The 228,678-nt window shown below is 37.4% G+C and overlaps 25 protein-coding genes, 6 long non-coding RNA genes and 1 pseudogene across 43 annotated transcripts; 14 read left to right on the plus strand and 18 right to left on the minus strand.

Moving 5' to 3' along the window:
• Positions 1-2,550: 2,550 nt before the first annotated feature.
• Positions 2,551-10,646, minus strand: LOC149040983 (EGF-like repeat and discoidin I-like domain-containing protein 3). 3 transcript variants are annotated; one of them, XM_089214198.1, is made up of 10 exons: positions 10,524-10,646; positions 10,151-10,278; positions 9,148-9,175; positions 7,043-7,374; positions 6,713-6,854; positions 5,868-6,199; positions 5,500-5,635; positions 4,148-4,255; positions 3,409-3,645; positions 2,551-2,740 (listed from the first exon to the last, which is right to left on the minus strand). In XM_089214198.1, exons 2-10 carry the CDS (start codon positions 10,220-10,222, stop codon positions 2,712-2,714), a joined length of 1,416 nt encoding a protein of 471 aa, XP_089070324.1. In that variant the 5' UTR covers positions 10,223-10,278; positions 10,524-10,646; the 3' UTR covers positions 2,551-2,711. The 3 variants fall into 3 exon arrangements, with proteins under 3 accessions (XP_089070324.1, XP_089070323.1, XP_089070325.1); XM_089214197.1 differs by having other exon boundaries at positions 10,151-10,255; positions 10,524-10,618; XM_089214199.1 differs by having other exon boundaries at positions 10,151-10,255; positions 10,502-10,571.
• A 1,768-nt stretch (positions 10,647-12,414) lies between these two features.
• LOC149040984 (contactin-associated protein like 5-3-like) lies at positions 12,415-17,257 on the minus strand. Its single transcript, XM_089214675.1, has 6 exons — positions 17,248-17,257; positions 16,479-16,699; positions 16,107-16,242; positions 14,799-14,906; positions 13,531-13,766; positions 12,415-12,602 (listed from the first exon to the last, which is right to left on the minus strand). Exons 1-5 carry the CDS (start codon positions 17,255-17,257, stop codon positions 13,588-13,590), a joined length of 654 nt encoding a protein of 217 aa, XP_089070801.1. The 3' UTR covers positions 12,415-12,602; positions 13,531-13,587.
• Positions 17,258-17,293: 36 nt separating this feature from the next.
• On the minus strand, positions 17,294-25,184 carry LOC113679131 (lactadherin). Its single transcript, XM_089214200.1, has 10 exons — positions 25,045-25,184; positions 24,734-24,852; positions 23,604-23,631; positions 22,518-22,849; positions 22,021-22,162; positions 21,230-21,561; positions 20,236-20,374; positions 19,283-19,390; positions 18,297-18,533; positions 17,294-17,484 (listed from the first exon to the last, which is right to left on the minus strand). Exons 2-10 carry the CDS (start codon positions 24,797-24,799, stop codon positions 17,456-17,458), a joined length of 1,413 nt encoding a protein of 470 aa, XP_089070326.1. The 5' UTR covers positions 24,800-24,852; positions 25,045-25,184; the 3' UTR covers positions 17,294-17,455.
• A 1,993-nt stretch (positions 25,185-27,177) lies between these two features.
• Positions 27,178-30,636, minus strand: LOC149040985 (EGF-like repeat and discoidin I-like domain-containing protein 3). Its single transcript, XM_089213892.1, has 7 exons — positions 30,303-30,636; positions 29,872-30,010; positions 29,308-29,642; positions 28,621-28,759; positions 28,307-28,414; positions 27,704-27,937; positions 27,178-27,266 (listed from the first exon to the last, which is right to left on the minus strand). Exons 2-7 carry the CDS (start codon positions 29,897-29,899, stop codon positions 27,238-27,240), a joined length of 873 nt encoding a protein of 290 aa, XP_089070018.1. The 5' UTR covers positions 29,900-30,010; positions 30,303-30,636; the 3' UTR covers positions 27,178-27,237.
• Positions 30,637-38,194: 7,558 nt separating this feature from the next.
• LOC113679164 (uncharacterized) lies at positions 38,195-39,091 on the minus strand. Its single transcript, XR_003446969.2, has 2 exons — positions 38,819-39,091; positions 38,195-38,479 (listed from the first exon to the last, which is right to left on the minus strand). It is a non-coding gene; the product is annotated as an uncharacterized LOC113679164 (long non-coding RNA).
• A 1,866-nt stretch (positions 39,092-40,957) lies between these two features.
• On the minus strand, positions 40,958-42,942 carry LOC149040986 (uncharacterized). 2 transcript variants are annotated; one of them, XR_016189041.1, is made up of 2 exons: positions 42,565-42,942; positions 40,958-41,354 (listed from the first exon to the last, which is right to left on the minus strand). It is a non-coding gene; the product is annotated as an uncharacterized LOC149040986 (long non-coding RNA). The 2 variants fall into 2 exon arrangements; XR_016189040.1 differs by lacking the exon at positions 42,565-42,942 and adding an exon at positions 42,068-42,232.
• Positions 42,943-63,594: 20,652 nt separating this feature from the next.
• On the plus strand, positions 63,595-65,056 carry LOC149040987 (uncharacterized). Of its 2 annotated transcripts, none has more exons than XM_089214201.1 (2): positions 63,595-63,745; positions 64,732-65,056. In XM_089214201.1, the coding sequence occupies exons 1-2, from the start codon at positions 63,632-63,634 to the stop codon at positions 64,909-64,911; spliced, it is 294 nt and encodes a 97-aa protein (XP_089070327.1). In that variant the 5' UTR covers positions 63,595-63,631; the 3' UTR covers positions 64,912-65,056. The 2 variants fall into 2 exon arrangements, with proteins under 2 accessions (XP_089070327.1, XP_089070328.1); XM_089214202.1 differs by having other exon boundaries at positions 64,735-65,056.
• Positions 65,057-68,756: 3,700 nt separating this feature from the next.
• On the plus strand, positions 68,757-70,794 carry LOC113679155 (uncharacterized). The gene is made up of 2 exons (XM_027196106.2): positions 68,757-68,959; positions 70,011-70,794. The coding sequence occupies exons 1-2, from the start codon at positions 68,801-68,803 to the stop codon at positions 70,245-70,247; spliced, it is 396 nt and encodes a 131-aa protein (XP_027051907.1). The 5' UTR covers positions 68,757-68,800; the 3' UTR covers positions 70,248-70,794.
• An 851-nt stretch (positions 70,795-71,645) lies between these two features.
• Positions 71,646-73,092, minus strand: LOC149040988 (uncharacterized). Its single transcript, XR_016189043.1, has 2 exons — positions 72,841-73,092; positions 71,646-72,049 (listed from the first exon to the last, which is right to left on the minus strand). It is a non-coding gene; the product is annotated as an uncharacterized LOC149040988 (long non-coding RNA).
• Positions 73,093-76,756: 3,664 nt separating this feature from the next.
• LOC113679161 (uncharacterized) lies at positions 76,757-77,904 on the minus strand. The gene is made up of 2 exons (XR_003446968.2): positions 77,677-77,904; positions 76,757-76,987 (listed from the first exon to the last, which is right to left on the minus strand). It is a non-coding gene; the product is annotated as an uncharacterized LOC113679161 (long non-coding RNA).
• A 6,071-nt stretch (positions 77,905-83,975) lies between these two features.
• Positions 83,976-85,125, plus strand: LOC149040989 (uncharacterized). Its single transcript, XR_016179463.1, has 2 exons — positions 83,976-84,163; positions 84,812-85,125. It is a non-coding gene; the product is annotated as an uncharacterized LOC149040989 (long non-coding RNA).
• Positions 85,126-86,658: 1,533 nt separating this feature from the next.
• Positions 86,659-87,811, minus strand: LOC113679152 (uncharacterized). Its single transcript, XR_003446966.2, has 2 exons — positions 87,477-87,811; positions 86,659-86,931 (listed from the first exon to the last, which is right to left on the minus strand). It is a non-coding gene; the product is annotated as an uncharacterized LOC113679152 (long non-coding RNA).
• Positions 87,812-89,390: 1,579 nt separating this feature from the next.
• Positions 89,391-102,335, minus strand: LOC113679124 (uncharacterized). 2 transcript variants are annotated; one of them, XM_089214205.1, is made up of 17 exons: positions 102,047-102,335; positions 101,405-101,543; positions 100,517-100,667; positions 99,768-99,883; positions 99,415-99,505; positions 98,499-98,586; positions 97,030-97,937; positions 96,478-96,634; positions 95,939-96,057; positions 95,160-95,271; positions 94,639-94,730; positions 94,000-94,165; positions 93,046-93,226; positions 92,792-92,932; positions 92,468-92,584; positions 91,491-91,584; positions 89,391-90,630 (listed from the first exon to the last, which is right to left on the minus strand). In XM_089214205.1, exons 2-17 carry the CDS (start codon positions 101,522-101,524, stop codon positions 90,527-90,529), a joined length of 2,757 nt encoding a protein of 918 aa, XP_089070331.1. In that variant the 5' UTR covers positions 101,525-101,543; positions 102,047-102,335; the 3' UTR covers positions 89,391-90,526. The 2 variants fall into 2 exon arrangements, with proteins under 2 accessions (XP_089070331.1, XP_089070330.1); XM_089214204.1 differs by lacking the exon at positions 102,047-102,335 and having other exon boundaries at positions 101,405-101,734.
• On the plus strand, positions 102,299-103,813 carry LOC113679125 (uncharacterized). The gene has a single exon (XM_027196077.2). It carries the CDS (start codon positions 102,507-102,509, stop codon positions 103,239-103,241), a length of 735 nt encoding a protein of 244 aa, XP_027051878.2. The 5' UTR covers positions 102,299-102,506; the 3' UTR covers positions 103,242-103,813.
• On the minus strand, positions 103,241-108,622 carry LOC113679110 (UPF0488 protein C8orf33 homolog). Its single transcript, XM_027196057.2, has 7 exons — positions 108,370-108,622; positions 108,239-108,295; positions 108,077-108,167; positions 107,081-107,133; positions 106,782-106,863; positions 106,413-106,513; positions 103,241-105,769 (listed from the first exon to the last, which is right to left on the minus strand). Exons 1-7 carry the CDS (start codon positions 108,469-108,471, stop codon positions 105,671-105,673), a joined length of 585 nt encoding a protein of 194 aa, XP_027051858.2. The 5' UTR covers positions 108,472-108,622; the 3' UTR covers positions 103,241-105,670.
• A 20-nt stretch (positions 108,623-108,642) lies between these two features.
• Positions 108,643-110,595, plus strand: LOC113679132 (uncharacterized). The gene is made up of 2 exons (XM_027196084.2): positions 108,643-108,942; positions 109,508-110,595. The coding sequence occupies exons 1-2, from the start codon at positions 108,643-108,645 to the stop codon at positions 109,772-109,774; spliced, it is 567 nt and encodes a 188-aa protein (XP_027051885.2). The 3' UTR covers positions 109,775-110,595.
• Positions 110,596-110,954: 359 nt separating this feature from the next.
• On the minus strand, positions 110,955-130,993 carry LOC113679146 (H(+)/Cl(-) exchange transporter 6). Of its 4 annotated transcripts, XR_016189044.1 has the most exons (25): positions 130,720-130,993; positions 129,298-129,360; positions 128,306-128,371; positions 127,579-127,644; positions 126,951-127,017; positions 125,173-125,279; positions 124,515-124,571; positions 124,087-124,156; positions 123,017-123,084; positions 122,633-122,691; positions 121,825-121,871; positions 121,537-121,622; positions 120,874-120,987; positions 120,189-120,352; positions 119,031-119,121; positions 117,890-118,013; positions 116,871-117,021; positions 116,165-116,324; positions 115,359-115,465; positions 114,215-114,678; positions 113,671-113,831; positions 113,097-113,204; positions 112,618-112,743; positions 111,897-112,048; positions 110,955-111,707 (listed from the first exon to the last, which is right to left on the minus strand). XR_016189044.1 is itself a non-coding variant. In XM_089214206.1 (24 exons), exons 1-24 carry the CDS (start codon positions 130,771-130,773, stop codon positions 111,636-111,638), a joined length of 2,652 nt encoding a protein of 883 aa, XP_089070332.1. In that variant the 5' UTR covers positions 130,774-130,993; the 3' UTR covers positions 110,955-111,635. The 4 variants fall into 4 exon arrangements, 1 of the variants encoding a protein (XP_089070332.1); XR_016189046.1 differs by lacking the exon at positions 111,897-112,048 and having other exon boundaries at positions 113,671-113,725; XM_089214206.1 differs by lacking the exon at positions 111,897-112,048.
• LOC113679165 (E3 ubiquitin-protein ligase MARCHF2) lies at positions 130,964-136,732 on the plus strand. Its single transcript, XM_027196115.2, has 4 exons — positions 130,964-131,332; positions 133,661-133,834; positions 134,762-135,082; positions 135,943-136,732. The coding sequence occupies exons 2-4, from the start codon at positions 133,664-133,666 to the stop codon at positions 136,276-136,278; spliced, it is 828 nt and encodes a 275-aa protein (XP_027051916.2). The 5' UTR covers positions 130,964-131,332; positions 133,661-133,663; the 3' UTR covers positions 136,279-136,732.
• A 1,702-nt stretch (positions 136,733-138,434) lies between these two features.
• On the minus strand, positions 138,435-141,917 carry LOC149040990 (uncharacterized). Its single transcript, XM_089214203.1, has one exon. It carries the CDS (start codon positions 141,794-141,796, stop codon positions 138,614-138,616), a length of 3,183 nt encoding a protein of 1,060 aa, XP_089070329.1. The 5' UTR covers positions 141,797-141,917; the 3' UTR covers positions 138,435-138,613.
• Positions 141,918-144,736: 2,819 nt separating this feature from the next.
• LOC149040991 (uncharacterized) lies at positions 144,737-149,248 on the minus strand. 4 transcript variants are annotated; one of them, XM_089179967.1, is made up of 4 exons: positions 149,087-149,248; positions 148,835-148,903; positions 148,367-148,527; positions 144,737-148,150 (listed from the first exon to the last, which is right to left on the minus strand). In XM_089179967.1, the coding sequence occupies exon 4, from the start codon at positions 146,613-146,615 to the stop codon at positions 145,623-145,625; it is 993 nt and encodes a 330-aa protein (XP_089036093.1). In that variant the 5' UTR covers positions 146,616-148,150; positions 148,367-148,527; positions 148,835-148,903; positions 149,087-149,248; the 3' UTR covers positions 144,737-145,622. The 4 variants fall into 4 exon arrangements, with proteins under 4 accessions (XP_089036093.1, XP_089036092.1, XP_089036094.1 ...); XM_089179966.1 differs by having other exon boundaries at positions 148,743-148,903; XM_089179968.1 differs by having other exon boundaries at positions 144,737-148,145; positions 148,367-148,903.
• Positions 149,249-159,734: 10,486 nt separating this feature from the next.
• On the plus strand, positions 159,735-160,665 carry LOC149040992 (uncharacterized). The gene is made up of 2 exons (XM_089214676.1): positions 159,735-160,081; positions 160,574-160,665. The coding sequence occupies exons 1-2, from the start codon at positions 159,766-159,768 to the stop codon at positions 160,663-160,665; spliced, it is 408 nt and encodes a 135-aa protein (XP_089070802.1). The 5' UTR covers positions 159,735-159,765.
• Positions 160,636-163,006, plus strand: LOC149040993 (uncharacterized). The gene has a single exon (XM_089214209.1). The coding sequence runs from the start codon at positions 162,026-162,028 to the stop codon at positions 162,911-162,913; it is 888 nt and encodes a 295-aa protein (XP_089070335.1). The 5' UTR covers positions 160,636-162,025; the 3' UTR covers positions 162,914-163,006.
• A 1,125-nt stretch (positions 163,007-164,131) lies between these two features.
• LOC113679151 (beta-1,3-galactosyltransferase 5-like) lies at positions 164,132-166,723 on the plus strand. Of its 2 annotated transcripts, XM_089214208.1 has the most exons (2): positions 164,132-164,361; positions 164,762-166,723. In XM_089214208.1, exon 2 carries the CDS (start codon positions 164,764-164,766, stop codon positions 165,847-165,849), a length of 1,086 nt encoding a protein of 361 aa, XP_089070334.1. In that variant the 5' UTR covers positions 164,132-164,361; positions 164,762-164,763; the 3' UTR covers positions 165,850-166,723. The 2 variants fall into 2 exon arrangements, with proteins under 2 accessions (XP_089070334.1, XP_027051903.2); XM_027196102.2 differs by lacking the exon at positions 164,132-164,361 and having other exon boundaries at positions 164,379-166,723.
• Positions 166,724-168,594: 1,871 nt separating this feature from the next.
• On the plus strand, positions 168,595-175,084 carry LOC113679133 (beta-1,3-galactosyltransferase 5-like). The gene is made up of 2 exons (XM_027196085.2): positions 168,595-168,668; positions 172,685-175,084. The coding sequence occupies exon 2, from the start codon at positions 172,687-172,689 to the stop codon at positions 173,779-173,781; it is 1,095 nt and encodes a 364-aa protein (XP_027051886.2). The 5' UTR covers positions 168,595-168,668; positions 172,685-172,686; the 3' UTR covers positions 173,782-175,084.
• Positions 175,085-176,742: 1,658 nt separating this feature from the next.
• LOC113679175 (beta-1,3-galactosyltransferase 5) lies at positions 176,743-178,608 on the plus strand. Its single transcript, XM_027196127.2, has one exon. The coding sequence runs from the start codon at positions 177,009-177,011 to the stop codon at positions 178,077-178,079; it is 1,071 nt and encodes a 356-aa protein (XP_027051928.2). The 5' UTR covers positions 176,743-177,008; the 3' UTR covers positions 178,080-178,608.
• Positions 178,609-179,406: 798 nt separating this feature from the next.
• LOC113679134 (elongator complex protein 5) lies at positions 179,407-185,105 on the minus strand. The gene is made up of 10 exons (XM_089214215.1): positions 184,947-185,105; positions 184,785-184,845; positions 183,990-184,070; positions 183,726-183,776; positions 182,954-183,066; positions 182,126-182,248; positions 181,543-181,665; positions 180,446-180,507; positions 179,802-179,903; positions 179,407-179,668 (listed from the first exon to the last, which is right to left on the minus strand). Exons 1-10 carry the CDS (start codon positions 185,002-185,004, stop codon positions 179,459-179,461), a joined length of 984 nt encoding a protein of 327 aa, XP_089070341.1. The 5' UTR covers positions 185,005-185,105; the 3' UTR covers positions 179,407-179,458.
• A 43-nt stretch (positions 185,106-185,148) lies between these two features.
• LOC113679123 (cilia- and flagella-associated protein 107) lies at positions 185,149-189,139 on the plus strand. The gene is made up of 4 exons (XM_027196074.2): positions 185,149-185,345; positions 186,384-186,494; positions 187,239-187,419; positions 187,840-189,139. The coding sequence occupies exons 1-4, from the start codon at positions 185,241-185,243 to the stop codon at positions 188,148-188,150; spliced, it is 708 nt and encodes a 235-aa protein (XP_027051875.2). The 5' UTR covers positions 185,149-185,240; the 3' UTR covers positions 188,151-189,139.
• Positions 188,594-192,112, minus strand: LOC113679122 (mitochondrial coenzyme A diphosphatase NUDT8). Its single transcript, XM_027196073.2, has 4 exons — positions 191,398-192,112; positions 190,783-190,915; positions 189,943-190,023; positions 188,594-189,507 (listed from the first exon to the last, which is right to left on the minus strand). Exons 1-4 carry the CDS (start codon positions 191,769-191,771, stop codon positions 189,295-189,297), a joined length of 801 nt encoding a protein of 266 aa, XP_027051874.2. The 5' UTR covers positions 191,772-192,112; the 3' UTR covers positions 188,594-189,294.
• LOC113679135 (glutathione S-transferase kappa 1) lies at positions 192,083-198,077 on the plus strand. The gene is made up of 9 exons (XM_089214219.1): positions 192,083-192,229; positions 192,858-192,939; positions 193,628-193,728; positions 194,639-194,666; positions 195,087-195,187; positions 195,924-195,959; positions 196,705-196,821; positions 197,239-197,332; positions 197,433-198,077. Exons 1-9 carry the CDS (start codon positions 192,158-192,160, stop codon positions 197,477-197,479), a joined length of 678 nt encoding a protein of 225 aa, XP_089070345.1. The 5' UTR covers positions 192,083-192,157; the 3' UTR covers positions 197,480-198,077.
• A 94-nt stretch (positions 198,078-198,171) lies between these two features.
• On the minus strand, positions 198,172-206,318 carry LOC113679121 (uncharacterized). The gene is made up of 5 exons (XM_027196072.2): positions 205,894-206,318; positions 205,676-205,743; positions 203,105-203,333; positions 201,351-202,142; positions 198,172-200,577 (listed from the first exon to the last, which is right to left on the minus strand). Exons 1-5 carry the CDS (start codon positions 205,925-205,927, stop codon positions 198,692-198,694), a joined length of 3,009 nt encoding a protein of 1,002 aa, XP_027051873.2. The 5' UTR covers positions 205,928-206,318; the 3' UTR covers positions 198,172-198,691.
• A 12,349-nt stretch (positions 206,319-218,667) lies between these two features.
• LOC149040994 (uncharacterized) lies at positions 218,668-220,115 on the plus strand. Its single transcript, XM_089214594.1, has 3 exons — positions 218,668-218,772; positions 219,229-219,397; positions 219,847-220,115. Exons 1-3 carry the CDS (start codon positions 218,668-218,670, stop codon positions 219,969-219,971), a joined length of 399 nt encoding a protein of 132 aa, XP_089070720.1. The 3' UTR covers positions 219,972-220,115.
• Positions 220,116-224,999: 4,884 nt separating this feature from the next.
• The window catches only part of LOC149040995 (uncharacterized), a 4,922-nt pseudogene continuing 1,243 nt past the window's right edge, over positions 225,000-228,678 (minus strand).

Here is a 228,678-nt window from a genome sequence, read left to right on the forward strand (position 1 = left end):
TGAGAGTCTTCTCTTTTTCCACGACAATACACGAGATGAATCATGGAAAAACCAAGAAACAGAATACGCATTTTTATGAATTCTTATGAATACCGCTACGATACATCATTTTTTATTTCAAGAAATCTCATGATTTGTATTTCATCAATCATTTTAATCAAACTTATTTAAAAAACAATATTGATCATAATGAATAAAGAAAACCATGTCTATTATTATTTATGCTAGGAAGTAGAAGTTCGTTTTGGTTTTTCAATAAGACCTTGGAATCCACTTTTCGAGATCTTGCGCCTAGCCATCAAACAAAGTGCTTCTACCTTTCTTAATGCAGTGTTTCTAGTTTTTAAAATCCATTTGTCAGAGAAAATATTCTACTTATGCCAATTTACCATGCTAAAAGGGAGAAACTACTCCTGTAAATGCACTTAAAGCTGTAAATTGGATCCGCTCAACTTAACACAGCTGAATCAATTCAACAAATAACATGTTATCTTTAAGGAAGGCGAAGAAATTTCCTCTTTTCTATGTTGGTTCAGGTTTACACTTCTCAGAGTGGTTTGACGATCACGGGAACAAAATCGGCATTCCCTGAGGACAGCTTTTGCATACGCCATGTGGGATGCACATTTCGAACCAATTGGCTTCCCTTTCATTGTTGTACTAAGGCTAACTCTGCCTCTAGAATAATTAGTTGTTCTTATAATTAGAAGTAATTATTTGTTTCAATCATGACGGCTTTCTCTAAAATAAGACGTTGTAAAAATATTGGTCAAAACAGTTGAAAAAACTTTTGGATACGATTTCCTCGTATAAAAATTTCCAATTGGTATGGCCTCAATATCAGTCTCATGTGGTTCAGAAATGTTCCTAATTATTGATTCTTTTCGCATTTTTACCTTTTCTAATTCGATGAGAAGCGAGTGATTATAAGTGCGGATGTAACTTGACAGCTGCGTCAGTGTAAGATTCTGTTTCACCGATTTCTATGAAAACTGGAGACAAAATTTAAAGCAAAAGAGCTGTTATTCGTGCTTGTCTCAGTAGCAGTGACCACTTAAAGAATTAAAAAAAAAAGTGTGTTGTGCGCAATATTCATGCCGGATCGATATATACCAAATGGAATTACAAACAAAAAGAATTACAATGTTTCGTGTTGTAGCGTGCAAAATCAACTAGCAACTGGCTCGATAAATATATGTTATTTGCCGGCTGGGAGGTCCGTATGGTGAAAAACTGTGACCGAGGTCTTGAAAATACTGCCCGAGGCCGTAGGCCGAGGGCAGCATTTTCAAGACCTCGGTCACAGTTTTTCACCATACGGACCGACCCTTAGCCGGTAAATAACATATTTATTGTTTTTAAACTTAACGAAATTCTTTCCGAAAGAACCCGAATGACTTATGGCCGTAAATACGGCAAGATCCTCCATAAACTGAACAATTTTTGAGTGAGTAAATGGTAGTTAAAATAGAGGTGATGCAAATTTAAGAGAGATGCCTCGGCGAAACATTTTCATTTCTGTAACGATAAAGGTGATTTAAAAGGCTTCCAAACAAGCTTTGAAACATTATTTTTACAAGTATCTGTCACAATATGACACCTGTCAATTAGAGAGCGCGCAAGAAAAAAAAAATCGTAGGAACATTTGAAAACCAACAGAACTAGTTTGGCAAGGACTGTCACGACAATGTTTTCTTAAAAATCAGTTAATGATCTAACGGAAAGTATTATTTACTCTCATCGACTATTCATTCATGTACGAAGATTTACCTCTGTTCATTAAGTAAACGGCGAGGAAAGTAATTGTGAGTAAATTCAATTTTTTATTTTGAAGTTGTAATAGTTTGCTCGTTTGTTTGCTGTAATGGCGTGTTAAATCTGATCTTTCCTTCACAAAAAACTAAATTCGAACGGCACTCTCCAACGAGACACAAGGGAATTTAATGCAGTCTTTTCTCAATTCCTTCAATTTCTGTTGTGCAATTTAAGGTATAAATGTCCAAATTGAACGGAATTGGAAAGACTCACCAGGAGCGTATATTTGTTGTAGAACTTAAATTAAAACTTCGCTCGCTTTTTTTTACTATGAACAAATTGCTCGAGAAAATTCAGTTATTAAATGAATGAAAGTTCCATCGTTCAGTTTAACTGTAACCAAATACCTCACGTTTCAACTTTCTGGGTACTTTTTGTGAACGAGTAAAATTAATTGCAGACGGTTTTTAGGCCGCTTGTCAACCAACGTAATGACACTATTGTTTATACAAATTCATTCTGAAACCAATATTTTTGTGATATTTGATAGAGAGAAAAGGGAGGATTCATAAGTTATGTATCGGCTTGAGGTAGAGACCGACGTGTTTGCTTAAAAATACTGCCCAGCCAGAGAACGAGGTATATTTATGAAAAATGGCCACGAAAGTTGGGATGTACTCGGCGACTCACGAAAGCGTTACCGTGGCCCGTGGGCAGAGATAGGAAAATACTGACCGGGTAAAGAACCAATCAGATTGCAAGATTCGTTACCGTGCCCTCTAAAAAAACGATAAATGATTTTACTACTTTCTTTATTGAGATATCCCACAATTAGAAACCTACGTGACGAAACATATTTCATCAAACTTCCCTAATAACAAATAAAACAGCTGCCTATGTTTCGTAGGCCTGATTGACTTGATGCTTCTACGGAGGTTCACACAAGAATCTGGGTATTAAACACCAAACATTGCCGTGCTGAACTCTAAAAGATAAAGAAAAAAAATTTATTACTATGTATAAAGATCATTTATCAAAGAGTTCGTAATGGGGGCAAAGATAAATGGACGACAGTAAAACGTTTCATTTAAATTTCCCCCAGGACTGCCGTAGCCGTCATATATACGAGACTACAAGATTCCTTGACGATAAGAATACTTTCCGCCGGTTTGTGAAACAATGTTAGTGGGTGAACCTACCTCAAATTAGCGATTAAAATAAGGATATACTAATAATAATGTCCCTTATTTCTTTTTATCCTTTCCTACCCCGTTCCCTTTTGTTCAATTTGCGAGTCTTAACCCTTTAACTCCCCTAAGATTAACATGTAACTTCTCACTATAAAATCCACACATTATCCAGCAAACAGGTAATGAGAATACTTAAACTTATCAGGTAGACGTTAGTAGTCTTGATCTAACACCAAATTCTCGTGACTGATTTACAAGGAAATGTGTAGTAGCTAGAGGGGAGAATTAACAATCAGATCATGTGAGTTATAGGGTATAAGTGTTTTCCGCCTTTAGCAATGTATAGTTTGGTTCACAACGAGCAATAAGAAGTATGCACTCTTCCCACAGTTATTGTTCCACTCAGCCACAGCAGACCTCTGTTATCTCCCCATTTATGATACTAACATCATAAATTCCCTACCGTGGTAACTGAATTTATTATCCGCCACATCAATATCGCCCTCCTTAATAAACTCAGCTACGCCGTTTGGAGAGATGTCATATTTGAAGTCTTCAAATCGCTTTTTCAGCTCTCCAGCCGTCACAAACAAGTCATGGTTCGTATCGGTGGCTTCGAAATGACATAAGATTTTCTTGACATCATATATACTTTTGTACGTCATGATTTTAGACTCCTCAGGACTGAGTTTGCCGTCAGCTGTGAAGGAAGGTAACGTAGTAATTTCTGAGCTTTTCATGTAATATGTCTAATGGTTAGATTTTAATGAATAAAGTTTCTCTTTCTCTCTACAGCAAAGTAGGTTTGAACAGTTGAACAATGAAAGTGATGAATATGAAAGCGATATTCGCAGTAATGGACACTACTTAAGCAGTAGTGAAAATAAGGCCTGAAAAAAGGGTTCAGGCCTGTACGGGATTTGAACCCATGACATCTGTGATACCGGTGCAGTGCTGTGCTAACTGAGCTAACAAACCAACTGGGGGTGGAAATTATTTTGGTGAGTAATAAACCCGTGAAGTGATAAAGCAATGACTGTGAACATATGAAAGTCATATAAGCGAACTGCAGATTAAGAAGTGAATATGAAATAAGTGTTGACATAATTGTTCCTCCTGAGAAAGGGAGTAGCTAAATCTTCGTCAGTCATTCTCATATACGTTCATTCTAAGATTTTCATCATAACAAGAGATACTCTTACCGTTCAGATCGAATTCTTCTACATCACCCTTCCACTTTAATCCAAAGCTTTCCACTTCACTTTGGCTGGCAAATCCATCTCCGTTCAAGTCCATGTTTTCCACCAGAGCTAGAATGCAAAAAGCATTCGTTCAAGTCAATTGAAACGAGCCAAAAATCAAAGTCAACGCCGTCACTGACTCCTTTGTTTTTTTTAATCAGCCACGCATAAAGAATAGGAATATCAATGTGCCACTCAATCATTAAATTTTCAATTCAAGTATTGGGTCATTTTTGTATAATAGTTGAAAAAAAAATTAACCTAGTGCACTTCAGTCTTTCAATTTTTTCCCATTGGAGCCTACGCTTAATCAATTCCGATTGAGACCATCGTTAATTTTGATGAAAACTGCAATTTCAGCTAAAGAAATCATCTTTGAACGAATGCAAACAGATGAAATTTGGATTTGATACAGGGCCTTCTCGCATTACGTGAAAAAATAAAGAAATGAGAAAAACCCACTTCAGACTAATTCTTTGATATGTGCTAGATTCGAGTGGTGTATCATGGAATTTCCCATGAGTCTCTAGTGGTTCCGTGTTTACCCACTTAATTTTACACGAAGATCTTGCATCAAATTTCAAATGCGTTTAAATTGGCTTCCTATAGTCTGCGATTTTAAGAAAATCTTTAAAAAAACCAACCAATCTTCATAACACAGAATACAACGAGTATAAATCTCTCAAATAAAATTATTTTGGTCGCGTGCAAAAATGTATAGCGTGCAAGATGTGTCACGTGCAAAATTGTGTCACACGCAAGATGTATCACTTGCGAAAATGTATCACATGCAAGATGTATCACGTGCAAAAATGTATCACATGCAAGATGTATCACGTGCAAAAATGTAACGGTCAAAAATGTGGAATATAGCTTTCAACATTTCGAAAAGTCTGGGTGTAATATCGTGGAATACACAACGGCGTTCCTGTATTTATTCTTACTGGCTATGTATGCTATGGCATGGTATAAACATTGTCATCTATTTTTATCGTTTTCTATTGTTATAACTATTTTGTGTGTAAAGGGTCGGATCACCATTTAATGCCTGGGTTTTGGTGGGGGGAGGGGAGGGGTGTTGGCCTTTAAAGCTCTACAGTATTCTTGCAAACCCCCATATTGGCAGTCAATTTCCTAAAGTGTCCTTTCTATACTCTGTAAGCGACGACTAATTCCCCCCCCCCCTCCTATTAGCCCTGAAAACTATGTGATCCTCTCCAAAATTTCCCCCCTCCCCTCCCCTCTCCGACCATGGATATTTACTGTTCCCTGAGGTAAAAGAGACTACTGAAAATATAAGATAGTTCATATACCTGGGCAACCATAGAGCTCCGTGCGCATGGAGACATGTCCATGCCATGACCGTGGAAGAATTCGGATGAAACGTGCGAAGACTGCCCTTAGTTTGTGAAAAACAATAGTGTGCCGGTCCTTGTTTCCTGCAAAATCCTGAACAAAATTGATAACCATAAGATTAAATCTCATTTATATCCAAAGGTATGATACTGTTCTAAATTTACATGATCAATCCAGCTGTATTTTAAGCCGCGGATCACGCCCGTGGCTAAGAAGACATAGGGCCTCCTAAGCGTTAAGAAGAAAATGAAGTTAGAATTCTTATTTTGTGAAAAATATGGCTTAAGTAACAAAGTGATTAACATAAATCGAAAATTTCTTTCACCTTGATTGCACTTTGTCCTGCAGCCACAGTGTAGAATTCAAAGTTTTCTCCATCATTACCGTACTGCAGCCTGTATTGGGTGACCCACTGATTCCAGTCGTATCTTCCCTGTGTGGCTACGCCCCTCACTGCCGTGTAACGAGTGAGAAGATCGATCTGTATCCACTGGTTTTGATCATTCCTACGGGAAGACCAAGCACCTCGCAGAGGTCCGTCTTTCTTAATGTTAAGTCGGCCACGTTTGGCACCATGATTTATGTCCCATTCAGAAGAGGCAGAAAGTTGTTTGTCAGAAACTTCACCACTTTGCACGCCAAGAGGCTTGAGACATTCTGTATTTTTATTTGTTTTTTTTTTGTAAATGGATACAAAAATGGGTATAACCAACATTGAAGGTCACATGTATATGTAATATTAATAAGGATGATTTCACCAGCTTGATCTAAAAAAGATTATTTACGGTAATTTGATGGGATTTAATTAATCTGAACAGGTAAAGCTTGACTTGATTTCTGTATAATACAGCTGTTTCGAGAAAGGTTGTCGGTAAAACAAAGCGAATAAGTGCGCATGACATCCCCAAAAGGTATTGTGGGTTAATTTCAGATTACGGTTCATTGATCTGGATTTCAAGGAAATCTGAAAAAAAACTTACTGTGACGACGAGGCATCACAAGTTTGATGAGTTTATTTATTCATTTATTTTTCAGTCACGAAGGAAAGAAGTTAATCGTTCGCCGTAGAATGGCCAAAAGATCAACCGTTAGCTGTGAAAGAAATTAACCCTTTGACACCCTCCAGAAGTAAAGATCAATAATAAGGATGTTAAAACGTTATTATCTTACTGGAAAAGCAGCCATAGAGCTCCACTCTCATGGAGATGTGTCTAATCCAACTGACAGGTCGAAAACGGATAAAACGTGCCGTAATTGGTGGATTCAGATTGTAACGAACTATGGTGTTTCTGTCCTTGTTACCAGTAAATTCCTGTGTAAAAAAAAAAAAAAAAAAAGGCATTAACATACTTTATAAGACCATGCTGTAGAAGTCTAATGGACTCGAAAAGGTTCACTTTCATGCGTTTTTATTGCCTGGTTAAAGATATAGTTGGGCTCGGAAAATACTACGCGGCTCGCAAAACATCCCCGCGTATTAAACAAGGTGTATGCACCCACCTTGATTGCAGATTGTCCTTGCTCCTTGTAGTACTGGAAGTTCACTCCATCCATAGCATACTGTAGCCTGTACTTGGTGACCCACTGGTTCCAGTCAGCCCTTCCCTGTGTGGCGATACCCGTCACTTGAGCATCTTCGTCAAAGAGATCAACCTGGAGCCACTGATTGCCGTCATTCCTGCGTGAGGACCAAGCGCCTTTCAGGCCGCCTTGTTTTTGTACATTCAGCCTACCGCGTCTAGCACCATGGTTCCAGTCCCACTCCGAAGAGGCACTAAGCTGTCCGTCGGTGATGTTACCGTTTTCGAGGCCGAGAGGTCCATCACAATCTCCTGAATTTTTCATTTGAATAGATGATTAAAATCATAGATACGAAATGCTACAGTTGGCTAATTCCACTTATCTGGCAAGAAGGCCAATCTCAAAATGTCCAAAAACTTCTTTACTAAACAGGGTTTTGTGTGAAGTTTTTATTCTCATGCGAAACAAACGCATTTTAGCAAGCAATGTTTTGCATTTGGCCCTAGTTTGAACTTCAGTGTTTTCAATATAACCTGGCTGTTGCGCCTAATTGCACTAGTTACATAGATTATTCATGCTGATCATTGACCATCTACTTAAGGTGACTCCCTGGACTATTCACGAATCAACCACCCTTCAGAGCACGAGTTACGAAAGGAAACATGGTATGTTTATCGTCAAGTTTTCCCTCAAGAAATCTACCAGTTCAGCAAACGATACAATAAGGCTTCTATTTTGGATGCCAATTATTGATTAATGGTGTTACCATGGCAACACCACCCAATGACAGGCAGATAAATTTCAATGATCGGCCTAAATACCTTGACATCTCTACTTTTCCTCGATAGAGTGTCTAATTTCTTTGCCGCATAGAGGAAATTATACTGCCTGACCTTTTGTAATGGTAAAATTCAGGGAAGCTATGACAGTTTTGGCAGTATTTTCTAATTAGTCCTTTTTCCAAATATATTCACCTAGCTCTGACAGATTTTAAAAACATAGGCATGCAAGAGTGATTTTTTCGGCTGGATGGGTTGCGATGAGACACATTGTGTACCTTACATTTTCACTTTTGGAGCAGAAAAAAAGCACAACTTTCAAAAGAACGAAAATATTGCATTACTTCACCTTAGGAGAAAGAAAAAAAAATACCTCATTTATCTAAACTCACACAGGTATTGTCTCTATTGTCTGAATACTTCTAAGCAGAAATGAAATGCATCGGTGCCACGCTTACTGTTGTCTCCTACGCAGCCGTCGTTTGGTCTCGTTACACAACGCCATCTATTCTCAGTTGGAGAGAGACAGCGTTGCGTGACGAGACCAAATAACGGTTGCGAAAGCCGACTACATTTACTGCCGTTCCTCAAACAGAGAGAAAATCATAATTATTTGTCTACAGTTAGTTGCCAAAAAAATATAATTCCACGTAATTTTACTTCAAAAAGCAAACTGCAACTCTGTTTTATATCCAATAGAACCAAAGCAAAGACATATTGCGATCTCGAATGAGTGAAGAAAAGGATAATACTTCAAAGAAGGCTCCTTGATTGGTTTTTGCCTATCTGAACTTTGCCCCCTGTGTGTGAAATACGTGACAAAATGCAGGTTGTTTGCAAGGAATTAACACACGATTGGGCTAAGTCTACGATAGCCAGAAGCTAATTTTATTCGTAGAAAAAGTCAAAACGCGGGAGAATTGCGTGGAAAATTCACTATCAGTAGTACTGAGGACCATGTGAATTTTTTCAGTGGGCTGGGACAATCGGGTTTGATTAAGTGATAAAATGTGGATTGCTCACAAGGTAACGACACGCGAAGGATCGAAGCAAACTGTGGCAAAATGGAATATGATTGGTAGAATACAATTCAAGCGCGTGAAAAATTGCCTTATGCTCATGAAGTGCAATAATTGGGTATTTTCTGATTGGACGTTGTTTCATGGTACGTGTTGAAATATGAGATGGGAGGGTTGAAGAATTAGTGACTTGTCTCGATAAAGCTTTACCCCCTAAAATCATGTCATCCTCCCCAATTCCTCCTAAGTCTTTGGAGATTTATATAGAGGGTAGTAATGTATTTACCTTCATCTTGCTCATCTCTGAATTTTACCTGTAACACAAAATATTTCACGTATAAACTAAATGCGGTTTTTTCTATTTTTAAAGTTCACAGCCGGCAGTGAAAAACGCGGAAAAATTTCCGTCATGATTACCCCCAACTATTCTACAACAAAGCACTTGTCCCAGAGGTTGTCTATTGTTTTCGACGTTGTTTACTTTTATCAGATAACTGTTTGCATAGTGAAGTATGAGGTTCAAAGGAAATCTTTTCAAACGCTGTTTATGCAACACTATCCCTCATACCACGAAATAGTTTTCAATAGCATAGCTGCTATAAGGAAAAAGAAGCACTGAATTGCAAATGACTGACAACTCCTGTCGTTATCAATAAGAATGCAAAAAGAGTGTTAGTGCTCACTCAGTAACACGAAAATGCGTACGAATGTTCAGTTTAAGGGATCCTACCCCGGCAACGAAGAACAAAATTTGGGAAGGCGAGGAAACATAACACAATAAAGATAATTTACTAACAAAGGTGAAAACAAGTGTATACTATTCCTCTATTATTCCCTTAAATAAACCGTCAAACATGATTTACATAACAAGTAAAGAGTACAAATAACTGCAAGGAGCCTTTAATTATCTATTGAAATTTATTTATTCTATTCTGTGCTGTTTGTTTGAAAAAATTTTGCAAATCAAAGCTTGTTCTTCTTATTCGATGCAGTGTTATTTTTTTCTGTTACCTTCCCAGAACAAAATCAAACAATTTTCTCTTGAAATGAATTTAGTTACCTTTGCCTTGAGCATGGAACAGGAAAAAAACCGAATAACTTTTGACCATTGTAAGTGCTATAGTTTCAATTGTCGCTGTCACTCGTATTTTTCAGAATCTTTAGCACAGGAAAGCGGCAAAATGGGAAAAACTGTTTACGTGATGGATGTCTTCTGACCTTGAGAATCAATTCAATTGGGAAGACGAATATTTTAGAGATAAAAACTTTTAGAAAACGTTTATCATTACCGGAACAAATGCTGCATCCATCGTTGTTCCCAAAACAGACATCAACACGATCCATATCGTTATGTCCGTCATTTCTTCCACTCAGCTTGATTGGACAAAACAATTCTGCGCAAATGTAAATGCTTGATCAGTGGCCAGTAGAAGCACAACTTAACAAATGTTAGATATAATATAAAGGTACGAAAATCTGCATTTTTCTCGGCTCGATTTAAACTTGACGTCGTGGCTTATATCGTCAAATAAAAAATTTCTTATATTTACGAAATCGATGTACAGAGAACAGGTGACATGATCCTTGGTAATGGCAACTTGAAATGGGGACCTGAAAATACGAAATTATTCGAAACTTACTTTGAAATTAAAGAGCGCTCACCTTTCTTGTGGAATTCGAAGTTACCTTGGCCGCGAGAGAAATGAATATGAATTCAGCCATGTGATCACAATTTTTATAGCATTTTGTTATCTTAATAGAACAAAGGGGCAAAGTGTCGCTATAAATAAACAAGGTCCCTTGGGATGAGACGTTCTTGAATGAAGCGCGCTCAAAGAGTAAACAATGGCTTTAGCTCAACTGTGAGACAAAGGGAATTAAGGTATAATCAACATTCTTTTTCCCATGGTGATACTAAGAACCAACTGTCGTTTCTCATTTTTACTCGGAAAAATTATCAGACAGATCTCCATGAATAGGAACTAAAAACTGATTACGATGTTCCTTGCTGTAACGTATAAGATCAAACACGAACTAGATAAGTAATTTCACAACTTCCTTTGTTGAGACATCCCGTTATCATCACATTATGTGACTGAGACATATTACGTCAAACTTTCCCAAGAACCAACAAACCTGCTGCTTACGTTTCATCGGCCTGTTTAATTTGATGCTTCTACCGTGATTCACAGAAGAGTCTGGCTATCAAACAGCAAATATGGTCAAGCTGAACTCTGAAGAAAAAAAACAAAGGTATAATAGTTACGTATACAGATATATATCAAAGAAACAGATAAGAGGCCAATGAAAGATGGACAAGAGGATAGACTTCTTTTGATTAAAAATCAAATACAGGACTGCCGAGGCCGCCATAAATTAGAGACCACATAGATTCCTCGATGACTGAAGAAAATCTCTTTCGTTTCTCTGAATTTCAAGTTACAATTTTTTTCTTCCTCTTTCCTCTTCGTGTTCTTTTTCTATTCACGCGCGGCACGTGACTCTAGTCTCTTTTTTCGTAAAAGGATTTTTTACAATGACCACCAAAGTTTACATCGTGATGAAGGGGAGGCCACGAACTTGACTCATTCAAGCGCTAACGAAAAAAAGCATTAGCCATCTATATTTTGAGTTGCAGTATTACTACAATACCGGAACGCTACTCCTCGTATAAAAATTTTCAATTTGTATGGCCTCAATATCAGTCTCATGCGGTTAAGAAATGCTCTTACTTGTTGATCTTTTCGGATTTTTTTCTTTTCTAATTCGATGAGAAGCGAGTGATTGTAAGAGCGGATGTAACTTAACAGTTGCGTCAGTGTGAGATTCTGTTTCACCGATTTCTACGAAGACTGGAGACAAAATTTAATGTAATAGAGCTGTTATTCGTGCTTGCCTCAGTAGCAGTGGCAACTCAAAGAATAAAAAAAAAAAAAAAGGAAAAAAAAAGAAGTATAATGTTGTGCGGAAAATTCATGCCGGATCAATATCAAATGGAGTTACAAAAAAAAAAGGATTGCAATGTTTCGCGTTTCATTACACCCCAGTTTAAAATCACTGCTGGTACCTGTAATCTGATTGACTCTAATTGGTACGATTTATTCACGAATCGCACCAATTTTTTGCTTTAAATCGCATCTTTTTCCCAGCCAATAAGGAGGCTGCACTAAAAACAAAACAACCATTCAGATTTCAAGGCTGGTTTAAAGTAACCAGTCAAATTGCAGGAAAATGAAAGACAAAGAGTATCATGTGGCAAATTTTACAACTTTTGTTTCCAAAACTCTTATTTTTCCCCCCCAAAAAATAGATGAATTTAATTTCAAACCAGCTCAGTACTGTATCAATGAAATATTTGAGCTGACCAAGTCCTGTATTTGGGCGATTTCAAAATGGATGTAATAAAGTGGTAATCGAACTTCGTGTCGTGCAATTTTGGTCTTAAGTCATACTTGTGATTTTAAATTCACGCGTGTGACTTCAGCCCAAATTGTAATCCACTCAGTTCAATTACCATTATGTAGCGTGCAAAATTAACTAGCAACTCGGTAAATGATTTTACTACTTTCTTTATTGAGATATCCGACAATTAGAAATTTACATGACGAAACATTTCATCAAACTTCCTTAATACCAAATTAAACAGCTGCTTATGTTTCGTGGGCCTATTCGACTTGATGCTTCTACCGAGGTTCACACAAGAATCTGGATATTAAATACCAAACGTTGCCATGCTGAACTCTAAAAGATAAAAAAGAAAGCATTATTACTTACGTATAAAGATAATCAATCAAAGAGTTAGTAATGGGGGCAAAGATAAATGGCCGACAGGAAAAAGTTTCGTTTAAATTTCCCCCAGGACTGCCGTAACCGTCATATATATGAGACCACAAGATTCCTAAACAATGAGAATACTTTCTGCCAGTTTGTGAAATAATGGGTGAACCTACCTCAATTTAGCGATCAAAATAAGGAGCAGCAGGCGACATTTGCAAACGTATGGCAGTGGTAACAACAAACTACCGAAACGCAAACCTTTGCTTTGCAACCTTTGTTTCTCATGAAGAGCTCAGTGGGGTTTCACAACATCGTTTTCCGTGGTAGTCGCTCAAAACTAAAAATCTTATATTTTACTCGCATTGTAGTTAAATTCATCCTTGAATCTCGAGGTCACGATTATAGCGTCAGTTTTATGCAATGTGTCACGGTCTGAGTATAAAAAACTTTCAAGATTATCATCCACTGTACGTTTCACTCCTTCATATCCTTATCCCTCCCCTCCCCCTCCGTTCCTTTTTGTTTAATTTGCGGGTCTTCAACTCCCTTAAGTGATTAGCATGTAACTTCTCACTATAAAATCCACACATTATCCAGCAAACAGGTAATGAGAATACTTAAACTTATCAGGCAGACGTTAGTAGTCTTGATCTAACACCAAATTCTCGTGACTGATTTACAAGGAAATGTGTAGCAGCTAGAGGGGAGAATTAACAATCAGATCATGTGAGTTATAGGGTATAAGTGTTTTTCGCCTCTAGCAATGTATAGTTTGGTTCACAACGAGCAATAAGAAGTATGCACTCTTCCCACAGATATTGTTCCACTCAGCCACAGCAGAGCTCTGTTAATTATCTCCCCATTTATGATACTAACATCATAAATTCCCTACCGTGGTAACTGAATTTATTATCCGCCACATCAATGTCGCCCTCCTTAATAAACTCAGCTACGCCGTTTGGAGTGATGTCATATTTGAAGTCTTCAAATCGTTTTTTAGCTCTCCAGCCGTCACAAATAAATCATGGTTCGTATCAGTGGCTTTGAAATGACACAAGATTTTCTTGATATCATATATACTTTTGTAAGTCATGATTTTAGACTCCTCAGGACTGGGTTTGCCGTCAGCTGTGGAGAAAAGTATCATATTTCTGAGCTTTTCACGTAACATGCCCAATGGTCAAATTTTAATGAACAAAGTTATCTTTTTCTCTCTACAGCAGCGCAGGTTTGAACAGTTAAACAGTGAAAGTGATAAATATGAAAGCGATCTTCGCCTCAGGCCTGTACTGAATTTGAACCCTTGACCTCTATGAAACCAGTGCTGTATCAGTTGAGCTAACAAGCCAACTGGAAGTAATAATTATGTTAGTTAATAATAAACCCGTGAAGTAATAGAGCAATGACTGTGAATATATGAAAGTCATATTCGAGGACCACTGGTTCTTCGGTGTATTTACTGTTTTGTGTAATCCTTGTTAAACAAAGTTGATTATTATTATTATATATGCGAACTGCAGATTAAAAACTGAATATGAAGGAGGAAGGAGTACTATTAGGAATTCTTAAAGGCAGTTTCTACCCGCATTACCATATACTTACTCTATACATGCCATTTTCCAGTCTTTGCATCAATAAACTACACTCGTTTTCAGACCTAGCTTGTCAGGATTTTGCTCTTTTTGTGAATCAACAATACATTTTTTGTAGAATAATAAAGCTCTCTATTGGGGTCAGCGTAAAGTACTGGTTAAAATCATCAAGGAGTTAAGCTAGCTGAAAGAATAAATTATATCAAATTACCTCTCCTTCTCCGTTATTTCGTTTCGAACTTTAAAGGATTTATATAATCTGGTTTCCTTCAAAATCAGTTCCAATTTGAGAAAAAACGGCCAAAATTTTATACCCATTTTCCACACAAAATACTACAAAGGAGCATTTGGGGACAGTATATACCTGTTTAGCTAGTTTTTTAACGTCAGCTTCATTATTTTTTAAGGCGATCGATAACAGAAAAATCTTCTTCACCTTAAAAAAAAGAATTGCTCTGCGAGATTGAATTCCCTAACTTACGGACATTATTCCGAGAAGCTAAATCTCTTTCAGTTATCCTCATATACGCTCATTCTAAGATCTTCATTATAACAAAAGATCTCTTACCGTTCAGATCGAAATCTTCTACGTCACCCTTCCACTTTAAACCAAAGCTTTCCACTTCACCTCGGCTGGAAAATCCATCTCCGTTCGAGTCCATGTGTTCCACCAGAGCTAGAATGCAAAGAGCATTCGCTTATTTTTTTTTTTCATTATTATTTTTTAATTTTCACTGAAGGGTTTTTAATCACCCATCAGATAAGGAATATGACTATCAAGGAGCCAGTCGATCATTAAATTTTCAATTTAAGTAATGGGTCATTTTGATAGTTGAAAAAAAATTAACCCAATACACTTCATTCAATCTTGTTCCCATTGGAGCCCAAGCTAAATCCAAACAGATACAATTTGGAATTGTTACAGGGCCTTCTCATATTATGTGAAAAAATAAAGAAATAATGAAAACCCACTAGATTCACGTGGTGTATCATGGAATTTCCCATGAGTCTCTTGTGTTTTCGAGTTTACCCACTAATTTTCACAGGAAGTTAGCGCATCAAATGTGAAATGAGTTTGAATCGGCTTCCTACAGTCTGCGATCTTTAAAAAATCTTAAAAATTGTTACCTACACCAATCCTAAAAACACAAAAAATAAAACAACTAAAAGTATTATGGTCACGTGCAAAAATGTATCACATGCAAGATGTGTCCGTGCAAAAATGTATCACTTGCAAGATGTGTCACGTGCCAAAATGTATCACGTGTGAAATGTATCACGTGCAAAAATGTATCGCATACAAAATGTATTACGTGCAAAATAGATCACATGCAAGATGTAACACTTGCATCACAAAAATGTAATAGTCAAAAATAAAGGATAAGGTTTTCAACGTTAACATTTCGACGGGTAGATTGTGGCGCACAATGAAAAGGCTGAGTGTAATATCGTCGGATATAACGGCGCCCCTGTATTCTTATTGGCTGTATATTCTATGGCATGTTATAATTATTTTCATGTATTTCTATCTTTTTTATTACCATTACTATCTTTTTTTATGTGTGTAAGGGACCTGGGTTTTGGTGAAGGGAAAGGGAGGAGGGGGGGGGGGGTCGTCGGTAGACTTTGGTTGTGTTCCCCTGATCCGCCCATAAAGCTCTGCAGTATTCCTATAATCTCCTACACTGGCAGTAATTTTCTAGGAACCCTTTCTACACTCTGTAAGCGACGACCAACCTTTCTCCTCCTTTTCCCCCTGAAAACTATGCGATCTCTCCAAAAACCACTGAGCCCCCCCCCCCCCCTCCCTGACGATAAATAATTACTGTTCCCTGAGGTAAGGGAGACTAATTTAAATTTAAGATAATTCTTCTACCTGGGCAACCATAGAACTTCATCTGCATGGAGACATGTCCATACCATGACTGTGGAAGAATTCGGATGAAGCGTGCGAAGGCTGTCCTTAGTTTATGAAAAACAATAGTGTTCTGGTCCTTGTTTCCTCTAAAATCCTAGACAAAATTGATAGCCATGAGAATAAATCTCATTTACATCCTACAGCATGGTACTGTTCTAAATTTACATGATCAATCAGTCTGTATTTTAAGCCGCATGATCACGCCCGTGGCTTAGAAGACATACGACCTCCTATACCTTAAGAAGGAAAAAAAGTTAAAATTTTTATGCATTTGTGAAAAATATGGTTTTAGTAACAAAGTGATTAACACAACTTGAAAATTTCTTTCACCTTGATTGCACTTTGTCCTACAGTGTAGAATTCAAAGCTCTCTCCATCTGTACCGTACTGCAGCCTATATTGGATGGCCCACTGATTCCAGCCGTATCTTCCCTGTGTGGCTACACCCCTCACTGCCGTGTAACGAGTGAGAAGATCGATCTGTATCCACTGGTTTTGATCATTCCTGCGGGAAGACCAAGCACCTTGCAGAGGGAAAAGTAAAGGCACAACTTAACAAATGTTAGATATCATATAAAGGTTAGAAAAGCTGCATTTTTATCGGCTCCATTCAAGCTTAACGTCCTGGCTAATATGGCTAAAATAAAATTACTACCATTTACGTAATCAATGTACAAAGAATAAGCAGAATAACCTTTCGTAACGGCAACTTGAAATGAGGACCCAAAAATACGAAATTATTCTAAAATTACTTTGAAATAAAAGAGCACTCACCTTTCCTTTGGAATTCGAAGTCACCTTGGCCGCGAGAGAATTGAATATGAATTCAGCTATGTGATCACAATTTTGATTTTTTTTTTCTTGATAGAACAAAGCGGCAAAGTGAATAAAAAAGGTCCCTTGGCATTAGACGACTTTGAATGAAGTGTGCTCAAAAAGGAAACAATGGCTTTAGCTCAACTGAGGAACAGAGGATATTAAGGTTTAATTAACATCCTTTTTGCTCACGGTGATACTAAGAACCAACGGTCGCTTCACATTTTTACGTGGAAAAAGTTATCAGACAGATCTCCATAAAAAGGAACAATAAACTGATTACGATGTTCCATGTTCTAACATATAGAATCAAACACGAACTGGATAAGTGATTTAACTACTTCCTTTATTGAGACATCCCACTATCATCACACTATGGGACTGAGACATATTTCGTCAACCTTTCCCAAGAACAAATAAAACAGTTGCTTATGTTTCGTAGGCCTATTTGACTTGATGCTTCTACTGTGGTTCACAGAAGAGTGTGGGTATCAAACACCAAACATGGCCAAGCTGAACTCTAAAGAAAAAAAAACAAATGTTTTGACAGTTACGTATACAGATAAAAAATAGATAAGGAGCCAATGAAAGATGGACGAAAGGATAAACTTTTTTGATTAGAATAAAATGCAGAACTGACGAGGCCGCCACATATTTCAGACCATATAGATTCCTCGATGAGCACCGAAGTTTAAATCGTGATAAAGGGGAGCTCACGAACTTAACCCATTCAAGCGGTTAAACAAAAAGCAATAGCCGTCGATATTTTGAGATGTAATGGTAATAAAATACCGAACGCCAACCGTTTCATAGTTTTTCAATCTGAACAGGTTTATCTTGAACCGACAATAACAAGTTACGCTGAGCAAACTTTATTTTATAAAAAAAACTCAATGAAGTCTCATAAGATACAGATGCATCTATTTCCATGGCATTCGTCAAAACCCTGAAAAAATTAATTAGGTACTGAGTTTGTAGTCGAAGTCGTCCTTGAATATCAAGGTCTCTTTTATCGCCATGTCTCAGTTTGTGCGTTAAAATCTTCAAGATAAACATCCACAATCTGTTCCACTAAGAAACAGTTTTAGGACAGAGGTTTTATCTCATTATTTTCTCTTTTATCTATTTTCACTCTTTCGGCCCATCCTTGACCTTTCACGTTTCCTCTTGTTAAATTTTTAACGTGTTCGCGTGTTTTCTACCCTCAGGAAAATGTGTTTCGTTTTGACAACGAAGAATGCATTCCGCAAATAGATATCGTGGAATACAGTGTACTGCACAGCTGTATTATCTCCCCACTTATGATGCCGATGTGATAAATTCTATCCTTACCGTTGTAACTGAATTTATTATCCAGTTCATCAACGTCTCCCTTCTTAATAAATTCTGTAACGCCATTAAGAGAGATGTCGTATTTTAAGTACTCAAATCGTTTCTTCAGCTCCCCAGCCGTCACGTATAAATCGTTGTTCGTATCAGTGGCTTCGAAATGGCACATGATTTGCTTCAAATCATATGGACTTTTGGACGTCATAATTTTGGACTCTTCCAGATTAAGTTTGCCATCAGCTGTGAAAAAAAAACAAATGTTTTGATAGTTACGTATACAGTTAAAAAAAAATCAAAGAAATAGATAAGGAGCCAATGAAAGATGGACGAAAAGATAAACTCTGAGCATTTCAATTTAGACCTCAAAGGCCAGTCATTATTTATTTATCCCCGGGAGGGGAGAGGGGTGGTGGATTTTGGCGGGGGAATCAAATGGTTTTTATGGGGAACGGAGGGGGGCTAGATTATACTCTTATACAGAGTATAAGGGGGGGGACTGTTGAAAATTGACTATCAATTACCTGCCAATGAGAGGAGGGGGGAGTTGTCATAAAAATATTACAGTTGTCTGTATGGATAGAAATGTAATTTTGATCATGACACAGCCAAAATCATCCATTAAAAAGATACTCTTTTTCATCATTATTATTATGACCTTTCTCTCTCCATTACTTGTTTAAACTTGAAACTGCATTCACACGTTCTCCTCATTCCCTTGAAATCATATCCAATTCGATACCAAAATTGACAAAATCTATGCCCATTTTCCGACCAAAATAGCACAAAACCATTTACTCTGGGGTAGTACATACCTATTTAGCTAGTTTAAATACTGATAACAGCAAGATTGTTTCCATACAAGAAAGGTAGAGTCCCCTTGCCACCTTATAAAAACTATTCTAAAGGTAAGTTTTTCTTTGATATTCTCATTTACGTTCACTTAAAGATCTTCCACATAACAAAAGATAGAGAGATACATGTACACTTACCGTTCAGATCGAATTGTTCCACACTACCTTTCCAATTTAAACCAAAGCTTTCCACCTCATTTTGGCTGGCAAATCCATCTCCATTCTGGTCCATGTTTTCTACCAGAGCTAGAGAGCGAAGAGCATTCGTGAAAGTACTTTATTATACAGTGATTTCGAGTGATATATCACGAAATGTCCCACGAGTCACTTGTGTTTCCGTGTTTACCTACTTGCTTCCGCTCTCCGCCATCGAAATGATTCAGTTCGTGATCTTAGGGAAAGCTTTAAGTGATAAAACCTCACAATACTGAATACACTGAGTGAACTTAAATAAAAGTATTGTGGTCACATTCTTGGAAAATGTAGGATGTGGCTTTCAAAATTTTGCTGAGGAGATTTTACAGCACAAACAGCACAATGAAAAGGCTCGGTGTAATATCGTCGAGTATACAACGGCGTTCCAGTATTTTGATTAGCTATGTTTTCTAAGGCACAGTATAAATTTTTCCATTCTTTACCCACGTAAAAAGCGTTTTGATTGAGGTAAGAAAAGACGGTTTCCTTGGCATGAGGCGATCTGGCGAAGGGACTAGTGCTGACCAAGGGTTAAACTATAATCCTGGTTTTTTATTCCTATGCTCAAAAGGAATTTTTTCGGTTAATTTTCTTTATTCCTTTTAGGGCATCCAATTAATAAATTGCAGACTACAAGAATTACGCTGAATAAGACTTAACACCAACTCTGAGATATGTTAACCCAGCTTTGAACGACCCAGACCTGGGTGGAGGGAAAGGGACTGTGAAAAGTAGATTAAATTGCTTTGCCCAAGAACACGACTCATAAATATTGGCCCGACCAAGTCTTTCAAGGAGCTTTCGACCCCGAGTCCAGCGCACTAACCATAAGGCCATCGCTTCTCCCACATATAAAGGAGGAGAAACTACTTTTAAAAAGATGAGATGATTCGTACCTGTGCAGCCATACACCTCCATCCGCATGGAGATATGTGAACGCCATGACCGAGGAAGAAATCGAATGAAACGTGCAAAGAATGGCTTGTTTAGTTTGTGAAAAACAATGGTGTACTTGTCTTTGTTTCCCGCAAAATCCTAAACAAAAATAATGAGCACAGGAATAAATCTCTTATATTATACCCCTTGGTACTGTTAACAAAGAAAGTAACGCATCCAAACCAGTCGACAGACACTTTATCTCCCAAATCAGTCAACCAGCAAATGCATATGGCAGTCAGCGGCCTTTCCCTACATCTTGGCATTTCGGAAAGCCGCGAGACTCTAGAATAAAAAATTATCTTTAAAATCGGCGCCCTTAATCCCTACGGTATCAACGAAAGTTTAACATTCAGCTTATTTACTCTGATGCTTTCACGTTACCATGTTCCCAACAATAGCATAGCTCCATTTTTCTATACATTTATCGCACATAATCCACAATTCCATGATTTCCTTTGAAGAAACTAGCGCCATAAACAACAGCTCTAGAAACTTTTCACGGTGGCCAATTTGTATAAGTATTTGCTAGAACATTGAATAGTGTTAGAGGCACGCTTTGATTGGCTACTCAAACACGGGATATCCTTTGCCATTCATCTCCGAACAATTTACGAGAGAATTGTGCCCGGAAATCTTACAATCGCTGTAGGAATTATTTTTGCACGAGTTACAATCATCTTTTGGTACCATATTTTCCACTGTTCAAGTATACACGTAAACAGCTATTAACCTCATTGGGTGAGGCAAGCGGTGGATATTTACCTCGTCGACTCGGGAATCACAATAAATATCTAATACTAGCCACTACCACTTCGGCAACTGATTAAAAACTGAGGTTAATTATTATTTAAGTTGATAAAACCAAATCATTTAAGAAGCTTTATAGCCTCCTCTCAAATCTTGATGACTGTGGTGACAAAGTGATTATCATAAATCTACACTTCCTTCTACCTTGGGTGCAGTCTGTCCTGGCTCCTTGTAAAATTCAAATTTCTCTCCATCATGGCCGTACTGCAGCCTGTACTTGGTGACCCACTGATCCCAGTCGCCTCTTCCTTGTGTGGCTACGGCTGTCACTCTCGTGTAATGAGTGCGAAGATCGATCTGTATCCACTGGTTTTGATCATTCCTGCGAGAAGACCATGCAGCTCGCAGCGACCCTTGTTTCGCAATGTTAAGTCGGCCACGTTTGGTTCCATGGTTTCTGTCCCATTCCGAAGAGGCAGAAAGTTGTTCGTCGGAGATCTCACCGCTTTGCACACCGAGGGGTTCGATACATTTTCCTGTATTTTATGCATAAATGGTTATACACTGAATATCACTTAAATATTACTTAAATTGCAATGCATAAATTCCATAAAAAGTCGACAATCAGTACCCCCTCTCTCCCCCCCGCCCTCCGCTGGGTGAAGAGAGGTACAATGAATTGTTTGATCTCGCATTCAGAGGTCCCTAGGACAAACTTTGGGCCTGTACTTCCAGTGGTTTTGTATTGTTCAAATCATCTGTTCGTAACAAGTGCACCTCACCTCCGATCCACTGTAAGTGTTTTAATCTATTTCATAGGCTGCGTTCTGATATCGCTGTCTTACTTTGGACTGTTCATTCCATACAATGATAGAGCCAAAGGTTTAGGCATACTTAAGTGAACTTTTGCGCAAAGCACACTTGGGTCAAGCAGATCGCGCGCTTTAGACGCAAAGATTAACAAAAAGGATAAGTAGTTAAACAATATTTTTTACCGGCTAAGCAGCCATAAAGCTCCGCTCTCATGGAAATATGTGCAAACCAACTGACAGGTTGAAAACGGATAAAACGTGCCGTAATTGGTGGATTTAGGTCATGCCTAACCACGGTGTTTCTGTCCTTGTTACCAGTAAATTCCTGAGAAATCAGTGAAAAATAAAATGCGTTAATTTGCGCTATGGACCATGCCTAAATATTTAAGTGGGCTGGATATAGGTCAGGTCGTTTCCATACGTTTTAATGGACTGTGAAGAAGTTTGGGAGGAGTAAATGAGACATTATTGGCCTGGAATAACGTTACCTGTACATTGCAGATGTTCACGTAGAAATGATAGCGGTCTCACGGAGCCCGAGATGGCAACGTAAGTAAAATTCGCGACCCTGAACTGGTTGTTCTAGGTCTATTAGTTGTGAGACAAGCTGTAAAACAAATAGTTTCGTGTAACATGGCCTATGACTGTCATATTGGATGTAATTCTACGAGTCGATTCACCTCGATCGCAGATTGTCCTTTCCTTTTGTAGAACTGAAAGTTCTTTCCGTCCTTGCTGTACTGAAGCCTGAACTTAGTGACCCACTGGTTATAGTCAGCCCTTCCTTGTGTGGCAACACCAGTCACTTTAGCGGTTTCGTCAAAGAGATCAATCTGGAGCCACTGGTTGCCGTCCCTCCTGCGAGAGGACCAAGCGCCTCGCTGGCTGCCTTCTTTTTGAATATTTAGTCTGGCGCGCCTGGGGCTATGGTTCCCGTCCCATTCCGAAGAGGCACTGAGCTGTCCGTCGGTGACATTACCCCTTTCAAGGCCAAGAGGTTCTTTGCATTCTCCTGGATTTTCAATCGATTAAGATAATTCAAACTCCATTTGCAGTAGATGAGAACTTTAACACAAAAATATACACGTCTAGCAGTTGGCTATTTTGAAGATGCATAAATACATTTGTCTTAAAACAGGGCCAAGACTCATACTTAGAATAATGTTTTGTTTGGTATACACTCAATTGCGAAAACGTTGACTCCTATAAAGCGTTGGCGATGAACGATGGGATACGATAGCTTTATGAGTACAAATGCACATGATATGTTTTGTCTAGTATACACTCCATCGCAAAGACGTTGAAAGTGTCCGCAATGAACGGTGGCATCCAACGGCCTTATAAGTACACATATACATGATGCCACATGTAGTTGCGCACGGTAAATGATAAAAACCACCCACACTTTTTTGGAAAGAAACGAATTATCATGAACAAAGACTTGCCATGAATACTGAAAAAAATTATGCACTGATTATGAAACTGTGCGAAAATTTCCCACAAAGCGATTGGGCTCACCGTTCATGGAGGGAGCTTTCCGGGTATCAAAGTTGTTGCAATCGAATGTTCTGCTAGCAAAACGCATTGTTGAAACAAAGGATTTGCGCTCAACCTAAAATCAGCTCTTACGCCAAAATCCTTAATTACATTGACATTTCCTTGGTCACCTAAGTTGCATAAACTACTCTCACTAATCATTGATTAACCGTACTTAAAAAGTAACACAGATCCTTGAAAAGATCTAGTGAACACAGTTATGATCTTACCGTCATCTTGCACACCGCTGAATTTTACCTGTAATACAAAACATTTCATTTATGAAATACAAATTCTCTCGAGATGCCTTTTTTTGGTTGTTTAAATTTACGGCATACTATTCCGGAGTAAAGCACTCGTCCCAAAGTTAACCTGTTGTTATTGCCATGTTTTCTTTTCTTGTATAACTGTTTACATAGTGGAGTATGACATTGCATGAAAATCTTGCCTAAAATGCTGTTTGTACAACACTATCCCTTATATCTGGAAATAATTTTTCTATAACCTGGTCGAATCGATGAATTATAAGAAATTGTAAATAATTGACGTAATTTCTGTCGTCAAAAATATTTTTTTGTGCTCTTTCAAAATGCATGTAAATGTTTTATTAAAATGATCCTATTCTGGTGATAGAGAAAGAAATAGGTGAGAAAAAAAATGCCTTCTACACAATCAAGGTAACTCAGTAACAAGGGTGAAGCAAGTGTACACTATTCTAGTGTAACAATCCTCTTAATGAGCCATCAAACACACTTTTCATGACAATTAAAGAGTACAAATGCCCTTGTTAATCTATTGAAACCTCTTTCATCTATGTTTGTCTAGTCTTCTAAAAAAAAATTGCAAATCAAAGCCTTTTTCTCATACCTTATTCACTCTTTTAATGAACTTTTTTATGGTTACCTTCGAATTCCCAAAGTGAAAGCAAACAATTTTCTTTGAAAAGAACACAGTTAACTTTGTCTTGAGCATGGAATAAATTAAAATCCGAATCCTTTTAGAGAATTCGAAGAGTTAGTCGCGATTGTCGCTTTCATTCGTATTTTTCAGAATCTTTAGCGAACCGAAGAGGCAGAATGAAGAAACTGTTTGCTTAATAGATATGTTCTTACGTTAGGTTCTCAATGGGATGATTGCTAAAGGTTATTTTCGTTTCGTTCCAATCAAAGAAAAAAATTCATGGTTAACTTTCTATTTCACTAACTCTTAAGATTTCTAAAATTTTACGCCCAGCAGCCAATAATTTTACCGTTTTGCGGCGAACGATGAACTCCATGAGACCCTCTTACATGGAGAATTGGTTCTAACGGAAAGACGAATTTTTGAAACTTAAAGAGCAAGAGAAGACTTGTATCATTACCGATGCTGCATCCATCGTTGTTCCCACAGCAGACATCAACAGGATCCATATCGTTATGTCCTTCATTTCTCTTAATCAGCTTGAATGGACCAAAGTTTTCCAAGCTAGGAAACCCACAACTGAACAAAATTTAGGTATCAAAGAAAGCTAAAACAGATTGCATTTTTATCAGCATGATTTTAAATTTACATCAGGGCTAATATTGCGATAAGTGGAATTTCTGATATTTACGTAATCCATGTAAGGACCTTTAAGTTGGGACCCGAAAATGCGAAATAATTAAAAATCACTTTTAAAAAATGAACACTGACCTTTGCTGTGGAAAGCGAAGTGACCTTGGCTGAGAAAGAAATGCATGTGAATAAAGCCATGTGACTACAGATTTATAGCATTTTTTCTGAATATAACAAAGAGGTTTAAATATAACTACATTTCAATATTTTTGTTTAACCAGTTCTCTTAGGGTAGATTGATTTTGAATGAAAGGTGTTCAAAAAGTAAACACCCTCTTCTTTCTTTTCAATTACTTTAGCACTACTGTGGAACAAAGAGAATCATTGTTTACAGCAATTAGCATCCCCTCTTACTTATGGTGATAATGAGAATTGATGTCTCTGAAAAGGAACAGATTTCTTTCTCAAACAAAATGAAAAACGCATTCTAATGGCATATTTCCTTTATCTTATCATTTTTTTCAGCTGGCGACGCTGCAACATTTAAGGTTTTCCTTTCAAATAGGAAGCACCCATATTTTCTGGCTCAATTTCGCAGAGATTGAAGCTAAATCTACAACATATGATATATTTTGTTTTCTTAAACAAATCATTTATTCTTATAATTCGAAAACATTTTGATATTCCCACTGCAATATATTTTCATCAGGCCGTTCTGTGCAATCGAACAATGTTAGCATTATTTGCTAGATATATTCTTAGTAGTTAAAACTAAATTATATGGCCTTTCTAAAAGTTTTAATTGCACTTTGCTGAAAAAAAACACGCAAGTGTAAAGCAAACTGATGTGTACTGCTGTATACATTACTTACCATGGTTTCAAACATCGTTAACGATGGTTACTTAACTAAACAATCATTAAACTAACAAAGAAAAAATAAACACTACCAAACAAAAACTGAAAATACACTACTTACAACGCTTAACAGTATTTCTAATACTTAACTGCTAAATAAATACAAAAAAATTACAGTTCTGATAATAACACAACCTTTAAAACTTTACTCAAAGCAGATGTTTTTTCGTGTGAATAAAGAGGGAAAGTTCTAAAGAAACTGTGGTACTACGTCGCTTGGGGAAGGAGTGGGTAGCAAAAGATAATTTGGCTTTATCAACTAAGTTGATTATGTAAATTGGTTACCGAGTTCCCAAAGCTGACGTGTCGAACGTTAGCCCTTCTTCAGAGCGAATAATGGGATTGTGGGTTGTGTGTAGTTTATAAACAGAAATATAGAGATACACTTTTGGTGGGAACAAGTTGATTTGAAAAGTGTTTGAGGATACCGCGTAGTTTAAGAGAACCATCTAAAGATACATTTTTGTTCTAGAGTTTTGCAGCTTTCTGAAATGCCTAGATGCGGGGAAAGGAAATATATGACAGTCTGCGTCTTTCCCTACATCTAGGCAGTTCTAAAAACTTTCGATGGCCAATTTACATTTATCAACTCAGTTGATATAACAGAAAAATTATCTTGCATTTTCGAATGGATAAATAGCTAGAGCGAGCAGGGGTCGTTGCTGACTAATATATACTTAATATTTGGTCCCGAGGGAAACAGTTAGTTTTTTTTTTCCCCCGAGAGTCCTGATGTTTTCCTCGACTTCGTCTCAGGAAACATTAGGACTCGACGGAAAACAAAATTGACCAGTTTCCCGAGGGACCATACATTAAGTGCTTTCGTATATATTTAGACTTTCCCTTAAACAATCATATGGCAAAAACATGTTGTAGTCGGCGCGCGGGCAACAAATGCGCAATTGTATCCCGTTCGGGATAAATTTGAATTTGATCAGGTGCACGCGACCAAGAATCAACCAATCACAATGCTCGTTTTGTTGAGTGAAAGTATATAACAATCTTTTTGTTTCCTTGCATCTGCGATTCGATTAAATCTGAGCGATTTTTTTGTGTAATTGCTCTTTTGATACTTCTATTAGATATTCTCTTGATTAGATGCAATGAAATTGAATGGAAATTCCAGTAATAGCTGGGAGCTACGATTTGAATTAATAACGGGCTGGGAAACGGGATTCGGAAGCCTGAGACTTCAACTAGATTTGGACTTGTAAACTGGTAGGATGCTATGGAGGGTCTTGAGTCCCATGGGTTTAAATGCAAGTTGATTGAGTTCAATTTCTTTATTGTTGCATCCCTTTTTTTACCAATCTAAGTGACCGAGAAGAAACAAATCAAAGCATTTTTAGCCACAATAAAGTGACTGTCTGTGTGACAGCACGTTTCTCCTCAAATGTCCCGCAGAAGGCCTGGTATCAGGCGTTGAACATGGCTTTCTTGAACTCTGAAACAAATTTAAAAAAAGCAATTAAAACTTATATGTATATATAGGCTCAAATACCGACATTTATTCCATGACGACCACTTCACCACAACGACCAATTTCATCCGTCCCCATAATCATCGTTATTGTCTTCAACAGCATTAATCACCATAGTGATCATTACCGCCATCACTAGCGTCATCACCCTAATCAGTACCATCATTACCACTTATTTTCGTTATGACTGTCATCGTTATTGTCAACATAATCATGGTCATCATTATTTTATCTGCATTGTCATCGTCGTCATCATCGTTATCCTAATCTATTCATTTTAAATTATCAGTTTTCATTAATAACGTAGGGTTCTCTCGCATCCGGGGAACTTCATGGCACACTCACGTCGCTGCTTGTCTATTTTCCCTTTACTTATGACACTAATATTTTTAATTCCCCACCGTTGTAGTTGAATTTATTATCTGCCACATCGTCGTCTCCTTGCTGAATAAATTCAACAACTCCGTCTTGAGTAATGTCATATTTGAGATGTTCAAATCGTGTTTTCTGCTCTTCCGCCGTCACGAACAAGTCATGGTTCGTGTCAGTGGCTTTGAAATGGCATATCATCTTTTTCTTTTCTAAGTCTTTGGACATCAGTATTTTGGTCTCCTCGAGATTGAGCTTACCATCATCTGTGGAGATATGTATTTTGAAACACCTTTCAAAGACAAAAAAAAAACTGGTGTTGTTCGTCATTACCACGCATTCTTAAAAATGTCTTTAGTCTGGGAAAGACGCTCGTGAAGTCATGGGCAGTGAAGCCTATCCTGATCTCTGCGGCATGAAGCAGTTAGGGATATTACTAGGCAACCCCCAACCCCCTCCCTCCCCACTTTTTCGTCTGGCTTCCCTGACAGTTTTCCAGTAACCAGTTGTATTCCTGGGTGTACCGAGGTCTACTTACAGCGGAGTGTGCTGACCACCGTCACCTTTCCCACAGGGAAAGAGGTATCAGAGACCAACTTTTAAATTTAGTAAAAATTTAAAAATTGTGCACTTACAGTTCAGATCGAAGTAGTCTACGTCACCCTGCCACACTAATCCAAAGTTTACTATTTCACTTTGGCTGGCAAATCCATCTCCGTTCTCGTCCAAATTTTCCAACAGAGCTACAAGATAGGACATTCGATATAAGTTATGAAGGTATGTATATTCATTAAAGCGACATTGTTTCTTAAGACCGTATTACTTTCTCTTATACAAACCCTCCTTCGACTCCAGCAGTTCGCATTTGCATGAGCGATAACAGTGTGGGAAGACCCTTAGAAAAATAAAGAATAAAATAAACTAAAAACTAATTGAGATCAATTTATACCTGAGCAGCCATAAAGTTCCACCCGCATGGAGATGTGTCCAAACCATGCCATGGGAACAAATCGGATGAAACGTGCGATAATTGGCTTTTTTAGTTTATGATAAACGATGGTGTTCTGGTCCTTGTTTCCCGCAAAATCCTGCACAAGATGAATCAATATTTGAGATCATTAAAAACTCAATCCAATAGATCAAAGTCAAGTCTGGCAGCAGCTGGTGGTTTGTTCTCTCTTTGCAACATAACAACAGATTTATTTGAGCACATGTTGTAGATAACCTTAACTGAGACAATTGCTGAGACGATTTCACGCGTTTTTTTTAAACTTAGGAGTGCTGTAATAAAAACTTGGAGACGTTGAACTTGCGATGCGTTAAGAACATATTATTTTAATTAGATTTTCGTGGGAGATAAAGTTGCCTACAAGTTATCGCAGTTGACCTCAAGTTGAGGAGCCTCGGTAAGAGACATGACCGGGTCATTGTTATTTATTCTCGAGTAAGGCACTTAACTCTCACAGTGCATCTCTCCACCCAGGAGCATAAATGAGCACCGGCAAACGGTCAGGGGAACCTGGCGATGGACTAGCATTCTATACAGAGGTTATAGCAATACTTCATTTCGTTTAATGTTGTAGAAACTGGGATAAGCTTGGCTGAATGAGGCCCTGAGATCCAGTACATATCTAACCTTGTCTATAGCTTCTCCAGGCTCTTTATATGAATCGAAATTCACTCCATCCTGGCTGTGGTGTAGCTTGTATTTAGTGACCCACTCCTTCATGTCTTCACTTCCTTGTGTAGCTATGGCCGTCACTTTTGTATATTGACTCAGAAGATCAATCTGGAACCACTGATTGACATCATCTGTTTCAGCAGACCAAGCACCTCTCGACGACCACTGTCTCCAAATGTTTAGTCGTCCACGCTGTGGTCCATGGTTTGTGCCAACTTTCGAAGAAGCAGAGAGCTGTGCGTCGGAGATTTCACCACTTTCCATGCCGAGGGGGTTTGCACATGTTTGAGCTATATTTTTGATACAAATAAATACTGGGTTACTAAAACTGGTTATCTTGCGATAGTTTACAATTGTAAGCGTATAATTTTATCAAAATCTACAACACAGAGGGTACTATAGTGCTAAAAAAATCGGAACTGGGCTACCTTATCGCGCGACATGTAATTCATTGATGTAAGGGTGAATAAAATGAAATATATCATAGCGACTAGAAATTAGAAACTATTTCTATATTACCCAAGCAACCATAGAGCTCCGCTCTCATGGATATGGCCCCCTTCCAAATGAGAGGCCGAAAACGGAGGAAACGAGCCGTGATTGGTTGACTCAAATCGTGACGAACAACAGTCGATCTGTCTGTGTTACCGGTAAATACCTAAGGGAGTAACGGAAAGAAATGTATTTTAGATTATGGACCAAACCAAGATATCTTTAAAAGTGGTAAGGTTCTTAAGAAATTGTGGTACTGCGCAGGATAAATTGGTTTTATCAAGTAAGTTGACAGTGGAAATTGGTCAGCGTTAAGAGTTTCTAATCTACGTTATCAACTAAGTTGATAAAACCAAATTATCAAGTTATCATTACCCAGGCTTTTGGATTTCATTAAGTTTTCTACGTATAACAATATACTTGCTGCCTCGAGCTTGTTTAATGTTAGATCTACTTACCTTTCCCTCAGTCTGTCCTGGTTCCACGTAGTCTTGAAAGTCCACTCCATCATCACTGAACTGTAACTTGTACTCTAGTACCCACTGGTTGTTGTCTTCTCGTCCTTGTGTAGCTACACCAGTCACTTTAGCATTCTCGTCAAAAAGATCAATTTGGAGTCACTGATTGACATCACCTTTCTTAGCTGACCAACCACCGTCCCTCTTTCTAAGTGTCTTCTGTTTCTTTAAATGTAACCTGACATTGCTGGGTGCCAACGTAGCGCCAGCTTCAGAAGAAGCTGTAATTTGGCCATCAGTGATCACACCGCTTTCCAATCCCAGAGCACCACGACATTCTATGAAAAGAAGATGAAATTAAATCAATTTTTATTTGACAAAACGTGCAACGTCATGTCATTCCATGCCATGAAATTCCATGTCATGTATACCATGCCTACCATGCAATGCCAAGTGATCTCATGTTATGCACAGTAATATGATGTCACGTCATCTCATCTCATGTCATGCAATCCCATTCTGTACCATTCCATGTCATACCATGCAATATCAAGTCATGTCATAACATCCCATGCCATTCCGCATCATGCCATGTCATTGTAATTTAAAAAGTCACATGGCCTGTCGAAGCTTTACTTGAAAGGAAACGAACCATGATAAAAGGTATCGTGGCATTCAATTTTTATAGTCCCCCCAGTTTAATACCTTGTCAGCGACGACTGATTCTGTTTGCCCGGAAAACCATGTGATTTCCCCGAAAAAAAATAATTTGATACCCCCTCCCCCCAAAAAAATACTTCGATACTCCCTCCCCCTGAAAATATTTCGACACCGCCCTCCCCCTCAGGCGATAAGCAATGAATGATCCCTACCGAAGATTGCAGATATCGACATTAAAATAAATTGTTTTAAGGTGTACATGCCACGGTGTAATTTCATGAGACTGACTAAGAATAGGAGATTCGTCTCGCGATCGAACAACGCCACTATTTTTTTTTTTTCATAAGTCTCTGGACACGTCCGCCCAAACTGTCCCTTAGTGGTAGCCCTATGCAGAAAAAATCGCCTACCTCCAGATTCTTCATCACTGACTCTGCAGAGATATCTCATCTGCAATGAAAAGGAATGATAAACATACTGTATAAAGTTCTGTTCCATTTGGGTTCATTGTCTCAAATTCTCAGCCTTCATTTGAAAGTGATTTTATTTAAACATTTCATTGTTGGCGGAATAGAGAAAAGTGACTCAGAGGGGTATAACCCACGGGTCTTTGCAAAAATTGTTCCGCTTAGTAACCTGAAGGATCGCCTATAGCGATGTAACGTACAGGAGGACTCTTTTTGGAACAACTGACTACCTATAAACCGTCACAAATCGTTTCAGAACACACTGGAAACGACTACAAGAGGTTCTCTTGTTCCAAAAGACTACGGAAAAGATGTACTGGAACATTGTGGCGTTGGCAAACACTTGCCCTTCCTCATATCTCAAAAGTAGCTTCAAAAAATTCACCACGCAAAAAGTATGACTAGATATTTTCATTTTTAATCGATCTACGTGCTTTAAACCTGTGGTACAAGAAATGCAAATAGGTGATCATAGTGCACGTATATCGTTACACCTCGATCAGCATAACAACTAAAATTACAGTTAGATGAGTGAAAACGTTATCAATCTTCTGAAACCCATTAATCCCTCGTGGTATCTATTTGCATTAGAAATTCTAAAATCCTCTGCCACTCTCCCTCTTCAACGTAAAGTTGTGATTTTTTTAACAATAAGCTTCATCAAGCGAAAAAAGAAAGAAAAGGAGAAAAATATTTGACCAAATTTCGACGCTACGAACGGGAAGGTTAAACCGTTAAGAAATTGTTTCAGAAAAACAAATATTAGTACCCGAAAATTGTTTGCATTCGTCACTGTTCCAACAGCCAGTATGAACACGATCCAGATCCTAACATCTGTCATTGTTACCACTCATTCCGTATGAAAGGAATCTGCAAGATATTTTTTATTCACTGAAATCAAGGAAAAAGTTCTACGTTTATTAGTCATGAAAGTGGGAGAAAGAGTCTCCGGTTAGGATTCAAACATCAACCAGTTTCGACTGTTAACACGTTCAGGTGCCCCAACAACTTAATTGCAGATATTTACCACTATACAAGTCCCTTTTTGAAATAGATCACGATGATATTTAAAGACAATTACAGCCGAAGCTTCTGATTCAGACGAATTTAGGGAAAACCGTCTTTTTTCTATCGGATCAAATGTCGTTACTTCGGCGTCAACAAGAAGGCGAAATCTTTACGCTGGACAGTAAGAGTTCATTTTGGAGAATTCACGGGAACCATTTCTGTTACGAACACTTGAAGCTAAACCACAAAAAGGAAATGTATGGTCCTGGGATCATTTGAGCTCAATGATGACTCACCTTTCGTTTGCCGAGTTGGCCAAGTTTAGAGAGAAGTGCATGTGAGTCAAAAATCTCAGCTTTATAGTCTTTTTCTCTCTAGATATAGCAGTGCGATCTTATCAAATCAGTAAACTTTCACCATTTTTGAATAGCTTTGTATAACGGTGTTGCAATGGACACAAGATTTTGAATGCTGACTGAAAACTGAATCAAAATTTCAACAGACTCTGAATTTTTTCTATTCAGTCATTCAGACAACGTAATTGTGGCGGACAATGGAAATTAATCCTTTTCATTCAATCCAAGTTTTCCAAGATAAAATTCTTAGGGTTTTCAATTTATCCCTGGAACTAATTTTAACTCGAGCTACACTCAGCAGTGAGTGCTGACCATAACCTCCTGAGCCAATGAAAGACTGAGAGCAAATAAATTATTAGCGCAAGTAGCATTGTCTTTATGATTTTTTTTGCTTTGCTCTGTTTTTTTTTCTTGTCTTTGTTATTTTTTTTTTCGCAGTAAGAAACAGAGATTAAGAGAGATGAAATCGTCATGACATGCATTACAATAGAAAAAAAAATTCCTGCTTTGAAGGGTAGGTAGGGCCAATTAATTGTACATTTTTTAGTCAACTAGTAGATTTTGATCTTTAAAATTGTATAGCATCTTAGAAACTATTGGAAAAAAATTTGTCCGATGAAATTGTTGAGAGTAGTCGGATATCAAACATGAAGTAGAATCCTAATTACCATTCTTTGTAATGATAAGTTACTGAAATTAAGTCTGCCAATTTTTCTCCTGATAAAATAGAAGCAACAGAAGCCATGCTCACACGGTACCTTTTCCAAGTGCGGTCAACTTGATAATTATGTAAGAAAAGTGAGTATACATCCCCCTTTCGTATTTATTAATAACTTGCCACGGTTGACCTTGACCAAACGATGTTCAAAACTTACCATTTCACGAGCGATGTCATATCACAACTAAGTGAAACATTTCAGCTGCATTTTTTTTCTTTTTTTGCGGTTGCGTTCTCTGCAGGTTGACACCCTCGCTATTGTGTTGTTAAAAAATCAAGATATTACATCATTAAGTGATAGATATCAGTCTACATCTTTCGACGCATGCACATATTTTGCCCAATTAAAGGATGAGAAGGAAAGTGTTGAAAGAGTACATCTCTTTCAATTATACTTGAATATTCAAACGCAAAAAAGAAAATTTTTAGGACAGTTCATACCAGCAACGAATCCAAATAAAAATTCCTCTGTCAGCATACTTTACATGATGTCATTGAGCTTAGGGTTATTTCAGCAGCTGACAAGACGAAACTTAAATCGTGTTTGTAATATTCTTTAGTATATTCGGATGATTATTTCCTCGCTGAAAATTGTGTAGTATTCCAAAGAACGTGCAGTGTGAAAATTTTGCTGATATTAAAATTTTTGGACTCATCGGATTGTCCATGATTCGCGAAAAAAAGGTCTCCTGGCTGACCCCAACGTCTGTATGCACTTTCTCCAAACGCTCCCTCTACATTTCCAATGGTGCTGACAAAAAGAATTTGTTTATGAATCGGGAGCTCATAAATTGCCGACCATTTTCATAATTCTCACGACCATTACATTTGGTTCTAGGGTGATACTGTAAAGAGAAATTAGGAGCCGGTCACTCTTGAGGAGAAAAGGGTTATGAAAATTGTTTCCAGTGAAATTTCACCAGAATATAAATAAAACGTTCAATTAATCACTGTTCTGTGGCTTGAATACAACATCACAAAATTTAGTTCTTCGTAGAAATTTTGGTCATTGCTTATTTATTTGTGCAAGACTTACTTAACCGCAATTCGTAAAATATAACTCCTTCAAAAAATCGATGCGACTACGATACTTTTCTACTTTGAAGATTAGTCATTTTTCTTGTGATCACGGACGCCATTTTGGACTGTATAGAGAGATATTTATTCCAAGGGATTCTCAGGAAATTTATCATCGCCGAGATCCTGCATTATCTTTCAATTTCATTGAAAGGGGAGCCTGGCAACGATGCGAGGAGTTTCTGTAGCCGGCTACAGATTACCCGACTTTCTTGAATCGCACATAAGAGGCTAAAACCTAAGACTTAAAGTATCCTTCCATTTTCCACTGGTTGAGCAGGGGGAGTGGCTGGGTTCACTCAGCCTTAGTAAAAAAAATACTCAGTAGGTTTTGATACATTTCATACCGTCATTTTCAACATTAAAAAAATATTTTTACCTTCTCCGAATGTTTTTCTTTGTTTATCATTTATTTTTAGGATTGGTTTATTTATTATTCAGTAAGCTTGTAAAATCATCTACATGCAGTTTGAAAGTGTTTTTGGCATTTCTGTGCTTTGTTTATTTGTGTCTTCTAAGTCTTCCTTCTCACTGCCATACTCAGCGTTAAAGGACAAAACTGTCGCCTTGTATCTGGTAAAAAGAGGTTATAACTATAACGTGTTACTTCAGTTCAAATGAGTTTTCATGGTGACTCGAGTTGAAATGCGATAAGAAGCGCGTTGCCTCCGAGTTTGAGTGTCATTAAAGATGTAATTGTTAATGGTGAAGAGAACTAAGATACATTCTTGCTAGAGAGTTGATGTGTTTCCCAACAATTTACAAATCATACCAAAAACAAAAATCAATTAATTTTTTACCAGTCTAGAAAAAACGTTTTCTTCGTCGGGTATTTAGGGTTTAAAGTACACCTTTAAGATACTGCCCTTTTCTGTGACAAGTGGCCAAGCACCAATACTATCATCGGAGAAGAAAAGACAGAAGATTTCTCCGCTCTTTTTTCTGCAAAAATCTATGCAAAAGGGTAGACGGATTATCTCTGTGGTATGTCTACCACTAAATAGAATTTGTTACAAAGAGCCACATGGGAAGAATAAAATAAATTTGTAACCTGACATTTTCATGCATTTTCCACAGCCTGGCGGTGGTTATATCTACACTGAAAAGAAAAGATGAATTTTTCTTATCGGATTATTAAAAAAGAGAACTCGTAAGTAATTGTTTACTCCGGTAAGGAGAATGGTCCATTTCATGGGCCGTTTTGAAATTTCGTTTCAATGCGCCACCAGCTCTGTTATTGGCAGATTTGTTCATTTTCTAAAGGATATGAGGATAAAACATAAAAAGACTTCCTAGAGTTTCTAAGCATTAGGGTCTTATTTTGCAGATGTCACACTGGACATAGTAAATATGCAGTGCTCGATTGCTAACAGGTAATTAGGCGATTTAAGTGAAGGTAGCCAATTTTTTTTTCGATTAACACTCAAAGCTATACCCGATTAACAAACTGATCGATAAAGGCAAAGTGAGACCCTTAACGAGTATTATTGAAAGGAGGCCACAAATTACCTGTTTCTAAAGAGATGATTACCCAATTAAACTTAAAGAGGGCAAGTTTCCGAAAAAAACTGTGGTCCTGCGCCGGAGAGATTATTCAATTAAGATAATCATGGTCTTATCATCTGTAAGTATTAGCCATCTTAAAGAGTTTCTGTTGCTGACGTCTCGAGCGTTAGCATTTCGACAGAGAAAAAGAAAAAGGCCAACGCTCGAAACATCGCCACTACAAACTTTTCATGACAGCCTATTTTAATCATCAACTCAGTTGATAAAACCAAATTTCCTCGTAAATAGAACTTTATTATAATTTACATTTTCATTTGTAAATAACCTCTAATTTTTACTATCTATTTAATTAAAAACCTCGTGGCTTGTAATGTCTTTAATTACAAATTCAAACTTAAGAGTAGTGTTTCAATGTTTCAAGAGGGCGTTGTTCGAGCGGCGAGAATTTTCAAGCCTTACGTTTCCAGAGATGGCACTTACAGGGTACCGAATACTTCGAGGGAACCCTTCAAACTTATTAATTATTTTTGCTTAATCAGCAGAATATTTTCAGATAAATAACATCTTGCGTGTAATTCTGTACATATGAACTCGTTTCTACGCTTCGCGTAACCACGAGTTAAAAACGAGATACAAGTATAATCACGAAAACGCTAAATTATGACCTCTTTGCCAGATAATTATAAACATTTTTACACTACGTAAAAATATTTTTGAGTGTCCACTGCGTGTTAGAAGTCATTTTATGGGTTAATGAGAAAAATTCAATCCCTTCTTTGGGACGATACAACTCATCATATGCCAGTCAAATTCTAGTTCTCAAAAGTTGAGAATGTTCAGTTGACCTAATCACACTTAATTTGCATGAGAGTAAAAGGGTATGACTGTTTTGTTAAAGCGAGTCAAATCAAATTTTCATTTTATTTAAGCATGAGAGGTGAAAGAAAATCAGGAGAAATTACGATAATTGCCGATATTTTCCTAGGTGGGCGGTAGAATTCTAAGGATGTGATATCAAAGATTCTTGCGTAAATAGTAAGATAAATAGTTAGATATTTTTTGTAATCGTGTTTTTCTATGTCGCCGAATCCCGTCGAAGAATATAAGTCATTAAAACTAACAGTAATGGCAGAACCATGCTAACTCGAGCTCTCGAGAGAAAAAAAGGAAATGGTTGTAGTTAGCAGGGATGCGAGTTGCCGAAATTGGTGTTGAATATCAATTGTAATATTAATAATTAATAGAGAATCATATTTTTAACCATTCTTGCACAATCAACAGTAATTTTCGTACATATAGTTTGTATTATAATACCTATTAGATAAGGACATTTAGTTTGGTTGAGCTAAGAATATTACTTTTTCGTAAATGTTATAGGATTCGTATCAACAGCAATTAAACATTGGACGTGCCAACATGCTACGTTCTGACACCTTGACGTTTATCGACCAAAGTTTTGAGTTAAAATTGTAGTTATCGGGGTAAATTAGTGCCGAGGGGAAGTAAAATTAGTTCCAGTTAACAGGGAGTTAGAGTTAGCTGATAGTTAATGACTGAAAACTGGCTTCAAATCCAAGGGAAATCGGATCTTGTTCGAGTTAGTGGGAAGTCCGAGTTCACTGAGGTTAACAAAGTTAGCTAGGTTCTACTCTACGTGTGTCACACGGTCGCAGTGGAAAAGATCCTTTTATTGCGAGGAATTTTGTCATCTCTACCTGCCTCAATTTTAGGCTTTTAACTGCTTATTTTCAGATTACTAGTGCCTTCCGGAAGGATTTGTTTTTCCTAAATCTTACGCGGAGACAAAAAGTCGTCAGCTCTCAATCTGGGGGAAAAAATGTAAGGATAGTTTCAGTACTAGAAGGAAATGCAGTGGCAGTCATTGCAGAAAACGATGTATGCCCGCTTTTCTAAATACTCGTTCCCAAGCTTATTTTTCTTCCTTCTCTTTTGATGTTTTTTTTTCTTTTTCTTTTTCTTTCTTCACGTCTATTTTACAGTTTGGTAAATGACAACGTTTTATATTCTGAGATAGAACTAAACGGCTCTGTAAATCGCAATGCTGCATTAAACGAACCAAAAATTGAAACCAAACGTGAATTATTTTTTTACCTTTATTGATAGAAGTATATAATCTGTAACATGTACAATTTTCATAAGTATCGTTACAAATTAATCTGGGATAAATCTCCAATTCAAATTAAGATACGCATGTAAGTTTCTGTTATGGAAGATCCATCATCATCGCTCATCTGACTGAACATCGTCAAATAAGTTTCGTTTTTCATGAAGCAGTTTTGATAATCGCATCAGCTTATTTCGTCTGTACTCGTTCAAAGGGACTGGGTTATCATCGGCCAATGAGACCTGAGGATTCTCCAACTCCTGGAAGAAAAACAACAAAAGTCAGAGATCAGGCGACCGCAAACGTTTATCTCAATCCTTGTGTAAATATTAGTTCAAACCAGGCAGAAGAAAAATAATTTTTTTCGTTTGCTGTTTTAGGTATAAGTTAATCTTTGCCCTGTCTAATATTCTAGTAGAGCGATGGCATAGTAGATAAACCGTGTTTACTATTTTCAGTAAAAAAAAATGGCGTTTTATTTAGTTAGGGCGAACTGGATGGGTGAGCTACTAGCTCAGAAATTGTGAAGACTAGAAGAATCACGCATCTACAACAGATAAAAAGAGCCTTAAAAACTCTACTTTCGTCATGTGACATACCTCACGCTTACATGTCATGAACATGCATATATATTTGCCTTGAGCTTCACATCGACTTGAGAACTCTAATACCACAGACAGAACTAAAAGAGCAAAGAACAACCTAGACACCATGTTTGGATCTGTTGTCACCTCGGGGAAATCTTCGCTTTTGCCTTCACACGAGCTTTGCACGGTTTTATTTATGTGTGAGTCATAAAAAGCGGTGGCGCCAACGATCGTTAATTCAACCAGTCATTGATTAGGACTCGTGGCGGAGACACCTGCTGATGCATATTATAATCGTGATCGACTCATTATTACGGTTGATTACAAGCATTACGTCATAAAAGGCCGATGCCACACAATATTTTAAAATACTGCCGTGGTCCCCTAAAGGCGAAAGGTGCATTAGAAATTAGAGGTGTTACTTATGATCAGCCGGAAGGCATCGTGAGAAAATTATAATTACAAACTGCAACAAGACAATAAACTTGTGAATCTTCCTGTTAGCAACAGTAGTACCGAATTTCTGTCCACCGGTAGAAATTAACTTGAAACCATGGAAAGTGTCAAATTTAGTATGTTGATTTCGTTTCATTTATCCTACTTATATTTTTAATGGCTCAGAAGTGCCAAATGTTTGAAAACTAGGCTTCAGTAAAGAATTCTTAAGGATTCCCTATAGTTTAGTTAATAGAAGCTGCCTTCAAAGAGCCATTAAAGATCACCTTGAATAATAAATGAAAAGACTTCTTGATTAACTGATTAAGCCGGTGAAAAATCGAGCCTTTAAGCTCAATTTCGAGTGTTGAACAATTACCGCAGATCTTTCTTAAAGCTTATTAGCTCGATAAACCCCGGCGAGGAAACAATCTTCTCGGTAGAACGGGTAATTTAGTGTTAACAACTGGGTTTAAAACGTAAATTAGCCACCGTAGAGGGTAAAAAAGCTGACGTTTCGAGCGTTAGCCCTTCGTATCGCTCTGACGAAGGGCTAACGCTCGAAACGTCAGCTTTTTTACCCTCTACGGTGGCTAATTTACGTTTTCAACCCAGTTGTTAACACTAAATTACCTGCTATACTCTCCCACCGACGCAGCATCACAGTTTCTTTAGAAACTTACCCCTTTATTCTTGGTAGAACGTGCTGGCGTTTTAATTAGGACTATAAGTGGCTCCGAAATAAAACTCTCTTATCTGCTTTGAAGTTTATTATTAACAAAACTGGGTGTGATTAAGTTTATGCTGTGTCCGACCTTTAGTGTGTTGCTATATCAGTTGCTAATGAACCTATTTCTTAAGAATGCTGTGCGAGTCCACCTCTGTTAAATCTATACACATGCTAATCGATGGCAGCCATCACTTCTAAATGTGTTATGAATTTTGATGAAGCGGGCATTTTTTTATAACCAAATGACACCGGCCGGGTGAAATACAATTGATTCATCATTTTCATGAAGGGAAAATGCTAGTGAATATATTTCCCTCTTTTTTGACATAAGTATAGAATAGAATTTAACTAATTTGAACCTTACCTGCATGGGGCGAGCATTTTAGAAGTAGGGAGTATTTGTCTCTTATTTTTTTTTTTTTGGTAAATATAAATGAAAAGCTATAGAATATTCAAAAATATGAGTTGTTCAGTCAGCACCTGCAGACGTTATTCCATCACCTTCTCTACAAAGAGGTAAAATTATTTTCTCTTGCATGCGGAGTAAATTTTATTTTGCCTCTATCGGTTGTCTTTGGAATAAGCTCAAGTTGAAAATGGGAAAATTACGAGAGCTCGATTTTTGTTGTCTCCATGACGACCCGAGCTTTAATGCTTAAAGGTTAAGTCCGTTCTAGAAGCTGAAGCTACATTAAATATTTCATTTTCCAGAAAGCGCTACACGAAGAATCTTTCTCTTGGATCAAATTGTTCATAATTCGGTTCTTTCCGAATAAGCTGTGCCTGAATTTCTCTGTCAATTACTCTTTTAATGGTATTACTGTTGCTCTACACATCTTCCAGCTCCAAACATGCAAAATCTTTTATATTTTTTTCTGGAACGAAAAAAGCTTCGTTCATTTCTTCGAAGATCTTCGAAAGTAATGACAATCTTTGTTAGTCATTTGCAATAAATTCACCTGTCCAAGAGTCCAAAGAAATTAGAATAAAGTAATCAGCAAGCATTTATTCCTCTTAAAGTTTTCTCAAAGATAACTTCTTAGAGAGAGTTAATTGGTTCAAGTTAAATTTTCCAAACTTGAGGATGTCCTACGAGAAATGAAATAAATGTATTTTTTTTTCCTCTTTATTCATTTTTGAGACTTGTTTACCAGCTTGATGTGTCTTAAATTTAGCTTTAAATTACATAGAGTCTTCGTTAACGAGCGGCACGGTTCCTTTTCTTTTGACAAGATTGGTACAACATGGCTATTCCTCATTCAGCATGACATCATCAACAAAGCGGTTTCGTTTGTTTCGCAGGAATTCTTCTAAACGCGACAACTTGTTTCGTCTGTACTCGTTTAGAGGGATCTGCGGTGAAAGATCCGGGTCATTTCGTATCTGTAAAGAGAGAGAATCATGAAGAAGCCTCCAAAGATGCGATTTCTCGCAGGAACTCCCACACTCATAGTAAGACGAAAAAATATATTTCTAAATTTATAACGATGCATATAATTTACTATTTTCCTCATTCTATTTGTTTACACAAAGCTCTCAACATTGCTGATCTTAGCATATGTAGGACGCGTGAACCTTGTAATGGCCTAGCTCCGCACCGCACAGGCTCTAGATATAGAGCACTGTAGCGCAGATCCCGAAGGTCATAAGTTCGATTTTTGATAGGGGCTTAGAATTGTTTCTTTGTACCACAATTGTGACAAAATGAAAAAACATCTGACATAAGCCTACAGTATGTCGAATGCTATGTAAGTGGAGTTACTGCAACTGAGAAGATTCCTTTCAAAAGAAATCCTCCATTCTTCCAAAAGACATCTGTTATAAGCCTACAATACTACAAGTGGAGTTACTGTAACTTAGAAAAGTCCTTTTACTAGGATTCTCCAATTCTAGAGCGCAATCATTGAATGTTTTCCATTACTTTCTGTGCAGACCTTAACCTTTTTTTATCGGTTGCTTTTTTATTTTCTTTTCGATTGGAGAAAAGTGTCAAACATTGCTAGTTTCTGGGATTTTTCTGAGAACTACCGTCTACAAATGTCTAAAACCTTGAGAATTCAATAGCTTTAGCACTCGATTTGGTCGATTACACTTACCCCATTTATGTTGCACTTTTTAGGGCTCATTATACACCCATAATCTTGGGCCTGAGATACGCCCGAGAATCCAAGCAAAGCGAACAGGAAAACAAGCAGCGTAAACACCTTGAAGGTCATCGTTACGATCATCAGGTAGATCACGAGCGTGAAAAATGTCTGACTGTGATAATAGGGCTCAGCTGGCATTTTATCCAGTCGCCTCGGTGATATTTTTGGCAGTTTATTCAGATCAGTCAAAGGCGCCTACGACAAGGACTTAATTACGGAAAAGTTGGTAGTTCGCGTCTACTTGTCAAATTGTGCAAATATTTGAACGCAAGCATAAAGTCACGAACACGGTAATTTTCTCTCAGCCGCCAAAACAATCATTTATACACTTTCTTCACGAAAAATCTCATTAACTGCCGCTGGAATAACTGAAATAAAGTCATGATGTTCCATCGGGTGGAAACTGCTTCACTGGAAATATAATGGCCTTAGTAAAAATTGCCTACCTCTCCTTTACCCGGTGGGCAGTAGTAGAAAATACACTCAAATCCTTGGGCCTTGCACAAGCCTGAGTTCTCTAACATTACTGACAGGACTAGAAACGCAACAAGAATCCTAAAAGCCATTGTTACGGATCAGAATTGGAGCTTCCGAGATCGATCAAGGAATTCTTCAACCCTCTGAAATGACTCTTGCAAACGCTTGGACTTTGATGAGGTGGATCAATGCACCTGTACCTCTTGGTGTTTTATTCACCACGTATATTTTTTAAATGCTTTTTAATGTTAAAGTGGATGCCATCATTGTGTTATCCAGAGAATAAAAGATAATAAGTTATAATATATTTGTAGATGAGTCAAGTTAAGTACTTTTACAGCATGGAATAGGTTTATAGCATTTTTTTTGGTCCCTGGAGAATAACGGACAGCTAACGTCATCTTTTTCCTCAATTATATTTAGCTTTAACTCTGGGTTTGGCCTCGAAATGTAAATAGAGCCAATAGAATCTTAACAGTCTTTTTTGTCCGCCTCGACGACTCTTTGTCGCCTCAGGCGGTCGTCATTAGCCTTCAACCTTAGTTAATGTCTTTTTAAAAATGCCGTGAAATTTGATGCGAGTACTAATCGATTCTTGAAACCACTTTTAATTTAAGGGGGCCGGAAAGAGTATTTATCATTTCTCTTGATATTTGTTAAACAAGCAAAAATTGGACGATAACCGCAGGGTCAAAGGCATAAACCGTTTTCTCTTTAAAAACGTCTAATAACGGTCTCCAGTTGCACTTCAGATGCTTCAAACGAAGGTAAACATGAAGCTTCCACAACGGCTGCCGAGAAGTTCAGAGTGAAATTTCAACAAATGCATTGACATGACTGAATACTGTTACAGCTTTTTTACGGACAGGAGAGTTGTTTTAAAAAGATGCATAATATGTAAATTGGTCTTTCTTTTTTGTTTTGAATTTAGTAGGTAATTATGTAGTCAAAGTAAGAAATAAAGCTAACTTCCGATAGAAAATTGAACCTTTAAATTGCAGAAGTTTGAAGAGGCCTATTGTAGAATGATAAATCGTTTTTGTTGAACACGAAGCACGCTCAAAACATTAAAGTTATTGCTGTTTACAGAACAGGTTTTAATTTATAACATTTTTCATTTTTGATGGCGTCGAGCTCAAATACATCCTAGTAACATTTCATATGCTTTGATAAAAAGAGTTCAGTGAGCGCCAATTTTTCCAACTCAACCCACGGGATACTCATTCTTTTTACTTCTTTTTAGTATGTCACTTTTTGTATCGTAATCTTTAATTCAGACTTGCATTTGTTATTTTCGATTTGATAAATACTTTTATAGCGAGCATGAATGATAATACACCTTATTTGATGGTTTAACGCATAATAAGCGCAACAAATTCTTTTTTCTTGTCCCTTCCAGGCGCAAAGAATAAATAGCGCTCGTATTTAATGTTGAAAACATCGAGTGAGGGATTTATTCTTTTTTATTCATATTTTTTTAATATTCAGACTCTTGGTTTTTAAAATACCTTCTACAGCTTTTTTGAAAATCGTATTAATGATATAAGCAACCTAATTTTTACCTATTATGGTAAAATAGCGAAACAATGGAATACTAGATAATAACAATGAATTCGTTCACGAGAGGGCGGCACCGGAAATGAATATTTTCCAAACGGGAGGATCATTTTATTCTGTAGCTCGAAACAAGAGAATGATGACGAAAAAGCTCAGGGTAATCGACCCATGATTTTTTCTCAGACTGATGTCTAGATTCTCATATTGCAGATTCCTCTTTGAATATTTCAGTAAAAGAAATGTTGAATGCGTTTCATTTATGATCTGAATCTTTCAATTGTTGTCAAGATATACTATATCTATCTTATTTTTGATGTGTGGTCAGAAATTTCCATGACGTTAAGGAAATTGAAAAATCCTGATTCTCTTTTGATGATTCTCTTTTTTGTCTTGGGTAAATGACTGGTGGTATATTTAACAATAGTGACTGAGAAACTGTTTATGAACATGAACATGACAGCACTTTTATCAATATTGTGGCTTTAACTCCTGGCGTTGTAGCTGAAACTAATCGTGTTTTCGTTCAAAAATGGAAATATATGATAAATGCTAGTTTTCAAAATGAAACGGTGAAACTCCACTGGAAGTGAATCTTTATAAAGGGTGTTTGTTTGCAAGTAACCCGTAATGGACCCAATTCGCCCTGCTAAACCATAGTATATCATGATCACTCTAGCACATCTCTTTGAATTTTTTGCTATCTGTTTGCTAAAAGTTATATCTTTTGCAGTACATGTTCATATATATTGATGTTTCACTAGTATACAACCTAGACGGTGGTTTTCATTAACTAAAAAATTCGCATCCAAAAATTCTTGGTTTTCCTATGAATGACGTAAATGGTGAAGTAACGTATTTAACTTACATGACATTTGGAGTATTTTTGAAAGTTTTTGAAAGCGAGTGAAAATTGTGCATCTTTTGATTATGATAAATAACCTATGGAACCATTAAGGAAGCAGAAGAATTTCGGTTTTTCCTTCATAGTTTTCCTTCAAGATTTTCCCATGAATGAAATGATTGGTGAGGTAATGTACATAACGTAGCAAAATTTAGAATAGTTTTGAAAGTTTTTTTTTTTATACAGCGTGAGAAATTTTTTCATCTTTTCATTGAGATTAATGATTCATGTAGTTATTTAGAAAGCAGAAAAATTTTGGTTTTTCCTTTTAAAATACCAATAACATGAAAATTAATCGACCCGAGTCGTTTACGTGTAATTTGCCTGAGAAGCACCCATTATCACATTTTTACGCACAAGGAAAGATTTTCATCTAGGGAAATGAAAGTAACATGATATTTCTAAAACCTTGCTTGCTGAATCCCGATGTTAATATGTTGCCTCTGGTCTATGGGGGCTAATCGACATCATCATGAACTCATCGGGCATTTGTCATGAAGGAATTTGTTTTCGTGTCTAAAGCATGACATGTGGAATGAAAACCATAATCGAGGGTAAACGTGGTAGACATCTGTTTGTCTCAGTTTACGGTTCCCCTTACAATTAAAAAACAATGGCAGTCTACTTTACCTCAAGAGAGCCTGTTTCTTAATTAAGAAGGAAAAGGAAGGTTTATCGGAAAAATAAAAGAAAAAAACTTGTTTTCATTTTGAATATATTTGAGGATGTTTTGATGAACGGTTTGCGCTGATCGCTAAATTACAAATTCATGAATGTGTAAAGAGTTCCTTCTGGAACATCCTTAGAAACAGTTGTGCTAGAATATAAATGTTGTTTAAATAATATCTCTAATCTCAACTGAGCTGGAATCTGAGTCAGCGCTAATTTCTTATTTTCTCTGGCTGATTCACAAAACCTCAATAGACATTTGATGTTATACAGTACCTTTCCACAAATCATTTGCGTTGAAAGATCAAAAATAAATTTTGCCTGCGGCAAACATTTTAAGTGGTATCTTCCTAGACTCTGATGCAAATATTAACAATCGAGTAAATTTTGAGAGCATCCTTACAGTTCAATCATTTATATTTTAATAAGAATTTTGAAACATATGCTAATCGTGACTCAGCGAGTTTATAGTTTGTTTGCATAGTATACGTTAAAGTTGAATTCGGGCTTTGATGCAACTGCAACAAAAATAAAACGATGCTAACGTTTTTGGTCGTAAACCTCTGTTTCATGACATAGAATGGCGCCATTCTATGCTAGACACACAGCGAATATGACCTTGAGTACAAAGTTCTTGAGAATGAATGTCAAATAAATACGTTTGTCTCTAAGACACGAAAAACACCCGGTTATCGCGTTTAATTGCTTCACCTTTCGTCATTAGCAAGTTCACAAAAAATGAATGGAAATCATCTTTGTGCTTATATTATACTTCTGCTCTCTAAATATGTTGTATTTCATAAAATATCCGTTAAAATCTCATTATTCTAAAGAATTCCTGCAGGAACTAAGTGAGGATTTCCCAACGACAAAAATTTGCACCATTAACGTAATGGCACATTCGTTTGTAATTTCATTATTTAATAATCATTTATGCACCGAAGTGCAGTTGAATAGAGGTGGATATTTATAAAACCACAGAGCGGCAAGGTAAATATCCACCACTTTCAACGACACTGAGGTGAATAATTCTTTTAGTGGATACCACACAGATACCAAGAATTAGTTTATTTCTTTCAGTGAACCGAAAAATGTTCGGAAATTCAACTCTTGTCCTGTTATTTTGTCTCATCAGCTAATCGGAGCTGTATAGTACTTGCTTTTCACTTCCGAACTCGACAATCAGCGCTAAAAGCATTATTCACTTGTGTGGTATATACTTAAAGTGCATATTGTACGACTTGAGGCGTAGTCCTTCCCAGGGTTTTGATATTTTGGTAAGGCCGAATAAAATTCTATGAGGTGTTGCGTGAACCATTTATAAATGAGAAGGTGCATGGCAAAATTCACGTAACGATATGAGGAAATTTCCACGACTGTGGCCGTTCTCAGCTGGAGATATATATATTTGTACGTGAATATCTGTGAGAATAATACTGTGGTCGAGCCTCTATTAAGCGGTCACCCATGGTAATGGTGGTTGACCGCTAAATACAGGTTCCTCTAGCTGGGGGCAACGTAAAAACAAAAAAACAAAAAAATACGCCATTCTATGCCATAACTGATCGCATAAAGTACAAAAACTCGCTTAAAACTACCACTTGATATTAACAACCAAATTGGCAATTGCCTTTTAATTTTTTGTTTTCGTTTTTCATGCCGTTTCTTTGTTAGTTTTTTTTGTTTTTTTTTTTGTCGTTCTTTTTTTTAATAAAAGACCTTTTTCCTTTTAACGAAGTAACTAGCTCTTTTAGGGAAAGTAAATTTCACTTGCTCTTCACTCTTATATTGCGGAGCCTCCAAGGTGCGATGAACACTTGTATTATTTCTTAAACCATCGGGAAAAGGTGAATTTATAGTACTATCGGTAATTCACCTCTAGTGAAAAAATTACAAATTGTAGAATGAATAAAAAGAATAAGATTAAAATTTTGAAAAGCTAAAAGGCCTGAGTTAAAGCGAAATATGAGGGAGAAAAAATATGAGGTTACCTGTCCGTTATTCTCATTAAGCTTAAGAGCCAAAACAAAGGCCATGAGCCCACTCAATGTTGTTCAATTACTTAACAGGGCTCATCTTTAACTACATTTTTACTTATTACCTTTTATCCTCTGTATGACACAATGATGGCTAAAAATTTTTTCGTTTAAAAACATCAAAAACATTTCGTGAAAATGAAACTCCAAAAAGCACAGGTGTTCTTTGCATTGGATCAACCCCATCAAAGTGGAAGTGTCTGTCGTTTTATAGGGTAAAAGAATTCCTTAAGGTCTCAAAAAGTCGAGTTCTGATTCGTAACGATGGCTTTGAGGATTGTTGTACTCCTTCTCATGTCAGTAATGTTGGAGTACTTAGGCTTGTGTAAAGCCCAAGGCTCTAAGTTTTACTTGCCAATACAGCGCACCAGGTAAAAGGGAAATGGCTTATTGTTCAATGAAAGAGGATCTCAATGGAACAAAGGCTTTTAAAGCTAACGGTTAAATTTTTGGCCATTTTACGGCTAGTGGTACGTAGGTTAATTTCTTTCTGTTGTGGCCACCAGAAATGTTAAAGATTCATTTCAGTCATTTTGAAAACTAAATGATCGATCTTCATCTTTCATTCTCTCGCTCGCTCGTACCATCAAAGTCAAGCAACGAGGACGTTTCCGGAACGAGCTGCTGTTGGGCCCACAACGAGTGATTTCTGGTTTCTCGCTGATGTTCATAAGGCGGTAGGTCTGATGACTCTGTCTCAAACTTCATGGCCTTAATACCAAGAAAATCAATCAGATCTGTGTTCAATGCTGAAATAAAGTGGTGTTCTTCTCCGATTTTGATTCTTGCCTAATTTTTGTTATTTGGCATCTTCCCCTCCCACCTCGTTAAAAATTTATTATGCCTTTCAGGAGAGTAATCACTCATACACCGAATGAAGAAACTGAAGATCCCAAAAAATAAATGTTCACCAGTCTGTCAACTTACCCCCACGTACAAGAAGCAGACAATCCCGGTAGCAGAATATGGTTCAGTGGGACCTGAGCCAGATCGGAAACAAAATAAAATGTGTAACCACAGTAATCGCATTGGCAATAAGACAAGACATATATCGCGGCAGGAAAAATTTTACAGTTAACTCTTTTTACGACTGATAGTCAAAAGTTTTTAATTTTTACAGCTTTCGGCTACATCTCCTTGCCATTTTATAGGTAACGGTCTACCCAATTAAGATCCTCTTGAAATAGTTTCCACTTACAAGGTGTCTCAGAGCCCTGAAGTTCATCATGACTTAATTTCAGTCATTCCATCCGAGTTCAATGAAATATGATAATTCTTAGCGGCTGAGAGACAAATGACGAGTACGTAACTTATTGCTTGCAACCAAATATTTGCCCGATTTGACAAATGTGCGTAAAATGACAACCTTTTCTTTATTGAGCCCTTGTCGTTCTCATCTTTGATCAGGAATAAACTGCCAAACTGTCACTGAAGCAATTGGATAAAAAGCAAGCTAGATGCTGGGGTAACAATCAATCAGACATTTTTCTCGATATTGACTACGAATCTACTAGAAGATTGCAACGATGACCTCGAGGGTGTTTGTTGTCCTTTTCGCTGTACTTGGATTCTCGGGTCTATGTTAGGCCCAAAAATTTAAATTTATTCATGATCGTTCAGAGTGCAAAAAACATCAGGTGAGTGTACCCTAACAAAACGAGCACTTAAATTTTTACCACTGGAAAAAAAAAACCAACAAGGAAGGTTCAAAGTTTGTGAAAATTGTGATAGAAAACCTTCAGTGATTGCTCTCTAGACTGGCCGCCTCTATATAAAAGGAGTTTTTTAAGTATTCGTATCAAGAAATGGGCCGTTGTTGTGGGTTAAATTCGACTTCACAAGTTCAAACAATAGCCTTTTGTTGTTTGTTGCGCTGAGGAAATTGGGCCGAGACTCGGCGAAGATGAATTTCAAATCGTCGCAAAATTGTCGGCGTGTCAAATTAGCGGCACTTGGGGAGAGGGGTTGGGAAAGTTGCTCATGAGGATGTTGTTCACACAGGGGTACCTAAGGGAGAAAATGCCCTTCACTATGCTTGATCTCTCAGCATATTTTTTTCATCAGCGAACCAGTTGATTATGAATTTATTAACACGATAAGGATGCTTTGTTGTTAACAACATTCACGAACTACACTCAGCAAGAGGACGACATGAGGGGACGCAAATCGTCTGTACTGTAAGTATCCCGGAGAGTCCCTTACATTTTCTTAGACTTTTAGTCTAAGAAAATGTATGGGACTTTTTGAACGTTGTAAGGTGTCATAATCCTGTTGCTGCTGACATCGATGTGACAGATAATTGCTTTTGCACTGTTTTCTTTGCCGGCTTATACTTGTCATCAAGTTTCAGTGAGACGGCTATCATTTTTCACAAGAATAATGAAGTTTTCGTAAATTGTGAGATCGGATGCAAGAGCACGTGTTCAACTATTTCCCTCTTCTTGCGGAGTTTGATATGTACTTACAGTGCAGACGATTTGCGTCTCCTCATGGGAAAAAAAGCAACAATTCACTATTGTTATAAACCCCAAACAAGATACCTGAAAATGCTGAATTCTTTATACTGTACTTAGGATCAGTTGATAATAGCGCGCAGCACAACGCCGCAAAACGATGAAGCTTTTATCGATGGTTTCACTTGGTCAAGAGTTTTGAATTTTCAAACTAACTTGCCTAACTCGTAGAAAAGAAAGAAAAGAAAAAGGTTCGTCTATGAAAATTCGCACTTTGGACCGGAAAAAATCGCCCGATTAAGCCGTTGGATTAAAAAAAAGGATCAATTTGGTCGTTCTAATTTAGTTAGAAACTTTTATCGATGGTTTTACTTGGTCAAGAGTTGCGAATTTTAAAACTAACTTCCCTTACTCGTAGAAAAAGAAAGAAGAGAAAAAGCTTCGTCTATGAAAACTCGCACTTTGAACTGGAAAAATCGCCCGATTAAGCCGTTAGAATGAAAAAAAGGATCGATGTGGTCGTTCTAATTTAGTCTTAAAACAATGAAAGCATTGGTTGATAGCGCGGCTCTTATCAAAGAAGCGCTAGTCTTAATACTATCACGCTTTCACTCTCGTAATGTAAAGAAAAGAGAAGAAAATTTTGTGTTTGGGAAAATACCACTTGGGAATTAAAAAAAGCCCAACTTAAGTGGTTGGATTTAAAAATGATCTTTAAAGGTTAATGTTCTAATTTAGTCTTGCAGTGAGAACACTGGCGGCGCGCGCGGCTTTTAACAAAGAGGTGATAGTTTTAAAACTATCTAGTTTTAGTCGTAACCTAAAACAAAATAGAAGAAAGAATTGGCGCTAGGGAAAATACTTCTTAGGATTAAGAATAACGCCGAGTTAAATCGCTGGACTAAAAAAATCAGTGATATTTGCGGGTTGTCGTTCTGCTTTAGTCTTCCAGTGAAAACCCGGGTGGCGTGCGCGGCATTTAACAAAGAGGTGATAGTTTTACACTACTTTGCCTTCCTTTTTGTCGACAATAGAACATCGCATAATTAACGTTACTACTAGTATGGCATTAGATATAATGCAGGCTAAAGAAAGTAGCTTTTTCGATACGGTGTGGGACAAAGAACCAATTCTGAGTCTCATGAGGAATCAAACCTCAAACCTTCGTATTCTGCACTCTGGTGCCTTGCCACTGAGCCACAGGGACTTATCAGTGAGTCAGGCAATTTCTACGTTCATATGCATGTGACATGCTTCTTGCTTACTACTAGGATCAGCAATATTGAAAGCTCGTATAAGCACATAGAAAAAGAAAGATGATAAATTATTACCTTCGTAATTAACGAAATTAAAAAGATGTTATTTCGCAAAGGCCGAAATATTGGACATCATGGCGGCCAAGCATGCCCTTTAAAAATGGCCAAAGCTCCTGAGGATTTGTATGGCAAAGATCTAATATTAAAAATTTTTAACCAAATGAAAATAATTTTCGTACTTGCGAGCATCCGTGTGTTATCGTGCTAGTGAGTTGTTGCTTTGGACGAAATTTCGAGGTTCACACTTGTTTCGTCTTTGATCCCCAAGAAATTACGTAAATCCCATACAAGAGTCATATTGCACTTCCATACAAACACAGTAAATTGGCTGAAATAGCCAGACTTCGACCCGGCACATCCGAGAAAGAAGACGCCGTTGGTAGGTTGCGAGCATCGTGCTACGAACAGGGGTCTCTCATTTCTCATTTTGTGCCACTCTTTTGGATGAATGTGGCATTCTCTTTGATCCCCGAAAAGCTGAAGATTTGTAGTATTCGTCGCGAATAGAACTTTTGCCTTAATAGTCACGCAGAAAGGATATCGTAAAAGCTGGGTCGACGGTTCCTTCCATAAAATTCGTTTCCGACGCCATTTTTACTTTCAGGGGCTTGGTATCCCGGATTGTTTACATAGGTCAGATGATATAAATAAAGAAAACTGATTGATTCAAGGGCGATGTTAAAAAAATAACTGTCGTTAGCCGTAACGCCATCCATTCCGTGACTTGGTTGCGTGACTTCCAATTTGATCATAAACGTGACGCAAGTTTCTCATTTCTTCCCGGTCCTAATCTGCTATTTTGCAATAAAATAATATAACATCTTACCTCTCCAGTTTCGTTATCACTTGAAGCATTTACAATGTCGGACGCACCTCCTCCCAACAATATATTTAATACGAAATTGGCACCACAACCTCCTTCACTGAAATATGTCTCACAGTCGATGGCAGAAAATGTTGCATTTACCTTTGACATACCTTTCCCTATGCTTTAAGCTTGGAATGAATTCCTTGATAAACCAGAAAATGAAGGGACAGAGGAAGAAGAACACGTGGATGGTGAACTGACGCAAGGTCCGATCACGTCTTAGCGCGGATGTGTATCTTTAGGTTACTGCAGTCTTCTCTGACGGGCTAATGCTCGAAACGTCAGCCTTTAAACTCTTTACAATGGCCAATTTACGTTTTCAACTCAGTTGATAACACTTAATTACCCTGTTATAGTCCTCCACCAACGCAGCACCACAGTTTCTCTAGAGACTTACCCCCTTAATCCAATAAACATAAGCCGGTGGAAAATTCTCCGAATTCTGGACACTGTAGTTTCTCATCGATACCAGTAAATAGTTTTAAATTTAGCCCAATAGCTAACAACATGTTGAATTTTTTTCCCACGATAAACAAAGTAATCTATCGAATATAATGTAATTTAGAGTTCTTTTCATAAACTATCAAAACACCTCGCGGCAGTTAACAGATTTATCGGTAGCATAATGTCGAAACGGCTAGATATAATTTCCTCAAATTTACCCAGCAGCGAGACCTTATCTACGCGAAAAAAATAAATTCTAAAAGTTGCAATAGAATTTTTCAAGGAATCTGATACCGTAGACACATGTGTGAAATTGGTTGGACTGCGAAGAGGGAAAGTTGGTTTTTGATAGCTTTGAATCTGTAGCCCACAGCTATAGCCCACTGTTTCCGCCACCTTAAGTTAGGAAAACATTTGGGAAAGTGTTTTTACTGAAAAATTACTCGAAGCGCTTGTATTATATGCATTGTATACATTCAATCGATATTTATTGTTTCTTCCGTTTGAACGGAATTGAGACATTTCTTATTTCGAATTATAACAAAAGTTCGGATATGATGCGTGTCATTGGTTGAAAGAGCGTTCTCTATGAGAGTATAGAGCATAGAGCTGAGGTAAAGCTCTGAAACCATCTGGCAAATTGTACAATGTCCTATCTTTTCCGGGGCTTCTCTCTAGCTTCTTTTCGATAATTGAAAGTGAAATTTCGGAACAAGTGAGCCGGCAACTAGTAACAGAAGAACCAAGCCAAGCTTTGTTAACATGCCAGGCGCCGTAAATTACGTTATTAAAACGTGAGCAGAGACGAAAATCCTCAGAGAAAATAAAATAGACAGTCCGAGTTTTAAAGGTTTTCAATCTCAGTTAGATTGTAAGCTTATATACGGTAATAGAAATCAAGCACTGCGAACACTCCTATGGTATATAAAGTTTTGTCAGTCAAAAACAAAACAGAACAAAACATGAATGATGAAAAATATAACCAAACTGGCCTCACTGTTAAAATTCATACTAATCATGACGGTGCCAGAGCGACTGAGATCATGCTGAGGTCCATCGCGGCTGGCTCATAATGGCGATCTCCGGTCATCGCAGTGAAGCAAGCCTCAGAAACTACATCAACCCCTCATCGAGTGAACAACTTAGAACTTGCCCTAATATCCTTTCCGATGCGTTGAGTGGAAGGCCACGTCAGTCACTGCTGCCTGGTTTTACGGCGCTGTCATCTCGAGTGATCTTCATGTTTCAGTGAATTCGGCCGTCGTTCATTCATAAAACACTCGCCTTGAACTGTTTGTTTTCTACCTTGTCATGTGAAAAAACTCGCGTGTTTTTATGAGCCATAATTCAGCTGAAGTTTACCGAACATTTCACTTTCAGACTCTGTTTTACATACTAAAAACCTTCAGGCAATAGTGTTAAACTCGACCTGCCGAACCATTTAAGCTTGTAAACTATCGCAGAGTGTAAACTTTGATGGTTTGATATTTTTGTACAGTCAATAAGATTATTTGAACCATTCTAAAAGGGATTCTGATTGGCTTATTGTAGCGTGCTTTATGAGAGTTTATAAAATGTTCAGAGAACTTCGCGCGCCGTGATTGATCAGAACGAGTTCATACTACTATTTCGTATAGTTATGGGGCTACGCTCTGCGAGCTCCGTTATTATTTCTTCAAAGCACGCGCATTACGTCACACGAGTGCGCGGTTGAGATATAAAGCACGCAGCCTGTGTCATAGGTACGTACGTGCGCACTTCACAATACATTTTATACACGATATAATAAACTTCTTACCCGAGCATTGTTGAGTTATACAAGCAATTCGTACTTCTTCCGTGTTTTTGAAAACTCCCTCGTGTTTATATAACTCAACAATGCACTCAACGTGTCTTTTATTTCTTTAATAGAGCACTGTTATTCGCTTTGGAAAAAAAGTTTGTTTAGAAAATTGAAGGTAATATTTGGGGAATCTAACGGATTCTTTATCATGAAACAAATAGAGAGGCCTTGACTGTGCTCTGTTCTGTGCTCTGTTCTGTGCTCTGTTCTGTTATAAAACACGCAGGAAGCGGCTAGAGCACTCAAGAAATGGGGAGAAACACGAGACGTAGACAGCTCTATAACAGAACAGGACAGAGCACAGTCGACTGAAGGCTTCTCTATTGGTTAATTATTGAAGTTCTTCACAAAATTACAAATATTCTCCATTAAATTGCCCGAAATATAGATCTTTTATTCTTTTTACATTTACATAAATATTTCTAAATATGAACATTTTACATATAAAATCAATAGAACTTATTCACATCCTGTCTTTTGACATAAATAACAGTGATGGGTGAAGCAAGCTTAAAACAGCAGAAATCGCAAGAAACTACAACGGACACACAGGATGTGAGTATGTTTTATTGACTTCACGTGTAAAATACTTATCTTTCGAAATATTTATCTTGGTAAATCGACCATATTTCGTTCCCCATAATATTCCTTATATCGTGTTCAAATTTTCAACGGTTCCTCTCGTACCTTAACACCGATTCACACTACGCGTGACGCGTTCATGAATTAATCGTTGGCTTTTTCTCGAGACGTGAACTTGGGCTGCCTGTGATTTAACGCGACCTCCTCTTTCGATGCTGTTGGTATCCGATCTTTTTGCATCACTCTATATTTCCTAGCCGGTAAACCGATAACACATTTATTGTCTGTCGCAGACCGATTATGTAAAGTTGTTATTTCTTGTTACTAATCTCAAAGAATTTCTTTCTGGTGAACTTCCAACATTCATTTACTAAGTCATTTCCAGTAACCCTCCGTCACCCTAACATCAGTATGTGAGTTCTCCAAACTGTTCCCTATACATTTCCTGACGTACTGACAAGGAGAATTTGTTTAGCAATAAAGAGTTTATTGAGTTTGCTATACTTTTCTTAATTCTCCTGACCTTCCTGTTTGATTCAGAGACGATATTGTTGTGAGAAATTAGATTCTCATCACTTTGTAAAGAGTTTTGGTGGCTTTTCTCTTAAACAAGACAAGCAAGTGTCTTTTATCGCAAAAAAATTGTACACCTTTTTAAGAATTACTGTTTCCGCGGCACAAATTAAGCCTTACATCAATATGGATATATACTACAAACCCTTCTCGACCTTTTTTATATGGCATGGACAAAAGAGATTTTGTTTGTCAAAGAAACATCATCATTTGTCCCTCTCTGTTTAAAAAACTTACCAGACAAATATATGTTTTATACCTAAATGAAGCTAAAAAAGATCAGACTAGCACTGAGAAAAAAAGAGTGTTCCCGTAAAACTACAAATTTGAAAGTATTTTGTCATTGTTATGTCTGGTGGACCTTTGTTGGTCCCACATGACTTGTTTTGGCTAACAGTTTTTTTTTTAGCGTAAATCTGTAGTCTTTTGTAATTTTGTCTGATACGTAACAAAAATTGGCTATCACACTTCTCTTATACCCAGAAATTTTTTTCTATTGCTCAATGCAAGGTCGATCGTGTTTGGCATCTCAGGGAATAGATACATAGTCAGTTTGTTCCACTGCCAGAAACCTTTGTATAATTAGAAATTATTCGTCTTATCACCCTTAAACACTGTATACATTACTGGTATTTTCATGTTTCCGTATATGACAAAATTATCAATAATATATGAAGTGTTTTGAATACGTTACATCACTTTAACTATTTTTTTTCCATGGCACTCAATTTTCTCACATGATGAGGTTTCCCATAATATTGTGTCAGGTTTTTGGTAGCTTTTCATAATGTACCGTCTCCTTCAAAAATAGTTCAAGTCACACCTCAGAAGAATTGTACACATCATCAAAATGTGAAAACCCTTGTAAAGGACAACGTCACAACTCATACAATATGCACTTGTAGGGGTATAAATTAGCGATCTTGCAAAAAAAATTACAAAATTCTGCACTCAGGGTTTCCTATTTCTAGGGGTCTATAATTTCATCGCGTAAATGATAAATGTTATAGGCGGAGGAAACTCCTCACCTGGTCACTGCACGAATTCGCTAGAGAGATGATATCTTAATGCATATTTTATAAATCATGACCCTTTTAGAAGCAGAGAACAATTTCCTCTCTTTTTTTAAAACTTGCTAATGACGATGGGTCAAACAACTCAATACAAAATAGGTGCGTTTTTTTTTAATCTATCTAAGAGACAAAAAAGTTATTTGACATTGCCCAAGTGGTTTATAGCCGAGGTCATATTCACAGACAGTGGGTTTGGCAGCGGAATGTGACAGAAGTTTACGACCAGAAACGTTAGCATCGTGTCGTTTCTTACAGCACATGAAACCCTGAGCAGTTAACTTAAAAAAAAACAGCTTAATAGTTGAGTCACTACATATAAGACAAATGATAAGACAGATAAGGAATTAGCATCACTTCAGATTCTATTTCATTCGATAGTAGCTATAGAAGGCTTATTAAAAGGTTCTTCATATTCAAGTCCAACTGTTTTCGTGAAAATTCGATTGAGAACTTTTTCCGCATTTGTGAATTTGTAATATTGCGGTCAACTAAATACATTTACAAAATAACACCTGAACACATTTCATGGGTATTGTAAACACAGTAAATTGCATCTCTTCAAGACCTTTTTGTCCTGGGAATAAAATGAACTCAAAAGAGTAACTTAGCTAAAATTGACTTGAAAAAATCTTTTTACCTTCCATTACGAGATTAGAATCTGTTCCTAAATAAAATATGTTGGTAAGAAATTTAAAAGAATCTAGTTTTCGAACTTGGGTAACGGAGACGGACAGAAATGAATGCAAAAGGCGCATCTGTAGTTACTAAAACATTGTCAAGTACACAAAAGCTTGTACAGTAATGCTTCTAAGGTTCTAGAACCATGGTTTACAAGCATGAAAATTAATTTAAAAAGCTGCCGGACTATTTATCAATAATTCTACCAGAACTTGACGCGACATCAAAGGAAACGTCGGCATGCAAAGAGATTGAGTGGCATAGAAAAGATATGAAAGAGATTTAAAATATTAAAAACATTTTATATATCAATAAGGGAGTCAATAGCACAGAAGTGCGAAAAGATCGTGTTAGAAAATTTAAACATATACCATGAAAATCCTGGTAATTTATCAGTTTTTTTTAAATATTTCAACGAGTAACTTTACAGATTCGCATTTAATTGTGCTAGGGCTCTTAGCACAGAAGCAAACTGACTGCGTCTCTCATCATAGAGACCCCAAACGTGATAGAACTTGCTCAGATATGATATGATAAAATGACAACAATTCAAAGATAAAAAAACACAATTCAAAAGACTGCAAATTTACTTTACAATACGATGGATAACCAAAACAAGTCATTAGAGACACAAAAGAAATCCCCTAAACAGTTTTGAACAAAGTACATTCAGATTTGTGGTTTGTCGAAATCACTTCTTTCTCAGAGCAATTCTTTGTTTGCTCGAAGTACAAGACTCTCTTTTGTCTTGTAAGTTTTTAAAGAAAGGGGGACAAACGATGTGAAAATCATTTAAACTTGTGTGTTCCACCCCAACGACTAGAATGGAACCGTATAAGATTTTTATAGTCTTCTTGCTTATTGCGACCAGCTGTCATATCAACGACGCCCAATGTTCGTTTGGATGGGGAGGAGTGTTTCACTGCAAGCGGGAGGTTTGTTACGTAAATAATTTAAAAGAAGTTCTGAGTTTTAAAAGCCAATGTAATATCACCTTTTTTTAAGAAATCACTAAATTTATCTCCATCACCTTACTGACTTTAATTTCCGCCCATTAACGACCAAATCGGAATGTCCAAATGTTTTCTTTATCAAAACCATCTTTTTCCGTTCACTTTCTAAAGAATTTTACGCGTACACGAATAAATTAGTGAAAAGAAGTTAAGAAACTTTCATATTAACAGCAGCGAAAAATTTATTCAGTTCGTTATTACTTGAGGCTCAGGGAGAAAAATTGGTGTTAAAATGTTCTTAAAAATTTAAAAAACCCTGGTTGAAAAGGAAATTTACAAATTGGCCCCACTAAAATTAGAAGGCATCAGAAATCATTTGGCGGCTTAGTTGAAGCTCTCTGTAGATTCACTAGGGTATTTGACAACAAGAATTGAATTTACAAAATCTGTTGAATCAAAATCCAGAATGTGAGGAAATCACTACACACTTAGGAAACTTTTTTCTCATTAAACAAATTCTCCTTGCCAATACCAAAGAAAAACTAATAAAAAGAAGTAGAGAGAGAATATGACATTGACGCTGGGTTGTAAAAAGTGGACAGGGATACAGTCACGAGCGATTGTTATAACCAGAGAACCAAATTTATGCCTTGGTAGCAATATATATATAAATCTGTACAACTTTTCAGCGAAAAACAAATACACTTACCAGTTATGATTAAGGGAACAGAAATTCGAATTTATCAAAATAATATAAACTGAAACTTCTGTGATGGTGTCTCGGTACAAATGACAACGTTTATATTAAAGAGAGTTTTTTTGAAAAATAACTGTAAGAGAAATGACTGAGTATGGCAACTGGCTCTCAGGAATCCATTGCAAATAATTTTTGAAGGTTCGTAGCACGAAAAACGGAAAAATAACAAGATCTTTACTCGTCTTTTCACGAGCGTTCTGACTACCTATGAATAACGCTCTACCACTGGGCCACGTTGAAAAACATTCTTCCCTAAATTTACATTTACAAGAAAAATGCGACTTTAAATCATCGGATCGAAAAAGCCTAAGACTCTGGCCTGTGATGGGTTAAGATAGAAAAAAATATATTCAAATATTGGTAGATTCATTTATGTCGGCTTTAAAAAAAACGTTGCAATTTTAAGATATCTTAAACATAAACACCTCTCCTTTACTCATCACAAAGGTGATACACGATGCATGTATATTTCACATCGAAAGAACAATGCGTTTTTTGTTGTGCGAAGATGAAACAAATACTTTGGAAATTTTGACACCAGTTATTGTTCTTTTCTTTTTTCCCTATAATTCATTCTTTCAACACCTTTTCAAAAGGAAAACAAACGTACATATATTTAATTCATGTTTTTAATTTCAATGTTCTCGAAAATGGGTGTGTGTATGTATATATATATATATATATATATATATATATATATATATATATATATGTGTTGACCAGTTTTCAAAAACGAAGCAAATTTGAAAATATATATATCAAATATATATAGCCTTTCTTTTCTCGACGATGAAAGGAAAGATAAATATATATATTTAATGTAAATTTTTAAGTAACAACGTTTTTGAAAATGGGTGTTTATATATATATATATGTATGTATATATGTATATTTAATTTTACCAGCTTCGAATTCTCTGCTTCTAGAATTTAATCCCAATTTTAAACTTATGCAAAAAATGGAACTTTAAATCTTCGGACTAAAACGGCCTAACGTTTTCTATTATACAAATACTAGAAAACTCATAAACATGTGAAAGTTTAGCAGCTTCTCCGCTCAATCTTTTTTTCTATTTGCGTGTCGTTCATTCTCTATTTTGTACTGTAAACTGAATTCAATTCAATTAATCGTATTCTAAAAAATATCTTATTGATGTTGGTAACGTAGTAAAAGGGGTCCATGGTAAGTAAAGTTTTATAACTAGTTGTAAACTATCTTTTATTGACGAAATTTAAACTTGTGATGACAAAATGTTTTCAAAAAGAATATGATAGATTACAAAAGAAAACAGAAACAGCCGATGCATTTTTTATTGAATTTTAAAGAAATAGAACTAGCTAGTGAATGCGTGTTTACTTTACATTGCAGAGTGATACCAAAAAAATATCTGATAACAGAAGTTTCAAAACACGTGGTGAATCAAACAAGGGTCAACCTGCAAGGAAGTCGATCGGAAACAAGATTTTTCTCAAGAGAACGCGGGGAAAAAATGGATACAAGGAAGATTTTAAACACTTGTTCGCTTAGTTGTTAATAAGTGTCATAACTTGGACGTCGTAAGATACGTTGATGCGGCCGATGAAAAATCGAAACCAGGATACCAACGCGACAATCATCTTCAAATTCATGAAAGCACCGTAAATTAAATGTGTTTTGCTTTGTTGACTCAACTTAACTCGTGAACTTCTTAAACTCAGGTATTAAATGGCTCTCATGCAATGACAAATAGAAATAAGGGAAAGGAATTATTTTGACAGTATTAAAGGGCCTGTAATATAACTAAGGGTTGAAATGAATAAACTAAACAAAAGTTTGTCGTCATTTTCAGTTCAACTTCAATCGGCCATTATTCAAGACTATTTGATATTTTTAAGACCTTCAAAAAAAACCTCATTGCCCCCCTCCCCCTACCAAAGAATTTGTTTGATTTCAATTTGCATTTCTTCGCTGGTTTAACTTACTTGGTGACAATCTCAAAAACGCATAGGCAAAATTTGTTCGTGCTTACATTTTCTAAGGTACCATTAGTATGAAGAATTTAGTTCAACTCCAGCCCACTTAAAAACAACCATACGTTGTTTTGTATCCAACTAGTTACGTCAACTTCGTTCTGAAATGTCGACATTTGTCCACAAAACCATAGTAAGTCCTCGTAGAAACATAAATTGTTAGCACTGATTTCTGCGAAGAAACATTCATGGTCGTTAGTTTAGGTATCTCCCTTGAGAATAGTTGAATCTAAATCTGGGGCTCTGCATATTTAAGACACGAAGAGGTTTAAAGAGCTCATTACGTCTCAGCCTGATAGATATGGGTCGCATTGACCGAGCAATTTAAGTAACACCATCTATATTAGCGTTTCTCAGCGGGTAAAGGATAACAAGTATATAGAACTTAAGGGAAGATACGTGAGGGAAGTGAGAATTTGGACGGGGACAGGTTATTTCCCCTTTAAAATCTGTTTGCAAGTAAGGATGGAAGAGGGGTGTGGGTTATGAATATATTTAGAGACAGAGACCCTTGGGAACGAGTTGTCAAGAAATGTCAGCTTGCACTTGTCAGATAGAAAACTGAATTGTACTTCGTCCCATTCAGTTAATTTTGATAATATTTACGGCTTATTCCAGGCAACTTTTGGAAAACATGGTAGCCTACAGAACAAGCGTCCTATTTTTCTTCCTTTTTTTCTTTTTTCGCGTTTTCAGCTAAGCCAGATAAGTGCGAGGCACGCACGAGAGGAGCACGAATTGAGATTCCTCCTCTCGCACCCGCCTACATGGTATCCGGCTGCTTCAACAGTCCTCACCGGGTCATAAACGTGGAGAAGTCGGTCCAGATTATAATTTAAGCTGCAGGAATATTAGATTCGGCCTTAAGAATTAACAGTAATCACGTTCATTCTCACTTTTAACATCACGGCTTTGTTAGATATTCAACAAAGACTCAAAGGAGACTATTGTTACCGTTACTTGGAAAAAAAATAACTTTTCAATCGGAGCTAAAGGCAATGGAAACAATATTGAAACAAATGGGTTATACTGAGTAAAGTTTGAGATGTTATTTCAGTACAAAATCTATGATCCTCAAACATATTAATAAAAAAGTAAATTACGAGAACACAACACTACTCTTGCTTCATACACGATGCGTAACAGTCGAAAACAGGCATGCTATTCACGATAAGCTTTAGTATAAAATACTAAAGCCAAGCAAGCTCATTTACCCATTTTTAATAGCTCCTTGACGGTGTTTGCTTTTATCAGATGAAACGCGTAGGAGGTAAAAACAAATATTTGCTTTCTTTATTAGTTCGTACAGTGCTGCATATTATAGCTAGTTTATCATTAAAAGTATGGAAAAGAGTGTTCAGTTTCGATGAAAATAACTGACTTATAGCGGATGAAAAATCATTTCAACCTTCCTTCTCCTACTTTAATCACAAAAGCATCTTGGTTAAGTTGAAAACTCTTTCTTATCGACCTTGTTACTTAATGGATGTCGCCATCAAAGGCTTCTCAGTTAAGATTAATTGCTTTCGAGAGCGTTTCTCAAACAATTTATGTTTTTTTTTTTAACTCTACTGCGAGCGAGTCCATCTATTTTTATAGTGTTTTGACTCAGGAATTGATTTCAATTGAGGCATTCTTGTTTACGACAGGAGTTCTGGAATTAAAGAAAACTATTACCCATTTTGAACCGCAAAAAATTGGGAAAACAAACAACAACGATTGTCTTGGTGTGAGTCTTTAACAAAAATAGTGCTGGCCGTAGGAGAGTGTATTAAAATATGAAAATACATCTAACACGTTTTTGAACATGGACGGTTCAGAAAATGAAATATTGTAGGAAATAAACGCTTAGGAAAAATTATTTGCTTTTTTACGTGACCATTCTGGAAATATCGACAGTATTTGAAAAGGTTTTAATCATTACGCTGAGTAGGTGGCCAAACACTTTGTCCCGTTATGTGATTGTGGTCTCTCTTAGCCATACAATTGAACTGAGTACAACAAATCACCCTGAATAAGATACAGGATACAAAACTCGTACCGATATCCAAGATGATTATTCCTGAAAGCCTGCAAATTATTAAACATAATTATGAACCTTTACTAAAAAGACCGACGGCGTTTAAAAGCTTCTATTTTTAAGAGAGAGAACGATTACGGATCGTATCTTGCCCTCACAACGCCATGCTGGGTCATAAAACTGAGAAAATATTTAGCCGCGTTTGGCAATTATTATTAATAATTAATTAATGATGACTTCTATGGGGTTATAAAGAGACAGCAAAAGATGCGACTCTTTCATATTTCAAGCTGTTCGTGGTAGAATGTCCAAGATGAACTCCTTGGTCTCTTTGGTGGTTCTCTCTCTCGCTCTGTGTGTCGTTGCTGGCTCGAAACTAAAATGTACTCCTTACGGCCTCGCACTTGGTTGTCATCCGGTAGGTCTAGCCCGTTACACGTTAATATGGATTCCATACAGAGCTAAGTACAATCGCTTATCTATACATAAATCATTTTTGACACAAACACTAAAACTGCAACGGTCTTCTATGCCAGCAGCCTCTATTAAGTCATGTAAATTTATCATCCACACGTTGAAAAATGTAACTCTAATCAAATTTTTTTGTAAATCATATGAAGAAAAGGGCAGAAGAAATCGGAATGAATCTGTTTCAATGTATTTAATGGGAAGATCATTTCATCAGTTTTTAGTGAAAATTTTTGTTTGAACCTTTTTTTTCAAAATCACCGGTGACGATTTGATTTTTTGCTAATCTTACGTAAATATCGATACAGCAAAAGACACCCAAGGGGCGAGTATAAGTCAGGGTACTTTCCTACTAGAAAAAACAGCGTGAGTTTAATAAAAATAACGCAAATGTTCTGAATACATCGTTCTAATCACTGCTAAATAAGAAATACTCTTAAATGCTCTTATCTTTACCGAGGTACTGCATCCCGAGGATCTGCATCCTCACTAAGCTTCTACGTATAGAAATCTACACCTGCATTGCGGTCTTAGCGAGATCATGAATGACGTAAAGGAAACATATCATGAAATATTCATGGTCGTCATCTTAAGATGAAGTTAATTTGTATACCAAATTTTACCTTTATTATTCTTGTTAAATACGGTAATCTAAATGTCTAGTTTTGTCTAAAGCTCAGAAGCACATGTGATTTCAAGATTCATAATCAGTTTTAGCGATCTCCAGGAAACCTCAACTCTGTGGAGATGCTCGAGACCAGAAATAAATTCAACGATTCATCATGAGAACTGTATGGTGTTACTCTTGCCTTGCATGGGACGAGAATATGTTGTCATAACAACGGCCTAACTTACACCTTTCAGTATTGTCTAATTGTATGATCGCTTTTAATTTCTTCTCCAGAACTAATCTTTCATCTGTTTATTATCATTAAGCAGAACGGTGGCCGCTCATTAGATCGTAATGAGTTCCGAGGACATCTGGATGTAATTTCAGGTTCACGTCCTTTGGGAGACTCAGAGGAAAGCACCGCCAAACGAACAGGAATGGACGCTGAAAAATCAAAAAACCGATTGGAGGAGATGAAAGCTTACTTGGACAGCTTATATCAGTAAACCGGAGAGCATAACAGGACATTTTAATAGTAGACATGGTAGAAGAATTTAATCTCAATATTAGTTGTAAATCGGCGGCAAATATAGATGATAGTTGATATGATGAAATATACTGGTATGAATAAAATCTGATGCAGTAATAAAAGGTGTGTCATTATGTACAATTTCCAAAGCTTGAAGAAGGACTATTTATAGCTGTTCATTCTTCGCAACTGGATGGTGAAAATAATTCTTTAGACACGAGCCTGATTTTCGTCCTTGTTTATCCAGGCTATGATAAAGTGTTCTTCAATTAGGACAAGCGATAGTAAAGTTTGGTCGTTAGTCTCAACAAGAAAGCATTTAAATCAAACATATTTAGCTTGATCCTCGAAATTTTGAGAAATAAGGAGAAAATTTTTCGACAATTCATTTCAGTGTTTATATTTCATTTTGTTAATTACTTTGAGAAAACATCACTAATCGCAATTTCATTATGGAATTTTTTCCTCTCTCTATAAAGTAAAAAGTCCATTCCTTTAACCTCTTATAACGTTCCACATATTTTCATAGATGAGTTTGTTGAGGCTTTACAAGAGCGTTGTGGTCATTTGTTAAAGAATTTGGTGTCTGGCCTGTTCATTCTTACCGATACTGAAATGGATTTTTTGGGGGGTAAAATCCGTGTTTTTTGAGTCAATAATTCAGTATTGCCAAACCTCCATTTTATTTGCTGATTATGAAAACTTTCACTTTCGAGAAAATTTGGAAAACATCGCTTTTGTTCAGAAATCCAACTTTCCGCATGATGCCGTATATTCAGTGTAACAAAATTCACAGAAATCCAATCAACAAAACAATTCATAGAAAAAGCTGGTATTTTTTCAAAAATTAACGATGTGGTTTAGGCAATAGCTTTTCAATCCATCACTGATATAAGCCTTATCTTATTGGAAATCAAACAGATCTCAATGGAAGATCTCTCTCGAAAACACGAACAAGGATTTCTTCAATTATCTTGAATAGGTTACTTCAAAAAAACGAAGATAGAAATGCAGTTATCACCATCGAACTGATAGACTACATTTACAAAGAGAAAGTAATTCTTTTAGTCGCAAGATATCAACCGATATTGAAATCAGCAGAACTACATAAATCCATGAGATATTTAAGCAACAGACAGCACTCTCTATCAATCAGTTTATAGGCATAATAACTTCGCTGGTTGTTGGGAGAACATTCCAGAAGTTTATAAATCACAAGCCGGAGGTGAGTGATGCTCAAAGCTGTCTAGTGTTTTCCCAACATTACACCAGAATAATGAGAGGTAGCGCGGTCTGTTGCTTCTATAAAACAGACTTCATTTTTTGCGGGTTGACCGGTACAAAAAAAAGATAGGATTAGAAACAAACAGAGCGGTCGTGGTATCTCGAACCCAGTTATTTTGAACCGTGACCGTGCTTTTAAAATATCTCCACAGTATGAATACCCTTTCAAAAAATGCTTTCACAGCACAAAACCCTTTTTGTAAAGCGTCCAGAATTTACGCTTAGGCAAAGTGATAATTGTGATTTTTCATGCAGACCAAATAAATGCATAGTAGACCACTGATGCGTTAAATAAACTCGTAGATGTTTCAAAGTATCATCTTATGAAATATTAAACTTCCATCTCGTTTATCGTGGCTTGTTTTCAGAAAAAGCGTCGGGATAAACGTTAAGATTATATTTAGAAATTTTAGACAGTAGATCTCATTACACGCTATACAAGTAACAATTTGGCTCGAAACTGTTTGCTGACGCGATTAAAAGAGAACTTTGATAAACATTTAAATATATTAAAACCAATTTTTATAGTAATGGTGTTAGGATGCGCGTGCTTCAAGCGCGCTGTGAGTCCCGCTGAAACTAACTTGCAGCTGATAGCCTTAGCAACCTGGCCGTTATGTCAGAGTTCCTGCCTCCCCTTGCAATGTGATCGGTAGAATTTTCTATGTTATACAGGTCATCTATTGTCAATTAAGCCGTTGTTAAAAAAAACAAAAACTAGATTACCATCTTTTTAGTATGTTTAAGCGAAAAAAGGATCGAAATTTGGAAAAATTTCACAACGAGAAAGTTTTGTTCATCGTGTCTATAAATGTGCCAATTTTTCTTCTAGGAGCTCATATCACCTGACAAAAATTGCAATCCTCTTTCCTTTTTTATCCATTTTTATGTTTTATATATACTCTCGTTTTCAAAAACGTTGCAATTTGAAAAAAATATATGAAATTAATACACCTTTCGTTTTTTAATCAAATTTTTTAATGCACCTTTCGTTTTTTAATCAAAAGGTGTTTCTTTCTGATGAGAAAACAAAAGACAGACATATGGTATATTTTCCAATTGCAAAATTTTAGAAACCAGGTGTGTATATATATATATATATATATATATCTATGTATGTATATTTAGATTCCTTTCGAAGTTTTATTCAGACAATAAATGCTTACTTTTATTTCTTTGCTACCTCATCCTACTTCAAGTTTTACGTAAATACTACTGACACACAAGTGGCGGCTAACGAAGACTATTTATAAACCCACGCTCGTTTAAAGCATATACCAGGTTTAGCACCTCGAATCTCTCCTCTTGTATGCAAGATTTCAGGTAAATCTTGAGGTTTTCACTAAACGAAAGAAAAAATCACGGGTCACGTACATTTCAGGAGGCAAATCACGCTTCACGCTGGTTCATAAATATACGGATCACGCTCGTTTTTCAGTAAAGTACACGCGTCACATATTAATTTTGGCTTTAATCAGGCATCACGAATAAACCCTCCGTCGCCCTCTGATAGTTTGAAGCTTTTTTCAACTTTTTCGAAAATTATAAAAGGGAAAGGAAGTCAAAGCACCCATGCTGCGATTTTCATGTTCAAAACGATATGGACGATAATCAAGATTTTAATTATGAAAGGCTCCGATGAAAAATAATTTTGAGCCGTTTTGACAATTAAAGAGGTATAGATGTGTGATTGAGGAATCTTAAATTCTCCACTCTCTCAATCGCGGTTAAAATTCAACAATTTTCGTATTCAAAGTTAATAGGAACTATTTAGGACAGCAGCGCCACGGAAAGAGTGGCTTTAAATGAATATGAATTTTTAGCTAGAATTTTTCGAAGGGCTGGATTACCGTCTGTTACGACGCCACGACTCGACTTCAGCGTAATGTATGTAAGCGGCGTTGAGTTCCAAATGGAAACTCAAATAGACACAAAAATTTTGATGTTTTCACGTTGTTGATTTGCAGAGGACGGCTCTGAAATGTGAAAAGTTTCAAAACGCACGTGCTGAGCTACTGCTCTGCCCAATAGATGTTTTGTTTTTCTTTTTTTCATTTTCTCGTTGCCGTCGCCGTCGTGGCTGGCTTGGCTTAAGATCCGACAATTGTGTCATCATGCCTTTAAATCGGGGATTTTCTTTCGATGAAAGATCATTGACAATCTAAGTTATCGCAAAGTTTAAAACTGATGATTGTGATGTCTTAATTCGTTTACTAATCAGTTGGCGTAGCTGTAAATCAGATTCTAATCATAAAATGACAACACTTATTAATCAAAGCTAAAAAGGACAATTTTCCTACTCCTGATAACGGTGTGTTCATTAAATGTTTAAGAAGAGTTTTCATAACAAATAGGTCCATGCTCTGTATGGTTGGAATAATCGAGAATTTGATCATTTATCATTGATCAGTATCTCAGAATTACTCGCCGGCACCTTCCATCAAGATAACTTTTAGATTGACAGTTTCTCGTTGCTAGAAAGTGTTCTTAGCAGGGGGTATTTCATAGTATTTAACAATAAATTAAGCGTCGCCCGTTTGATTAATAACGATGTCTGTATTGAGTGGGAGGTATAAAAGTGGATGTTAAATCTCAGCATTCAAAGGATAGGAGGCTTTTGCACGGAGATGTTGAAAATGAACCTTGTTCGATCTGCTGCTCTTGTAGCCATGCTGCTATCTGTGGTCGAAGGACAGATTTGTAAATGGGGGGCACCATTCGGCTGTCCTAATAGAGATAAGGTTTGTGCATAAAATATAACATGCATGTAAATCTAAGTTTTTGCTTAACAATTCTCACATTCAAGACGACCGGGTTGCTCCAAGGCAATCAAACGAATTCGAAGAGAAAGATATTTAGCTGAAGCCTTCACCAAAAATAGCATCTCTGTAAAACAAAACTCGCGAATATATGCTTTACTAGAATAGCACAATAACTATAGATAAAAATTCGCAAAATATCTTCGCGAAAAAATTGTTACTTGTACCTTTACATACAGTGTTTAAAATACCTTCCATTCCAGTAATAATATAACAATGCCATTGATGTTTTATAAAACACGACTGAAACACTGCTTGGAAACTTGTAAAAATTTGTACCGTTTGTTTCATCACGTTTGGCTAATGAAAAATAAAATGACAAGAATTCTTCACAACCTTAATTTTAAAAAATTGCGTCAGACTGTGCAGCGCTACGGACGGCTCTAGAGCGAGCATGCATAATCATTTTCCCATTCTATAAATGACAAATTGGAACGCTCGAGCAATTAAGGATTTGTTCCACGTTTGATGTTCGAAATTATCCAAATTGCGCGATTCTAAGGTAACTGTCAGATATCACGCCTTTTCCTTCTGGAGCGATTTTTAATTGCACCAAGCTGTATTTACTACGACTACCAATATAAATACAAATTTTGATTTGAAATGTGTCTATTAATTTTAGACAGTGGCAATGTCATTAATTAGGGGCTTTTAGATGACTGAAAAAGGGTCATTATAAACCGTGCCAACGTTTAAGTTATCTAGCCTTGAGCAGAAGAGAAGTATATACACCTTATTTGATGGTTTAAGCAATATACTCGCGGATATTTTGTGCGTTGCATAATATCATTGACATAACGGTTTTAGTTTTCATGAAGGACCTTGTTGCTTTACTAACTTTAGTAAGGTTGAATTAAACTTTGTTTTTGAGAGGAAAAACATTTTCTGAGAGAACCTACAGTTTGTGAAACTATCTTATATTCTATATCTATGTGCTAATTCGTCTACTTTTTTTTTTCTTTGTCTTTCTTAGGCCAGCCATTACTCCCATAACGAAATGGATTCGAATCCAAAGCTCGCTGACACATTTCACAGTCTACGTGTCCCAGAAAGTTCTGACGTGGACATCACTGAGTATACGCAGCGCAATCCAATGGATGTCGAATTTAGAAGTGCAAAGAGCACACAAGGCGCTTACAAATTCGAAGACATTAAGACTTATCTTAACAACTTGTACCAAACTGAGAAAATGGAGGCAAAGCATAAATAATTTCTCGAGAAATTTTTTTATTAAGTTATATTATTCTAAGCTTTAAGCAAGTCAAAACACGTGAAAGAGATAACAAAACATGTGGTTTGCTAGTAAAGTTTAAGGAAGACTAAGATAAAAATTAGTAGATTTGAATTATCAATTATCTTATTACTGGATAGTTTTCAAGTTTTATATGCTGAACGAAGTACAGAAAGTGCTTATTGACCGCAATTATAAAAACCCATTTAACATTTGTACGTTGGAAAAATAAACTACAAAGTTTATTAGTCTTAAGGTATTAACTGATAATAAAAGGGGCAATTCCTGTAAGAATAAGCATCTACATGAAACAGCTAATAGGTATAGATTCCTTTAAACTTTCATTCTTTTTCCTTTTGTAAGGTTTGCTAGATATCGGTTATTTCACATATTTTCCTTTCATGTTTTGTGCTGGAAATGGGTGCGCGGCTGGCAAAATTTACTCATTTGCGCATGCCTAAGTTTGACCTTGTTTGAAAACTAACGTCGTACTCGTGTTAATGATTAAAAAAAAATGACGCATTCATTTCTGTTGTACAGATTTTGTATGCTATCAATTTTCAAATAATTGTTTCAGTTCATTGTTATCAGAGTTTCAAAACATTTTTTAAAACCGACGGATTAGCTTAATTTAATTGTCATAGTGAGCCCAGTTCCGTGGTCGCGAAGGTCAGCGGTTAACACAATCGTGGTTTAAAAAAAATCATGAAAAGATGACGAAGCCCTGAAAACTGCGAGAAGACAAGATTAAAACAGGTAAAGATGTTTGTCGTCTTATTACAGGCGTGGGACAAAAAATTTCAAAGTCCCATTGAGGAATCGAACCTCAGACCCTCGGATTCCACGTTCCGATGCTCCGATGAGAAGATGAAAAACAGTTGCACTAAAAAGTGGAAGTTTCCCCCTTGATGCTTTACTTGAGTAGACTGGAAATTGAAAGGTTACCAAAATCCTTCGTTAAAAATCAAAATTTTCCAAAACCACAACCTTGTGGATAACCCTTATCCATAGGAGAACGTTATTAATTCACCACATGCCCCAGTTTATGAAGAGAAGCAGAGCGACGGGAAACACGATAAAATGGACACGAGTGATGAATAGAATACAGATGTAATGGAGATTTCATTAAAGTTACAGAAGTTTTTGACCATTAAAGAAAGGAGAAAGCAGAGAAGTATTCTCTCTTTACTCAGACTTAAAATTGACTGTTTTATATCCAATATGGAGGAAGACTCAAACCTGAATAAATGGAATCTTTAACGGAGAACTTTTTAACCTTTTACACCTCACATCAGATCAGTATCCATATTCTCCATATTATTCTCTATAAATGTCCTTAGGTGCTGACAAGGAGAATTTGTTTAACAATCATAAGCCTTTTTAGTTAGTGATAATTTCCTTTATTCTCGAGACCTTAATGGTTAATTTAGGGGTGACATTTTAAGGAGAAATTAGATGCTCGTTACTCTCAGGGGTGAAAACGTTAAAAAAATCTGAATCTGAATTTACCACAACAATAATGATTCCTTTGCGAGCTTAGTTTCTCAAATTACATTTATTTGAAATAAATATCGATTATGTCACTCTGACTATAGATTCTGTTTTCTTTTATTTTCCTATTCTTGGTCATTCCCATGAGCCCTCAGGATGCCTGTATTGTCCAGTCCTCTCTTCTGCTTCCTCGCTATCAGTCTCTCTCCAGCTATCGTACGGAAGTTTCTCAGATAATTTAGACGGTTGGCAAGGCGACTGTTTAGTCTACCTGTTTCATCGGCAGTCACCTGCAGAGAAAAAAAGAAGTAAAAATTGTAGTCAGAAATTTTAATTATGCTCCACTTCAAATAAGCATCATTAGCTTCAGAAATTCACAAGACGCGGAGTCTTTAATGTGAAAATCCGAAAGCGAGACCGAAAAATTTTAAAAATAAACCTTTCTACTGCTACCATCATGTCGCTCATATTCCATCAAGATTTTTCGTTGATGACAGGAGTATGTTGCGCTTAGAGTCACTATACCCACATTTTTTTTAGCGTTTATTTGCGATGTTCCAGCTTTCATAACCCATGCCAATATTTTCAAACGGCAGCGATATAAGATATCCGTCTCCCACAACGATAATTCGGAGTCTAAATCCTTTGCCGTTTGAACGAGTTCTGGAGTTATTGGAGAGCTCTGAAAGAAATTCGAGACTCCTAGACTAACAGCAAAAAGGCTGACGAGATTCGAGATAGGATAAAAATATTGTGAGAGCCACGATTTTATAGAGCACCATTCTTAACAACTGGTTCAAAATAGAGTGTTAGTCAATAGATTCATAAGCTATAACTCTGATGTTCACCGGTTTAAGATAAAAGCTATATATTTAACATTTCAAAACATATTGTTCCAGAGAGAGCAACAACCTTCGTATTGGAAAGATGGCGAAGTATTTCTGAAATGTTTGAGCAATTTCCGTATGTTCGGGAGGAAAGGAGTAGCGTTTTAGCCCTCAAACCGTGTTTCCTTGTTCCCTAGCATTTTCTTATATCGAATTTGATTATTTTGTCCTCTAGAATAAAAATTTGTACAAACCTGTCTTTTTCCGCAGTTGTACTGATAGGGACAGCTCCATGATTGCACCAACATAAAATTTTGAAAGGCAAGAACGAACAAAAAGAACAGAGTTAGGACAGCTTGATACTTCATCTTCACGATAGAATTTCGAAAGTGTTGTCAACACAGTTTCCTGATGTGAATGCTGAATTCGATCGCAATCCCGCTTAAATGAGTGCAAAATGTGATGAATTAATAAGTAGCTTGTTAAGGCAACAAATTACCTGATATGAAAAGTTGGCCGGCTTTTTATTTATTTCAAGTAATGTTTGCATAATTTTGTATGGCCTTTAAGTGTTAAATAGCGTGCTTATCAATCAATTCTGTCTTTAGAAGACCGCGCCCTCGATTCATTCTCAATTTGTTTATACGTCCTTGCATCGCCGCAATAAAACTTTAATTATGTACTTTATATAACGAAAAAGAAAGGCTGTTTTCATTTGGAAACCCTACAAAAATGTTCCATCAGAGAACGTCGAGCATCGTGGGGTGACCTAACATACAACGCTTTGTACGTGCTCTCTGATTATTTCAAAGGGAGATTATTTTTTTAGAAAAATTAGAGGAGATTGTTGCGTATTTATTTAACGAGTGCTATTACTTTTTAAAGTACATTTAAGTTGCGTCGGCGGGCAAGTGAAACATCCAACAGTTCATTTTGTACTTAAGGTTGATGAATGTAAATGATCCGCCCTAGCAAATTTCGGAAAGCTGGCGTTTTTAGCGCTTTTGAGTGTAACCTTTCGGCCGAAACAAAGTGTTTTGTTCCATTTGTTAGTTTTAACCTAAAATCTTTATAAAAAGGCGACACTGACAGCTTTTTAGAGGTCCTAAAAATGAAAGAACTCAAGAGAGTAGTGCTAAAAAGGAATTGAAGTAAAAAAAAAAAAAGGGAAAGAGAGAGACTGACAGAGAGACAGAGAGAATAATAAAGAAATTCGTAAATCTACTCAAGAGAAAAATTGCAAAATGACCCTCCGGCCCCACTCAAAAAGAAAATGAATGGAAAACACCGAATTTCACCTGCAGCTTCTCGCCGATAATACAATCCCCTTTACGAAAGAGCCCCGTAACTTGCTTCAGTCGCTGAGTTAAAACGAAATTTAATTTGTGGCAAAATTTTTTAATATTGAGGCTTCTCGACATGTTGTCACAGAACTACGAGTCAATCATTTATCGAACTATATTACCCTTGTTTCCCAAATCATTTAAGTTCCCCTGTCTTTTTTTCTTTCTTTCTTTGTTCCCAATGAAGAATTATGTCTAGGGGGTTTTCTCATCAAGTTAATATCTCTCCTGAATTGAAAACCCAACCTACTTGTTGCATAATTGAGTCCGAATTATTTTAATAGTCATTTTAAAGTGAGATAATTTGGGCAACAAATTGAAAAAAAATTGAAAACAATTATCTGTATTTTTCATTATAAAAGATCTAATGAGAACACATCACCTATATCTGTAACTGACCAATCTTTGTATTTCAAAAGCAACAGGTGAATGCAAAAAAATTATGCTTATTTATTTTTTCTCTCCAACAGATGAGCGAATTCAATTTTTTTTTAAAGTCCACTATTGAAGCCGGAATAATAGAGCGCTTTAATTTCGTTGTATGTAAGTTTTACGCACATTTCAAGGCATAGGAAACGAAAGTACGTCTGTGGTCTTAAGATCAATTGCAGTGGCAAGTTTAAAAACCTTGCATTGCTACTTCGGAAACTAAATTTATGCAATAAGAGGTCGTTCAGACTTCATCCAATTGACCATGAATCCATGCATAGCGGGAAACTGTATAAAAATTATTTCGATAAGCACGCCACTGTATTTGACAGGTTTTTAACAAGTTTCACGATAAATTATGATTGCGAAATTAATTATAGCCGATATTTCAATTATGAATAAATAAAGATTCTTGTCCATCACCGCATCTAATTGCAACGGCTAATCTATCTACTTTGGCGTCAAAAGAAATTTTAATTATTTCTGACTTTAAAACTCAGTCCTCAGTGAAACCTGTTTGCCATTAGAATGTTTCCTCGGTTAAATATTTTTACTAAACCAAAAATTTCAGCAAGTCTAATAATTCTCATGTTACCAAACAATCCTTTTTTTTTATTGCCCACCTCAGAACATTTTTGTTAATGAGAGGTTGATGTGAGAGGTTGTTTGAGTTTGTCGATATAATTTTATAAGCAACGCTCCCACCAACTACTACAAATGGTGTCAATAATTCGAATTTCAAAACCCTTTCTTTAGCAGATGTTCTACAGCTCCAAAGGGGCGTTTTTAAGCTTGATTCTGACAGTGGTAAAATCTTAATTAACCCTTTACACCCTAACATCAGTATACATATTCTCTGTGCTGTTCTTTATACATTTCCTAAGGTGCAGACAAGGAGAATTTGTCTAACAATCAAGAGCTTGTCTAGTTGAGGATCATTTCCTTTATTCTCACGGCCCTAATATTTGATTCAGTGGTGATATTGTTAGTAGAAATTAGGAGCTAGTCATTAGCATGTTATGTTTTTATGTCATATCAACTTGAGAAAACGTTTTTTTTTCTTTTTCCATTTGCGAAAATTGACAGGATTTCAATTTATTTCTGTAGTTAGTGTTGTGAACATTTCTCTTTTTGACATTATCGCAGTAAGTCTTTCAAAAGATCCACAAACACCAGAGAGTATGACCCATTTTATGCAAAATATATGTCAAAGTAAAGCTAACAACAGATCATGAGGTTTGGAACAGTTTTAAATTGAGTATTGAGAGTGATCCTGAATTGCTCTCCGGTTTTCAAGCGCTCTGAGATTGGTCTAGAAAATGCGCGCCAACATCTCAATCAATCGCGTGGCAGAGTAGAACCAGTTTCAACTTAGTCACTCGCGTTTTCCCGCGCTTCGATGCAAACAGGTTGCCCGTTTTTACTTTGAGTGCTCACTGATGACATTAAACGCTGTTCTGCCTGGAGGTTGTAATTAGTTTGGTTTTTCTACAGTCAATTAATAACTGCTTTTATATTGATATAAAAAGCCTAAAATATTTCACCTTTATACGAATGAGCCTGATAAGCCGGCTTGTTACTTCTGACTTCGCCTATTTAAGAAATGCCTAAGGGCGAAGTCGGTTTTTGTGAGAAAAGTGAGTCATTTTCCACAGGAAGACTTTCTAGAAGCAGAAATCCCTTTTCTCGATTGTATCGCCAAAAACTTCGTAAAATATGGTAATTGAAAGCTTTGATCTAGTCCAACTAGCTGGCTCACTAACATCAGCTAATTCCTTCGTTACAACATATGCAGCTTGTAGTGATAAATTTTACTTGTGCAGACCAAGTAGAATGGCAGTGAGTTTTATCTGTTCAATTAGCTTCAATGAAAGTAATCCTAAAGAAAAATAGACCATGAATTTCCCTTAACTCCTAAGATCTGATTGCTTACTCTCCCCTCTAGCTGCTACACATTTTCTTGTAAATAAGTTATGAGAATTTGGTGTTAGATCAAGATAACAACTTCTACCTGTTAAGTTTGAGTATTCTCATTACCTGTTTGTTGGATAATATATGGAGAGAGAAATTACATGTTAATTACTGAAAGAGTTAAAGGATAGAGAAGGAAAGACAGCTGTGAATTGAATATAAAAAAATCCCTGCAGTGGGAAAAATAACTGCTCGAGAACGCATGGAAAGTCTGCTTGGGTGATTAACTCCCGCCAAAAACTCCTCAGCTTATTAAAAATAATTTATTCCCATTTTATTCTCATTGCCAAGAAGATATAAAAAAAAAAAAAAAAGAAATCGTTATCGTTAAGCAAGAATGAACTGAACCTGGAGACCAATGCTTGTAAGGGTTTCCTGATCATTGAACACACACAAGTCACACAAGTAAGTTTGTTCAAAGCAATAGTGCCAATTTATAATTTGATTCTATTTATTCATTGTTTGTTATCTACTGTGGTTTACTTATTATTTTGTCGGTTTAGCAAGGGGTTAACATTTAATTCCGTTCTTTATCATTCCCATCAGCCACTGCGATATCTGGAGTGTCCAGTCCTCTCACGTTTTCCATCACTTCCTCCTCCGGCCTAAATATCTTGTTTCTTTCAAGATGGCTAACAACGGCTTCATTTCGCCTCAACTAGGACAAAGATCACCAAAAGTAAATTTCTTAATGGTGAAAGATAACTGAAGTTAGTCTACAGGGTTCATCTCAATGAACGTAACCCGTTTTCTATAGCATAAAGCGTAATCTCGTACCCAGATCCTACAATGTACCACCTCTTGGCCGTGGAACGTCTGGGTACGAGACTCCGTTAAGCAATTAGAATTAAAGCTACACTCCGCCCTTCTTCCCTTGTCAACGAGATAACAGTCCATCGCAGAGTTACCCTCCCCTCCCCAGGATTTTGACACTTTGTCGATAACCCAGTGACGCTCCAAGAAGAACTGTCAGTGTGAAGTGTCTTTTTCAAATTGTACTTTTTTTTTTCTTTTTCCCTTTCCAAAGCGTTCCAATCGCACATGAACAAAGAAGGAAATAAAAAAAAAAGAAAAGAAAAAAAACCTGTGGTCATGATAGGTTGTCATGGTTCATTAACAACTTGTCTATTAATTTGTTGGACAGGTAACTATTTCAGTTAGTAGTAAAGTTTTCGGAAGAAAATTAATGTATGTCATCTGAAAAGCATCCCTGATTGTTTTTATAAAAAAAGAGAATTTGTTTTTCCACGGCAGAACTCAAGAATTTCTTTTTGGAAATACGAATTCAGAAAAAGTCTAAAAACGTATGGGTTAAAAAGTTGAAGCAAATTGTAATTAATGGCAAACCTTTTGTTTTCTTCCACATCTGGAGTCGAAGGGGCAGTTCCACCTTCTAGAACTGGAAGCCAACACAAAACCAGGAATTGCTAAGACAAAAACATAAAAAAGGGCGAAGGCAGTTCGCGAATCCATTTTCGCTCCGATTTTGTTTGTTTAAACTTCTGAGGGCTTCTCGCTCACGATTGTGAATATAGAAGCAAGAAACTCGAAACCCTTCCTTTTAAACGGTCCGACAGCCTGCTTGAAAATGTCATCTTTTATTTGTAGAGAAAAAGAAACGTTCTCCCAATGTGAGCGCGGCTTTTTGCGCTCAAGTACTTTGGTGTATATACATATATGTATATTGCAAAACGATTCTTGGTAAGCTTTATAAAAACCAAGAACACTTAGCCGGTATACACCAAATTGAAAAAATGTTTACGTTTGCAAGTGTCGCTCTTTTTTAACTCTGGCCGAAAATCCCATTTTTTTACTGTTCCACTTAATATATTTATTTTCTTCTGCAGGCCTTCAAGCTACTTGTATGTAAATGGGAAAGATTTAATTTTCTATAGCCTTCAGGGGTCCTCTAAAGTCGTTGAAAACGAAACAGTCTTAAGATGATGTACACAATCATTATAAATCGTCCGACGGCAGTTTCATCGGGTGATGGAACACAAAAGCTTTTCAAAGCACTGCCTGACTGTTTTTGTGAGTGTACTTGAAAAAAGAGTCAATTATACTTTCTATCCTCTTTGGTGAAGATTTAATGAAAAGAGCTGCAACCGTTAACACGCTCGTATGAAGATAATTTTCCTCGATTTTCTTAGTATTTCGAGGGGAGTGAAGATCGTTATAAGAAATACGCATTTGAGAAGTTTAATCAAGAAGGATTCATGTTCCCTCTCATGAGGAAAAACTAGCCCAAAATTAATCTCATAAAATCTTGGCTGGTTTGAGTTTCGACGGTAAATCAAACTGCAGTAGTGGGAAACAATTCGAACATTGCTTTATAAGTTATTGATCAGGCGCAGGGGACTGTGAAGAATCTCGCTAATCTGGCTGGCCCGAATGACCGGACGGATTTTGTTATCTGTTTATGGGAGAACTTTCACTCCGGTCACCGAGCGGAGATTTCAAACCAATGACTGCTCGCTAAATCATTTTAGCAGAATTACATGCTGATTAAGATGAGCAATGAGCGACCTCACATTCTTTTCCGGTGCCAAGGGGTATTCTTATAAGAAATATTCCAGCCGGTTGCCGTGATCTCAATAACCGGAAAGAACATAAGAAAACACCGCAACTTTTACAATAGAAAGAGTGGTAAGGTACGATCTTAGAGGCTGAATCAATTCTGTTGGACGGGCTTGTTATGAAGCCCGCAGCCTCCGAAAGTTTTTTACGAGAGTGTTTAAAAACAAGTAACTTTGGAAGGCGTAAAATTAGCAGGTATTCGTTTGGTTAATTATACTTCTGATCCAAAGATTGTGATGTAAAAATACAAAAACAGAGACCAATGGAAAATAGAACTATTGCAATCGCTGTCAATATTTTTCACAAATAGTCTTCATATTATGATTTGGTTTTACCAATGGGTTGATAACTTAAATTGGCCACCGTAAAGAGTTTCCAAAGCTGACGTTTCCAGCGCAAGCCGGCTTCGTCATTCGCTCTGAAGAAGAGCTAACACAAGAAAATTCATCCTAAGAAACTCTTTATGGTGGCCAATTTACATTATCAACCCAGTTGAACCAAATTATTTTGTAATACCCCATGCCAGCCACCGACGCATCACACAGTTTCTTTAGAAACTGTTCCGTTTTATTTCTTGAGTGTTCTTCTTTTATTTCTTGAGTTGCCGCAATTAAAGGATCATGCATTATACTATCATCGGGACGGATTTTACCGACATTAATTGAAAGCTTTACCGCATTACTTTCTGAGCTCTTTCAGTGTCAAGAAACGAAAGTTTTCAAAAAACCCCTCTTCAATTTTCCGTTGATGACGTGCTCAACATGAAATAAGAAAGCCGGTGTCCGTTACTCGTGTTGAAACAATAATGACTTCGGCACTCGCTTTTTGTGCCTCCGTATGGGAACAGCTTTAGGTACTTTTACAGACATCGTGCTATGCTAAATAACCAAGTAACCTCTTTCATAACCGTTTAAAAAGGTTTGATGCAGCTTACATCACAGAGAAATTACTTCTTGAGAAATTTTGAAAGGCGATTCTGTAACGGGTACAAATGTCTCTAGATATTGTCACGTGTTGCAATTCCTTTGGAATTAAGCTAAAAGATTTTAGGTTGGAATTCGACATTAAAGCGGCAAATAGAACGTTTGTATTCTTTCAGATCTTTTATTATGGTGTAAACTTGTAAAACGACTGACATATAATTTTCGGTGTAGAAACTCACTTTACGTTTGTCACGAATATATATTTTTCAATTTACCAGGGACCCATCAGCTTACTTGCTGAAACCTGGCAGGCTAATTTTTTATGTGTTAACCTACTTCGCTTTTGAATGCAAATTACTTAGCACAATCCGTGTAAACGGAAATTTCATCAGCTCTCGAAACGTTTTCGTGTGCTTGTGGTCACATGGGAAAGAAGGAAGTTTATCAAAACATGACGTAGTGTAACAAGCGCTCTAATTGTTTGGAAAACACCCCTGTCGTTTCCTGTACCAGTAGATCCAAAATGATATCTGTCTTCCTTCTTTTCCTTCTTTTTCCTTTCCTGATCAAACTTTCCATCAAATTAGTGGTTGCCATGGTAACCCTATTCAGTCGCCTTGGGCCAATGTTTTACTGTTCATTTCCATAAGCCTACGTGGTGATTACAACCGCAAACCTATGGATTATAAGCAGGCGAGTGGGGGGAATATTGCTTAAGATAACAGCTTTTTCTTGCCGTACGATAAGCTTTTGTTTTTCCCTTGAGTTGCCACAAGATGTTACCGCAATTTAAGATCATAGCAACAGTTAGCTCGTGTTTCACACTTTAACTGGCGATAAAATTTGAGGTTACGATATGCTGCTAAAACGCTCTATTCTTAGAATGAAAAGGGTAATGGAAACTCCAGCCAAATGTTCACGACTGACAGTCTTAAAAGGCGAAAAACAAAACTTTGCATTCAACGTAAAGAAAATCGCAGAAAAATGCTTTCGAACGTCAAAATGGAGTCGACAAAACAAAAAGGAACAAAAAAAGGCCGAGTATGCAAAAGATTGAAATTGATATGATACGATGATAGCTGAATTTTTTTTATAGCTGTGAGCGGTTAAAGTCAATTTAGGGCCACTCTGTAATCTATTGGTTGTAAATAGAGGAAGAGTTTGAGCAGTCATCTCGGCGACAGTGTGGGCACTGTCGATATTAATTAAAAAGAAAAATATTAAGGCCATTCAGTTGTCAATTATTCTGCTATTGATATCTCGATCCATCTAGTTTCAGGTTACAGGTTGTCAGTTTTTTTAGCTAGCCACGGTCTTGGTTAGAAACAGTTAGTGAGTGAAGAAATTCGTCTGAGAGATGTGTTTGTATCAAGTTGTTAAAAAATTCCAGCTGCCCAGTTTATCGTTCTACAATTTTTTTTTTCGGAAGCTGGCTTAAGTATAAATTTGCGAAAGAAGACGAAATTTTTACATACACAGTTAATGATTCTACCATTAACATTAGCGTTTTGTTCGATTTTCGCCTTGTTACTGTTAAGCAAACCACGAAGGCAATGGAAGCGAGAACGTGGCAAAACAAAAGATCTGATAAGCAGAACAATAGCTCAGCACGTGCGTTTTAAAACTTTGTGAAATCCTCAGAACTTGCGTGCTCTGAGATCGGAAACCCCGGCGAAAATTTATTTAAGTTTCCATTTGGCACGTAATGCTATTCACATGCGTTTTGTTGAAGTTTAAGTGTGGAAAATACATCCAGCCATTCGAAATATTCTACCCCAAAATACAAATTTATTTTCTAAGCGCGTCTTCCCCTGCGTTTCAATTCTGAATGAGAAACGAGAAGAAACGTTTGTGATTTTCCAGAGCTCTATTTGCACAACACAAGGATCTCAGTTTCACGGTTTCATCTCAAAATAATATAGCTTGCGAAGTTAAAAGGCCTCAAATCTCCTTACATGGCTTGAGGTCTCCCAGTTTGCTTTCAGTCTAGAGATCATGTCTATGACAAAACTAACAAAAGAACTTGAAAATTGATGGTAAATGCTTACATATCAAATGATAATCTGTGAATAATGTTAAGAAAGTGTCTTTTACATAGCTGTGAAGACCGTTTGATTGCGATCGCGAGAAAGTGAGAGTACCTTGTACAAAGACTTGTTAAATAATTTGCAAATAAGAGACTAGTTTATTTCTCTATCAGATCAGTTATAAATAGATAAAATACGTACTACTAGCACCCTAATTAGTCCAAAACCTATTGTTTATAGAACCAGCAAATCCATAGGAAATAGAATTTTATTTTATAAAAGCAATAGTTTGCAGTATTTATCAATTTGGCGGCGTTATGTTGGAAGAACACTCGAAAACTGGTTTGTGGTTGAATCACTCGCCTCCGGCTCTTTATTCCCAAATTTTTTTTCGTGCTCTTCAACATCCCAGCTGATTCATTACACCGGTAAACCAGTACAAACTGCAGTCTATTGCTTACGATTATGATTCGGAGCTACTTCAAGTTATTAAATAAAAGTAACTGATAATATATATCTTGTTAAATCGCACATGTGGCGAGTATGGGTGCGCACTGATAAGGCGTTTCAGGTAGCAAAGCTGGCAGTGTGCATTGACGGGCGTGAATTTCGTCGATCTCACGCGCTCTTGCGTGATGAACGTGGGATAACGGGCGCGAATTTTGTCGCAGTCCAATCGGTGAAATCGAAAGATAAGGAAGTTTTCTAGTGTCGCATAATTTTATCGTAAGTCAATCAACCTCAATTTTTTGGGGGTTTGCGACTCTGTAAAAAAAATGAGTTTATGAGCCTCGTGTATGCAGGAAAGGTTTTTATCTTTTCCCACAAACGTGGGCTTTTTAAGTAGGAACAGCTACTAAAATTAATTCCCATAAAATCACTACAAATTGCACGCAATAAAAATTCTACTAACGAATCTTCCAGGAAGGTTCGCATTAAATTTTGTCGGCCATCCTTCCCAAAATGCCACTTAAGAATGACGGTTTCTTTTGTGTGTCGATGAGAGCTGAGCCAGTGAATGAATACATAATTAGTTCAAGGAAACAAGCCACAACCACCTTTTCGGGAAGTGTATTTGAAGACAAAGATTGTTTTTAACTTCTCATACGCTTAAGGCAAGACGAAAATACGTATTTCGGTCTAAAAGTAGATGTCTGACACAACAAAACAACTTATTCGTACGTATTTGGGTTTTTACGGTTCATTAAACCTGAGTTTGATTACAACGAAATAGCCTTATTTTTAGACGATCGATTAATAATGCACTTAAGGAATGTAAACTCCTTGTCTTGCATTCGTGACTCTGAATCCGTTTCTTGTGAAGCTGACGGAATTAAAGGAAAGTTTGTAAACCGCAAAAGATGCGAGTAGTAATGAAACCAGTCAAGCTCTTGTTTCCAGCCAGAATACAGAGAGATCGATAACAAAATCATATATAGACATTAATTACCCTCATCTATCATCTGATAACCGACAAATTTATGACGCGTACTCAGCCATGTGAACGCGTTAAGTATGAACAAAATGAACAAACCTCCAGAATTTTTTCATATTTCAACTGTTTGTTCAACGGAAAATCGTCGCGTTACAAGCTCATTTGACGATGTATTTCCTCAAATGAAATGAATAACAACAATTTGCCAAATTCTCTACACGTAAGTAGGGTTCGGCCAAGACCACCTTGAAAACTTATTATCAGTGGTATAGAACGAACCTTTTGTGAGCTATGTCATTTTGAATTGGAGGCGTTATGAAAGAGCACTCAGCGGTCAGCGCTTGTCAATTGAGGTGGACATTCAAATGAACGATTGATGACAATTCTATGAAAAATTATCGTGCAGTCTTTGTTCTCAATGAGGTCGGTGGTGGCTGACGCCGAGAAAGTTCGCCTAAGCTGCTTAATAATTCAAACTTTTTAGTATTTAATCAGTAGATGCATTAAATGCTAAATGAATGATGGATTTTTCAAACCGTATTATTAAACATGTGGAAAGGGGTGTCGATAGCCACGCCACTTATTCTTGAAAAGCTGTGACACATTACTTTTTAAAAAAAAACCTGCTGTCTTTTCTTTTCAATGTGCTAACAAAATGATTAATTATTTACAACATCTTTGTAGTTATAAATGGCATGCGACTCTCATTTTTACCAAAGCAAGCTTGGAGCAGGAGACATTTATTGACTTTCAAGATGAAATCAAGAGCTGTATCAGCGCTCATCCTTGTGTTCATTCTGGCCATTCCGCATTGTGTGCTTAGCCAATCGGGATGGCTGTGTCCTTTCGACTATCGTTGTGGGAAAAGAGAGGTTTGTAGAAAAACTGGCTCGAATTATTTGTGAGATTTTTTTTCATCAGCTGTTGATATCATTAATGTCATTCACGGCTCGATTAGAAGCACTTGGAAGAAGTGTTCAGATCATCAAAGTTTTTAAAATCTAGGGTGACGCCATTTTACAACTCAGAATCTACGTGATGATCCACATCTGCGATCCCACTGCTGCTTATGAAATCCTTCCACTCTCGAGATCTCATTAGTAATTTTCCTTACTGTCTACAATACAATTCTTAAGATGTCAGTTTGTAGAATTTAGTATTGAATCAACAAACAGTCGCCTAGTTAATTTTTTTCTTTATTCTCATCACTTTTCTGATTGATATTGTTAAAAGAAATTCTGTCTTAGTCCCTATGGGAGTTAACGCAGAGGCCAATTGGACAGCGTCGAGGGTCTGGATTCGAGCCTAAGCAATGCCGTTGTGTTGCGTTTTGTGGGCAAGCAACTTAACCCTAGGTAATATAATGAGTTCTCGGCGAACTATCTGAGAAATCTGCTTGTCTAGGCAGAATAGCGACAATAGTACTCCAATCATACTTAGGAAACCGCGTAGGAAATTATGAAGCATGTGACCCACAACTCATCTTTTTGGAAAAAAATGAAATATGACTATTCTTGCAGATAGATGACAAGGCAGCTCTCTCAAACAGCCGCTTAGCAAATCGACTTCGCCTACTCAGGAGTATCTATTCGCTATCAGATGGAAAAGATTCATTGATGAAATCTACCAGAGGACTCGCTAATGAAAGACTTCCTGAAAGCACGGGAGAATAATCAAGAATGAAGAAAATATCTATAGATAAACGTTCTGATAAATCTAGATTTATGAAATGTTATAATCAAATTATTTAGATATATAAGAATGTTATTCTGATTAAAATAACTTGAATTAATCTTCTAAATATAATGGGAAATAAAATTATTTCATTGCAGCAGCTCGCCGCCTATTTCTAAGTTCTGTCTTCAACTTTCTTAGACCTCAGAGGCTTGAAAACCACTTTCAATAATATTTTAGATGAACTATTATCATCCTAAGCTAAGCTTGTATGCATCACATAGGAAGGTAAGACTTTCAATAACTTTTTCAGTGAGTGGCTGGTTATGGCGATATAGGCCGCTTTTCGTAAGACCCAACGCATGCACAAACATGAGAGCCTGCTTGCAGGCTCAACATGCCCAGACGGTGGTGAGAGGTCTTAAAGGCGGCAGAAGACCACTGGTAGCCGAATTATAAAAACCCTAGGGAATGAATAACCCCCTCCTCCCAACGACACACGCGCGAACAACATGTTTTGTACCAAGGCATAAAGAAAAAACGAAAACAAATCCCCATTTCGTTAACCATTCAGAATTTTAGATACTGTGTTTAGTTTATCCGATCAAAAAATCATAGATATTACGCGTTCCATGAATGAATTGGTTCACATCATTCAATTTGAGCCTTGGAACAAAATTACCTCAAATGAGCTTTGTATTCCCTAATCTACCAGCAGTTGCTCGTCAGCCTTAGAATCTATCATGCAAAGCATATTGAAATACACGCTCCAGTAACAAGCCAATCTGGGTTACTTCGTTGATGCGGCACTGCTTTTGTTACTTCGTCATGCTAATCATAGTGGATCTTCCAGGAATTTAAACCTATTACTCCCCCCGGGATGGGCGACCAGTCGATCACAAGGTTATATACCTCAGCATTTCATCAAGCTTCCCTGATAATTTGGCGGTACCCATTTATACTCCTGGGTGAAGAGAGGCGCTGTGAGGGTGAAGTGCCCAAGAACACAACACTTTGACTCGGCCAGGTCTCGAGCCCAGACCTCTCTACCAGGAGTCCAGCGCATTAATAAATTTACCACAGCGTCTTCCCATACGTTTTCAAAGACAACGTTTTTTTTATCTCTAAATTTCTCTAATTTTAGAGGAATATCCGAAAGAGGCTTCCTTTGTTTATGTGCCATTTTTCCATTACTTACTGGTAAACCGAGCCGAACCAGAGCAAATGTCTCTTCTGTAAAAACAGGAGACGTGACTTCAAGAATAGAACCTTTGTGGTTTGGCCTTGTTTGAAAGTTTTTTTTGTTTTTGTTTTTGGCCTTGTTTGCAATGCCGGCATTTGCCGTTGCTGACCACAGTTAAATTTCTCTAGAACTGGGCCTGAAAGTCACGTCTGAAATTCTAACTTTGAAATGAAAAACTAAAATAAGAAAATTAAATTTGTTTTGGAAGCCAAACCTTCGGAATATTTCATGTTCGGTTTTAGCTAACGGCTCAGCAGTAGTACTACTAAAGTTGAACTCCACTATGAGCAGCAGAACTCAGAGTAAGAGTTTTTATGTCGCTGATTTCAGGGTCAATAGAAAGAGGCACTGATCTACCCGATTAAGAGATTTTCACCCTTTTGACTCGAATTAGCCTGAAAATGGTGACAGGCTGAAAGCGAAACTTTAAGATAAACGAAATTGCGCCAATTCAACGCCATAAAGACAAAAATTTATTGCTCGCTCAATTACTTAAATTACATTCATATTAGATCTAAAAAATTTATTCCTTTTGAACTTTATTTAATTCTTTTGTACTCTTGTTGATCACTGGCCGTTCCCATAAGCCTTCAAGATGGCGGCTCTGTTCAGTCCTCTCGCATCCACCCTTTCTTTTCTTTCTTCAGCCATCCGACGGAAGTTTCTCAGAGAACGAAGACGGTTGCCAAAACGACTCTGTGGTAGGGCAGTTTTGTCGCTCATCTATACAAGAAAGACCATTAAATTTACTCCTTGAGATATGTGGAGAAAAACACTTAGATAAGCCTTCTATCATTCAAAATTTCAACAATTCTAGTTCCCTCCGACGATTTTTCAACCAAAAGGAAGATAATTTTGAGGTGTGTATTTCGTTTCTACTAAGACACCAGTATACCAATTTTTTTTAAAATTCTGTAGAACATTCGAGTGTTTTGATTGGCTTATCAACTATGGTATATGAGCCACTGCACCATAGGAAAACTAGAGGCAAATATTTTCATCTTTTGCTATTATTCACAAATAAAGTCAGTTAGCAATATATATCGATATTTTGTGCTAATTTTAAATGAATCAGGGAAGCGAACTTGCCAGCAGGTTCGTTGGTCGATACATATATCATTTCGTATCTGACTGACGATCGTGAAATAACTGATTAGCTGGTGCTCTACAAGTTTAAGGTAAATTTAAAGTAAATAATTTTGTGGAACATGTTTTTCCAATTCCTGTCACTTTGTTAGATCAGAGTTTGTTTTTTCAGTTTCACAAACCTCTCTTTTTCCGCAGCTGTAATCAAAAGGGCATCTCCATCCATTGCTCTGCGCTGACACAAGGCAGGAAATATTTAAGACGAAAACAAAAAAGAAAACAAAAACAGTTGACGATTTCATCCTTAGCTCGGAAATGTATACCCGAAATTTGTATCTTGTGTGAAAGAGTTAACTGCTAATCCTATGAACACAAAACTCGTACGCTGATCTTTTTATATATATGTCCAAATCAATTAAGATAATAACAAAAATTTGTTAACAAATTAACCGCAAAATGTCATCCGCTTCTCGAGGAAAATTTTCAAGTAACGTTTGCATAATTTTCTATAGCTTTTCCAAGTTAAATAGCGTGCCTCTCGATTTTGTCTTGAAAATACCATCTTGTGCAACCACCTTCTAATTAGCACCTGTCTATTTCCTGACCTATTCTAATTAAAAGCAACTTTGAATTATTTAGACGCTTCACCTCGTGCTGAGTCAACCTCACTGAAAACGGTCCGAAAACAAAGAACGAAACCTTCTCGCATTCGTTATCGTCAATTACTAAGTACATATCATTTGCTAATAAACGCTAACTTCTTTTTACCTCAAAGAACTCCCAGGGGGATAGCGATTCCATTTCACGCACGAATTTTAGAAAACTTCACGCATCACGTGCACTTTTAGTAAACAGTATTTCACAGGTAACGAATTTAAAAGGGAAACCCTTCAAATTTCACCTTGCCTTGCCTTTCTGTAAAATTCACGCGTCACGTGTTAACTTTGAGCTTGATCACGCTTCATGCTTAAACCCTTTGCCGCCCTCCCCCAGTTCGGGCGGCTTTTGAATACCTTATTTTTTCCGTTTCAAGGGAAGCGCCTTTTCTTCATTATTCAATTTTAAAGGTAGCGCAGTTCAAATCATACGGTGGAAATATTATCAACGAGAACTCAGCAAAACCGATTAAATTAAGGAAAACCACCCCAGCACATTTGTAAATGTGCCAATTATTCGCTAAGTAACTGTAATTATTGGCATAATTTCTGATATAGGATACGCAATTATCATTAATTGGGATCCTAATTATAAGAAATAAAACGTGAATTTGTTTAACAGAGCACTGCTATACGGTTTTAGTGAAATAAACACCATATTTTTCGTTGGGTTGACAAGAAATAAACCACCCACCACATTATACGTTGAAAAGTCATGCAGGCAGTCAATAAATAGGGAAAGTTTATTGTCAAACTTGATAGGAGCTAGCAAATTTATGTTGTTTGAAAACATTTTACCTTATTTCCTTTAAGTTAGTCATTTGGAATCCGTGAAAACTTTCTCCAACCTTTATAGTTCGTAGTTACCTTTTAGAATTTTTTCTATTCTGCCAAACTAAAGTTCCATGGTTTTCCTAATTGAAGGAAAGCCCCACGCAAGACGAAATTTCGAAATACAGCCGAGCTTACAGAAATGAAAGATAAGATTCGTGATTAATTATAAAATATGCCACGGAAGTACATCACAACTTTTATGCACGCTAATTTGCTAAATGGGAAGTGACAAGCCAAGTATTTTTTTTTACCTCCGATTAAAAAGGTTAGGGGTACCCAAGGGTAAATTATTTCGATGAAAAAAAAGCGGCTGTCATGAAAGATACAGAATTGGATCAAAATTGTTATTGATGGCACTGAATGGTTCAAAGTTAATTTGAATTAAAGGGCACTAGGTGCCGTCTTTTTTGTAGTTTTTTTTCTTGGGTGTGAGCCAATTTCTGTCGACCGAGTTACTTCAATGGGCCAGCTGTACTGAACTTTATTATGTTGTAATTAGTTCTAATAGAGCGTGGAAGCTACGAATCGAATTCCAGAATTTCGTTGATATGAAGAGAGAGAGAGTATTACATCTAACACCAAGGAGGTTGATAAAACGAAAAGGCCTTTCTCTAAAAAGATAGCTTTTACTAGTAGTACAAGGAAGTAAACGCCATTGTTATGGCAAAAATAGGAGAAAGAACGTACTCTTATCCACACGTTAAAAAAAACTTTCTCTCATTTGTACGTTATAAATACTGAAAGTTGAGAAATACAAAATACAGTCCATTAATTTTTCTATGGCGTAACAGTTGACTAAACATCTGTTCTTTTAACCATAATGGGAAAACTCAAACACATTTACCATTACCTCATTCAAACTCAAATATAAACACACCTTCATTCAACAGGATTTCTCTAAGATACACCTGTTAACACTCGCAGAGACGGCGATATATTTTCGTGTTCAGGGCAAGTCGATCCCTGGATAATTTCACCAATACTCATCAAATAGAAGAATAATAAGAAAATTTACATGCAAATCTTCGATTCACGGTCTATACAACAACCTTCTGCGCATGTGCATGAAAACGAGTTACATACAAAAACACAAGTCAGTAAGTCACAGTGTTTTAAAAGCGTATAACTTTTTTGGGAAAGCTTAAAACAATATGATAAACTAATTGGAAACCCGTACTTGAATAAGTGTTGTGTTCGAAAAGTCTGGAGTTTTCCATTTCCCCATCTTTTTATTCCTTTAACAGATTACTTTGAACGTTTCAATTTTGTTTCGTTTATTTTGCAAGACAGCTGTAACTTGTTATGTTTTCCATTGAACGTTTGCGCAGGAAATTGGTGCGCGGGCGACCAGAAACGTTTGACCGTTGTGTTGGCATATCTAAGCTTGCACTCCAAAACTACCTACAACCAAGTAGATTATCACGAAACTCTCACTCTTCACAGAAACTATCATGCACTATTCATTTTCGTATCGTCGTCCTTTTTCAACCACGTAACTCTTGACACGATGATCATAGAACAGCGCAATTTTGACTCGCTGTACATCCATTTACTCAAACCGTTATTTTTATTAACGTTGCATTCTGCTTGGCGGACGCCAAGTGGCCAGATAGGTGCCTTTTACTTTTTCAAGGATAGGCTCTTTGCAAGTATGATCCATCTGTACCAATAATTCAGACCCGTAAGCACGGCGTCCTGAGTTCTTTCATATCTATGTCGCTCGCAATTACATCGTTCTAGTTCTATTTTCCTTCTCCATTGTACAACAATTGAAATCCCTTCTGATTTTCTAAAGGAAAAACCGGAGCTCTTTTCTTGGTCTTGTCAGCAATCTCGATTACAAGTTCTAGAACAAATGTAGTAGTAATTAGAACACTCATTTCAAAAGAATCGTCTCAAAATGTGCTTAATGAAAAGTATCCAACCGAGTGCGTTTTTGAATAAAGGGGGTAAGTTTCTAAAGAAAATGTGGTGCTGCGTCGGTGGGAGAGTATAACAGGGTAATTTAGTATTATCAACTGAGTTGATAACGTAAATTGTCCGCCTTAAAGAGTTTCAAAGATGACGTGCTGACGTTTCGAGCGTTAGCCCTTCGTCGGAGCGAATGATGACGTTATGCCGTTAAGTTATGACGTTAGCTCTAACAAGGGGCTACCGCTCGAAACGTCAGCTTTGAAACTCTATACGGTGGCAAATTTACGTTATCAACTCAGATGATAATACTAAATTACCCTGAGTACTTTTCGATTGAGTGTGGTGAAGCCAAAACCAAGGTAATCACAACACAACAAGCAATCATAGGAAGAAAGATGAGCCAACGAGAGCTCAAAGTACAAACAAGCAAACTGCCTGAAGCGCGGGAAAACGTGGGTGAACAAGTCGCGATTAATTTTAGTTTTGAATGTGATTGGCTGAGAAAAAGGCGCGAGTTTTCTGGACCAATCACGAAACGACTAAGTAGAACAAAAACAAAGTAATCCCGGATTACTGACGACAATAAATTTCAAAACTGGTCTAATAATTATAACTATGGATGACTTCTTAATATGTAATCGCTTTCGCTAAGTGAGGTTATGTATCCTGTTTAAAACCTTTTTTATCCGTCTTAGTTAAGTTTAATAGTGTAAAGACTTCCTTAGGGCCATATCGGTAAATTGCGAGGGCTTTCGGCCGCAAGTGAGAACGACCAACAACTCATTTACTTACTTAACGTCTCGTCAACTACTCCGGGTAAGAGATCCATCAGAACCTGACAGTTGGTATGAAGTGCAGGGTTAATATTCACTTCTAACAACCACACCTGAAGGCAGAAAGAAAAACAACTTATGCCTCTACAAAATTAAAAAAAAAACATAACATAAGGAATCGGATACCGCGCTTCGATGCTCTACCACTGAGCCACAGAGACTCGATGGTGAGCAAGGCCCATTAAAAAGTTCATATATGACACGCGTCCTGCATACTGCTAGGATCAGCTGTGTCGATAGCGTCGTGTTTTGTATAAAGAATAGGAAAGAAGATAAGTCTAATAAATGGTAAATCCGAACGATTGAGGTTCGATTCCTCATGGGGACTCATAATTTTTTCTTTGTCCCTCGCTCGTGACAAGACGAAAAACCATCTTTCTCCATGATGTTTTTTTTTTTCAGCTTTGAAGTGCACCGCGCAGACCTCGTAGTTATTTCGATTAGAATAGTCCATCCAAATAGCACAATACACAGAAAAGCAATGATCATTATTCAACCTTCACACCCTATCATCACTATCTATATTCTCCATACTTTTCTTCATACAGTTCCAATTGCACTGACAAGGAGAATTTCGATAAAATCAATATCTTTTTCACTTTGCGATCATTTCCGTAATCCTCACGAGCCTAATGTTTGATTAAGCAGCGATACCTCAATGAGAAATTTGATTCTAGTCACCCTCAACGTCAAAAGGTTAAAGCCTTGCTACCTCTAAGTTTTGATTGGTTACAGGCCATGGTACCTGAACATGATACCTGAACGTAACATGGGCCTCCGCTTGACACGTTTTGGGAGTTTTAAACAGAATAATTACCATGCTCGTGCTTGTTGCACATGTTAAAGTTAAAAACGTTTAAGCTACGTGCCTTCTTCGTTATTTATCATTTTATATCCAACGCACACTTTATGGATAATTGTACGCGTTTGACTCACTTTAAAATTGTCGTCGATGAGGAAATCGAAGCCTAGCAAATCAAATGTTCCCGCTCTCCTGTGAAGCTTCTGACGAACACTGTGAAAACACGTTGTCATGATCTGATGCATGCGTTTCTAAAGAGAGAAAAATAAAGGTGCAATAAGGAAAAGGAGATTGACACAATATTGATCATTTCATAACTTAAACAAAGAAGTAAGTACAGCTTTATAAAACGCACACTTGCAGGATTAGAACAACTGAACGTAACGCATTTGCATACAGCCAAAATCTGCCCCATTTAAAAGACAATACCATTCACAGTATCAGTCAAAACCACTCACCGTAAATGTGGTGTAAACCCAGTTTTCAGGGAGTTCCTTCTCCTTGGCATACTTCTCGTCGATGTAAGACTGCAAACGTTCGAAACTCCAGACAGTGTCTTCTTTCATAGATGAATATAAAGGATGTTTCTTCTGGACATACTGTATGAAAAACACAAATAAGGCAACATCAAGTTGAGCGAGATAACTTTATACCCCAATGAAGTCATCAGTGCTTTACTCAAATGCTTCTTTAAACTCTACACAACTCTGACCTGATTGGTAAGATGAGCATGCAGTCCAGCGGCATCCGGACTGTAGGGTGTATACGGGACACAAGAAAGTCGCACATATCCCGGATGATAGAAAACTATGAAAGGAGTGGTACTAGCAATCAGCATGTACGTACGAATGTCAAATTTACAGCCATTTAACAGGAGAGGATTCATCACATATCTGCAACAGAGAAAGAGATTTTGTTAACTCATTATGCATCACAATCAGGTGAAAACTGCTGCAAATCGTCTGTCACTGTCAAGCCTGTTAAACTCGCTGGTGATACTTGAGAAAAAAGCCTTCTGGGCTTAATATTAATACCAATACCTCACTTTCCCGCGATTGGTGAAGGTTAATCATTTTCCCGCGCTCGGAAAAAGTCACAAGTTTTAACGCGTCGGAAACGTTTATCCTTTTTTCCGTGCGTGACAAAAGATAATCGTTTGTCGGCGCTTGCCAAAAGTTACTCATTTTCTAGTGCTTAGAAAAGTTTATTCGTCTTCCAACGCTTAGAAAAAGTTACTCATTTTCCCGCCCGTGGCAAGGGTTATTCGTTTTCCCGTCCTTAGCAAAAGTAATTCATTTTCACGCCATTTTACTCGCGTTCCTACGCCTGACAGACGTTGACCCTTTTTTCCGCGTTTGGTAAAAGTTACTCGCTTTCCCGCGCTTTGCAAAGGTTATTCGTTTTCCCGCGCTTGGCACACGTTGACACCTTACCCGCGTCTGGCAAAGGGTCCTCATTTTCCCGCCCTTACTCGTTTTGCTGCGCTTAGAAAAAGTGATTCATTTTCTATTCCTTGGCAAAGGATACTTGTTTTACGGTGCTCGGATATAGTTACTCATTTAAAGCTCCCGGTAAAAGTCACTCATTAAACCGAGCTTTTCTCGTGCTTTAAATGGTGACTGAAAAGAAATCCGTAATTTTACGCAAAGTCGACAAATAAGAGTACCTCTGTATAACGCGTCCTTGTGGGGGCCTCACTAAACTTCGTCTGGTACTTGCATTATCACCTCCGTTCATGTTAAGCTTTTCGATCAGCTGCTCTTTGCTATTAACAAGATAAATTCCTTTTCCTTGATTCATACCCGTCGGTTTGCAGATCCAAATTTCACCTTCTGAAAGAGCAAAAAGAACTACTAGTTACGCCGCATTAAGTTTTTTCTTTAGATCAGTTTTCAATTGAGTTTCGAAGGAAATGCAGGTTGGTGTTTCTATGGGTCACCATGCTCTGTGATTGGTCTAGAAAATGCTCCTAAACATCTCAACCAATCAAATGCAAAACTATAGCCAATCGAGACTTGGTCACAAACGTTTTCCTGCGCTTTAGGCCGGTAAATGAATTTACTGAGAGCTCTTATGATTCGAAAATATGTCGACCCCGTTCTGATTGGCCAACGTGGCTACTTCAGTTTCAGTTTTACGACACTCAAAAGAGTTCTAAATGAAAGAAAGCTTTTGATCAGAAGTATAATACAAATGAAAATCGTGCTACAGTTTCAATTGAGTTAAAACATATCAGGTTACTTATACACAATAAAAATATAAAAAGAAAGAAAGAAAAAAATAATTACCGATTGGTTTAACTGACCTTTGTAAACTTCGTTCACAAACTTGGCTTTTTCTGTTGTGTTCATCAGTTTGTGAGTTTCCGGGACAAACTCACTCAGAGGAAATTTTAGCCTGCACATAAATAAAGAGACTTCTGCTTAGCAAGTTATTATGGTCACAACTTTTGTAACCTTTTCATGTTGCTTGCTGTGCAAGGCCATTTAGCGTCTTAAAAACAATCCCCCATGCCCTACTAATGGCTATAAACTCTATTATTCCCTGACTGTCACACATTTCTTCACTCTCTTTAGCTTGCATGTGCAGGGAATGAAGTGTAATTTAACACTTTATAGTCCAATATCAGAATGCATTTTCTTATAATGTTCTCCGTACATTTCCCAAGGTTCTGACAGGAGAATTCGTATATCAATCAAGGGCCCACTTCAGTTGATGACAATTTCCTCTACTCTTTTTTTTTTGTTTTATTCAGTAGTGATACTTTTAGAAGAAGTAACTCGCAAACTAGTCATTTGCAGGTGTGATTAAGTTATAATCACTAACTTGTTCTTGGCCATTTTCTCTTGCACGCGTTGATATTCCTCCAAGCTGCACAGGAGACCCAGCTTTGTTGTTAACAAGTTGATGTTGGAAATGTGATTAGCCAACTGTTCACCTGAATTACAAAAACGAAAAGAAAAACATGAAGCCAACATCTATGATAGGAAAATCTGGCTTTGGGAGGATTCTAAATCTAACCATTTCATGGTGTTGAAATGAATTTAAAAAATAATCCTACACTCTTTTCCTTGAGTCCACCAGTTCAAGCTGGTAAAGCACATCCTGATTTCTGTAGAACGAACCGACTAAGAGAATTGCTAATCCTCTGAATGGGATGCTTAATTTAGTCGCAGTTACCCCCAGCATTTTGTCAAGTCAACCAAACAGTTTACCCATTCTTAGTTACACTCCTGCTTGGAGAGATTATTGGCATTTCTTTGCCCACGGAAAGTTTAAGACGATTTGGGTAGAGGTTTTCCGGGGGTCTGGCACTACTTCATTATCAGCGCTAGACCCGTTCCACACCTCTCGCCGACCTGCGTTGCTCAAGGTTTCATACTTTCTCAGGCCTGATACTTTCTTGCGGGCGAAGAAACACTCGTGCTAAGACGCAAATGGTGAGGGCCTACTTACAGGCCACACATCCAGCATGTCAACTGTTGGGCCTTCATGGTTAGCAGAAACATTTCACTTCTTTCCTAATACAACTATTTTACACAATCTAACTTTGACGTGAATACAGAGAAAACAGCAACAAATCATGGAACAGATAATACACTGACCATCTCTGAAATTTTCATAGCTAATCTGACTCTTGCACTCCACCCATTTGAGTTTGAACGATTCATCCAACTTGTCCTCAATTCTAGACCATCCAAGTGAAACCAAAGTTGATTCGATCCTAAATACAAAGAAATTGCTCAAAATTCTTTCCACACTAATGCTTTGTTTATTGACTCTACACAACCTTATCCCGGCTCTTCCAGAAACGCATTTAAAAGCCCAACCAGCTTTTCTGGATTTGCATGCAAACTGTTGGTAAGTTAAGGAAAGTTTTTATAACTCTACAACATTCATCTGCGGTAATTCCAGGTGTTTTCCACACATAACTAATTGATCAATTATCAATGAAAGCCAAGGGCCAATAATCAACTGATAATCAATGAGCCACCATTTGATAACTCATTGAGAATAAGAAATTAACCAGAACAGTCAGAGAATTCTCTGAGCAGCAATATCTCCTGAATGACCACCTTTTTTGCATACCCAGAAGACATCTTTGTTTCAACGTGTCTGATTTACTAAATAAGTCTATTCTTACATCCAATTTCCATTTCCTCCTCCAATGAAGAACCTTGGCTGTTTACCATTCACATAACTACTGACTGATCTTGCACCACTCCTACGAGAGGAGTCCCTGTTGTTGTTCTTTTCATTTCCATTCCCTCTTCCATTGCCCGAGGAACCACTCCCGGAGTCTGCATCAATATGATCAAAACAAATAATTCACAGGGTTACACTCAACAGTTTACCAGGCTTCCCTTGTTTGCTGGTTCCCATTCCCACTCCTGGGTTGTGAGGGGCAGTGTGATAGTGAAGTGTCTTGCCCAAGAATGTACCATAATGATGAGCTCTCATGGAATCAAGACTTTTTAAACTGCCGTAAAACGCACCTAATTCCATTATTTCCCCATCTTTTCCAATTCTGCAGAAATTCTTCTTCATTAACTTGAGTCTATTTCAACTGGCTAAAGTTAGCTATCTTTTAACTGATTTTACAATTCGAACAATATCTTCCATGTGCAAACTAATGCTGATATACAGTCAATCAACATCAAACAAAACAAACACAAAAAAAGTCCATTCCACCAACCTTTCCCATTTTTTGTAGCCTTGGAAGGAGACACAGACCTTCTGGATTTGCTTCGACTGTGATTACTGTCTGAATTGTTAGGACACTGGTTTATACAAAATGAATCACAATTCATGCCAGTATGAATAAAGTCAAAACACTCCAAAGATGAAGAATTTTCCTTGCAGTACTCTAAATTTCCACTGTCATTCTGATCATGCTCTTGAGAAACATCAAAATGATTAACACTGCCACAGTCTTGGTCAGTGTTTGACTGCATTGTTGATTCCATTTTAGTTTTGCTTGCAGAGTGATCCTTTGGAATTGTATTTTTGTAGTGATCACTTGAGGAGGAATATTCTGTTTGTTGACGACTTGAATGTAACTCAATTTCTTCCATATCAGAAATTGCGTCATTACATTCACTCTCAATATCCATGCTTATCTTTGTCAGCAACCAAGTAACACATTCATCGAGGTTGTTAAAGTTTCTCTGCAGCAGTTGGGCTGTTGTAGTTGTAGAAAAATGATCAGAGGAAACTGTATCATAACATTTGTTTGATTCTGGAGAAGTGATGTGAGAGGAAACAGCTTGTTGATTAGAATTCTTTTTGACAGGGAAACTGTGATCCTCTTTTTGGGAGCAACTAACATTCAACAGGCTGCAAGGGCGCATCTGTTTATCATCATTTATTTGACTGCCAATCTCCTCCTCTGCAAGTTCTTCTGCATTTTGATCTTCTGTTTCATTTCCTTGATCTTCAGCAAAGATGGACCTCTTTCCTGGCTCAAACTGCGATCGCTTCCATGAGTGTTCTGGGCAGTGGCTCTGACAAATTCCCATTAGCCAAGTATCGATGGATTTGAAATGATACTGCATGCTGTGATAGCTCTTGGCATTGAATTTGTAGGAGTCATGGTACTGAACCCTGCACATAATAAACATCAAGATGAGATCATTCAAAACAAAAATCAAACAATCCAGAAATTAATAAATAAAAAACTTATGTTCTAAACCATGAATCTTGACTCTTTGCACCCTTTAGCCAGTGACACTCCTAGCAGTTTTGCTTGCCAATCACAGAACAATTTCATTTCTGGCAAAAATTACAGATGTCTGACGTGCCAGATATCAGCAATTTTACACACAAAAGGCCAAGTGTGTCATCACCTTAACAACAGAATCTTTATTCTCCATACTCCTTTCTATACATTTCGTTTGGTACTGACAAGGAGAATTTGCTTATTCATCAAAGCTTCTTGGGTTGGCAATCATTTCCTGTATTCTCATGATTATAATGAATGATTCAGCAGTATCACTGTAAGGAGAAATTAGATGCTAGTCACTGTTAAAGGTTTAAGATACCAGAAGTTGAATGAGCAGGCCTTTAGATATGGGCAAGTATTCCTGAAAAGGGCTTTTAAGAGTACACTGATGTTTCAAAAACCTCAGCTGAAGTCAAGATCAGTCAGAAAATATGTCAACTTACTTCCCCTTCTGCCATCTGGCACCAATGGTCTTCTCTCCATCTCCTGCCCAAACTTCAACATGGACCATGTTGTGACGCTGTTTCTTTGCTAAAAGTTACAAGATCACGATTTGCCTCTGTCAGTTGAAGGCAAACTAACTAGTGATAACTCCTACTGGTATGCTGTATTTTTAAAATCTTAACCAACTCAGTGACATCTAGTTCATTAGCTTCTTCATGCTTGTTGGACAACATTGACATCACCAGGCTTGATGAACCTTAAAAGTTTAGCAATCTATGGAACAGGCTGAGGAACTATTAAATTTTAAGCTAGGAAGACAAGCTAAAATTGATCTATCCATACAAAGCAATTATTTTTACGCCTTATACTTGGGAGTCTATCAGCCTTGAGAAACATCACAAGCTTTGCAATTTTTAAGAGTTGCCAGAACACAAGTAGGGAAGAACTATTAGTATATATGTTGTGGTTCAATTTTATCCTTGGTTCAAATTTTACTTTCCTTTGTTTCAAACTCATCATCATACATTACAATACCCAAAAACAAAAGAAAAGAAAATTTGAACCAAGGATGAAATTTAACCACAACATATACATATAAATGTTGACAAGTAATGTTTAAAACTAAGTGATACCTAAAGAGTAAAATCACAAAATAATAAATTAAAGAATATGTCTACATAAGAAACATGATTGTGACCTCTAGTTCAAAATCAGACTGATTACTGTCAGTGCTAACAATATACAAGAAAGATAGAGAGTATGATCTGATTGGCTGAAAACAAGTGCATTTTTCATATAGCACAAGTGCAAAATTGTAACATGAGTGCAAATGACAAATAGCACACGTGCTGCCAAAATTTTGTCCATCATAACTATCTATTTGGTGTAAGCAGATAGATGTTTAAAAGTACCTACATTTTGGATTATGATAAATTCCTGACACAAACACAAGATCTCCTGGCTTCAAGTTTTCAGTTTTCTCCACATTGAGAGGAAGTGTATCGTACTGCAAAAATGAGAAGAAAAATTCTTAACTATGACAAATGCTGTGGCATATTGTAAAATACTATCATTAGACTTTGACTATTAGTGGTATGTCTCACCTCTATGTTAGAATAATTATGACCGTGTGTATAAAGGTTGATCAACTATATTGCATTAAAACAGTTAATGGTTTCTGCTTGTTATAATGTGAATGTCTGTCTACTATACCATTCGTTTCACTGTTATTCCCCTAAAAACCCTTGCTAACAACTGCAACTCTTTACCATGTAGGCTTGATTCCATGGCCCAACTTCAAAACCAAAATCTTCTTTGAGATCCCTCAGTACCCTTCTGATCAAACCACAGCAATCAAGAAAGAATGGTGCATTGAACTCTGCTGCTGTGGAGACACAAAATTCTGATTCAGTTCTATTAATATACTGTACATGATTTAAAGTTGAAAACAGCCAAACGGTATCATTTTAGGAACAAAAATTCAGTGTATATTGCCAAATATTACTCCTCTGAAACAAGTCAATTTATTAAAAACTTTTCACCAATCTCAGTAACAGCTCATGTCATCCCCTTCCAATAAGTCCCCCCCCCCACCCCCGAGTCAAGTTGCCCCCAGGTTGAGGTTGAGAGAGTGCACTGTCTAGTAGAGTTACACTGCCCCCAAACTCACTTCACATTGTTGAAACTGATAGAAAAAAACTTGCATCTCCTCTGGTTCCCCCACTTCTGTAAAATCGCTCGGAATTCCTGAAGATTTGACAGGCAAAAGTATTGCTCTACCAGTTAGGAAATTTATTTTACCCATTATGCACAAAATAAAGGAGAACATTTCACACCCCTTATGCCATTTACTTTGTATTACAGTCCCATCACTCACATTCTTACAGGCAACCCTCTCAACCCTGGATATATAAATTATTTTTTCTTGATGTTGTAATTAAACAACATGCACACTTCTTAAAAGCAATACTGCTATTACATATTTTCAGAGTTCAAAGTTAGCAAATTTGAATCTTACATCCTGGCTCCTGGTATTTCTTGGCATAAGGCACACCAAAGTACAGCTTACACTGCTCAACAAATTTCATTCGGAGGTTATTCATTCTCACAGGATCAACTCTCCACTTTACAGTCTCCTCGTCAACTTGTTTGGATAAACGTATAGCATTCTGCAATGTTCAGCATCACAATAGAATTATCAATATTTCTACAGCAGAGCTGATAACATAACAATTTTATTTTAAAATTCCAAGGCAACATTTGAACTTGACACCTCCAGAACTTACGTGAAATTATCTGGTGAAGTTGCAACAAACATGTTTTTTCAAGACCACCTCTATGAAGATGTGTATACATAATTTGTAGAGCAAGGTAAATTATAATTGTAAAGGTTTAATTCATTTTACCAACAATGCTGAATCGAAAACAGACGAGGCATTCCACACAAAAGCATTTGATAAAAGCACTATCTGAATTTAATCTCCCCGGCTTCCTAAACGAAAAATTTCAATTTTGTGACAAGTGTTGCTCCTTCAAATCATCTACAGGTTGTATGACAGCTAATAAAATCACATAATTCAAAACTGTCTCATTGTCAAGCGCATTCGGTAATTATACACAATTTAATTACATTTCATCTTCAAATCTACTGTCTTTTGTAAACATCAGGAAAAGAAATCATTCCTAATGCTATAAATTTATTTAAAACAACGTTCCCACGTATCTCAGTTTGTTTTATTTATTGTTAAATAAGTAACATGCTATTAGCCACAACTTCAATTTGTCACATCGAGTTTAGTTAAAAGTAACATCAAGAGCAATCATTTCAAAGCACAAAACAGTTACGAAAAACACAAAACAGAAAGACAAATTATACTACAGTTTACAAGTGAAGAACAATGTTTACCTGTCTCTTCTTTCTGAATTTCTTAAAAGCTTCTTGTAAACTTTCGCTACGTTTCGCCTTCTCTTCAGCAGCTTCCCAGAACACACTCCCTGTCGTAGTTTTTCGCTTGCTTTCTTCCATTTTGTTTTCTTGAAGTTCACTAAAAGGAGATCGCGTCATTATTAAACGATACTAGGAAAGAGAACTTTAAAGATATTGACTTCTCAACCAAATTGTCCTAAGTCACAACAAATGAGCTCTAATTATGATCGATCATATAAACCGTTTTGTATTCGGCGTGCTTGTAACCAAGGGTGACAACAGCCTGTCTCCTCCCCTCTCAGTGGCAGGTAGGTACGTGATCTCGGGCAAGTGAACGGCGTGCGACGAAAACACAGTTAAAAACGACAAAAAAAGAAAATTTTTCTTCTTGTGTCACTCTAGAAGGATTTCCTTCTATTCGTAATACAGTTTCCGGTTGTTTCAAAAACTGAATTTACTTAATGGCTATTAATTTTAAAGAAATAGTAATTAGTACATGTCTTGCATCAATCTCAGAGCGGACCGAAAACTTTATCCCTGTAGATTAAAATTCATATATTGCACAGAAAACAAAAGGAATTTCGGTTACACAGCACGTGTTTACATCTTTGGGAAGCCTACCTTAAGACCCCGACAACAACGATATTGTTCGTTCCGCGTGTCTGAGCAAGACATACGCTGAATATTCAGATAAGATCTGATCACTTATCGATTTCCAACAGTCCACAAACGGCACAGAGCTTTCATTCGGTCAACGATCGATCAAAATATTGCAGTGAAATGGAGAAGTAAAATCGCTAGAGCTTGATGAAAACACTTTTATAGTCAGGAACTGATTGAGTATTTTGTGAAAAATGTCTCTACATGTCATTAAAGATAGCGCCATTTCAGCTGAAAAGAATCTGCGATTGGATGGTTGGCGGTTTTTCGCAAGAAAATAACATGATTGGTTACCAGCCACGCAAAACCGGGGCATTTAAATTTCGAATCTTCGATCGTTTAAATCAAATCTTCACAAAGTTCCACCCTGTAGGTAACTAGAGGATTATTTATCAAATTTTTTTTATGAAGTATCACCAAGATGGGTACCTTAGAAAGCAAACAATGGTCTGAAATACCTCCGGAAACACCGAAACCTGTGGATAAGCGGATCTCAAGACTTCTAGTCGCGGATCCTCGATCACCACTAGGAGAACAGAGAACACCGATTCAACTCGAAACTTACGAAGAATCGCCACAAAACAGAGAACTGTGCATTGATCCGCGATCACCGAGTTTTGTAATTACTCGCACTCCAATTACTGTACCTGTTGCGAGGGAGAACATTCAAAAATCGAAGGAAAGCGATGAAATTCATGGTGAAAATACAAGATTGCGCGATCAAGAGGTACATGTAACTGATCAAGATGAAGTGTTCGGAAACGCGAGCGTCGAAGCCGAGGAGCCACCATCGCCCGATATCACTCAGATCAACAAGATCCTAAGTGAAATATCCATGACGCCTGTGTCACCCGAAGCTCCGATTTCGAAGAAAGATACAGCTCGCTTGCTAAAAAAAACCGCCAGCCCATCTGATTTCAAGAGGAAGAGGAGACTTTCTGGTCGTCGACAATCAGTCCCACAAAAGCTCTTCTCCGACAAGGTGGCTCCAGCTCCCAGATCTCCTCTGGCTCAGAGAAACTCCGTGGAAATAACTGAAGCAGTGAGAAAGGGGAACAGGCTTTCATTCCGAGCACAGAAAAAGAAAAGACTTAGCTTACAAGAAGGACTCTATATTGGAAAGGAAAATACCCACGCTCCTCTGGTGATCATGTAAATTATCTTAAACTTTGAACTTTTAATTTTAAAGATTTGAAATACTTTGAAATAATTTTAAGAAACAGTATTTAAAAAGTTTATAAAAGACATGTTTGTTAAGACATTTACTTAAATGAGACTAAATTATCTTAAAATTGAGTTGTATAATCTATCACTAACAGTAAGAGATGGACAACCTCATGATCCATCATGATCATCAACACTAAGGAAGGTCTAGCACTTTATACTACTTTGTAAAAAAGATAGCCTTCCCTCTGTAAAGAGAACATTGGGGACTAGAGTTGTTGATAATACCAGTAAGTAATTCAAATTGATTACTGACAGTACATGGAAAATATTGTATGTGTTTAATGATTAAAAAAAACTGTTAAATTTTCAAGAGTGCCCACATTGAAAATGAGCTTTACAAGAACTCAGCTGTGGGCAACATTTCCCATAAACATTTTGTTGCATTTGCAATGTACAGGTTAAATTAGAATAAAATTCTTGGTACCACATGTAACTTGGAGATCATGTAAATATAAGTAGCTATGTTGAGGAATTAAAGCTCATCTTTGTTTATTGCTTCAAGTTTTCTCCACAGTGTTCAATTATGATAATTGCAAAAGACAGCATTTTCAAATTTCCTTGAACTTTACCTGATCAAAAAATGTATTCCCTGGCTGAACGAAAACAAAGAAACAACAAATTACTATTATTCAACCTCCCATTAGATGTCCTTAAAATATTGAAAGTAATACTTTTTACCTTAAAAATTTTTGTAAGAAAGTAACATCAAGAAAAAAAACCTGGTTAGTGAAATTCAAAGAATTCACTTCAACCCTTAATACTTTGACTGTCTCAAATGTCAAATTCATTTCACCATCACTTGAAAGTAGACTTTTCTTCACAAACAGTTTCTAGACCACAACAGAAAAACTCATCAAACTACAATCAGCACCAGTTTGCTTTTGGATCAAACAATAAAAATAATTATTGTGTTGTGATGAAAAAACAACAGTCGTGGATCCAAGTATACCACGTTACACTTCTAACTAGTTGTAAACTGACTAGTATCAACAGTGAAATACTGACTGCTACAGTCAAACTGCCTTATTATCTTGGGACAATATGGAACTTACATTGAGTTAATTACCAATTCAAGCAAAGTTATTAACAAGATATACAATATGTAGCATAAAAATTGAGCTTGTTTCAATTTTGGAGAATTTTGAAGAGGCCCTGAGTAACAGAAATAAGTGCACCTCAAAATGAGTACTACGAACTGAAATCCAACAAAAATGTATCACTTTCAGTTAATGAAAATCTCTACACAAGAATCTAATGCCATTTTAATAGACCAGTCATTATTTAACACTTCAACTAGGCTTTTAGGGGAGGGGGGGGGAAATTCACATAGTTTTCAGAGGGAAAAGAGGGTGATTTAACCCTTTACATCCTAACATCAGTATGCATATTCTCAATAAGTTCTCTGTACATATCCTAAGAGGCTGACGAGGAAAATTTGATTAACAATCATGACCTTCTTTAACTGGTGATCATTTTTTATTCTTATAACCTTAATATTTGATTCAGGGGTGAAACTGTAAGGGGAAATGAAATGCTGGTCACTCTTAGGGGGTTAATAGGAATAGAGAACACCCAGGAGAGTCCAGTTGCTAATATAAAATCCTGAAAGTAAAAATTCTGTGGTTACGTACAAATTTTACAGATAAATAGTTTTTGTTTAATGCTTAGTAGTTATTGGATAAGGTTGAGCATGATATCATGAATTATCAAGACCAAGGTCAGAGTTATCTGCCAAAGTCGAAGGCAGAGGCAGCTGATAATGTAGACACAAGGTGACTAGATAGTTCACAATATCATGTGAAAACTGAATTCAATAATTATTCAGTTTTATTATACATTTTTCAAACAATCTGCCAATGCAGGCACTTCTCTTTGAGTTTGTAAAAGTTGGAAAACACTACATAGACAAGAGGCTTGGAAACAAGGTAAACTTTGAACTCAACATGATAACTGCATCCTCAACTGAACTGATTAATTGCTTGAAACTAGCCTTGAAATGAAAACCAAAAAAAACATGTAGTTTCTTTAATCTCTTAAATAAAATTTTATGTCCCGAAAAAAATTCAATTTCCTTAACTGAAGTTTTTCACCAAGCTGAGTTGAAATGAAATGGTTTACCTGAAAGTACACTTTAACATACCACTCTAACTCTCTCTGAAAAGCTAGTGGTAAGTGCTCTTACTGAAATTTGTCACAAGCTGGTGGTAACTGCTCCTACTGAAGTATGCGACAAGCTGGTGGTAACTGCTCTTACTGAAGTATGCCTTGCTTTCATCTACTCCTTAACCTGTTGCATCCTTGCATCACATAATGTCCACATTACTCCATAAAAGTAAATTGGTCCAACTGACCGGCAATTTAGCTTCTTGAATCAGCAAAATCAAATCTGAACTCATTATCAGATGTTTGAAACTTCCAGACATTGTTTGAAGGAATCTCTTCTTTGTCTGTGGCTTTCTGTAATTAAAAATGATAATAATAATAATAATAATAATTACAATAATTACTAAATAAATCAACCACACAAACTTAAATGAAAAAATAAAAAATAAAGATCTCAGTCTGGATCAGCTCACAAGGGAAAGTTGACTCTTTAAATCCCAGATGAAATGTGTAATTCTCCTTACTGACAACCATACAATTTTTATATGTTAGTTCAGAGAGTTTAGTATTTGATCAACTAATTATCCCCAAATTGATATTTTTCTTTATTCTCATCACCTATGTGGTCGATACTTTGTTAATATTGTAAGGAGAAATTCTGTCTTGGTCACTCGTGGGACTTAAAAGGGTTAATTTTAAAATACATAGTTTATTGACTTGAAGTGCTTGCAGTTAAATTAGAATTCATGTAATTAATTCACATTCTGGTCTCTACCCTAATTTAAGTCCAAACATCAGTATGCATATTCTCCATAATGTTCTCTATACATTATCTAGGGTGCTGACAAGGAGAATTTGTTTGAAAATCAAGAGCTTCTTTAGTGAGTGGTCGTTTCCTGTTTATTCATTCAACTTAGATGTTTGATTTTGTGGTAAGATTTTTAAAAGAAATTAGAAGCTAATCACTCTTAGGCATTAAGGGTTAACAGCCACTGACCTCCTTATCTGAATCTTTGCATTTCGTCTGACAAACTTTGACAAAAATGCTTTTTTGTTCTTCCCTGTTGACAGTAGTCAGTCTTGGATTCACAGATGGTTCTAAATATTTGAAGAAAAAAAAAGAAGCCTACTGTAATTATAAGCTTTCTCATCTGTGTTTCTTAGTGTCAACTGATTTTCAATTTTTCAGGAAAATGAATATCAAATTACATTTTTTCTCCTGTGTTATAAAACATATTCTAAATTAGGGAAACAGATTTTATTTCCTGATTCCTAATTCCAGAACAACTGAATGACAACTGAATTTTCAAGTGTGGAAATGATTCAACTAGTCGTAAATAAATACTCTTTAACTTTGCAAGGTCACCTTGTTTTTCCCTTCTTCTGTCTTCTTCCATCTTCTTTCTGTAGTCTCCAAACAGTGAAAACATCAGTTGTCGTTTTCTTGGCTGAGAACAATACATTTTTCAATCAAAATTTTTTTACATTAAACCAAAGGCAAACCAGAAGGGTGAAGAAGATAATTTGACTATTTATTCAATATTTATACTGTTAGCACAATTGTTATAAAATATAGTTATCAAAAACCCCTAATAGCATTTACAAAACAACTCTGCATAAAAAGAAGTGCAAAGTTCCCCTGCAATATAAATGGTTCTAACTTACCATGGGTGTTTTGGAAGACTTTAAAGATCGTAAATGACGGTGAACAACTTCGGCTGTAACATAAAGCGAGCATATAATCAAAAAAGCAATTCCACTGAAGGTAATGAGACAGTTAGAATAAGTTGTAAAAAAGAAAGGGAGGTATTGAGGTCATGAATAATTCAAAATCAACTTAAGGTATATAATTATACAGGCTACAAACCAAATGTGCCATGGGAAAACAACTTTCTTCTGCCATCTTGGAAATTTTAAGGTGAGCCTTAACAAAATTAAATTTTTCTTTCTTATTTTATATGGATATTAGAGGGGGCTGGTAAAGATCAGGCAACTGGGGATCAGTGTTGATTGTCATAGCCTGCAGTATGTGGTATTCATTGAATCTGGGTGATGATTCAGTGGACAAATAAGAATTGCTGTTTGGCCTACACCCTAACATCAGTATGCATTTTCTCCATACTGTTCTCTATACATTTCCAAAGGTGCTGACAAGGAGAATTTGTTCAAAATCAAGAGCTTCTTTAGTTGGTGATCATTCTTTTATTCTTATGACCTCAATGAAACATCGAGGGGTGATTTTCTAAAGAAGAAATTAGATGCTAGTCACTCTCAGGGGTTAAAGGGTTAGACATAGACCTCTACTCTTCCCAAAAAGCCCTCAATGTGGATGCCATGGAAACTCATAAGCCCCCTGAGGGATACCCTGGTAAACTGATTTTTTAGCTTCTTGGTGTCAACTTTTGCAATATATTTTTATCATGATATTATTAACACAAACAAAAACTATCAATTTTGTTTCTTTTTTTTTTTCATTTTAATCCCACTATCTACACAAGCAACCAAGTTATAATTGGTACGGGTATATCATGTTCGTTCCTGTATTATTGGTTATCTAGCAGGCACTAGAGCTTCAAATCAATCACAGAGCGTGGAAAAGCAAAATATCATTTTTGACTTTCAAAATCAATTGCTCTGTTATTAGTAGCGAAAAAAAATTACCGTGTTTCTTGTCAGTCTTCTGAAAAGCAAGGCCCATCTCAAGCTGTTCAATACACCAGTTCAGCTCTCGATGAAACTTGTCCTCTGCTGACTTCAAAGTAACATTAAAAATCCATCAATTAAACTAATTTCAAAATTTTTGTCAGTTTTTATTGTATTTACCTCGAAGTTTTCTTGGGTTTCGCCTCCATCGCGTTTCTCACTTCCTTCGACAGACTCCTAAAATATGCATTAAAAAAGATTAAATTGAGAACATTCTCCGTACATTTCCAAACGAACGTAACAGCAGATACCTTAAGACTTTGCTCCTGCTTTTTACGTTTGGCAGCCTCCTTCTTTTTCTTATTTTTACGCTGTTTTGCAGTGAGTTCTTTGGATGCTTCTCCATCCGCCATATTGGATCTTCTTTTCTTCCTCAACCAATCAAATCGAATAACCAAGAGAAGTTTCAACCAATGAAAAGATGAAGATGTAGCCAATCAAATTACTCAGAACTGCAAGGATGGCGCGCGTTGGCGGAAGCTCAACGGTTTGTTTATAAACAATTAACCCCGGTGGCTTCCGTTATGGATGTAGAAATGCCTGCTCGCTATTTTTTCAGCGAAGTGGTTGATTGTTACCATGATTTCGACGGGGAATGCGAAGACTGTGGTCTGATAGTCCCAGAGTGGTCGTTGTTACAATGTCAATATGGTTTCTGCGGAAAATTTTTCTGTCAAAATTGTGGATTTCGTTGTCGCAGATGTGGCGATTACGAATCCCGCGCAGTTTCCCTTTGTTCATCTCACGCTAGACTCGTTTATCCTTCTTGTGACGGGTGTAAGAACCAATTCTGCGATGTCTGTACGGACATATCCGTTACCCAGGTAAGTCAAAAGAACGTTTTATGATTAAATATAGTGACGTGGCGGATTACGGTATAATAAATTTGTACAATGTTCTTCGTTTCTCGTGTACATCGCCGAGTCTTGTAACCAACAACAACACCGGCTTTTTAGTTGTTCGAACACTGAAGTAGAGATCTTTCGCATTACCGCCGGTAACGTTAAATTTTGATTTCGTTTAAAGGGTTAGCTGTTCCCGAGAATCACACTTTTTAGCTTAATTCATTCATAATTAAACAATCTTTCGATCGATCTTTCAACCTGCCTCGTCTCCGAAATTTCAACTTTGTACTCGTATTGTGCTGAAATTCTTGCAACTGTTTACTGTTGCAGGTCTAAAATTTTAGCCGCGCTAAGAAAGCCGTAGCTAATACAGTTTTAAAGTATCACTTAGAATCCATTTTACAGAACATTCAAACCGAGAAACGAAATTTTATAGTAACTAGTGGTAATTTTTTGATAGAGTGGAAAGGCGAAAGAGGCTAGAAGTGTTTCCTCTGGCCAGAAAATTGTATTTCATTTCAAAACCATATTCCTTGTGTTTCAGTGTAATTCCTGTCTGAAGCATTTCTGCTCCAAGTGTCAAATCCAAGGGAACGAGAACATAACCAAGAGTGGAAAATGCGACCAATGCGACATAAAAATACTTCGCCCCTTACAAGAAATTTGTCGCAGCCAAATACGTCATGTCATCAGAGGAGCTATCACAACTGGCAGATCTCCTGTTCACTCGCTGCAGTCAAAGGACATTGACCAGAATGTTCAACAGCTTCCTCTCCCAGGACATGTGAAGAACTTTGTATGCTACAAATAATTGGATTGACCCTTAATACCCATTGCTATTTTTATTTTTGCTATTTTCCAAGTGAAAATAATGGGGACGATTGGAAGTATTGTTACCTACCAGATCTAGCCCCAAATTCGTGTAATTTATTTACAAGGAAATCTGTAGGAGTTAGAGGGGAGAATTAATAATTGGATCTTGAGAGTTAAAGGGTTAAGGCACTGTTCTTAATGTGTGACAGGAAGGATCAGTATCCCAAAGGATCTGCATGAATTTATTGTTAGTAAACAAATAATTTTGGGGAAAAAAAGAATGTTAATGGTGTAATTAAATCTTATCTTAAGAAGACCAGTTAGTCAAATGTTTCACAGGTACTTTAATTGAAAATATAAAATTAGTGAAAGGTTGTTTTTTAGTGTAGAGGAAACTTGAAATTTGTAAGAGGGAATTTGGAAATCTTACTGAAGAGGAAGCATATAGAATTTTAAAGTATTATTAGATTTTGCAAAGAATGGTGAATTTTACCTTACACAAGTGCTGCTATAGCTTCCTTTTTCCAGGAAAAGTAATAAAATAATATGCTAACTTTGAAGTGTAAGGTAACAAAGATTACTGTAAATGTTTTAACAAATGGTGGAATTGTTAGATTTCTTTCATCACTACTGGTTATATGTAGATGTCACAAAATAGAAGGAATTGTGTTAAGTTTGATGCAAGCACAAAATAAAGAAACTCAAAGGTTTGTTTTCCTCAAACAAGATGAAAAATGTAAAGTTTTCTGAGGCTTTACTTGCAATTCTGTTTCTATAGCAGAGGGAAAAATAAAGATTTTGTACATTTGAACAGTGAAATAGTGGAGAAAAGAATGTTTGCCTTTACCCTTTCACTCCTTAGATTGATCAGCGTCTAATTTCTCCCCACATCATCACCCCTGAATCAAACAGGTTACACGAATAAAGGAAAAGATCACCAACTAAAGACACTCTTGTGTCAGCACATTAGGAAATGTATGAAGAACTGTATGGAGATTATGCACAAGTTGATATTGGGGTGTAGAGGGTTAAAAATCTCTGATAAAAAATCAAGGGCATGGTAAGCTGTCAAATATTGACTCTGTGTAACTGAGGAGTCATTCTGGTCCTTGTACTTTTTTCATTTCAATGTTCCATTTGTTGTGTTACAATGAAATAAAAAAATATGGAGAGAATGCTATGCATAAATTTTGGCCTTTATTTAATTTTATAAAAAAAACTTTTACAACTTGTAATTTTAATAACAGAATATTCTTATTTCTAATGTATGTAAAATATTCTTTTAAACAGAAACTAATAATATTATTAAAATAAGCATCTTTTACACCTATGTTTTGCATTTGGTTTAATTCATTTCTTTTTTCATTTTCCTATTGAAATTTTGTCTCTGCATCACAAACATAAAATTTGAAAATGGTTGTATTACCAAACTACAACCAAGCCTAAAATTTCCAAAAATTAGATAGATGCAATTTTTAATTCTACCTCTTTAAAAATTGTTATTACTACTCATGCAAATTTATGTAGGAAACATCTTTTTCTGCATGAATCCTCTCTACTCTTCCTATAAAAATAAACTGCAAAAATCCATCAATTTCTTAAGCTAATCTAAAATTTTATTTTTTTACATGGAAAATTTAATATTTCTTACATCTGTAATCCTTTTCTCCCAGTCACTAAATTCATTCATTAATTTATTCATTCACCCCTCCATTCACAGCATAAAAAAGTAATTACTTTCCACTGGAAAAAAAAATTATGGTACAAATGGTGAGGAATATTTTCCTAATTAAAGTGTTATAAAAATTAAATCCCAGCAGATTGTCTAATTTTACATCCAGCAAGTAGTACTTTTAGTTTCAGCCAAGGTTTTCTAAACAGTGCTCCATATATTCATGGGTTAAATTGTAACGTGTTATCATTCCCACAAGCTGAAATAGGAAAATATCAATATGAATATTAAGAATCTTCAATACACACTGACTCAAAATCTGTATAGAGAGTAACTTATTGACTATGCAATTAAAGTCACAAACTTTGCCACCATCAATGGCCAGTTTATAGTCATTGAATGCATTATGTGACAGGTATCCAGTCAACTCGCCGATGGTTCAACTCACCAACGCCAACTTGCCGACGTATAAAATCGAGTAGAGACATCGGCGATAAGTGACCAAGTGACCAATGTGACCAAGTATAACATGCTTCCTCTCATGAATGGAATTTTAGTCTACACAGGGCACCCAGATGCATAGCCCATTGACACTTCATACTACAAGGTGAAGAAAGTCAATGCAAGACTTGCCTCAATGAAACTCACAATATCATGTAAACAAAAAAGCTCTGTCATATAATAAGGGAATGTTCTATACATTTAGATCACTCCCATTGAAGGTTAGAGAAATCAGGGCACATGAAGAAACCAAAAAGTTACAGCCAATGTCAATCACAGACCAGTAAACTCTAAATTCTTGGATTGGCTCCTCCTTGGTACAATAACATTCAAATTTTCAGTTAACCCTTTCACTCCCAAGATCTCAATAGTAATTCTCCATTCTGCCTGACAGACAATTCTTCCTTAATGTTACTTTGGAGAATTTGGTATTAGATCAAATAACAATCCCCTGATAAGTATTTTTCTTGATTCTCATCACTTGCCTTCTTCATATTGTACCAATACTGTAAGGAGAAATTTTGTCTTGGTCACTCATTGAAGTTGAAGTGTTCATAGTCAGAGCTTTACAGATGGCAAGTGCATCACTGTGACAATAGAATGAGCTCACACCTAGACAAGAGCCCCAGACACTAAATGTGCATAGCTTATCCTTGTGCAAGACTTACCTGCCCTTTAGTGTTAACCACGATCAAATGTCGCAGCCCCATTGTCCTAAATAGATTGAAGACCAGTGGCACAGGGGTCCAAGGAAATACCATATATGGGCAAGGGTTCATATAGGGGGTTACATCCTGAAAGAAACAAAATGGTGCCAAAAAAACTAGGAATGATGGAGCACTTATCAATAACCCCTTTCATGCCAATTAAGTGTTAATTATAACTTCTCTGCACTTTTCCTAAACATCACTTGAAATGCTAACCCTGAGATGTTGGCATTACATTCATCTATTTTCCCCAGTTGATGTTTTTCTTCCTTCTTATCACCTTTCTGTTTCAAAATGTGTCAATACTGTAATGAAAAATTCCCTTTTTATCATTCCCATGATTGACATTTTTAAGTTACATCTTGAAACCTTCAACCTGCTTCCCTGTAAAGAAACACACTTTGCAGCGATATAATCTAACTGAGTATGAGTTTGCTCACCATAATTTTCTGTTGATCTTCAAATTCAACTGGCACGTCATGAATGTCAGGAAACCGAGGATAGTCTTCAGTCATACTTTCAAAATTAAGGTCACGTCTCTTGGGTGTCTGAAATATCAACAATGTCAAGTGACATACAATATAAATTAACAGGTGTTTATTAATTTCCAGTCATAATAGCTGAGCATTAATAGGTACTTTTGGTTGCTCAAAACAAGCTCATTCTTTCTTTGTGTAAATCTAGTAAATGCTTTCTCGTCTTCTCTTTTTCTCCTTTTATTTCAATTTCCCTTGGTTCCTCATCTTTCAATCTTTTATCAGTTTATACCATCTGACCAGCAATTTAACAACAATTTAATTTGTAAAATTAATGCTTTTCTAAATCATACCCCTCACTCCAAGAATTCTGTGCAGCACACTAATATCTATTTCTCCTTCCTTCACTGATTTTTTTTACTTGTCAAAAAGGAGAAACTGCTCATAGTCTATTGCTGTGTTTGTTGCTCCTGACTCAGTAAAACTTCTTACAATGAGTGTACTTGACTACAATATCACTGGCAACTGTGGGCTTTACCTGTGTATTCTCAGTGTAGAATACTCTCTCTTTTAGAAGAGTTACCAGCTGTGACCTGAGAATGAGCCCATGAAATGTCAGTGCCTGGGGCTCCTCCCGGTCTGTCAAAACAGGGACTGATACAGTACTAAAATTTGGGTTAATTGCACCACTAGGGACATCTGCAATGACAGTCATAATAATAAAATTGTATATATATAATTATATAATTATATACCTGAATTTTCATTTTAAAGTTTATTAGAAAGGCTTTTACTGGCAAATGCAGCTGTTATGTAGAATTTACCGTCAGTAGATAAAACATCACACAGGTATTACTGAACAGTTGCAGCACAGTCTGCTCTCTGGATATGTGTAGAGATTCAAGTTTGGGACAGGAAAATCCCAACTGTATTTCCACAAGCAAATTTTCTTGTCAACTTCTCCCTTGCAAAGTTTTCCATGGAAGTGTAGATATTAAAGTATGACAAGTCCACCTGGTAAAAAAACTTATCCAAAAACAAGCATACCCATTACTGAACAATTAAGGTGCTGGTGGACTTACCAACACCATGATCAGCCATCAATCTCCCTTGAACTGTAAAGTTGTCTTCATTAACAGGATAGGACATCCCAGGAGCAGAAGTTGTGACCTTAAAATCATCCTGATGGCTCTCACTTTTAATTTTTCTCCTCTTATTCTTCACACCCTCAATTCTTGGATGATGTTCAGACTCAGCTCTATTCCTTTGCAGCACACTACTCTCTCCATGACTTGTTAAATGTCGTCGCAGTTTTTGCTCACTTGTCAAACTTGAAAAGGTGGTTGTGCGAGCAAATAATTCATTTGATGAATCAACTCTGTATTCAAAATCATTCCCTTGTGGTAACCTTTGAGTGTTTTTGTCAACGGTCACCACTGGGAAAGCATTGTGGGCTGTTGTCTTCAGAATCCCAATGATGGAGTGAACTCTCGTGTGAGGGTAAATGTAGGACAGACAGGACTCCATGATGTCTGAGGCTTTCAATCTGATGAAAATATTTAAACAACTTTCTGCGATAAGACTTAGAGAAAATGGAAATTCCAGTTAATAAGTAATGGACTCAAACCCATGATCTTTTCCAGTTACACAATGCTTAGGCTACTGGGTCATTCTGCCACAAAAATACGTCAACTGCAAACATGTTCTTTTTTAGGGTAATACACTCAGTTAACTGCCAATAAATTGAACCCTAATCACTGTTCAATGAGGAAAAGGTAATAAGCTCTTAATAAGTTCACTTATCAAGAGCTGTAGGCACTAGCCTTAGAAGTCACTGTACATTCTCATTAGCAGGAGTCAACTGCAAGTTTACTTCTGTGTCTAATATATGTATGGTAGAACAAGCTGAGGTACGGTGTAACTGTTACAATTTCACGCAGTACACAAAATCTAATAGAAACCACTCCCAACAGACAAAACTGTAAACAATTATTTATTTGTAGCTCGTCATAGGAATCAATTTTTGTGCAAAATCCAAACGATATCCCATTACCTGCCTTCTTACTAAAGAAAGCTTCCCTTTTTCCACAAAAAAATTTGTGCTTTCTTTCTTTAATATTTTATAATACCAGTAATCACAACTTATCTTCAATTTTACTTCTATTTAATAATCTCTGGCATATCGTTCACCAAGGATTGTGACTCATCATAAACCCTTACCAGTACCTGTACATTTCCTGAGGGGCTGTCCATTCAAGCAAAGGAACACTCTTTAATTGAATGTGAATGTCATATAGGCCTTCATTGAACAAATCTCCGGACCATTTTGCTACCTGCAGAAACACACACATACAAGGTGAACAATGATTTGATCAGAACATATCTTACAGTTTGATTGAGACTGCATGAGCTATCCACTCATTTTTAATGAGCAATATTAACTGAACACACATGAAAATATGTTTTAGGTGATGATGTTTGAGATCTGTTTGAATGATGAAAGCTTAGAGAAGGACCTATTTCTGTATATTTATTTGGTGTTTAGAATATTGGTACTCACAATATCTCTGGTAAGCACCATGAGATTACATGTTCTGGGCCTGGTTCTTCAAAGCACAACAAGGCTAATCAATGGTGAATCAACTATTTTTGTTAAGTTTTGTTTTTTTTAAGCACTGCCGACAATTTAACAGTTTAAATGTTTTCCTTCAATTTCATTTTATGCTAAGGTAAAACAACTCATACAAGCCTTTAATATAATTATGCTTTATTTCAAGAGAAATCAAGGTCAAGTAGCTTTTAATCCTGTATTTCCTGAAAAATCCATTCAATTATTGCCTTTCAAACATCCAGGCCTTTGGGTGTTGTTTTTGAAATATATAAAGGAATCCAACATCACATCCTCAGCAATGACTTGTCTATAAATATTTTATCATGGTGTCCCTAACAAGCACAGAGGTACTAAATGCTCTCAAGAAGGTAAAACCTGATATAAAATAACACATAAGAAGGAAAAAGAATTCCTACAGTACCATGAGTGTAATCATAATGGGCAGACCATAACTGATCTCATTGGTTGATTCTATCAGGATGACAGTTAAGCTGATGGTCATGCGCACAACTCCACCCAAAAAAGATGCTGCTCCAATCAGCGCAAATGTCCCATGGTAAGTGTGTTCATATCCTAGTAGCCTGTCTCAATAAAAAAATGAAACCAAAAATACAATTGAATATGTGAATGAAATATTAAATCCCTCTTGAGTATTTATCCAAACTGGCTTTTACACTCTGGATGAGTGGTTATAAAGGAATTTCATTTTGATACTAAAAGAGGATAAGTTTGTACTCAAGTTAGTTAACCCTTTAACTCCCAGAAGTGATTAACAAGTAACTTCTCCCTACAATATCCATGTACTATCCAGCAAACAGGTAATGAGAATACTCAAATGTATCAGGTAGAAGTTGTTATCTTGATCTAACACAAAATTCTTGTAACTTACTTACAAGAAAATGTGTAGCAGGTAGAGGGGAGAATTAACAATCAGATCTTGGGAGTCAAAGGGTTAAGTGGCCCATCCAGCCCATACTTATCCCAAGTTCTGTAGCACGAAGTGACAAGGAGTATTGCTACTCCCCCCTGAATGGGATGCAGTCCATCGCAAGATACCCTGCGCCCTCCCATTGGCCACAAAGAAGATAAAAACCAAGATTAGTTCCAGACTAAGGTTGTTTTTTTACCTGCAGAGCTCACCGATAAACCTGCCATAAGCTGCACCACACAGCAAGCAAGGAACAAACAGACCACTAGGAACACTTGCTCCATACGTCCAACATGCCAGAAAGTAGAAACAAATAAAAAAAATTCCTAGAGATGTCAAACTGAAGGCACCTGATGAAGAAAAAAAGAAAAACATTTTAAGGTTACAATTTGAGGAGCAGTATGCTCGTAGTTAGGGTGATATATTATTGCCAGTATATGCTTGTTCAAGAAGCAAGAAACATAGTCAGGGTTATTCAGGGATGATTTTCATTTCCTGTACTCCTAAATCCTAACATTACTATGCAAGTTCTCCATTCTGTTCTCTATACAGTTCCTATCATAATGGTAATTACAAGGAGAGTTTGTCTTACTGACAATCAAAAGCTTTTTGGGGTAGACAGTTATTTCCTTATTTCCTCTTCTTGCACTTAATATTTGATTCTTTAGAAAAAGTCGCTCTCCTAGCCTTGCGCTTATCGATTTGTGTGACAAAATTTCTTCTGCATTTGATAGAAAAGAACATGCCATTGGAGTATTCCTAGATCTTTCGAAAGCATTCGATTCAGGGGTGATACTGCTGGGGGAAATTAGAGGCTAGTCACTCTTAGGGATAAAATGGTTAAAGAAAACATGAGCCATAGAAATCACATTTATCTAATTCTCCCAGCTGTAAAAGAAACCATACAAAAAGTAAGTGCTAACTGTGCTTTAAGATTCCATGTAAAGAGTAAAATAATGTAGCTGTTTGAATGGTGGAAAATTCTTCAATGATGCAAACATACTGTACACATCTCATTCAGTTAGTTGCACAGAATTCAACTCAAATGGCAGGAGCCACAATGAACAGTTCTCAATGCAAACAGCTACAGCTCTAATTATTGCAAAAAATCACTACTGACTCATCTGAATTATTTGTTGTGTTAAGCACTTGATGATTGTCCTGAAAACAAATTACCTAGAGAGGGCAAAAAATATGCGACAAAAAAATGGCTCTTACCATCCAGGTGAAAAAGGTGCCGTATTGCTGATTCTTGGGAGGTGAAGAACAATGTTGCCATGTCATTGTACTGTCCTTCTTGACAAAAATAGGATATAGTGTTATTTGCAGATGAGACACTACCCTGTAGAAAAAAACCAAAAACAAATAGGTCACGCATCATTAACCCTTTAACTCTCATGAGTGACCAAGACAGAATTTCTCCCTACAATATCAATACAATATCAAGCAGAAAAATATCAATAAGGGGATTATTAAGTTTATCTAATACCAAATTCTCCAAACTAACATCACAAGAACTGTATGGCAGATAGTGAAGAGAATTAAAAATGAGATCTTGGGAGTTAAAGGTTTAAGTAAGACCTTTCAACCCCAATGATGTATCATTGCTTGAAGTAGTTTCTCCAAGTAATGAGAATTAACAAAAATATCAGCAGGAATATACTGTGTGATTTTATACTTAATTTTCTCAACTGATATCATGAAAAATGTTTCAGTAACCCCGAACTGATATTGAGATTTTGGAAGTGATTATAATTAGGTTGAATAAAAAATACAAAATTAAATATAATAATATATTTCAAGCTAAAACATCTCCCCCCCCCCCCCCCCAAAAAAAAAAAATACTCACACAGTGCTTCATTAAAGGTTTTGCATGATATCATGGAAGTATACAATTATCCTTTAACTAGAGGTTAAACCTAGTTCCAGGTTGGCACAGTGAGTTACATCCAATTTTTTTCCACTTAAATTTATGGTCCAGGCCCCAGTTGTTCAAAGGTTGGATAACACTATCCACTGGATAAGACTCTATCTGGTGGAGTATATGTTTTGCTATCACTTATCTGCCAGATAGCAATTTATCAGTTGGATAGCATTATCTGCCCTTTATAAAACTGGGCCCTGGTGTAAGGCACAGCACAGGCATAAATTGATGTCCACAGCCATAACTCACTCAAAGGACCAAGAAGACAAAGTTAGCAAAATATTTCTTATAATTCACCATTTAATAAAATGGAGGGAGAAGACTTCAGTTTGAAAAAGTTTTGAATTGAGCAGACTGTACAGTGAAATACAGCATTTTAAATTGACCAATCAAAGTGCACATACTAAATGAGAGATATAAGAAATTAAGCCTTACCGATGGAAGTGTTTTACAACGTGCAAGATAAATTGGACCAAAGAATGCTACTGATGTGGTGATCAAACCAACCAGGACTGCTTCAAGAATCCTGAAAGGTAACAAATCTTTTGCTTAGGGTTATAAAATTAATAGTGGGATGTTGATGGGAAAAGCTCTAACTGACTAAATTCTGCTGGAATGATCCCCTTTAAAACGTGACTGGGCATGACTGAGGCATCAGAATAAAAATAATGATGAGGAAGATGAAAAGTATCATGAGAAAGAGGATAAATATGAGTATGAAAGAGGTAACTGGATGAAAATGAAAATAAAAAAACAATTTAAAGTAATCATTGAGGATGAAGATGTCTGAATCACAGAAGCATGAGGAAGAAGAGGAGGAAAATTCATCAAAGACAAATTCCTGATTGGGAAATCTGGGAGCATTAACTCTTTTATCTTAATTAACCAAAAAAAAAAAATTAGAACATACGTGGGCATTTTCAATAAGCATTTAACCCTTTACACCCATTAAAGGATGTTGTGCACAATTTTTTTGAAAACTATTAATATTTATTTATTTTTAACAGTTCTGTCCACAATTGAACTACGCGGCAAATTAAGATGTTACACTTGCCAAGGGTTAGAACTGACTTAGCTAAAAACTCTTTTTATTATAACATGGTTCCATAATTTTTAATAAGCTAAATTTTTTAATGTTTTAAGATTTTATTCATCTTTATTATAACTGTATGAAGCACATATTTTATGATTAACTTAACTTTTCTGAGGGTTTACCTGTAGAAGTAATATTTCAGCATGATTGTGAAGTTCATACCATTTTAATTTTTATCAGGGCCCCGATTAATAGCAGTGCTTAAGGCATCTGAATGAGATACCCAGAATAAATAAAGGTCTTCTTCTTCTTCTTCACCCAAACATCAGTATGCATATTCTCCATACTGTTCTCTATACATATCCTTACATGTTGACAAGGAGAATTTGTTTTATTAAAAATCAAGAGCTTTTAAATTAGTCTTTAGTTAGTGATCATTTCCTTTATTCTTGTGGCCTTAATGTGCAATTTGGGGTTGATATTATTGTAAGGATCAGAAATTAGATGCTGAATGCACTCCTAGGAGTCAAAACATTAAAAGAGCTTAACTGCAACCTTACCTCACATGCTTGGATCGAGAATACACATGCAAAATGCGATGCACTGTGAGATGCTTGTTCAATGCATTAAACCATGCTCCAAGGAGACCACCTACGAAGCCCATAGCTATAAAGATCAGAACATCTTGTATGTTCCACAGGTTACAGTTCTCCTCTCCATGACACTTTGAGTTAATTGAAATGCAGGAAAGAAAATTAATTCAATCAGTAATAATATTATTGTAAATCTTATAAAAGTTACTTACTCGCTAGTTGAAACTAGTATACAATTCAGACACTATTAATTTTGCTTTTATCTTAAAGTACAGTTAGTGAGGTCAAAAAATATATCTCACTTTATTGCCATCTTTTGTACATCTGAAACAGGAAAGTTTTCACCTCCAATTCAACAAAAATATATTTCAAAAGCTAATTTTAAGTAAATGGTATTAAAAGATCACTCTTACTTATGGTCAGCTTTAAAAAGCCCCTTCATCAAATATTGTTGAGACAAAAACAATAAGGATAATGATCTTGATGATCAAGTAAGTCCTTTATATAAAGAGCTGTTGCTGGGAAAAATTTTTTTAATTTAACACCTTGCAAAAATTGACAAAAGAATCCTAATGACCTTATGACCCCAAAGAGCCTTGTAATATCAAAATCATAAATTTCAAAGGGGTTTAATAATATTAAAGGTACTCACACTAAAAACTCCAAAGTTTAGTAATCCTGGTTGATTAAAAGAGCCCCAGCCATAGCCTTGTATGCCAGACAAACAAAAGTTTAATGTGAATGTGGAAGCCATAGAGCAGAAGAACTAAACACAATTTTGAAAAAAAAATTCAGTGACACAACTTCCATCCAAAAAAAATGTTTCATAAACTACAATTTTGTGACAGCTGTTACTTTCTATCTCTTTTATCAACCTATACTGGTAGTAATCAATTAAGTTGTTATTTATGACAAGATATAAATTGTGATGTTTCAAATTTTCCACTCAGAAGAAAATATTTTGTGGCCAGAAAGGATGGCCTGATGATAATCAAGATTGCCTTATAATACCACACAGAGTGGTCTTGGATTGATCCATGGCATGGTCATTGCACTTTCTTGCAATGCCCATCTCAGCTCAAGAGCATAACCAGCACTCATTTTAGGACCAAAAATATTGTCCTCATGATGGACCCCTGATAAAAATTAAAGTAGGATTTTACTAGCAATTGAAGGCAGTGGTATCTGATCAGGAGAACTCTGAAATTACATGGATGTGAACAGGCACTGACCATAATTAGCAACTAGGCTCTAACAAACAAACTTATCTCTAAAAGTTATAGATTGAATGCACAACAGGAAATATTTTATTTACACTTCTCCAGGTAAGCCCCTGGTTCCAAAATGAACTTCCTTCCTCCAGACTAAACAACACTCCACCGATGGGTGCACCAAATGCGGCTGGAGAGGAAAAAAATGAAAATAAACTATTACAAAGTTTCAAATAGTCTTATTGCTAAGCATTTAGTGAAAAGCAATTATATAAGAATGCTTTTGGAACAAATGAAAGTCATGCTTGATCTCAATTGGGAAAAAATTAAGTACACTTTAGTCTATGTCTTAGTCTGTGCATTCTCAGAGAAAATGATTAGAAAGTATTTACCTGCCACTCCAGCAGCTGCTCCTCCAGATACAAAATCTCTCTTCTCTCTGAAAGAATAGTGAAGGCAGAATTAATGCGCTTAGAAGAGATTTAACAATTTTAAAAAAGTGTGATTGATAAGTTTGCCCTGGCAGCTAATGACCAACACAACTGGTTGGAGCTCATATCCTGCTTTCTGTAGCATGAAATGACAACAGGTATATGATACACCCCCTGGAGGGTTGCTTGTCTATCACAGTTTACACCTCAGCAGTAGTTCAATACAGTTTGGTACAAATTAATGGTTTAGAAAGCCGGGACTCCAAGGTAGTTCTGATGGCTTGGAGGGTCTCCTCTTCTAACCTAAGGAGGTCTGGGCTTCCTGAGGGAAACTTTGAAGTTCAGATTCTTGCAGTTGCATTTTCCTGTATTTTGAGGTCTAGCTATACCAATTTATCTCTCACAGAAGCATTATGTCCACTAGTTGTAAAAGCCTCAATGGAGTATTGGACTGCATGGACAATATTTAACCCTTTAACTCCCAAATCAAATTTGAAATTCTCCTTACAGTCAACCATTCAATTCTTATAATGTTAGTTGAGAGAACTTAGTCCTGGATCAACTAATCATCCCCAAATTGATATTTTTCTTTGTTCTCATCACTTATTTGGTTGATATTGTATCGATACTGTATGGAGAAATTCTGTCTTGGTCACTCATGGGAGTTAAAGGTTTAAGAGAAAATATATAATTTTTAAAATTTATAGAATGTTTATCCTTATCATCAATAACATTATTATCAAATAGTAAAAAAAGTTGTCATGAATACCTATCTGTTCGGAAATAAGGGAAGTTGAATTTGATTTTACGAAATGCAATACTTTGGAACTGCAAATTAAGAAAAAAGAAACATTCTGTTTGCAAAAATGTTTTGAATATTTTCAAACCAGTTTGAGAATGGCTTTGAACACAGTTTAGTTAGACAATAGCCAAACTTTGTTCAAATAACTGGCCTTAGGAGTGACCAGCATCTACATGTACATCTTGGCCCAGTTGTAAAAAGGCAGGTAATGCTATCCAACAGATAAATTGCTTTCCAGCAGATAAGTGATAGCTAAACACATGGTGTTATCCACTGGATAGAGTTTTTTAATCCAGTGGATAGCATTATCCAACCTCTGAACAACCAGGGCCTAGTTTCTCTGTGCATCACCTGAGGTATTCCAGCACCTATAATAGCACCACTGTGTATCATGGGTCCTTCTTTACCAACAAATAAACCTGAATTTTAGAACATTTAAAAACAAATTTATCAAGAATAAATAAAATTATACACAATTACATTGGTTTGATTAGGGACCCAACTCCAAAAAAATAAGTAGGAAAAGCTAACAAGTGCTCAGCCTTGAATAAACACCCACCCAACCTCACTCTAGGAATTATATCTCACCTGGTTTTTTTTAATTATTTTTGAAAAATAAGTATAATTACAAAAGTCCCTTTTAAAATCAGTTTTTGACCTGGACCAGTGGTTTGTTTGTTGTCCATCTCACAGGAATGCTCATGTTGGATCATTTTTTTTTTTTTTTAATTCCTTAACTTTTTTCAATATCTTTATATCTGTATATTTTAAAACCTCTTTTCCTATGCATAGGCACCTTGCATGGATCTTTGTGTCCCATTGGTACATTTTCCTTTTGGGCATTTATTCCCTACAGTTTTTTAATAATTCCTTCTCATCCTGTAAAAAGTATTACATTTTTATTTTCTACATTTTTATTGCCCACTAACGAAAGAGAGATAAAACAACTCCCCCCCCCCCCCCTAAAAAAAAGGTTCAGGTTGCAAATTGTTTCTTCAGTGGCTGAAAATCTCTTACTGCACTGTCTATTCTAGATTTTCACATTTTGTTTTAAGTCTTTCTTTTGTTTTTGTTTTTGCTTTAATTTGTTTTTTTTGCTTTTTTTGTTTTTGTAAAATAAACTTACTTCTTGCTGAAAAAAGGTGAAAATTAAAAAAGTACCTAGCTGCAAATAAGTGCCTTCCTAAAATGATTGCCTACTCTTAAGGTCCATAGTTTAATTAGCATTCCACAGCACTAAACTGATTAAATTATATATGGTAAGTTATATATAATTATGTAGATAAGAAAACTTTTTATCACACTTAGAGAAAGGAAACACTTTCAACAATCTTCATTGTGTGATTGTTCACAATCCAGGATGGGCCTGGAACTCTTTAATTCTTCTCAACCTAAGAGGATGTGTAAAATCTGCAACTTACCTCCAGCAACACTAAACAGCACACCAACTGCCTTGCAAACAAGAGTTTTAAGCCGCACTACATGAGGAACCTACAATGTCAAGAAAAAGAAACATCTGAAAGAGGCCAAATTTTTAGGCAGGGTTGGGAAGAGGGGGGGTATGAGATCAGAGCCTAAACCAGATTTTTTTGTAGAAAGATAGACAAGTTGAACATACTCCTACAAAAGCTTGAATAAATGTGGAACCCTAAGAGTGACTAGCATCAATTTCTCCTTACAATATCACCCCTGGATCACACATTAAGGTCATGAGAATAAAGGAAATGATCACCAATGAAAGAAGCTCTTGATTGGTGAACAAATTCTCCTTGTCAGCACCTTAAGACATGTGGAAAGAGCAGTATGGAGAATATACATGCTGATGTTTGGGTGTAAAGGGTAAACAAACCTTCACTCCATTTAAGTAACACTTGATTTCTGGAATTCCACTCCCAGCTGCTACTGGCTAAAAATGAGATCAAATTGATTCATCACATCTAATAAATAAATGGAAATAAATAAATGGAAGAAAGAGTATGGAGAATTTGGATACTGATGTTAAGTGTAAAGGGTTAAACAACTGTAAAGGATTATGAAGTTAAAGACATGATTCTTTATTATTCTCTCATCCTGCTAGTAGGATGCGTGTCCATCAGTAATATCCATGCATCAGCAGTTTATTAAGCTTCCCTGACAATTCAATGGTACCCATTTACACTCCTTGTAGGAGAGAGGTGCTGTGGGAAGCCCTGTTATCAATCTTACCTGATTCCCCACCCCCACCTAGCAGTTTGGCAAACTTCCCTGAGTCCTTCCCTGACAGTTTTCCCACACCTATTTATTCTAGTGGGTGGAGAGGGGCAGTGTGGTCTGGAGCAATAAGAAAGTCTCACTTACAACTACTGGCTAATGGCTATACCGTCCCACCTAAAAGTTGACTGAATCTGTTGTCTGAAACTGTCAAAAAACATCTATTGTCTCTTACAGCCAAACAGAATCATGCACACACAATCACGTTTATGATATACCAAATTAGAACAGCACATGTAGTTTTGTTGATTCCTTACCTCAATAACACAGAGAATCCCAGCTATAAGACAAAATACTCCATTGAAGGCCATCAATATTAGTAGAGTAACAGCTAAGCAACCAGAAGCAGTGCACTCCTTAAGGGCTGATGTCCAAACAATAGTGAGGAACAACGTCAAGAATCATCATCAAAGGTAAATCCACTGCACTCTCTATTAATACTTCAAATCCACTCATGATAAAATGCCAATGATGTATACCTTAGCTTAAATCTTAACTTACATCCATAAAGTGCTACTTACATTAGATTTCAAACAATTGAGAGTAAAGTTCAAAATTTACCAACTTTCTTACTTACAAAAAGCAATTCTGTTTACTAATGTAAACATCAAGTTCATATATATTGAGTTACTAAGTTAGGAATTTTGGAGTTTGCTTCATGCATGTGGAGTTGAGAACCAGGACAGTTTGGCCCTATTGACACAAAACTCTCAGCTAACATCTCTCTTTCTTGTACTTCTGCTTTTTTAAATATTATTATAAATTTTTTTAATTATAAAAATTAATTCATCTGTCATAGTTTGAAGCTACACTGGTTTACAGATTTAATGAAAGTAACCGAAGAAGTTACAATTCATAGACCCAACGTTTCGACACTCCTGTCTAGTGCCTTCATCAGGGGTGATCTAAACGCTGCAACAAGAGGTCCTTTTATATGATCACTAATTAGCGGCCTTTTTTCTGACGAGGTGTAAATAGGCGTCAGGAAGCAGACCGCCATCGTCACGATTTAAAGGAGCGTGGGCGGAGTTAATGTGCCAAGCCTCCAAACAAAGGCGCTGGTGGTAACGCCGATTAGTGGTGATAATTTTAGAATTATCCCACCCAATTGTATGGTTGGTTAGGCAAGTATGCTCCGATAAAGCTGAATTTTTCTTTTTGCAAAGAAAAACCGCTTTTTGGTGCTCTTTTAACCGTGTACCAAACTGGCGTTTGGTCTGTCCGATGTATTCGTTATCACAATCATTGCAGGGAATAGAATAAATGGCGTCGGTTCGTTGTTCTTTCGTGACAGGATCCTTAGGTTTGGCGAAAATATGCCCCAAAAACCTTTTCAGACTTTGGGGCATATTTTCGCCAAACCTAAGGATCCTGTCACGAAAGAACAACGAACCGACGCCATTTATTCTATTCCCTGCAATGATTGTGATAACAAATACATCGGACAGACCAAACGCCAGTTTGGTACACGGTTAAAAGAGCACCAAAAAGCGGTTTTTCTTTGCAAAAAGGAAAATTCAGCTTTATCGGAGCATACTTGCCTAACCAACCATACAATTGGGTGGGATAATTCTAAAATTATCACCACTAATCGGCGTTACCACCAGCGCCTTTGTTTGGAGGCTTGGCACATTAACTCCGCCCACGCTCCTTTAAATCGTGACGATGGCGGTCTGCTTCCTGACGCCTATTTACACCTCGTCAGAAAAAAGGCCGCTAATTAGTGATCATATAAAAGGACCTCTTGTTGCAGCGTTTAGATCACCCCTGATGAAGGCACTAGACAGGAGTGTCGAAACGTTGGGTCTATGAATTGTAACTTCTTCGGTTACTTTCATTAAATCTGCAAACCAGTGTAGCTTCAAACTATGACTGATTGTCCACCTGGTTGCCGTGTGAACTTTAATATATTTTATTAATTCATCTGTTTACTTAGTTTTTAGCAAATCTTTGGCCCTAAGAGCCCTGATGCTACACCAAAAGATGGTTTTTAGACTTTTTAATAACATAGGGTATACAAAGTAAAAAAAGATACATTTGTCAATAGTGTGAAATTTCCACTTTGTCAAAAGTGTCACAAAATAGTCAATAAAAACAGCCACCTACAAACAATTGGAACAAAAAAATTAATGGATAGTAAAAAAATGGCAGATTGATGAAATTTCACTAGGCTGAGAGAATGTTCATGGATTTGATGATTTTTGGTACTTTCAATCAGTCAAATTTGTCAAAGCGAAATCAGCTTGGCTAAATTGATCATTTTGACCAATATTGGTCAAATTTGTCTAAGCAAACTTAGCTTGACAGATTCAACAATTTTGACAAATTTTGCCATGCATTTCTGAACATGTCTAGCCAGAACTTGAATCCAGACCTCTTGACCTAGAGTCCAGCACAGGGGAGTTTAGTGTTTAGCATTGGCTTTCTTCCATAGCAACACAAAATTTATCAAATTAATCATTTTCAGTTTGATATTTTTGTCTTTTTGTTTTCTTTTTTTTTTTGTTCTTTTTTGCAGATCATCAATGGCAATTGCTTTTACCATTATTATATGCTGAATTTAATAAATGGAAAAGTTAATTAGGAATTCTTCCTCTTTTATAGTTTTCCTGAGTGATGCAGGACATTTTTTGAAAACTTTTCTAGGGATTTGCAACTCTTACCAAGCCTGTCAAGATCCCAATAGCACCTGTCACCAACCATCGGACTACCTCTTGCCCCAAAAGTGACTGGTTTACAATAATAAAAATTTGATTAAAAGCTGTGTGTTATCTACACATAACTGTGGAGGTAAGGGGGGAATGGTAACCAATGAGAATATGGATGGGAGGGGTATAGGAAGTGGGAGATGGGAAATGAGAGATGGGTGATAGGAAATGTGAAATGGGATATGGGAAATAGAATATGGGAGGTAGGAGATGGAAGATGGGAGATTGGAGATTGGAGATTAGAGATTAGAGATTGGAGATCTAAGATTGGAAATTGAAAATGGAAAAAAAAATTGAAAATAGGAGATAGAAAATGAGAGATGAAAAAGAGATGGGAACAAAATAGTAGACATTTGTTCATCACTAAATCTAAAAGTGTCTTACAATAAGGGGCTAGAGACAGGAGTTCCATGGAATACAAGGGAGTGTAAATGAGAAATTATTACCCTGTTGCCCTCCTCTTCTCATTAATGAGGTTCTAAATTATATTGACTTACTACAGGTCTAGGATGGACCATTAAAGGGTTACAGGGAGAGAGAAGAATTCTAGAGACGTATAAAATCAATTAAGAAAAAATCTCAATTGGTACTAACCTGCATGTAAATCAACATTACAAACACTTGGAAAGGTAACACGGCTCATTCAGGCTTTTAATTCAGAATTATTCAACAATATTTTTACCTTTTTATCTCTAGATGCAAGCATTCTTGAAAATGGCTTGTTATAGCAGACATCGTAATCTAGGCTCTGTAATGGAAAAATTAAGTCTCAGACAGTCTAATAAATAAGTGACAAGATTCATTTATCAGTTGAAATGTAAATTGAATTGATAAATTTGCAGTAACAGACAGGGATCTTGATGAATTTATAAAATGCAGTTAACCCTTTAACTCCCAGACCAAGTTTCTAATTCTCCTCACTGTCAACCATACAATTCTTACAATGTTAGTTCAGAGAATTTAATATTGGATCAACTAATTATCCCCAAATTAATATTTTTCTTAATTCTCATCAATGTCTGGTTGATATTGTATTGATATTGTAAGGAGAGATTCTGTCTTGGTCACTCATGGGAGTTAAAGGGACCATCCCTTTCAGTTTTTGAGACATGAATTGCTCACTCTAGTTGCCATTTTTTATATTTGTGTAAATTACTCCATTGGCCTGTAAAACGTCTTTAAAAAAATAGGATTTTCATTCAAAAGCAATTAAGAAGAACAATTTATTTGCAACTAAAATAATTATAATAATCTGATACTTGCTTTAATGAAAGAGGTCTTTTAAACATGTTTTGAAGCAAAAATTTGATAAGAAGAAAAAACAATGTTATTAAAGGATGGGCATTGATTAAAGACCAAATTCTTAGAACTCAAATTATAAGAAATTTATTACAGACAGTGTTAAGAATTTATAACTAGATCTTGGGAGTTAACCCTTTACACCCTAACATCAGTATTCATATTCTCCATACTGTTCTCTGTAAATTTACTAGGGTGCTGAAAAGGAGAATTAAGTAATATCTAATAATCAAGAGTTTCTTTTAGTTATTGATCATTTCCTTTATTCTCATGACCTTGATGTGTGATTCAGTGGTGATATTGTTAGGAGAAATTAGATACCAGTCACTCTTAGGAATTAAAGGGTTAATGGGTTAACTCTAATACTATTGATACCTCATAGTCTTTCCTTGGAAGTTTTGATCCTGCTTGCAGATGTCTTCCAGCATTAAGCTCCATCTAATAGAGGAAATTTAATTCAGCCTCTTACTCAAAATCCCCACATTGTACTGATCTAGAGCAATTTCTAATAGCAAGTGGTCTCGGATTGCTTTGGTTTTGCTTTACTTCGTTCTTTGATTAGTCCAGGAAACTTGCACCACTCTCTCAATCAAATGTGAAACTAAAACCACTCCAACTTGGTCACTAACGTCTCTACATGCCTCAAGCTGGGTACTGATTTTCATTTTGAGTTCTTATAGGTTAATGATGATGTTAACCTTCGTTCTGATTTGTAGCTGTGATTACTTTCAATTGGTTTTGATTGTTAATAGACACTTGATTGAAAGATGGTCTATCCTGGTGATTATAGCAGGGGTGCTAAATTTCAAAATGGCTACCTCATACTTTTTCAGTGATACAAAAGAAGAAATAAACATGACAAAAAATTCAGTTCCAAAGTGTATTATTAATACAAAAGATGCTTATACTAAGTATGGAGTTACTCCTCTCAAAACAAACTTTAAGATATCAGGTTTTTGCTTATTTAATTAACCCTTCACCTCCCGAGATCTGATTATCAATTCTCCCTTCTAGCTACAACACATTTCCTTGTAAAATTGATTACATGAATTTGGTGTTCAATCAAGGTAATAAATTGTACCTGATGAGTTTGAGTATTCTCACTACCTGTTTGCTACTTTAATGTATGGATACTATAAGGAGAAGTTACATGATAATCATTTTTGGGAGTTAAAGGGTTAAATAAACCTGTCAAATTCCATTGAGAATTGGGCTGCTGATCACAACATGTACAAGTAATCAAAACAATTGTAACAAAATGGTTTCAATATTAACCCAATTTACAACAAAATTTGTTTCTAAAACTGGACATCACTACCATTGTCATTAGTAGCTGGAAACTGATGCGGTATCAGCCCTCTGGAAAACACCAGACCCCCTCCCCTCCCCCCTCTCTTTTCCAACCTGGAGATGGGGAGGGGGAGGGGGACTTTTATGTTCAAAACATGGAGAATAAATTGAGGAGAGCACAAAGAGCCAGATAGTTTTCGGTCATGATCTGTGATAATATCCTTCTGTTTGTAGTTTAAGTGTGTTCCGTTCAGACAAAGACTATAGAGACTTTAAGTCCTAAGCGTCATATTAAACACGCTTTTGACACTATTTCTCGTTCCTTTATGTGGGTTCCGGCGCGCAAGGGAAAGACCTCAGAAGTCATCATCAGAATTTGGCTTCAGAGTGTGGCACATTGAATTGCATACCATATGGATGCCATCATTTCTAACTATGATGCAAAATTGTAGCTTGTAAATTTAGGAGAATTGTAGCCTGTAAATTTAGGAGAAATCCCTCACTTACCAGCTCCTGAGACCCATCAGGGGATTGATGGCGAAGTCTCTCTTGGTCTTCCATCAGCAATCAACAAGCGCTTTTTCCCACTTTCAAAGAGAGGCACTAAGATCAACGAGTCTCTTTTAAGCTCTTTGTTCACCAGAAACCTCAACTTATCGGTTTTCAGTGTATTTCCTCGCCATTTCGTCTCCGCGTACTACACCGTTCACAACTTTCGAACTTTCAAGTCGAAAGTAGACTGGAAACGAATGCTGCGACCGAGCTCCGATCATTTCCGCCAAGACAAACAGACGATTAAATCTATCGTATGATTTTCATGATTTCTAAACGGTACTTGCTGTGAGTATGATTTTAAGACACTAAATACTTGTTTTGTTATATTTAAAATGGCTTCATTTCATAAAGGCAAAAACTAGGAGCTTCGAGTATCGCACAAATCCATTCTTACATCACCTAGCTTGTTCCTTCTGGCTTTGTTGACCGTTTTAAGCTGGGTACTAAGTTATAACAAATTTGTAAGCTTCGGCCCGGCTTGGCAGAGAAGATAATGCTTCGTAAATATTTTTTCCTTGTAAGCCCAGTCTTCTTTACGAACAGTTCCTAATGGTGTAGTTAGAAGGTAAGAACTATTTTAGATTCTTTTATTAAAATATTTTACTCGTCTCTTCCTTTCAAATTGCATCTGGCAAATTCGTGCCTCCTTACATGCCTTTTTACATTTCAGCAAGATTATCCCGCGACAGTTTTTCTCCAATTTTTGTCGTCGATTTGAAGTCTTAAAGCTTCACTTTTCTACCTACGGTTTTTTTAAAGATCTTTTTAAGTAATAAGAGGCAATTTTTAATTCAGAAATGAGGAAAATGGAGGATTTTATTAACACTTTCTATCTATTGCTGCTATTGTTCACTCGATCAGGAAGTTCTTTTTTTTCCTTCTGCGTAGCTGCGATCAATCGTTTGTGAAATACGAGATCGTTTCGCCTCCCAGAAATGAATTACCCTCTCTCATTTTGATAGACTGTAAGCAAAATAGATTTTCCTTTAGTTGTAATTCATATTTATCATAGTCCAATGTTAAAAAGTTATTTATTTCAGCCAAGTCAGTTCAGAGGAAGACCTAAGCACGTTAGTGTATTTAATTTAAACCCACGTCCGTGCATTTTGAATATTGATTGTTCTCGTGGAAGTTTAATATCTGATCATTGTTATGTTAAATATATGTGCAGTATTCAACTCATTTACGTCCATATATGATGAATAAAACTCCATAAGAAAGTTGTTTCGTCCTCATTTAAAATCGAAAGTTTAAAACGAGGACATTAATTGAGCATTGAATAGGCTTTTGTCTCTATAAGCTCACTCGCAAAAGCTGGTTGTTTTTATTTCCTTAATTGGATCTCTGTGCTTGAAATATAAAAGCTATTCGTAAAAAAAAAAACATGATCATTCATGAATATTGAGAATCTTACTCTTTCTTCATCTCATGTAAGAAATAGATTGTATATATAAACTTTTGATTACATATTTCCCTCTAATAACACAATAGAGAGTACGAGAAAATGTGCATTATGGACCGGTCTTGTTGGGAGGTCTTGGGAAAAAAGTTCTTTAAGATATATTTTGTTGATATTCAGTCAGCTCATACCTTTTACCAAATGAATATAGTTCCTTGATTTGCACTCGGCCTATTTTATCAATAAAGTTGAGATTGTAATGCAAATGTGTATGCAATTGCTCGTCAGTTCTTTAATTTCTTTTGAAGTTGATGTTCTTAATGTAAACTTAATAAGCAGAATCCTTAATCTTTTGAGACAGGCAGGTGATCCTCATTTAATTGGTAACTTGTTGCGTGTGATTTTCATTTAAAATGGAAGAATCTTTAATGAATATAACACTCTCTACGTTTCATCAGTAAGGCAAGAAGGTTAATAACCTTCTCAGACAATTTCCTCATCCAGGTATCTGCCAACTGACATGTACAGTCAAACTTTGATTGTCTGCTCCTTGATAATCCACACCCGCCTCTCCGTTTCCTGTTCTCTTGGCATATGATGACAGTTTATGCGCAATGATGTGAGAAAGTGCTTGATTTCATGCCTAAAATTGATTAAAAGATGCATAAATTATTCTTATTTAAGAATTCAACCTTTTAATTCCCAGACATGTCATCAACTTGTACATGTAATTGCTCCCTATGATTCCAATTTGTTTTTAGAGAACAGACAGTAGCTTATCAGACAGAGGATGTAATCATAATAATTATAATTATACCAAATCCTTCCCTCTCATTTACAGGGAAATATTTAGTGATCAGCGAGAGCGTAGAATTGTTAATTGGATCTTAGAATTTTAAGAGTTAAGGGTCAATGATTTATTGACCAGTGACCATTAAGTTCAGCAAATGCCAGCAAACCTAGAAGATACAAACAATAGCAATAATTATAGAACCATGCTAACTCAAAACTCTGAAATGAAATGAGAGATGGTTTGAGTCAATGGGATTTGAATTATCTGAATTGATGTTGAATTTCAATAATTGTGTTTATAACATGTTTATAACAATTATTACCATTCTTGCACAATCAATAGTCATTTTTGTAGATTAAGTTTGTTTTTGAAGGTAGAACTTTCTATGGAATGTTTAGTTCAGGAAGTCTAGCTTAAATGTATTGGATTTACGTAGATGTTATGATGTTTGTATCAATGGTGATAAAGGTTGGTACATGTCAAGTAATTATGCTTTGACACTTTGATGGTTATAGACCAATGTTTTAGTTTAAGTTCACATTATCAATTGAAAGTAAATTTGAGGTCAAGGAAACGTAGAATTGGTTCAAGTTAGCAGGGAGTTTGAGCTAGCCAAGTTTGAGTCAGAGGGTTTGAACTTTAGTGGTAGGATTTCCTAGTTTCACAAATAATCTTGTTTTTGTTTTTTTTTTCTGATGCAGTGCATGAACCCTAGAGGATTTTTTAAAATTATTATCATGGCAACAGTGGAAGTGACTACTGGAACATCAGAGATGGAGACATCTACATCTGCTTCTGCAGCCAAAGTAAAAATTGTGGCCCCATGTAATTCTGATTCTGGAGCATCATCCTCCAGGCTCAATGAGGGACACCAGGTACAGTTGAGACTGTATTAAGCAGTACTGTAAATTAAATTAAGCAGTCACCCTGTGTTGAGCAATTTTTATCCTATAGTTACAGTAATTTTCACCTCTATTAACTAAGTGCCAACTGCCTGTTTGTATCGTTTTCCACCTGTATTGGAAGGTCACTAAAAGTGGAACCACTAAAATAAGACAAAGAATAATCTTTCAGATAAAATTTTATCCACATTTATCTCCCAGAATCAATGTTGGTCCCCTATAGTATTTATTAGCTATTTTTGTAATTAAATGGCATAAAATTACAATGTTTATCATTTTTTTACTATACTCCTGTCCTGTGGAACCTGTATTATTTAACAAGCAGTCAACCTGTATTAACCTATTAACTCCCAAGATCTCATTTAGTAATTCTCCTTGCTGTCTGACAAACAGTTTTTGTGATGTTAGTTTGGAGAATTTGGTATTGTATCAACTTATAATCCCCTAGCTGATATTTTACTTTATTCTCATCACCTGCCTGCTTGATATTGTATTGATATTGTAAGGAGAAATTATATCTTGGTCACTTGTGGGAGTTAAAGGGTAATGCAGTCCCCATGCCATTCCCTGTGGGTGACTGTTTAATACAAGTTTGACTGTAGTTATCACTTCACAGTGAGGTCTTGTTATATGTTATATGATTTGCAACTGTGGATAACATTTGATCATTTGGTTTTATGAATTGAACCGATAAATAAATGTAAATTTGTCACCACAAAGAGTTTCTAAAGCAGAAGGTGTAAGCTTCCAAGGAGTGGAGGTTTTTCTCAGAAGAAATTAAACCAGGACTAATGCTGGCTCCAATGTTGTTTACTCTTTTGTGTAGACAAGACCTTTCACCTTTCAATGTTGTACAGAGAATAATAAGCTTTAATTTTCTCTCTTTACCATGTGCCTTAGAATTCCATTGCTGGAAGACAGCAACGACAACAGAGAGTCTACAACATGATGAAAGACCTTCAGCAGAAGCATTTAGCCAATATGATACAAGGCAAAATAACCGATCAGGAAAATTCTGACCTGTCTGAGTCGCAGAGCATCTGCCGTATTTGCCATTCTTCAGGGGAAGAACCCCTCATAACTCCATGCTACTGTTCAGGCTCGGCAAAACATGTGCATGCATCATGTCTGTTGACATGGTTTAAAAAAGAAGTGAAGAATACCTGTGAATTGTGCCGGCATAAAGTGGATATCAAGAAAAAGGGAAAGCCATATGCAGAGGTAATTTTTGATTTTAAGCCCTTTTCTATTTAAGCATATTGTTACCACTGATCTTCATTTTGCCGTCCTTAACATTTTTGTTTTCATTGTCAGAATTATCATCACCACCTTTGTTATCTTTGCTATACCCCTCTCCCCTTTCTCTTCTGCTCTTTCCTCCCCTTCCCAATACTTTGAACTTTTGTCCCTCTTTTTTCCTATGTGCTTGTTTGGAAATACAGCAAACAAAGGTGCTTGATAGAATTAGGATTTTCTTTTTTTAACTGAATAAAATAGGGGAAGCATGACAGTGGGCCACTAACAATATTGAATTTTTTTTAAACCAAACTTAGAGCCATATCCTCGTGCTCTTTCTAAACCCAATTTGTTTGGCGCGAGAGTATCCTCATACTCTTTCTAATTCCAATTTGTTTGGCATGAGAGTATCTTCATACTCTTTCTAAACCCAATTTGTTTGGCATGAGAGTATCCTCAGACTCTTTCTAAACCCAATTTGTTTGACACAAGACAAAGAATTCCTTACAACTAATTTCAGATGTGTATGTCTTAACCCTTTGCTTCCTAGAAGTGATTAATGTGTAACTTCTCCTTTTCATATCCATGCATTATCCAGCAAATCGATAATGAAAATACCTCTCAGTTTTTATCTTGTTCTAACATCAAATCAATTCTCAAAACTTATGTAGAGAGAAATGTAGCTGGAGGGAAGAATTAGCAATGAGATCCTGGAAAGTAAAGGGATAAAAGCCTCAGAAAACAATTGTTGCTGATATATGCACTTGTAGTCAAAAGTAATTTAGCATTTTCACTTCTAGTTCCATTATTTCAAGGCTAACTTTGTTTCTCTTCTTTAACCTTAGTGGCGCAGACCAGAAGATAAGCCAACACCAATAATCTGGTTCACTGTATTTGTTGTGGGACTTTTCCTGAATGTGTTCTCTATCTCTGTGAGTGCTTCTGAACTTTGCACCTCAACAGCTTGTGTGATATTCTACGTAGTGAATGGATTTGGGATCATTCTTGATGCTGCTCTTCTTTACTGCTGGTGGACAAAATGTCTGTTTTATTGGCGAAAGTGGTGCGCACTTAATCAGGAGTGGTCTATTGTGGTCGGTAATGGGCAGACTGCTCCACAGCGATGCAGCCGGGAAGAAAGAAGCAGTGGAAGGACTATACAAATTCCTCATATAGTTTGAACTGCAGTCCTTTTGTGCACAAGTTGCTTTGCTAATAACCAGTTCATCAACATCTTAGGTTGCTTCAACTCTTCAGTTGATTAGAAGTTGATCAGGTTCTGTCCATGAAATCGTTAAAAATTTTGTAATACATTAGCAAAACAACCGATTGGACTTACACAAAATTCCCTTAGATGTTGGTGCAACAACCTTTAGACGTTAGGGAACTGGTTGTTAAAAAAAACAAATTGTAGGTGAAACAACCAGTTACCCAATGTAAAACTGCAACTACTTCTTAGAAATGGGTATGAAAGCTCTGTTATTCAAATTAATATAGTAAATTAATATATTGTATTATAGGTATTAAGTTTGATAGTCGTGAAAATTGTAAGTGACATATTTACATGTACATGTACACGGTATTGAATATTTGTTAACTTGTAAGAGAAACTTGATTAAAAATAGGGTCAAGCAATTTTCAATTGTGTGTCAACTTAACCTTTAACTCCCAGATCAAATTTGTAATTCTCCTTAATCCTTTAACCCCTGAGAGTGACTAGCATCTAATTTCTCCTTACAATATCACCCCCCAAATGACATATTAAGGTCATGAGAAGCTCTGGATAATGAAACAAATTCTCCTCACCAGCACCTTAGGGAATGTACAGAGAACAGTATGGAGAATATGCATATTAGTGTTCAGGGTAAAGGGTTTAAAGTCAACCATACAATTCTTATGATGTTAGTGCAGAGAATTTAGGTTTGGATCAACTTTTTATCTCCAAATTTCCATTTTTCTAAATTTTCATTACCTACCTAGTTAATATTAATGTGGTTATCAAAAGAAGAAATTCTGTCTTGGTCACTCATGGGAGTTAAAGGGTTAACTCCCATGAGTGACCAAGAAAGAATTTCTCCTTACAATATCAAGCAGATAAGTGATGGAAATAAAAAATATATCAATTAGGGGATTTTTAGTTTATTCATACCAAATTCTCCAAAGTAAACATGTGTACAGTGAAAAAACTAAAAATGATTGTGTATCGTGAATAATTTTGGCCGAAATTTGGAATGACTTGTCAAGCACTTATTCAAGGAAATAAGCCTCTTTCATTTAAGTGACAGGATGTGGAATTTTGGTCCAGGTTTAAAATAGGGTTGGAATAATTTTGTATTTCAATCTGAGACAGGGTAAAGGTTGATTTTAAGAAGAATTCTATCTCTACTGAAGAGAAAGTACCAAGGGGAGCTTCAATACAGGATAGGGCCATGTTTCTCAGGTAAATTATTTCTACTTTTGTTTGATATCGAGAAGGCTTTACTCTGTCTGGTGTCTAACCATATGGTGCTAAATTGACTACAACACAAAGGCATAAATCTGCTTACATGATTTATTTAACATTAATTTGATAAACTTAGGAGTTCTTGCCCTATCTATAAATACTAGTCAGTTAAATCTGATTTGATATTAAGTCTCAAACAAGTTTAAATATGAATATCATATCTTTCAACGGCAGACAAAAACACTTAAATATTTATAATAACTGTAGTAACCTCAAAAAATCAGTAAATAAATGTAATAATATGTTTCACACCAACAACCAACAATAATAAGGTCTTTTGTCTTTGAAAAGCTAAGATTTTTACATATTTACAATTTGGTTTAATTTCATTGACAATTAATATGAAACTATTTGAAAAAAAAAACAAAACAAAACAAAACAAAACAAAACGAACACTAGAAAAAAAAACTTATCCTAGCAACCGAATTTTTCCGCTTATAATCTCCAAAAGAACTTCAATAAAGTCAACAGAAGACTATTTCTTGTGACAGACATAAAATCATAAAATAACAAAGTTTCCTGAGAGGTCCGAGGTTTGTTTGTTTTCTATGCAGTAAGTTTTGCATTTTTACTTCAACGTTATCGGTTCGTTTACCAAAAAAAGACAAAGGAATAAAGGGGTAAGTTTCTAAAGAAACTGTGGTGCTGCGTCGGTGGGAGAGTATAGCAGGTAATTTAGTGTTAACAACTGAGTTGAAAACGTAAATTAGCCACCGTAAGGGCTAACGCTCGAAACGTCAGCTTTTTTACCCTTTACGGTGGCTAATTTACGTTTTCAACTCAGTTGTTAACACTAAATTATCTACAAAAAAAGACACTTTGACATCCTTTGTTCTCAATAAGCTTGTTCATTAGTTCATTTTTCTTCATTCCGATAAGCACTTCACAAAATTAGTAATCTTTCTTTCATTTACAATTTCATTGTCGCTGAGCTGGTTACCTCACATCTTGAATTGTAAATGGATAAGATAATCTTTTTTCCAGTTTTAACAATTATTTGTGAATTAGCGATGCTATATAAAAAAGCGACAGTTAGACTGACTATTGTTAATTAAATTCTTTGCGTGTCGTTTACCTGCCTCTGTGATGTCATGATTATTTGCGAGGTATAACGTGCGTAGCTGACAGTAGTTGTTGTTGATAGCTTCAGCCAAGTGCTGTGCTCCAGTGTCTGAGATGTTATTTCCTGAGAGGATTAACGTGCTTAGTTGACAATTGTTGTTGTTGATGGCTTCAGCCAAGTGCTGTGCTCCAATGTCTGAGATGTTATTTCCCCAGAGGTTTAACGTGCGTAGCTGACAGTTTTTGTTGTTGATGGCTTTAGCCAAGTGCTGTGCTCCAATGTCGGAGATGTTATTTTCTACAAGGTGTAACGTGCGTAGCTGACAGTTGTTGTTAGTGATGGCTTCAGCCAGGTGCTGTGCTCCAGTGGCTGTGATGTTATTTCTTGACAGAAGTATCGCGCGTAGCTGACAGTTGTTGTTGAGGGCTTTAGCTAAGAGCTGCGCTCCAATGTCTGAGATGTTATTTCCCCAGAGACCTAACGTGCTAAGCTGGCAGTTGTTGTTGTTGATAGCTTCAGCTAAATACTTCGCTCCTTCGTCTGTCAATTGATTTGCTGCGAGGTTTAACCAGCTCAGTTGAGATTTACTACATTTTAACAACTTACAAATCTCAAAACAACCTAATGGACCAAAGTTATTGCAATCCAATTCTAAATGTGAAATTTGTTGAACATTCTTAATTACAGTAACTAATGAAGTGCAATCAACAGGCGTGAGGTGAAAATGATCAAAATCTACAAAATTAAAGTTAATTTGTCGTAGTTTTCTCTGAACTATTTCCTCCATCTCACTACTTTCATTAGCACATTTAAATAATGTCACTGCTAAACGTTTTTTATCTTTAGTCGGCCAACAAGTTACTTTCCTTCCTCTCGTTTCCTCTGTCCACTCTTCGTGGCTTACTTTCTCTTCAGTTTCCACAGGAAGAAGGTCTGTGATGATTTCGCTAGGTAGTTTTTCTTTCTCGTTCATTAGTCCTGCTAGAAACTGAAAAACCAGTTGCCATTTGCCGTCCTCTATGTTCATAGAAACAAAGTTCCTTAATTCTGTTTCACTCATGTTTGCCAGGTGCCTTGCAGCGAAAAACTCCTGCACTGTTAAATGAATGAAACAGAATTGTTGTTCACGTTTTAACGGGGCAGTTTCACGGTCGGGTAAGCGGTGAAAGAGAGCGCTACCTTCCATTCCGAGTACTTCGTTTCCTCCAAAGATTAGCTTTCCATCTCTAATTCCTTCAAATGCCATTTTTTCCAGTTTCTCGAACTTCTTTTCAACGTCAGGGGGCAAATCGTCCGATTCAAAGTCTTCACGAATGAAATCTCTGTCGCGGAATTCTTCGCTGTGTCTTAAGTAAAAGATTTTCACTGCTTTCTTGTAAATATCTGTTAATTTCGTTGGTAGGCTTAGACTCTTAGAACCATAGAACTTCACCATTTGAAAGAGAGTTGAGCAAATGATGAAGCAACTCGCAGGAACGTAGCATAGAGAGAGAACGTTCATGTTACCGCGAACGTGTCGCCATAATGTTTCGCCCGCATACTTGTCCTCTTCAGCAAATTTGGTTACGTACTCTTCGACTTGTTCGGATGAGAAGCCGAGGATCTCAAAGACTTTGTCGAAAGAAAGACGTTCGATGCATGACAAAGCCGTAGGTCTTGTGGTTGTCAAAACGGCAGCTCCGTTGAGAAGTTTCCCAGTCGCAAGCTTCTCGTAAAGACCGTGAAGGGGCATCTTCTCGTCAACGCGGTTTCTGAATTGAGGCTTGAAGTTTTCCTTCCTGATCTTTGAGTTGTGTTTGAATTCATCGATTCCATCGAAAATAAGGAGAACTCTTTGGGGGTTCTTAAGGATGTAATTCCAGACTACATCATCCATGTGATCTGAGGGAGAATGTTCTGACAATGTGAGCAGTTCCCTGAGGCTAAGGTCGGTTGCCGCGTTGAATGCTCTGAATTTGATTAAGAAAGTAGCATCAAAATGGATTTTGGCATCAGGTGTTTTAAGGAATACTTTGTTAAATGCCCAGTCTCTTAAAATTTTGGAACAGCAAAGTGTCTTTCCGATTCCGGGACGACCAACAATCAACACTTTTCTGTCTTCGTTGTTGATAATGTCCTCCAGCCCTCTAGGTGTTATGTTTTTCTCACCCGATCTGGCGTAGACTGCCAGTTTCTCCCATCTGTCTCCAGAAAAGTCATATTCGGCTCTGTCTGGAACAACGACAAGTTTTGTGTAAATCTGATCTAGAGTCAAATGTTTAGCTGGGCGTCCTTCGCCGGGAGTACTTGAAAAAGGCGACCGGAGTTGGGGAGGCTGATTTGTCTCGTCTTTAATAATTTTCTTTGTATTCTCCATGAATTCCTGAAGCGTATTTTGCGAGTTGCCATGGGAGGGTTTCAGGTGAGCTTTTAGAAAGTTTGAATTTTTCATAAAACTATTTTCTTTCCACGCACGTAGAAATAAATAGACGGTTTCCATCAGAATGCCAAATAGAAAAATTCCGTTCATGACAAGGACAGCGCGCATCCAAGAGCTTTTCTTAGCTGCTCGTTGATTATGACACTCGTATGCGGAGTTTTGCATGACGCCAGTAGAATTCCTAGGCTGATTCTCGCCAGAGGTTGGATAACAAGAAAAGCTGGAGGGAAAGTCCAGAGGATAAAGAACCTGAGTTTGTAGGACCATAAAGAGAACTCCCAAAACAATCCTTGTGAAAAGTTGACAGCAGTAAGCGATAAACAGCATTCTTCCAGCCTTCTCGTGGTCGGGCGACTGTCTCTCGAGATCACCGTTACAAGCGCTTAGCGACAGTTGATCGACTGTGGGGCTCGCTATTCGGGAGTAAATAGCACAAACAGTTCCAATGAGGAAAAAGTTCATGATTACGAAGCCATAGGTAGGAAGAGCGTGTCTATTATACTGCTTCTCGTATAACTCGAAACATTTTCCACGGACTAGGTCGATGTTTTCACTCTTCGCCACGCCACAGCGGAAATCATACCTGGATTCGCCGTTTTCTGCGTCTGCAAAAATGCCAAGGAAGATTACACCGATCAGGATCCAAATAACAATTGCGGCATGGCTAACTGTGTTAAATGTTTTTGGTGCAATTAATTCCTTGAGATTATCCATTTTTAGAGTTTGTATTCTCACTGTTTTCGATTATATGAAAATCGCATTATATCGCAAGTTGAAGTAATGAAAGAGTGGTGGGCTTCCGGTCAGTCATTGCTCCAGATTTTATGGTTTATTTATGGAAAGAACATCAATTTCCATTCTTGGCAAAGTTACGGTTGCCAACGAGAAAATGTTTTGTTTACACATGCCATCTTTTTCTCGAATATTCAGGAAGCTGATATAGGAAACTGAGACAGGAAACTGAAATGGACACGTGCTGCTAGATTTAATCCGAACAAATAGACAATTACAAGTATGGCGAAGGCTTTTGCTTTCTAAGGCAAATAGAACGTGGCATGTAGTAGCTTCACCACAAAAGAAACAGTGACTTATCACTAAACATTTACCTTCACCACCCTCTTCCACCAAGGCCAAAGTGATGTACTGACTAGGTGTGTGCCTTCAAAAATGACTTGGCCAGTTTTCAAAATCGTGTGCTTTTTCGACTGACTTGTACGACTACCAATCGTGATACAAAAGTGAAGACACAGGTGACATTATCGTGCGAAAATGAAACCACGAATTTTCAGCGTCATATGTTGTCTATTGTACTGCTTTTTATAGATTTGCAGAATGCAAAGTACCTTGTCATTTGTTTTCCTTAAACGAAAAAGGAATAAGAATTAGCGGCACTTCAAGTGGAGAAACGATCTTCGCAGGCTGCAATTGAAGCAGTTGCAGAAAAGTAGCTCACAAAGTTCAGGTTTCGACGGGATTCGGACCCATGCCTCCCAGACACTAGTTGCACGGCCGCTCCAATCAATTGCGACTCACCTAAGAGCCTAAGTAAATCTGCCTCCCTCCCTTCATATGCCTTCGTAGCTCAGGTGACAGACACCAAATTGGCGTTTGGGAGACACACGGGTTTGAATCCTACTCAGGAGCTAGTGAATTTTATCAGGCTTCTTATCTGCGGTTGCTTTAATAGCAGTTAGCCTCCAAAGATCTTTTCTCAAATTGTACCCTGCTGGTACTTAATTTCACGGATACGGCATTTCGCGGGGTTTTATTTTCGTGATTTCAACCGACAAGGCCAGCAATTATGAGAAAAGGCATTAAATCTCGCGCCGATTTAAGCGTTCGGAACTTCATTTTTTTAATTTTAAATTGTCTTTACTTTTGACGACTGCTCGAAAGATGTCCTAAAGAAAACGGATTTTGAGTCTTTTACATGTTTGATTTTCTATTTTGTTGCTTCTAGGCGTTGTTTTCCTAGCCGCTTTTCATTAATCTACAGAACAACCTCCAAAATTGTACACCCCCTTAAATATTTTCAAAATTAATATTCTCCTTTTAAAAAACTGGAAACCGAAAAATGCCTCCAACAACAACAAAATATCTCGGTTTTAAATGACAGCCGCTTTTTTCTCAACAAATTTCGCTGAATTTTAAACCTCGTGCGCTTGAGCCCGCGTCATTCACCCTATACCTGTGACGTAGCATGTCGTTATTTAGCTCTGCCTGCTCGACCCCGTTCCGGGCCTCTCGCCGACTCGCATTGCTTAATACCATGACTCTCTTGCGGGCAAAGAAAAACTCGTGCCTAAGCGACGATGGCCTTCTCACAGGCTGCACAAAAACCAACATCTGGAATTCACTTTTCCGCATATTCAATAAGCCTCGTTTAGTAACATTTTGGTAGCAGAAATATAATAGACCACACACTGCTGCGCTCACTGTCGGTTCAGAAGGTTAATTTGGTTAACTTCAATTGCATACCCTTGGTTGAGATTTTTGATGGACGTTTTCCCTAGAGCGGTGTCAACCGAGCTGTGTGCGACGACTCCCTGACCGGCATAAAATGCTCCCTTAATGTTCCATCTTAAAACTGAACAAAGAGAGTATGTTTCTAAAGAAACTGTCATGTCATGCTGTGTCGATGGAGATATTACAACATAATTTTGGTTTCATCAACTGAGCTGATAATGTAAATTGGTCTCTAAAGAAATTTCTAAAAGTGACACTTCAGCTCTACGCCTTCGTTAGAGCGAAGGCCCCCCCTTTTTTTTTTCAAACTTATTGCCTGTGAAATTGTGTTGCATAATCTTTGTGGACTGACTCTGTAAAACTCTGAAACGAGATCTAACATCACGTATGGCGACTTAGCACCCACTTACTAAATTTCAAAGCAAAAACAAGTGTGTATTGATGCTCAAAATATAAAATATTATAAGCCGAATTGAGTAACCAGAATAACATTAATTAGTCAGTTTACAATATTTTATTTACAGAATGATTGAGCACCCCAAATTGTTTTTCGACAAGGTGAGTTTCTGTAATGAGACTTTAAAAAAAGTTATCATATAAATGATTTAACTTGCATCTACAAGTTATTTGTCACAAAAACTCGCTCTGGATATTGTTCAGCAGTATTGTGTAATGCGACAGTATTTTGCAATTTATAGTTCAAACAAGAGCCGGTAAGTTTGTTTGTAAAGTCTGCGGTTAAAAATACATTAACCTTAATTACCCGAACAGTCATTCTGTTTTTCATTTGCGATCTAAAAATCAGCCATCTTTCCTATATGCTATTTACTAACACGAACCTTTCAAAACTGTTGATCCTAGCAGTATGCTGGACACTTGTTACATAGAAACCTACAAATGGCCTCTCAAGGGTCTCTGTGAATCAGAGGAGAGCCGCAGAACGAAGGTCTGAGGTTCGATTTCCCAGGGGGGACTTTTACTGCCACCCCTTAATTAACGAACGCCGTTCAGCAAGTTTTCGTTTGCAAGTGGCCGCCTGCAAACCTCAAAAGAAAAATGCGCGCAGATGAATCATTGACATGGCAATCAAGAGGGAGGGGGAAGGGTTAAGAGGGGGGAGGGGTGTATGCGATCAATTGTTTACTTAGATATGAAACGAGAAAACGTGACGGCGCGTACCAACAAAATCTGGCACGCTCTCGGTTGCAGCTTACTACCAAAGTAGAAATAATCCCAAAACCATCAAAAAATCTTATTTACATTAGCATCTGTAAAGCCTTGTGTAAATCGTGCGTATTACAAATTCATTCAAATTGGTCAGTTTCTTTAAATTCCAAAGAGGAACAAGCTCTAATTGACTTAATTGTCATGGATTTCGCTTGTAACAGTTGCCAAGAACAAGTTAAATGATTTTAAAGCTGGTTTATATCTCCGAACAATGACAATGGTGCATTCAAGTTTATCCGAGCTAAGTAATTGACAAAACATCGTATATTAAGTAACTGAAAAACCATCAAAGGTCGAACGTTGATAATTCATCATCTGATTTTTAAATTCTAACAACAGCTAGAATATCGGTGATATCTCCAAAAGTATTGCACAGGCAAATGGTTGAGTACCTAGCAGGTGATGATTTCGGTAAATTAATAGCGTTTAATTCAGAATTTATTTAGTCTCAAAAGCAAAATATATAAATTCTTATTTTCATTCTTTATTTTTTCATTAAAACTATCTACAGAATCTCACTTAAAACTGGTCTAAGGTGTACATGTGATAGGCTGTGTTTCAAAAACTAAAACAGTCGAGGCTGCATCTCTCGTATTATTCATTTTCCATCAAGACTATGAACAAAATTTAAGTTTAACTAGAGGCGAAAGGTTGTGTTTAAAAAACATATCAATGTGAGATCTCTCGTAGTATACATTGAAAACATCTTATGCATTGTTTGTACAATGTTCAACAGATTGTCACTTCAAACCGCAATCAACAGTTTAAGATGTAAGTTAATCACACTAGCACAGATATGCACTGTTTGTAGCACACATCGTCCCGCAAAAGATACTTGCGGATTGTCTTATTTTGTACGCGCAGCAAACTTCAAAGGGTCCAGGGTTGAGTGTTCAATCCTCAGTGCACGGGGTGGAATGAGTATTGAGGTGTTTTGAAGTTGAGTTGGTGGTCGGGATGCCTCAGTTTTAATAGGAGCGCTATTAAACCCAGGCACTGCCATCCTCAGGAAACAAGCTCCTCGTAAGATCTCTGCTTGCTCATGTTTTGGCAAGTCTTTCACGAGCCTAACTGTCTTCTGCCAGCGATTGAACTCTCGGGTTAAGGAAGGCCTCTCTCCTGCTACAGTAGCTCGGCGTTGCCTTCTTTGGATTGGAACAACGGCCTTCCGTCCCTCGTCGGGTGCTGCTTCGCAATCATCTTTCGGGACACTTTCGGATTCCTTTCGCTTGCAACCCTCAAGCACAATAGCTTCTAATTCAGGAACAAGGTACTGCGAGACTTTTCGCTTTAGAAGGGCGTTATTGCAACTCTTCAAATTTTCTTTGTCTTCTTTTAGATCCCACGCGTTTAATCTTCTTGGGGCGTCCTCAGATTCTGCGTCCTCCCCCACAAATATCAAGCTAGGAATTGGGGCCACAACGTCTGATACACTGCGACGGTACTTGGGCTCGGACTTTTGGGCTGAAGCGATCCTGGGAACATGTACATAATTTGGTTGACTGCTAATACTTGGAGCTTTGCTTTCAACTGGAGCATGGTCTCGCTCGGTAGACTTTAGTGTCAGGGGAACGCACTTTTCTAACAAACTTCTACGAGATTTGGGCATGGAAGTTGTGCAATCGACGCTCGGCTCAGCTCTATTCAGAAAATGTGGATTCCTGCCTTGCTTTGGTTTCTCAGCCAACCTTGGTAAGGGGCAAGCACCATTTTGACTGACTTTGGGAGGTGGTCGGCATTGTTCGCCATTTTTCGCATCATAGTACTTTGCGATGTACAAGTGCTGGAGGGCAAAGCTTGACATTTTGGCAGCTGATTCGCGAAGAATCTTCTTTTTCATTTTTTCGATCTCGTCCAGCCTTTTGGACAGCGACTTCTCCTCGCACGGGTTTTTGCTTAAAAAGAGCAATAGACAAATAACTCTTCATTCTATCGCCTTGCGTCCGTCTTCAGTTCTGTGTCAGTTGGTGCTGGCTCTGTTCCTCTCGCTGTAACTTCTCCGGTACAGGAGCGGAAAATTTAAACTCATTAGTTAATTAAGTAACATGTAGTTGTTTGAGCAAAGGCTCAGCATTTCAATAAACGGGGTTGTTTATTTACTTTGACCAGGCTTACATTAATTCTTGTTTGCACAACATCTTTTTGCTCCTTCCGAAAATTGTAAACATGCATGCGCTTGAGATCTTGTACAAAGTGTAGAAACATAGGTTTGCCTCTGTATTTCACTTTACCTCTTGTTGTTTATTATATTACTTTTATAAAGGGTTGTTTTCATTCCTTTTTACACAATGATACGGGTATGAAGTTGCAAAAATGATCGGAAATAATTTGAAAATATACCACGTGCCGTTTGAAACGTGACTGCACGAAACTGGTCAAAAAAGAAACGTGCATACATGACATATTGATTTCCATTTAAATTGCCTCTGGACTTCACTCTGCCTGTGGCTGTTGTCTGCACGGTCCAAGAAAAGTATTTTAATTTTTCCTTTTTAAACGTTGACATGGATATGAAATATAAAACGGATGGCAATTAAACTTCGAACCTGGATTACGTGCCCTTTGGACCCGTGACCCTAAAGTTGACTTTACTGAACTGTGCAAACATAGGTATCCGTTCTGTTTTTCACTCTCGATCCCTGTAACATTTTCAGTAGTTGTTCGTGAATAGAGTTCTAAGTTTTTCTTTTTAAGTTCTGGCCTGGGTTCAAAATTGAAAAACTGCCGCGAATGGAAAATTGATCACGTGCCCTTTCGACCCGTGACCTTGGGGGCTGCTTGGGAAGGAAGTGTTCAAACATAGTCCCGGTTCTTAGTGCTTCTGTATCTCGTCCTTACGGCTACGGTTAACTGTATCGTTTCCGTATAAAGTATAAATTGTTCCCTTTTTAAAGCGCTGACTTGAGTATGAAAAAAGAAAAAAGCACTTAGGCAAAAGTGGAAATTCCGTAGTTAAAATCGCTGGCCATCTAAGGTCATACAACTTAACTTGTTACATAACTGAGTATCTGTTATGTAATTACGTAACTGACATGGTCACGCTTAAGCCAGGAGATCTTTGAAAAAGAAAACTACGCATGTAGGCACAGACTGAAATGAAATTCGATTATCACAGCTATTATAACTAAGCTAGTCCTAAATGTAATACTTGCTGCGTTTTTTTTTTGAAATTAGAAGCACTGTTCCCCGTGCACATGACTGCTCACGTGGCCGGTACAAAAAAAGGTATCCTCAGCGTACTTGTGGGTGGTGAAGTACTGGCCGTTGTGCATCGTGTGTGGGCATCGTCGTGTGGGCTTGTTGTGTATGACGCAGTACTCTCTTGTACAACTAAGACTTTTTCACACCACGTCGCTTTCTTTTTAACAAACTGTGCTATGAAGAGGTTATAAACGAACATGGCTGAACGTTTAGAAAATATTCCGTAGTTTTATCGCAAAGGGGTACAATGTCAATGACACTGACCCGTTGGTGACGTAACGCAGTAAAACACCACATACTCATTTGCATCACATTACGTACTAAAATATTGACAAAAAAACTTAAATGAAATGCAAAGCACAAAGCCAATTTGACAGATTGTATCATCACCTCTGGATCTTCTGATGATCCGATCTCGTCCGCGCTCTGAGACCACCTTGAGCAAACCACAACGACGACGGCATCGAGGACGTAGCAAATTAAATGATCTAATAGGCAGAACAATAGCCAAGCATGTGTGTTGTTTAATTTTGTGTATTTTAAGCCGTCCCCTGCAAAATAACAGCATGAAATCATCAAACTTTGTGTGGCCTCAGGACGGAAACTCCGACGGCAAATTATTAAAGGTTATACAACTGTTTCGAGAAAGGTTATCGGAAAAAATGACAAAAATGCAATCGGCAATCTCGAATAGTTATCTCGGTATCCGGCGATCAATAAACTTTTATAGGTCTAATAAATAATGATTAAAAAATCATGATCAAACCAGCTTTGCCTTCTCCGTTACTGTGACTTTTTCATAGATTTCCCTGAAATCTTGAGGTGAAGGAACCGTGACCTGAAGACAACCCACAATACCTTTCGGGGTAATTGCGTGGCGCGGCTTGTGTAGGAGGACGGTTGTAAGCACGTCTTAGTAAGCCATGGCTTAAAAAAAGACGAAAAACAACTGGAATTAATGAAATTGTAGCTTTTTCGCGGCTTACTTCAGATGCAGCTCGCGTTAGATGCGAACTTAGACTGTGCAAGCGCAATTTTCTTCCTGCGCTTGCGCAGACTCGGGTGCAGGCCGTAAATCCGAGGGGGAAAAAACGAGATTCTGTAACTTACCGTATGGACCGTTATGTTATCTCTGGGTTCGAAAAAAGGGAGAATATTTCAATTCAAACAAACTATTATAACCTGTCTTAGAGTGAAATTCAGCACGCTAAATTGACCTATCATAACCTACATACAAACTGGGAGATACAATAACATCATGAGGTGTATTTCCGTCGCTTAATTACATAATAGTTGCAGAGTTATATAACAAATGACGCGAACTTTGATGGTCAGCGACTTGCTCGGAATTTTCCATTTTAATGCAGTACGTTGATTTATTTCATATTCATATTTAATCTTTATACATCAATTATACAGTTGAAAATAACTGGCAGAGTGAAACGCAGAGGCACAAGGAGCGTAGACCCAGTTTTACACAATTCCTTCAAAACTGTCGCCCAGGGCACGGTTCGAAAGGGCACGTGATCTAATTTTTTATTTCTTCGCTGCTGTTTTTCAATTTCGTACCCCTGTCATTGCACAAAAGAAAAACTTAAAACTCTGTAAATAAATAATACCCGAAAAAGTCACAGGGAGAGTGAAAAACAGTGGCAATTAAAACGGAAAACTATGTTTGCACACCTCGGGTCCAAAGGGCACGAAATCTCGTTTCGTTTCTTCGCTTACACGTTTTTCTTTTTTATTCCCATGTCAGTTTTTAAGAAAAGAAAAATCAAAAACCCCCTTCATAAACGATATGGTGAACAGAAACAGGCAAAGTAAAAAACAGAGGCAATTATAACCGAGACCTATATTTGCACACTTCACTAAAAACAACATTTAGTGTCACGGTTCAAATAGCACGGACCCCAGTTTCGATATTTCTTCTCCTGCGTTTTTCTGTTTTAAACCCACATCAGCACTGCTCAAAAAAAAAGGAAAGATAACATCCCTATTACACTCATTTACGATATTGAGAAGAGCAACAGGCAGAGTGAAATTGAAAGGCAATTAAAATGGAAACCATTGTTTGCACAATCCCTCAGGATCACTTTCAGGGTCACAGGTTCAAACGGCACGTAATATATAGCTATTTTTGCAGCGTTTCTTTAAATTTCATTGCAGGCTGCCTTGCGAGAAATGAATTTGAAATATAATACGTGGATGATAAATAACATGCTAGACATTTTCGTATGCTAGACATTTTTCGCGGAATGCAGTAACCAGGTTTTTGTATCTTTTATGAATCCGCTTTACGTCAAGCTGTGAAAAGGTAATTCAATTGACTTATTTTAGAGGCCATCATAATTTATTGCCTGGGGGGGAGGGGTCTAGGATCTTGGGGAGATCACGTGGTTTTCAAGGGAATGGAGGGGGGAGATAAGCCTTCGCCAAAAATAGGTCTTAATGGAACTTACGGAAAGAAAAGCGAGTTTGTTATTAATAAGGGTGACCACGATAACTTTTGGTATTTATCCTAGATTCAAGTAGTCTCGCACCGACATCTACCTTGGCAAAGCAATTGTAAAGTTACAGTTACACGGTAGGATCTAGTTACAAGAAAAAGATTTACCAAACGATCTAAAAATAGCTTTTCTGCGCTGTAACAGAAAAACTCCTGGGCGATGTCACCTTCAATATACAATTCATAATATCTAAATATTTAACTTTCTCTCTAGTCGTTATTAAGCCTTCACGGTCACTGTATGGACTTCCATAGATGCAGCCGTCAATAAATTTTTTTTCTAACTCATGGGAGCTCTCTAATTAGGTACGTTTCAACATCGTCTGATTAACACTGCTAATCAAGCTTTGAAAAGGTAAATTCATATAGCTCATCCAGTACTTAAAGATGAAAAAGAAACTAGAAATGACTTAAGTTGTAACTGAATTTAAGTATCTAAAGCTAGTTACGCAGAACGAAACGTGATTTTTTTTATGAAGGCAAAGTACGCAAATAGTATTAGTAAAATACTCAGTATTTCTGAGGTAGAACAAAAAAGTTATCGCAGTTTTTCTTCTTGAAGGTTTCAAAATCCTCGGGCGTGTCGATCTTGTGAGTTTGCGAGTTTTCCCATTGCTTCTAATAAATACAACCATGGCTGCCCCAAAGAAAGTAATCAATTGAGCTGTTTCTGGGGTTTATTGACCGAAACAAGCAGCTTCTTTTAGGAGTCAATGATTCCGAGATACAAATCTACACGCGCGTGTCTATTTAAGCTAGCCACCAGCTTTCTCTCTAGCAATTTTCTTGCAACTCGTTCCCGTCTGGGCTCTCCTAGTGAATTTCATGATAATCTTTTCATCTACTGACTTGTCATACCTGGGTATGAGATGTGCGGTCGATATATCGTCGACATCGAGTTCCATGTCTGTCCATTTGCAAGCAGTTCGATACAAGAGAAACGATTCATTTGGTTTAAGACCATTAAATTATTTCTTAAATTCTTGTAGTACAGAAAATCAGCCGACAGGGTAAACAGATTTCACAGAATAATCGAAGCAGGTGATATTTCGCGTACAGCGATATACAAAAACTGTGATAGGCATTGAACCCTTGCTCAGAAGTGTTGGGATACTTTAACCCGTGAATGTAGTTCAACTGACTTGGTATAAGTGAATCACTAATTCCAAGAAGATCCCTCGACTCACATTTACTTATAAACCACACGTAAATGTTAGGCCTTATCCAAAACAATCCTTCAACTCCCACTGCAGATATTCCCAGCTGATCTGTTAACAGTCCTACGTAGGTATCATCCGGTCCAATTCGAGTAACGTGACTAAAGACGAGCTTTCATCAGACTATTATCCACAGTTTTGTAAAGGAGCTACAAAGCTCGATAAGTCGAGCATTTTTGGAAGTAAATTCGCCAACAGAACATACATAGCTCCTTTACAAAACTGTGGATAATAGTCTGATGAAAGCTCGTCTTTAGTCACGTTATGAGAACCCCCTTTTTCTCTTACTACAAGTCTTAAGCCGTGAGTCTTTTTCTTTTAGCCGTGAGGTTTTCTCTTTTGTTGTGAGTCTTTTCTTTTTGCCGTGAGGTTTTTTCTTTTGTCATGAGTTAATTAAGTTGATAAAGGGTGTACCCAAAGTGTCGTCCATTTTTACAGATTAACGAGCTTCGTTCTTTCGAACAAGTTTCTTCATCATGAATTTAGTGCAGAGGATGAAAAGGAGAAATTATTACAAGTACAATCACCTTGAATAATCACCTTTAAAGGAGAAGATGTCAAGGAAATCTACTTCAAATCCATTGTACCAGCGGTAACTTATGGTGTTGTGGTGTGGAGAAACTGCAGTTACTCTTTTATGGACTCTTTAAATCCTGTTCAAGTGAGAGCTGTACGAGTTATCCACCAGGATAAAAGCCTTGAAAAGCTAAATTGGTTGCCAATTTCTTATATATACAAAAGAAGACTCCTTCTCCGGAAGCATGATATTTTAAATGATTAAGTCTTACGTCCCCCTTTTCATTTGAAGTTAGGCGACAGACCATCACGTAGGGGTGGGTTACAGATTGAAATCCCTGGGGTGAAGTACAAAGTGGAATGGAATCAGCACAATACAGAGGCCCTGTAATCTGGAATTTTATTACTAGGTTATTAAATTTTAATGCAAACGTTCAAAAAGACAGTTTAAAAAACATTTTACGTAGGCTGTCACAAAACATAAATAGCTTCTCATTCGAAGCACCAATGATAGCTATGAAAGACCGAGATTTTGTATATTTTTAAGTATTATTATAATGTGCGTAAATTTCTAGATTAGTTTGTAATTTTTTTTTGTCAACGAACCTCATTTTATTGACTTGTACTGAATTCAAATACCATAGGGTGATTTTACAAATTATTTTCTTTATTATTTCACATTTTATTTCAGTGTTAATTGTAGGTCCACATCAGCCTCATGGCTGCCACTTTTGTAACCTACATCACTAAATAAAATGATTGATTAAAAAGAATTGTATGAACAAGAGTAAAACTAAAAATAAAAAGAGTTCTTTCCTGGTCGTGAACTCGACATGGGATCAAACCAAAATCTAGAGTTGTAGGGATCGAAAGTACAGGAAGGGAAAGTTGCAGGAAATTTCTGTACAGAAATCAATTTTAACCAGAGCTGTACTATTCAGTAGATTCTCTACTATTAGGCAAATTAACGTTGTTTCACAAAGTACAATTGGACAATACTTACCGAAACAGATAGTTACCGTGGATACTGAACGGCCTGTTTTCATGCCGAATTCGTGATGAGAGAATGTGTTTTTTGATGAAAGTTGATAACAGCTTGTTTTAAGTATCTTGTCATGTTAAATATACTTTTTTCTCACAATAAGAGAAGATGACAATTACCGTTAGACTGCGTGTAACATAAGATAGTTTCAAGCAAGTTTCTTACCAATATTTGGAAAGAAATCGTTGAGAAGGTTAGATCTCTTTAAATTGCTTTGACAGCGGCAGTTGTCTCGTCTTCTTGCTTGTAAGCTACAATATTCTATCTCGGTCCGGGGTTGGTTCCTCTTGTTGGTAAATTTCAATATTCCACAGATGTTTTTTCCTTCAGTTAATTTATATTTGAGGTGTTTGGCCTTTGCTTGGCGTATCTCAGTTGTTATCTCGTTTTTGAGTTTCCTCAGCCTATTTCGTAGGATCTTTTGTATTAATTGCTTCTATGAAAAGCATAAATCTACATTACATTTGTGTCTAATTGTTTTGCTAATTTTTGTCTAATTGCACGATAACGACATGCTTCGCATATTCACGTCTTTGAACGTACGGGATGTGAGTGTTGCATACATCTTTCAACAAACCAGGTAGCATCGTCTTTGTCATGCAATCCCCCAAAAATATGGATAGGAATCATTTGAATCAAAGTTCCAAAGATTTCTACTTCCTTCAATATGGGAAGTGGTATTTTGTTTCCAAATCCCAATGTAGCGCAAACCAGACAGCGATGAGATATATTTGGCCGCCGAACTCTAATAGATAGATAGACGTTTATTAATAATACCTTAATAGCAGCTGGAAGCTGAATTACAAAGGTGTACAAATTATATAATAGAACTATACAATAAAATCAAACCTAAAAGGGAACTAATTTACATATGGGCCCATATACAATTGTAATAGATGTCAATTAAAATGTCTTGCGCTTGCTGGAATGAAAGTATCTCTGAACCGATTTGTTTTAAAGGAAACTCTAAATGGTCTGCGTCGTCGTAACTCCCTAAGTTGATCTCGGTTGTCGAAAGGCAGTAAGTGGTACAAACAATCCAAGGGATTGGAGACGATGTTGTTAAAGAATTTTAAGCAAAGGTCTTCCCTCCGATCCCTTAGGGTTTTCAGCTCTGCCATCTGAAGCACTTCTCTATAATGATTATCATAACCGTATATAATTTTCAAGGCTCTCTTTTGGACCCGCTCTAAACTTAAGCTCAAATAATCGGGGAGACTATAATGGTAGACCTGACATCCATAAAGTAAGACGGATTGAATGCAAGCAACATAAAAATTCACTAATTCTGGTGATGGTACCTTAGCTCGCTTTAACTGAGTTAAAAAGTAAAGGCGTTTAGCGGCCTTTTTAATCATCTCAGTAACGTGAGTGTTCCACTTGAGGTTGTCTTGAAAATACACACCCAGTAATTTCACGACACTAACGGCGCTAACCTTAGAGCCATTAATTTCTATGAGATCGTAGGAAGGAGGGGAGCGCACGAAGGAAACTCTTAGCTCATTACATTTTTTCGGATGAAGTTGAAACGAGTTAAGTGTTGACCAGGTAGCTACTTCGTTTATCATAGACTGAGCATTGCTAGGACCACCCTTGCTTATGATTTCATACACTGTCGTGTCATCTACATATTTTATACAATCACTGGCTGATGGTACTTTCAAATCATTTATCATAACCAAGAATAGCCACGGTCCCAATTTTGTTCCCTGCGGTACTCCTGCTCGGACCGATCCCCACTCTGAGAGACAATCATGTGCAAGTTTGACCCTTTGTTTCCTATCTTTAAGAAAGGCTATTATCCAATTAATGATGTAAGGGTTGATGTTGTAGGTCGAGAGTTTCGATAGCAAGAGGCTGTGATCTATCAGATCGAAGGCTTTTCTATAGTCCAACGCAAAGATCCGCACGGTGTTCCCCGTTCCGTCTGTTGCTTGCGCCCAATTGTGCATCAGGTTTATCAATGCATGCGCAGTGGAGGATCCTGGAATACACCCAAATTGATCGGGTTCCAGGCGTTTCAGAAGTGCTGGTTTCACATGTTCATGGACGACGTAGTGCTCGGCAATTTTGGACAACGTTGGTGTCAGTGAAATAGATCTCAAATCTTTCGCCGCATCCTCAACTATCTTTGTTTTGGGAAGAGGGGTGATGTTTGCACATTTCCAAAAGTCCGGTAAAGTCCCTTGACTAATCGAGGAATTGATGATACAACGAAGAGGTTGAGCGAGCTCAGGAGCGAATTCACGCAAGACCCAGTTTGGGATATTATCTGGGCCCCCGGCTTTGGAGGAGCTGACCGTACTAAGGCATTTGAAGGTAGCTTCCAGTGAAATAATGGGAGTTTTAAAACCCTCAGTGCTCACAGTTTCGATATTATCTAAAAGTGGGTCAAACGAAGCTTGAGGTTCTAGCAGAGCTGTGTTGATTTCATTAGCCAAGATCTTAAGGTTGATTGAGGTAGCTGGTTTACTTGCTAGGAGCTGATTTGCGATACTTGTAGATGTTTTGTTCATTCCACATAACCGCCTACATTCGGACCACCACATTTTAGGATTGTTTTCGGTCAAAACGCTGACTTTAGTGTTGTAATAAGAGCGTTTGCAGAGCTTCCGTTCCCTGTTTACTTTGTTCCGGTAGTAGTGGAACAATGGTTTGTTGTCTTGGTAATATGCTCTTTGATGGTGTGCTATAAGTGCCTTGAGTTTGGGTGAAATCCATGGTGCGTCGTTTCGGTGGAACTTAACTCGCTTTTTGGGAAGGATAGAATCTAACCCTATGTGAATGAGGTCACTGAAGTGAGCATACTGTTCTTGAACGCTATCTATAGTGTCGATTAATGACCAGTCGACCCCCGTCATATAACGACCAAAAGCCTGTTTGGACTCAGCGTTAACAGCACGTGTAGTAACCGTTCTGTTTGCAGGAATATTGGCCTTCGATCTAATTTTTGGAAACAAACCAACAGTACAATGATCGGATAGTCCGAAGGGCGGGAATGGAGAAGGTTTCTCGTAGTGTTCTGTAAGATTAGTTAGCACTTTGTCGAGTGTACGATCCCCTCTTGTTGGAAAATGGACGACTTGCGTGAGGCGGAACTGCTTAATAACTGGTGAAACATTCGCCCTGTTCCAGTCGCCAGCGAGAATTATACCTGCGCCAGGGATATCACTCTCTATCCTAGAGAGAGAATCCATCATGTAATCAAGGAGGGGCTCATCTTTGGCAGGCGGTGGAGGATGGTATACTGTACCAATGATAAGGCAGCTATAACCCCGGGGCAATCGGTTGGGCGTGATTTTGGCCCACAAAACCTCAGGGCCCTCGGGGTCAGGAAACTCATAGTCCCGTAGAATTGAGAATTTGATGGAATCTTTTACATATAGAGCCACACCCCCATGTAGCTTGTGGGTCCTATCTTTGCGTATGATGTTGTAGCCACTAATGTCAACTACGCTGTCGTCAATAGAATCTTTCAGCCATGTCTCCGTTATACAACAAAGATCAAACTCGTGGGTGTTCAAAAAAATACGAAGTTCGTCTATTTTTGGTGCCAAACTCATTACATTAGACACAGCTATTGACGGTACGAACTGCAAGGTGTTTTTCTTTGCGTCGATGTTTCTCTTAGGCTTGATAATAGCCAGATTATTGAAATTGACGGCTCTTTCTTCTGTGTAACGGCTCGAGGAAACACGCGTAGTTACTCTCACGGGAATTGTTGAAGGTCTCGGTAAAGCGTGATTATTGAACCGTAAAGATTCATTCAAGATGGAAGAGTTATAGCAATTAACAGTTCTTGGTCTTATGTAACTACTGGAGATGGCGCGTGTGGTTGTTCTCACGGGAATTACTGAAAGCCCCGGTAAGGTGTGATTGTTCGACTGTGAATAATTATTCAAGGTTGAAAATTCATTCGTTTCTGAAGAATATTTGCTTCGGCCTGTATTTAATTTTGTTTTAGTAAGTCTTCCGGACCGTTTCCCTCGGTACTTAAAAATTCCATCCGCTCGAATGTTCTTAAATAAAACTGACCGTCTCTCCTGAAGGCTGTAATTTTTCCGGAGCGACACCAGTTCGCGCCGAGAGTACTGTAGGGTCGTTGTTTGGCGAATTGGAGAATCAAGCTGCCGAATTAAATCTCGAGTGGCTCTCTGCCGGCTACCAATGGCGATAATAGATTGAGCAGGACCGGGGTTGGTCGAAATATCAACGTATACCGTGATGTCTAATGGAGGGTCGTGGCCAGGGATGACTAAGGAGACAAACCCGTGTTTAGTGTGCTTCTGCATTGGAACTCTTGATCGATGAAACCCATCTTTGACGATACAGGTGCATTTCTTCTTGAGTTGAACAGCAGTGTGCAGGGGTTCCCACCTTGATTTAAAAGTATCCTCGAAGGATAATAAATGGTTTAGAAATGCAGCGCTTAAACAGGATAGAATAGTGATAGAAACTAGAGCTACTCTAAAAGTGGCCGCCATGATTGGCGCCTAATTAACATTCCAAATACGTTTCATTAACTTCACCTAAGTGGCAAAAATAGCGTCAACAAGAGAATTTCTCGTGCAGGTGAGACGACTTGGTTCTTCAATATCATTCTGGCGCCGTTTGGATAATGCTATCCACTGGATAAATCCATACCCGGTGAATAACTTAATACTTTATATGAACACTTATCCGTTGGATAGCGTTATCTGCCCTTTAAAAACCTGGTCCTGGATGCTAAACTCTTCAAAGAGACTTAGCAGCCTCCTCGTCTTGGTTGTAATAGCTTCGAAATCAGGAATTTTTTGAGCAGCAGTGTGGTCCTCCATTATAAGGATAAGGCTGTATGAAGTATTTCGAAAACCTGAGAAGCCAAAGATACCAAAATGACATAATGGTGGAATTATAAATATTTAATATTCAAAGGTTAAAATTTGATTCAAGCAATTGCTCGTATTTTTCCTTGCCCTATAAATTGCACTTCTTTGCTGTCGGCACGGTTGTAGTTCAACCGGTACTCGAGGTTTACGCTTTACAACTCAACTGTTTTCTGCATGCTTATTGCTTAACTGAACGCTACTGGCATTGCTCACATTCTTTTACAGTAACCAGGGAAGAAGTGACAGAAGATTGACAATCGTTCATAAAGCGGTCACCTACCTTAATTTATACTCAGGTAATGCCTTGCGCGGTAGATCGTAACCATGCTGCGCTTGCGCGAGGAGATGATTAACACACGGACTACGCATTGTTAAAATCTGTTTCTTGTTAAATCTTCACTATCGTTTGTAGGTTGCCTGGACAAAATTCATTCGAGAAACATTTAAGTTTAACACTATTACGTTGACAGGTTAAAGGTAGATACATAACAGGTTATTTTCGAAGATTAAAACTTACTGATGGAAACACCGGCACTTCTTTGCTGGAAACTTTAGTGAGTCACGAGACACTTGACAATGACACTAAATCAGTCGTTATCGATTTTCCAGGAGGAAGTAGATTTCCCAGAAGAATCAACGAAGGACTAGCTTTATGTCAAAAGGTTAAGACTGAAAATAATTAGTGAGCTTCTTAATCAAAAATATTTCCAGAAAAGATTAGATTGTAATACAAAACAAGTCGACACCAGCTTATCTATTAAATTGGTCATTAACCAAACCAGAAACTAATCGTAAAATTACTGCAATTAAATAAGGTGTCCCATGCGTATAAACCTAAAAGTGAATCTCGATGAAGCTTGTGCATTTTGTGCACTTGCATATTTAATAAAAGGCAGTCTATGACTACATTGTATAGTTTTAGAGAATAACAGGAAAAAAAATTAACTAAACCCGAAAAAACCAAACATGAATCCGGAAGGACCCAATCATATTCGTTAAACGATGGCCAGTGTCGGAACTGAACTAGGATGAGTCGTAAGAGATCACGGTTACGAGTGTCTCACGATAGTCCGTCATTTTGAAAACCGTGAGACTTGGCTTAAAGACTTACACGACACCAATACATAATGCCTACGGCTTTCCTTGAAGGAAAGCACAGTAGGTACAAAAATGAACATGAGGAAACATTTAATTACATGAGGGTGTGAATGGGGTTAACCGACTAGCGACAAAGGGCGTAAAAAATTACTGACTACCGACGAAACGGGGAAAAAATTACCGACTAACGACAAATAAATTCTAACCGACAACCGACATGGTCAGACGTGATAGGAATGTTTGTATTCAGAAAGAACAGCATTTTGATGATTTCTAGCTCAGAAAATTCTTCTTCACCCGACGTAACCACATTAATTCCAAATTTAGCCGAATTATAGAATTTCTTGTCTTCAAATTACTTTAAATCCACAGGATCCTTCTTTTCGGTGAGCAGCGTGGGCTCATTTCTAGAATAGCGGCTCGTAATCGGGCTGACAAGACGCCCTGCTGTCTCATTTCAAGAACAGCGGATCACAATCGAGCCGACGAGACGCCCTGCTGATGTCTTTTTATTGCTCGTTGTTTGTTCATGCGGTCGGGTCATGACTGGGATTGCTAAAGTCATCGTGAGTTTTTTTCGAAAAGGTGAAGAAGTCGCCATCGAACGTCATCGAAGCAGGGTCCCAGTAGACAAAGAAGCTCATAGAGGAGTATCTGAACTAAAAAAACATCTTACGGAGTTTTTAGGACTAAAGGAGCAGGCACATCAATATGGAATTGGCGGATTTTCGTTAAAGTTATTTCGCCTGGCGAAATCGCCTGCGGGCAAATGCGAAAATTTTGCAATTGTGACGGATGGGCAATGGCAGCTTGAACTTCCAAATTTAATATCGGATGAAAGTAGCAGTGAGCTCAACGGTAAGTGTGGAACGCGTGCAGCGGAGTTTGATGAATCACTTTAGTTCTGTAGTTAAATATTAAGCTCAAATATTAACGTGGTTAAACTCTGGTTCCACCGTTTTTTGTTTGTTGTTTTGTGGAGCGGAATGTTTTTCTTTCCTTTTCACCGTCCATTTGAATGCGAAAATTGAGAAGAAAAATCTCTACAAAGAAGTAGCGAGTAAATCAGTTTATAAGCTTCTTTCTGATTAATTGGTGAATGAACAACAGCGTAGCTTAACATATTAAAGACCCCGGTTAATTAATACACGCCCTTAAATTTATTCGTTTCTGAAAACCAGACGTTCAAATAATATTCAATTCTCTCCTCGAGGGAAGCTACGCACGAGAGATTTCGCTCGATGTACACGTTTTATACATCTTGACGAGCATTTGCTGATAAGAACTGTGTAAGTTACTCAAAAGCCTACTAAAGAGAAAACTTAAAACACACGGTATTTAATATTTTAGTACACATTATCCAAGAGGTCACAAACTGGAACGGAAAGCCAGTAGTGTTGCTGAAGGCGCCGGCTACATCTGATAAAATCAAGCAGAAGTGAATGAACGACGCTGAGAAGAAAGGTGACGAGTCAAAAGTGAGAAGGAAACGGAAATCACGAGAAGAAGCAAAAGAAGATGAAAATCTGGCAAAGAGGATCATGACTGAAGGAGGTGACATCGAGAGAAACGGAAGGCAACAAGGAGACCTTCAAAAGTTTCAGGATGGTAGGGCTGAATTAGCACTTGTAGTTCGTTTACCTGATTTTCAAAAGTCATAAATTTCGCTACTTTGGAAATTCTGCGGTATTCCTTGTTTATAAACACTGCCTTGTTTATACAACGAAAAACGTTGTGCATACCATCGTACCAGAACAATACAGGTTTTGGAAAAGTAACCAACGTGGTGTATGCCCTCACCCGATCGCAGTTTCTTAAGGCCCAACAGGCTCAATCCTTGCGCTTGATTACAACTTTGAGACAGGTTTATCAAGACTCATAACAATAAGATTGCACCAGCCAGCAGATGTCTCTGTTGTGCGAGATGGACTGAAGGATGCTAGGAACTTGTGCTTCATCGATGGGATTGCATTCTTGTGCGAAAGGGGAATATCTACAATTTCTTTTGGACTTCGAGGGAAAAGTGAAGATAAGTACAAAGTCACTCAGGCGACGAGCTGAACTTCTGAGGCACTTAGAGGCACTATCTCTCCCAACGGATGGAACGGTTCCCGTTTTGCACGAAAGACTTAAGGACCACTTGGGTGCCATTTCTAAGAACATGGACTGTGCAGAACACGTCCAGATGCATCCTAATCGTCTTGATAAGCCTTCTGCTATCTATGCTGCAAGCAATGATTTGTTATTTTGTAGTGATGATGAGAGTCAATGTCTAACATTGACATTTGATGGAGTGACCATTCACGGCAATGCTACGAAATTCACTGCCTATCCATCCAGCATCATAAATCTTTTGTCTATTACTCTACTTGACCAATGCGCATTCTTCTCAGGAGCCTCGAGTCAAGGTGGGCTTTATAAATGTGAACTTAGCGCAAAGACAGTGACCAAAGCTGTATGCAACTCGACTCTTCCTTGCTCTGAGGTAAAGCAAGTATGCACCTTGAACGGGAGGGTAGTTTACACGGATACAAAGGCGGGAAAGGTTATGCAATACAACCCTGGTGATAAATCGGTTAGGACTTTCAATTGGTAGGAAGTGGCCACAACAGTTCTTCCGATGGGACACAAGACTCATGCTCATTCAAACAAATCGAAGGGATATGCTCTGTAGACAAGAACTTGTTTGTTACAGATGTTTCCGCTGGAAAACTGAAGATAGTGACGAGCCTCTCAGAAACGGTATCTTTTCTGGGGATTCTTGGCTCCCTTTACGATACCTTTGGAATTCGTTCTAAGGGTATGAAACCAGACGGAGTGTCCTTGAAACAAGCAAAAGAGAACGTGACAAAGATTGACAGCTATGTAAAAGACACTGTGAGTAAGGTGAAAGAACGCTACCAGTTGAGCGAGACGTCTGCAACCAATGGTCCACAGGGAACTGTATCACAGAAGACGCAAGTATCTGTGTCTTTGCTTAAAAAGGGCACAGAAAGGCTATACAAGAACGTGATGGACATTAACCCCCAATTTGTAGATGATCTGCTGCTCGAAACGTTGCTCACAACAGTAGTGAAAAATTTGCACGCTGTTTCGCACCTTAAACACGAGACATTTACGATACTTACATATGCCCAGGATTTTGGAACAATTTGCAAGGAATCTCTGAAGCGCACATCTAGATGGGCAGCAAAGTACTACACGCAAGACAAATCCTACTATCCGGTACCTCAATCCGCCATGCCCCTTTCTGCTATAGCTACGATGACACCTTTGCCAAGTGAGGACATAACACCAGGGATGGAAGGACAGATCAAAGAGTGGCTAGAGAGTTACAGACCAGTACGCCAATGGACGGTTAGGAGTGAGACCACAAAAGATAAGGCTGGGGCCTTGCCGCCAGCTGTCTACGCCGTTCACCACACCGACGAGTCCGAAGAGAGGCTTCGATATCCTGAAGAAAACACTGTATCGTCCGCAAATGCACAACGCGTTGTCAGCATACAATTTGTGGACGAAGGGAATGTTACTGAGGTGTTTGAGGATCACAGAGAAGTACAAATCGATGAGTATGAGACAGATTCGGATGACGAGGAGTCAGATTTTGAAGAACATCCAGAGGTTGTCAACAGAGCGTGTGTTACCCGATCCGGCAGGGCTGTTCGTGCATTTGTGCGTCTCGACATGTAAGAGGTACTAACAGTTAAAAAATCCATTTAACGGTGCAGATTGATACGTATGACAACCAAATTTTTGGCAAAAAAAAAGAGAAAAAAAAAGAAACCTCGCAGAAAAGCCACGAGAGCCGTTGAATAATAAGTGTAGTGAGTTTTTGTGGACGTCTCGGAAAAAAGACTTCCGTAGCTTACAAATTAAAATTAGGTATCCCAGGGGCTAGAGTGGGTGTTTCATTCTTTGTAGAATTTACCTCTCTTGATTTACTTCGATGCCCCGTAGTCGACAGGAAACAAATTCACATCTATAATAAAAGCTTTGGTGAATTATATCGGTATACTAGATTTGCAAACAAAAGTGGGGTAGATGAGCACGTTGCTAAATTAAAAAACAGCGTTAACGAGGTTTAAGTGAAAACAAATAATGAATTATTTCAAGTATTACACTTCGTCTAGAGTTTAAAGTCTTAAAACTGGGCAAATTGCATAATAAATGTGAATAATTAACGTGTATTTTTTATTATTAACTGAGATTTACCGACAACCGACAAAGGTCAAAAATCTTAACCGACAACCGACAAAGTAATGAAATTTTAACCGACAACCGACATTTTGACCCCCCCATTCAGACCCTCTTACATGTTTAAAGCCAACAGTCGACTTATGCAACAAAATGCCTGTTGAGGCTGTTTACTGTTTAGGCCGCGTTAAGCTACTTGAGAGAGTTTTTAGCTTAAAATTACTATCAGCCTTCTCTCATGACCAGTAGAATAGTGCACTGACAGATTGTCATCAAGCAGGTGTGATGCTACAACATAATTAGCGCTAAGCTATATCAAAACATTCAATTTGATACTGAGAATGTAAATCAAGATACTGAAAGAGAGTTCATGCTCTATTAACAATAAATATATAATTTGGACTTGTTTCGCGTTTCTTTCTTTTAAAGAATACTTCAAAAAAGCAGTATAGTTTTCAAAAAGTGTGGTAAACTAGTAGGATGATATGCAAATGTCTGCAGACTTGCCTAAAGGTGCCTTCGGTGCTCTTTGTTGCGTCTTAAAATAAATACCCAAATTTTATTAAAATTGGCTAACATAAATTAGTGGTAACTCAGTAATATACATAATGGCCCTCAAATATTGTAATAAACATATAACGTTTAAAAGTCTCAACTGGCCGGAGGCAAACCAGCTGGCCGTGTGTAACTGTTTGCAGAAAGGTTGTCGGAAAAAATAAGGACAAAATGCACTTCAGGCTAGGGTTTTGAAAAGAAATCAGATAATCAAAGAGTTTTAAAACGTGAAAAAATATATATAGACAAAAGAGCTAATGAACAGGGGGTAAATACCGACAGGACCGTCTGATGCTTGAGAAAGACAATAATATAGAATATTATCTTGAATATTTTTTCTTAAGGTCTCTTCGAATTTCGCTCTCGTTGAGTTTTCGTCGTTCGTTAAGGTCAGTTCATTTTTTTCTCGTTTTTCATCAAGTTTAGAATCAAAAGTTAGTCTTACAAACGAAATATATTCAATAAACCCCTTATACCTTTTCCTACAGTGATATTATTTTCAGATTCTCCGGAAATCCTGCGGTCAAGGGTTAGTTTTGACCTTTAAGCTACGCACAACACCATCAGGGGTTGTCGCGAAAGCTTTGTTCCAAAAACCTTTTAGCAATCAATTGTGTAGAGTGTAGCCAATGTGTTAAACTCGGGGCAATTGAGAACAAATCCAGTAAGTAGCAGGGTGGAGGAATTGAACTCGGGACCACCAGATTACATGTCCAGCCCACTAACCACTCAGCCATACTGCCTCCACAACTCGCCACTTCCAACTTCCTATGTTTTTAACTTCTGCAGGCATGACCAAGAAAGTTCGTTGGCGGAGACTTATTCGATGTGGACTATGCTTTGCAGTAACAGTGGGCCTGATGAATTATTTCATACCCTCTTTAGACCAGGCAGTACAAACAAGTCATCGTCAAATCGATCTTAGGAAATATCAAAGCAATTTTCCCATCCTGTCCCCTTCCATTGAACCACGAGTTACCGACTTTGAAGACTTATTCGTTCTGGTGATAGTTTCAACTTCGCCCAACGATGAGATGAAAAGAAGAGATACAATACGTCGCACATGGGGGAATTGTGACAAAACTAACAACAATAATAAATGGAAGGTTGTATTCATGATGGGCAAATCCTCGAGTAGCGACAGGAATGAAAAATTAATGGCAGAACACAAACGGTATGGAGATCTTCTTATAGCTGATTACATCGACAAGTATCGAAACATCACGACAAAACTTCTCATGTCATTTAAGTGGGCGACGCGAATTAGATGTAATTATATTCTGAAAACTGACAGCGATGTTTACGTTGATATTCCTGAGTTAATGAAATGGTTGCTGAATCGAGGCCATCCAAACTCTCTGTACGCTGGCATTCTGCACGGAGGCACTGTAATAAGAAAGAGGGGGCATCGTCATTACGTGAGTAAAGACGAATTTTCGTTAGACTATTATCCACCGTTTTGCAAAGGAGCTATGTATGTTCTGTCAACGAGTTTACTTCCAAAGATGCTCGACTTATCAAGGCAGGTCACTCGAATTGGACCTGATGATGCTTACGTTGGACTGTTAGCAGATCAGCTGGGAATATCTGCAGTGAGAATTGAAGGTTTTTTTCAAAAAAGACCTAACTTTTTGTGGTTGATAAGTGAATGTGAGTTGAGAGATCTCCTTGCGATTGGTGATTTTCTTACTCCAAGTCAATTGAACTACATTCATGAAGTGAAGCATGCTAAGACTTCTGGGCAGGGGTTCGACGCCTCTCACAGTCTTTGTATATCTCTGTACATGAAATTGTCCCTACTTCGATTATTCTGTGTAATCTGTTTACCCAGTCTGTTTTTTTTCGGCTACAGAAGAAGTAAAACAAGAATTTCATAAATGAAGCGAGAGGCTTTCCCCGTCTCAGTAAGATATATTTATTCACCACAATGGAGATGAATGGTGATGGATAATCACTAAGCTGTGGAGCGGCAAGGTGAATATTCACCACTTTCACCGACACTGAGGTGAGTAATTCATTTAGTATATATACCACATCGATACCAAAAAATTGTTTTTTATTCATTTCAATACATAGAAAACGGTGGGAAATTAAAGTCTTGGCGCGCGATTTTGTCTCCTCGGCTGCTCGGAGGTGAATAGAATTAGCACTATTTACCTGTGTGCTATGTGTATGCCTAAATAGAGTATCTTTGGAAAAGCTCTATTTCAATAGTAATATCGCTGTTCGCAGACTATGTAAATTAATTCAAAATACAATTATAATTTCGGTAAAATAAAGTTTATAATTTAAAATAATGCTAGGATCTATGATATACATATAATATAAAACGCTGTAGATGTAAACGTTATCAAAAATGTCAACAAGTTACTTTCCATAGGGGGGAATTAAGGTATTACTAAAATGGTCTGTGCTAGTCGCAATACTTTTAAACGTATATATATATATGTATTTTAAAATGTTCTTGGCAGGCAATGACTCGTGTAGTCTGAGGTTAGAGTTTGATATCACACAACTAAACAGCTTTGAGTAAACATGTGCCCGTCTTTTCTTCTGCTGATAGGGCGTACTTGTACTTGTAATTTCTTAGAATTTGATAGACCTATGCAAAAGATTGATAAAACACTTCTTCGTACACGCTCTAAGTCATTCCTCAGATAAGCAAGAAGGGCATAATGGAATAGATAACATTTTCGTTAGATATGGTTTCTGTGAACATTGCTAAGCCAATACAATTATTGTTTCGCGAATTACCACATAATGGTATTGAAATGCGTTGTGCTCATGGCCAGTTTAATAATGCATTGCAAACACAACTACCAACCAAAAAGTATCTCGATAGACTCATAAGATTTCATGAAGTTGATTTCTTTAGTCTAAATGTAAATTCAGGTATCGATCTAGATTGTAACGCTTCATTTGGGAGCCATCCGTTGTAAATACAACTCTTCGTCTATCTTTGCGCAGTTAATAAGTAGGAATAGGTCGTTCGAATCTTGCCTCTCTTTGTTTCACACCAATATACGAAACTTTAGAAAAACCTTGGACAACTATCAAACCCATATCTTATACGAACTAAATTTTCATTTTAATCTTTTAGCAGTAACGGAAAGAAAAATTAATTACGATAATCTTGACTTCAATTCAAACATAACAAATTACAATATTGAATATTTTCCTACACCTCTTTCTGCTGGACGTGTAGGAATGTATAGAAACAACAATATACAATACAAAGTCAATGAGATCTTCTTGGAATTGGTGACTCACTTACTCCAAGTCAATTGAATTACATTCATGAAGTGAAGCACGCCTCTTCTGCCTCAGCTGGGAATATCTTCAGAGGGAATAGACAGATTTTTTCAGAAAAGTCTCTTACCGTATATCTTCTGGTTTATGAGTAAATGTGAGTTGAGAGATCTCCTTGGAATTGGTGACTCACTTACTCCAAGTCAATTGAACTACATTCATGAAGTGAAGCACGCCTCTTCTGCCTCTTACTATCTTTGTATTTCGTTACTTGAGAAATCTTTCCTATTTATATTATTTTTAATCATTTTAACGTGTCTGCCGTTTTTAGGTCGTAGAAGGTTTTCCACAAGGATTTCTAAAAGAAAATAAGATCGTATTTGATTATCTCTTCATTAGTTCAATTACATTCATACATTCATTTGTGCAATCATTAACTGAGTGGAACGAAATTGAGTCTGGAACTACAAGTATGATTTCTGACCAAAATAACAAGGCACAAATTTCAATTACCACTCTTTTACACCTATTAACAATCACAAAAGTTGCAGTTCTTCAATTATTGTAAGAAATTAAATTCATTCATATTTTGGGATAAAAAGAAAAGGCTTAGTGGGGACAAAAGGTTGTTAAACTTCCCTTCTTTGTCTCTCATTTTCCTGCAATTTGATTGGTTGCTTTAAACAAGCCTTGAAATCTGATTGGTTGTGTTAAGTTTCTCTCGGATTGACTTAGAAAAAGAAGCGATTTAGAGCTAGACTAGGTTGCACTGCTGAGAGCCGATCAGATTGCAAGGATCGTCAGAGACTTAAGAGTGAATGCACCAAAACTTCAATCAAATTTTCAGAGCTAAAATAAAGAGTCACTTATGAGACAGAGTGTAGAGAAATGCTATTTCAATCTGAGGAGATAAAGGGACATATCATCATAACCCTAAAGAAAACCATAATGTATGCTGATATGTTTGTGCGGGTAATCACATGATTTCGAGTGCAATTTGGAATAAATAAAGTGTAATTGTGCACTATGCTTTGCAGGAAAGCAATCCAAGGAGACGCTGGGAATTTCCTTAGGATTTTTACCAAGTAAAATTAAAAGAAATTAATATATCTAGTTGTGGCTTACAAATAGCACAACAAGAAAAGTCATAATTTGATAAGTGACTGGCACTAACTTTTTTTTAAGCAGTGAAGGACTGAGGAGAGAAAGATATTTGTACCAAGGGGGTGAGCAACAGTCAAAATGAAGGAGAGGGGAGGGGTAGAGCAATAGGTATTATTGAAAACATACTGATAAGACACCTGCGCTGCAGGCTAAACTGAAACAGGTAAAATTTTCAATAAAACTGTACATTATTAAAAGTGTTTCCTCCTCTTTATTTAACATATAAGTCAGATATTTAAGTCTTCATCAGGATCATCTTCATCAAAGTCATCTGCTTCGTCAGGTTGGTAGAACGCTTTTCCTTCACACACAAGGTTTACTGTGACCTGGGAAGTTTCAGTTTAGATCGACCTTGGTGCTCATTATTTGTCAGCGTCCGATTGAAAGTGAGATTTTTAGTTGGATCAACCTGAAAGATTACATTCAATTGATGGTAAAATAACAAAAAAACAAAAACAAACAAAAAAAAAACCAGCTTCAAATCTTGCGTGAGGCTCACCTCATTAACAAGTTCATTGACAGCTTTTGAAGAAGAACCATTCCAATCCTTTTCTTCGTATTCAGTCAGTACATGTTTCTCATTGATAGCAAAGCTTTCAAACTGTAACAACAACCAGATTTGAAATAAGTAATGCTCCAAACCCACGAAAAGAAAAATAGAATCTTGTTGATAAATTCCAATATTCTGCGGATGTTTTTTCCTTCAATTAATTTGTATTTAGAGTGTTTGGCCTTTGGTTGGCGCATCTCAGTTGTTATCTCGTTTTTGAGTTTCCTCAGCCCATTTCATAAAGGAATTTTTTGAGCAGCAGTAGTGTGGTCCCCCATTATAAAGATAGGGCTGTATGAAGTACTTCGAAAACCTGAGAAGCCAAAGATACAAAAATGAAATTATACTGGAGTTATAAATATTTAATTTTATTTCAATGGGTCAAAATATGATACAAGCGGACATTTTGCTCATTGCTCGTAATTTTCTTGCCCCTTCGGGACTCGCAAAAATACAACGCAATTCGTTAAATATCCGCGCGTATAATATGTTTAACCTTCCAATAAGGTTTACCAATCGAAAACCCTTTGGACGAAGCCTTTTGAAATTGCTCGCCGATTCGCCGCTTTATGTTGTAATATTTGATTTCATTATTACAGCGTTGAGTTCTCTAAAGCACATTTCGATAGCATCTAACGAGATTTGGAAGTCCGGCAATTGTTAAACTTTAAGGTTTCTTTCGTTTACATCCTAACACCGCCCACATTTGGTTTGGAAGCTTGATTAAGGTCAATTCTAAGTAAAGCTTCAATAATCAAATCATTTGCTGCTCAATGAATAGAAAGTCAAGATCGCTGATTTTGCCTTGCTTAAAAAAATCGACCGTTAAATCCGACACTTGGGTTAGGCATTTGAACACAATTTTGGCACGGAGTTAGGGGGAATTTCAACGAACCAATCTTTAAAAGTTTAAATACTCGGGGGATGATGTCGAGCCCTCGAATTGACCGACGGATAACGCAGCGCGTCATACGAATTGACATCTGCTTTGGATCAGTGAATTGAGAAGGGCCGGAAAGAGTTCTCAACTTAACTCTTCCGTCTCGAGTTTGAAATGCGGGAAAAGGCGTTCTTTGCAGTGAGGAGGGATCAGGCAAGTGTGAGTCAAGCGGTGTTAAATCGTATGGCTTTAATCTTTCCAGAGATACCAGATATTGTTTACTTTTCCACACATTGGACGAAGTAGGCAACCATTTTTATATTCCTAATTTTCTGAGGTTTGGAAACCTGTAGATTCGGCTCTGAGTTTAGGCACAGCCACAAAGCAAAGTTGGCATTGCAGACCCTGACTGGTCGCAAGCCAAAGTCATTCAGAGAGACACGATGAGTGTCGAAATGGAAGCTGTTTAAGCAGCTGTTAGAGCAGTTTGGAGACGTGTAGCTATTTCTGCAAGAACCTAAAGTATATAGAATCGCTCTACATTTTGTTAAGGTAGCTTTTGAGGGGGACTAGTAACTACTCAACAAATAGAACTGCGCCTGTAACTCGCACCTCTTTAAAGTCGGCTTGGTTGTAGTTCAACCAGTGCTCGAGGTTTACACTTTACAACTCAACTGTTTTCTGCATGCTTATTGCTTAACTGAACGCTACTAGCATTGCTCACGTTCTTTTACAGTAACCAGGGAAGAGGTGACAGAAGATTAACAATCGTTCATCAAGCGGTTACCTACCTTAATTTTTGGGCGGTAGATCGTAACGTACGCGCGAGATGCTTAACATACGGACTACGCATTGTTAAAATCCATTTCATATTAAATTTTCACTATCTTTCGTAGGTTGCCTGGACAAAATTTTATCGAGAAACATTTCAGTTTAACACTAGTGCGTTTAAAAAATTCAGGTTAAAGGTAAGTACATAACAGGTTATTTTGGGAGATTAAAACTTACCGATGGAGACACCGGCACTTCTTGGCTGGAAACTTTAGGCAGTCACAAGACACTTGAGCATGACACTTAACCAGTCGTTCTAGTTTTCCAGGAGGAAGTATATTTCCCAGAAGACTCAACGAAGGACTAGTTTTATGTCAAAAGGTTAAGACTGAAAATAACTAGTGAGCTTCTTAATCAAAAATATCTTCAGAAAAGATTAGATTGTAATACAAAACAAGTCGACACCAGCATATATATTAAGTTGGTCATTAGCTTTGTACTAAAAAAGCCAAACCAGAAACTAATCGTAAAATTACTGCAATTAAATAAGGTGTCCCACGCGCATATACCTAAAAGCCTCGTCGAAGCTTGTGCATTTTGTATACTTGCATATTATATAAAAGGCAGTCTATGACTATATGTGCCTACTGCCGTATAGTTTTAAAGAATAACAGGAAAAAATTAACTAAACCCGAAAAAAACAAATAAGAATCCAAAGAGACCCGATCAGATTCGTTTAACGATGGCCAGTGGCGGAACTGAACCAGTAAGAGTCGTAAGAGATCAAGGTGTCTCACGATAGTCTGTCATTTTGAAAACCTTGAGGGGCTTGGGGAAGATTTACGGACTTACACGACACCATAACATAATGCCTACGGCTTTGTTCGAACGAAAGCACAGAAGGTACAAAAATGCACATGAGGATAAATACATTTGATTACTTGTTTAAAGCCAACAGTTGACTTATGCAACACAATGCCTGTTGAGGGTGTTACTGTTTCAGCCACGTTAAGCTGCTTGAGAGAGTTTTTAGCTTAAAATTACTATCAGCCTTCTCTCATGACCAGTAGGATAGTGAACTGTCAGATTGTCATCAAGCAGGTGTGATGCTACAACACAATTAGCGCTAAGCTATATCAAAACATTCAATTTGATACTGAGAGTGTCAATCAAGATACTGAAAGAGAGTTCATGCTTTATTAACAATAAATATTTAATTTGGACTTGTTTTGCGTTTCTTTCTTTTAAAGAATACTTCACAAAAAGCATATACTTTTCAAAAACTGTGTCAAAGCTAGTAGCATGATATGAAAATGCCTACAGACTTGCCTAGAGGCGCTTTCGGTGTTCGTTTTTGCGTCTTAATTAAAAAATAGATTTTTCAAATTTTATTGAAAGTGGGTAACATAAATTACTGGTAACTCAGTAATATAAATAATGGCCCTCAAATATTGTAAATAAACATATAGAGTTTAAAAGTCCCAACTGGCCGGAGGCTAACCAATTGGCCGTGTATAACTGTTTGCAGAAAGGTCGTCGGGGAAAAAAGGACAAACTGCACTTCAGGGTTTTGAAAACAAATCTGATTATCAAAGAGTTTTAATACGCTAAAAAAATAGATATGGACAAAAGGGCTAATGACCAGGGGATAAATACCGACATGCCCGTCTGATTCGAATTCTCTGTCGTTGAGTTTCCGTCGTTCGTCAAGGTCAGTTTTTTTATTTCGTTTTTCCTCAAGTTTAGAATTAAAAGTTAGTCTTACGAACGAAATATATTCATTGAACTTGCTATACCTTATCCTTACAGTGATATTTTTGTCAGATTTCCGGAAATCGTGAGTCAACGGTTAGTTTTGACTTGTAAACTACACAAAACGCCATTAGGGGGTGTCGCGAAGGCTTTGTTCCAAAAACCTCCTGCAATCAGTTGTGTAAAATGAGCTAAACTCGGGGCAATTGAGAACAAATCCAGTAAGTAGCAGGGTGGAGGAATTGAACTCGGGACCACCAGATTACATGTCCAGCCCACTAACCACTCGGCCATACTGCCTCCACAACTCGCCACTTCCAACTTCCTATGTTTTTAACTTCTGCAGGCATGACCAAGAAAGTTCGTTGGCGGAGACTTTTTCGATGTGGACTATGCTTTGCAGTAACAGTGGGCCTGATGAATTATTTCATACCCTCTTTAGACCAGGCAGTACAAACAAGTCATCGTCAAATAGATCTTAGGAAATATCAAAGCAATTTTCCCATCCTGTCCCCTTCCATTGAACCACGAGTTACCAACTTCGAAGACTTATTCGTTCTGGTGATAGTTTCAATTACGCCCAACGATGAGATGAAAAGAAGAGATACAATACGTCGTACATGGGGAAATTGTGACAAAACTAACAACAATTACAAATGGAAAGTTGTATTCATGATGGGAAAATCGTCAAGCAGCGACATAAATGAAAAATTAATGGCGGAACACAAACAGCATGGAGATCTTCTCATAACTGATTACATCGACAAGTATCGAAACATCACGACAAAACTTCTCATGTCATTTAAGTGGGCGACGCGAATTAAATGTAACTATATTCTGAAAACTGACAGTGATGTTTACGTTGACGTTCCCAAGTTAATAGAATGGTTGTTGAATCGAGGCGATCCAAACTCTCTATACGCTGGCATTCTGCACGGAGGCACTGTAATAAGAAAGAGGGGGCATCGTCATTACGTGAGTAAAGACGAATTTTCGTTAGACTATTATCCACCGTTTTGCAAAGGAGCTATGTATGTTCTGTCAACGAGTTTACTTCCAAAGATGCTCGACTTATCAAGGCAGGTCACTCGAATTGGACCTGATGATGCTTACGTTGGACTGTTAGCAGATCAGCTGGGAATATCTGCAGTGAGAATTGAAGGTTTTTTTCAAAGAAGGCCTAACTTTTTGTGGTTAATAAGTGAATGTGAGTTGAGAGATCTCCTTGCGATTGGTGATTTTCTTACTCCAAGTCAATTGAACTACATTCATGAAGTGAAGCATGCTAAGACTTCTGGGCAGGAGTTCGACGCCTCTCACAGTCTTTGTATATCTCTGTACTTGAAATTGTCCCTGCTTCGATTATTCTGTGTAATCTGTTTAACCTGTCTGGTGATTTTCGGCTATAGAAGATGTACAACGAGGATTTTAAAAGATGAATAGAGAGGCTTTCCACGTCTAATAAGATATATTTATTCATCGCAGTGGAGGTGAATAGTGGTGGGTATTTACTAAGCCGTGAAGCGGCAACGTGAATACCCACCACTTTCACCGACACTGAGGTGAATTATTCTTTTAGTATATACAACATCGATGCCAAAAATGTAGTTTATTTCTCTCAATACATAGAAAATGGTGGGAAATTAAAGTCTTGACGCGCGATTTTGTTTCTTCGGCTGCTCGGAGATAAATAGTATTTGCTATTCACTCCCGAACTAGCCAATCAGCGCGCACGAAAAGCACTATTCACTTGTGTGGTAAGTATATTAGAACAGAAAAGCTTTGGAAAAGCTTTATTTCAGTAGTAACATCGCGGGCTAAATAGCGTTAAAATAAAATTATAATTTCGGTTGAAAAAAAGTCCATGATAATGATTACAGTGAATTACAATATACTGGTATTGAAATCTGTCAATCATTCTACCTCTTAGGTGACGTCAACATAAATATTCTGGAGTCAGAGACTTGTAATTACACTCAACATCTTTTACATTGCTTACAAAGCTACGCTATTTTACCAACAATTGATAAACCGACAAGGGTTTAAAATAACTGCGCCTCACTTATTGATAATATTTTCTTGAACAAAATCGAAGATTATATCGCCAGTAGGAATTGTGACGAGGTTCTCGCACTACAGGACTCTCGCAGGGAACGCAACAATAAGGGGCGAAAAAAAACCCGGAGTCTTCGCCGTCCTCCAAGAAAGCAAAATAATACGAATGGAAATTATTGAGACTGAGAAAAAAGAAGAAGAAGCCAATGTATTTTTCAAATCTAAAATCGGCCCGAAATTTTACCTTTCCAAGTGTACAATTTAAGCTACAATCACAAGTTCCAGTCGAAAACAGTTGCTTTAGTAAACTCAGTCTGGTTAACGTTCGGCCTTCCGACGCCATGTTGAACATATTATCTGCCTCAGTAACATGTCACGTGAACGTGAGTCTGAGCAGCGATTGGTTGCTCTTTTGTTTTGGTCTGGGTTGTCAAATTTGATAACTATCCCTGACTGGTAGAGACCACTTGCAGCGGGAACGGAAACTCGTCACGGTTTCCTGGTACGGAGACCTGCTTCAAGCGAACTTGCTACGGACGTCAAGGATTAGACAGTGTTTGGTTCCACAGTTACTTTATTTTAGTTCATGTCGACAACCGACATAAACTCTAGCGCACTCAACTTCGTAATCGCCACACAGTCATCAATGTAATCGCCACGCAGTCGTCTATGTAATACCCACGCAGTCGTCTATGTAATACCCACGCAGTCGTCTATGTAATACCCACGCAGTCGTCTATGTAATACCCACGCAGTCGTCTATGTAATACCCACGCAGTCGTCTATGTAATACCCACGCAGTCGTCTATGTAATACCCACGTCGTCGTCTATGTAATACCCACGCAGTCGTCTATGTAATACCCACGCAGTCGTCTATGTAATACCCACGCAGTCGTCTATGTAATACCCACGTCGTCGTCTATGTAATACCCACGCAGTCGTCTATGTAATACCCACGTCGTCGTCTATGCAATACCCACGTCGTCGTCTATGTAATACCCACGTCGTCGTCTATGTAATACCCACGTCGTCGTCTATGTAATACCCATGCAGTCGTCTATGTAATACCCACGCAGTCGTCTATGTATTCCAATATTGTTCTTTAACTGTGCTATATTTGAACAGTATAACAGAAGAAGCGGAAATTGTCTCTTTGAAGTTATCGATTCTAATAAAATAAGAGAACAGTGATTGAACCCACAGCTTCAAAATTAAAGATAATATCTCAGCAAGTAAGAGCGAGAAGTCAATTAACCCTTTACACCCTAACATCAGGATTCATATTCTCCATACTGCTCGCTATACATTCACTTAGGCGCTGACAAGGAGAATTTGTCTAACAATCAAGAGTTTCTTTAGTTGGTGATTATTTCCTTGATTCTCATGACATTAATGTGTGATTCATTGGTGATATTGTAAGGAGAAATTAGATGCTAGTCACCCCGAGGAGTAAAAGGGATAAAATTCCTTCCTATCGATGCGATGTTGGTGTTAAGTTTGAACAAGTGGCAAGGTGAAAAATGATCGTATGATAAGGACCAATTTACGGACGATAGTTCAGCTGGCAACTTCCTTAAGAAGTAATTTACCAGAAAAGGTCGGTACAAGGAATGTTTACCTAACAATGTTCACTAATAATAAGATCATTAAAGGACCGATGTTCAAGAATACAAAGGCGGCGAGAACAATGAAATATGTACAAGTTGGTAGTTGTTAGCTTTCACCTTTTTTTAGAACATTGCAATAAAAGAAACTCAGATGAATCGAGAACGGCTAAAATATTACAGGAAAAAGTAATAAATATGCTCCAAACAAACACACGAAAAAATCACCAAACTTCCCCTAATAGGATATTGTATCAGATCACACTGATCATTTTTCTTAATTTTTCGTTGTTCAATCAACCATTGAAACCATCAAACCTCGGGAAAAAAGCAACTCGTGACTATTCAAAATTCTATCGACAAATGTTTTTACAGAAATTGTCGGAACTCACGTGGGAGTCATCACCAGCTGTTAAGGATCCCTCCAAGTTATTTCCACATTTCACAAAAAGCTGCAGAAGCTGGTGAACAAGCATGCGCCACTTCCAACCCTTGTCAAAGCGCGAAGATAAACAGCTGGAAAAACTGAGGATCACTTCAGGAATTCGAAAAAGCAATAAGAATAAAAATGAGCTTTTTTCTCCGGCGACTGGGAAAGATATAAACTCTACAGATATGTTTTTTTTTAACAGCAGCGGAAGGCTGGGGAGAGAAAAGAAATTTATACCGAGCGGGTGGGTGACGGTCAAAAAGGAGGAGCGGGGAGGGGTGGAACAATGAGCATTCTTCTAACCATTTCCCGCCCTCTCCCCGCACCGTTTACCCTAACCCTCGATCAGAGAAGGCCGGTTGAACAAACGATCATGAGCTTCTGAGAGTTAACTTGCCCTAATAAGACACCTGCAACACAAGCTATAATGCCCCTGTCTCTGGGGCCAATTTTTGTTACAAATCTCCCTTCATGTCTGTGGGTCGGCCCCACGGGAAGGCCGCCGATACCTGCACGAGGCTTCCACTAGAACTCAACTAACAACAACAATAAATGGAGGGTTGTGTTATCGAGGCTAGAGATGTTGATGAAAGTTCGATTTCGGAGGGTCATACGAGTTGGACTGTGCTTTGCAGGGATAGCAGCCCTAATATATTTACTCGTACGCCTCTTCGTACCACCAAGTCATCGCCGAATAGATCTTAGGAAATATCAAAGCAATTTTCCCATCCTGTCCCCTTCCATTAAACCACGAGTTACCGACTTCGAAGACTTATTCGTTCTGGTGATAGTTTCAACTTCACCCGACGACAAGATGAAAAGAAGAGATACGATACGTCGTACTTGGGGTAAATGTGACAAAACTAACAACAATTACAAATGGAAGGTTGTATTCATGATGGGCAAATCGTTGAATAGCGACATGAATGAAAAATTAATGGCGGAACACAAACAGCATGGAGATCTTCTTATAGCTGATTACATCGACAAGTATCGAAACATCACGACAAAACTTCTCATGTCATTTAAGTGGGCGACACAAATTAGATGTAACTATATTCTGAAAACTGACAGCGATGTTTACGTTGACATTCCCGAGTTAATAAAATGGATGCTGAATCGAGGCGATCCAAATTCTCTCTACGGTGGTGTTCTGTACAGAGGAATTGTAGTGAGGGATACATCACACCGTCACTACGTGACTAAAGACGATCTTTCTTTGAACTATTATCCACAGTTTTGTAAAGGCTCTATGTATGTCCTGTCAGCGAGTTTACTTCCAAAAATGCTCGACTTATCAAGGCAGGTCACTCGAATTGGACCTGATGATGCTTACGTAGGATTGTTAGCAGATCAGCTGGGAATATCTCCAGTGGGAATTGACAGATTTTTTCAGAAAAGTCTCTTACCGTATATCTTCTGGTTTATGAGTAAATGTGAGTTGAGAGATCTCCTTGGAATTGGTGACTCACTTACTCCAAGTCAATTGAACTACATTCATGAAGTGAAGCACGCCTCTTCTGTCTCCTACTATCTTTGTATTTCGTTTCTTGAGAAATTTTTCCTATTTATATTATTTTTAATAATTTTAACGTGTCTGCCGTTTTTAGGTCGTAGAAGGTTTTCTACAAGGATTTCAAAAGGAAGATGAGATCGTATTTGATTATCTCTTCATTAGTTCAATTACATTCATACATTCATTTGTGCTGAGTGGAAACTGAGTGGAACAAAATTGAGTCTGGAACTACAAGTATGATTTCTGACCAAAATTGCAAGATACAAACTTCAATTACCACTCTTTTACACCTATTAACAATCACAAAGTTGCAGTTGTTGAATAACTGTAAGAAATTAAATTCATTCATATTTTGGGGTAAAAAAAAAAAGGGTTAGTAGGGACAAAAGTTGTTAAATTTCCCACACATGGCTTTTTTGTTTCATTTCCCCACAATTTGATTGGTTGCTTTAAAGAAGCCTTGAATCTGATTGGTTATGTTGAAAAAGATGCAAAAATTGATTGAAAAAGATGCAATTTAGAGCTAGATATAGCACAATTTGTGAATAAGTTACATTGCTGAGAGCCAATCACATTGCAAGGATTGCCAGAGACTTAAAAGTGACTGCACCATAAATGAAATCAAATTCTCAGAGCTAAAATAAAGAGTCACTTATGAGACACAGTGCAGAGAAATGCTATCTCAATTTGGGGAGGTAAAGGGACATATACAACCTAAAGAAACCATAATGTATGCTGATGTGTTTAGGGTCAAACAGGTTGTCATAAGCCAGTTTGGGAAAAGCCACTTCTCCCCTCACTTCCATGAATCTGGTCGAAGAATTTAAAACAAAACCTAATGAGAAAACAAGTTTTCTTTTGGTGAATTGTGAGTTTCTTGTTCAGGCTCAAAGGAACACAGAGAGAGTTCCTATTGTGGAATCTTTTTTAAAGGTAAAAATTGAAAATACAAAATACATATTGACTGAGTTTGGTGGGTCCAGGCAGGAATATATTTGGCTCTCCGTCATGACATACAGACCTACTGCAAAATATTTTCCCATCAGGCCCTCCCTCTTAGTCAATAAGAACATAGTTTTTTGTCTGATCCTGAGAAAAATTACACTGTTCAGGCACAAACAATGTTTTGCTGAAGTGCTATTGTGCACTATGCTTTGCAGGAATCCAAGGAGAAGCTGGGAATTTCCTAAGGATTTTTATCAAGTCAAATAAAAAGAAATTACAGGGAAGAACTGATTTGTGGCTTACAAATAGCACAACAGGAAAAGTCAAAATGTGATAACTGCCATCTTTGATTTTTTTTTAGCAGGGAGGGCTGGGAAGAGAAAGATATTTATACCAAGGGAGTGAGCAACAGTCAAAATGAAGGAGAGGGGAGGGGGTGGGGCAATAGAAGTTATTGACAACATAGACTCACCCTGATAAGACACCTGCACTGCAAGCTAAACTGAAACAGGTAAAATTTTCAATAAAACTGTACATTATAGTTTTTCCTCTATTTTTACACAAATAAGTCAGATATTTAAGTCTTCATCAGGATCATCTTCATCAAAGTCATCTGCTTCATCAGGTTGGTAGAACACTTTTCCTTCACCCACAGGGTTTACAGTGACCTGGCTTCTCTCCTCTTCGTGGTGCATGTAGGGAAGTTTCAGTTTAGATCGAGCTTGGCGCTCATTATCTGTCAGCGTCAGACTGAATGTGAGATTTTTAGTTGGATCAACCTGAAAGATTACATTCAATTGATGGTAAAATAACAGCAGAGAAAACTAGCTTTGAACTCACTATTTGTATCTTACATTACAAGAAAATGTCATTTTCTTCAGTTATTCAAAAATAAACTTGCACAAGGCTCACCTCATTAACAGATTCACTGACAGGTTTTGAAGAAGAACCATTCCAATCCTTTTCCTCGTATTCAGTCAGTACATGTTTATCATTGATGGCAAAGCTTTCAAACTGCAACAACAACCAGATTTGAAATAAGTAATGCTCCCAACCCACTAAAAGGAAAAATAAAATTTCAACCTAGCTGTAGTGTCAATGAGGAGGAAACATCCATCTAAGCATTGTTGATAAAATTTTTACCAACTGTTAGTATTATTGTTAGATTTTCTGAGTTCTGTTGCATCATGATTCACAAAGATATTTACCCACATTGGGGGTGGGGATTGAAACTATTGATATTAATCAGCCGAAACATTTACAGTTACAATCAGTCAATACTCTTGGCAGAACAGGATAAGTTGATTTTAACAACTGAGATGATAAAATAAGAATTTCCCACCATAGAGAGATTCAATAGGTTACATTTCATACCTTAGCCCATCATCAGAGGGAATCAATCAGTTCTGACAGGGCTAACACTTGAAACTTCACATTCTCAACTTGGTTTATTGATAAAACTTATTAATTATCTTGTAATACCCTAGCGTCTGCACAGTTTCTGTAGGAACTTAAAAGTCCTTCACTCATTTCTAGGTAGAACATTCTACACGTACCTTCTTTATCACTTTTCCAGTTTTCCTCTTGTGAAGAACCTTGCACCAGTTCACTGACTGATCTGCAACACATTTTACCAGTGAAATGATCTATCTTTTGCAGAGGAATGGATATATAATTAATTTTACTAAGTCTGAAATATCAGTGTGACAAATTTTCATAAATCAAAAATTACACTCAAATTACATGAATTGCCAGGCATGAAAAATGACAATAATTGTCAATTATTCACCTTCAAATTTGTGGCCTTAACCCTTTTCACCCTAACATCCAAATTCATAATCTCCATATGGTTCTCAATACACTTCTAAGGTGCTGACAGGGAGAATTAGTTTAACAATCAAGAGCCTCTTTAGCTCATGATCATTGCCTTTATTCTCCAGACCTTAATGTGTGATTGAAGGGTGATATTGTTAGGAGAAATTAAATGCTCATCTTGAATCAAAAAAGAATCTAAAAGGGAGTGACAAATAATGATGTTATTATTACTGTCATCCATTGCATGGTCTTTGTAGGATAGAAAAAAAGTAGTAATCACATTGAGAATGAGCTCTTTGGATGACTTACAAAAGCGAAAAAAAGCTAAGTTCATGAAAGCAATGTTTTCTCCCCTTTAATGAATTAAATTTTATCTCAAATGATGGAGTGCAAAATGAGGAAAACCTAAACTATTCCGTTCTCTCACAAGGCTTCAAGAAACAGCAGATTGAATTGTCGTGCTTCTTCTTGATTTTTTTCGATGTAGAAATCAAGAATTCAAAGGGTAAATTTTTTTGTACAAAGCTTGTTGATCTTCTCTGATATGATCAGCTTATTAGACCTGTTTACTACCCTTAACCCTTTAACTCCCAGAAGTGATTACCATGTAACTTCTCCCTATAATATCCATACATTATACAGCAAACAGGTAATGAGAATACTCAAACTCATCAGGTACAATTTATTACCTTGATTGAACACCTAATTCTTGTAATCAATTAACAAGGAAATGTGTAGCAGCTAGAAGGGAGAATTAACAATCAGATCTTGGGAGTTAAAGAGTTAAATAAAAGTTTGAGAAAAGTGTTATTTCTTTGATCAAAATATTTTTTTTTACCTTTCTCTTCCTTGTCCAGTGTAATCCAAAGAAGTGATGAAGCCAAGAAATTGATAGTATTTAATGTCTGGTCATCGTGAAGATCAGAATGCACTAAAGCAACAACTTGAACCACTTGATAGCCTGACAAGGAAATTTATGAACAAAAAACTAATCTTTACCAGAGCAACACTACAACAACTAAAATAAAATAAATTTATTTTGCTGTGGGTCTGAGTTGGTGGGCGGAAGAAGCTCTTGATTGTTGAACAAATTCTTCATGTCAGAACCCTCCAAAATGTCTAAGGAGTGGTATAGAGAATATGCATACTGATCTTAGGGAGTAAAGGGTTAAAATAACTTCTTCTATAAGTGGCTGCCAATGTTGTTATAGGCGACTGTGCCCTAAAAAAGAGCTGCAGAGCAAAACCCAAATACCAGAGCCTGCTTGCAGGCTAAACAGATGACAGCAAGAGGTCTTACAGGCAGCAATAGACCATCAGTTCTTCCCTGTCAGTTGCAGTATTCCTACTCCCTCCTGGATGGAACCTCAACGATCCTTTACCACCCAGAATAGTTAAAAAATTTTTCAAAGAATGATTACCTTCCTGTGAGTGTGATGAGTTGGAGTACAGTTGATTTAGTAGTGTGCACACCATTGCCGAAGATTTCCACAGTAAAAGCCTACTCAATGAATTGAATACAACAGCTACCTTAACGACATCACCTGGAAAATAAGTAGCAATGACACAGCAGTGTAAGTCATTGAGCAACACAAACCAGTAGTAGTAAAAGCAACTTAACACTTGCACCCCTTAGAGTGACCAGCATCTAATTTCTCCTCACAATATCATCCCTGAATCACATTATTAAGGTCGCAAGGTAAAGTAAAGCCTTTATACGGGCCCAAGTGGCCCATGGGACCAGTGCTTAACTTCGGTTTTCTTAGCATGAAGCAGCCAGGAGTATTGCTACTCCCTCCTGGATGGGATGCTAGTCCATCGCAGGGTTACCCTCAGTACATTTGCTGGTACTCATTTGTACACCTGGGTGAAGAGAAGCACTGTCAGAGTAAAGTGTCTTGCCTAAGAACACAACACAATGACCCCGGCCAGGGCTCGAACCCGATCTGGAGTCAAGCGCACTAACCATGAGACCACCGCGCCTCCACATTAAGGTCACAAGGATAAAGTAAATGATCATCAACTACACAAGATCTGGATTGTTAAACAAATTCTCCTTGTCAGCACCTTAGGAAATATATAGAGAACAATATGGAAAATATGTACACTGATTTTAAGGTATAATGGGTGAAGGTCACAAGAACAATGGAAATGATCCGCAACTAAAGAACTCTTGATTGATAACCAAATTCTCCTAGGCACATAATCACCATGATTGATAAGGGCAACCTTTTTTTAACAATTCTCACCAGACTTTGTTGCAGTATTTTGTGCACAGCAATGAGCTATGTTACTTTTCACCACTTGAGCAATGTTAGAGTCCTGGTGGATAATAGTCATATGACTGTCTTGATGATCAGTTCTGTGAAACACAGTAGTAACAACAATTTGAAATCTCCACATTTTCCCTTAAAACACTGAAAGCCTTCATAACAAAGTTAAAATTGTATTGAACAAAATGTACAGTCAATAAACCCTTTAACCCTTTAACTCCCAAGATCTCATTAGTAATTCTCCTTGCTGTCTGCCAAATGATTCTGATTATGTTAGTTTGGAGAATTTGGTATCAGATAAATTAGTAACCCATAATTGATATTTTTCTTAATTCTCATCACTTGTCTGCATGATATTGTATAGATATAACATGGAGAAATTCTGTCTTGGTCACTCACATGTAACTTCTGCTTACAATATCCATACATTATCAAACAAACAAGTAATGACTAAAAAATAAACTTATCAATAAGAAGTTGTGATCCATCACTAAATTCTTGTAACTAACCTAAGAGGAAATTTGTAGAAGCAAGCAGGGAGAATTGACAATCAGATATTGGGAGTTAAAGAATGAAATATAGGTTGCCTTGAGATGGTTTTAGTATGTATTTCTTTTCTCACAACTGACAGAGGAACTTGATTCCTGGCACCAAAATCTCCTTCTAACAAAGAATAAACTCGCAGCTTATGATCGTAAAGTAAAAGTATAAAGGCTGACAACTGCAAAGTGAAAAAAGATCGTCTTGCCTTGTAAGATTCCAGCCAAGAGGATCTGAAAAGCCATCATAGCAATAAATTCTAAGAATGAAGAGAATTCAATGGAAAAATCTTGAGCTTAAATATTTAATAATCGGAACAGCTATCATACATTTAACATAACCTTGCCTGAAAAAAAAAAATTATGACTACAGGAGGATTTAAGATTGCTTTTGTAACTTTCTATTACCAACCAAGATATCACAAGAATCACAGTGGAAAGCAAAAAAATGTGAAAATGGCTGGTCTGTTAACCTTTCTTTCAAGTGTGGGTCAAATGAATCAACAAACTGCTGTGGTGGTACATCCCAGAGTATTACATGCACATAGTCAGCCCTGGAAAAATAAATAAATAAACAAAATGCTGAAATTATGTCAAGGATTCAACAAATACTAGAAACTACTTTTCCAAATACTTTAAAACTAACCAGACAGCTGTGATAACAAAGGCCACCTTATTATGCAAGAAATACCACATCAGCTTAAATATAGATAGCCATTTAATAAATGATGACTTACTTCCTTCCCTCTACATTTCCCTAACCCTCCACTAGATATAAACCCTTGCGTCTGAACAAAAAACAAGTTTGATGAAAAAAGAACATCAATTTTAAAAAAATTGTGTCTATTCTGATCTGATTTATTTAACTCCCATTGGTCAAAATGCACCATGCCAATTATTAAGCTGCAAATTCAAAATGGAGAATGTGTCTCAGTCAAGAGAGTCTTGAGAGAGCTGGGATGAGACAGGAATTAATGCCATTTGTTTATAAGCTTACTAAATTTTCATTTGAGTTCACTGTACAAGATGTTGTTGTTTTTAGAACTAGTTGCCATTTTCATACATACTTTCCTGAGATGTTTCTCAATCCAATACAGACCATGCTGCATTTTGAACATGTTACCCTGCTAACCTTGCGCGTTGGTTTGGAATTGTTTTGTTCTTTCTTTTTAATGAACTTAAAAGACGCTTTGCACAATTTCAACATTGGTTCAATTCAATGAATGATCCATCTTGCATTTCACAATTTTCTCATTTGCAAAAATTACCTCTCCAGTAGCGACTTCACAAAACAACAGAGCAGGGGCTTACCATTTCGATTCACATCATCTGGAAAATAATGATAAAAATGTTTAACTGTTAGACGTCCATCTGTAAGATGAACTTTGTCGAATTTTCAACTGCACCAGTTCAAGCGCTTGAAAACTCACCATGAATGAGAACAAGATGAGAATTTTCTTTTCCATTTATTATATCTCCGAGAAGCATTTTCCACCTGTTTTTTCACAAGGATGAAAAGTACTCTAGCACAGTGTTCACGCGATCCGCCATTTTGGCCGCGTTGTTAGCGTATACCTGGGACCAGACAGCGCAAGAGTAGACAAAATGGTCAGCGGAAATGTAACCTAGCAACAGTGCGTCCATGACGACAAATTTTCATTGAAACGAAACAAATAGTTCCCATTACACTTCTAATTGCTTTTTCCAAAACTTCGAGGACAAGAATGGAAGAACACGCAGATGCGAAATGGAATTTACCGGGCTGGAGAATAGAGCAGAAGTACAGCACTGATGTACTGATCGGGAATTGGAACGAAGAACGTCGAGTGGTAAGTAGCGCTCCATCTTTTTAGTAGGGTTGAACATTCCATCATGCGGATGTGAAATAATTTCTCGGCACAATAGAACCCAACAAGCTGTGAACAATTAGCTTCGTAATATCAGCTTGCTAAGATCCAATTTTCCTTATTTCTTCAATGCTTAATAAGCCACATCCAAAAGAATTCTCTCATTTAATTTCCGAAAGAAACTGTCAAAAGTCACTCGTGACTTTTACAATTTTGACTTAAATGCCCATTGTTGAAATAATTTTAATTCCAATAACTGAATTGCGTATTTGCTTGAACAGTTGTAGCGATGATAAACATCTTCTTTGGAAAAGAGCCAGAATCAAAGATCAAAAATATGAATCATTATGACATTACTTGATTAACTAATACTTAGTCGAGTAATTTTTATTTTTTTTTTGTAGATGTGTTTTGTATTCTTTTTGTTCACTAAACTTACGTGAATATTTTGTACTGAATTCCTGACCCGCTAGTAGGTTGCAGTCGCTCAAATGGAGAAAAGGAATTTATTTAATGAACAAGAGTTTGAAATTTAGGAATAGATTAAAATATTTTGTTTAGAAGCTTATTAAATTTAACAGCAATTTGGTAATAATTCCTGGTATTTATATATTCAAGCATTTCACACAATTTACTTGCGCAGTAAGTTTTGAGCATGAATTTTTTGATGGCTTTTTAATGAACATTAGTTTCTTTCCTGAAAACAGTTGGTGGGATGCTTATTGCACGTTTCTCGTTCTGACAGGCTTCCACTACAGATATTTCTAAATTTTACTTTCAATTTCTTTGACCATCAGTAGGGCACTTTTCTGTAGTTTTCGAACTATATTCTCTACTGATTAGTCACAAGTGCTTCTCTGCCCCTTGCTCAGTTACTGAAAATGACAGGGAGAAAGGGAACAATTCAATTGAGACAGTTTTCTTGGCAGGGCCCCAGAAGTGCCAATTTTCTCTTCCAAAAGACAAAACTTAATTAAAATTAAATTTCACAGCTATTATATCGTTGTGTTTTTTCTTCAGTTTGGACGTGGTGACTCACACTTTGGTAGTACTCACAGAGTGGACTTCAAAAATTATGGAAAATTTCTACCAGATGTCACAACCAGGCGAAAAGCTCTTCAGCAACATAATGTAAGTTAGTAGTTAAAATATAAATTACAACAAAATTGTTTTCTATCAACATTGCAAGCAAACTTTTATCTTTTTGTTGCACTGTCTAGGAACTTCCAGTGCCTCTAAAGATGATTGTTGTTAAAGGACTGAAAGATTATAGCCTTGGCTCTGGTTGTTGAGGGTGAATAAAACCGCCCAAGAGAAAACTGCATAATAAGTCCCTAAACTTATTCTTTCCCTCTCAGGATCTATAAGCAACTTCTCCTTACTGGTGGCCATAGCTTTCTTTGTTGGCCATTAGTAAGAATTTGAAGCTAAATTTTAAAAAAAGTCCTCAATCCTGAAGAAAATTATTTTTCTAGTTCTGACTAACTCCTTGTCGGACAGTCTATTAAATTTATCTCGAGAATGTCTAGAACCATTGCCCCTGAGATTGAAAGAAGTAATAAATCACTCCCTAGATTGTGATAAATCCACAAGATACCCAAAGTTCTATCTAGCTAAGCCACAAGTGACAAACTCATGTCTTTGAACAACTTTTAAAACCTTCTGTATATGATAGTTCTAAGAACTGGCAGCCCTAGATTTAAAATCAAGAGCCTCCTAGCATCCATTTTTTTTCTAACAGCACAGCTTCAATTTCAATATCCCCCCTTTGTAAAGTTTAAGCCTGATGAAAAAAAAAAATAGTTTGTAAATTAACAAATAAATGTGTTATTCTATCAAATAGTATCTTTCTTTAAAGTTTATTGATTATTTCAGGGGCTTGGAAAAGAGTTCATTTTTTCCCATCATCAAAAAGCTTATGAGGGCAACAGAATATCCTGGTATGACCAACAGTTTAACAAGCGTGAGATTACCGAGTCAAGGCTGCCACCACTGAGGAGCTGGGACAGGCAAAAGTTGGCCTGGGCACCAGAGAAATCTGATTACCCTACCCAAGGTTTGTTCTAAGTAGACTCTTCATCACCAAAGAGGAATTTCTCCTGTATCAACCCATTCTCAATTCTTTCAGTGCATGACATGTTGATGCAAGTGGCATGGTCAGTACTCTTATCAACAACAACAAATTGGCCAATCAGATTGCAACATTACTGCTAATTGTGAAAAAAAAAATAAGATTCAAAATAATGAAATAGAGCTTTCCTTGAGAGTACTTTTGATGTCATTTAGATTTATATCTGAAAGTATGCTTGACTGTTCAACTATGACAAGGACAGTGGAATAACAAACTGGGGAAGTTCAAAACCCAATACCATGAAAGCTTCTATGGAGACTTGGGTGTAGGTTCTTCCCCAAGTTATCATTCCATGAATTAGACTGGTAGGTAGTTAATAACAATTTTTTTTCAATGTTTATCTAGGACCTCCTACAAACTACGGACTTCTGAAGAAACTTCAGCAGAAGTGGAAGAATGAGGCAGCTTTGGAAAAACTTGGGACAAATGTGTCCACTTACAACATGTCATTCACCCAACATCCAAAAGAATTATTTACATTTCAACACCATGCAAGACCAAAAAGTCTCTCATGTCACTTCCATCCACATAACATCAACAAAGATCTGCATTTACGAGGGAAACAGCTCAGCACTACTCCAGAATTTCCTCCAACTCTTGCCATTCCACACAATGTTCCTCCAAACTTTCCACAATCAACCATACTGGCAATTTAAAACCATTTTCATAAAAAAAAAGAAAATTGTGGAAATTTTTTTTGTGCATGTCACTTTTCTGTGATAACTTTTTTCTTCTTACACAACAACTGCTCCCAACTTTATTTATTCATGTTTTTATATGTAAATAAATAGATACCATGAAAAAAATACTTTTTGGATTGCCTATCTAATTAAAAGTGACCCTTTTTGGGTTAACCCCTTAACTCCCACGATCTGGTTGTCAGTTCTCCCCTTTAGCTGCTGCACATTTCCTTGAAATTAGTTACGAGAATTAAATGTTAGATCAAGAAAACAACTTCTTCCTGCAGATAACTTTGGGTTAATTCTCATTACCTGCTTACTGGATAATGTATGGATACAATAGAGAGAAGTTAGATGTTGATCACTTCTGGTAGTTTAAGGGTTAAAAGTTGCTTTATATGAGGACCTAGCAAAGATAATTCAAAAGTTATTTTATATCTGTTGATTAAGAAATGGTCACCTGCACATAATACTGTAACAGTGACTATGGGTGATACAAACAACACAGTGAGGTTGTAATTAGTAATTCTGGATACACAAACAATAGGCAGACTGGAAATAAGTAAGTACATAATATTCTATATTGACTTTGCCACAGAAATTATACTCTTAAAAAATTGTCTAGCATTATCATTACCAATGATTATCACAATACTTGAATGATTTATTGACTGTTATGCAGACTTGGAAAGCAACTAAATACTTGCAAAATCTCTTCTTAAAGAAATGTGGTCTTTTTTATTATAACAACCAAAATATTGGCCCTTAATGTAACTCTGACAGGTTATAAATTACTGAGCTTGTAATTTGAGCCATTCAGTGGAAATGAGCTAATTATTCATCTTAGACACATATACTATTACTGTTTGGTTTTTGTAAAAGGTCACACAATGATTTGTACAATTTATGACAAAAATGTTTAGTAATATATTTTCAAAATAAAACAGCACCGTTCACACAGAAAATATTGGCAGTGTTGACTTTTCTTTTTAACTAATTATTCTTTCCTTTATATTGAATTTTTGCATTCTTTTATCAAAAAGCTTACCACCTTGTGTTACATTCACTTAAGCATTCTTCACTTCCACTACTTTGCATACTGCTTCACACTTGCTGTAGGTCATTTTTTATTTGCAGGCCTAAAAAACTGTTCTTGAAAACTCTCTGGAACAGCAAGCAGTAGCACCTGTTCAAGCACTATAGCAGTGAGGCCCCAAATCTTGCAAGGTCCATTGAGAAACAATGGATAGACAGTCTGAGATGTAAACTTGGTATAGCCTCGATTGAGTGGATTACAGACATGTGCCAGTGAAAGAGTGAAGACAGATTCCACCTACAGATGCAAAAATTTATAAAATTAATTAAGCTTTTGGTTCTAAGATATCTTTTCATTCTTTTCCTCCTTTCAAGCCTGTCCACATTTCAATCACTAGAATTTCCTAATAAATAAGTTTAAAGAGTACGATGTTGTGAAATCTCGGTTTTTAATGATAATTTAACCCTTTCACTCCCAAGATCAATTTTAATTCTCCATACTGTCTGCCATACAATACTCACAATTCTATTCTAAGAATTCAGTATTGGATCAACTAATATAATCCCCTAGTTTTATATTTTTGTTTATTTTCATCACTCTTCTTCTTGATATTGTTTTGACACTGTGTTTATGTTACCCAGATCAATACACTGGCCAAGGATAAAATTTTACACACTATCAGAAAAGTTTAAAAAAAAAATATTGTTATTATTTTCATTATTGATTCCTTACCTCCTCTGGGTTTAATTTAAGTGAATTCACATCAATTTCTCCGAGAAAACCAATGACAGGAGTGACAGCTTTTTTACCAGTCTAAAATAAAGTTTACAATGACAGTCATAAAGGATTGAAAATATTGCAGAACTACATGGACATCTCACCACGAGGTTTTCTGCTCCACCAACAACTTTCAGTTATAACAAAATAACTGACAAATGCTTGCGTGGCATCCTAGTCGACAGCGAGTCTTACACCCTTTCACTCACTTAATAATTCTTCTTACTCAGTCCACCATACAATTTCTATGATGTTAGTTTGGAGAATTTAGTATTATTTGGATCAATTAATAATCCCCTAATAGATATTTTTATCTTTTCTTGTCTCTTGTCTTCTTGATAATTGTAAAGGACAAAATTATGTCTTGGTCACCCCTGATAGTTAAAAGGTTAATTTAAATATTAGTGTTAATATCTCTGTCCCACAGATGTACAATTTATCATTTCTACAACTGAGGGAATTGTGCAGTGGTATACTGGTGAGTGATATAGACTTCCAGTTGAGAGGTCCGAGTTTGAGACCAGGCCTGTGTTGCATTCTTGGGCAAGACATTCTACTTTCATGGTGTCTCGGCCTCCACCCATGAGCATGAATGGGTATGGGCAAATTGTTAGGGAATCCTGATAAAATTCTGGGGGGTAATTTTGTCATAGACTAGTGTCCCATCCATGGGGGAGTAGTATTTACTCCTAGTCACTTCATGCTGCTTGGAAACTGCGATAAGCTCCACCTGGGTGGGCTAATAAGTTCATGTACAGACTTTTCACATCTTCATACTCATATAAAAATAGATACCCGATCTGGAAATGCTGGCATCTGTGCCCAGACTTGAACATGACTTCTCTCCAGTCCTAATTCCTCTTCCATTTCCCGAACAGCTGTGTCTACAATACTGTTATCTTCAGGATCTCTCTTACCACCTGGAAAACTATGAAATGATGGCAATAAGTCACACAAAAGATTCATACCAGCCTAAACCATGCCAGGAATCAAGAAACATTGATCAATTTAAATTATCTGATATTAAATCTCAGATTGCTTATTAAGCTTAATACCAAACTTGGATGAACAGCTCAACTTGATTATGCGATGAGGTTCAAGGACATTCTCAAAGAAGGAGAAAGGGAAGGAAAAAATGGATTTAAGCGGAGGCAGTTCTACAAGATGGCTCTGATGACTGTTTTCAAGTGGAACTGCAATTTGGAGTGTTGGTTTTTGAGGTGAGATGAAAACCAGAGAACCTAGAGAGAAACAACAATCAACAACAAAAACATATGATCTAACTCAGGCCATATCAGACAGAGGCCAGTCCTTCCACTACTGCCCTATCTCTGCCTCCACAATAACCATTGATTATTATCATGATTTACAGATAAATAAGATGGTGACCTCAAGAGATTAGCAACTAACCTTACTTCTCCTTTGTGACTGTTCAGTTGACTGGAACGAAGAGTAAAAAGCACTGAGGGAACAGAGTTCACAAGACAGAAAGGGACAAATACAGCAGCCTCCTCAGAGCACCTTGCCAGCAAAGACTTAGGAGTTCTCATTTTTCCAAGCTGCCTGACAAGGCGGTCTTTATTCTCCTCTGAAAAGGCATCACTGAAATTTGAACATGTTCGTGTCAAACTGGACGTTCTTATTGTTCTTGAATTGTGACTTCTTGGAAAGAAAGGCGAGCTGCTGGAACGACTAATATTTGATGAGAATTCAGAGGTTGGGTAACATCTTGAAAACCGTAGTTTATGAAAAATTCTTGAGCCTTGTGTCATCGTGGAGTTCATTTCGACGTTTTTCCCTTCCAACTGAAGGTAGAGTTTCGACGTGTAAAAATAAAATTACAAAAATGACGCAAACAATTTCACAAAGATATGCAAAATTTTCGACGAAGTAATAGCTGAATTACGACGATCTCTTTGGCGAAGTAGCGCCACCTTATATTAGCCTCATAACAATACAACTTTCTGCCTGAATGTTGTAGCTTTACAAATCAGCTTTTCTATAAACACGTTAGTTGACCAGAAACGAGCATTCATCGTGGACTTCTGTTCATGGTTCATTTAAATTTCGCCGCCATTTTGGCGTTTCATAATCAAGTATTTATGTAAGTTACATGAATATTCTTCTTTTGTTAAAACGCCGCTGTGCACTATAGAGCCTTCAGTCAAACATGACGTTAGCGAAAAGAACTGTAGAGCTTTTTTACGATGTTATTTCACCATATTCTTGGATCGCGTTTGAGGTAGGTGACCTAATTTCAGTAAGAATTTATTTTATAGACTGCATTCGCGTCTCAACTGTTAAGAAAACTTTTTCAAGGACGGGCAGATTTTGTACAGCGAGAACCAGCTTCACTGCTTGATGAGCGCTCTTAGCTCACGGATATCTGGGGCGCGTTAGACGCTTAGAAGTATCGGAACAATGTCAGTATCTGAGCAACTGCACACCCATCCCCTCCCCAACCCAACAACTGTGCACCCACCCCTCCCCTAGCCCAACATTAACCCTAGATTGTTCTCAGTTGACTGTTGTTGGGTTAGCCAGGGGAGGGGTAGGTGCCCTGTTGCTCAGATACTGATATTATCAGGTTTCTGATATCTTAATGTTACACAAATACAAAAGTGAGGAATATCCTTGTCAGGATACTAGGGTGGGGATATACAAAGAGCCAAAAAATTTAAGCAGGGGTGGGAAGGAGGGGATGGTGAGGGAAACCCTTTGCATAGCTTTCTGTCTCAGAATGAGATGATGTGTCAGTTTAAATTAATTTCGTTAAATCTTTTAAGAAAAATGCAAAATAGACTGGTACTGGAAAAGAAACTTTTTACAAATTACTTATGAAAACAACTTTTGTATTCATTTATTGACAGGTCCTTTGTCGGTATAGACCCAAATGGAATTTAGACTTGCAATTCCGTCCTTTTTTTCTGGGAGGAATAATGGCAGGCTCAGGTATAAGATTAATGAGATTTTTTTTGATTTGTTGTTGATTTTTTTTGTATACAACAGATGGGGGAATATAGATACCACAGTGCATACTTAAAGTATAGTGTCTTTTTTTGGCACAATTAATTGATTCACATTACACTTAAGAAACTAATGCACCTTATATGAGTTTTCATATAATCATATATATTTATAGTTTTTGCTTCTGATCTATATGCAATAATGTAAGTATTTAAATTTGAACTAAATTTTTCTGTCATACGATGGTATAACTATGAAACAAGCATTTCAATGTAAAATAAGCATTTCAGAGTGACAGTCCATGACAAACTGAATTACTAAACTGTCAGTGGGTCCTCAGTGTAAATTATAAAGACTCCTCTTTCATCCCTTATACCCAAGCATCAGTATGCATATTCTCTATACTGTTCCCTATACACTTTTTAAGGTGTTGAAAAGGAGAATTTGTCTTCCAATCAAAATCTTCTTGAGCTGATTATTTTTTTCCCTTTTCTTATATATGCTCTTAATGTGTGATTCAGGGGTGATATTATAGGGTGAAATTAGATGCTAGTCTCTCCAAGGGGTCAAAGGGCAAACATCGGCAAAATACCTTACAACAGTCTCTCTTTCCTGTAATCTTTCTTACTTATGCTTGATGATATTCCCATATTCCTATTTATGAAATGCATAGGTAACAGACCTCCAGCAATGGTTCCAGCTAAAGGTGTTTACATGATTAAAGATATTCAAAGAATGCAGGAGTATTATGGAATCCCTATTATTCCACCTTCTGTGAGTGTTGATATCAAGATTTTATCTTTTAGATGAGTTGGTATAGAAACTGAAATCCAATGACTGTGTGGATCAGAAAAGAAGCATCTTTTGCCAAATTTTTTAAAAATCCCTCTTTGTCAATAATATAATACTTTTGATATTGATCAAGAGATGTATGGATATTAAAGGGAGAATTTGAATCACTTCTGGAAGTTTAAGGGTTAAAATACATTGAAGGACAGGGTTTTCAAGAAAGGAAAACATTTTTAAATGTTGATATTATTTTAGGTCAAGTCTTAAGAAATGGAAAGATGTGTGGAGTTGTTTTTCCAAACCATGATAACTGCATTATTATTTTTTTTAAGGCTCTGTATGTAAAATCAGTAAAGAAGCTGAATATACTTAGGTTTGCCAAAACTTTTTATTAACTGCCATGGGAGCATAGTCAAATCTGGACACTCTCTATAAGTGAAAGTCTGCTTGCTTCAATTATACTCAAAATCTTGAGTCTTGAAAATAAACTTTAATTTTTTTTAAGAAAAATACTGGACCATGGTTCAGAGTATTGTTCACAAAAATGTACACAAACCCTCTGGTGACTTCAGTCTGGTAGTTAACCCTTTAACTCCCAAGATCTGATTGTTAATTCTCCCTTTTAGCTGCTACATATTTCCTTGTAAACTAATTACAAGAATTTGGTGTAATATCAAGATAACAACTTCTACCTGATAAGTTTGGGTATTCTCATTACCTGTTTGCTCGATGATGTATGGACACAATAGGGAGAGGTTACATTTTGATCACTTGGAGAGTTTAAGTGTTAAATAAATGAAGAATAACAAATATATGTTGTGTTGGGAAAGATTGATTTCCCACGCTAAATTGCAATTCAGCTCTGAAAAAATTTTTTAAATTATGTTTTCTTTAGGATCCAGCCAATGTGATGTTTACCAAAGGTAACAGTTTAATTTGTTTCTTTCAGGAGAATTTGTATATAGGATATCAATATAGTTTTATTTTGAATTAAAATCATGCTTGATTCAAGCAGTTGTTACTATTTTACTAAGTCCCCATTCTCACCAGCGAAACATGTTTAGTTAAACTGGGTTTAACTAAATGATAATCAGAACCAGAGAACTGAAAAATTAAAATGGAATTTTCCATAGGACCCAAGTAGTCACTGACTTGTATTTCCAATGTGCTAAATTGAAAGAAATTTAAACCATGTCTAACAACAGACAACATGTCAAATATTTTAAAAAAATTCGAGTTGAGCTTTGAATTTCTTCTCAATGAATTTAAAATTCAACTGTGTTGTGAGATCCTTTCAGAATATAATATACAATAGCAAACTTTTTCAATTTAATGGCCAACAGGTTCTCTACCTACCATGCGACTTCTGACAGCAGCGTGGAAATACCACCCTGACAAACTTGAACAACTTAGTCGTGAGTTCTGGATGAGAGCTTGGTCCAGGGTGTGTTGATAATTACTAATAAAACCACTAATTAATTAATAACTATAAACAATTGATCTTGAACAGATGACAGTTTTATTTTGCTAAGCTAAGAATATAATGTCACAAACAAAAACAAAAAAAAAGACAAAAAAGTTGTCAATAAACTGATAGATCTACCATATTTTACTAGTTATTGTTAACAATTTTCCTCAGCACAATAAACTGTAAGGATTGCTTCTGTATTTGTTTCTTCAACCACAGTGCATGTTTGATTTTCATTTATTTACAGTCATTATTCACCACTTGGAGGGTTTATTTGGAACCAACATATAGTAACCACCTCCCAGTTGGCTTGTTAGCTCAGTTAATAGAGCACTGCACCAGTATCACAGTGGTCATGGGTTCAAACCTGTGCGGGCCTGAATTTTTTTCAGGCCCTTTTTCAACTACTAGTTCAGTAGTGTTCATAACTGTGAGGATCACTTCTATATTGATTCGTTAATTTTTGGTTTCTTTTTTACATGCTATACATTTTGAGTGTGTCAATTGTTTAATATGTGCATTAAAAGCATTTTTTTTAATAGAGAATTAAGTGTTCCACCCCTCATAAAAAAGAGGTGTCATACTACACCCTCCTTCCTGACAAAGGTCACCAGCTAAGCTTTCTACAACCACTGCTTTCTCTGTAACTAAGGTGCCATTTTTAAGTTCCACCATACATATATTTCTTTAAACTTTTATTTCTTTGTTTCAGGATGAAGACATTGTAGAACCTCAAAGTTTACAGGAGGTAAGGATGTGCTGCATATTTCGATGGTAGCAAATCTTCACAATCACAAAAATAAGGTGGCACTCCATCACAGATGGGTCTGCAAAGAGTGGACTTCATTATTTTGTTGGAAGGAAATTTTCAATTGCATTTGAGATATTTTAGATATCTATGATATTTAAGCTTAGGGTGCAACAAATTATGCCAATTTGAACATTAAACAGCCAGGCCAGTAGGGTTGTTCACTGAGATTTTAGGAGAAGGCTACACAGTTCACATAGTGAGTTTTGGATGAATCTAACATAACCAAAAAGCTCTGATAAAGGGCTATTGCTCAGAATATCACTGCTTTAGAAACACTTTACAGTGGCCAATTAACATTATCAACTCAGTTGATAAAACCAAATTATCTTGTTAACTCTTTGACTCCCAGATCAAATTTGTAATTCTCCTTACTGTCAACCATACAATTCTTATAACATTAGTTCAGAGAATTTAGTATTGGATCAACAAATTATCCCCAAATTGATATTTTTCTTTATTCTCATCACTTATTTGGTTGATATTGTATTGATATTGTAAGGAGAAATTCCATCTTGGTCACCCATGAGAGTTAAAGGGTTAAGCTATAACTGCCAGAGACAAAGCACCACTCTTTCTTTAGAAACTTAACAAGAAGACTTGCTTCCAATGTGATGACTGAGGCAGTTTATTAGACGGAAAACAGAAGTCAATAGGCAATTGATTCTTGATGCATTTTTAACAGGTGTGCTCAAAAGTTGGATTAAGTGCAGATGAAACTCAGGCTCTCATTAGTAAGACTAAAGACCAGGAAATCAAGGATACTTTGAAGGAGACCACACAGAAGGCTCTTGATTTAGGGGTTAGTACGTTAACAAATCGGTGGGATTATGTGGTTACAAACAAGATAATTTCAATTGATTTCATCCAATGAGTTGTAATGTAAATTAACAGCCGTGAAGGGTTACTGAAATTGACATTTGAAGCGTAACCCTTGGTCGGAGAGAATAGCTCCAGAAACTCTTCACAGTGGCTAATTTACATTATAAACTTAGTTCACAAAATTGAATTATCTTGTTTTGCCATCCACCGACGTAGTTTTTTTTCTTAGAAACTTAGCCCCGTTATTTACTTGTAGAGTTGTTAATGGACTGAGTCCTTGGCACAGGCTTGAGTGTGAGATTGATATAGGATAGGTTAGCTTTGTTATCTTAAATTTGTTCCGAGAAATTCTACTAAAATGGAGACAAATCTATGGGACTGTCGATTTTGATTTCAGGCCTTTGGAGCTCCGCTAATTGTCGCCCATGTCAATGATGAGCCTCACACGTTTTTTGGCTCTGACAGATTTCTCCTGATTGCCCACTTGCTAGGTAAGTTCACAATATAACTATTGTAACTTGAATCATTTGACTGGCTGGGCCGTCTTTTTTATATTTAAAGCTTTTTCATTTTTGTCATTTTTTCCTCTAGGAGTGGAATGGGAAGGTCCACTGAGGTCTCAAAACTCGAAACTTTAACATTAGTCTCAAACTGTAACTGAACCAAACGGGAATGTTTTGCAACCTGGACTCACTGTTTGATCTTGAATACCAAAACGATCTAAGAAGTCCCGATGAAGTAAAACCGTTTTAAAGCTTCCAGGAAAATGACAACAACCTTAAACTTTCTATAATGATAATGCAATGTACACTGTGGAATAAATGTTCTCGCACATGGTAGACTTTCTGAAGCTTCTGAACCGCCAATAGATCCAACAGCCAAATATGATTGAACAAACCTTTGAGATATTTTGTGTGTCACCCATTTCTCACTTAAACCCTTTCCTTACTAATATCTCGATGAAAAGTCTCCTTACTTTTGCAATACATTTCTTTCAAAGTTTGTTTTAAGAATTTGGTGTTGGATCAAATGATAATACCCTCGTTCTTATTTTTCTTTATTCTCATCACTTGTTTACTTGGTATTGTATTAATATTGTAAGGAGAAATTCTCTTTTAGTCACTTATGGGAGTAAAAAAGTTAAACAAACATTACGGTTGTTGTAGAAGCCGTAAGTTCCAAATAAAACGCTTTGAATTAAAAATAAACTGGTGAGAAAGATGTGTTTAATCACAATGTAGTGGACTGTTATATATTTTACATTAAGAACACACGTTTTTCTTGTTTTCTTATGTATATCACGCAGTACGTATCTATGTAGCTTTTTTTTTTTTTTTTGTGACAAACGCCCTTTGAAACAGGACCAAGGTAGACGTATAAAATCGGAGGCCAGCCGGGAAACATTTCTTCAAATTCATCATATTGGTTCTCGTGTTGAATCCTTTTTACATATATTTCTATTTCAGTTCAAAATGACTAAAATGAAACACGCATGATTCCACACAGGGAATCATGCGTGTTTCATTTTAGTCGTTTTGAACTGTATTTCGCTTTACTCTCATGTGTACCAAGCACTTTCCAACAGCATTTGCTACAATTTCCCATAATTATATTTCTATTTCAAAGTTCAGCGGGCGAGTTCCTCGCAGCTTCGAATTTCATGATCGGGTAAATGCCCGACGTACAAAGTATCTCGGAGATCGTATTTCAACTGGGCACGACTGTAGTGATTCAAATGAAGTCTTATTTACAGTTGGTGTGATTTCTCAGAAAGGGGCATATCTCTAAGGACCACAGAGAAGAGGCCCCATAAATCAAGGGGCTTAGGAAGAGGACGGCGCATGCAGAGGTCAGTAATGATGATAAGAGGGTTTTATAACCAGCCGCGGTGATTTGTACCCAGTAGGGATAGGTGATATACTGTTTGGTTGTGGGCGAGTGTTGATTTGAGATGAAGAGCTCTGCTTCTTCCAATCTTCAGATGTCTCGGGAATGTCGGTTTTTCTTCGAGTTTCCTCGTCAATCGGTGGGGATCTGCTTTCCATGTCCTCGATACATATGGACTTTGTGCGTCTTCTTTCCGAGCCGACAGTATTGGGGGAATCCCCCTTAAAATTATTTGTGGATCGAACAAAACTCCCATTTTTTCGCTCAGTCGCGGGCCTCTCTTCAGGAATTTCAGTTTTTCTTCGTTCTTTAGTCACTTCTTTCTTCATCTTTTTCTTATTTTTAGTTTCGTCTTGTATTGCAGGCGTTCTTTGCGACGTCGTTGTTACAGCGGTGATATCTGAACTGAAATCTTGTGATTTACTCTGTGACTCTTCATCTGATGAAGGCTCGGGATTTTCAGATTTTCTTTTCTTTCTCTCCTTTTCTTTTCTTTTCTTCTTTTTCTTTGTCTTGGTCTCGTTATTTTGTGATGCAACACACCTGTCTCTCTGTTCTTCAGATGTACCTATCGCTACAGTCAATCCATCCTTTAAGTCCAGAATAGAATTTACCTTTTGTTCCTTGGACGAATCATCCGAATCAACCACTTTTGTCTTCGTTTCCTTCTCAGCTTTCTCTTTCTTCTTCTTCTTTTTCTTCTTCTTTTCCGTAGCTGCAGTATTCTTATCCTCAGTGACTTGTTCAGCAACTGGTTCATCCATTGTGGTTCTAGCCACTTCCGGACGGCTTTCCCCAAATCTAGCGGGCTCTGCTGTAGATTTTCTCCGCTCGTTCAAAGGCGTAGTTGGCTTTACACGGATTTTTGTCACGCTTTCTTCAGAGTCCTCTTTCACCCCTGTAATTGCGGCAACGGAAACAGAGTTTTTCTTTTTCGCCGTGGGAGTAGCTGATAGTCCACTCCCCTTCATTTTTTCCTTCCCAGAACTCTCCGCATCACTGATTTCAATTTCTTCCGCACGAGGCGAATGTCTAGAACCTCCTAAAGTTGACGCCATAGTGGCCTTTTTCCCTTTAGAGTAAGTGTCTTTCGGGGTAACAAGTCTTCTTTCATTATTTAAAAAAACTGGGGGAGGCTTTCCACTATTCTCGTTCAAGTTCTGCTCCATCTTAGACTTGTTTGGACTCTTGACTTCCCGCGCGGAACCTTTTCGAATCCCTTCGTCTTCGCCAACGGGAATTATGGAAGACCTCCTGGAATTTTTCACACCGTTTGAAGGCGACAAAAAGTTTTTCACCTTCTTCTGCTTCTCTTGTTTTTTGTCCTTGGCAGGCAGGAAAACCGTGTCTTCACTGGCGTCCAAGCTTAAATCGGAGGAAGCAATGGAGCTCTTCCTTTGTTCATTAACATTACTTGCATTCACGGATAGCTTTGCATTTCTTTCAGCAGGTGTAGGTGATTTTGAATTTCCTCCCGGCTTCCTATGAAAAACTGGAGAACTATTTTCAGTTGCTTCTTCGTTTTCGATAAAAGCTGGGTTTGTAATACCTGGCGAATAAGGCGGGCTAGAATGGGAAGGACGAATTACTCGTTCATCGTCGCTATTCAAAATGTCGCTCAAGGTGTCATCGTCTAAATTCGACATGCTTCCGCTATCAGTAGTCCGCTTGTCCTCAATATCAGAGTCGTCATCGTCTAGAATGAGTCTTGGAGGAGTCCGCTGATTATGTAGCTCGGTAGGTTCGTAGGCCGGCACAAGGGACCTCACAGGGTAGCCAGGGGGCCACTGCTTTTTACCCTCGACATTGTCTCGAGGCAAGTTCAGCGAAGATGAAGCGCTCCCATTGGCTGAATGAATGAAAATATCGAAAGGCTTTAGGTGACGTAGATTGCATGGCAATATATAGCTGTTTTTAATTGGGTTTCGAAAGTAATCTTAGATTATCAGGGTAATTTGATATTATCAACTGAGTTGATAACGTCAATTGACCACCGTTAAGAGTTTCAAAGCTGACGTTGGCGAACGAATAGCGAACGCACGAAATGTCAGCTTTGAAACTCTTTAGGGTGGCCCATTTTCGCTATCAACTCAGTTGATAATGACCAAATTACCCTGTCATCCTCTCCCGTCACGCAGCACCACAGTTTCTTTGGAAACTTACCCCCTTTCATCTGAGATTACATTGGTTTTGCTTCACAACGCTCTGTGAAAAACCTTGAACCTACGCACGAGCGGAATCATTCGATAAAGAAACAGGTTGGTGCGCAAATCTCGTGATCTTGTCGGGGAAAATGCATTAACCGTAAACATCGTAAGATGGGTTTTAGCAGGTGTGGCTTAGTGAAAAGATAGCAACATGTTACCGGTCTCAGTTTTCAACCAGGAAAGAGCGCAGTGTCGTGCGATAACTGTGCCTGCTTCGTGTCCAATAAATACTACAATAAAAGTTCACTAGGTATGTATGTCGCAAAAAGACTTGAATCCGAACCTTAGTCTGACCTACATTCAAACTCTTTTTAGACTCTATAGATTTATATTTTCACGTACGTCCACAATGCCAGGAACGACTTATGTTAAGAAAACTTGCCAGTGTGAACAGAGTTTTTTTATTTTAACATACCTGAGACACGCTCATTTTCTTCCATGGCTTCCTTAATTTTCAGTTGCTTCAGTTGCTGGTCTGTTTTGTGATCCAAACGGTTGCTGTTGATCGGTGTAAATTTCTTTTTAGACAAAAGCCAGGATTGTTTGATAAGCTGCCATAAAACACACAAAGTAACGAGTCCCAAGATGGAAGCACCTGCATAGATCATCGGCTTCAAGTCCATATCAATGGGCGGGATCCCCTCTGTCGGAGGGAGGGGTGGAGGTGAAGGCGTGGGCGCTTCGTGCAGATCATATGAGTCACCATACATGGCGGACAACATAAAGGATGAATAAATGGTAGTTCCATCCCATAACGGAAAAACGAGAGAACTGTTAACTTGTAACTGTCTTAGGAAGTCAAGGGATAGTTCAAGCGCAGTATCGTTTCTTCCGTAGATTGTGATATTGGCAGCTAAACTGTCGCAGTCCTCCTCGATCATATAGTAGCGGTCTGTGTTGTGATAGTTAAATTGCTTCTCATTTTTTTTCTTGTTACTTCCTTTCATCCGACCTCCCACTGCCAGGCGCTTCGCACGATGATGTGCCCTGATGCTTGTCACGTCCACCCCGCAGTATGGCCGCTGACCAGTGGCACAGCTCGTGTTGGTCACTGTGATCTGACTCGGTGGAATGCTTGTGAGGCTTGTAATTCCTTTTCCCAATGAGTTTGTCAAGTTTTCTTGAAAATTTTTAATCTGATTACAGTCTAGCACAAATACCAGCAGCAACGTGAAGTTCCAAGTTGGTTGTGCTATAACTGGTGGGGCTGCAAAACGACAAAAAAAGAGAATGAATTTTGGCTCCAGGCTCAAAGCAAAGTGGTCGGTAAACGAAATGGACACTATCTTGAGTGCTAAAAGGAATGTATTCATTCTCTGCTGTTTGAAGTTTGCTGACCGTGTAAAAAACGGAAAAAAGAAAACGAAAAACAATTTCATTCTTGTATTTTTAAGGAAAGAGTCTTAAAGAATCGATTCTGCTGAGCTTTGAAAAAAAAAGATTCCAGTCACTATTTTGCATTAAATTTGGAAAAACTCAAGGTTGGTGCCTAGTTTTTACTGCTCTCTCGAATCCAGTCTTTGCATCTTTCCGAGAAGAGACTTTCAGTTAACTTACAATATCTGTTGTTTACAGCTTTTGTCATGTTCTGTGAATTGCCTGAGAAGAGACTTTCAGTTGAGGAGCATGGCTCACCTTCTGCGAGACAGCAGCTCGCTAATCTACTTACTAGATCTGTTGTTTACAGCTTTTAGCATGTTCTGTGAATTGCCTGAGAGAGACTTTCAGTTGAGATGCGTGGCTCACTTTCCGCGCGACAGCAGCTCGCTAATTAACTTACAAGATCTGTTGTTTACAACTTTTGTGATGTTCTGTGAACTGTCAGGCTGAAAGTCTTTTTAGATTTGGTGATGAAACTACAAGTTCCGTCCCTTTGTGTGTTGGCCCCACTGAATGGAAACATTTGTATTTTATTCGAACTCGGATTTTACTGCTGCTCAAACATTCTCTTTGGATTTTTTTAATGTTTGTTTATTCTGTATTCTTTTTTTTTCGGCAAATACTTCAAGAACGCCGAGATAACCAAATACAGACTTGTACTCGATTTCGTCCTAAGTCAGCCAAATTTAGCCAAACAGGTTTCTTCATTTTTAAAACAACGCCTACTTTGTAGGAAACTTCTTTTTGTAAAAACAAAGTAAAAAAAAAAAAACAATACTTTTTCCTTACCTGTTACAGGTGAAATTGAAATATTGAGACACTTGTCACAGCAGTAGGTTGTATTTAGGGGACAAATACAGCAGGCCCACTGAGACGCACTCTCATTAGATGCACCTGTCAGGTTCACAAAAGTCTGCTGGTTAAGAGTACTGCAGGCTGAGCTGCTGTTGGTTCGACATTGGCAGGCGTTATTCTCCACAAGACATGGGTTGGCTGAGATCGAACCGTTACAGGAACCCTATGGAAATATTGATTAGCTGTTAATTGCTTAAAACTTAATTGTCACCATTTTTCAAGTTTTCCACAGTTCTTTTCCTCGAGTTTCCTCGAGACTGTGAAAACAAACCTTTCAGTAGCTATAGTTTTCGTTTGTTTGTTTGTCCCTTCATGCTAGGGAAACTGGGATAAGCTCCGGCCGAGTGTGCCACATGGCTTAGTACAGACGTAATGGAATAAAAGCTGCCCCTTGAGGGAACGAATTAATAATGAAGTGAAACTGCCCCTTAGGGGAACGAATTAAGTCGTTTCTTCGATTTGGGGTTTGAACCAATACAACTTTATTATAGCGAACCAGCATTAATGCATCTTCTTCTTCTGTTATTCTTTTGACAACAATATTTATTTTTAAGAACTATCACTCAGAAATTGAAGTTTCCCCCTGAATATTTTTTTTCTCAATTTATCTGAAACACCGTTTTTCCGTGTCTCCAAAAAGATTCCCCGAGCAAAATAAAATTAAACGCATGTACATGTTATGAAAATTTAGCCTTGGGTTATAATGCCCTTAACATAACTGTTATTCCAATTAATTATATATGACTTGTAGGACAAGGCTAATTCAGCTGCGACTTCCATTCTAAAGCGCACCACGATAAAATATTAAATATCTGCTTTTCAACAGAAAAATGGGCGTCGTTTTATTAGGTGCGCGTAAGTTCGAGTGCTAAAAAAAAATATTACGAGTCAAAACACCGCAACGGATGTTTGCTTTCTATCGATTTCTAAATTAAGAGATAATTTTTAAATCAGATGCAGCGCAAGCAAACTTTGAAACTGCCAAATGCGCTTTTTCAATCAAGTTTAGAAGGATTATTCGTATTACACCTTTTATGAATAATAACATTTATAATAACCTTGCCAATTTTTTTTGTTAACAAAAAGGTTTTCGGTCGACTCATTCAAGTAGAAAAATCGTCTGCATTAGTATTGACACTAATACGATACGATACAAGACCATCGGATAACTTTAACCTTCTAAGTCCTTTTCGCGCCGGTAATCTCCTTAATGAAGAAAGTGATCGACCTAACCGCAAATAGCTGCTCGGTAATATAAACCCGAAATATAAAAACACCGAACGATTTTCTCAACTGATAATGTCAGCTGCCTTATCAATACGTGTATTTTGTTCGCTGAAATTAATTTTACTCGGCATTCGCGTTAACTTTTCTTTTCTTATGAATTGCGACAAATTTTTTAGTGCACTAATTATGATTGTACATGTCCTATAATCTCGTTCAATTTCCCAGCTTAAGCTTAGCTTAGATAATCCATATTTACGAGTCCGCAGATCTTAGATGCATTCTGAGTATATCTAGTTACTTGACAACGTTTTGATTACAATTCAGTCGAAACAATCATGATAATGTACTGTGTACCCAAACGTGAAACCTCATCACAATTATTCGATACAAATCGACTCATGAAAGTCAAATTTTTCGCGTCATATTTTCCGTTTGTTTGACTCACCATGTATCCCTGTAAATATCTAACTATTTCAAACCGAGAAAAGAGGGACTTAAATTCATTTCCACGTTCAAATTTGAGTGCACTCGACCCTTAAATGGCAAATTCGTTTGCGCGTAATTAGGTTACATCTGTCTCACCAACACAACAAAAGAGAAGGAGAATTACTTCCACAGCCGCCGTGAACCGTCTGTTTCAAGCAAGAAATAATGTGCTTTTACGTAATTTTCTGTTCACGAATAAAGCTTTTCTGACAAGTTGTTTGTGCGGGCAATAAGACCTTGCGCTTGAAATGACGCTTTTAATTAGTTGTAAAATTTTACGTCGGCTAACGTTCGCAAAAGTAATGATCGGGACATTAAAAAGCACATCAGAAAACTGAACACACCGAGCATTTTTCGCTACGTGAAGTAAATATGCAAATTCAAGGGAACTCGGCTTTAACGTGGCAAAGCGTTAGATCACATTTGCTAAGGCAAAGCAAATTGTACCCCAAGGTGCTGGAATAAATCCATGAACATGTTTGTTTGTGAACCGATATGGTTTATGACGCAAAATTATAAATGCCAAATTTAAGTCTTTGAATCCTTAAGGGTTCGTTCTGTATTTAAATGGCTTGCGAATAAAATTCTGGACCAGATGAGAGAAAAACATTACATTTTCCATAGTTTTTTTCCCCCTTGTTCCCTGAATGTTTGTTTTTTTTCGAGAGCTGAATTTCTTCTTAATTCGTCAGCTTCACAGCCTGATTTACGGATTAAAAAATAATTTTGCTTAAAAGTCACAATCGAAAGATAACTATCTATGTGCAGTTCTGAGAAAAGTTTTATGAATACCTGAGGGCAGGAATGAAATATTTCTGAATCCAGCGTCGAACAACCCAAAAACACCATGACCACTACAGCTAAATAAATAAAGAAAAAAATGAATTGACGGGTTAGTTGAAAAGAATAAAACTCAGTCGTTATTTGGTTACTTAAATTCTATGAACTCAATTTTATGTGTGGAAAAAATAATAATGAAGGAAAAAAGTAGGTTTAAGTTCAGCTTTTACCATTTCGAAGGAGAAAGTGATTATAGCAAGACATTATTCTGCGGGCAGCTGCTAAATGCCTAGTGCTTCGTTCTTCAAATCAGTTGGACGCCATCGGAAAATGCTGTTTCTCTCAATTTCCTTTTTTGCCAGACAGTGTTATCGCAGACTTGAGACCTCAACCAAGCGTACAATAAATGAAGTAATCTGGATTCCTTGAAAACGAAATTAAAATCCCCAAATCTTTGTCAGTTCATTGGTTCGTCGTGAAAGGGACAGCTTTTCATTGGCTACTGACTTTTGTTTTGACTGACGAGGGTGCATCTGAGAGATGCTGTCTACTTCGAAACTTTCTCGTGTCAGTTAATCCCAGCTGAGAAAACAGTTTAGTTCACTCTCTCTTCTCTCTTATTGCTTGACTACCGACGTGGAACTGCGAAGTGAATGTAATCTGAAAATCTCTGACGGTAATTTCATGCTTTCTTTCGATCCCTCACCTTGTCGATAATATTGTCACAGGGCTTTTGTGTAATGCCACTTGTCATTCAGCGCTGTCATTGTTGAGTCTCCACGCTTTAGACAAATGGGTTCGTTATCCAGTTTTATTCATAAGTAAACAGTCAAAATAATGTCTCACCTATTGAATTTTAAAGACGTGACTTGAATTGAAAACAAAATGTTTCGTGATCTTCTCTCATCGAAAAGGCCGCCATCATTGCTAGTTTTTTTTAAATTCTTTTTTTTTCAGTGCAGTAACAAGTGATTCCCTTTCTCAACCACTTTGTATTAGTGTTTTTAAACGAACAAATGCAAAATGATAATTTAAGGGCTACATCCATTGTACATCAGGGGTTTTAGTGTTAATTCTACGTACTGTATCGGAGTAAAACAACGATACACTTCCAATTCCTTAAAGGTGTATAAACTGACGCATTTACACTGACATTTTTTTTATCATAATTTGTCGTTGAGTCGTCTGGCATCTAGCTTTCATTTGGACATCTCTCGGGGTTAAAAACGGACGGACAAAATTCTTCGCGGCTGGATCGAATTAGGAACCTTTTCCACGGAAATTCCAAATGTAATTTACGTGTCAGCTCAGAATATTTATCGTCTCTTGTTATGACACCTTCCAAATTTTGATAAAAAAAAACTTTCTGCGTTCGGAGATTGAAATGTCGCAGTTTGCCTAACGTTCGTTCATAGATGTTATTTTTTTTAATGTTTCGTACGTTATTCGTCCCAGAATAAGCTCAATGTTTTGTCGATTTTCTCCACACCTTTCGTTATAGGTTAACATAAGCGGAGTCTGTTTTTAGGCACGATTTTCAATCCGTGTTACACAAGACAAATTTTGACGCAAATCTTTTGCAACTAGTACTGGCGACAACATTATATTACAGGAAAAAAACTTAAATTATTCTGGCTACATCCAACTCTTTAAATCGCCTCCTAAAACTTGTGCTATATAACTTCTGATAAAATGTTAAGTCAAGATGCTCGTTATCTGTTAAACGTCACTGCATGCAAGAATTGATTGCTGTAATATCACCGAGCGGCCATGCACGTCTTAAAACTAGTAAAATAAACAAACTGACTCGCTCATGAATCACCATTTTTTTCCCTTTTTTTTGACGTAAGCTCGTTGAAAAGTAAAGTGAGTTCTTCGAGAATTTGGATAAGAATAATTTTGGGAAATTTTCGTTGACAAAGCCATCTGGCGGTTGTAAGGCAATGGGATAAAAATATGTCTTCAGTAAGTAATGTAGTTTTAAGGCTCAAATACGCCATTCTCATAAATTCGATATACCGACAGGTGCAAGAGCAATTCTAGGTACATATGTTAAGAGGTGAAAATTGAGTTATTCTAAGAATAGAACTGTTCTATCGGAGCAATTTTTGATTGAGCATCCAGAGTAATCCGGCATCGCATTGGTTTTGCATTTCTTCGCACCGTGATTGGTCCAGAAAACTCGCACCAATCTCTAAACCGATCTGATGCAAAAAGAATACGATTCAAGACTTGGTCGCCCGCGTTTTCCCGCGCTTCACGCTGTTTGGTTGTTTCTACTCTGAATTTTTATTGGCCCCTTAAAGGTATTTTCCTTTCCTCAGATTGGCGGTTGAGATTATGCTACCACACTCTGCCAAACATGCTAAGAACCTCCCGGAATTTTCCTAAGAACGTAGCCGAATCCAATTCTGATTGAATAAAGGGGGTAAGTTTCTAAAGAAACTGTGGCGTTGCGTGGTTGGGAGAGTATAACAGGGTCATTTTAAATCGTGATGATGGCGGTTTACTACCTGACGCCTATTTACACCTCGACAGGAAAAAGGGCAGCTAATTAGTATGCATATAAAAGGACCTCCTGTTGCAGCGATTCTTTTTTTTTTTTTTTTTTTTTTTTTTTTTTTTTTTTTTTCAGCGATTCGATCACCCTTGATGGAAGCACTAGACGGGATTGTCGAAACGTTGGGTCTATGAAATTTAATTTTTCTCGATAAAGTCCCATTCTTCCAAATTCTACCAAATCATGTGCTCTGCAAAGTTTCCTTGATAAATGTTCACGAGAGAGAATCTCTTGGTGTTCATGTTCAAAATCTGGAACGCCAGTTATTTGTCGAGATAAAAAACTCGCTTTATTCCTCCATCTATACCGCAAGGAATACTTGCGGACGGGAAAGCTTGCTTTTGCAAAAGGCGCTTTTGTAAGTAATCGGTGAGCGAAGTCGATAAATTACGACCTGATAGAACTTGAGATATACGAAAGCGTCAATCGCTAAAAATTAAAGGATCATATATGGCAAACATTTTCGTAGCTTTAACTCATGTTGTCTCCAAAGTACAAATGCCCAAATTTAAAACGGAAGACACTATTCAGCTGACTGGACGATAATCTCTTGGGCTTAGGCGTTCGTAATAGTTAAATCTGGCTAAGCAGTCTATTTTACGTGAAACTCTCATATTGATATCTAAATTGCCGTGTGAAATACAGACCAAAAGCGATTGAAAAGCATGTGAAATTTGTCACCCCTTTCAAAGAAAGTTCTCACTTGCTATTCACTTGAAACCTTCAACAAATGCATGCGCTTTAAAGCTTTGACAGCGATTCGCGACTTCACACGAAACAGCCCCGTGTTTTAATTAGAGTCTGTGGCGTGGCGCCTCAGTGAAAAATGTGTGACCAGAGGAAAAGGCCGGAACCACTTATGGCTGATAAAAATAGAAACCCGGATGGCTTCCGAAACTTGATGAGACGCGTAAAATGAATCTGGTGTCAAATAGGGCTTCAACATGACGTTGAAAACTTTCTTTTGTAACTCCTTTGTCTCGCTAACAAGACAGATTTAAGCGTCGATCAATTTGAAGCTTCCACAGTCTTTCCCCCTGGCAACCCCACAGGCATCTGTACCACCAGGGGTGGGGAATTTGAGCCTCGTTTGGGTGAGGTGGCAAATTTGAACCAGCCGAATATTCTGGTGTTAATTTTAATACTGGTGGAGTTTCAAGGTTAAGAGTCCGCTTTCGTGAGCAAATGGCTTAGAAGAAATTTTCAAATCGTCGAATGATGCTTACAAACGAAAAAACCAAGCAGCGGCACTACAAAATAGTACGTGACTTTCCTGAATTCTACAACGTTCGTTGATCACACGAAGAATCGTGCGATAAAAAACTGTGCTTGAGCCCTTGAGACGTGCGGGGAAAAAAATGCGAGCTCCGCTTTTAGGCTTGGCTAAATCTATCTATTAGGCAACCTTTCAGAGCGTTTTTGTTTTTCATGGATCTGTGGCCTCCTTCGCAAAAGAAAGGAACTACTAATTGTCAAAGATAGATGTAAGTGTGCTTATTTAAGTAAGGGTAGTGTGGAGTATGTAAGGAACTTTACGGCTTCACCTAAATAAAGGGAAGGTATCTGGCATTTGCAAACTTCATACTTCACTATTTTTCTGAAATGGTGTTGTTGGATAATATTAGGCAAATGACAATAAGTATTTGATATAGCATATAAATAATTCTTTTGAAATAGACCAGTCACTAAGCCAAGTAAAGTAAAATTCAATATCATCCCGGATTTTCTTTGATACTCAATTTAAACTTTCTCTGAGATTTTCTGCCGACTACGTTAGCCACAAAGTACCGATTAAAAGTAGTATTTCTTAGCCTGGTTACTAATGGATTGCTGCGATCGCAAGGATAACATACAAATAAATGAGCAATTCTGACTTGGTTGACGAGAAACTTTCTTTCCTAATGTTCGCTGTCTCTAGGATTTCCGACAAATCCCAGGGAGCTCCGACGTTCTTTCTAAACAGTCTTAGCGATCGCACCAACAAAATGTAAAGATAGCTTTACAGGTCATTAAGCCAAGCATTTCCCGAGGCAGTGCGTTGGGATCGGTGCGTTATGGTTGCGGAACTCTTCGTATGCTTCATACTATATTCGATCCTTCTTCTCGAGGTACATTTGTGTACAAGCTCTAGAGACGTTTCGTTTTTTCTAAGGAGTTGATGAAAGCAGTGGTATCCTCTATATAGGATAATTGCGCGATAGGCTGAAGAAGTGTTTCCTCTGAAGATAATATTCTCTGTAAGACTGTCAAAACCTGAGATTGTAGGTCTAGCGACCGGTATACGTTTTGTCTGTTTTCGTAAGCGTATAGAATATTGATCTTCTAGGCGGATGGAGAGTTTGTGAAAGCCATTTTTTAGTCGTGTCATCAATGTTTGCCCCGATGCATTTAGTCAATGATCTCATTAACCCTTGCCTGAGTGTTTTTGACTATCGGTGCTCTACGAGGTTTGTTGTGAATTTTGTTGTCGAGTTGCACTTTTGCCTCTTCTATTTTTTTCTGTCTCATTCATCACTGTTGTTGTATCTTAGTCTGCTTTCTCGAGGTTTTAAAGCAGAGTTGTTTTTCAACTCTTTTAGAGCCGTGACCTCATTGCGTGACAAATTAATTTTTGGCCAAGGTTACAGTAATCTCTATAAGCAGTGCTTTGACATTCCAAAGCTCTCAAGGACAATAGAAGGCTGATCCCAACAAATGGCTTTTTACCTTTATTCTCATATCAATGTGTCTTATCAAATTAAGTACGCAAGATTTGATTGGTTCATCTTTGCTTAAAAAGCGGGAAACTGGTTCAAGAATCGATAAAAAATCGATAATAGCAATAACGATTGAGTCTTATCACTAGCGATTGATATTTTAGCACAAACGATTGAGTTTTATCACTAGCGATTGAAAATTTTGGCACAAATGGCTCCCCATATTCTCAAGGGTCGAACAGACAAGTTAACAGTACAGTGGTTAAATTTAAAATAAGTCTTCAAAAACTCATTAATAATTCAGAAGCCCATTAACCTATCAAATGGCAGATAATACATCACGTGCAGTGATTTTATATCGATAAACCTCATCCTTATTAGTATGCGATGTTTTATCAGATAGAAAGACACTGCACGTGACTTATGAATATTAATTAATTATCAACACAGAAACTGACACAACAAATGGTGGGAACATATTTAATGTTCTTTCAACAAATTTCACACAGTAAATTTACTTTTGCACCAATTTAATAGTACAGTTGTGAAATACACATCTGGAAAAATTCTCTATTCCATTAGTACAGTAATCTGGTAAAGGCATATTAGACAATACATCATCTGAAACTGAAATCTGTTTTTCTCGTATGCTAATTTCTAACGTTCACAAAAGCATAATTGTTATGAACTCTCTTGACACACGCTTTTCCAAGAATGTTTTTGAAGCCGTTCAAAAAACTCGCAGCACGTGTTTTATCGGGTCCAAAACCCGATAAAACACTCCTGCTCGTTTTTTAAACATTACATAAAAGCTGAAGCACTTGTTCCCCACGAAAAGTTCAAACCTGAGATGTACAAGATCGTACTGAACAAAGGAGCCTTGAGGTACTGCGGCAGTTTCTTGATTTTGTTTGCGTAACTACTAAGATATATTTCTTTTGAACAATTTTCACGGGATTTTTTGCTAGTAAGCTAAAACGAATACAAATTTTATCTAAAACAGGCACATAAAATAGCATGACACCGTTACTATTTTCTTCCAGTATCAATCATTAGAAGAAAAAATATTACTAAAAGCGTGATTGCATCTTAAGCCAGTCCCACACTGGAAAGAATCTTCTCCACTATCGAGTTAAGTCACTTATCCGCAACGATGTTGTGAAATTAATCCGGACAGGCAAAGGGAGCTGTCATTCTAACAAAAGCGAAATAACATCTCCATCATTCGTGCACGTTCGGCTTCTCCGTCGAACTTTGCAACCAGAGAAGTTCCTTCACACAAACACATTGCAAACTGAAAGAGATGATAAAAAATGATGATCAATCATTGGGAAAAATGCGAGAAGAATATGTAACATTCCCTTAAATTCATTTTAAGGCAGAAACTATCGGTTGTTGATCGAGGTATATTTAATCATATGCACTTCTTCAGGCGGCCAGCCTATCGAGCGGTAAACGCTCGTTATCTTGTGAGGGTAAAGATTTCGTATCTTGACACCTCATGATTTAATGAGGATAGTGACTTCTGTAATGTAGCGAGTTAACTACTTACGTAACAAATTAAAGGTCCGCAGTTGTGGTCATCGTTCTGTTGGAAGTGCATTGGCTCGATGCAACGCCATTTTCGAGAACGCCAGCCCGTTTTCGTGTCAGCGGCCTTACTACAAATATAATAACAGGCAAATAACAGGGTTCCTTTATTCTCAACTGACTGCCGTTTTACATTGAAGGAGTGCATTTTTTACAACTACGACTTTATAATTATACACTTGTTATAAGTACTGAAAGTACACATTGCATGCCTATCATATTCGCTCTTCTGTTGGCGGAACAAGGAAAGTCAATAAGTCATGTCTACCGCACTTGGCCTTACCTTATCTCATCTATCAGTGATGCGAGAGAAGGATCTGTAGAGGGACTTATTTTTCGTGGAACATTTCTTGCCGAAGGGTCAAAAAAGTACCTGGTCTCTGTCGTTTTGTCCAAGACCTTTAAAACAAGAAGTTAGGGTTCTTGGTTTCACCTCAAATGAATCACATACCCAGTTTCATTAATTGCACTTGCTATCAATTGGTTACCTGTGCCAGCAAACCAATTTGATTAAGTTAAAAAGAAAGCTTACCAACAGATTCCAGTGAGATTTAAGTACTATGAAAGGAACAACTATCCTGGTGATATTTGAGAAGCTTTCTCCCAACAACTGCAACCTCGCATTAGGTCTTCCTTCATCACTTTCAGCCAAATTGTAGTATGCACCACTCACGCCGTCATACTGTTGGGTCAATATCCATAGCAAAGCTACCACAACCTGGTGTAATAGAAGCGACGTAAACATGAGACAAAACGATCGTTCTTGATTGTAGGTTATACATAATAATATTTTATAACGCAGACTGTTTTATGAACATGCTACCTTGTCTAAGAGCCAACCCTTGACAAAGCCATTTATGGAGCTCGTCTCCGAAGAGTGTTGCTCGGCCACATGCGGAGGAACAAGTGTCCATAGGTCACCAACCGTTAGTTCAAAAGGTCCGATCTCAAGCATGACGTCGTTTATGCTAGATTTCTTGACACAAAGGAAATGCGTGACAGGGTCACATTTGCGAGTTTTTGTGTATGACTTCTTCCTCATCCTCTGAAATGTAACAGTTATACAATTTCAATCTAAAGCCTGGATCTAAATTAATCTAAATCTAAATTATTATTCTAGATTATTCTAAATTATTATTCTATTAAAATCATTATCATTATTAAATTAAATAATCTAAATTATTTTTTTTATCAAATTCCGTTCTTTGGTTCTTTTCTTCAAAGAAAAATTATACTTAATTAGCACGACAGATTAACCAATACTAATACTTCAATGGTTGTTGTCAATCTCTCTTTGAAGTTTACCACCAACACCTATACACTAAAATTATCTCATTAGCCCTTGACTCCCATGATCTTATTACTAATTTTCCTTTCTATCTCTCATACAGTTCTTGTGATGTTAGTTTGGAGAATTTAGTATTGGATCAACTTACAATCACCTAACTGATATTTTTCTGTATTCTCATCTCTTTTCTGCTTGATATTATATTGATATTGTAAGGAGAAATTCTGTCTTGGTCACTCATTGGAGTTAAAGGGTTAGACATTTTGGTATATGATATTACTGACTATTTTTACAAGTTGTGCCGTGTTTTGACAACCATGGAGTGTGAGTCAAAATACAGACATTGAGCAATATAAAATCCCCACAATAAATAAGAACGATCTAAACACTGAATGAACTGACTGTAAACTGACTGCAAGGCAGAAACAAAGTGATAAGGATCTAATCTGGTGGAATTGCCTCAACTTACCACAAAGAGATCGTCTTTTGACAAGAATGCTGTACTTTGACAGGCTTGGAGGGTGAGTCAAAACACAAGCAACGAGTAATATAAAATGCCCAGCCATACTATAATCTGAAACTTCTAATTAGTTTTTTATTATTATTAACTGCTTCATTTCATGCATATTTCCTATCAGGTGTTAAAAGCGAAGCAAAGAGAGAAGCATGGCCACGCATAGCTGACCAGTTAAACAAGTTTTTTACAATGTAAAATACCACCTGTCCAAACATCTTGTGATGTTTGCACTTGTTTTGTGCGCTATTTGTACTATACTTAGTGCAGTTGTATATTAAACAAGATATTTACATACTTGCTGTTTTGAAATCTTACGGAGAGTCTCTTTCCTCTTAGCTACTCTTCGCCCTGTCCCAATGAGACCATTGGAAAACATTTCTGAGTTGACAGGCACAGAAGGTGCCTGGCCTACAATGAAAACTTTTGTTAAAACATGGAAACTATAGCAATTCAATGCATTACATTATGCAGTCACTAATAATCTCATGATTGATATTCTTCTCTATTCTCATCACCTGCCTGCTTGATATTGTATTGATATTGTTAGGAGAAATTCTCTCTTGGTCACTTGTGGGAGTGAAATGGTTAACATTTCATTTCACTATCAAAAAAGTCTGAAATTTTTCCTCAAAATATTTATCTGTGGTTACTTACCTATATTCAGTATTTCCACTTCCACTGAACATTTCTGTAAGTCTTTTTGAAATTCTACCTCAGTTTTGGGGTTACTCATGGGTTCCCCTTTCCAGTTTGGGCTTTTTAAATTCTTCATCCTCTTCTAAAATGTAATAGTTATACAATTTCAATTTAAAGCCTGGAGGGATTTGGGATTTATGTTTGCAATCCACCTCTGCTGACACAGAGTAAAACATTTCTGACTGAAAAATTACTGCCAGCTAATTACTCCCATGTTAATTGAATTATGGATCAATGCAAAAACCAACTACATGAAAATTAATCAACATACCTTTGGTACATCATCATTTTCTTCATCAAATTCTTGTAGCACCGTTCTCTTTTTCATTACCATTTCTTCAGACTGCTGAAAAGCAAATCAATTGTGGCAAAAAAAAATTTATTAGCAATGCCCAATGAAGCAGCATGACCACTCATTCACAATGAAAAAATTACTGCCAGCTAATTACTCCTATTTTAAGTGAATTATGTATCAATGCAAAAACCAACTACAAAAAAATTAATCAACATACCTTTGGTACATCATCATTTCTTTCATCATGTTCTTGCGGCTCCTTTCTCTTTCTCATTACCATCTCTTTAGACTGCTGAAAAGCAAATCATATGTGGCAAAAAAATTCCACTAGCAATATTGCCCAATGAAGCAGCATGACCACTCATTCACAATGCACTTAAAAAGAGAACTTGAGGATCCAGTCATGTTTGTAGTAACAAACTGATGATCATTTTATAATTAAATTTACAGTTCCACTAACATCCTAAGGGTTTGCATAATTATGCAATATTTCTTCTCACAAGTCAACAACTGAGAATGTCCAGTTACCCTTTTGGTGAACTACATATAGCTTGCAATGTAACAATTCAAATTGATCAGTTCAAGAATTGCTTCCAGGGCTTCATTTTCTTCTCTCTCCAGTAGCCATAATAAATACATAAATGAAAATCTAAGAAAATCATCACCCCTGAGGAGTGAAGTTATATAAAAAAACAAGATATTTACATACATACCATGGCACTACTGGAACATATTTCCAAGCCTGCATGCACAGGAGGTGCCTGGTCTACAATGAAAACAATTGTTAAAACATGGAAACTATAATAATTCAATGATCAGCACCTTCAAGAGTTTTCTCTAAGGAATCTGTTACCATGTCGTCTACAAGGAGAACTACCCTTGCGAACTGAATTCCCAGTTTTCTGGGAATTCCTAGGAATTCCTAGGAATTCCTAGGAATTCTCAAAAATTCCCAATTATGCAAATGACCCTTGCAAACTGAATTCCCAGTTTTCTGGGAATTTCTGGGAATTTCTGGGAATTCCTAGGAATTCCTAGGAATTCCTAGGAATTCTCAAAAATTCCCACTTATGCAAATTAACTCCGATTTAAAAAGCTTGGAATTACTGGGAATTTCTGGGAAAGGAAGACTCCAGTTTTGTGAGGACTTGGAATCCCTAGGAATTCCTAGGAATTCTCAGCTTTACAAACTACCTATAATTTAAGAAGTGTGGAACTCTTGGGAATTCCTGGGAATTGAATTTGAGGCAATTTTAATACCCTGAGGTCCACATAAATTCTAAGAAATTCTCAATACCTTGAATGTGAAGGTTTTAAGAAAAAGAGTAATTTCAGAGGCTTAAAACTTTGGCTCAATAAAAGGTATGCTATACAAAACTTACCAAGAGATATACATACATGTACATGTTTATTACTTAAAGATCATGAAATTTATTACTCAAACTAAGTTTTAGTAAATCTTTACATTAATATAAATTTTCTTATGAACCAGCTGTCAGTTATGTTAAATGGAAATTGCCAACTTCCCTAACCTACATTACTGGTTGCCTTTGTTAGAAAACCTTGGAACAGTCAAGCTCAGTTGCCTCAAACGCTGTCAGAGACTTTTTGTTGACAATACTTTTAGTAGAAATTTCATGCCTTAGACAAACAAATTCAACACCTTATTAATCTTTCTTTTTTCATGATTGTTGTTGCTGCTTTTTTAAGTTTTTTGCTCTATTTTCATGACTATTTATTGCTGTAATTTGTTTAGCTGTTTTTATTCTTACAAAACATTTTTGTAAGAGTTCCAATACTTGTGGATCATCCACACACTTTGCAAGCATTTGGCATGCAGACAAGACAGAGGTAGTCAATGTACCCTTTGAGGAAAAACACCTTTTATATGACGTCTTCAATTTACTTTATTTGAAACTCTGATCTGAAAATATTTGTCAACAAGACTTGTTAGTAGTGAGAAGTACCAACCAAGTTTCCTTTCATAACTTAATTTCTTAAATGTCCCAATCACTGGATCTCCCAAAAAAATATTACATCTTTTTATTTTTGGTGCAAATTACAAGTCCTTCTTTATATAAAAATGAAAAGTGCTAGTCATACTTCAATAATAACAGCTCTTAAGTTTACTTGTTGTTCTTCTCTGTCTGTCAGCTATCAACAAAATTGTTTTATACTTCGGGCAGTGCATAACTATTTGTGGACCAGAGTTCCAACGCACCTCTGTAATCGCATATAGCTACTCCTGTCTCTTGTACAAATGTTTCTCCTTTGTAAGACGCACTCTACTCTGTTGTCAATACTGCTTTAAGTTCAGTGGAAACGACTGACTGAGGAATCGAGATGGCGGTGTTGGAACGTGTTGCTGAACGCTTGCTACGGTCAAGCTTTGTAGATTTAGGTACTGGTACACTGGGATCATCTATGTATCTCTTACACTTCCGAATGTGGTATCCTTCTTTTATAAATATGAGGGTAAAAGACGATTTGTAGTCGCATTCAAAACTGTGATTGGCTTGTGTTATTTCTCACCTTTGCCATTAACACAACTCAAGTGAGTTTCGAGTCTTTGTTTCCTCGACAACTTTCGGCCACAAATCGTGCATTTGTAATACGATCGATTCTTGTCGATTATTTCTACATAGAGTGAGCTCACATCTTTATTTATATCACCAAGCTATCCATCTTCTAGAAGCAGAGAACCGGTCGGAGAAGTCAAAATAAAGTTAGGCGCTTCTCTTAACACTGCAATCGGCAAGCCAGCGGATTCATTTTGAGTTTTACCAACATGCGAGGCAGCGAGGCGTGCGAGGCACCATGCGAGGCGTGCGAGGCATGCGAGGCATGCGAGGCGTGCGAGGCATCGCAATTTCCTTAATTTTTACACATGACCATATCGTGGGCTCAAGTGTAGAACTCATCGAGCTTGTTTTTTAAGTTCACCGCTGACCAGGTTATGAAATAAAATATTGCATCGTGGGCTCAAGTATTTCCCAAATTATTAGAACAAAGCTAAAAATTCGGAGCTCCGCTTTCAGGCTTGGCACAATAATCAATATTCCCTTTCTTTGTACTCATGAGCCGTACAGGCGACACAAGGCATAAAACATTCGAGAAAATTATGAATAATTCATTACAATAACAAGTACAATAATATAAAAGCAGAAAATTACTTACTGTTGAATTAATATAATATATATAACAACTTTATTTAAATAATAACATATAACATATTATTAAAAAAGGGTTATAGAAGGGAGGAACTTAATCCTCATTGTAAACTATACCCCAGATGGCAGATGCTTGATGCTGATGCTTGATGCTTGATGATTGAAGAAGATTCGAAAAGAGATTCAACCACGATGTCCGAAGATCTCAGAAAGACACAAGGAGAAGCACCGGTCTATAAAAAAACCCTAGGAGGGGAACCAGAGTCGGGATTCACATTTGGGGGCTCCGACGGGAAGGCACGTGTTATTGCACAAATAAATAACAAGTTTATTATTTCTCTTCTTAAATGTTTTCGTAGCTCAAGTGGATAAGGTGTCTGAGGATGAGGAGGTCGTCAGTTCGAACCCCGTCGAGACTAATTTTTTTTTCGTGTTAAAAAAAACCAACCAACCAAACTATTTCGGCATTTTTTGATATTTTAAATTTTTTTCATATTTTTAAATGTATTTTTTAAATTCTTTTTTATTTTTTGTGTGCCTCGCATGCCTCGCACGGTGCCTCGCACGCCTCGCTGCCTCGCACTTTGTAAGGACCCATTCATTTTGCTAGCCAATGACAAGTCCTAAAAGATCCACGTGATCATGCCCGTGATCGGAAACAAAGAAGACTCCATTTGGCGCTCATCTTTGAATGTACTTTGGATCGGTTGATCGCTTTTCTCAACTGTTTTGCTTAATATAACATTTCTAAAGATAGCTTTTATTGTGGTTCAATGGGAAAACGAGAATAGCGTGAGTGTTTTAAAAGAGAAGAAATTCGTTGGCGCCGTGGAGTTAAAAGAAGGGACAACAGTTGACATATGGACCGGTACAAACAAGGGTCGAGTGGCCATCTGTAAAGCTACGATTTTGAAAGTTTGTGGTGAGTAAAAATTGCGATATTCGTTGTGATCAAAATCTTATAAAAGAATAGATGTAGCGGGTTGAATTAAGCTTACATAACGCTCGGCGCAACTGAAACTAGAATAATTCTGAGAATCGAATCGGTCACTTGCATGCCGCAGTTTCTTAAGCTTATGCTTTACAATGAAATAAACCTATCAGTAAGGTTTCAAGATTCCTCTAGTCACGTTTGGGAACATTCAAGATTCATAACAAACCTTAGTATATAAAGAAGCCCTCCTTGGTAAAAACAAAATAATGTATTCAGCCCTTTTTTAGTAAAATCCATGAGAGAGATGTACTAACTCCATAACAGAGATTTCTCAATTTGAGAATCCAATGAATGCCCTTTTCCTCATAGCCATCTCAAAAGCCTAGTCTGAGCTTTAAACATACATATTTTAATATATTTTTTTTTTTCAAATTCAGATGTCAAGGAATCCAGATACAAAATGGTCAAGGTTCTTGTTGACAACCTCATTCAAGGCCAACTCATTGTGAGCACAGGAAAAAAAATACAAACAGTACAAACAGCAGCTAAGTTTGCAGTTTAGGATAACTTCATTCCAATTTATTGTTACAGTTACAACAAGATTTTAATCAAAAAATCAATTTTATTTGTCTGTAATTAGCCCCTTCACTCCCAAGAATATAACTGTATAAATATAACTTAAGAAATTGTATTTTATGGAAAAGAATCAACAGATTTTATTCACAATTTGTGTCAAACCAAAATAAATGATTGATTAGAACTATTTTATATGAATAGCTGTAATTGAGGATTAATCCGTAGGAAGTTTTCAAGAAAAGAAAAATAAATCAAATTCCATCCTAATATTACCACACATTGATGTTAATAATTAATCAAAAATATTTTACATGTAAGCCTTAATTAAGCTTCTAAATAAATTTCATTGAATACTTGAATTTTAGCTGGGTTTTTTAAATTTTAAGTATTTATTTTATATCATTAGCCTCAGATTTTTGCTTAAAATTCCCAGTAATTCTTAAACATTCCTAAAAATTCCCAAAAATTCCCAGAAATTCCCAGAAATTCCCAGAAATTCCTAGGAATTTTTTAGATTTACAGCTTTTCAGGGAAAGTCATTGGTTCTCTGAGTTGGAATTCCTAGGAATTCCTAGGAATTCCAAGTCCTGTTGGCTATAAACTTGGAATTTCTGGGAATTTCTGGGAATTTCTAGGAATTTCTAGGTTTTTAGAACCAGAGTTGTTATGGTTGGGAATTCCTAGGAATTCCTAGGAATTCCCAGTCCGAATTTACCGTGAAAATTCACACCTTTATTCCTAGGAATTCCTAGGAATAAATTCCTAGGAATTCCTAGGATTTTCCTAGGAATTCCTAGGAATTCCAAAAGCCATTTCGCAAGGGTATTGTTAAGTAATAGAATTATTAATTTTCAATAATTTTCACACTAGGCAAGTGTGGAGTCTTGAGCCTCAAGCTTTCCCAAGAAAGAAAATGAGCATATGCAAAAGTGGAGCTTTTTCTCTTGTAAACACTGCCAATGTACCATCTTACCATTTCACCATCGAGCTTTTTCGTATATCTATCTATAGTTACTACCTATATCCATGTGCACCTCCCCTTCTCTTGTTGGCTGACGTGTTACATAGTTCCTTATGGCTTGGGAGGAATCTTCCATGGATCTACCCATCTCTGATTTCTTGTCAAGTTCCAGAAATCAAACAGTTAATATACAGTTTCAATCCAAAGTAATATAAAATCCCCACAATAAATAAGAACGATCTAAACATTGAGTGAACTGACTGTAAACTGACTGCAAGGCAGAAACAAAGTGATAAGGATCTAATCTGGTGGAATTGCTTCAACTTACCACAAAGAGATTGTCTTTTGACAAGACTGCCATATTTTGACAGGAGTCAAAACACAAGGAATGAGTAACATAAAATGCCCAGCCATACTATAATCTCAAACTTCTAATTAGTTTTGTATTATTACTTAACTGCTTTATTTTATGCACATTTCCTATCAGGTGTTAAAAGTGAAGCAAAGAGAGAAGCATGGCCACGCATAGCTGACCAGTTAAACAAGTTTTTTGAAATACAAAATACCACCTGTCCAAACACCTTATGATGTTTGTACTTGTTTTGTGCATTATTTGTACTTAGTGCAGTTATATAATAAACAAGATATCTACATACTTGCTGTTCTGTTCCTTCAGCCACTCTGTTCCCTTGCCCTGTCTCCATCACACCATTGGAAAACATTTCTGAGTCGACAGGCACAGGTGCTCGGCCTACAATGAAAACTTTTGTTAAAACAAAACTATAACAATTTTTGCATTATGCAGTCACTAGGAGTGTGTATCACAGAGTTTGGTTTTATATCATGATAACACCCTCTGGCTGATGGGCTTGTTTTTTCTCAGAACCTGCTTGTAAGAAAACATATTGGAATGGCAGGGAGAAGTTAAATCTCACGCAATAACCTCTACAAACAAAAGGGTTAAAAGGAGCAATCCTGGTGTTGCTATACATTTCCCTAAGAACCCACAAAAGTGAACATGAAAAGGTGACACCATTTGGCATTATCTCTTGCTAAACAAGAGTAGTTACTAATTTGTAGTTACTTAACATTACCTGATGAAATCCTCAGCTTCTGAAACTGTGTTTGCAGGTCAAAGACCTGAAAAAATAAATCAAACCAAAACATTTTTAAAATCTTTGGTTACTATATTACTTTCAATGGGTGTTTGTGCAACAAAGTTCAAGTTCAATTCAATTAAGATATTAAGTAAAAAAAATATTTTCTTCATTTCAAGGCAGGAGACTGGGAGGTTGTCTTCAATTGCAAGTAGAAGAAAACTGTGCTAAGGTTTGGATTGTATGTTATTTAAACATGATATTTACATACCTGCTCTTCATTTAATTGAGGCCCTCTGCATATATTTGTGACTGGTACCTTTGCTGCATTTTGCACTGTCACAGAATGTAAAGAGCTTCCTGTTGGAGCACCACTGGATACAATCTTGGACTCAGAAAGACCTAAAATGAAAACAATTGTTTAAACATGGAAACTCTATCTTTTCAATGGACCTAAATTAACAGCAGCACTCCAATTTGGACAAAAGTTGCAAATTGGCAACCAACATATTTTTTTTGTTTACTGTGATTACTCCAGTGGTGTCTATAACATCACTCCATAAGATTCTTATGTCTTCAAAGGCATCTTCTTTGTTAGATAATAACTGTACTACCATTTCTTTCAAGTCTTTGGAATCAAATTCAGAAAAGAAGTAATCAAAGAATTACAGAAAAACTCTAAGTATTAATAATAGAACCTTTTGAAATACACTTATGGATGAATGTTAGCAGAGTACAACCACAAATTTTCAACATTGGCAACACAGTCAGACTCAATACATGCAAGAGTATTCCTTTAATCAGATACAGCATACACTGACACCTTGAACACCAATGATTAAGAAACCTGAAATTAATACAACTGTCATCCTTTTACTTGATAATGGAATCAAGATGACTTTGAAATGTTGTGGTTTAAGCATGCTGATATTAATCCTTAAACACCAAGTACACATGAAGATGACTACTACGTGTAAGTGTGACAGTACAACAATTTAATTTCCTTCAAAATCAATTGCGGCTAAATTAACAGCAGCACTTCAATTTGGACAAAAGTTGCAAATAGGCAACCAACAAATTTTTTTGGCAAAAGAAAAAATAATCTCTCTTTGGTCAAATTATCAACCAAACAACACACCAGCATCTCTCTTTTTCTGTCTTGTCATTCATTTACCAAAATGAGCATTGAGTCAAACTGAATTTGTTGAGATAACTTTAATCTAATATCAATTTATCTGTGGTTACTTACCTTTATCCATTGTAATGTAATTTCTTTTCCTCTTTTTCCAGGTAATGAAAACTGTAAAAAAAAGTCATGCTTAAATTTAGCTCCAAGTTTCCAGATACAAAATGACTCCAGCCTTTAAGTCTCAACAGAGGAAAAATACCCAAGAAAGGGACAAAAAAATAAATGCACAAAGACAGACAAATAGCAAGTTCTGAGTGACATGAAAAAATTAAATGCAATAATTATCATAGCTACAAATATTATTAAACTTCAAGAATACTCATGGAATATTTCACAATTTCTACATCAGGAAAAACTATAGGAAGTTTTGGACTACATTTTAGCTCCATACCATCAATGATCTTGACGTTCTTAACTCTTTTGAAAAGTTTTACAAGTAGTAAATTCATAACAAAGTTATAGCCAAATTGTTATTCCTGTAGAAGCTTACATTAGTACAAGTGAAGGAGTGCAATTGATCACATGTACATGTTCGATCGAACGTACAGTATATTTCTGTCGAGGAACTCTTGATTGCAGTTTCTGAACCGATTCCATGTGGAGTTTAGCTTCATTACTAAAAATCTAAATTTTACGAGGTAAATCAAGCTCCAATAACTTTTCAAGATTTCGTCATCTCTATAATTTGTACTTTTCCACAGTACGAAATTACTTTCGCCGAACATGGTGAACGTATTCCGCTCACTAACATCGGAACAGGCTCTTTTTCTGCAGAATTACATCGAAAAAAGAAGGTTTCGCTGCCTTTGTAAATGATACCTCGTGATCTGTCAAATTCGAACGAGCTCTGAACTTGATTATAAAGCTAAACATCATATGAATTTTGTTGAACTTACAGTACTGCACGGTTGGTAAGAAGGATCTGATCTAGTAGAACTTACCACGAAAAAAGTGTTTTTCCACCAGGTTCTTCGAAATATTAGTATGGTCTACAAACTGCGATGGAAGGTCGTCGCACAAAAGTAAGTATTTTTACTGGTTTCTTTGTGAGAAATAATTCTAGGCTGATCATTCATCTAATAATAGCTTGCGATCTCGAGCCCAGGTCCATTTTGGCTGCCAAAAAAGGTAGGCGTGTCATGTATGGGCCATTATTATGTCCTTGATACATATTATGTCCTATACTTTACATACATGTAGTGTACTTAACATAAAATACCCTACACACACATACAAGGCTAAACAAGGCTAGATAAAGCTATATAACACAGCTCTACAGGGCTATACACAGCTATACAGGGCTATACACAGCTATACACAGCTACACAAAGCTATACACAGCTATAAAGGGCAATACACAGCTGTACAGAGCTATACAGGGCTGTACACAGCTATACAGTGCTATACACAGCTATACAGTGTTATATACAGCTTTGCAGTGAAGCAAACTCCTCGGTTGATTATGCTTTAATTACAACGATGAAACAGTTCTACAGGGTGAAACACAGTATAAATACGCTGAATGACAAGAACAATAAAGCTAAACGCAATAAAGAATAACGAACTTACGATAATAAGTACAATCAGATTAATCCGTCCATGCGAAACGAGTTCAAGTGTTTTTTAAAACAACATGGCCGACTCTCCACTCGTCACCAGTCCTACCGAGCCGTCGGTATATGGCCAGCGGTTGGCCGGCGGTAGTCCCTTCATCCCCCTCAGTCCGAGGACCTAGAGCGGTTCAATTTAAAGCGTAGGGAGGAGGACTCAAGTGACCCATTTTCCTGTTTCAGGTTCGTACCGTTTGGGTGGCCGTGAGATGCGACGAGAGCGTGGAACCGGTTTAGGCGGCAGTGGGAGTGGCGTAGGGGGCATTGAGGAGTCTTCATCGGGACTTGTTGGTAGCTGGAGGTCCCGGGACTGTACGTCGAGGTTTGGACTGTCGACCTGTGTCGGTCTCGCTGGGGTGAGGGGCGACAGTGGTGCTGGGGCTTGGACCACGTTTGGTTTGTTGGGCGTTGCCGCCTTGGGCTGCGTGGACTGGGGAGTCTGTAGTGTTGGCACAGAGGGCGGGGGGTTTGGGCACTGGTCAGCACTGCTGGTAGGTAGTTGTGAAGCTGTTGGCTGCTGTGAACGTATAGAGGGCGTGGTTGGCGTGTAGACTCGCAGGAAGCGGCGGTTGCATAGTGTGATTCGCCCAGAGCCGTCCACCTTGACACGGTATTGGTCGTGGCCAGCTGATTCCACTACTACCCCTGAGCGGTCCCATTTGGTGGGGTTTGGTCCTTGTTGATTCTGCAGGAAGACTCTCTCACCAAGGGTCAGGGGGCGGAGGGGGCGGGAGTGGGCCTTCAGCGACTCGGTTGTGCGGGTGATGCGTGTGCGAAGAGCTTCCTCCTTAGCTGCCCATGCTTGACGCCAAAGGGGTCTAATGTATGTGTTCGAGAACTTCTCAAGGCGGTTGACGAACGAGAACGAGTCCCTTAGGGGGCGGCCAAATATGATTTGCGCGGGTGAGAGGTTGCAGTCTGGGTCCGGGGTGTTGCGAAGTTGTAACATGGCACGTAAGAAGCGGTCGTGGTCGAGGCTGCCCGTCGGGCCTGTATTAGACAGCAGGAGGCGCTTGGCTGTTTTCACGGCAACTTCTTCCCGGCCATTCGATTGAGGGAAGCTGACGGAGGACACGCGATGTCGTACACCCCAGAGGCGGAGGAAATCTTGTGTGCCCTTAGCGGTGAACTCTGGGCCACCGTCGTTTGAGATCTCCTCCGGGACGCCGAACGTAGCGAAGAAGGAACGGAGATGGCGAACTAGGCCGGCTGAGCCGGCAAGGTTGGTCCCAGCTGTTGAACTTAGGACTCCAAATGGGGATAATGGTGGTGTAGATGGGAGAGGGGGGGTGGCAGCCTGTGAGGGTGCGTTTCGATTGCAGTCTGCGCATCCCTCCCTAGTTTCGCGGATGTCCTTTGATATCCCCGGCCACCAGACGATGGCGCGGGCTCGCTGTTCCATTGAGGAGGTCCCTTGATGGGCCGCGTGGAAATTCTGTAAGACTCTGCGGCGTAGGGATGGGGGGACGACGACACGGTCCTGGTAGAGGAGTACGCCCTCTTCTGCGTAGAGGGACTCGCAGATGGGCCGAAGGCTTGTCAGGGTAGGGTCGTCGCTGGCAATCGGTTTTCCTTGCTCGACTGATCGTAGGAGAGGGCCCAAAGAGACATCTGCAGCTGTCTCTGTCGCGAAGAGAGACCAGGAGATGGCGCCTAGCTCCTGGGTGTCGTTGCGGATGGTGTTCATCAACGCTAACTCTGCGATGTCGGGGAAGCTGGATAATCCAAGAGAGACAGTGTTCTCTGTAGAGGATTGGGAAGGGTGTCTTGAGGTAGTGTCGGCGGCGTGGTTACTCGTGCCAGGTAGATGTCTGATCTCGAAGCGCCACGGGAGAGTGCGCTGTTTGAGGCGAAACAGGCGCGAATTGGTGATCTCATCCAGAGTGCGGTCGCCGAAGATCTTGATAAGGGGTTTGTGATCGGTGACTGTCACGAGGTTGTCGCAACCTTGTGTAAAGTAGCGCGTCTGCTCTAATCCCCAGGCCACGGCGAGGGCTTCTCCTTCAATAGCTGCGTAGCGCTGTTCTGCTCTGTTCTTCTCAAGAAGCGGGAACCGGCCAGTGTGATTCTCCATCCTCGGGGGCAGCAGAAGGAGAAAGTAACCGATACCACGCTTGGACCAGTCAGGGCGGAGGCAGGTGCGCCTCTGTATGTCGAAGATTTCCACCCCCTGGCGGATAGCTTCAATGATGGCTTCCTTGGACGCTTGAAATGTTGACTCGAGCTCGGGGGACCACGAGAATTTGCAGCGGGGGCTGAGAAACGGCTTGAAAGGGGCCATGGAGTCGCGCAGCTGGGCGTAGTTGGAAACCTGGTTGACGAGGCCAAACCAACTCCTGTTGTCGGTGGTGCTAGTAGGGGAGGGGAAGTCTTTTATGGCGTCTAAGTATTTAGGAAGGGGTTCAATAGTGCTATCAGATACTCTAAATCCAGCGAAATCTACGCTTCTCTCAGCGAACTGGAACTTGTCAGGGTTGAGCACAATCCCCGCCTGGCCTACACGCGTAAGGAAGTCGATGGTCCTCCACCAGTGTTGTTCGAGGTCGGTGTCGTAATGGACTGTGTCGTCGACACAACGTTCCTTGCGCTCAAACTCGGCTAGGACGGCATCGAAGCGGCGATTATATCCGTCCCCTGATGACAGGAAGCCTTGAGGTGCCCTCGTGTAGCGCCAGCGGCCAAAAGGCGTGATAAAGGTGGTCAGGTAGCGGTCAGAATCACGCAGAGGAACACTGTGATAGCCGTTCCAGGCATCGGTCACGGTTTTCCAAGTGTCCTTGGGAATGCGACGGGCAAGTTGGAAGGGTGACTCCATGGCAAAGGTCTCACGTTGGCAGAATTTGTTAAGTGGCGAGATATCGACTGTGCGGCGGGGGGAGCCGTCGTGCTTTCGAGTGATGACCATCCTATGACACCACGTAACCGGTTCGCCGTATGGCACACGCTCGATGACGCCAAGAGCTCCGTCGCGTAGGAGGTCATCGTACACCCGTTGCTGCCAGTGGAGGGGTATGTTGGTCGGTGTGTGGCAGGCCTTAGGTGTGGCCGCTGGGTCAACATGTATCTCTATGGGTGGGCCCTCCATACATGGTAGCGCTTGATGAGGGCAAGTGTTGAAGGTGGATGAGGCATATCTGTCGAGAAGCCAAGCTTTCATTTTCGCGTTGTTCTCAGGCTTACAGGGGAATGGCAACTCGGAGGGACGTGGCGGTGCTGCTCCGCGCTGTGGACATGAGCACGTAGCGTTGTGGGCGGCGTTCGTTACTGGACAGCCTTGGGCCCCTGGACAGCCGTCGTTGAGGGCCCGTATAGCGTTGATGTCGGGTGATACGCGGGACGCGTGTGGCTGCGTGGCTGAGGTCTCTCTATCAGGTGGGGGACCAGTGGGGTTGCCGAGGCATGGGAAAGTGCTCGGTAGAAGTCCAAGGTTGAGTAGCGAGTCGTAAGACAGGTACATGTCCTTGACGGAGCTGCTCACATAAACCATGGAGTGGCATGCCGTAATCTCGCCGCTGCTGGACTGTGTAGCAAGTTAGGCAAAGAACGCTCCCTCTATCGATATAGGCGAGTGGTTGGCTGCTGAGAGGCTGAGGCTTATGGGGTGGAGGTCGTCACGAGAGAAACCGCAGGCTATGAAGTCGGACAATGACCACAAGTCCGATTGGGCGCCAGTGTCAGCTATTGCAGATACTTCGGCATAGATGTCTGAGGGGGTGTTGTAGGCGCCACTACCGGTCCTGCCTGGCCGGGAGAGGGATATGGTGATTGGGAGCCTAGGGTGATCTCGTAAGCGAGTCCTTTTCCACTCCCCCTTAGAGAAGATGTGGTGATCTAGC

Source organism: Pocillopora damicornis, chromosome 8, assembly GCF_964200805.1.
Source record: "Pocillopora damicornis chromosome 8, jaPocDami1.2, whole genome shotgun sequence".
Classification (NCBI taxonomy): domain Eukaryota; kingdom Metazoa; phylum Cnidaria; class Anthozoa; order Scleractinia; family Pocilloporidae; genus Pocillopora; species Pocillopora damicornis.

What these genes read in the sequence shown, in the direction of transcription:
- LOC149040983 (XM_089214198.1), bottom strand. Translation starts at nt 10,222, where the DNA reads ATGACGGACATAACGATATGGATCGTGTTGATGTCTGTTTTGGGAACA. An exon ending in CAGAGATGAGCAAGATGAAG is followed by an intron (nt 7,375 to 9,147) that starts GTAAATACATTA and finishes TGAAAAATTCAG; the next exon opens with GAGATTGTGATGGACCTCTC. An exon ending in TAATAAATTCAGTTACCACG is followed by an intron (nt 2,741 to 3,408) that starts GTAGGGAATTTA and finishes TTTATCTTTTAG; the next exon opens with AGTTCAGCACGGCAATGTTT.
- LOC149040984 (XM_089214675.1), bottom strand. An exon ending in TAGGACAAAGTGCAATCAAG is followed by an intron (nt 16,243 to 16,478) that starts GTGAAAGAAATT and finishes AATTTTGTCTAG; the next exon opens with GATTTTAGAGGAAACAAGGA. An exon ending in AGAAGATTTCGATCTGAACG is followed by an intron (nt 13,767 to 14,798) that starts GTAAGAGATCTT and finishes TTTTCTCCACAG; the next exon opens with CTGACGGCAAACCCAGTCCT.
- LOC113679131 (XM_089214200.1), bottom strand. Translation starts at nt 24,799, where the DNA reads ATGAAGGACATAACGATATGGATCCTGTTGATGTCTGCTGTGGGAACA. An exon ending in CAACGATGGATGCAGCATCG is followed by an intron (nt 23,632 to 24,733) that starts GTAATGATACAA and finishes TTTGTATTACAG; the next exon opens with GTAAAATTCAGCGGTGTGCA. An exon ending in CAGCGGTGTGCAAGATGACG is followed by an intron (nt 22,850 to 23,603) that starts GTAAGATCATAA and finishes TTGAAAATCCAG; the next exon opens with GAGAATGCAAAGAACCTCTT.
- LOC149040985 (XM_089213892.1), bottom strand. Translation starts at nt 29,899, where the DNA reads ATGAGAGCGGAGCTCTATGGTTGCTTGG. An exon ending in GGAGCTCTATGGTTGCTTGG is followed by an intron (nt 29,643 to 29,871) that starts GTAATATAGAAA and finishes TCAAAAATATAG; the next exon opens with CTCAAACATGTGCAAACCCC. An exon ending in GGAACTTTATGGCTGCTCAG is followed by an intron (nt 28,415 to 28,620) that starts GTATAAATTGAT and finishes CCTATCTTGTAG; the next exon opens with CTCTGTTGGAAAATTTGGAC.
- LOC149040987 (XM_089214201.1), top strand. Translation starts at nt 63,632, where the DNA reads ATGTCCAAGATGAACTCCTTGGTCTCTTTGGTGGTTCTCTCTCTCGCT. An exon ending in TCGCACTTGGTTGTCATCCG is followed by an intron (nt 63,746 to 64,731) that starts GTAGGTCTAGCC and finishes ATTATCATTAAG; the next exon opens with CAGAACGGTGGCCGCTCATT.
- LOC113679155 (XM_027196106.2), top strand. Translation starts at nt 68,801, where the DNA reads ATGTTAAATCTCAGCATTCAAAGGATAGGAGGCTTTTGCACGGAGATG. An exon ending in GCTGTCCTAATAGAGATAAG is followed by an intron (nt 68,960 to 70,010) that starts GTTTGTGCATAA and finishes TGTCTTTCTTAG; the next exon opens with GCCAGCCATTACTCCCATAA.
- LOC113679124 (XM_089214204.1), bottom strand. Translation starts at nt 101,563, where the DNA reads ATGACGCGATCTCCTTTTAGTGAACTTCAAGAAAACAAAATGGAAGAA. An exon ending in GCCAGATGGCAGAAGGGGAA is followed by an intron (nt 97,938 to 98,498) that starts GTAAGTTGACAT and finishes TATTATGTGCAG; the next exon opens with GGTTCAGTACCATGACTCCT. An exon ending in TCATCGACGACAATTTTAAA is followed by an intron (nt 91,585 to 92,467) that starts GTGAGTCAAACG and finishes TTCTGCCTTCAG; the next exon opens with GTGTGGTTGTTAGAAGTGAA.
- LOC113679125 (XM_027196077.2), top strand. Translation starts at nt 102,507, where the DNA reads ATGGGTACCTTAGAAAGCAAACAATGGTCTGAAATACCTCCGGAAACA.
- LOC113679110 (XM_027196057.2), bottom strand. Translation starts at nt 108,471, where the DNA reads ATGGCGGATGGAGAAGCATCCAAAGAACTCACTGCAAAACAGCGTAAA. An exon ending in AAACCCAAGAAAACTTCGAG is followed by an intron (nt 108,168 to 108,238) that starts GTAAATACAATA and finishes GTTACTTTGAAG; the next exon opens with TCAGCAGAGGACAAGTTTCA. An exon ending in GCAAAGATTCAGATAAGGAG is followed by an intron (nt 105,770 to 106,412) that starts GTCAGTGGCTGT and finishes TTTTAATTACAG; the next exon opens with AAAGCCACAGACAAAGAAGA.
- LOC113679132 (XM_027196084.2), top strand. Translation starts at nt 108,643, where the DNA reads ATGGATGTAGAAATGCCTGCTCGCTATTTTTTCAGCGAAGTGGTTGAT. An exon ending in CGGACATATCCGTTACCCAG is followed by an intron (nt 108,943 to 109,507) that starts GTAAGTCAAAAG and finishes CTTGTGTTTCAG; the next exon opens with TGTAATTCCTGTCTGAAGCA.
- LOC113679146 (XM_089214206.1), bottom strand. Translation starts at nt 130,773, where the DNA reads ATGGAAGACCAAGAGAGACTTCGCCATCAATCCCCTGATGGGTCTCAG. An exon ending in TTGGGATCTTGACAGGCTTG is followed by an intron (nt 127,018 to 127,578) that starts GTAAGAGTTGCA and finishes AATTGTTTGTAG; the next exon opens with GTGGCTGTTTTTATTGACTA. An exon ending in GTTACTTAAATGGAGTGAAG is followed by an intron (nt 124,157 to 124,514) that starts GTTTGTTTACCC and finishes TTGACATTGTAG; the next exon opens with GTTCCTCATGTAGTGCGGCT.
- LOC113679165 (XM_027196115.2), top strand. Translation starts at nt 133,664, where the DNA reads ATGAACCCTAGAGGATTTTTTAAAATTATTATCATGGCAACAGTGGAA. An exon ending in GGCTCAATGAGGGACACCAG is followed by an intron (nt 133,835 to 134,761) that starts GTACAGTTGAGA and finishes CATGTGCCTTAG; the next exon opens with AATTCCATTGCTGGAAGACA. An exon ending in AGGGAAAGCCATATGCAGAG is followed by an intron (nt 135,083 to 135,942) that starts GTAATTTTTGAT and finishes CTTTAACCTTAG; the next exon opens with TGGCGCAGACCAGAAGATAA.
- LOC149040990 (XM_089214203.1), bottom strand. Translation starts at nt 141,796, where the DNA reads ATGGATAATCTCAAGGAATTAATTGCACCAAAAACATTTAACACAGTT.
- LOC149040991 (XM_089179967.1), bottom strand. Translation starts at nt 146,615, where the DNA reads ATGAAAAAGAAGATTCTTCGCGAATCAGCTGCCAAAATGTCAAGCTTT.
- LOC149040992 (XM_089214676.1), top strand. Translation starts at nt 159,766, where the DNA reads ATGACTGGGATTGCTAAAGTCATCGTGAGTTTTTTTCGAAAAGGTGAA. An exon ending in AAGTAGCAGTGAGCTCAACG is followed by an intron (nt 160,082 to 160,573) that starts GTAAGTGTGGAA and finishes TTAATATTTTAG; the next exon opens with TACACATTATCCAAGAGGTC.
- LOC149040993 (XM_089214209.1), top strand. Translation starts at nt 162,026, where the DNA reads ATGAAACCAGACGGAGTGTCCTTGAAACAAGCAAAAGAGAACGTGACA.
- LOC113679151 (XM_027196102.2), top strand. Translation starts at nt 164,743, where the DNA reads ATGTTTTTAACTTCTGCAGGCATGACCAAGAAAGTTCGTTGGCGGAGA.
- LOC113679133 (XM_027196085.2), top strand. Translation starts at nt 172,687, where the DNA reads ATGACCAAGAAAGTTCGTTGGCGGAGACTTTTTCGATGTGGACTATGC.
- LOC113679175 (XM_027196127.2), top strand. Translation starts at nt 177,009, where the DNA reads ATGTTGATGAAAGTTCGATTTCGGAGGGTCATACGAGTTGGACTGTGC.
- LOC113679134 (XM_089214215.1), bottom strand. Translation starts at nt 185,004, where the DNA reads ATGCTTCTCGGAGATATAATAAATGGAAAAGAAAATTCTCATCTTGTT. An exon ending in GTGAAGTCGCTACTGGAGAG is followed by an intron (nt 184,071 to 184,784) that starts GTAATTTTTGCA and finishes TTATTTTTCCAG; the next exon opens with GGCTGACTATGTGCATGTAA. An exon ending in CTTGGCTGGAATCTTACAAG is followed by an intron (nt 183,067 to 183,725) that starts GCAAGACGATCT and finishes TGTGTTTCACAG; the next exon opens with AACTGATCATCAAGACAGTC.
- LOC113679123 (XM_027196074.2), top strand. Translation starts at nt 185,241, where the DNA reads ATGGAAGAACACGCAGATGCGAAATGGAATTTACCGGGCTGGAGAATA. An exon ending in AAGCTCTTCAGCAACATAAT is followed by an intron (nt 186,495 to 187,238) that starts GTAAGTTAGTAG and finishes TGATTATTTCAG; the next exon opens with GGGCTTGGAAAAGAGTTCAT. An exon ending in ATCTGATTACCCTACCCAAG is followed by an intron (nt 187,420 to 187,839) that starts GTTTGTTCTAAG and finishes ATGTTTATCTAG; the next exon opens with GACCTCCTACAAACTACGGA.
- LOC113679122 (XM_027196073.2), bottom strand. Translation starts at nt 191,771, where the DNA reads ATGAACTCCACGATGACACAAGGCTCAAGAATTTTTCATAAACTACGG. An exon ending in AGTCACAAAGGAGAAGTAAG is followed by an intron (nt 190,916 to 191,397) that starts GTTAGTTGCTAA and finishes ATCATTTCATAG; the next exon opens with TTTTCCAGGTGGTAAGAGAG. An exon ending in TTAAATTAAACCCAGAGGAG is followed by an intron (nt 189,508 to 189,942) that starts GTAAGGAATCAA and finishes TTGCATCTGTAG; the next exon opens with GTGGAATCTGTCTTCACTCT.
- LOC113679135 (XM_089214219.1), top strand. Translation starts at nt 192,158, where the DNA reads ATGACGTTAGCGAAAAGAACTGTAGAGCTTTTTTACGATGTTATTTCA. An exon ending in TCCCTATTATTCCACCTTCT is followed by an intron (nt 193,729 to 194,638) that starts GTGAGTGTTGAT and finishes TGTTTTCTTTAG; the next exon opens with GATCCAGCCAATGTGATGTT. An exon ending in AACCTCAAAGTTTACAGGAG is followed by an intron (nt 195,960 to 196,704) that starts GTAAGGATGTGC and finishes CATTTTTAACAG; the next exon opens with GTGTGCTCAAAAGTTGGATT.
- LOC113679121 (XM_027196072.2), bottom strand. Translation starts at nt 205,927, where the DNA reads ATGTCTTGCTATAATCACTTTCTCCTTCGAAATG. An exon ending in TCACTTTCTCCTTCGAAATG is followed by an intron (nt 205,744 to 205,893) that starts GTAAAAGCTGAA and finishes TTATTTATTTAG; the next exon opens with CTGTAGTGGTCATGGTGTTT. An exon ending in AGAAAATGAGCGTGTCTCAG is followed by an intron (nt 200,578 to 201,350) that starts GTATGTTAAAAT and finishes TCATTCATTCAG; the next exon opens with CCAATGGGAGCGCTTCATCT.
- LOC149040994 (XM_089214594.1), top strand. Translation starts at nt 218,668, where the DNA reads ATGTCCGAAGATCTCAGAAAGACACAAGGAGAAGCACCGGTCTATAAA. An exon ending in TTGGGGGCTCCGACGGGAAG is followed by an intron (nt 218,773 to 219,228) that starts GCACGTGTTATT and finishes ACATTTCTAAAG; the next exon opens with ATAGCTTTTATTGTGGTTCA. An exon ending in TACGATTTTGAAAGTTTGTG is followed by an intron (nt 219,398 to 219,846) that starts GTGAGTAAAAAT and finishes TTTCAAATTCAG; the next exon opens with ATGTCAAGGAATCCAGATAC.